The sequence below is a fragment of the Pristiophorus japonicus genome, chromosome 19 (assembly GCF_044704955.1).
Source record: "Pristiophorus japonicus isolate sPriJap1 chromosome 19, sPriJap1.hap1, whole genome shotgun sequence".
Lineage (NCBI taxonomy): Eukaryota > Metazoa > Chordata > Chondrichthyes > Pristiophoridae > Pristiophorus > Pristiophorus japonicus.
This window is the reverse complement of record NC_091995.1, coordinates 88,695,700-88,984,057: the sequence shown is the minus strand read 5'-3', so window position 1 is coordinate 88,984,057 and position 288,358 is coordinate 88,695,700. Positions and strand designations below refer to the sequence as shown.

The 288,358-nt window shown below is 46.8% G+C and overlaps 3 protein-coding genes and 1 non-coding gene across 6 annotated transcripts in view; 1 reads left to right on the top strand and 3 right to left on the bottom strand.

Moving 5' to 3' along the window:
- Positions 1-20,760, bottom strand: part of mybpc2a (myosin binding protein Ca) — a 108,833-nt gene extending 88,073 nt beyond the window's left edge. Inside the window, exons 1-5 of one of the 2 annotated variants that reach the window (XM_070861775.1) lie at positions 20,652-20,760; positions 5,787-6,050; positions 5,659-5,685; positions 3,311-3,337; positions 3,166-3,201 (exon numbers count right to left, since the gene is read on the bottom strand). In XM_070861775.1, the coding sequence (XP_070717876.1) occupies positions 3,166-3,201; positions 3,311-3,337; positions 5,659-5,685; positions 5,787-6,050; positions 20,652-20,673 (376 nt within the window). In that variant the 5' untranslated portion in view covers positions 20,674-20,760. The remainder of the gene's footprint in view (positions 1-3,165; positions 3,202-3,310; positions 3,338-5,658; positions 5,686-5,786; positions 6,051-20,651) is intronic. The other variant, XM_070861776.1, reaches the window with a different exon arrangement.
- Positions 20,761-35,917: 15,157 nt separating this feature from the next.
- On the bottom strand, positions 35,918-68,474 carry LOC139230030 (transcription factor PU.1-like). The gene is made up of 6 exons (XM_070861773.1): positions 68,366-68,474; positions 54,367-54,391; positions 48,180-48,273; positions 45,167-45,363; positions 42,479-42,641; positions 35,918-38,811 (listed from the first exon to the last, which is right to left on the bottom strand). The coding sequence occupies exons 1-6, from the start codon at positions 68,386-68,388 to the stop codon at positions 38,492-38,494; spliced, it is 822 nt and encodes a 273-aa protein (XP_070717874.1). The 5' UTR covers positions 68,389-68,474; the 3' UTR covers positions 35,918-38,491.
- Positions 68,475-117,224: 48,750 nt separating this feature from the next.
- pold1 (polymerase (DNA directed), delta 1, catalytic subunit) lies at positions 117,225-259,821 on the bottom strand. 2 transcript variants are annotated; one of them, XM_070861771.1, is made up of 27 exons: positions 259,740-259,821; positions 255,643-255,844; positions 249,103-249,219; positions 245,144-245,284; positions 243,310-243,435; positions 239,043-239,211; positions 237,404-237,524; positions 229,873-230,002; positions 222,990-223,156; positions 218,384-218,488; positions 210,669-210,809; positions 207,119-207,229; positions 205,721-205,912; positions 198,673-198,761; positions 192,039-192,155; positions 190,398-190,511; positions 189,479-189,626; positions 165,687-165,782; positions 164,024-164,161; positions 162,623-162,798; positions 160,497-160,649; positions 152,006-152,108; positions 139,014-139,146; positions 137,594-137,707; positions 126,291-126,343; positions 125,348-125,445; positions 117,225-119,395 (listed from the first exon to the last, which is right to left on the bottom strand). In XM_070861771.1, exons 2-27 carry the CDS (start codon positions 255,836-255,838, stop codon positions 119,299-119,301), a joined length of 3,345 nt encoding a protein of 1,114 aa, XP_070717872.1. In that variant the 5' UTR covers positions 255,839-255,844; positions 259,740-259,821; the 3' UTR covers positions 117,225-119,298. The 2 variants fall into 2 exon arrangements, with proteins under 2 accessions (XP_070717872.1, XP_070717873.1); XM_070861772.1 differs by lacking the exon at positions 259,740-259,821 and adding an exon at positions 259,617-259,731.
- A 243-nt stretch (positions 259,822-260,064) lies between these two features.
- LOC139230787 (U2 spliceosomal RNA) lies at positions 260,065-260,260 on the top strand. The gene has a single exon (XR_011587994.1). It is a non-coding gene; the product is annotated as a U2 spliceosomal RNA (small nuclear RNA).
- Positions 260,261-288,358: the final 28,098 nt, after the last annotated feature.

Below are 288,358 nucleotides of genomic sequence, written 5' to 3'. Positions count from 1 at the left end.
CGAGGGCCCAGGGGGCAGCACGGGCCCAGCCCACACAGTGCGATATGTGTCCGCACTCGGTCCGTGCAGCAGAGCTGGACTCCAGGCGTCCTGGTTCAACCCTTGCCACTGGACCAAGACCTGGCTCTGTCAAGCCCGTGTGGTGGCTGGTGTGCAACGGCCACCCCACGTTAAAAAAATCTAATCACAGGCATCTTCCACCCTTCAACATATAATTCGGGATCTGGAATATTAGGTCCTTCATTGAAACACCTGTGAACTCATTCCTTTTCGGCGTGGAAGCAAGTCATCCTCGATACGAGGGACCGCCTATGATGATGAATCTTAAGATGAATGTTTTGAAACAATGACCACTGGCCAGCAGGAAGCATAGCCCACGTGGGAATAGTCACACAGTATTAGGGCTGCCAGTGTCAGCCGTGGCTCAGTGGGCAGCACACTCGCCTCTGAGTCAGAAGGTTGTGGGTTCGAGGCCCACTCCAAGGACTTGAGCACAAAAATCTCAGCTGACACTCCCAGTGCAGAGCTGAGGGTGTGCCGCACTGTCGGAGGTGCCATCTTTCAGATGAGACGTTAAACCAAGGCCCCCACTGTTCCCACAGGTGGACGTAAAAGATCAGATAGCACTAATTCAGAGAAGAGCAGTGGAGTTATCCCCGGTGTCCTGGGGCCAATATTTATCCCTCAATCAACATAACAAAAAACAGATTATCTGGGTCATCATCACGTTGCTGTTTGTGGGAGCTTGCTGTGCGCAAATTGGCTGCGTTTCCCACATTACTACACTCCAAAAGTATGTCATTGGCTGTAAAGCACTGAGAAGTCCGGTTGGTCATGAAAGGCGCTATATAAATGCAAATCTTTCTTTTATAATACTGCTCCGATTTTCAGTCCATTGATTACATGCTTAAGTTGACTTTGAGGGAATGAAGATCGGGCAGGTTCGATAGAGGCCAGGCGGGTTCGACGGAGGACGGGCAATTTGCTCTGCCAGATTACTTCCTTTGCCTTGAAGATGAAAATCTGCCCCACGGTGTCGCAAGCCTCAAGGTGCCTGCCTGGTTATACAATTGGCGACCTTGTTGGATCAAACCCACAGTATATCAATAGACACCAATCCACGCTATACTGTACGTATATACCTGGAACGCTCAATGCAGCTTTAGTGCTCACGTAACCAGCGGAGGTCTATTTAAATGCAAATGAGAGGATTATGCAAATACTACCCCTCTGGTGTGGGCCATGAATTAGCAGCAAATATCCCTGTCATTTGTACTGATATAAATATCTTCCTATTATGTTGTGAGACCGAGCTGTGACGATCACTGTATTCAATTCTGCTTGGAAATCCCATATTACACGTTTGCAATGAGCTGCTGAGAGCATAGCGATTGTAATTGTACAAGAGGCCGGAACTATAGATTACATTTGGGTCTGACTTTAATTAACTCTCTCTGTACTCCCGTTCACGGCAAACTGGGTCAGCCACACAAATACTGTGGCAATAGTGTCAGCTGTGGCTCAGTGGGCAGCACACTCGCCTCTGAGTCAGAAGGTTGTGGTTCAAGTCCCACTCCAGGGACACAAACATATACACTCCCAGTGCAGTGCTGAGGGAGCGCCACACTGTCGGAGGTGCCGTCTCTCAATGAGACGTTAAACCGAGGCCCCGTCTACCCTCTCAGGTGGATGTAAAAGATCCCAGGGCACTATTTCGAAAACGAGCAGAGGAGTTATCCCTGGCATCCTGGCCAATATTTATCCCTTAATCAACATAAGAAATAAACAGATTATCAGGTCATTATCACATTGCTGTTTGTGGGAACTTGCTGTGCACAAATTTGCTGCCGTGTTTCCTACATTACAACAGTGACTACACTCCAAAAAGTACTTCAAGCGCTTTGAGACATCCGGTGGTCATGAAAGGCGCTATATAAATGCAATTCTTTCTTTTTTCTTTTAACATACTAGGAACAGGTGTAGGCCATACAGCCCCTCGAGCCTGCTCCGCCATCCAATAAGAGGTTTAGAATTGAAAAGTAGGGAAGTTACGCCAAACCTGTATCGAAGCTTGGTTAGACCATACTTGGAGCACTGCGTACAGTTCTGGTCGCCGTATTCTAAGGCGGCACTGGGGAGGGTGCAGAGAAGATTTACAAGGATGATATCATAAATGTGAGGGTATACCTATCAGGAAAGATGAACAGGCTGGGTTTCTTTTCTCTTGAAAGAAGGCTGAGGAGTGACCTAATAGAGGTCTTAAAAATGCTGAAAGGTTTTGATAGAGTGGATACAGAGAGAGTGTTTCCACTTGTAGGGAAGAGCATAACTAGAGGCCATCAATATAAGATAGTCACCCAGAAATCCAATCGGGAATTCAGAAGAAACTTCTTTACCCAGAAAGCGGTGAGAATGTGGAACTCACTACCACAGGGAGGGGTTGAGGCGAATAGTATCGATGCATTTAAGGGGAGGCTAGACAAGCATATGGGGGAGAAGGGAATAGAGAGTTATACTGATAGATTTAGATGGGGAAAGAAGGGAGGAGGCTCGAGTGGAGCATAAACGCCAACATGGACTGGTTGGGCCCAATGGCCTGTTTCTGTGCCGTATATCCCCACGTGATCCTATGTATGGAAGATCACGGCTGATCTTCGACCTCAACTCCACTCTCCCGCCCGATCCCCATATCCTTCTATTCCGGCAAAAATCTAAAAATCCCAAAATCTATCGATCTCAGCCTTGAATGTACTCAACAACTGGCCATCCACCGTAATATTCTATATAATAGTCACCAATGGAAATTTGGAGAGGCAGCGCTGTCACTAACTCTCCGGCCTCTTGCCAATCAGGTCCAAGAAGCCTTCTGGGTCAGTGCTGTAATCATAGAATGGCACTGCACAGAAGGAGGCCATTCGGCTCCTTGAGCTAGTGATGGACCGTTGAAAGCGCTATCCAATTCATCTCATTCGACAGTAACATTCAAAGGGGATTGGATGTCTAATTGAAGGGGAGACATTTGCGGGGCTGTGGGGAAAGGGCAGGGGGAGTGGGACTAAACGGACAGCTCTTTCAGATAGCCAGCACAGGCACGACGGGCCGAATGGCGTCCCTCTGTACTGTAAAATTCACCGATAGAAAAACAAAAGGAATCTGAATTCTTACCATCTTCAGGAAGTTCAGGAGTAGGCAGGTCTGCAACTTAAAGAAAAACACAGAAAGCATTAATAACTGCCAAAAAGTATTAATAAAGATATTTTATATGCAAGAAATTTCACAGAAACAAGGAATAAATCATTTGTTTCACTACCTGGTGCAGGGGCTTCGGGTACAACTGCTGGAAGTAGAAGAGGAGAATTAATTATTGTCCTTTTTCTAACAATCTTGCCAATTTTCGCCCCCTGCCCCTTTGCCTCCCCGGCTCCACAGTTGCGCACCAGTAATCATTATCCCAAGTGGTCATTATCCCAAAAGTCTAGACAATGATCGTCAGCTGGACATTCGACCCTGGAAGGCAGCACAATCGTGTCCTGGGTCCAATATTTATCCCTCAGTTAACATAACCAAAAAATTGATTATCTGCTCACTGTCACATTGCTGTCTGCGGGAGCTTGCTGTGCACAAATTGACAGCCGCGTTTCCCACATGACAACAGTGACTGCGCTTCACAAAGTACTTGGTTGGCTGGAAAGCGCCCTGAGACGTCCGGTGGTCATGAAAGGCGCTATGTAAATGCAAGTCTTTCTTTCTTTTCTATTGCTGTCCTCACTCAATGCCCCGTCCCACGATAAATACCTGTAGTGGGGGCAGGAGGGAGGGAAGAAGGTCATCGCATGGTGACCCTCAGCGGGGGACCCTGACCAAGTTGAAGGGTCGGGCAGCTGAAGGCAGGGCTGTTTGATATCCAACACTCTAATCTCACCAGTGATGAACACTGCAATGTACGTACACTGTGAGTATGCTCACACGTTTGTCGAGCTGTTGATCCACGGGTACGCTCGCGGCCGTCCGCGAGAGGTGGGCGCCGGAGGGACTGGAGTGCATTGTCACCCCCGGCAACCAAATTTTAATTTGATTCATTTGTCAGTTTTAGTGCCCCCTTTAATCAAGGGGCACTTGACTATTGGTTCAACAAAATAGTTGTAGAGCTGTTGAGTTGGGAGTGGCTTAGCCAGTCACGTGATGTTCACAAGTCTCAATAAAACCCCAGCCAGTTGGGTTCAGGGGATCCACAATGAGGCAGGTGGTTGTGAGCCTGGTGGATGAACTGATAACGTGTAGTGTGATTGTTAAACCTTTGTTAATAAACCAACTAGTTCGTAATAACAATGTGTTGCTACGAATTCTTAAGCAAAGAACCCATGAAGCAAGTACGTTGCATATTCCCAGTTGGGTGAGACTGGACAGTGTGCATGGAAGCCCATCGCAGCCAGAGTCAGCAACACTTTCAGAAGTGGAGAGTGGAGAGAACATTGGAACAGGAGGAGGTTATTCATCCCCTCAGGCCTCCTCCGCTCTTTAATGGCTGATCTGTACCTCAACTCCATTCACACGCCTTTGCTCCCTACCCTTGCCTGACAAAAAAAAACGAGCGATCTCAGCCTTGAAAGCTCCAATTGTCACCCAGTTGACTTATGAGGAAAGGTTGAACAAGTTGGGCCTCTACTCATTGGAGTTTATTATTAAATAATAACTTTTATTTATATAGCGCCTTTAACATAGTAAAACGTCCCAAGGTGCTTCCCAACAGTGTTAGACAAACAGATACATTTGACACTGAGCCACAGAGAAAATTAAGGCAGATGATCAAAAGCTTGCTTAATGAGGGTGGTTTTAACGAGCGTCTTAAAGGAGGAAAGAGAGGCGGAGAGGTTTAGGGAGGGAGTTCCAGAGCTTGGGACCCAGGCAACAGAAGGCACAGCCACCGATGGTTGAGCGATTATAATCAGGGATGTTCAAGAGTTTAGAAGAATGAGAGGTGATCTTATTGAAACGTGTAAGATTCTGAGGGGGCTTGACAGAGTAGATGCAGAGAGGACGTTTCCCCTCGTGAGGAATCTAGAACTAGGGGGGCACAGTTTCAGAATAAGGGGTTGCCTATTTAAAACTGAGATGAGGAGGAATTTCTTCTCTCAGGGGGACCCAGAGAGCTGTGCAGGCTGGGTAATTGAATATATTTAAGGCGGAGATAGACAGATTTTTGAACGATAAGGGAGTCAAGGGTTATGGGGAGCGGGCGGGGAAGTGGAGCTGAGCCCAAGGTCAGATCAGCCATGATCTTATTAAATGGCAGAGCAGGCTCGAGGGGCTGTAGGGCCTATTCCTGCTCCTATTTCTTATGTTCTTATTAGCTCTTATCCACAGGCTTTTGACGAGCGAGTCCTAGATCTCTACGACCACTTTATAGAGTTGGGAGCGGCTTAGCCAGTCACGTGGATGTTCACAAGACTCAATAAAACCCCAGCCAGTTGGGTTTCGGGGGATCCACGATGGGGCAGGTGGTTGTGAGCCTGGTGGATGAACTGGTAATGCGTAGTGTGACTGTTAAACCTTTTGCTGATAAACCAACTAGTTGCTACATTGCTATTGTGATAAAAATGTAATTAAAAAAAAAAAAACAATGCAAAGACCACACAAGAGAAACTTAAAAGTACTTACCGGGAGCCACCTCAGCCACAACCTTTTCTGTAATGTAACAAAAGACAACAGATTAATTAACGGGCAATCTCGGCCAGCTTATTTGGCTCTGGTGGATCTGTTGGCGTACGTGCCAGAACTTTACCCACCGGCTTCCTTCACGTGGAGCTCAAACTTCTCCTTGGCCGCGCCCAGGACCGCCATATAGGCCGAGTCGTCCTGCTTGGCCAGGTCATTGATGGTCAGCGTGTGCTTCTTGCCCTCCACCTTGATGCCGTACTTGGGGCCGGTCACCAGGTCCTTCCCGCCCTTCTGCCACTTCACCTTCACGTTTGGCTTGTCCACCTCGACCACAAACACCGCCTTCCCGCCCACATCGCACGTCTGGGTCTGTGGCTTCTTGGTGAAGCCAGCTGTGGGGGGGGGGGGGAAAGAGAAGAAGAAGAGATCAAAGCTGTAGGCTGTCGCGAGGAAAGAGACGAAGATTGAAGAGGAGGGGAGAGAGGAAAAGGGGAAGAGTAGAGAGGCACAAAAACTGCAATTGCACGGTTAAAAATGATGCACACTTTCCATTATTTCCTGCTCAGTGACTTCTCAAAATGGCCGCCTTGGCTCCCAGAATGCACAGCAAGGTCAACCCGCCATTTCTCTCGCTAAAGGGAGAACCAATTTTATAAAAAGGAGAGAGGGGCTCTGGAGCAGGTACAAAATAAGATGACACCAGAACTGAGCTGTTATAACTATCAGGAAAGGTTGAAAAGTCAGTTTCCTTGAGAAAAGAGCAGGCTGAGGGTTGACCTGATAGAAGTCTTTACAATTATGAAAGGGTATGATTGGGCAGACATAGAGAAGATGTTTCCACTGATGGGGGAGACCAAAACTAGAGGCCATCAATATAAGACAGTCACCAATAAATCCAACAGGGAATTCAGAAGAAACTTCTTTACCCAGAGAGTGGTGAGAATGAGGAACTCGCTGCCACAGGGAGTGGTTGAGGCGAATAGCATGGATGCACTCAAGGAGAAGATAGATCAGTACATGAGGGAGAAAGGATCAGAAGGATATTGTAATGTATGCACCGGTGAGTATGCTCACAGGTTTGTAGAGCTATTGGGTACGCTCGCGGCCTTCTGCGAGAGATGGGCGCCAGAGGGACTGGAGTGCATCATCACCCCCGGCAACCAATTTTAATTTAACCCGTTTAATGTCCAAAGTTTAATTTTGTTTATTTGTCGGTTTTTAATGCCCCTTTAATAAGGGGGCACTTAATCGACAGATCAACCAAAATAGTTGTAGAGCTGTTGAATTGGGAGTGGCTTAGCCAGTCACGTGATGTTCACAAGACTCAATAAAACCCCAGCCAGCTGGGTTCAGGAGATCCAGGTGGTTGAGAGCCTGGTGGATGAACTGGTAATGTGTCATGTGATTGTTAAACCTTTTGCTAATAAGCCAACTCGTTCTTAATAGCAATGCGTTGCGATGAATTCTTAAGCAAAGAAGCCATGAAGCAAATATATTACAGATAGGTTGATAGGGCGAGGTGAAGAAAGGGCCAGAGGAGGCTCGTGTGGAGCACCAACACCGGGTTAGACCTGTTGGTTTTGAATGGCCTCTTTCTGTGCTGTACATTCGCTGTAATCCCAAGTCACCTAGCTGCAGTGGGCACCCCAACAAACAGCTGAGCCAAAAGCATGCACAGAAGCTGGAGCTCTTCATCGCTCCAGTGGTCAAGGTGTCGGTGTGGACCCCTCAACAACTTACATTTGTGTAGTGCCTTTAAAGTAGCGAGGTGTCCCAGAGAGCTTCGCAGAGGCACAATCATATAAACAAACGCCCAAGGGCTATTCTGATGCCTAAATGCTCTCTTTAACTCACGGTAACCGCTTGGTAGTCAAACTGAACATGGCATCGGGAGTTTCCATTCGGATTAGGTTGCAAGGAAAGTTCCCGCAAAGGGGGATTTCTCATTGCCTGTCTCTCCCTTTGTAATTTGGAAAGATTGGGGTTTTCTATGGAACAGAAGAGGCTGAGGGAAGATTCAATTGAGATGTATAAAATTATAAGGGGCCTACATAGAGTGGAGGAAGAGCATCCGGGAGGGCGCTGAGCACCTCGAGTCTCGTCGCCGAGAGCATGCAGAAAGCAAGCGCAGACAGCGGAAGGAGCGTGCGGCAAACCTGTCCCACCCTCCCTTTCCTTCAACCACTGTCTGTCCCACCTGTGACAGAGACTGTGGCTCTCGTATTGGACTGTTCAGCCACCTAAGGACTCATTTTAGGAATGGAAGCACGTCTTCCTCGATTCCGAGGGACTGCCTATGATGGTGATGATAGGAAGGACTTATTTCCCTTAGCAGAGAGGTCAATAACCAGGGGGGCATAGATTTAAAGTCGGTAGAAAGGTTAGAGGGGAGTTGAGGAGAACTTTCTTCACCCAGAGGGTGGTGGGGGTCTGGAACTCACTGACTGAAAGGGTGGTAGAGGCAGAAACCCTCACCACATTTAAAAAGTACCTGGATGTTCACCTGAAGTGCTGTAACCTACAGGGCTACGGACCGAGAGCTGGAAAGTGGGATTAGGCTGGGTAGCTCTTGGTCAGCCGGCGCGGACACGATGGGCCGAATGGCCTCCTTCCGTGCTGTACACGTCTACAGTTCCATGATATGAAACTCGTATTTATCATCATTTGAGATGAAGGAGATGTAGCCCTAGGTTGCGGCAATGGGTAGATGGGCTCAATCACAGATTTGATGGATAGTTGGAAAGGATATATAGATTCTTCCTTCATTCGTCCTGCATGCTGTCTCTATTTCTCTCCGTCTTGTATAATTATATCTTCAGATTTGATTTTTTCCCAGAGTTCCTTTGCCTGAACTTCCCTAGCCGTTCATTCCACTCCTCCCCCATGTTCAATATCTACATCACTTATTCATGCTATTCCACGTCAACTCTTCAGTCTCTCTTTCTCTCGCCCTCATCCATCCTCTTTATTATATTAATATTTTATTCACATCTTCCAACATTACAACAGTGACTACACGTCAACATTGGCTGCAAAATGCTTTGGCACATCCTGAGGTTGTGAAAGGTGCTATATAAATGCAAGTTCTTTCTTTTTTTTTAAATCATTCATTCCTGGGATGTGGGTGTCGCTGGTATCTCAGTGTGGTTTGTGGGATCTTGCAGTGCTCACATTGTCTGCCTCGGTTTCCTACATTACAAGACTTCACTGGCTGCAAAGCGCTTTGGGACATCGTGAGGGGATGAATGGTGCGACATTAAGCCCAAATCTTTCTTTTTCGTTGGATCAGCTATCGCAGCTCAGACTGGGAAATGAAGCTGGGAGCTTCCACCCACCTGTATAAAGAAAGACTTATAAAGGGATCAGTGCTGGGACCCCAACTATTTACACTCTATATTAACGACTTGGAAGAAGGGACCGAGTGTCACGTAGCCAAGTTTGCCGACGATACAAAGATGGGAGGAAAAGCAATGTGTGAGGAGGACACACAAAATCTACAAAAGAACATAGACAGGCTGAGTGAGTGGGCAAAAGTTTGGCAGATGGAGTAGAATGTTGGAAAGTGTGAGGTCATGCACTTTGGCAGAGAAAATCAAAGAGCAAGTTATTATTTAAATGGAGAAAGATTGCAAAGTGCCGCAGTACAGCGGGACCTGGGGGGTACTTGTGCATGAAACACAAAAGGTTAGTATGCAGGTACAGCAAGTGATCAGGACGGCCAATGGAATCTTGGCCTTTATTGCAAAGGGGATGGGAGTATAAAAGCAGGGAAGTCTTGCTACAGTTATACAAGGTATTGGTGAGGCCACACCTGGAATACTGCGTGCAGTTTTGGTTTCCATATTTACGAAAGGATATACTTGCTTTGGAGGCAATTCAGAGAAGGTTCACTCGGTTGATTCCGGGGATGAGGGGGTTGACTTATGAGGAAAGGTTGAGTAGTTTGGGCCTCTACTCATTGGAATTCAGAAGAATGAGAGGTGATCTTATCGAAACGTATAAGATTATGAGGGGGCTTGATAAGATGGATGTTTCCACGGATGGGGGAGACTAGAACTAGAGGGCGTGACCTTCGAATAAGGGGCCGCCCATTTAAAACAGAGATGAGGAGAAATTTCTTCTCTGAGGGTTGTAAATCTGTGGAATTCGCTGCCTCAGAGAGCTGTGGAAGCTGGGACATTGAATAAATTTAAGACAGAAATAGACAGTTTCTTAAATGATAAGTGGATAAGGGGTTATGGGGAGCGGGCAGGGAAGTGGACCCGAGTCCATGATCGGATCAGCCATGATCTTATTGAATGGCGGAGCAGGCTCGAGGGGCCGTATGGCCTACTGCTGCTCCTATTTCTTATGTTCTTATGTTCTATCACTACTACCGGACATCTCAAAAGCACTTTACAGCCAACAAAGTACTTTTTGGAGTGTCTCGTTCCCATGGGGGGTTGTCCTTGACCACTGAGCCACAGGAGGACCATTGACACCTGTCGGAAGGTCACGGGTTCGCGCACGAAACCTAGGCTGACACGGTGATGCAGCATCGAGGGAGTGCTGCATTGTCAGAGGAGCTGTCCACCAGTGGAGGCCAAGGCTCCGTCTGCCTGGCCAGGTGGACAGAAAATCTCCCACCTGGCTATTCCGACGAGGAGCAAAGAGCTCCGTTGGTGCTCCCAGTCCAATATTCACCCAACAGCGCGGCAAACCGGTTTAACTGCTCGTGTCTGTCACTGCTACTCGTGGGATCTGGCTCTGTACAAACTGTGCCGGTGTGTTTGCCTACATCAATGGCGACGCTTCCAATGCAATCCGTCGGCCAAGTTTTGTCTTGCCTGTCCTTTAGTTCGGTGGGCTTCTCTCAAGTCTCATGCGTCAGCCAGTGGCTCAGTGGTCAGCACCCTCGCCTCTGAGCCACAAGGTCATGGGTTCAAGTCCCCGCTCCAGAGAGTTGTGCACAACAATCTAGGCTGACACTCCCAGTGCAGTGCTGAGGGAGCACCGCACTGTCGGAGGTGCCGTCTTTCAGATGAGACGTTAAACCAAGACCCCGTCTGCTCTCTCAGGTGGACGTAAAGATCCCATGGCACTATTTTAAAGAAGAGCAGGGGGCCAATATTTATCCCTCAATCAACAGGTCCTCTGGGTCATTATCACATTGCTGTTTGTGGGAGCTTGCTGTGCGCAAATTGGCATTTCCCACATTACAACAGTGACTACACTTCCAAAAAGTACTTCATTGGCTGTAAAGCGCTTTGGGACGTCCGGGGCTCGTGAAAGGCGCTATATAAATGTAAGTCTTTCTTTCTTCCGCTGGCGTTCTCTCCCTCGCTCCCGCTCAGCACGTGCTCTCGGCCATTAACTGTGAGGATTTACAGCCCTGACCTGGACACGACAAGCTGACTCAGGAGCTCAAGGAGAACTTGGCTAAGGACTACGATCTGTCGAAGAGCCCAACTCCTGTGATTTATGCCCTACTTTAAACTCTATCTGCAGAGTGTATCCTTATTTAAGTCACGGACCCCGACAAATCAGAGCGCGGGCCAAAGAAACAGCAGATGGCAGCTCCTTTAGAAATGTGATCCCTTTACACAGCCATAACTCACAAAGCACGGGACAGCATTAAGGAAAATCCTTGCGGATTCCGGCATGCACGCACTGCTTTTCCCCCCCTCCCCCTCTGGATTGCTGATGGACCCCTGACATTTAGAAATAGAGTGAAATATTAAACGCACCTTCCACAAATATTACCTCCCACTTGGACTCGGTTGTAGGTTGGAAACTGGGCAAGCTAAAGGGGTTCGAGTTACATCGAGTCTGCAGTACAGAAACAGGCCATTCGGCCCAACTTGGTTAGACCACACTGCGTACAGGTCTGGTCGCGCGAAAGGCTCTATATAAATGCAATTCTTTCTTCTTTCATTTTAACACACTAGGAGCAGGAGTAGGCCGTACAGCCCCTCGAGCCTGCTCCACCATTCCATAAGATGTATAGAATTGAAAAGTAGGGAAGTTATGCTAAACCTGTATCGAACTTTGGTTGGACCACACTTGGAGCACTACGTACAGTTCTGGTCGCCATGTTATAAAAAGCATATAGAGGCACTGGAGAGGGTGCAGAGAAGATTTACAAGGATGATATACATATCAGGAAAGGATGAACAGGCTGGGTCTCTTTTCTCTTGAAAAAAGGCAGCTGAGGGGTGACCTAATAGAGGTCTTTAAAATGATGAAAGGTTTTGATAGAGTGGATACAGAGAGAGTGTTTCCACTTGTGGGGAAGAGCATAACTAGAGGCCATCAATATAAGATAGTGATCAAGAAATCCAATCGGGAATTCAGAAGAAACTTCTTTACCCAGAGAGCAGTGAGAATGTGGAACTCTCTGCCACAGGGAGGGGTTGAGGCGAATAGTATCGAGGTATTTAAGGGGAGGCTGGACAAGTATATGAGGGAGAAGGGAATAGAGGGTTATGCTGATAGAGTTAGATGAGGAAAGACGGGAGGAGGCTCGAGTGGAGCATAAACACCGGCATGGACTGGTTGGGCCGAATGGCCTGTTTCTGTGCCGTATATCTGATGTAAAATTGGTCTATGCTGGCGCTTATGTTCCATATAACTCTCCTCCAAGCCCTACTTAGAATCTGACAGCACAGAAGGAGGCCATTTGCCCCCCGGGGGTTGCAAACGGGAAGCCCAAATGACCAGAATTTTTCGGCCATTGAAAACCCTCGACGACGGATTGGCTGTGATGCAGAAAGTAAGGGAGCGAGTCGACGACTGGATCGAGTAGTCTCTTGGTATCCGCTAAACATTCTGGAAACTTCTGGACGGTCCCGAACAGATGGCGATGCGGGCGGCTGGGTGTTAATTATAGAATAAAGAAAGTGAATTACTGTGCTATATTCTGGAGCCGGACTCCATCACATCGACTGTATGGATCAAATGACTCGCTTTAATATATCTGAAGCATCTGAAGAAACTGGCACCCAGGGTGAGTTACAATCCAACCGACTGGTTGAAATGAGTTGAGCTGTCAAAGCTCCCTTAGTTAGAGTTATCATCTAAACTCCTTGAATAGATTACAGGCCTGCATTTGGTCCCGATCCATTAATTCACCGGCTTGACGAGGATTGGGGAGCAATAGCGGGATGAGGCGGCGAGTTCTGCTCATGTCATTTGTCGGTGGAATTCCTGTGGCCGCCGTGGTTCGGTAAACGCGCCGCAGATTTCCTCGCTTCCGGAAATTTCGGCCTCAATCTCAGAATTCTCGCCCTTATCCTCAAATCCCTCTGTGGCCTCAGCACCCCCCCCACCCTCTGCCTCTGCAACCTTTTCCTGTCCGACAGCCCTCCGCGATCTCTGCGCTCCTCCAATTCAGGCCTCCAGCGAATCCCCAACTTTCATCATCCACCATCGGTGGCCGTGCCTTCTGTTGCCAAGGCCCCGAGCTCTGGAACTCCCTCCCTAAACCTCTCCGCCTCTCTCTCCTCCTTTAAGACACTCCTTTAAACTTACCTCAGTGACCAAGCTTTTGGTCACCTGCGCCAATTTCTCCTGATGTGGCTTGGCGTCAAATTTTGTTTGGTAATCGCCTCTGTGAAGCGCCTTGGGGTGTTTTACCACGTCACAGGTGCTATATAAATACAGGTTGTTGTTGTTGAAATCATACATACGTCTTGATTTAGCTCGGGAATAAGCGGCAGAGGAAACCTTCATTTATATAGCGCCTTTAACGCAGTATAAAACGCCCCAAGGCGTGAGAGATTCTTCGGAAATCTGTCTGGGCACCTCAGCCGTGTGATACCACATCAAATTTCCGACGAAACGTTGAAACTACGCACCAGTGTCATTTCCGTCAGTTTGACACTCGCTGATGATCTAATCTGTAATATTCAAAGTCATTCGTTGAGAGACTGAGGAAATGGGGGAGTCTTTGTTAGCAGAAACTCACAAACGTTCTCACCTACACCTGGGTATCAGCCTTGGCTCAGTGGGGCAGCACTCTGAGTCAGACAGTTGTGGGTTCAAGCCCCACTCCAGACAGTTGAGCCGGTATTCTCGGCTTAGAAACACAGAAATTAGGAGCAGGAGTAGGCCATTCGGCCCTTCGAGTCTACACCACCATTCAATATGATCATGACTGATCCTCTATCTCAACACCATATTCTCGCTTTCTCCCCATACCCCTTGATGCCTTTTGGGTCTAGAAATCTATCTCTCTCCCTCTTAAATATATTCAGTGACTTGGCCTCCACAGCCTTCTGTGGTAGAGAATTCCACAGGTTCACCACCCTCTGAGTGAAAACATTTCTCCTCATCTCGGCCCTAAATTGCTTGCCGTCTGGGGGGAGTTCTACCCTGTCGGATTTCACATTTAACATCTGCCCCCTTTAGGTGGGTGTAAAAGACCCCGATGGCACCTGGTTGAAGAAGAGCTGGGGTGTTCTGGCCAATATTTATCCTGGAAACAGATTATCCGGGACGGGCAATGTGTGCCGGGGGTTGCCAGCGATGCCCACATCCCAGGAACCCATAAAGAAAAGCGATCACACTGCAGGAACCAAGCAGTACACAAATTGGCTGCATGTTCCCTACATTCCTGCATTTTTCCCTGATAAAATGCAACATCCCCACCGACACCTGGGAGTCCCTGGCCAAAGACCGCCCTAAGTGGAGGAAGTGCATCCGGGAGGGCGCTGAGCACCTCGAGTCTCGTCGCCGAGAGCGTGCAGAAACCAAGCGCAGGCAGCGGAAGGAGCGTGCGGCAAACCAGTCCCACCCTCCCTTTCCCTCAACCACTGTCTGTCCCACCTGTGACAGGGACTGTGGTTCTCGTATTGGACTGTTCAGCCACCTAAGGACTCATGCTAAAAGTGGAAGCAAGTCTTCCTCGATTCCGAGGGACAGCCTGTGATGACACTTTAAAAGTATTGCATTGGCTGTAAAGCGTCGTGGGATGCGCTGAGATTCTTGAAATGACTCGGTTTCTATGTTGCTTTACCCTCGTGACAACAATTCAGAAAATTAAGAAAAAGAGATGAAATCGAGAAGATTAAAAGAGATTAGACTGTGGTAAAAGAGACAGAGGCAGACAGAGACAAAGAGGGACACACAGATGCAGGAAGGAGCAGAGGATGAGACAGAAAGAGAGAGGGAGAGATACATGCAGAGACAGAAAATGAGGGGGAGAGACAGGCAAAGAGAATTAGACCGACGGTGACAGCAGTAGGCAAAGAGAGAGAGAGAGAGAGAGACACACACATAAAGGGAGACAGGAAGGGGCATTGAGAGAGGCAGGCAGACAGAGAGAGAGGTGAGAAAGTGACAGAGGAAGACATAGAAAGACCTGCATTTATATAGTGCCTTTCTCGACCACCGGACGTCTCAAAGCACTTTACAGCCAATTAAGTATTTTTGAAGTGCAGTCGCTGTTGTAATGTGGGAAACGCGGCAACCAATTTGCGCACAGCAAGCTCCCACAAACTGCAATGTGATAATGACCAGATAATCTGTTTTTTTTGTTATGTTGATTAAGGGATAAATATTGGCCCCAGGGATAACCCCTCTGCTCTTCTTTGAAATAGCGCCGTGGGATCTTTTACGTCCACCTGAGAGAGCAGACGGGGCCTCGGTTTAATATCTCATCCGAAAGACGGCACCTCCGACAGTGCGGCGCTCCCTCAGCACCGCACTGGGGAGTGTCAGCCTCAAGTTCCTGGAGTGGGACTTGAACCCACAACCCTCTGACTCAAAGGCGAGTGTGCTACCCATGAGCCACAGCTGACACGAGAGGGAGAGATATATAGACAGCAAGAGAGGGGTGGAGGCGGGGTGTGCAAGCTATTGAGGAAAAGAAAGTTCGACTGGAAGGCAGAATGGAAAATGCCTTTATGAGCCTTAAGTGTTGGTTGATGGGATTTAACTTAATGCTCCTTTAAATCCTCTTGGTTAATTTATTTTCCAGTGGCAGGATGGCAAACACTCAGTGCTGGGTTAATGTCAGGCAGCCGGGCTGAGAGAAATGGTAGAAGCAGTCAGTCCTATTAGGGGCAGAGACGACAGCTCGCTCTCCCTACCCTCCTCATCGCGCCCCCCCCAAACCCCTCGCTCTCCAGGGCTCGGGGGGGGGGCATGCGATCAGATGAAACGACATACTGCCAAAGTACGCAAATCCCGCTCGCATTTGGAAACCCAACACCCCGTGAGACAGGCTTCAAATTAGTGTGACGGCAGTTTGAAGACGACTTCACATCTCGGGCGCTATTTTCAGAAGGCCCACCTCTTGACTGGAGAGGTGAGATATTTCGCTCCCAACACCGTCGCTTTAGCCCGTTGAGGAGCCACCGGGGTCCCCGAATCTAAAAGCAGGGAACCTCCCGGCAGATTTCCTCAGGAGCGAGGGGTTGCAGTTAATGTGCTGGCGATTAGCCCTGATCTTAAGGAGTTGGATAAAAAGGTGGTCATAGATAGGCATAAAGGTCAAACTATATCAGGGGCGTGCGCAAAAGAGATGAAAAAGGACTGGCATTTATATAGCGCCTTTCACAATGTCCCAAAGCGCTTTACAGCTAACGAAGTATTTTTGGAGTGTAGTCACTGTTGTATTGTGGGAAATGCGGCAGCCAATTTACGCACAGCAAGCTCCCACAAACAGCGTTGTGATAATGACCAGATCGTCTGGGTTTTTTTTTTAAAGTGTTGATTGAGGGGATTAAATATTGGCCACAGGACACCGTGGCGAATTCCCACCCCTGCTCTTCATCGGAATAGTGGCCGCGGGATCTTTCACCTCCGCCTGAGGGAGCAGACGTAAAAGAGATGAAAAACGAAAGACGTGCATTTATATAGCGCCTTTCACGACCACAGGACGTCCCAAAGCGCTTTACGGACAATTTTGGAGTGTAGTCGCTGTTGTGATGCGGGAAACGCGGCAGCCAATTTGCGCACAGCAAGCTCCCACAAACGGGCACGGTGATACTGTGTTTAATGTCTCATACGACTCTCCTGAGCTCCTGGGATCTTGGAAGTATCGCATCGTGAAGTGCAAGAGGTCAACGGGCCGACAAAATCAAAAGAGAATGGGTGAAATCTCTTTAGAATAGAATCACAGAACGGTTACGGCACAGGAGGACATTCGGCCCGTCGGGCCCGTGCCGGCTCTCTGCAAGAGCACCTCAGCCAGCCCCACTCCCCTACCCTTTCCCGTAGCCCGGAAAATATTTTTTCCTTCAGGTACTTATCCAACTGCCTTTTGAAAGCCACGTTTGAGTCTGCCTCCACCACCCTCTCAGGCAGCGCATTCCAGATCCTAACCATTTGCCTCGTAAATAAAAGGGACGGGGGAGAGCGGGCTACAGGTTGCGACTGGCGCCAATGGGATGAAGTAAATATTAAAGGCAAGTTACATTTTCACATTGGCCGAATCTATCCTGAGTTAACATTCTCCGAACTAGAAACTTTCCAAGCTGATGGCACAGTCTTTGACAAATTTCCCCACAAGGCTGAAAAATGATTTCCGTAGTTGCATTATTTATCATTCCTGTTCATTTTAAAAGAAAACTATTTAGAATTGGAGTATTCTTGAGAGTTCCGCCAAGGGGGGAGGGGCAGAATTCAGGCACCAACTCATGGCGAGGTGCGGGGAGGGGGTTCTGTGAGTTAAAAGGATTGAGAGAGTTTGAGGTGTTAGGAGTTGGTCAATGGAGCCTTAACCTTTTAATACTTTCACAATTTGAGGGGGGGGGGATCTAATTATTTTTGGGGGGAGGGGAGAGAATGCTGGTAGCTTGATAGATAGATAGCTAGATAGATAGCTAGATAGCTAGATAGCTAGATAGATAGAAAGGGAAAGAACAGAAGTAAATAAATAATTGTATTTATATAGCACCTTTCACGACCACAGGCCATCTCAAAGTGCTTTACAGCCAATGAAGTGCTTTTGGAGGGTAGTCACTGTTGTAATGTGGGAAACGCGGCAGCCAATTTGTGCACAGCAAGCTCCCACATGTGATAATGACCTAGATAATCTGTTTTTTTGTTATGTTGATTGAGGGATAAATATTGGCCCCAGGCCACCGGGGATAACTCCCCTGCTCTTCTTTGAAGTAGTGCCGCAGGATCTTTTAGATTCTCCCCTCGCAGTTACAACAGTGACGACACTTCGAAAGTACATCATTGGCTGTAAAGCGCTTTGGGACATCCTGAGGTCATGAAAGGCGTTATAGAAATGCAATTTTTTTCTTTCTTTCACGGCGTCTGAAGGAGGCTCAAATTGCCAAAAGTGCTAACCTGCTCTTTCCTCTTTCAGAACCCGCTGTACAAACAAGCTCTGGTTTCTGTCAGTGCAGTCTGGAGGGGGCTGGGCAGGTTCGCTGTTGCACCCAAGGATTTTGCCCTATTATCTCCGAGGGGAGAGGGGAAGGAAACACGGGGGAGGGGAGGGGATTAAATAACGCGTTGCTTGGGTGACTACATAAAGGTGGATTCCTCAACCTCACTCCCCCCACCCCAAAAAAGATCATTTTGATTCCTCACCCATCACCTCACAGTTTGATATTGAAACCAATTATCAACCTGCTGTTACCCCACCCCCAACAGCACTGTGGGAGCACCTTCACCACGGTTCAAGGCGGCAGCTCACCACCACCTTCTCAAGGGGCAATTAGGGATGGGCAATAAATGCCGGCCTTGCCAGCGACGCCCACATCCCAGGAACGAATATTAAAGAAAAGGTTAAGCATCCAATAACCAACTCCACTTGCTAGCAAACATCTCAAACTCTCCCACATGCTCCCTTTTAAACTCTCTCTCTCTCTCTCTTTCCCCCTCTCCCTCTGTCTCCCTCTATCTCTCTCTCCATCACCTTCTCCCTCTATGTGTGTGGCTCTCTGTCACTCTCTCCCTCTATCTCTCTCTCTCTCTCCATCTCTCCCTCTATCTGTTACTCTCTCTCTCTCTGTCTGTCTCTGTCACTCCCCCTCTCTGTCACTCCCTCTGCCTGTCACCCTCTACCCCTCTGTCACTCTCTCTCTCCTTGTGGCACACTCTCTCTCTCTCTCTCTCTCTCTCTCTCTCTCTCCCCCTCTGTCACTCTCTCTCTCCCTCCCTCTCTGTCTGTCTGTCTCTCTCTCTCTCTCCCTGTCTGTCTCTCTCTCTCTCTCCCTCTGTGTGTGTGTCTCTCTCTGTCCGTCGCTCTCTCTCCCCCTCTGTCTGTCTCTCTCTCTCTCTTTCTCTCCCTCTGTCTCTCTCTCCCTCTCCTTCTCTCCCTCTCCCTCCCCCTCCTCCCCCCTTTTCTCTCTCCCTCTGTCTGTCTGTCTCTCTCTCTCCCTCTGTCTGTCTGGCTCTCTCTCTCCCTCTGTCTGTCTGGCTCTCTCTCTCCCTCTGTCTGTCTGGCTCTCTCTCTCCCTCTGTCTGTCTGGCTCTCTCTCTCCCTCTGTCTGTCTGGCTCTCTCTCCCTCTGTCTGTCTGGCTCTCTCTCCCTCTGCCTGTCTGGCTCTCTCTCCCTCTGCCTGTCTGGCTCTCTCTTCCTCTCCCTCTGTCTGTCTGTCTGGCTCTCTCTCTCTCCCTCTGTCTGTCTGGCTCTCTCTCCCTCTGTCTGTCTCTCTCTCTCTCTCCCTCTGTAGGTTAAGCCTCCAATAGCCAACTCCATTTGCTTGCAAACATCTCAAACGCTCCCAACACACTTCCTTTTAAACTCACCCCACCAGCTGGGATCAGGCAGTTCCGATATCCTCCCTGCCCCTCACCAGAACTCGCAAATACTCCAATTTTAAATAGTTGTTTCTTTAATTTTTAACAATATTAAAGAAACTAGAGAAATAATATTGCATGTTTGTGAGGAAACCCCAGAGAATGATATAGCACAGGAGAAGGCCATTCGGCCCATCATGCCTGAGAACGAGTTATCCCAATGGTCCCACTCACCCCCTCTTCACAGCCCTGACATTGTTTCCTTTTCCAAGTATTTATCCAAATTCCCTTTTGAAAGTTACTATTAAATCTGCTCCCACCGCCCTTTCAGGCAATGCCTTCCAGATCACCACAAAAACTTGTGTCAAATACCATGCATCAAGACTGAAAGTTTCAGGTTTTGAGAATATTAAGGTTGGGAAATGCATCAATTTGCAAACTTCAATATTCACTTAACGCCATCGTTGCCAGGCTCAATCTGCAGCCCCCCACCACCACCGACTGCCCTTTAACTGCCCGTCCCAGTGGAATAGCAGCTGTAAACGCCAGGAGTTTACATAGTGCCAGCCGTGGCTCAGTGGGCAGCACACTCTCTCGCCTCTGAGTCTAGAAGGTCGTGGCTTCAAGTCCCACTCCAGGGACTTGAGCGCATAAATCCAGGCTGACACTCCCAGTGCAGTGCTGAGGGAGCGCCGCACTGTCGGAGGTGCCGTTCGGATGAGCCGTTAAACCGAGGCCCCGTCTGCTCTCTCAGGTGGATGTAAAAGATCCCACGGCCACTATTGTGAAGAAGAGCAGGGGAGTTCTCCTCGGGCCAATATTTATCCCTCACTCAAAATAAAACAGATCATTATCACATTGCTGTTTGTGGGAGCTTGCTGTGCATAAATTGGCTGCCGCGATTCCTGCATTACAACAGTGACTACACTTCCAAAAAGTACTTCATTGGCTGTAAAGGCTTTGGGACGTCCGGTGGTCATGAAAGGCGCTATATAAATGGAAGTATTCTTTTCTTTTCGTGCGAAATGCAGAATCGCCTCGAAAAAGTTTTTTTTCAAAAAATCTAAGTTGCATTTTCCCCCAATTTTAATTTACGCTATATCCAATATAAATGTATAAAAAGACCTATTAAATGATCCCTTATTGTCCAAATTGTTCAAAAGTGGAATTCAGATTGAAGTTAAACTATTTTACATTATTGATAACTATTCCCAGTGGAGAAATAAATAAGGTGCGATCCCACACAGGGTTTGGAGATTGGGACATTACAGTTTGCAAAGTTTGCCGAGCGGCGCTCCCCTGGCGCTCACCTGGTTTCTTAGGTTCCGGCATGTTCGCGTCTCGATCCCACTGCGCGATCGTCCCGGGGCGCCGCGCCGGCACATAGAGTGCTGCTGGTCAGAGAGAGGCTGAGGGACAGCCCAGCCCCTCCCCTGGGTGTTGGCACACTGCACTGGCATTCTCCCGGGAGGGGCAAGGGCCAGAGGCAGAGAGCCTGGGGGCAGGGAGAGGGAGGGCAGAGAGAGAGAGAGAGACACAGAGAGGGGCAGAGACAGAGAGAGAGACAGAGAGAGGGGGGAAAGAGAGAGGGGCAGAGAGAGAGAGAGACAGAGAGAGAGAGGGAGAGAGAGAGAGACAGAACCTGGGACAGAGAGAGAGAGGGGCAGAGTGAGAGAGGGGCAGAGACAGAGAGAGAGAGACAGAGAGAGGGGCAGAGACAGAGAGAGAGACAGAGGGGGGAAAGAGAGAGGGCAGAGAGAGAGAGGGGCAAAGAGAGAGAGAGAGACAGAGGGAGAGAGAGAGAGGCAGAGAGAGAGAGAGAGGGTAGAGAGAGAGAGAGGGGCAGAGCCTAGGACACAGAGAGAGAAGGGGAAAGGGAGAGGGGCAGAGCGAGGGGCAAAGAGAGAGAGAGACAGAGATAGGGGTAGAGTGAGGGGCAGAGAGAAAGGGACAGAGAGCCGGAGAGAGGGAGAGAGAGAGAGACGGAGAGATGGAAAGAGAGAGTGACAGAGGGAGAGAGTGACAGAGAGATAGAGAGGGGCAGAGGGAGAGAGGGTCAGAGGGAGAGATAGAAAGGGTCAGAGGGAGAGATAGCGAGGGGCAGAGGGAGAGCGTGACAGAGAGGGAGAGAAGGACAGTGGTAGAAAGTGACAGAGAGATAGATGGAGAGTGGAACAAAGAGATAGAGATAGACAGTGACAGAGAGATAGTGAGACAGAGGGATAGATAGATAGATAGAAGATGGAGAGAGTGACTAAAAGAGAGAGTGACAGAGAGAGAGATAGATACATACATACATACATAGAGAGAGAATGATAGATAGAGATAGAGGGAGAGAGTGAAAGATAGCTAGAGAGATAGACGGATAGATAGAGGGAGAGAGAGATAGAGGGAGAGAGTGGGAGATGAGGGAGAGAGTGGAGATGAGGGAGAGAGACAGACGAAGAGAGTGATAGACAGATAGAGACAGAAGGAGAGAGTGACAGAGAGAGATAGAGAGAGAGAGAGAGAGAGAGGCAGAGGGAGAGTGTGGTAGACAGAGAGAGAGGAGGAAAGTGACAGAGAGAAAGTGACAGAGAGGGACAGAGGGAGAGCATGATAGAGATGCAAAAATAGAGATGGACAGATAGACAAAGTGAATGATAGAGATTGACAGATAAAGGTAAAGATGGATGGATAGAGAGGGACAGATGGCGATAAGGATGGATGGATAGAGATGGACAGATGAAGATAAGGATGGATGGATGGCGATAGACAGATGGAGATAAGGATGGATGGAGATAGACAGATGGATGGGTGGAGAACATTTCCTTGTCTCACAACCCCTGCCACTGAGAAAGACAAGGGCAGAAACGTTTTGAGAAATCCCTGTCCCCAACTCCCCATTCAGTCACGTACCAACCCGACTCGGACACACATCATCATTCCTTCTTCACTGTTGGACCAACATCCTGGAACTCCCTGCCTAACGCTACTGTGGGAGCACCTTCACCACATCAAAGTCCGCAAGCAGCCGACATGGGCATCTAGGGATAAAAGAAAAGACTTGCATTTATATAGCGCCTTTCACAACCACCAGCGTCTCAAACTGCTTTTTAAAGCCAATGCAATACTTTTGGAGTGTAGTCACTGTTGTAATGTGCGAAACGCGGCAGCCAATTTGTGCACAGCAAGCTCCCACAAACAGCAAAGAGATAATGACCAGATACGTTGATTGAGGGATAAATATTGGCCCCAGGACACCGGGGATAACTTCGAAATAGTGCCGTGGGATCTTTTCCGTCCACCTGAGAGAGCAGACGGGGCCTCGGTTTAACGTCTCATCCGAAAGACAGCACCTCCGACAGTGCAGCGCTCCCTCAGCACTGCACTGGGAGTGTCAGCCTAAATTTTTGTGTTCAAGTCACTGGAGTGGGACTTGAACCCATAACCTTCTGACTCAGAGGTGAGTGTGCTGCCCACTGAGCCACGGCTGACACTGGATGGGCAATGAATGCAGCTATACCAGTGAAGGCCAACATCCCCAGTCCGAGACAGGCAGCCCGACTGCACTATCTCCGCTTCCCATCATATTCCATAGCCTCCCCGTGTGAGATTGATAAGTTCGTGTCATAGTCTGACTAGGTCTGTCCACTTGGAAGTCACCATCATCATCATAGGCAGTCCCTCGGAATCGAGGAAGACTTGCTTCCACTCTAAAAGTGAGTTCTCAGGTGACTTAACAGTCCAATACGGGAATTACAGTCTCTGTCGCAGGTGGGACAGACAGTGGTTGAAGGAAAGGGTGGGTGCTGCATGCTCCTTCCCCTGGGAGGATAGACGCACCAACGTCAGTGTCCTTGCCCAGGCCAACATCGAAGCACTGACCACACTCGACCAGCTCCGCTGGGCGGACCACATTGTCCGCATGCACGACACGAGACTCCCAAAGCAAGCGCTCTACTCGGAACTCCTACACAGCAAGCGAGCCCCAGGTGGGCAGAGGAAACGTTACAAGGACACCCTCAAAGTCTCCTTGATAAAGTGCAACATCGCCACTGACACCTGGGAGTCCCTGGCCAAAAGACCGCCCTAAGTGGAGGAAGTGCATCCGGGAGGGCGCTGAACACCTCGAGTCTCGTCGCCAAGAGCGTTCAGAAAACAAGCGCAGATTGGGAAGTAAATGGAGAGGGTCTACACTAATTTTGGATTGGGCCCTTTTAGATTGCAGTCAGAGGGACCTGAAGCCAAGTTCGAAGCAGAAAGACCAATCTCTAACCCACTGCAACCACACGCAGTGTTTTTACCCGCCTTCCCACAATATTTGAGCAGGTTTTACTCCAGGCACTGCACTGCGAAGTGGGTGAGAAGGGTGAAAAATATCACAGCACACCGATATACTGTTGCACCATTGGATATACGGCACAGAAATAGGCCATGCTGGCGTTTATGCTCCACTCGAGCCTCCTCCCATCTTTCCTCATCTAAATCTATCAGCATAACCCTCGATTCCCTTCTCCCACTTGTCACGTCTGATCTGAGGCCGTGCGATGGCAGGGTAGGAATGTCCTATTTCCATTAGCAGAGGGGTCAACTACCAGCGGGCATAGATTTAAAGTCATTGGTAGGAAGTTTGAGGGGAAATTTCTTCACCCAGAGGGTGGTGGGGTTCTGGAACTCACTGCCTGAAAGGGTGGTAGAGGCAGAAACCCTCACCACATTTTAAAAATACTTGGATGTGCACTTGAAGTGCCGTAACCTACAGGGCTACGGACCGAGAGCTGGAAAGTGGGATTAGGCTGGGTGGCTCTTGGTCGGCCGGCACGGACACGATGGGCCGAAATGCCCTCCTTCTGTGCCGTAAATTTCTATGATTCTGTGATTGTCTAGTCTCCCCTTAAATGCATCTATACTATTCGCTTCAACCACTCGTGTTGCCCTAACACCTCTCCGCCTATCTACCTCTCTCTCCTCCTTTAAGATGCTCCTTAAAACCGAGCTCTTTGACCAAGCTTTTGCTCACCTGCCTTAATATCTCCTTATGTGGCTCGGTGTCAAATTCTGTTTGCTAATCGTTCCTGCGAAGCACCCTTGGGTCATTTTAGTACATTAAAGGGGCTATATCAATGTATGTTGTTATTGTTGTGACCACACGACAGGAAGGAAGGAACAGGAGGAGGCCATTCAGCCCCTCGACCCTGTTCCGCCATTCCATTAGAGAGCATAGCTGATCTGTAGGTTAATCCATCTGCTCACCTTGGTTCCATATCCCTCAATACTCTTACCCAACAAAAATATATCAACTCGGGTTTGAAAATTTCAATTGACCCCTGCTCCCCCCAGCCTCTACAGCTTTCGGGGGAGGGAGTTCCAGATTCCCACTGCACTTTTTTGTGTGAAGAAGTGCTTCCTGACATCACCCTTGAACGGCCTGGCTCTAATTTTAAGGTTATGTCCCCTTGTTCTTGACTCCCTCCATCAGAGGAAATAGTTTCTCTGTATGTGCCCCATCAACTCCTTAAACATCCCAATTCGATCACCTCTTAATCTTCTAAAATCAAAGGAATTAGTCTATGCAACCTATCTTCATAATTTACCCCATTTTAGTATCATTCTGGTGTATCTATGCTGAACCCATTCCAAGACTAATAAGCTGGATACAACACTGGTTAGGTCACAGCTGGAGTACTGCGTGCAGTTCTGGTCACCGCATTACAGGAAGGATGTGATTGCACTGGAGAGGGTACTGAGGAGATTTACGAGAACGTTGCCTGGACTGGAGAATTTTAGCTATGAGGAAAGATTGGATAGGCTGGGGTTGTTTTCTTTGGAACAGAGGAGGTTGAGGGAAGACCTGATTGAGGTGTGTAAAATTATGAGGGGCCTGGATAGAGTGGATAGGAAGGACCTGTTTCCCTTAGCAGAGAGGGTCAACAACCAGGGGGCATAGATTTAAAGTAATTGGGGGGGAGGTTTAGAGGGGATTTGAGGGGAAATGTCTTCACCCAGAGGGTGGTGGGGGTCTGGAACTCACTGCCTGAAAGGGTGGTAGAGGCAGAAACCCTCACCACATTTAAAAAGTACCTGAAGTGCTATAACCTACAGGGCTATGGACCAAAAGCTGGAAAGTGGGATTAGGCTGGGTGGCTCTTTATCGGTCGGCGTGGACACGATGGGCCGAAATGGCCTCCCTCCCTCCGCACTGCAAATTTCTATGATTCGATGACGAATGTACCATTGCTGCGGTGCCAGGAACTGAAGGCGGCCGGAAGTGATGCCCAGTCACTGTGAGAGTGGCCGGGCCCATGATGGTGCGACTCTGTCACTATGCGAATGCAAGCTGGTGTGATTCTGTTTCATTGTGATCGCCTAGAAAGCCCAGTCCCGAACACAGCCCTTACAGGTGGAGCCTCTCACGCAAGCTCTGTAAAAGCAACACTGCTGGCATAACCTTGCTTTGCAGGGGGTGTATTTAAATTGTCTCCGACAGTGAAGTATGCTCAATCGCACAAAGCGCCCGCTGGGAACATGTGTTGGGAATTCGGGCGTGTGCTTAATCAGTGTTTAGGGATCAGACACCCCAACCCGGCACAGCGGGCAATGCTCAAGATCTGGAGCTTAGGTTGATACAAACATCTCCCTCCAACCTCTGCACAAGACAGAGAGGAACAGCTCCACCCCATGGCCTGGCAGGTAATGGCACGGCCCTCTCTGGTACCAATCTGCTGCACATGTGAGTGAGAGAGTGTGAGTGTGAGTGTGTGTGTGTGCATGTGTGTGTATGAGGGAGTGCATGTGTGTGTGAGAGTGTGCGTGTGTGCATGTGTGTGAGAGAGAGTGCGTGCATGAGAGAGTTTGTGCAGGTGTGTGTGTGAGTGTGCGTGAGTGTGAGAGTGTGAGTGAGTGTGAGAGTGTGTATGTGAGTGCGTGTGAGTGCATGTGTGTGAGAGTGCATGCCTGAGTATGTGCATGTGTGAGAGAGCGTGCGTGTGAGAGAGAGTGTGTGTGTGTGTGTGTGTGTGTGTGTGTTTGAGAGTGAGTGTGTGTTTGTACAAGCCTGTGTGTGTGTGTGTGTGTGTGTGTGTGCAGGTGTTTGAGTGAGTGTGTTTGTATGTGTTTGTACAAGCCTGTGTGTATGTATGTGTTTGAGAGAGAGTGTGTATGTGTGTGTGTGTGAGAGAGAGCGTGTGTGTGTGTGTTTGTGCAAGCCTGTGTGTGTTTGTGTGTGTGTACGTACGTGTGAGGTGGGGCGAGGATTGGGGTTTGGCTGTGACGCTCCCCACAGTCGAATAGCCTGACAATGTTCACCGTCCGGGGCTCGCACGTGAAGCATGGCCACTCGAGTACAGAATCAGGCAGCTGCCACTGCCCGTGGGGAACCTCCAGTGAGAGATAAAAGGATTTGCTTGCTAAATCATTGTGCTTGAACTTGCCTAAGTCGGGTGGCCCTCCAACCCCCTCTGGGTCAGGATGTTCGAACCCCACAACAGGACTGAAGTGTAACATTCGAGATTGTCTGTTCTGCTGTGTCAGCTGCTTATCAAAGATCGGTGGATTCTCTCTGGTGTCCCAGGCCAACATTCCTCCCTCAACTGACACCACCAAACACATAGATTAGCTGGACAGTCACCGACTTTGTGGGATCTTCCTGTGCACACGTTGGCTGCCTCTTTAACAACCCGCAGCACTTGGCAATAATTCATTTGAGACAGCTCTGAGAGAGGTCGAGAAGGCGCTATATAAACTCATGCCATTCCAACACTACATAAAACTGTTATGTATGCAACCCCAGGCAACCTGTATCATACCCCACCAGAGGGCATACTTGTTGGATCCCAGCATCCCTTGGCAGTACTGTATATAAGCAGGCCACCCACACTCTGGAGTTTAATTAAAGGCGCTAAGGTCACACTTACTCATTGTCTACAGTATTCAGTTACATTACTTTATTATGAGTTTAACATAAACTATGTTTAATAGATGTTCACAAGAGTCATTAACCAGGCACAAGAATGCTGCCGGTGAATCCCACTAAATACGGCCCCGTGCTGCTCCGTAACCAGGGCGACCTCACTGATTGATGCCCCTCCTCACACACTCATTTCCCCAACTCCTGCCCAGCGAATGTTCTTCAAACCCTTACGCCTGGTACTTTTAACCAGAGTAAGAGTTTTAAATCAGAGCAAAATTCAATTTTATCGCTAATTTTTGTACTGAAATACCCTGCCCATTAAGGTAAACATAGAAACATAGAAATATAGAAAATAGGTGCAGGAGCAGGCCATTCGGCCCTTCGAGCCTGCACCGCCATTCAATGAGTTCATGGCTGAACATCCAACTTCAGTACCCCATTCCTGCTTTCTCGCCATACCCCTTGATCCCCCTAGTCGTAAGGACTTCATCCAACTCCTTTTTGAATATATTTAGTGAATTGGCCTCAACAACTTCCTGTGGTAGAAAATTCCACAGGTTCGCCACTCTCTGGGTGAAGAAGTTTCTCCTCATCTCGCTCCTAAATGGCTTACCCCTTATCCTCAGACTGTGACCCTATTTTTATTTTTAACCCTATTAAAAAATATAGTTTTTTCTAAAACATTAAATTAAATTTCAATTAATTTTAAATAGGTGAGGTTTTTTTTTTAATTTATTGTGTTGCATTTCTGTGCTTTTGGGCGCAGTCTCATTGATAGCAATGGAAGCTCTTACAAACGGAACTCACCATTATCAATCAGAATACTACCTTGAGATTGGTGGTTCAGGCCCACGTGATCCTGGGAAGCGCTTACATTCCCGAGCCCATTCGCTGGGCTGCACATCTAGGCCTCAGAGCGCAAGTCTACGTTCCTCCGGGACCGCCAGGTACTTTCGGAAAAACAATTTCGGTCGGAAGCCTCCAACGGACCCCAATTTCCGGGGCCAATATACTTTCCAACGTCAAGCCCTGTGCAATGTTGCCCCCTGCTGGATGGCAACTGAACTGGAACCAGCTCGACTTCAATGAAGAGAAAATTTGTCACAACCATTTCATAAGCGTTTGCCAGAAGCAAAGATTTAGGTTTCAGTAAAATCTGCATTTGGGAGGAGGCGCTTGTCCGAGATATGTTTGACCTCGGTCTCCAGGGCACGGGATGAGCTGCATTCACTCAGACAGATCCAGCTCCACCTGATCCCCACCCCCCCCACACCACCAAACTCTTCCCCCCCACCAAACACCCCCAACATCCCCCCTCCCCATCCCACCATACACCCCCCTCCCAAACGCACCTACCCAGCAGACCCTGCAATTCCACCTACCCACCGCACTCCACAAACCATCCTATTGGCTCGGCCTATTGGCACTGTCGGTTCCCGTGGCCTCCCTCAGTAACCTTTGTCCCAAATCTATTTTCCCTTTGAGTGAAACGATTCCCGCTGACTTCTCTTCTCGCCCCAACTTCCTCATTTGTAAACTCGTAACTCTCGACTTTGGAGCCCTTCACCAGAATCAAGAATTTTCTGGTTCGATTCCCTTCGCAATCCTGTATATCTCCGATATATTCCAGTTTATGGCATTCAGCATGCAGGATCCCTGGGGGAGGGGAAGATGGGGAGGGGGAGACAGAGATGGGGGGGAGGGGAGAGAGGGGGGGGGGGAGGGGAGAGAGGGGGGGGAGGGGAGAGAGAGGGGGGGAGGGGAGACAGGGAGGGGGAGAGGGAGACAAGGGGGGGAAGGGAGGGACAGGGAGGGGGAGAGACAGGGAGGGGGAGGGGAGACAGGGGGGAGGGAGACGGGGGGAGGGGAGAGGGAGACAAGGGAGGGGGAGAGGGAGACAGGGAGGGGGAGGGGAGACAGGGGGGGAGGGAGACAGGGAGGGGGAGAGGGAGACAGGGAGGGGGAGAGGGAGACAGGGAGGGGGAGAGGGGGAGAGGGAGACAGGGAGGGGAGGGAGGGGGAGAGGAGGGAGACGGGGGGGAGGGGAGAGGGAGACAAGGGAAGGGGGAGAGGGAGACAGGGAGGGGGAGGGGAGACAGGGGGGGAGAGAGACGGGGGGAGGGGGAGGGAGACAAGGGAGGGGGAGAGGGAGACAGGGAGGGGGAGAGGGAGACAGGGAGGGGGAGAGGGAGACAGGGAGGGGGAGAGGGAGACAGGGAGGGGGAGAGGGAGACAGGGAGGGGGAGAGGGAGACAGGGAGGGGGAGAGGGAGACAGGGAGGGGGAGAGGGGGAGAGGGAGACAGGGAGACGGGGACAAGGGGGGGGGGGGGAGAGGGAGACAGGGAGGGGAGGGAGGGGGAGACGGGGGGGGAAGGAGACGGGGGGGAGGGGAGAGGGAGACAAGGGAAGGGGAGAGGGAGACAAGGGAAGGGGGAGAGGGAGACAGGGAGGGGGAGAGGGAGACAGGGAGGGGGAGAGGGAGACAAAGGGGGGGGGGAGAGGGAGACAAGGAGGGGGAGGGGGAGACGGAGACGGGGAGGGGAGACAGAGATGGGGAGGGGAGACAGGGAGGGGGGAGGCAGGGAGGGGGAAACAGAGAAGCGGGGAGACAGGGAGGGGAGGAGAGATAGGGTGGTGGGGGAGGGGGGAGAATTCAGACAGAGCTCCAACTGTAGGTGATCTGCAGAATTATTCGCGTTAAGGACCAGGACTGCTCAGGAGCCATCTGGGGCCTGTGTGCTCATAGACTGAAGCAGCACTGAAGGTTAGAAGAAATTCTTCCATTACACCATCCCAATATTTGCCACAGAATCCTCCCACCCACCCATCAACACACTTCTTGGATATAAAGGGAACTCAAGGCTACATAGTGAAGAATAGACAGAATTGCTAAAATGCCAAGCTATGCAAGCAGGAGGGAATTAGATTTATCAGACTTATCAAATGTCCGATCAATAAAATGTTAAAGTCAGGGACGAGAAAATGCTGATCGGGTGATCGAGTTCATCCCTCAAGTGCCCAATAAATTGATCGGAACGGCTTCCATCGGCTGTCAGATTTCTGTACAGTTCAACTCACTCACTGCTGTAAAATATTGAAAGTATTCCTTCTGCAACAGCAGCACTGGTTACCCCGGGATACCTAACTTTATTTTTCTGAATTAGTACACGAGGGTCCCCAAGAGTGTGTCAGTATTTACAAGGGGTCCCCGGGAGTCTGTCAGTATTTACAGGGGCTCCCCAAGAGTGTGTCAGTATTTACAGGGGGTCCCCGGGAGTCTGTCAGTATTTACAGGGGGTCCCCAAGAGTGTGTCAGTATTTACAGGGGGTCCCCGGGAGTGTGTCAGTATTTACAGGGGGTCCCAGGGAGTGTGTCAGTATTTACAGGGGGTCCCTGGGAGTGTGTCGGTATTGACAGGGGGTCCCCGGGAGTGTGTCGGTATTTACAGGGGGTTCTGGGAGTGTGTTGGTATTTATAGAGGGTCCCTGGGAGTGTGTCAGTATTTACAGGGGGTCCCCGGGAGTGTGTCAGTATTTACAGAGGGTCCCCGGGAGTGTGTCAGTGTTTACAGGGGGTCCCCGGGAGTGTGTCAGTATTTACCGGGGGTCTCTGGGAGTGCATCTGACTTCTAGGGGGTTCTGGGAGTGTATCAGTATTTACAGGGGGTCCCCGGGAGTGTGTCAATATTTACAAAGGGTCCCCGGGAGTGTGTTAGTATTTACAGGGGGTCCCCGGGAGTGTGTCAATATTTACAAAGGGTCCCCGGGAGTGTGTTAGTATTTACAGAGGGTCCCCGGGAGTGTGTCAGTATTTACAGGGGGTCTCTGGGAGTGCGTCTGATTTATAGGGGGTTCTGGGAGTGTATTTTCAATATTCACAGAGGGTCCCCGGGAGTGTGTCAATATTTACAGGGGGTCTCTGGGAGTGTGTCAGTATTTACAGAGGGTCCCCAGGAGTGTGTTAGTATTTACAGAGGGTCCCCGGGAGTTTGTCAGTATTTAGAGAGGTGGTTGCAAGGTGACCAGGACTGGTAATTAAATATTCAAGGTTATGTGACAATCCGGAAGGACAGACAGAAAGGAAAAGGAGGTGGGGTAGCTCTATTGATAAAGGATGGAATCACTGCAATAATGAGAAACGATATTGGCTCAAATGATTGGGATGTTGAAACAGTTTGGGCAGAGATAAGGAATAATAAGGAGAAAAAGTCACTGGTGGGTATAGTCTATAGGCCCCTAACAGTAGCAACTCTGTTGGTCGGAGTATAAACCAGGAAATAATGGGGGCTTGTAAAAAGGGAACAGCAATAATCACAGGTGATTTTAACCTCCATATTGATTGGACAAATCAAATTGGTCAGGATAGCCTTGAGGAGGAGTTCATACAGTGCGTAAGGGACGGGTTTCTTGCGCAGTATGTAACGGAACCAACCAGGGGGCAGGCTATCCTAGATCTGGTCCTGTGTAATGAGACAGGATTAATAAACAATCTCCGAGTAAAGAATCCCCTTGGAATGAGCGATCATAGCATGATTGAATTTCAAATTCAGATGGAGGGTGAGAAAGTTGGATCTCTAACCAGCGTACTAAGCTTAAATAAAGGAGACTACAAAGGTATGAAGACAGAGTTGGGTAAAGTGGACTGGGAAAATAGATTAATGTGTAGGACGGTTGATGAGCAGTGGTGTACATTTAAGGAGATATTTCACAACTCTCAAGAAAAATATATTCCAGTGAGGAGAAAAAGATGTAAAAGAAAAGATAGCCATCCGTGACTAACTAAAGAAATAAAGGACGGTATCCAATTAAAAACAAGGGCATACAAAGTGGCCAAAATTAGGACGGAAGATTGGGAAGCTTTTAAAAGCCAGCAAAGAATGACTAAAGAAATGATTAAGAAAGGGAAGATAGACTAAGAAAGTAAACTAGCATGAAATATAAAAACAGATAGCAAGAGTTTCTATAGGTATATAAAAAGGAAAAGAGTAGCTAGAGTAAATGTTGGTCACTTAGAGGACGAGACCGGGGAATTAGTAATGGGGAACATGGAGATGGCAGAAACTCTGAACAAATATTTTGTATCAGTCTTTACGGTAGAGGACACAAACAATACCCCAACAGTGGATAGTCAAGGGGCTATGGGGGTGGGGTGGGGTGGGGGGGGGGGGGGGGGGAAGGAATTTAAGGAAGTGGTACTCAGTAAGATAATGGGACTAAAGGCGGATAAATTCCCTGGACCTGATGGCTTGCATCCTAGGGTCTTAAGAGAAGTAGCGCCAGGGATCTTGGTTGTAATTTACCAAAATTCCCTGGATTCTGGGGAGGTCCCAGCAGATTGGAAAACTGCAAATGTAACGCCCTATTTAAAGAAGGAGGCAAACAAAAAGTAGGAAAATATAGACCAGTTAGCCTAACATCTGTGGTTGGAAAAATGTTGGAGTCCGTTATTAAAGAAGCAGTAGTCATTTGGAAAAGTATAATTCGGTCAGGCAGAGTCAGCATGGATTTATGAAGGGGAAGTCATGTTTGACAAATTTGCTGGAAGTCTTTGAGGATGTAATGAACAGGGTGGATAAAGGGGAACCAGTGGATGTGGTGTATTTGGACTTCCAGAAGGCATTTGACAAGATGCCACATAAAAGGTTACTGTACAAGATAAAAGTTCATGGGGTTGGGGGTAATATATTAGCATGGGTAGAGGATTGGCTAACTAACAGAAAACAGAGAGTCGGGATAAATGGTTCATTCTCGGGTTGGCAATCAGTAACTAGTGGGGTGTTGCAGGGATCAGTGCTGGGACCCCAACTATTTACAATCTATATTAACGATTTGGAAGAAAGGACCGAGTGTAACATAGCCAAGTTTGCTGATGATACAAAGATGGGAGGAAAAGCAATGTGTGAGGAGGACACAAAAAATCTGCAAAAGGACATAGACAGGCTAAGTGAGTGGGCAAAAATTTGGCAGCTGGAGTAGAATGTTGGAAAGTGTGAGGTCATGCACTTCGGCAATAAAAAAATCAAAGAGCAAGTTATTATTTACATAGAGAAAAATTGCAAAGTGCTGCAGTACAGCGGGACCTGGGGGTACTGGGTGCATGAAACACAAAAAGTTAGTATGCAGGTACAGCAAGTGATCAGGAAGGTCAATGGAATCTTGGCTTTATTGCAAAGGGGATGGAGTATAAAAGCAGGGAAGTCTTGCTACAGTTATACAGGGTATTGGTGAGGCCACACCTGGAATACTGCGTATAGTTTTGGTTTCCATATTTACGAAAGGATATACTGACTTTGGAGGCAGTTCAGAGAAGGTTCACTCGGTTGATTCCAGAGATGAGGGGGTTCACTTATGAGGAAAGGTTGAGTAGGTTGGGCCTCTACTTATTGGAATTCAGAAGAATGAGAGGTGATCTTATCGAAACGTATAAGATTATGAGGGGGCTCGACAAGGATGTTTCCACTGATAGGGGAAACTAGAACTAGGGGGCACTATCCTGAATAAGGGGCCGCCCATTTAAAACTGAGATGAGGAGAAATTTCTTCTCTGAGGGCTGTAAATCTGTGGAATTCGCTGCCTCAGAGAGCTGTGGAAGCTGGGACATTGAATAAATTTAAGACAGAGATAGACAGTTTCTTAACCGATAAGGGATCAAGGGGTTATGGGGAGCGGGCAGGGAAGTGGAGCTGAGTCCATGATCAATTCAGCTATGATCGTATTAAATGGCGGAGCAGGCTCGAGGGGCAGTATGGCCTACGCCTGCTCCTATTTCTTATGTTCAATGCTCTTATGTAGAGGGGGTCTCTGGGAGTGTGTCAGTATTTACAGGGGGTCCCCGGGAGTGTGTCAGTATTTACAGGGGGGTCCCTGGGAGTGTGGCAGTATTTTCAGGGCGTACTCGTGAGTGTGTCAGTATTTACAGGGGGGTCCCTGGGAGTGTGTCAGTATTTTCAGGGCGTACTCGGGAGTGTGTCAGTATGTACAGGGGGTCCCCGGGAGTGTGTCAGTATTTACAGGGGGTCCCCGGGAGTGTGTCAGTATTTTCAGGGCGTACTCGTGAGTGTGTCAGTATTTACAGGGGGGTCCCTGGGAGTGTGTCAGTATTTTCAGGGCGTACTCGGGAGTGTGTCAGTATGTACAGGGGGTCCCCGGGAGTGTGTCAGTATTTACAGGGGTTCTCTGGGGGAGGAGGGGGGGGGGTGCCAGTATTTATAGGGGGTCACGGGGAGTGTGTCAGTAATTAAGATGCTCTCTGGGAGTGTGTCAGTATTTACAGGTGGCGGGGTGGGGGGGTTCCTGCACTCATTCAGCAAGCAACCGCCTGCCTTTGAAATCCCAGCCCCTTGCCTGGTAAATTATTCTAAACAGCTATCACCCTTTCAGCACATTTTGCTTTCAGAAGATTGGTCTCAAAACGAGTTGATCCTCATCCTGGAGCCTCTGCTCAATGACTTCTCAGAGTCAGTGTGTCCTTCGTGAAGCTGCCAATACCATTTCCATCCGGGGAGGGGGCGGATAACCCCGGAATTGCACAGGAACCACTGCAATCGATGCTTTGATCAATCCCCTCCGTGCTCGGCGCGCTCTCTCGTTATTATAAATGAGTGAAACTGCTGTCAGCTGTCGGTGGGGGGGGGGGGGGCGGGCAGACAGGTTACCCTCTCCCCCAACCCGAGCAGGAACTGTGTGAGCGAGGACTGTGCCCACTTCAATCTGTGCTGTATTCGTTGTTCTCGCCTGGAGTGGTAGCTGCCGTGCAGAGCCAGCCTTACATGTGGGCGCCGTGAGTGGGCCACTGCGGCCAAAAAGGGTATTACATTTTTTTTTAAATCTAAATTTAAAATACGGAGTGACTGCTGCCAACGAAGCGGAAGTTGCGCAGAAGCGTTCTGCGCCACGAAAGCCCATGTTCGTAACTTTCATTGATCCAACAGCAACACCAATTCGACACGCATCAGCCTTGGCTCAGTGGGCAGCACTCTCGCCTCCAAGTCAGAAGGTCGTGTGTTCGAGCCCCGATCCAGGGTCTGGAGTGCATAAAAATCCAGGCCGACACTCCCAGTTGCAGTGCTGAGGGAGCGCCGCACTGTCGGAGGTGCCGTCTTTCGGATGAGACGTTAAACCGAGGCCCCGTCTGCTCTCTCAGGGTGGATGTAAAAGATCCCATGGTGCTATTTTGAAGAAGAGCAGGGGGAGTTCTCCCCGGTGTCCTGGGCCAATATTTATCCCTCAATCAACAGAACAAAAAAACAAACAGATTATCCGGTCATTGTCACATTGCTGATTTTGGGAGCTTGCTGTGCGCCAATTGGCTGCTGCGTTTCCCACATTACAACAGTAACTGCACTTCAAAAAAAGTACGTCATTGGATGTAAAGTGCTTTGGGATGTCCGGTGGTTGTGAAAGGCGCTATATGAATGCAAGTTCCATTTTTTTTATTTCTTTCACCCTATCCGTGACCACGCCCAATTTTTAGGATACTATATCGGATAGTACATGGTCCACTGGGATAAAAGGGAGACTGAAGGTGGGTGGCAGGAGAGGGCCGAATTAATCTCAGTCTCACTTCCATCCCTGCGTGAATCACGTGCATTCAAACATTAGTGAAAAATCAATGGAACAATGGTGCGTTGACCCTGCCGAGCTGAAAAGAAATGAAAGAATGAATGACAAAGACCAGCTCCGGCTACAAAAATGAGATGCTTTTTTTTTCTCCTTTTTAATTTCATTAAACAGACAAAAGTCCACAACTTCATCTGCTCGAGGCATCGGTATCGAACTAACCTCTCGTTATATTTACATTTATTTACATTGGAGGGGGCTGCACGCGAAATGCAGCGGGTAACCCGTGAGACGTGGACGGGGTCTCACCGCCCGACACCGCAGGTCCCAAACTAACGTCCCCGCCAATTTGTTTTTTGGGCAGGAGGGTGCGCAGCCCGTTCAAATTTCCGCGCACGCCGCGCGGTCTTTTCCGTTTAAAAAAAAAAGCTGGTGAGCGTCCTGCACGCGGGAGCACCAGAGCGCGCGAGGCCACGCAACCCGTGGGCAACATTGGGGCCGACCCACCACTGCACGCCGGGGCTTATTATCTTCCACCAACCGGCAAGGACCTCAGCCTCCACCCGTTGCCCATGCCGGGAGGCGGTTCACCACCGGCGCCCATCTGTGCCGGAGTTTTCAAATCCTTCCATCGATTAAAATGAGAAAACAGCCCTGCGTTAAACAGCGTGTGTTATATGTACAATACACAGACGAGAGAGAAAACCGAGGTCAGGAACCACGCAGGTAACCCCCCCCCTCGGATTCTTTACAGCAATGTCTCGCTGCCCGAGACACATTTCTACCCCCCCCCCCCCACCCCCCACTGTTGTGCTTTCAAAATATATACAGATACGTACCAAACTGTCGCAAAAAGTTATTTAAAAAATCTGTCCCACCTCCCCGTGTGCCCCTTCTCATGGTATCGTTAATGCTCTCCGTGGGCTGCAGCCTCTGGTTTTGCCCGTAGGAATCAGAACTGCGGGTGTGTCCCTGCCTTATAAGGATTAACGCGCTCTCGCTCTAACTGTAAATTTACAACAAAAAAGAAACAGAATACTGAACCGAAAAGTGGAACTCGCCCAATTGGCTCTTATCTAAAAAAGGTGTTTGTGTCGGAGATGCTGACCATTCCTCAACCCTCACGTACCATCGACCCTCCATCACCAATGCAGTCATGGGTTTATGACAGACCTGCTACACCTTGTCTTCAGGTAGGGGCCCTCCACTCAGTCAATTATTGCCTGTGATAGAGACTGTAATTCCCGCATTGGACTGCACAGTAACTTGAGAACTCACTTTCATAGAAACACAGAAAATAGGTGCAGGAGTAGGCCATTCGGCCCTTCGATCCTGCACCACCATTCAATATGATCATGACTGATCATTTTTGTAACTTCAGTACCCCATTCCTGCTTGCTCTCCATACTCCTTGATCCCTTTAGCCATAAGGGCCACATCTAACTCCCTTTTGAATATATCTAATGAACTGGCCTCAATAACTTTCTGTGGTAGAGAATTCCACAGGTTCACAATTCTCTGAGTGAAGAAGTTTCTCCTCATCTCGGTCCTAAATGGCTTACCCCTTATCCTTAGACTGTGACCCCTGGTTCTGGACTTCCCTAACATCGGGAACATTCTTCCTGTATCTAACCTGTCTAATCCCGTCAGGACTTTTTATGTTTCTATGAGATCCCCTCTCATTCTTCTAAATTCCAGTGAATATGAGCCTAGTCGATCCAGTCTTTCAGAGTGGAAGCAAGTCTTCCTCGATCTCGAGGGACTGCCTATGATGATGATATTGCCGATGATATATTATGTCCCTGCAGTTTTAGAAGAACTAACTATTATTCGAAGAATGGTTTGAAAATGAAAGCCACTGAAATCCTATCCCTCGGATGGTGGATGCTCATGTCTCCAGGCCCCCTCAGCCTTCGGCAAGAAGTGGTCTCCAATCATTGCAATTGGTTGGCAAACGGCCTCCAGTCCGAACCCAGGTCAGATACAGGGTTGGTGCAGAGCGCGGGGAAGAGACAGGTCGAGATAGGAACGGGAGGAGGCCATTCGGCCTAGCCTCGAGCATTGAACGAGATCTGTACCCTAACTCCATCCACCCGGCTTGGCTCCATATCCCTCAACACCAAAAATCTATTGAAAATGATTAATTCAGCTGGCATCGACTGCTTTTTGCGGGAGAGAGTCCCGCACAACTACCACCCTTTGCGTGAAGAAGTCTTTCCCTAGCTTCTCTCCCGAATGGGTCTGGCTCTGAATTTAAGGCTATGTCCCCTTGGGTCCTAGACTAGCACCCACCCCCCCCAGCCCCCAACCAGTGGACAAAGTTTCTCTCCATAGCATGGAGAGTTGCAATCGTCTGCACTATAACTAATTTCCCCTCCTGGACTAAAAGCTCCTGTAAGAACCCCCCTCCCACCCCTAAGCCTAAGCTCACTGAGGAAAGAGTGGTCGTCTCGCCTGGATTAAATCGACAGTCTTTCGCCTTCTGAGCTTTCCGGAAGAACATGATCACTGCACGGATCTCTACTCAAAAAGCAAGTAGCATGAAGTCGATGAAATTGGAAAGTGGCACCAGCGATTTTCAACAAAATAATACACCAAAAAAAACATGACGCGAAAGTAAGTGCATGGCTAAAACCGGCTCTCTGGTCTTAATAAAAGTAACAATGGGTCCAAGTTAGAATAATGCAGGCAGGCCCCTCCTACGGCAGGTAGCTGGTTTTGCATTCTGACTTCTTCTGGCCCAGCAGCATGCCGTCAAACTGGTAGGTGAGTTTTTTTTTGATCTTGCGGATCTCGCCCGTTTTGCCGTAGTTCCTCAGCGCCCGTGCCATCTTCTGGTAGGTCATCTTCTTGCGGTTGCCCTTCTGCATGCCCCAGCGGTGGGCCAACTGTTCCTTGTGTTTGGAGGAGAACTGGAAGGTTCCCTTCTCGCGGTCCACCCACCAGACGCAGTCCCGCATGTCCCCGCTCTTCAGCAGCTCTAGCAGGAACTGGTAGAGGCGCACCTTCTTCCGGACACCTGGACGGTGGGGGGGGAGTCGGGAGGTTGCGTTAAGTCAGGCGGATCACAGAGGCAACTTTGCCAATCACAGCCGGAGGGTCAGCGAGAGAGAGAGAGAGAGAGAGAGAGACGGGTACTGCTCAAGTGAGGAAGAACATGCAAGGAGGTCACAGTAAGGGGAGAAAAAGGCAGCAAGCAGCAAGTGCGCATGAACATCAGGCAAGGGCAGGGATAGGTTCAGCGGCGAGGTCCTCCACAGTCAAATAGCCCCGCTGACGCTCAGAAAAATGGGCAAGGTAACGGGGGGGGGGGAAAGAGAGGTCACGGGTGGGAAGGGGGGGAAAGAGAGGTCACGGATGGGAAGGGGGGGAAAGAGAGGTCACGGGTGGGGAGGGGGGAAAGAGAGGTCACGGGTGGGGAGGGGGGGAAAGAGAGGTCACAGGTGGGGAGGGGGGGAAAGAGAGGTCATGGATGGGGAGGGGGGGGAGAAGAGGTCACGGGTGGGGAGGGGGGGGGAAGAGGTCACGGTGGGGAGGGGGGGGAAGAGGTCACGGTGGGGAGGGGGGGAAGAGGTCACGGGTGGGGAGGGGGGGGAAGAGGTCACGGGTGGGGAGGGGGGGGAAGAGGTCACGGTGGGGAGGGGGGAAAGAGGTCACGGTGGGGAGGGGGGAAGAGGTCACGGGTAGGGAGGGGGGGGAAGAGGTCACGGGTGGGGAGGGGGGGGAAGAGGTCACGGGTGGGGAGGGGGGGGAAGAGGTCACGGGTGGGGAGGGGGGGGGGAAGAGGTCACGGGTGGGGAGGGGGGGGGAAGAGGTCACGGGTGGGGAGGGGGGGGGAAGAGGTCACGGGTGGGGAGGGGGGGGGAAGAGGTCACGGGTGGGGAGGGGGGGGGAAGAGGTCACGGTGGGGAGGGGGGGGAAGAGGTCACGGGTGGGGAGGGGGGGGGGAAGAGGTCACGGGTGGGGAGGGGGGGGGAAAAGAGGTCACGGGTGGGGAGGGGGGGGGGGGAGAACCCACATCTGTTGAACCATATCCCAGCAAGAGACTCAGTGCCCTCAGGGGAGAAGCACAATAAGCAAGCGTATTAAAGTATCATTTATTTTCAAAAAAGAAAAGGGTCTGAACTCCAGAATCAGCCAACAGCAACAACGACCCTACAATCCGATTTTATATACAATTAGTTTTCAGTCCATTGCACTTCAAATGTGTTAAAAGTAGTTTTAAAAAAAAGTAATTTCATGGTGGGTCCTTCTGATTTGGAGGCCGAAATTTACAAGCATCAGCCAACCCATAAAGCTCCCTTGCCTATAGCAATTAATCTCTCAATGACCACCAGATCGCCTCTTCAGTAATTACATTTTGCGGCATGGTTATCAGCTGAGTGGTACGTCACATGTCACATGGTACAGCTCCCAACCGACAGCGAGCATCAGCAAGGGGAGGTCTGATCGTGCAATAAAAATGTCTCATTCAAATCTGCAGCAAACAGCGGCCCAGAGAATATAAGTGAGCGGGTGATAATGGGTCAGCAGCAGAATCACAAGCAGAGCACGTGGGCAAGAGTAGCATCAGTGTATGCAGAATGGGCAGGGAAGGTGGGGTCAGTAGGGTGGGGTAGGGTCGTAAGAACTAGGAGCAGGAGTAGGCCATACAGCCTCTCGAGCCTACTCCGCCATTCAATAAGATCATGGCTGGTCTGATCTTGGCCTCAACTCCACTTCCCCGCCCGCTCCCCATGACCCTCGACTCCCTTATCGTTCAAAAATCTGTCTATCTCCACCTTAAATATATTCAATGACCCAGCCTCCACAGCTCTCTGGGGCAGATAATTCCACAGATTTACAACCCTCTGAGAGAAGAAATTCCTCCTCATCCCGGTTTTCTGAAACTATGCCCCCTAGTTCTAGATTGCCCACAAGGGGAAACATCCTCTCTGCATCTACCCTGTCGAGCTCCCTCAGAATCTTATACGTTTCAATAAGATCACCTCTCATTCTTCTAAACTCCAATGAGTACAGGCCCAACCTGCTCAACCTTTCTTCATAAGTCAACCCCTTCATCTCAGGAATCAACCAAATGAACCTTCTCTGGACAGCCTCCAATGCAAGTATATCTCTCCTTAAATAAGGAGACCAAAATTGTACGCAGTGCTCCAGGTGTGGCCTCACCAACACCCTGTACAGTTGCAGCACGACTTCCCTACTTTTATACTCTATCCCCCTTGCAATAAAGGCCAACATTCCATTTGCCTTCCTGATTACTTGCTGTACCTGCATGACCCCCAATTTTGAGGTGGGCCTCCATTTCGCTCCAAGGAACCTCCGTCACCCGCCATCGCGCCCCAGTGATTCCCGCGCAGTTTCCTGGCTCGGACTCAGGAGCGGGTCAAGCCCGCACTCCACACCCACCTGCAACAACCCCCCCCCCCCCCCCGCCCCCACCCACAGTTCCCAACCCACTTCCCGTCCAATTGACCAAATCCTAACCGCTTCCCCCCCATCGACTCGGCCAAACCCAGCTCTACCACGACTGATGGCAGAAGGCAGATGTACATCAGCACCGACGTTAGACAATGTTGGCTTTCCTGCACCACTCTGCTACTGGCTGAATCTTACAACACCGAAGGAGGCCATTCGGCCCATCGTGGCCTGTGCCGGCTCTTTGGTAGAGCTGTCCAATTAGTCCCACTTCCCCTGCTCTCTCCCCATAGCCCGGCTATTTTTTCTCCTTCAACTATTTATCCGATTCCCTTTTGAAAGTTACTATTGAATCTATTTCCCCCCGCCCTTTCAGGCAGCGCATTCCAGAGCATAACAATTCTCCTCAGATCCCTCTCTGGTTCCTTTGCCAATCACATTAAATCTGCGTCCTCTGGTTACTGACCCTTCTGCCACTGGAAACCGTTTCTCCTTAGTTACTCTATCAAAACTGTTCTTGATTTTGAACACCTCTATCAAATCTCCCCTTAATCCTCTCTGCTCTAAAGAGAACAACTCCAGCTTCTCCAGTCTCTCCATATAATTGAAGTCCCTCTTAAGAAATAGGAGTAGGCCATAAGGCCCCTGAAGCCTGTTCCGCCTTTTAATACGATCATGGCTGATGTTATTGATAAAGGGGTTGACTTATGAAGAATGGTTAAGCAGGTTGGGCCTACACTCATTGGAGTTTAGAAGAATGAGAGGTGATCTTATTAGATACACGCAAGATACTGAGGGGACTCGACAAGGTAGACGCCGAGAGGATGTTTCCCCCTCGTGGGGGAATCTAGAAGTAGGGGCATAGTTTAAGAATAAGGGGTTGCCCATTTAGAACTGAGATGAGGATGAATTTCTTCTCTCAGAGGGTCGTGAATCTGGGGAATTCTCTGCCCCAGAGAGCTGTGGAGGCTGGGTCATTGAATAGATTTCAGGTGGAGATAAACAGATTTTTGAACGATAAGGGAGTCAAGGGTTATGGGGAGCGGGCAGGGAGGTGGAGCTGAGCCCAAGATCAGATCAGCCATGATCTTATTGAATGGCGGAGCAGGATCGAGGGACCAAATGGCCGACTCCCTGGAACCATTCTAGTAAATCTCCTCTGCAGCCTCTCCGAGGCCTCGACAACCTTCCTAAAATGTGGTGCCAGTAGGGGGGGTGGGGGACTGTGACCGACACACTTTGACTTGAAGCTTCAAGGTCCCACTCACCTCCATCGTGTGTCGATGATTCTCTGGGAGGGATGTTCTCATCGAATTCACTGTCGGAAACCTCCAGCACAGGACTGCCAATGTTATAGTCGTCGTCCTCAGACATCGACGGGCTCGATAAGTCGTTGGACGTCTGGTACGAAGGGTACAGCATCGGGAAAACCTGGCGGGGAGAAGGGAAAGAAAACGGGAAAATAAAATCCCAGCCACTGTAATCCTTTAGAATATTTTTTTATATTGGTGTGGTAGAGAGAGAGAGAAAAAAAGTACAAAAAAAGAGTGAATGAGAGAGAGAGAGAGGGGAAGAGAAAGAGAGGGGAAGAAAGAGAGAAAGAGGGAGAGAGGAAGAAAGAGAGAGAGAGAATGAAAGAGAAAGAGGAAGAAAGAGAGAGAGAGAGAATGAAAGAGAAAGAGGGAGAGAGGAAGAAAGAGAGAGAGAGAGAATGAAAGAGAAAGAGGGAGAGAGGAAGAGTGAGAGAGAATGAATGAGAAACAGGGAGAGAGGAAGAGAGAGAGAGAATGAAAGAGAAAGAAGGAGAGGGGAAGAAAGAGAGAGAGAGAGAGAGGGAGAGGAAGAAAGAGAAAGAAAAATAGGGAGAAAGGAAGAAAGAGAAGGAAGGAAGGAAAGAAGGAAGAGAGGTAAAGAGGAAAATGGTGAAGATAGCGCGAGAGAAAAAGGAAAAGAAAGAGGGAAAGAGAGAGAGAAAGAGCGAGAGAGAGATGAAAAAGAGGGAGAGAGAGAAAGAAGGCAGAAAGGAGAGAGGTAAAGAGGAAAATAGTGAAGATAGCGAGAGAGAAAGTAAAAGGAAAAGAAAGAGGGAAAGAAAGGGAGCGATAGATGAAAAAGAGTGAAAGAAAGATTATTTTATCACATTGCCTATGCTGCCTGTTGACTCCGTGTTGCAGGGCGAATCTCCTGGCTGCATTGTTGCACTGACCTGTCTGCAGCAGGAGGTTTGCCTGCAACATCGGGAGCCAGGAGATAGTGCGAGAGGTCCTGCAATGCACTGGGAGACTTGTACAGTTTCAGCTTACACAAGATACAGAATGAGGAAGGCAATAAATCAACCTGACTTACCCATCTCTCACCATCTCGCTCTCTCTCTCTCTAGTCATGCATCTTATTGGTCCCCGTTATACTGTCTGCTTCAATTTGCCTTCTCCAGTAGCTTATTCTACAATCCGATCACTTGTTAGATTAACTTCTAACCTCTTCCTTTGTAACTTCAAACTTTTACCAGTAACCACATTTGTAACTCGGGTGCTTTCAAAATCTGCCCGTTTCCAAAGAGAACAAACCCAGTTTCCTTACTCTTTCCAATCTTAGCTTCGTGGTAGTTTCTTGAGGTCCCCTAAAAGAGTAGATTTGATAGGATCTAGTGACCATCTCATTGGTCTGTGCGTAAATTGGCTGCCGTGTTTCCAACATTGCTACACTTCAAAAAGTACTTCATTGGCTGCAAAACGCTTTGGGACGTCCCGAGATCGTAAAAGGCGCTATATAAATGCAAGCCTTGCTTCATGGGACTCAAGAGTAATGCCCCAAGCTTATACTTCCCTCTTTACTCACTTGGGGCTGATGTACCCTTCCTGCATGAGCCTCTTGGCAGGTCTGCAGGGAAGACCTATCCCAGAGGGCTGTGGAGGCTCAGTCTTTGAGTGTATTCAAGACAGAGATCGATAGATTTTTGGATCCGAGGGGAAATCAAGGGATATGGGGATAGAGCAGGGAAGTGGAGTTGAGGTCGAAGATCAGCTATGATCTTATTGAATGGCGGAGCAGGCCCGAGGGGCCGAATGGCCGACTCCTGCTCCCATTTCTTATGTTCTAATGTTTATGCTCTGGCTAACCCGACATTAGGGACGCCGACTCTGATTGGATGCATTCCTGGAGATTTCATCACATGACCTCCCGTCCCACCCTACCCTCCTGCCATTGGTCACTTGGCATGTCCTTCCTCATGGCGACCGCCCATGCCCATTGGAAAGTGAACAGATTCTTTAGTACCCCATTGGATGATGGTTGACTGTCAGTCTTTTCTCCGTCCCATCTCCAACACTTTTATATACAACACAAGAAAGTGATCAGAAAAGATAAAAATAAACACGATTCCCCTCTGGTTTTATCGCCTGGGTGTTGCTCGCAAGGTGCAGGAGATCAATTGCTAATTTCCTAGAGACTCCAGGGCAACGCTGGAGGGTTGGCAACTCTTCCAAGCTGTGGCTCAGTGGGTAGCACCCTCGCCTCGGAGTCAGAAGGCTGTGGGTCCAAGTCCCCACACCAGGGACTTGAGCACAAAAAAAAAAATCTGGGCTGACACTCCAGCACAGTGCTGAGGGAGTGCTGCACTGTAGGAGGTGCCGTCTTTTGGATGAGACATTAAACTGAGTGCTCTCTCAGGTGGACATAAAAGATCCCATGGCACTATTTCGAAGAAGAGCAGGGGGAGTTATCCCCGGTGTCCTGGGGCCAATATTTATCCCTCAATCAACATAACAAAAAAAAAAAACAGATTATCTGGGTCATTATCACACTGCTGTGTGTGGGAGCTTGCTGTGCGCAAATTGGCTGCCGCGTTTCCCACATTCCAACAGCGACTACACTCCAAAAGTACTTCATTGGCTGTAAAGCGCTTCGAGACGTCCGGTGTTCGTGAAAGGCGCTATATAAACGCAAGTCTTTCGTACCTGATTGTAGTCGTCCTCCAGCGGACAGGTGGTGTGGTTGGGCAGCGAGGGGTCGTGGCTGCTGACTACCTCCAGCGGAAACTGCGGGTACAAACTCTGCAGGTGGGACACCGGCACGTTCTGAAGCTGCGTGAACTGTCCTCCATCAAAATGCTCGTAGCTCAGCCCGTGGTGCTCGGAGCCAGTCCAGTAATGATCTAAATTCAGAGAAGCAGCTCGTCAGGGGACTTGGGGATGGGGGATGGGGTTATACTTTTGGATCCTTTTGCCCTTTCAACTTTGCTCCCACTTCCATCACTGCAATGTATTTGCTTCATGGGTTCTTTGCTTAAGAATTCATAGCAACACATTGCTATTAAGAACGAGTTGGTTTATTAGTAAAGGTTTAACAATCACACTACACATTACCAGGGCCGTGGCCATTGGAGGGAGCAGCGTGCGACGGCCTGGCCCGGAAATCGGCACGGTCCCGGCCTGCAAGACCATCAGCAGGCCGGGGCCATTAGAGGGAGCAGCGTACGGCGGTATACCACGGCAGGGAGCAGCGCGCGCTGCTGCAGGAGGGCGACGGCTGACTGCAGTGCGGGCAGGTACAGCAGGAGCGGTGAGGTTGGGGCGAAGGAGCGGCCAGAGTTCGTAAAGCTATGTGATCAGGGCCCAGGAGAGGCGAGAGTTCGGGGCCCAGAAGAGGTGAGGGCTCAGGGGGAGCACAGGCCAGCCCACATCGCGATATGTGCGCGCACTAGGCCCGTGCAGCAGAGCAGGTCTCCAGTCGTCTTGGTTAACCCTTGCCACTGGGCCAAGACCTCGCTCTGTCAAGCCCCGTGTGGTGGCTGGTGTGCAACAGCCACCCCACGTTAAAACAATCCACCCACAGGCATCTTCCACCCTTCAGCATGTAGTTCGGGACCTGGAATATTAGGTCCTTCATTGAAACATCTGTGAACTCATCCCTTTTCGGCGTGGAAGCAAGTCATCCTCGTTTCGAGGGACTGCCTATGATGATGATGACGACATTACCAGTTCATCCACCTCGCTCACAACCACCTGCCTCATCGTGGACCCAACTGGCTGGGGTTTTATTGAGTCTTGTGAACATCACGTGACTGGCTAAGCCACTCCCAACTCAACAGCTCCACAAACCCGTGAGCATCCTCACAGGGGCATACATTACAGTCACCTCGCTCGGAGCCATCTGGCTAAGGAGAAGCAGATGACCCGAAACACTTGGGTGCCAGTGGGAGGGGAGGGTGGGATGCCCCAAGACACACCCTGTGCTGACTCTCGCCTGGCAACAGCAGGGCATCAGACAGCGGTTGCATTGTAACTGAGACACTCAGTGTCTCAGTTACAATGCGAGCATAATTACCCCAGGTCCCTGGCACGATGCAGAAAAGGACTCCAGCAATTTGAAGCAGAACTAGCAGATTACACTGACAGGGTGAGGTGGGAGGAGGCTCGTCTAGAGCATAAACACCAGCACGGACCAGTTGGGCCAAGAGGCCAGCATTCATTAACACGCAGATGTGTATATTATAAAGCAGAAACTTACAACATATCTATATTCAATAACAATGATATTCAACAGCATCGCCATCGCCGAATCCCCCACTCTATCAACATCCTGGGGGTCACCATTGACCACATAACTCAACTGGACCAGACACATAAATGCCATGGCCACTAGAGCAGGTCAGAGGCTGGGTATTCTGTGGTGAGTGTATCACCTCCTGACTCCCCAAAGCCTTTCCACCATCTACAAGGCACAAGTCAGGAGTGTGATGGAATACTCTCCACTTGCCTGGATGAGCGCAGCTCCAACAACACTCAAGAAGCTCGACACCATCCAGGGCAAAGCAGCCCCCTTGATCGGCACCCCATCCACCACCTTCAACACTCACTCCCTCCACCACCGGCGCCCCCTGGCTGCAGTGTGTACCATCTACAAGATGCACTGCAGCAACTCGCCGAGGCTTCTTCGGCAGCACCTCCCAAACCCGCGACCTCTACCGCCTAGAAGGACAAGGGCAGCAGGCGCACGGGAACACCACCACCTCCACGTTCCCCTCCCAGTCACACACCATCCTGACTCGAAAATATATCGGCCGTTCCTTCATCGTCGCTGGGTCACAATCCTGGAACTCCCTCCCTAACAGCACTGTGGGAGCACCTTCACCACACGGACTGCAGCGGTTCAAGAAGGCGGCTCACCACCACCTTCTCAGGGAAGGGCAATAAATACCAGCCTTGCCAGTGATGCCCACATGCTGAAGAATGATTCAAGAGGTCCTTGCATTCCAGGAGTACAGCACAGGAGTCAACCCTTCCAAGATTGCAAGGTCCTCAATAGTGTTTCATTGGCTCTGAGCTGGGATGTTCTGCCAGTGCCATTGGAGTGGAGAAGGGGGTGGCTAAAGGGGGAGTGTGCAACCAAGGTTCACCAGACTGATTCCTGGGATGGGGGGATTGTCCTATGAGGAGAGATTGAGTAGACTAGGCCAATATTCTCCAGAGTTTAGAAGAATGAGAGATGATCTCATTGAAACATACAACATTCTTACAGGGCTTGACAGGGTAGATGCAGGGAGGATGTTTCCCCCGGGCTGGGGAGTCTAGAACCAGGGGTCACAGTCTCGGAATAAGGGGTCGGCCATTTAGGACTGAGATGAAGAGAAACTTCTTCATTCAGAGGGTGGTGAATCTTTGGAATTCTCTGCCCCAGAGGGCTGTGGGGGCTCAGTCGTTGAGTATATTCAAGACAGAGATCGATAGATTTTTGGATATTCAGGGAATCAAGGGATATGGGGTTAGTGCAGGAAAGTGGAGTTGAGGTCGAAGATCAGCCATGATCTCATTGAGTGGTGGAGCAGGCTCGAGGGGCCGAATGGCCTACTCCTGCTCCTTTTTTCTTAACACTTGAAGCACAGAGAGAGATGACACATGGGGAGGGGGAACCAGTAGCAAGAGGAAATATGGCCGCTTTCAATCTCCACCCAACAGCCAAGCCACTCACCCCCTGGTTGTTCCGGCTCGGCGACATAGTACGAGCAGAAAGCAGCTGGGTGCTTGCTGTATGTGTCTGTCTCGTACGTCACGGCATCAGGATACTGTAGAGGAGAAACAGAACTGTCAGCGTTATCCAACATACACTTGATTCCCCCTCACCATACAGACGTCCCGTGACGGGCAAGAGGAGAGAGATCGCTCTTTTCCCCTTCCCAGCCCATCGGGATAAACAAACGTGCATTTATTATGACAACTTATATAGCGCCTTTTACATCCTAAAACATCCCAGGAGTGTTATAAAACAAAATTTGACACCGAGCCACATGAGAAATTAGGGTAGGTGACCAAAAGCTTGGTCAAAGAGGTAAGTTTAAGGAGCATCTTAAAGGAGGGGAGAGAGGCAGAGAGGTTTAGGGAGGGAGTTTCAGAGCTTGGGGCCCAGGCAACAGAAGGCACGGCCACCGATGGTTGAGCGATTATAATCAGGAATGCGCAAGAGGGCAGAATTAGAGGAATGCAGACATCTCGGGAGGTTGTGGGGCTGGAGGAGATTACAGAGATAGGGAGGGGCGAGGGCCATGCAGGGATTTGAAAACAAGGATGAGAATTTTAAAACCGAGGCGTTGCTTAACCGGGAGCCAATGTAGGTCAGTGAGCACAGGAGTGATGGGTGAGTGGGACTTGGTGCGAGTTAGGACACGGGGCAGCCGAGTTTTGGATAACCTATAGTTTACGTAGGGTAGAATGTGGGTACCACCTTGCAGATGCCCCAATACATGTCACAGTCAACGAAGCGCTTTCTGAAGTGTCGTCGTTGTTGTCATGTAGGCAAGCGCGGCAGCCATTTTTGAGCACAGCAAGATCTCACACACCCAGCAATTAAATAAATGACCGGAGATAGTTTTTTTTAAAAAAAAAAGTGATGTTGCTTGAGGGATAAACATTGACCCCAGGACATCAGGGAGAACTCCCCCATACTCCCAGCTCTTCTTCGAAATATCGGCCGTGGGATCTTCTATGTCAACCCGAGAGGGCAGACGGGGTCCAGGTTTAACGTCTCATCCGAAAGATGGCACCTCCGACAGTGCAGCACTCCCTCAGCACTGCACTGGGAGTGTCGGCCGAGAAGACGTTTTAGAATTAAATGTCGGGGGCATGATAAAACAAATTTGCAGATGGTACAAAAATTGCTCATGTGGTTAACAGTGAGGAGGAAAGCTGTGGACTGCAGGAAGATCTCGATGAAGTGGTCAGTTGGGCAGAAAAGTGGCAAATGGAATTCAATCTGGAAAAGTGTGAGGTAATCCATTTGGGGAGGGGCAACAAGGCAAGGGAATACACAATAAATGGGAGAATACTGAGAGGTGTGGAGGAACAGAGGGACCTTGGAGTGCATGTCTACAGATCCTTAAAAAGGTAGCAGGACAGGTCGATTAGGTAGTAAAAAAGGCATACGGAATACTTTCCTTTATTAGCCGAGGCATAGAATATAAAAGCATGGAAGTTATGCTTGAACTGTGTACAACACTAGTTAGGCCACAGCTGGAGTACTGCGTGCTGGTCACCACATTACAGGAAGGATGTGATTGCACTAGAGCAGGTACAGAGGAGATTGACGAGGATATTGCCAGGACTGGAAAATTGTAGCTCTGAGGAAAGATTGGATAGGCTGGGGTTGTTTTCTTTGGAACAGAGGAGGCTGAGGTGCATAAAATAATGAGGGTCCGAGATGGAGTGGATAGGAAGGACCGGTTTCCCTTAGCAGAGATCAATAACCAGGGGCCATAGTTTTAAAGTAACTAGTGGAAGGATTAGAGGGGAGTTGAGGAGAACTTTCTTCACCCAGAGGGCGGTGGGGGTCTGGAACTCACTGCCTGAAAGGGTGGTAGAGGCAGAAACCCTCACCACATTTCAAACAGTACTTGGATGTGTGCCTGAAGCGCCGTAACCTGCAGGACTACGGACCGAGAGCGGGAAAGTGGGATTTGACTGGGGAAGCTTATTTTTCGACCGACGCAGACACGATTGGGCCGAATGGCCTCCTTCTGTGTCGTAATTTTCTATGATCCTAAGAACACTGGCGAAACCCCAGCTGAGTCACAGCTCTCACAGGTACAAGCCGGCCGTCATGCCAGCTTATCTGAATGTTTTCGCAAGCGGTATCATCAGTGTTATGTTTCATTCTAAATAGTTGTGCACAAACAGCTTGGCTCGTTACTTTTGGAGGCCTGGCTCTGACAAGCAATCGCAGCTCAGGTAGATGGTGGCCTACTCAAAGCTGGCATCTGTTTCCTTTACTTTTTTTTTTCCGGTTGCACGAGACACTTCAGACTCTTATCTGCCGCACCAGGGCCCTCGGGATGAATGCACGTGGGAGGGGGAGGGGGGGGGAGGTTACCAAATGGAGTGTGCGAATGATTTGAATACGTGCAGCCTGCCCCTGCCATCGAGCCCTCTGCAGTGTCTTGTGTCGGTTCGCAGCAAGTCGCGGCCCGTTCGACCGTGCATGCCATCTGTTTCAGTGACAGGCCCTTCCTGCACTGTGCAGTGCTGAGCCTGGCCACTAGGTGCCAGCCGTGGCTCAGTGGGCAGCACACACACCTCCGAGTCAGAAGGTTGTGGGTTCGAGTCCCGCTCCAGAGATTTAAGCACACAAATCTAGGCCAACACTCCCAGTGCAGCACTGAGGGAGCGCCGCACTGTCGGAGGTGCCGTCTTTCGAATGAGGCGTTAAACCGAGGCCCTGTCTGCTCTCTCAGGTGGACGTAAAAGATCCTGTGGCAGTGAAACATAGAAAATAGGTGCAGGAGTAGGCCATTTGGCCCTTCGAGCCTGCACTGCCATTCAATATGATGGCTGATCATTCACCTCAGTACCCCTTTCCTGCTTTCTCTCCATACCCCTTAAGCCGTAAGAGCCATATCTAACCCTCTTGAATTTCAAAGCAGGAGAGTTATTCCTGGTGTGCTAGCCAATATTTATCATCCCTCAAATATCACAAAAAACACATTATTTGGTCATTATCACATTGCTGATTGTCGGAGCTTGCTGTGCGCAAATTGACCAAAAGCTTGAGCCAATCTGTTGCATTCTTCTATTTCCTTAAATCCTACCTCTTTGACCAAATGTTTGGTCAGCTGGCCTAATATCTCCTATATGGCTTGGTGTCAATTTTCTGTCTGATAACGCTCCTGTGAAGCGCCCTTGGGACGTTAAAGACGCTATCTAAATGCAAGTTGTTGTTGTTATGGTCTCTGAGCAAGATTGCCAAATTTTGAGCCAAACTCGCAGCAAGTTTTTCCTGTGATTCCATATCTACTAGAAACTGAAACTGTTCCAAAACGCAATTCATCACTAGCAGTGGAGTGTTTCAGCCCATTAGTTGGGTCTCCATTTGATCCCAGGCGCTAGAGGTGAAAGGTCATTGTCTAAACCCATTGCATCATCAATTTAGAACATCGTAAATCCAGATGTTGGCAGAGGGACCAAAAGTGCAGCCGGGGTGAATTGAGAGATTGATTGCACATGGAATGTCACAAATCGTTCCGGTAGACACGGCTGACAGCCTGGACAGAGACTGGAGGAGTAGCTCCCCTCGATCGGTCTCAGTTTGACACACTCACTGCCCACACGTACCCAAGGAACAGTACACCGCACTCTGAGCGGCCCGGGGGAAGGGCCAAGGTCCATAGCTGTAGGAACAATGTTGAAAGGAATAGAAGAGGCAAGTGGCAAGTAGGATCGTAGGATGAATCAAAGAACGAGGGAGGTAAGGAGGTCCACAGAGAGATACAAGATACACCAGTGTACAGACCCCTTCCTCAGAGAGATGTGAGATATACCAGTCAGTGTACAGACCCCTTCCTCAGGGAGAGGTGAGATACACCAGTCAGTGTACAGACCCCTTCCTCAGGGAGAAGTGAGATACACCAATCAGTGTACACATCCCTTCCACAGGGAGAGCTGAGATACACCAGTCAGTGTACACGTCCCTTCCTCAGGGAGAAGTGAGATACACCAATCAGTGTACATATCCCTTCCTCAGGGAGAGCTGAGATACACCAGTGAGTGTACAGACCCCTTCCTCAGGGAGAGCTGAGATACACCAGTCAGTGTACACGTCCCTTCCTCAGGGAGAGCTGAGATACACCAGTCAGTGTACAGACCCCTTCCTCAGGGAGAGCTGAGATACACCAGTCAGTGTACTGACCCCTTCCTCAGGGAGAGCTGAGATACACCAGTGAGTGTACAGACCCCTTCCTCAGGGAGAGCTGAGATACACCAGTCAGTGTACTCGTCCCTTCCTCAGGGAGAGCTGAGATACACCAGTCAGTGTACAGACCCCTTCCTCAGGGAGAGCTGAGATACACCAGTGAGTGTACAGACCCCTTCCTCAGGGAGAGCTGAGATACACCAGTCAGTGTACACGTCCCTTCCTCAGGGAGAGCTGAGATACACCAGTCAGTGTACAGACCCCTTCCTCAGGGAGAAGTGAGATACACCAATCAGTGTACACGTCCCTTCCTCAGGGAGAGCTGAGATACACCAGTCAGTGTACACGTCCCTTCCTCAGGGAGAGGTGAGATACACCAGTCAGTGTACAGACCCCTTCCTCAGGGAGAAGTGAGATACACCAATCAGTGTACACATCCCTTCCTCAGGGAGAAGTGAGATACACCAATCAGTGTAAATATCCCTTCCTCAGGGAGAGCTGAGATACACCAGTCAGTGTACACATCCCTTCCTCGGGGAGAGCTGAGATACACCAGTCAGTGTACACATCCCTTCCTCAGGGAGAGGTGAGATACACCAGTCAATGTACACGTCCCTTCCTCAGGGAGAGCTGAGATATACCAGTCAGTGTACATACCCCTTCCTCAGGGAGATGTGAGATACACCAGTCAGTGTACAGACCCCTTCCTCAGGGAGAGCTGAGATACACCAGTGAGTGTACAGACCCCTTCCTCAGGGAGAGCTGAGATACACCAGTCAGTGTACTCGTCCCTTCCTCAGGGAGAGCTGAGATACACCAGTCAGTGTACAGACCCCTTCCTCAGGGAGAGCTGAGATACACCAGTGAGTGTACAGACCCCTTCCTCAGGGAGAGCTGAGATACACCAGTCAGTGTACACGTCCCTTCCTCAGGGAGAGCTGAGATACACCAGTCAGTGTACAGACCCCTTCCTCAGGGAGAAGTGAGATACACCAATCAGTGTACACATCCCTTCCTCAGGGAGAGCTGAGATACACCAGTCAGTGTACACGTCCCTTCCTCAGGGAGAGGTGAGATACACCAGTCAGTGTACAGACCCCTTCCTCAGGGAGAAGTGAGATACACCAATCAGTGTACACATCCCTTCCTCAGGGAGAAGTGAGATACACCAATCAGTGTACATATCCCTTCCTCAGGGAGAGCTGAGATACACCAGTCAGTGTACACATCCCTTCCTCAGGGAGAGCTGAGATACACCAGTCAGTGTACACATCCCTTCCTCAGGGAGAGCTGAGATACACCAGTCAGTGTACAGACCCCTTCCTCAGGGAGAGCTGAGATACACCAGTGAGTGTACAGACCCCTTCCTCAGGGAGAGCTGAGATACACCAGTCAGTGTACACGTCCCTTCCTCAGGGAGAGGTGAGATACACCAGTCAGTGTACAGACCCCTTCCTCAGGGAGAGCTGAGATACACCAATCAGTGTACACATCCCTTCCTCAGGGAGAGCTGAGATACACCAGTCAGTGTACACGTCCCTTCCTCAGGGAGAGGTGAGATACACCAGTCAGTGTACAGACCCCTTCCTCAGGGAGAAGTGAGATACACCAATCAGTGTACACATCCTTTCCTCAGGGAGAAGTGAGATACACCAATCAGTGTACATATCCCTTCCTCAGGGAGAGCTGAGATACACCAGTCAGTGTACACATCCCTTCCTCAGGGAGAGCTGAGATACACCAGTCAGTGTACAGACCCCTTCCTCAGGGAGATGTGAGGTACACCAGTCAGTGTACATACCCCATCCTCAGGGAGATCTGAGATACATCAGTTTTCAGATATATTCCAGTCGAACTTATGAAATTCAGATTAATTCTGCATTGTGAAGTTAGCGAGTCCAAACAAACCAGTCCAAGACAAAAATATGTAAACATTTCAGTAGCTTGCATTTAAAAAGTTTAAAAAATACTTTATACTTACTAGAGAAATCTGTGACGTTTCAACCCTAGAGAGAAGTGGGGGGAGAAAAGAACATTAGAACGTCAGCAACTGCAGGAAATCATGGGGTCCACCTCAAAAGTCTGTTTGGGCGATCTTCATGGGACACTGATATCAGCACTCTGGGATTTTTCAATTCTTAAAGTAACCCATTCATCAGGCCCTGCACACCAAGGGGGGGGGGACCCTAGGGCTCCACAGTGCATTTCCCCTTTATCTGGGAACATTCATCATTCCACATTTTATAAGAACATAATAATTATGAGCAGGAGTAGGACTTACTACCCCCCGAGCCTGCTCCGCCATTCAAGAAGATCATGGCTGGTCATCGACCTCAACTCCACTTTCCCGCCCGATCTCCATATTTATCGATTCCCCTCGACTCCAAAAAAATCTATCGATCTCCCGACCTTGAATATATTCAGAGACTGAGCATCCCCAGCTCCCTGGGGCAGAGAATTGCAACGCTTCACCATCCTCTGAGTGAAGAAGTTCCTCCTCATCTCGGTCTAAAGAGGCCTACCTCTTGTCCTGAGACTGTGCCCCCTGGTTCTCGACACTCCAACCAGGGGGAAAACAACCTCTCAGCATCTACCCTGTCAATCCCCCTCAGAACCTTGTATGTTTCAATGCGATCATCTCTCTTCTAAACTCCAGAGAGTATAGGCCCATTCTGCACAATCTCTTCTCATAAGACAGCCCTCTCATCCCAGGAATCAATCTGGTGAAACTCCGTTGCACTGCCTTCAAGGCAAGTATATCCTTCCTTAGACAAGGAGACCCAAACTGTGCACAGTACCCCAGGTGTGGTCTCACCAAGGCCATGTACAATTGTAGCAAGACTTCCTTACTCCAATACTCCAACCCCCTTGCAATGAACCCCCCTGGTTTTTTGTGACAAGAGGGCTGGAAAAACAAAGACGTCAACACACAGTCGTCGAGCCTCCAACACAAAGAATGAGCAAGCTTGCATTTATATAGCGCCATTCACGACCACCGGACGTCTCAAAGCACTTTACAGCCAAGGAAGTAATTTTGGAGTGTAGTCACTGTTGTAATGTGGGAAACGCGGCAGCCAATTTGTGCACAGCAAGCTCCCACAAACAGCAATGTGATCATGATCAGATACAGGGTAATCTGTTTTTTGTTATGTTGATTGAGGGATAAATATTGGCCCCAGGACACCGGGGATAACTTCTCTGCTCTTCTTCAAAATAGTGCCGTGGAATCTTTTACATCCACCTGAGAGAGCAGACAGGGACTCGGTTTAACGTCTCATCCGAAAGACGGCACCTCCAACAGTGCGGCGCTCCCTCAGCACTGCACTGGCACGTTAGCCTAATTTCTTTTGTGCTCAAGTCACTGAAATGGGACTCAAACCCACAACCTTCTGACTCAGAGGCAACCAGATAGTGTTTTTTTTTTTAAAAAGTGATATTGGTTGAGGGATAAATATTGGACAGGACACTTAGAGAACTTCGAAATTGTGCCATGGGATCTTTGACATCCACCTGAGAGGGCAGGCAGAGGCCTGGGTTTGACGTCTCATCCGAAAGGTGCTTTGCTGCAAGTGGCTTTCGAAGTTGAGCCCTTGGCAGCATTTGAAGAAAGACTGAAGAAGACATCACTGTAAAACCCAGCCCCCCTTTTTATTATTTTCTGTTTCTCATGGCAGCTGGTAATTATTCTGCCATTCACACCCTATCTAGACTCATCTTTTGTTTCCTAACTTGTGTCAATACCATCTCAATTTGGCCCATCGTCCCTTGTGTCTCTCAAATCTCTCCTGCCTTCCACCCTATCACAGACCTTCCCTTTTGTCCTTCCCTCCCCTCCCCCATTCACTTCCCCCTGCAATACCTTAAGAACCTGTTACATCTCGAACTTCTTCAGTTCTGACCAAGGGTCACAGACCCGAAACGTTAATTTATTACTGTAGAGGGGGAAATGGGTAACACAGGGAAAAGTGGGGTGAGGTGGGGGGAGGGGGGGGGGTGGGGGAAGCGTTACAAGGCATTAATCTGGAGTCACAGGATACAATCGTACAGCACAGAAGGAGGCCGGTCGGCCCATTGTGCCCGTGCCAGCTCTTTGAAAGAGCGATCCAATTAGTTCTACTACCGTTACTCTTTCCCCATAGCGCTGCAAGTTTTCCTTTTCAAGTATTTATCCAATTGCCTTTTGAACGATACTATTGAATCTGCTTCCACCGCCCTTTTCAGGCAGCGTGTCCCCAGATCACAACAACTTGTGGCGTACAAACATTCTCCCCATCTGGTTCTTTTGCCGGTAGGGTAGCCAACAGTTGCAGAGTGGTAGAGGTGGCCTCCTCCCGTACCACAGTGCCACGATTCCCTCATCAGTGCCCCTTTAAGACCAAAACTATTTCAGGTGCTCCTCCCAATCGAGGCGGCCTAGCCTGTGGTTCTGGTGTGTGTTTAGTACGGGCCAATCCCACTCGGGATTAGTCACCGGTCTCCCGTAATGGCCGTGAGTGACCACAGCTCCCTCCCAACGCGATACCGAGCCACCCAGCAGCTTCCAAATATAGAATCACAGAATCCTACAGCACAGGAGGTGGCCATTCGGCCCATCAAGCCTCGCGCTGGCTCTTTGCAAGAGCTGTCAAATTTAGTCTCACATTCCCCCCCCCCCCCCCCCAGCTTTTTCCCCTCATAACCCTGCAAGCCAGTCCTCCTCAAGTACATGTCCAATAGCCTTTTGAAAGTCCCTACGCATTGAGTCCACCAACCACGATCCAGATCACAATGACTTTCTCTCGTTCTTTTGCCCATTGTTGTAAATCTCTGTCCCCCCGGTTACCGATCCACTTGCCAGAACACAGTCTCTCCCTACTTGCTCCATCAAAACCCCCCTCGTCATTTTGCACACCTCTATTAGGTCTCCCCTTTCAGATTCAATTCCCAGTTTATGCTGAGAGATCGCTGACGCGAGCCAGGATGGTGGTATGGAGGGGTGGGATGCCCTCCAGGGTCGAAGAGTGTCAACACCCACTCTCCAGGCTCACAACCACCAGTTGGGTGAGAACTGTCAGTGGCTATGGACCTGTTCATCAACACTTTCACCAGAGGAAGGAGAAACTGGGGGGGGGGTGGGGGGCAGGAGCATTACTAGACATTAATCTCGAGTCATAGAATACAATTGTACAGCACATGAGGCGGCCATTCAGCCCATTGTGCCTGTGCCAGCTCTTTGAAAGAGCTATTCAATTATTCCCACTCCCCCCTACTCTTTCCCTATAGCCCTACAGATTTTCCTTTTCACCGTCTACAAAGCACAAGTCAGGAGTGTGATGGAACACTCTCCACTTGCCTGGATGAGCGCAGCTCCAACAACACTCAAGAAGCTCGACACCATCCAGGACAAAGCAGGCCGCTCGATCGACACGCTACCCACCACCTTCAACACTCACTCCCTCCACCACCGGCGCCCCCTGGCTGCAGTGTGCACCATCTACAAGATGCACTGCAGCAACTCGCCAAGGCTTCTTCGGCAGCACCTCCCAAACCCGCGACCTCTACCCTCTAGAAGGACAAGGGGCAGCAGGCGCATGGGAACACCACCACCTCCACGTTCCCCTCCCAGTCACACACCATCCTGACGTGGAAATATATCGGCCGTTCCTTCATCGTCGCTGGGTCAAAATTCTGGAACTCCCTCCCTAACAGCACTGTGGGAGCACCTTCACCACACGGGACTGCAGCGGTTCAAGAAGGCGGCTCACCACCACTTTGGCAAGGACAATTAAGGATGGGCAATAAATGCTGGCGACGCCCACATCCCGGAACGGATTTTTTAAATAATTCAATTGCCCTTTGAAAGGTACTGTTCAATCTGGTTCTACCATCCTTTCAGGCAGTGCATTCCAGATCCCATCAACGCGCTGTATAAAAACATTCCCCTCATCTCCCCCTCTGGCTCTTTTGCCAGTTATCTTTAAATCTATGTCCTCTGGTTACCGGCCCCCCTGCCAGTAGGAAGTTTCTCCTTATTATCGCCATCAAAACCCTTCCAATTTTGTATACTTGCCCTAACTTTCTCGGCTTGAAGGACAACAATCCCAGCTTCTCCTGTCTATCCACACCAAGTAATCTCATTCCGTGCCCTCCGATCCTATCCTATCAACACAAAGCCAATGACTTTACAAGTTAGGGCGTCAGTTTAGCATAGAACCTTACAGCACAGGAGAAGGCCATTCGGCCCATCGCATCTGTGGCATCCTTAAAAGAGCTACCCAGCCCACTTTCCAGCTCCTGGTCCGTAGCCCTGTAGGTTACAGCACTTCAAGTACTTTTTAAATGTGGTGAGGGTTTCTGCCTCTACCACCCTTTCAGGCAGTGAGTTCCAGACCCCCACCACCCTCTGGGTGGAAAAAAAAGTTCTCCTTAACTCCCCTCTAATCCTTCCACTAATTACTTTAAAGCTTCACGAAGAGGCTATTATCACTCCCATTACCACGATCCACCTCAAGTCCGCATTAAGCAATGCAGGGTGGAGTTGATCGAGGCAAATACTTGAGGGAGCACGTTTCATGTTGTGGGCATTCCAGTAATTCCTCCCCTCGCCTGCTGGATTTCTGGCAGTATCACTGCAACTGCACACGGGATCAATGCAAACACCCACGGGGTGGCTTGTGATTCCGAATATTTAAGGAAAAGGATGGGAATGAGTTTGGAATGGTGTACACAAGACAGAGGTAATGGAATCAATCTACATAATTGGGCTTGACACCTGAGAATTGTACAGTACACCGGATATACGGCCCAGAAACAGGCCATTGGGCCCAACCAGTCCATGCTGGCGTTTATGCTCCACTCGAGCCTCCTCCCGTCTTTCCTCATCTAAATCTATCAGCATAACCCTCTATTCCCTTCTCCCTCATATCCTTGTCTAGCCTCCCCTTAAATGCATCGCTACTATTCGCCTCAACCCCTCCCTGTGGCAGCGAGTTCTAAATCAAAAATTTAAAGTACTTCATTGGTTGTAAAGTGTTTTGGGACGTCCTGAGGTCATGAAAGGCACTATATAAATGCACATCTTTCTTTCTTTAAGTGGCTGTGACTCAGTGGGTAGCACATTCGCCTCTGAGTCAGAAGGTTGTGTGTTCAATACTTTAGGGCAGTGCTGAGGGAGTGCCGCACTGTCGGAGGTGCCGTGTTTCGGATGAGACATTAAACCGAGGCCCCGTCTGCTCTCTCTGATGGATGCAAAATGTCCCGCGGCACTATTTGGAAGAAGAGCAGGGGAGTTCTCCCTGGTGTCCTGGGGCCAATATTTATCTCTCAATCAACATAATCTGTTTTTGTTATCTGGTCATTATCACATTGCTGTGTGTGGGAGTTTGCTGTGCGCAAATTGGCTGCCGCGTTTCCCACATTACAGCAGTGACTACACTTCAAAAGTACTTCATTGGCTGTGAAGCATTTTGAGACATCCGGTGGTCGTGAAAGGCGCTATATAAATGCAAGTCTTTCTTTTTCTTGCCTTGTTTTATTAGGAAAGTTTAGGTTTATCAACACCAACAACAACTTGTATTTATATAGCACCTTTAACTTAATAAAACATCCCAAGGTGCTTCACAGGAGTACTTTGGACAAAAAATGTGACAAAAGTTATCCTGCAATCCAAGCAAAGCTTCTGTTTCCATTAAGGAACTTTTGAGGAGAGGAAAATCAGGTTGGAGATGGGAGTCAAAAGCCTTCTGTCAAGACTTACCATTGTGCATCCTGCCCATGTCTGAAAGGGTTCTTGATCACATGTAGAGAAACCCATGGATGACTCAGGATCACTTTACCCCGACAGAACGCCTCCGCTTGTACACCACACAAGTCACCCAAGCCACAAGAATAAGCATGCCTCATCTTACAAAGAAAAGATTGCATTGAATGAGAACATAAGTTTTCGGAGCAGGAGTAGGCCATTCGGCCCCTCGAGCCTGCTCCACCATTCATCATAAGATCCTGGCTGATCTTCTACCTCAACTCCACTTTCTCGCCCGATCTGCATATCCCTTGATTCCCTTAATATTCAAAAATCTAATCGATCTTTGTCTTGAATATACTCAAAGACTGAGCCTCCACAGCCCTCTGGGGTAGAGAATTCCAAAGATTCACTACCCTCTGAGTGAAGAAATTTCTCTTCATCTCAGTCCTAAATGGCCGACCCCTTATTCTGAGACTGTGACCCCTGATTCTAGACTCCCCAGCCCAGGGGAAACATCCTCCCAGCATCCACCCTGTCGAGCCCTGTAAGAATTTTGTATGTTTCAATGAGATCACCTCTCATTCTTCTAAATTCTAGAGAATATCGGCCTAGTCTGCTCAATCTCTCCTCATAGGACAATCCCCCCCCATCCCAGGAATCCCAGTCTGGGGAACCTTCGTTGCACTCCCTCTATGACAAGTATATCCTTCCTTAGGTAAAGAGACCAGAACTGTGCACACTGCTCCAGGTGTGGTCTCACCAGGGCCCTGTATAATTGCAGTAAGACGTCTTTACTCTTGTACTCAAATCCTCTTGTAATAAAGGCCAACATGCCAAGTCTCCCCTGCCATCTGCTGGCTGCACGTGAAATGATGTTTGGTCAGCGCCCTCCCAAACCCCATTGTTGGTGGGCGCGGGCATCAGCCAACTCAGCATGCCCACCTCACTCAAGAGTGAAACATAGAAATTTACAGCGCAGAAGGAGGCCATCTCGGCCCATCGTGTCTGCGTCGGCCGACAAAGAGCCGCACGGCCCTCGGTCAGCAGCCCTGAAGGTTACATACAAACCCACGAACAATGACGCAAAGGCAAAGAGCACCCAGCCCAACCAGTCCGCCCCATACCACTGCAACACCCCTTATTCTAAAACCATCTACACTCCACCTCAACCGGAACCAGGTGATCTCCTGGGAGTGGCTACAGGAAGGCTGGTGTGGGCAACGGATTCATGGTCACACTGGTGCCGCGGGGAGTACACGTTAGCTTGGGCCCCGAGGTGCAGTTCCTGTCGTCACTGATCTCCAATGCGAATGAAGACGCGCATGTAGAGAGAAACATCGGCCAATCGCCATTAAGATTAGCCACGACGGGAATTTCAGCACCACGGCTGGGGTTGAGTAGAGGGAGTTTAACTCAGAGGTTATCCCCTCCATAACAACTTACATTTATATAGCACCTTTAATGCAATAAAGCGTCCAAAGGCACTTCACAGGAGTGTTATAAGACAAAAAAAATAACATCGACACCAAGCCAGATAAGAATTACGGCAGATGAACAAAAGCTTGGTCAAAGAGGTAGGTTTTAAGGAGCGTCTTGAAGGAGGAAAGAGAGGTAGAGAGGCGGAGAGGTTTAGGGTGGGAGTTCCAGAGCTTGGGGCCCAGGCAGCTGAAGGCACAGCCACCGATGGTGGAGCGATTATAATCAGGGATGCTCAAGAGGGCAGAATTAGAGGAGGGCAGAATTAGAGGAGCGCAGACATCTCGGGGGGTTGTGGGACTGGAGGAGATTACAGAGATAGGGAGGGGCAAGGGCCATGGAGGGATTTGAAAATAAGGATGAGAATTTTAAAACCGAACAACGAAAAAGGTAATAAATTATACTTGTTCAAAAAAAAAAGCACACTTCTCTCAGAGAGCTCTTGTGTTGTGACAACAGACTTCGCTGAGGTATCAGTGGCTCAGTATCAAAACAACCTTCTTCCTTCCTCTTCCCCTGAAGACACTGAATCTTGCTGGTTCTGGTCCTACTTTAGTGCTTTTGGACTGGTCCATCTTCATGTGAGAGCATAGCAGCTGGTTATTCACAGAGGGATAGGTGGGCATTGTAGCTGATGTCCCCATTCATTCCAATAGTCACTAGTACATCAGGAGCAGGAACCCAGGCTGCTTTGTTTACAGAAAGAAAGACTTGCATTTATAGCGCTCCTTTCATGACCACCAGACATCTCAAAGCACTTTACAGCCAATGAAGTACTTTTTGGAGTGTAGTCACTATTGTAATGTGGGAAACGCGGCAGCCAATTTGCACACAGCAAGCTCCCACACACAGCAATGTGAATGACCCAGATAATCTGTTTTTGTTATGTTGATTGAGGGATAAATATTGGCCCCAGGACACCGGGGATAACTCCCCCTGCTCTTCTTTGAAATAGTGCTGAGAGATCTTTTACATCCTGAGAGAGCAGACGGGGCCTCGGTTTAACGTTACATCCGAAAGACGGCACCTCCGACAGTCCAGCACTGGAGTGTCAGCCTGGGTTTTTTTTTTGTGCTCAAGTCCCTGGAGTGGGACTTGAACCCACAACCGTGTGACTCAGAGGTGAGAGTGTGCTACCCATGGAGTCACAGCTGAATCCCTTCCTTCTCGCAAGGGCCACTAGGGCCAACTGCAGCATCCTTACCACCACACCATGCGAGATCCGGTAACTCCGACCGCCATGGAACTTGGCGCCTTTCTGGTCTGCAAGACTCAGCACCAGACAGGTGGTGCATCCGAGCCACCGAGCCATACATTGTATCCTCAGCTGGCTACACTCTTGATTCCTCATCCGAGGCTGTGTGTTTCACCCTCGCCCCGAGACTTGAGCACGTAAGCTAGGCTGACAACCATTGGTGGAGGTGCCATGCTCAGATCTTCCACTGATACCCAGCCGGCTTGTTCTGGGGATTCAGGTGGACCCATTACAGATCCCACCACTGTATTTGCAGAAGAGCAAGGTGTTCTCCTAGCGTCTTGGCTAACATTCCTCCTTCAAACAGCATCACTCGCCGTTCATTCCATTTCTATTTGCGGGATCTTGTTGCAGCATTTGCCCACGTGACACTTCCTGCACCTCGGCCATGTTAAGGTGCTACATTTAAGTATCAGAGTGACCACTTTGGAAAGGTCACATAAGAGCACCAACCATTTGCATTTTCAGCTGTGGCTCAGTGGGCAGCACACTCGCCTCCGAGTCAGAAGGTTGTGGGTTCAAGGCCCAGTCCAAGACTTGAGTACATAAATCTAGGCCGACACTCCAGTGCAGTGCTGAGGGAGTGTCGCACTGTCGGAGATGCCGTCTTTCAGATGAGACGTTAAACCAAGGCTCCGTCTGCCCCCTCAGGTGGACGCAAAAGATCCCATGGCACTATTTTGAAGAGGAGCAGGGGAGTTTTCCCTGGTGTCCTGGGGCCAATATTTATCCCTCAATCAACATCACTAAAAACAGATTATCTGGTCATTATCTCATTGCTGTTTGTGGGAGCTTGCTGTGCGCAACTTGGCTGCTGCCATTACAACATAAGAATTAGGAGCAGGAGTCAGCCATTTAGCCCCTCCAGCCTGCTCCGCTATTCAATGAGATCTTATCCTGGCCTCAACTCCACTTTCCTGCCTGCTCCCCATAAGCCTTGACTCCCCTATCGTTCACAACAGTGACTACACTCCAAAAAGTACTTCATTGGCTGTAAATCACAGAGACGTTCGGTGGCCGTGAAAGGTGCTGTACAAATGCAAGTCTTTCAAGCCTTTCTTCCCGTCACATCAATTGTCAAGTGATTAGTTTGATTCTGTCTCCCCCTCCCGCAGTGCCCTTTGCTCCAAACTGCACAGCTATCCATCAAAATACACAAAATGTTTTTAAAAAGCAATGTGGAATAGTTTGTCATTTTGAATAATACAATCTAACCTGTCCTCTTACTGCCCACAGGAATGGACCCAATTTTCTTCTGTTATTAATAAAAATATATATGTTTCCTCAGGATATGGGCATCGCTGGGCAAGGCCACATTTATCGTCCACCCGAGAAGGTACTGATGGACCTTCTCCATGAACCGCTTCAGGCCTCGGATTGGTGGTGACCTTCCAGTAGCAGTCGGTGAGGCATTCTGGGGATTTTGACTCAGGCAACTGGTTGAAAAACACACGGTGGGCCCTTCACGCAGGTACCTGGAACTGTCTGCTGCGCTCGGTAGTACAGTACTATAGGAAACAGCTGTACAAGGAGACCATCATATAGAATGGGCAAGTGACTGTTTTATGGAGGCAATTTTGCATTGCCTTCAATGGCGTGTCATTTGGGATATCCGAAGAGTGGCTGCATTCGAGAAGCGATGTTCTGTTCGGGTGACCATACGTACAAGGTGCACTGTGTCACACTACAACTCGAACGCTGGAGAAACTGCAACAGGAGAAGGTTCACCAATTGTTTATTTGCACTTTCCAAATGGTGAATATCCGGCTTGTTCAATCTTCCTGTCCCCCCACCCCCGGGGTAGGAACACTGAGCAGGAACAGGCTACATCAACAGTCAAACAACAAGCGCCAGGCAAGGCCAATTTCATCACTGCCTTTGAGGCAGGCAATTGGAGCACCAACGTACAATACCATGCAACGGTGGGATTGGGGGGGTGGGGGGGGGGGGGGGGAGACAAATGCCCCAACCCCATTTTAGTTTCTGAACTCAACTGCATTGAGGCATGGAGTAAGGCTAGGAGCCTCGGTGAAATTAGAGTCACCCGTGAAATGCTCTTGGCTGCTTCCTAGTGGCCAGCTTGGGAGTTGTGTTGTTGGAGGTCTGGGCTAAGAAGATGCCTGCCCTTTTGGCCGTACACTTTGAGATGTGTGGTGGAGGGGTGGGCAGGCAGCAAGGGGGAATGTGTGGAGAGGATTGAGCAATGAAACAGAAGAGTTTCAATTAAGTAAGGCTTTGCGCATTTCTCAAACTCACCTCCATAACATTCAACCCTAGAAATGTTTGGAATAAAGTTGATTCAATTGCGCTATTCTCCCTTTGTCTCGGCTGGATCAAGGACGGCATCAAGGGTTTTTGGGTGCTCGTCACGCTCACATCTTCCCGTGGCTCAGTGGGCGGCACACTCGCCTCGGAGTCAGAAGGTTGTGGATTCAAGCCCCACTCTAGAGACTTGAGCACATAAATCAGGCTGACACTCCCAGTGCATTGCTGAGGGAGCGCCGCAATGTCGGAGGTGCCGTCTTTCAGATGAAACGTTAAACCGAGGCCCCGTCTGCTCTCTCAGGTGGATGTAAAAGATCCCAAGGCCACTATTTCAAATTCGAGCACTGGAGTTATCCCCGGTGTCCTGGGGCCAATATTTATCCCTCAATCAACATAACAAAAAAAAAACAGATTATCTGGGTCATTGTCACGTTGCTGTTTGTGGGAGCTTGCTGTGCACGAATTGGCTGCCGCATTTCCAACATTACAACAGTGACCACACTCCAAAAGTACTTCATTGGCTGTAAAGCGCTTTGAGACGTCCAATGGTCATGAAAGGCGCTATATAAATGCAAGTCTTTCTTTCTCATCCTGGGACTGGAGACTGGTAGGGTGCGGAGTCACAGGGGCATTAAACAACAACTTGCATTTATATAGCACCTCTAGCATAGTAAAACATCCCAAGGTGCATCACAGGAGTGTAATCAGCCACACTTTGACACCCAGCCTCGTAAGGAGCTACTGGGACAGGTGACCACAAGCTTGGTCAAAGAAGTAGGTTTTAAGGAGCGAGAGGTGAAGGGGCAGAGGGGTTTAGGGAAGGAATTCCAGAGCTTAGGGCACTGCCGCCAATGGTGGGAGGGAAGGAAATCGGGGATGGACAAGAGGCTAGAGAGCTGGAGGAACACAGGGTTTTCGGAGGTTACAAAGATAAGGAGGGGCCAACGATTTGGTGAAGACACGACACGGGAAATAAGATTTGAGAAAACTCCCAAGATGCAGAGATCAAACGGAAGCAGGTTTGACCTGTGAAAGATGTACAAAAAAGTACAATTAAAAACACTGCTGCCACTGTTGAAAAATGCCACTTGCTTTCATAGGAGGAATCCACAGTCTGACACACACCATGTAGCGCTGAGCGCAAAACAGCAGCACATGTACATGTGGAGTAGTACTCTATACCAACACCTAAAAATGGATTATTTGGCCATCATCACATTGCTGTTTGTGGGAGCTTGCTGTGCGCAATTTTGCTGCTGCATTTCCCACATTACAACAGTGACTGCACTTCAAAAAGTACTTCATTGGCTGAAAAGCACTCTGGGACGTCCTGAGTTCGTGAAAGATGCTATACAAATGCAAGTTCTCTCTATCAGCAACACTAATTTTTCTGTGACAGATTAATTTTTTAGCAACTCATTTTTGAGTCAACTCAGGACTGGGAACAGATTGCTCAACATCAAACCTCAGTCATTTTGATAAACAGTCCCCCCCCCACCCTCAAGATCTTCACCCCCGCCCCCCTTCCTTGCCTGAGGACGCCAAATCTTGCTACATCTTATCAGCACTCTTCCAAATGGCCATTCTTAATGGTGGAGTCTGGATGGAGCACGCCCCCCCAGCCCCACACCGCTCACCCAACATCCACTTTCCAACAGGATTGATTCCCCCAATGGTAGCACCCCTAAAACAGCCTGGTTGAGATCAGGCATTGGAATCAGAAGGCCCACTGGTCTACAAGGCAGCACTAGGCTGACCACTGCAGTCCTCAACCTAACCATGAGGGGGAGCTATACAACACCCCTCCCTCCTCTTGCACTCTTTTTGTGTGTGAATTTTGGACTCAGTATTTTTTTTTTTACATTGCAAAACACAGCAGGGAACATAAATAATCAAACCGCCTACTCTCCAGTTAGAAGGAAGAGAGCGGGGCAAACTTGTTCGTGACTGCGCAGCGAGTTGCAAAACAAAAAAACAAAAATATATGCAAATACATATCTATTTATATTAGCAAGCATTAAATAACAAACATTACATCTACAGAGCCAGGGTTCTCTTCCAGTGCCCCGGCCAGTATCCCGCCCCCCTCAACAAGCAGCATCACAGAAAGCAGATTAACTGGTCAGTCTCGTTGCTGTTTGTGGGTGCAGAATGGCTGATGCATTTCCCAACATAACAAGTCTCTCCCAGTGTTTCAAAAGTAATTCATTGTCGGCGAACGTTTTGGCCGAGCCTATTAATGGCTGTATTTTCATATCTATCTAGGCGCGAATATAGTACGTGTCTGGTCGTGACAGAAAGCATTGTTTTCTTATCTTACACCTTTCAGTCAATACTTGGCAGGACCCCAAGTGTGGCTGGTAGTGTTAAAAGTGTGGTTGCTGATCACATTTGCCTTTCTCTTCCTGCTTTTTGTGTCTGTAAAATAGGCAATGGCACAAAACGGTGCTTCCAACGAGAACTGTTCAACGATTAAAAAATATTCGAGGGTTGCTTCTGTTAGTGATTTCACAAAACTATAGCTGAAGAATCACACAGAGGGGGGGCGGACGACGTCTGTGACATTGACACATCTTGCCCCCGATTTGGATCGACGTATCAACTCAACACAGTCACAGTTAAGAAACCAACTTTACACACACATTTACAGGGAGACACATCTGTACTGTACATATAAACATATTTATAGGCAGTGCAGCTGCCTGACAAAGGGTTAAAAATCAACATTTGCTCCTGACTTTAAATCAATTCAAAGCTTGAATGCACCCGATTCATTTGCCACACACAACAAAACGGCAAATACAGTCCGGTTTGAACACTAAAATTACCAGTGAAAACCTGCCGATTGCATTCTAATCCTCAAAGGCACACACCGCCACAGACCCAGATTCCTCAACTACATCTGCCATTTAAGAAGTCGTTTGCAGCTAGTTTCAGACGCCGCTTCAAAGAAAACTTCACAACGCCAAAGAAAGTTGATATCAAATTAAGTAAATTGGGCGGAGGGAAGAGGAGGGACACCCACACTGAGCCAAAATAGTATGTACTCTAACCTCAGAGAACTAGTTGAACATTCATTAAATGTTAACTTTTTTTTCCCCCAAAAGTTTCAAACTTTTTTTGTCCCCCCAAACAGTTTCAAACTTTTTAAAAACTTTTTTTTTGGTTTCATCTCGAGAGAGCGGCGAGTTTCGCAATGCTGGAGTGGGACGGGGGGTGCTTGGAAGCGATCACAGGGGTCTGGTTGTGTACAGTACTTACTGTGGTGTTTCCAGTGTGTGCATGGTGAAGTGAGGAGAGGTGAAAGAGAGCCCGATCTCCACAGTCTTGCTTGCTTTCTGAGCATAGGCTCGTGTCGCTACAAGCTTTTTAAAGATCCCAACTGCTTTGGTTAAAAAGTGGGTGGAGTCTGGTGATTTCAATCATTGCAAAAATCCCCTTTACATTGCACAATCAACATTTCTGGAAGCTGTTAAGATCCTTGTGTGTGTGTGTGTGTGTGTGTGTGTCTTTGTGTGGGGAATGGGGGGGGGCGGAGGGAGAGGAAAACAGTCTTATTTTATTATAAAGGGTGAAAGTATCACTCCTTTGGATAATTAAAGTTGCAACGTAACCATTTAATGTAGATTTCAAATAACTTTTTTTTTGAGGAGGCATAATTGTAATCCAGAAATTAAGGAAACTGTTTCAAAGTTTAGCAGAGAGATTTCATCTCTGATCCCAAACAGATTGACAACAGTTATTTGGTTCCTGGAGCAGGGGTGATTCCATCTCTCAACAACAATTTGAATTTATACAGCACCTCTAATGACACAAGATGCTTTATCAGACAACATTTGACACCGAGCCCCACAAGGAGACATTAGGACTGGTCACCAAAAGCTTGGTCAAAGAGGTAGGTTTTAGGGAGCACCTTCGGAGGAGAGATTTAGGAAGGGAATTTCAGAGCTTAGGGCTCAGGGGATGTACAAGAGGCCAGGATTGGCGGAGCACAGACATCGCCTCTCTTCTCCCACTTCATACTTATCCACAGACTGATCAGGCCAAATTTTATTTCCAAACTTTTTACTTCCAAACTTTTTACTGTATTGGAGGGTGGGGTGGAGGGGGGGTGGGGGAACTCCCTGCAAATACTGACATACTGCTGCGAATACTTTAACCTATTGATAGATCCCACACCAACCCCTGCAAATGCTCCCAGAGGATCTCTCTGCAAATATTACCACACTTCTGACATCGCCCACCCCCCTGCGATTAACAACATGTTACCAGGGACCTCTCTCCCCATGCAAATTGCACACTTTCAGGGCCCCCCTGCAAACATTGACACACTCTGAGGGGACTCCCCCACACCCCTTCGTAACTTCCAGTGGCAGCTACCTAGCTGTTATTGTAGAACGTTGTTTTTTATTATACCCACGACAGAACTAACCTATTGAGGAGTCAACAAACGAACTCCCACTGTGTTCGGTACTAGAGGAGCAGTCGTTGGGGGGATGCAATTAGTTTTAGCATCTCTGGTTTTTGGGAGTGGATCAAAACATCAGCCAAAGCTCCCGTTCCTGATCGCCATTTCACAATCCCCTAATCCAATGGCCACCATGCCAATGGCCCCCTAACTCACTGGCCGCCTAATCCATTGACCCCCTCGAGTCCACTGACCCCCCCACCCCACCAATCCATCAACATCATCATAGGCAGTCCCTTGAAATCGAGGAAGACTTGCTTCCACTCTAAAAGAGTCTTTAGATGGCTGAACAGTCCAATACGAGAACCACAGTCCCTGTCACAGGTGGGACAGACAGTTGTTGAGGGAAAGGGTGGGTGGGACTGGTTTGCCGCACGCTCTTTCTGCTGCCTGTGCTGATTTCTGCATGCTCTCGGCGATGAGATTCGAGATGCTCAGCACCCTCCTGGATGCACTTCCTCCACTTAGGGCGGTCTTTGGCCAGAGACCCCCAGGTGTCGGTGGGGATGTTGCATTTTATCAGGGAGGCTTTGAGGGTGTCCTTGAAATGTTTCCTCTGCCCACCTTTGGCTCGTTTGCCGTGAAGGAGTTCCGAGTAGAGCGCTCGCTTTGGGAGTCTCGTGGCAGGCATGCAAACAATGTGGCCTGCCCAACAGAGCTGATCAAGTGTGGTCAGTGCTTCAATGCTGGGGATGTTGGCCTGGTCGAGGACGCTAATGTTGGTGCGTCTGTCCTCCCAGGGGATTTGTAAGATCTTGCGGAGGCATGACCCCACAAACCATTGACACCCCCATCCATTGGCCCTCCAATCCATTGTCGGCTAATCCACCGACCCCCCAATCCAATGTCCGCTAATCCACCGACCCTCCAATCCAATGTCCGCTAATCCACCGACCCTCCAATCCAATGTCCGCTAATCCACCGACCCTCCAATCCAATGTCCGCTAATCCACCGACCCTCCAATCCAATGTCCGCTAATCCACCGACCCTCCAATCCAGTCAGCTAATCCACTGACCCCCCCAATCCACAGCCCCCACGCTCCCCCCAATCCAATGACACCCCCCATTTATTATCTCCTAATTCAGTGTCTCCCTAATCCAATGATCTCTGCTCGCAAGTGGGCATTGGACGAGAAAAGGATCAGAATTGGCTGTGATGGGCAAACCCATGGTTCAGCACCTTGCTAACACTCACTGTACAGGCTCACAAGCAAAGAATGGTCACTTGGGCCAATGTACTGGGGTTCTGGGGACACCTGCAAAATCACCACCCCTGGACTCACCCTGCAAAAGGGTCAGAAAATTTGAGTCTTCTTTCAAAAATAATAAGTCTTAAACCTCACTAAATAACAATCGTCAAGAGAGAAAACAAGCTAAATACAGGCAGGGCATCAGTGAAAAAGCTGTTCGTCTTCAAGGACTATACTGTCAATTTGGACACCCTATCATTGAGGATGTGGCGTTGTTGAAATGTAGCAAGAATCAGTTGATTGGCACTTTTTTTTATTGGCCGATAAGAACATAAGAATTGGTAGAACAGGAAAGGGGGCCATAAATATAAGCTAGTCACTAATAAAACCAATAAGTAATTCAGGAGAAACTTATGTACCCAGAGAGTGGTGAGAATGTGGAACTTGCTACCACAGGGAGTGGTTGAGGCGAATAGTATAGATGCATTTAAGGGGAAGCTAGATAGGTACGTGAGGGAGAAAGAAATAGGTCATGTTGATAAGTAGGGGTGGGGAGGAGGCTCGTGTGGAGCATAACCACCAACTCAGACCAGTTACATAGAATTACTTAGAATTTACAGCACATAAAGTGGCCATTCGGCCCAAACTGGTCCGTGCTGGTGTTTATGCTCCAATCTTAGGCCCCGGACCTGTTTCTATGCAATAAATTAAATGTAATTCCATGTAATGAAAGGCCATTACAACAGTGACTACACTCCTAAAGTACTTCATTTGAAATGTCCGGGTGGTCATGAAAGACGCTTTATACATGAATGTCTTCATTAGGTCCAACAGGTTCATCCATTTTTGATGGATCAACCCCATCCATCTGCCTCCTCAAATCCTTCTTTTCCCAGAAAGGACGCGACTGCTGCCAACGAACTTTGAAGGTATGAGGCGTGAATTGGCTAGGATAGATTGCCGATTGATACTTAAGGGGTTGACTGTGGATAGGCAATGGCAGACATTTAGAGACCGCATGGATGAACTACAACAATTGTACATCCCTGTCTGGCGTAAAAATAAAAAAGGGAAGGTGGCTCAACCGTGGCTATCAAGGGAAATCAGGGATAGTATTAAAGCCAAGGAAGTGGCATACAAATTGACCAGAAATAGCAGTGAACCCGGGGACTGGGAGAAATTTAGAACTCAGCAGAGGAGGACAAAGGGTTTGATTAGGGCAGGGAAAATAGAGTACGAGAGGAAGCTTGCAGGGAACATTAAGACGGACTGCAAAAGTTTCTATAGATATGTAAAGAGGTTAGTAAAGACAAACGTAGGTCTTCTGCAGTCAGAATCAGGGGAAGCCAAAGAAATGGCTGACCAATTGAACAAGTACTTTGGTACGGCATTCACTGAGGAGGACACAAGCAACCTTCCGGATATAAAAGGGGTCAGAGGGTCTAGTAAGAAGGAGGAACTGAGGGAAATCCTTACTAGTCGGGAAATTGTGTTGGGGAAATTGATGGGATTGAAGGCCGATAAATCCCCAGGGCCTGATGGACTGCATCCCAGAGTACTTAAGGAGGTGGCCTTGGAAATAGCAGATGCATTGACAGTAATTTTCCAACATTCCATAGACTCTGGATCAGTTCCTATGGAGTGGAGGGTAGCCAATGTAACCCCACTTTTTAAAAAAGGAGGGAGAGAGAAAACAGGGAATTATAGACCGGTCAGCCTGACGTCGGTAGTGGGTAAAATGATGGAATCAATTATTAAGGATGTCATAGCAGCGCATTTGGAAAGAGGTGACATGATAGGTCCAAGTCAGCATGGATTTGTGAAAGGAAAATCATGCTTGACAAATCTACTGGAATTTTTTGAGGATGTTTTGCGGGGATTAAATGTAGTATCTCCAAATTTGCGGATGACACTAAGTTGGGTGGCAGTGTGAGCTGCGAGGAGGATGCTATGAGGCTGCAGAGTGACTTGGATAGGTTAGGTGAGTGGGCAAATGCATGGCAGATGAAGTATAATGTGGATAAATGTGAGGTTATCCACTTTGGTGGTAAAAACAAACAGAGAGACAGACTATTATCTGAATGGTGACAGATTAGGAAAAGGGGAGGTGCAACGAGACCTGGGTGTCATGGTACATCAGTCATTGAAGGTTGGCATGTAGGTACAGCAGGCGGTTAAGAAAGCAAATGGCATGTTGGCCTTCATAGCAAGGGGATTTGAATACAGGGGCAGGGAGGTGTTACTACAGTTGTACAAGGCCTTGGTGAGGCCACACCTGGAGTACTGTGTACAGTTTTGGTCTCCTGACTTAAGGAAGGATATTCTTGCTATTGAGGGAGTGCAGCGAAGGTTCACCAGACTGATTCCCGAGATGGCAGGACTGATATATCAAGAAAGACTGGATCAACTGGGCTTGTATTCACTGGAGTTCAGAAGAATGAGAGGGGATCTCATTGAAACGTTTAAAATTCTGATGGGTTTGGACTGGTTAGATGCAGGAAGATTGTTCCCAATATTGGGGAAGTCCAGAACCAGGGGTCACAGTCTGAGGATAAGGGGTAAGCCATTTAGGACCGAGATGAGGAGAAACTTCTTCACCCAGAGAGTGGTGAACCTGTGGAATTCTCTACCACAGAAAGTTGTTGAGGCCAATTCACTAAATATATTCAAAAAGGAGTTAGATGTAGTCCTTACTACTAGGGGGATCAAGGGGTATGGCGAGAAAGCAGGAATGGGGTACTGAAGTTGCATGTTCAGCCATGAACTCATTGAATGGCGGTGCAGGCTCGAAGGGCCGAATGGCCTAGTCCTGCACCTATTTTCTATGAACCGGAAGTGGACTGCACTTGCGTGTTGCCGCTTCGTCACGGGAGTGTGTGTGTTAACAAAAAATATTTTAATGCCAGGAGGGAGCGGGGTGCTTCAAAAATATCTCAGTTACCCAGTTATAACGTACAATTGATTAGTTTGTTCCATAAATCATTTTTTAATTTTACTTCTACCTTTCTAATTAGTAACTTATGGTTAAAAAAAATTACTTCTTCGTAGTAAGTTTTCCTGGACCGAGCTTTGTCAGTTCATTGTTCTCATAATTACGGTTATAGGGACTGGCGTTTACTGGTTAGATTACATCCTTGGCCCTGAAGTTAGGTTTGAGAATACTGACAAAGAAACCTTTAAATGCACTTGACCAAAATGGGTTAACACTCCTGTTAAGATAAAGAAAGACTTGCATTTCTATAGCGCCTGTCACGACCACCGGGTGTTCCAAAGCGTTTTACAGCCAATGAAGTACGTTTTGAAGTGTAGTCACTGTTGTAATGTAGGAAACGCGGCAGCCAATATGCGCACAGCAAGCTCTCACAATCAGCAATGTGGTAATGACCAGACAACCTGTTTTTGTTATGTTTAGTGAGGGATAAATATCGGCCCCAGGAAAACGGGGAGAACTCCCCTGCTCTTCTTTAAATAGTGCGGTGGGATCTTTGGAAAACACCTGAGAGGGCAGATGATTTAACGTCTCATCTGAAAGACGGCACCTCCGACAGTGCAGCGCTCCCTCAGCACTACACTGGGTGTGTCAGCTGAGATTTTGTGCTCTAGTCTCTGGAGTGGGACTTGGACCCATGATCTTCTGACTCAGAGGCAAGGGTGCTACCCACTGAGTCACTGGCTGACACACAGATAGCATTGGAATAGGAGGAAGCCATTCAGTCCCTTGACCCTGTTCTGCCATTCAATGAGATCATGGCTGATCTGCAACCCAACGCCATAATACTTCGCCTTTGCCCCATAACTCCTTTGGTTAACAAAAATCTATCAATCTCAGACTTAAAATCAACAATTGGCCTGGCATCAATTGCCGTTTGCGGAAGAGAGTTCCAAACTTCTATCACCCATTGCGTGTCGAAGTGATTCCGAACTTCACTCCTGAAAAGCACTGAGAGGAATCTCCGACGACCGTGCCAAGTATTTGTATACTGGTGTCGGTACTGTTGTAGTAGGTAGGTAATGTTGGGAGCAGCATGGTTGCCAAGGAACAAGCTCTTTGTTTAATGTACGCCAGCGCGACAGTAAAGGCCGTTCTTTGGTTCTTAACATTTCAGCTCTCCCATAGTCCAGTGGAAAAATGGTCTCTGCAATAAGGAGACATATAGACCAAAAATGTTGTACCTTGGTTAAATCTCCACTCGGTGTTGAGTTGACTAGTCTCAGAAGGGTAGAGCAGTACAGTTGGTCTTAGTTCCCGACTGAGATCGCTAGATGTTTGTTGGGCAAGGGTTATCAAAACAACTTGCATTTATATAGCGCCTTTAACATGGTAAAACATCCCGAGGTGCTAGGGGGCAAAGCCGGGTAAATTGAGTTGAGGTACAGATCACCCATGATCTCATTGGATGGCAGAACTGGCCTGGGGGTCTTAGCGGCCTACTCCTGTTATGTTCATATGTTCCCTGGGCTTGGCGTGGGGAGTGGACGGGGAGTCGGGTTTCACTGATCGCTATCCCGAAACTTTTTGCAAGAAGGTATGCACGTTATGTATAGCGGGTGAGGATCAGATTTGGTGTCAGCTGTGGCTCAGATACTAGCACACTCGCCACTGAGCCAGAAGATTGTGTGGGTTCAAGTCCCACTCCAGGATACTTGAATAAAACATAGAAACATAGAAACTAGGTGCAGGAGTAGGCCATTCGGCCCTTCAAGCCTGCACCACCATTCAATAAGATCATGGCTGATCATTCCCTCAGTACCCCTTTCCTGCTTTCTCTCCATACCCCTTGATCCCTTTAGCCGTAAGGGCCATATCTAACTCCCTCTTGAATATATCCAATGAACTGGCATCAACAATTCTCTGCGGCAGTGAATTCCACAGGTTCACAACTCTCTGAGTGAAGAAGTTTCTCCTCATCTCAGTCTTAAATAGCCTACCCCTTATCCTAAGACTGTGCCCCTGGTTCTAGACATCCCCAACATCGGGAACATTCTTCCCGCATCTAAATCTGTCCAGTCCCGTCAGAGTCTTCTACGTTTCTATGAGATCCCCTCTCATCCTTCTAAACTCCAGTATATAAAGGCCCAGTTGATCCAGTCTCTCCTCATATGTCAGTCTAGCCATCCCGGGAATCATTCTGGTGAACCTTCGCTGCATTCCCTCAATAGCAAGAACGTCTTTCCTCAGATTAGATGACCAAAACTGAACACAATATTCCAGGTGAGGCCTCACCAAGGCCCTGTACAACTGCAGTAAGACCTCTAGACTGACGCTCCCAGTGTAGTGCTGAGGGAGTGCTGCACTGTCGGAGGTATCGTCTTTTAGATGGGACGTTAAACTGAAGCCCCGTCTACTCTCTCAAGTGCAAGAGATCTCATGGCACTATTCAAAGAAGAGATGGGGAGTTACCCCCCGGTGTCCTGGCTATTATTTATCCCTCAATCAACATAACAAAAACAGATTATCTGGTCATTATCGCATTGCTGTTTGTGGGAGCTTGCCGTGCGCGAATTGGCTGTGCATCTCCTACAGTGACTACATTCCAAAAAGAGCTTTATTGGCTGTAAAGCGATTTGGGACATCCAGTGGTCGTGAAAGGCGCTATATAAATGTAAGTCTTCCTTTCTCTTTTCTCTTATAATAATGCCCTTCATGGTCAGATAGCATGGCAATCCGCTCACACACATTAAGAGTGACCACTTGCAGGAGACACCAGAAGGCGGTCAGTGACGGAGGGACAGGAATGAGTCACCGAGAAAGGGAGTAAGGGAGAGAAAAATCACACAACGTTTAGCATGCTCAATGATGCCCAAATAAGGAACTAAAGAAATTGTCACGAACGCTGTGCCCTGACACGTAGCCCTGACACGACTCGAATCACAAAGTCTGTGGAGAAGTTACTTACATTTGACTTCACCCCACATCCTGTAAACAAAGGACTAATTCTGTCCAATTCCTCTTTTCTCACCTGTGCTCACTGTGAGGTAACCTGGAAAGCGGTAAAACTGGGAGGCACGGACAAGTCCCCAGAGTACACGTCTCAGCCCTTCCCATGGAAACGCAAGCGTCTGACCTTGGGTAGCACTCTTCCCGATAGTTGTCACATTGTTCTTTGATGGGGGGGCTTGAAGAGCAATGGAGTTGTGGAGGCTGAGTCATTGAATATATTTGTTGGATTTTTGAGCAATAAGGGAGTGAAGGGTTATGGGGAAAGGGCAGGGAAGTGGAGCTGAGCCCAAGATCAGATTAGCCGCGATCTTATTGAATGGCGGAGCAGGCTCGAGGGGCCAAATGGCCGACTCCTGCTTCTATTTCTTATGTTCTTATGTTCTGCTCTCACGTGTGCTTTCCCTCACAATTGCGTCAAAAATATCTCATCACAGTTGGGAAATGATCTCGCGGTTCCTTAATGAACTCAAAGCACTACTACTGTCAATCGTCTTCTTAACTGAAACCTCAACTGATTATGCTCTTTCCCCATCCAACACCATCATCATCATCATCATCGGCGGTCCTTCTAACGAGGATGACTTGCTTCCACATGAGTTTACAGAATGAAGGACCCGATGTTCCAGTCCTGAACTCCAGTTGAGGGGGTGGAAGATGCCTGTGCGTGGATATTTTTAATGTGTGGTGACCGTTGCACATCAGCCATCACATGGGCTTGACAGAGCTAGGCCTTTATCCAGTGGCAAGTTAACCAGGACAACTGGAGACCTGCTCTGCTGCACGGACCTAGTGCGTGCACATATCGCAGTGTGGGTTGGTCCATGCTGCCCCATGGCCCTTGGCCCCGTACCCTCATTTGCCGTACCTCCGCCACGATCTCTCGCCACTCCTCTATCACAAACATTCGCCGCACCTCCGCCATGATCAATCGCCGCACCCATCCAATATCAATCCAATGACAACAACTCTTTCTCCCCCCGCGCCGCCTAAATTAAGCAAAAGAAACAGGTAAATTAAGTAGTGGGTAAGCGATTCAGGTTGCCAGCTCTTCAGGAGTCTCCCGGAACTGAAGGTTAATATCCAAGACACTGCTGCAATCACAAGGGGGCATTAAACAAAATTGTGTTTTATTCTTCATTTTCTTTGAACACTTCCATTTATTAGTTATGTAGTTTATCAGGGACTTGAGCGCATAAATCTAGGCTGACACTCCAGTGCAGTGCTGAGGACGTGCCGTCTTTCGGATGAGACGTTAAACCAAGGCCCCGTCTGCTCTCTCAGGTGGGCGTAAAAGATCCCACGGCACTATTTCGAAGAAGAGCAGGGGAGTTCTCCCCGGCGTCCTGGGCCAATATTTATCTCTCAATCAACAGAACAAAAACAGATTATCTGGTCATTATCATATGGCTCTTTGTGGGAGCTTGCTGTGCGCAAATTGGCTGCCGCGTTTCCCACATTACAACAGTGACTACACTCCAAAGGTACTTCATTGGCTGTAAAGCGCTTTGGAATTTCAAGTGGGCATGTTGATTAAAGGATAAATAATTGCCAAGGTGTTGTTCTTCTTTGAAGTGCTATAGGATTTTTTACGTCCACCTGAAAGGGCAGAAGGGGCTTAGTTTTAACATCTCATCTGAAAGACAGCACCTCAGACAGCACCCTCAGCATTGCACTGGAGTGTCAGCCTGGATTATGGGCTCAAGTTTCTGGAGTGGGGCTTGAACCCACAACCTTCTGAGTCAGAGGCGAGGGTATGCTCCCCACTGAGCCACGGCTGATGTAAACAGTGGCAGGAAGGCATTGTAAATGTCGGAGGCAAATGTAAATCCAACACATTATAGAAGATATTATAGACTAAAACTTTAGAATAGAAACATAGAAACTAGGTGCAGGAGTAGGCCTTTCGGCCCTTCGAGCCTGCACCGCCATTCGATAAGATCATGGCTGATCATTCCTTCAGTACCCCTTTCCTGCTTTCTCTCCATACCCCTTGATCCCCTTAACCGTAAGGGCCATATCTAACTCCCTCTTGAATATATTCAATGAACTGGCATCAACAACTCTCTGCGGCAGGGAATTCCACAGGTTAACAACTCTCTGAGTGAAGAAGTTTCTCCTCATCTCAGTCCTAAACGGCCTGCCCCTTATCCTAAGACTGTGTCCCCTGGTTCTGGACTTCCCCAACATCGGGAACATTCTTCCTGCATCTAGCCTGTTTAGTCCAGTCATAATCTTATATGTTTCTATGAGATCCCCTCTCATCCTTCTAAACTCCAGTGAATAAAGGCCCAGTTGATCCAGTCTCTTCTCATATGTCACTCCAACCATCCCTGGAATCAGTCTGGTGAACCTTCGCTGCACTCCCTCAATAGCCAGAACGTCCTTCCTCAGATTAGGAGACCAAAACTGAATACAATATTCCAGGTGGGACCTCACCAAGGCCCTGTACAACTGCAGCAAGACTTCCCTGCTCCTATACTCAAATCCCGTTGCTATAAAGGCCAACATACCATTTGCCTTCTTCACCGCCTGCTGTACCTGCATGCCAACTTTCAATGACTGATGAACCATGACACCCAGACCTCGCTGCACCTCCCCTTTTCCTAATTTTCCGCCATTCAGATAATATTCTGCCTTCGTATTTTTGCCCCCAAAGTGGATAACCTCACATTTATCCACATTATACTGCATCTGCCATGTATTTGCCCACTTGCCTAACCTATCCAAGTCACCCATCAGCCTCTTAGTGTCCTCCTCACAGATCACACCGCCACCAAGTTTAGTGTCATCTGCAAACTTGGAGATAGTACACTCAATTCCATCATCTAAATTATTAATATATATTGTAAAGAGCTGGGGTCCCAGCACTGAGCCCTGCGGCACTCCACTAGTCACTGCCTGCCATTCTGAAAAGGACCCGTTAATCCGGACTCTCTGCTTCCTGTCTGCCAACCAGTTCTCTATCCACGTCAGTACATTACCCCCAATACCATGTGCTTTAATTTTACACACCAATCTCTTGTGTGGGACCTTGTCAAAAGCCTTTTGAAAGTCCAAATACATCACATCCACTGGTTCTCCCTTGTCCACCCTACTAGTTACAACCTCAAAAAAATTAGATTTGTCAAGCATGATTTCCCTTTCATAAATCCATGCTGACTTGGACCAATCCTATCACTGCTTTCCAAATGTGCTGCTATTTCATCCTTAATGATCGATTCCAACATTTTCCCCACCACCGATATCAGGCTAACTGGTCTATAATTACTCGTTTTCTTTCTCCCTCCTTTTTTAAAAAGTGGTGTTACATTAGCAACCCTCCAGTCCATAGGAACTGATCCAGAGTCAATAGACTGTTGGAAAATTATCACCAATGCATCCACTATTTCTCGGGCCACTTCCTTAAGTACTCTGGGATGTAGACTATCAGGCCCTGGGGATTTATCGGCCTTCAACCCCGTCAATTTCCCAAACACAATTTCCCGCCTAATAAGGATATCCTTCAGTTCCTCCTTCTCACTAGTCCTTCGGACCCCTAGTACATTGGGAAGGTTATTTGTGTCTTCCTTTGTGAAGACAGAGCCAAAGTACTTGTTCAATTGGTCTGCCATTTCTTTGTTCCCCATTATAAATTCACCCGAATCTGACTGCAATGGACCAACGCTTGTCTTCACTAATCTTTTTCTCTTCACATATCTATAGAAGCTTTTGCAGTCATTTTTTATGTTTCCGGCAAGCTTCCTCTCGTACTCTATTTTTCCCTTCATAATGAAACCCTTTGTCCTCCTCTGCTGTATTCTAAATTTCTCCCAGTCCTCCGGTTTACTACTTTTTCTGGCAAATTTGTATGCCTCTTCCTTGGATTTAACACTATCCTTAATTTCCCTTGTTAGCCACGGTTGAGCCACCTTCCCCGTTTTATTTTTACTCCAATTGTTGAAGTTCGTCCATATGATCTTTAAAGGTTTGCCATTGCCTATCCACTGTCAACCCTTTAAGTATCATTTGCCAGTCTAATCTAGCCAATTCGCACCTCATACCATCAAAGTTACCTTTTCCTTAAATTCAGGACCCTAGTTTCTGAATTAACTTTGTCACTCTCCATCTTAATAAAGAATTCTACCATATTATGGTCACTCTTCCCCAAGGGGCCTCGCACAACAAGATTGCTAATTAGTCCCTTCTCATTACACAATACCCAGTCTAGGATGGCAAGCTCTCTGGTTGGTTCCTCAACATATTGGTCTAGAAAGCCATCCCTAATACACTCCAGGAAGTCCTCCTCCACCGCATTGCTACCAGTTAGGTTAGCCCAATCAATATGTAGATTAAAGTCACCCATGATTACTGCTGTACCTTTATTGCACACATCCCTTATTTGTTGTTTGATGCTGTCCCCAACCTTACTACTACTATGTGGTGGCCTGTACACAACTCCCACTAATGTTTTCTGCCCTTTGGTATTCCGTAGCTCCACCCATACCGATTCTGCATCATCCAGGCTAATGTCCTTCCTTACAATTGCATTAATTTCCTCTTTAGCCAGCAACGCCACCCCGCCTCCTTTTCCTTTCTGTCTATCCTTCCTAAATGCTGAATACCCCTGGATGTTGAGTTCCCAGCCTTGGTCACCCTGGAGCCATGTCTCCGTGATGCCAATCACATCATACCCGTTAACTGCTATCTGCGCAGTTAATTCGTCCATCTTATTCCGAATACTCCTCGCATTGAGGCACAGAGCCTTTCGGCTTGACTTTTTAAACACACTTTGACCCTTTAGAATTCTGCTGTAAAGTGGCTCTTTTTGTTCTTTGCATTGGGTTTCTCTGCCCTCCACTTTTACTTTTCTTCTTTCTATCTTTTGCTTCTGTCTCCCTGCATAGGTTCCCATCCTCCTGCCATATTAGTTTAACTCCTCCCCAACAGCACTAGCAAACACTCCCCCTAGGACATTGGTTCCGGTCCTGCCCAAGTGCAGACCGTCCGGTTTGTACTGGTCCCACCTCCCCCAGAACCGGTTCCAATGTCCCAGGAATTTGAATCCCTCCCGTCTGCACCACTGATCAAGCCACAAATTCATCTGAGCTATCCTGCGATTCCTACTCTGACTAACACATGGCACTGGTAGCAATCCTGAGTCTACTACTTTTGAGGTCCTACTTTTTAATTTAACTCCTAGCTCCCTAAATTTGTTTCGTAGGATCTCATCCTGTTTTTTTACCGACATCGTTGGTACTTATATGCACCACGACAACTGGCTGTTCACCCTCCCTTTTCAGAATGTCCTGCACCCGCTCCGAGACATCCTTGACCCTTGCACCAGGGAGGCAACATACCATCCTGGAGTCTCGGTTGCAGCCACAGAAACGCCTATCTATTCCCCTTACAATCGAATCCCCTATCACTATTGCTCTCCCACTCTTTTTCCTGCCCTCCTGTGCAGCAGAGCCACCCCCGGTGCCATGAACTTGGCTGCTGCTGCTCTCCCCTGATGAGTCATCCTCCCCAACAGTACTCAAAGCGGTGGATCTGTTTTGCAGGGGGATGACCGCAGGGGATCCCTGCACTACTTTCCTTGCACTGCTCTTCCTGCTGGTCTTCCATTCCCTATCTGGCTGTGTACCCTTTACCTGCGGTAAGACCAACTCACTAAACGTGCTATTCACGTCATTCTCAGCATCGTGGATGCTCCAGAGTGAACCCATCCGCAGCTCCAGTTCCGCAACGTGGTCCGTCAGGAGCTGGAGGTGGATACACTTCCCGCACACGTAGTCGTCAGGGACACCGGAGGTCCGAGCTCTCCTGCCATGACTTAACCCTTAGATTAACTTAAATTGGCAACAATGATAAAGGTTACTTACTGAAATAGAAAAGAAAAAGAAAAACTACTTACCAATCACCAGCCAATCACTTACCCCCTTGGCTGTGACGTCACCTTTCGATTTCTTTTTACTTTTATCTTCTGACCCTGCTGCAGCTGCACCGGTACGCCTCTCGCCGACCCCGGACTTGTGCTGCTCTGAGCTCCCGCCTCCTTGACCGACTGCTCGACTCCCGCTGGCCTTTATAGGCCTCTCGCCGACCCCGGACTTGTGCTGCTCCGAGCTCCCGCCTCCTTGACCGACTGCTCGACTCCCGCTGGCCTTTATAGGCCTCTCGCCGACCCCGGACTCGCGCTGCTCCGAGCTCCCGCCTCCTCGACTGACTGCTCGAACTGCTCGACTCCCGCTGGCCTTTATAGGCCTCTCGCCGACCCCGGACTCGCGCTGCTCCGAGCTCCCGCCTCCTCGACTGACTGCTCGAACTGCTAAGACTTAAGAATAAAAGATCCGAAGAATTAGGAACAGGAGTCAGCCATTTGGTGCCTCGAGCCTGCTCCGCCATTCAGTAAGAACATGGCTGATCTTCTACCTCAACTCCACTTCCCCGCCCGATCCCCATATTCCTTGATTCCCTTAATATCCAAAAATCTATCGATCTCTGTCTTGAATATACTCAAAGGCTGAGCCTCCACAGCCCTCTGGGGTAGAGAATTCCAAAGATTCACCACCCTCTGAGTGAAGACGTTTCTCCTCATCTCAGTCCTAAATGGCTGACCCCTTATCGTGAGACTGTGACCCCTGGTTCTAGACTCCCCAGCCCGGGGGAAACATCCTCCCTGCATCTACTCGGGTTTGAGCCGTCCAAGTATCAAATGATAGGGGAAGTCTGCAAGTGTGAGCTTTCACAGTGAAGAACTTAAGAGGATAGAAAATGATGGGTGTGCCTTGACTTAGGAGGAACGGGATCCAGGCTGGATGCACGGCTAGACAAATGGAAAGCACCAGTTTCAAAATGGAAGGTGCTGCATATTCTTCCATCAAATTTACTGCCAACAACATTGACACTTAACCAAAGTGGTAGACCTGGCGTGAAAAAAAAAGATGAAAATAGACAGGATATCACACCCAAAAAGGAGTCATTCTGGCATTACAGGAAGAACCATGTTCATAAAACAGTGCAGGATTTTAACAGAGGGGCTTTTCTGAATGCAAGCAGATTATCCACAATCTGAGGAAACCTCAATCATCTATCTAACCGGAAGCTCCTTGGCAAGTGGGAAAGCATATTCTCGCTTGTACAGCCAAGAACTGAGCTAGACGATCCTCTTCTTAAAGGCCATGAACAGCAAGTAATCTGAAGGATATCTCAAGCACCACTGATGGATGCCCATATATGAAAGAGCTGCAGTGAAGGATCTATATTTAGGATCAAGAGGAGGCCATTCAGCCCCTCAGGCCTGCGCCCCCATTCAATTAGATCACACCTGATCAGCGCCTCAACTGAATTTTCCCACCTTCGCTGCATATCCCTTGAAACAAAAAAATCCATCGATAAACACAACCGACTGATTGACCGTTCTCCGCACGGATCAGCCTATTTCTCTCCGCCACCAGATTGGAAACGGTAAGGCAATTTACGATTCTATGTCCATTGTGATGTGTTTTATGTCGGAGATTCTCTTCAGGTTCTCCTGTGTGGTACCAAATTGTTATCGTGTTGAGCGCTCGCCGATCAACGCCCATTAAGTTCTGAAAGAGAGTGGAGATGTTAATTCTGCCATGGTTGGTGCAGAAACAAGTTACTGGTGGGACCTGGTTTGAAGGCTGTGCTCACAGCGAATATCAAGTGCGAGGAGGTTCGGGGAGATTCGATAGAGGCGTTCAAAATTAGGAGGGGTTTTGATAGAGTGCAAATAAGGAGAAACAGTTTCCAGTGGCAGGAGGATCGGTAACCAGAGGACACAGATTTAAAACTATCGGCAAAAAAGCCAGGGCGGAGGCTAGTGATGAGAAGAAATTTGATTTCCGTAGAGTTCTATGATGATCTGGAATGCAGTGCCTGAAAGGGCGGTGGAAGCAGATTCAATAGTAATTTACAAAACAGAATTGGATCTCTATTTGAAAAGGGAACATTTTCAGAGCTCTGGGGAAAGAGCGGGGGTGGGAGTGGGATTAATTGGATAGCTCTTTCAAAGAAACTTGGAAAATAGGTGCAGGAGTAGGCCATTCGGCCCTTCGAGCCTGCACCACCATTCAATATGATCATGGCTGATTAGGCAACTTCAGTACCCCATTCCTGCTTTCTCTCCATACCCCTTGATCCCTTTAGCCGTAAGGGCCACATCTAACTCCCTTTTGAATATATCTAATGAACTGGCCTCAACAACTTCATAAAGAGCCGGCACAGGAATGATAGGCAGAACAGCGTCCTTCTGTGCTGTATCGCTCTGAAATCAGTCTTGAAAGTTCGAATTGACTGACCCAGCATTCACAGCGTTTTGGGGTGAGAATTCCAAATTTCTATTTGTGTGGAAAAAGTGCTTTCTGATTTTGTTCCTGAATAACCCTAGCTCTAATTTTAAAATGGTGTCCCCCTTGTTCTTGATTCCCCCACCACAGGAAATAGTTTCACCACATCTACTCTACTAAATCCTTTTAACATTTTAAACACCTCGATCAGATCACCCCTCAATCTCCTGTACAAAAGGGAATACAAGCCAAGATTAATGCAACCCGTCCTCATAATTGAACCCTCTGAGCCCCGGTATCATTCTGGTGACTCTGCGCTACACCCCCTCCAAGGCCAACATATCCTTCCTGATGTGTGGAGCGCAAAACTAAATCCAGTAATCCAGTTGGGGGCTGTCAAGTGAAACCACTGGTATGAACGGACATTGAGAAATGCAGAGCATAGCTTGGATCACAGCACAACAACACCAATTTGCATTTATATAACGTCTTTAATGTAGTACTTCACGTGAGTGTTAACAAAATTGGAGAACATGCCACATTAGGAGATATTTTTGACAGGTGACAAAAAGCTTGGTCAGGGAGCGTCTTAAAGAAGGCGAGAGAGGTAGAGGGGCACAGAATAGGGAGGGGATTAAAGAGCTTAGGGCCTTGGCAGCTGAAGTCACAACCGCCAATGGTGGAGCGATCAAAATCGAGGATGCACAAGAGGCCAGAATTGGAGGAGCACATCTAACGTGGCATGTTCTCAAATTTTGATAACACTCACATGAAATACTACGTTAACGATGCTATATAAATGCAAATTGGTGTTGTCGGGCTGTGATCCAAGCTGTAGCGCTGGTGGAGGTTACAGAGTTGGGGAGAGGCGAGGCCATGGAATGATTTGAAAAGGAAAGAAGACATACTTGCATTTATATAGCTCCTTTCACGACCACCGGATGTCTGAAAGCACTTTGCAGCCAATGAAGTACTTTTGGAGTGTAGTTACTGTTGTAATGTGGGAAACGCAGCAGCCAATTTGCGCGATGTGATAATGACCAGATAATCTGTTTTAGTGATTGTCATGTATCTTACATTATTATATATAACTGTATCCCAACATGCTATACATGACTGTAATAAGATATGACCTGTAACCACCAGCATACCTTACCACCAGGGGTGCACTTGCAAGAGACAGGTATATAAGGACAGGTCTCAGGCAAGTGCAGCACTCCAGAGCTGTGAAATAAAGGTGCAGGTCCAGAGTGACCTTGACTTCACTACCTGCCTCGTGTGAATCTGTACTGAGGGGACAAGACTTTACAGTGGCGACGAGTTACGGGATTACAGAATGGCGAACAACGGATCAGATGAAAAGTACAATGCGGGAGACAATTGGGAGGACTTTATAGAAAGACTCCAGCAAAGCTTTGTAACCAAAGACTGGTTGGGCGACGATAAGGCAGACAAGAGAAGAGCCCATCTCTTGACCAGCTGTGGGTCGAAAACATAAGCTTTAATGAAGGATCTGCTGGCACCCGAGAAACCAGCAAGCAAGTCGTTTGAAGAATTGAGCACACTGGTAAGAGACCACCTGAAGCCAGCGAGCAACCTACACATGGCCAGACACAGGTTCTACAACTACAGACGCTGTGTGGGCCAGAGCATACCCGACTTCGTGGCGGAACTTCGGAGGTTGGCTAGTTTATGTGAGTTCTCCGATGAACTGAGGAGAGACATGCTGAGAGACTTTTTCATTGAAGGAATAGGCCACGCAGGCATATTCCGAAAGCTCATAGAGACCAAGAACCTGACCTTAGAGGCAGCAGCACTGGTTGCACAGACATTCTTGGTAGGGGAAGAAGAAACGAGGTTGATTTACAATGCACGTACGACAACTAACGAAATATCGGAACAAGAATTTCACAGCACTAAACAAGCTGCTACCCCCACACACAGACAAAACCGGGAGAACAGGCTCTCGACAGCAAGCAGAAGCCATCAAGGGCCACAGGAACGGCCGTTCACACCTCATCAACCCACAATGCGAGCAATCAACTACAAACAGAGAGAAGCTCAAGAGAGATCAGCCAGACGCAGCTCATTCTTTGGGAACACTTTGAACAATGGAACAGGTCTGTGCTGGAGGTGTGGGAGTGGGCACTCATCAAGGGGATGTTGATTTCAGCAGGCTGTTTGCAGAAATTGTCAATATACAGGGCATTTGGCCCGCATGTGCAAAAAAAACGGCAGCTCGGCTGGTATACGAATCGGATGGGTCGGAAAGCGGACCAGAAGATGGTGGGGACAGTACCCGGGACACCGATGTACAGCGAGTCAACACAATTAATGGCCGCTGCTCCTACAACAGGATGCCTCCTATAATGATGAGGGTTCTACTCAACGGGATATCTGTCAACATGGAGCTGGATACGGAAGCGAGTCAATCTCTCATGGGCGCTCAACAATTTGAACAATTGTGGCCGCATAAAAGAGACAGACCAAAACTCACAAGGGTCGACACCAAACTAAGGACCTATACCAAAGAAATTGTACTAGTCCTTGGCAGCGCCATGCTCTCTGTCACACACAAAGGGACAGTGAACCGACTTCCCCTGTGGATTGTCTCCGGAGACCCCCCCAGCACTGCTGGGGAGAAGCTGGCTGGTAAAACTAAATTGGAAATGGGATGATGTCCATGCCATGTCATTAGAGGAACGGACCTCCTGCTCAACAGTTATAAAGCGATTTGAATATCTCTTTCAGCCAGGTGTGGGCACTTTCAAAGGGGCCAAAGTCAAAATCTACATGACACAGGATGCTAGACCGGTCCATCACAAGGCCAGAGCTGTACCCTATGTGATGAGGGAAAAGATTGAACACGAACTAGACAGGCTTCTGCGGGAAGGCATTATCTCACCCGTGGAATTTAGCGACTGGGCAAGTCCCATCGTCCCAGTCATGAAGCCTGATGGATCCGTACAAATCTGTGGGGACTACAAATCTACCATAAACAGAGTCTCCCTACAGGACCAGTACCCGCTGCCCAGAGCGGAGGACTTATTTGCCACATTGGCTGGAGGTAAACTTTTCTCAAAATCTGCGTATATGACGCAAGAATTGACCGAGGAATCCAAGCTACTCACCATCATCAACACACATCATCGAGGCCTTTTCATGTACAATCGATACCCATTCAGCATCAGGTCAGCAGCTGCCATATTCCAGTGCAACATGGAGAGTCTGCTCAAGTCCATCCCGGGGACGGTTGTATTTCAAGACTACATACTTATCACGGGCAGGGACACCGACTCCCATCTCTGTAATTTGGAGAAAGTACTAAAGTGGTTGGATCGGGTAGGCCTACGAGTCAAGAAATCCAAGTGCCTGTTTCTCGCACCCGAGGTTGAATTTTTGGGCAGAAGGATTGCAGCTGATGGAATCCGCCCAACAGAGTCCAAAACAGAAGCAATTAGCCTGGCACCCAGGCCCCGGAATGTATCAGAACTGCGCGCCTTTCTCGGGCTACTCAATTACTTTGGGAACTTTATGTAGAACTTAAGCACGCTGCTGGAGCCTCTCCACATGCTATTCAGGAAGGGGTGCGATTGGTTTTGGGGGGGCGCCCAGGAACACGCCTTCAATAAGGCACGCAACCTTTTGTGTTCCAACAGTGTTTTGACTTTCTTTGACCCAGGTAAAAAGCTAGTTCTCACATGCAATACGTCAGCGTATGGGGTCGGGTGCGTTTTGCAACATGTCAATAGTGCGGGCAAATTACAACCCATAGCTTATGCCTCCAGGTCACTTTCGCGGGCGGAGCACGGGTACGGAATGGTAGAGAAGGAGGCGCTCGCGTGCGTGTACGGTGTCAAAAAGATGTACCAATACCTTTTCGGGGCCAAGTTCACATTAGAAACCGACTACAAGCCCTCACGTCCCTCCTATCCGAGAGCAAGGCAATAAACGGCAACGCCTCGGCACGAATTCAACGGTGAGCACTCAAGCTGGCGTCCTACGACTATACCATAAGGCACAGGCCAGGCACAGACAACTGTGCCGACGCACTCAGCAGGCTACCCCTGGCGACCACGGAAGGGTCTGACGAACAGGATTGTGAGATAGTCATGGCAATCAATGCCTTTGAGTCCACAGGTTCGCCCATGATGGCTCGCCAAATCAGAGCCTGGACGGCCAGCGACTCCACGTTATCTTTAGTAAAAAGTTGTGTCCTAACCGGTGACTGGGCAGAGGCTCGCGATGCCTGCCCCGAGGAATTAAAACCCTTTCACAGGCGCATGCATGAGCTATCACTACAAGCAGACTGCCTGATGTGGGGCAGCCGAGTAGTCATGACTCTGCGAGGCAGAGAGGCATTTGTCCGGGAGCTCCACCGCGAGCACCCGGGAATCATTCTCATGAAGGCCATAGCCAGATCCCACGTCTGGTGGCCTGGTATTGACGCGGACTTGGAGCTCTGCGTCCGAAGGTGCACCATTTGTGCCCAACTCAGCAATGCCCCCAGGGAGGCTCCCCTGAGCCCCTGGCCCTGGCTTACCACACTGTGATCGCGGGTGCACGTAGACTATGCAGGCCCATTCATGGGCAAAATGTTCCTCGTAGTTGTAGATGCATTTTCAAAGTGGATCGAATGCACCATTTTAAACTCGAGCACAACCTCCACCACTGTGAAGAGCCTCGCAACCATGTTTGCAACGCACGGAATCCCTGACATAATGGTCCATGCTTCACCAGTGCAGAATTCCAAGACTTTATAATTGACCACGGCATAAATCACGTCAAGACGGCACCGTTCACGCTGGCCTCCAACGGCCAGGTGGAGAGAGCAGTGCAAATCATTAAACAAGGCATGCTTAAAATCCAAGGTCCCACGCTGCAGGGTCGCCTGTCGCGTCTGCTGCTGGCATATAGATCTCGTCTGCACTCACTGACTGGGATCCCCCCCACGCAACTGTTGATGAAAAGGACTTTAAAAACAAGGCTCTCATTAATCCTCCCAGACATGCACGAAATCGTTGAGGCAAAGCGCCGTAAGCTGACTGAGTACCATGACAGAAATTCGAGGGGGAGATGGAATGAGATAGGGGACAAAGTGATTGTACTAAACTATGGCAGGGGTCCCAAATGGCTTGCAGGGACAGTAATGGGCAAGGAAGGAAATAGGCTACTGGTAGTACAAATGGACAATGGCAAAACCTGCCGGAGGCATGTAGACCAAGTCAAAAGCAGATTTATCAACAACACTGCGGAATCAGAGGCAGACTACAATGTGGAACTCGCACCACACCTGGTGGACAGACAGAGGGAACAACCTGAGGAAAGGGCAATCCCAACGGACAGCCCAGGCGAGTCAACAACAATCACACCAATCGAAACAGACAGCCCAGGCGAGATACCAGCAACCACTACCAAAGAAAAACAGACACCAAAACAAACAACTGAACCACAACTCAGACGCTCCACGCGAGAGCGTAGACCACCTGAGAGACTGAAGCTATAAAGACAATAAGACCTTGGGGGAGGGTGATGTCATGTATCTTACATTATTATATATAACTGTATCCTAACATGCTATACATGACTGTAATAAGATATGACCTGTAACCACCAGCATACCTTACCACTAGGGGTGCACTTGCAAGAGACAGGTATATAAGCATAGGTCTCAGGCAAATGCAGCATTCCAGAGCTGTGAAATAAAGGTGCAGGTCCAGAGTGACCTTGACTTCACTACATGCCTCATGTGAATCTGTACTGAGGGGACAGGACTTTACAGTGATGTTGATTGAGGGATAAATATTGGCCCCAGGACATCGGGGATAACTCCCCTGCTCTTCTTCGAAATACTGCCACGGGATCTTTTACATCCACCTGAGAGAGCAGACAGGGCCACGATTTAACGTCTCATCCGAAAGACGGCACCTCCGACAGTGCAGCGCTCCCTCAGCACTGCACTGGGCGTGTCAGCCTAGATTAATGTGCTGAAGTCGCTGGAGAGGGACTTAAACCCACGACCTTCTGACCCAGAGGCGAGTGTGCTGCCCACTGAGCCGCAGCTGACACAGAATAGGGAGGTAATTACAGAGCTTAGGCCTTGGCAGCTGAAGGCACCACTGCCAATGGTGGAGCGATAAAATCGTGAATGCGCAAGAGGCCAGAATCGGAAGGTTGTAGGACCGGTTGAGATTACAAAGATAGGGAGGGGGTGAGGACATGGAGGGTTTTGAAAACAAGGATGAGAATTTTGAAATCGAGGCATTGCCAGACCGGGAACCAATGTAGGTCAGCGAGCACAGGTGGTGATGGGTGAACAGGATCACCAAATCAACAGATTGCTTGACCAAAGAACATAGAATCATAGAAATTTACAGCACTGAACATGGCCATTTTGGCCCATCATGTCTGCGACAGCCAAGAGGCTCTCCAGCCTAATCCCACTTTCCAGCTCTAGGTTCGTAACCCGGCAGGTCACGGCACTTCAAGTGCACATCCAAGTACTTTTTAAATGTGGTGAGGGTTTCTGCCTCTATCACCCTTTCAGTCAGTGAGTTCCAGACCCCCACAATCCTCTGCATGAAGAAATTTCCCCTCAAAACCTTCCACTAAATTACTTTTTTATGCCCCCTGGTTGTTGACCCCACTGCTAAGGGAAATAGGCCCTTTTTATTCACTATATCTAGGCTCCTCATCAATTTATACACCTCAATGGCGGTCTCCTCTCAGCCTCCTCTGTTCCTAGGAAAACGAACCCAGCGTATCCAATCTGTCCTCATAGCTAAGATTCTCCACTCCCGGCAACATCCTTGTAAATCTCCTCTGCACCCTCTCCAGTGCAATCACGTCCTTCCTGTAATGCGGTGACCAGAACTGCACGCAGTACTCTAGCTGTGGTCTAACCCCCCTGCTCTTATATTGTATGCCTTGGCTAATAAAGACAAGCATTCATTATACCTTTTTAACCACCTTAGCTACCCTGGCCTGCTATCTTCAGGGATCTGTGGACATGCACTCCAAGGTCCCTTTGTTCCTCTACATTTCTCAGTGTCCTACCATTTAATGTGTTTCCCCTTTCCTTGTTAGCCCTCCCCAAATGCATTACCTCACACTTCTCCGGATTAAATTCCGTTTGCCACTGTTCTGCCCACCTGACCAGTTGATTGATATCTTCCTGCAGTCCGCAGCTTTCTTCTTCATTATCAACCACACAGTCGATTTTAGTATCATCTGCAAACTTCTTAATTATACCCCCTATATTCCAAGTCTAGATCATTGATGTATACCACAAAAAGCAAGAGACCTAGCACTGAGCCCTGCGGAACCCCACTGGAGATATCCTTCCATCAACCATTACCCTTTGCTTCCTGCCTCTGAGCCAATTTTGGATCCAACTTGCCACTTTGCCCTGGAACCCATGGGCTTTTACTTTCATGGCCAGTCTGCCATGTGGGACCTTATCAAAAGCTTTGCTAAAATCCATATATACTACATCATGCACACTGCCCTCATTGACCCTCCTGGTTATCTCCTCGAAAAATTCAATCAAGTGAGTCAGGCTCGACTTTCCCTTAACAAATCCGTGCTAACTGTCCCTGATTAATCTGTGTCTTTCTAAATGTAGATTTATCCTGTCCTTCAGGATTTTTTCCAATAATTTTCCCATCACTGAAGTTAGGCTGACTGGCCTGTAGTTACTCGGTCTATCCCTTTCTCCCTTCTTAAACAGGTACCACATTAGCAGTCCTCCAGTCCTCTGGCACCACACCTGAAGCCAGAGAGGATTGGAAAATGATGGTCAAAACTTCTGCTATTTCCTCTTTTGCTTCGCTTAACAGCCTGAGATACATTTCATCCAGGCCTGGGAACTTACCCACTTTTAAAGCTGTTTAGCCCCTTAATGCCTCCTCTCTCGTTATGTTTACTTCATCTAATATTTCACACTCCTCCTCCTCGATAGTAGTGTCTGCATCGCCCCTCTCTTTTGTGAAAACAAACGCAAAGTATACATTAAGAACCATACCCACATCTTCCACCTCCGCACACAGATTACCCTCATGGTCTCCAATAGGCCCTACTCTTTCTTTAGTTATCCTCTTGCTCTTAATATATTTATAAAACATCTTTGGATTTTTCTTGATTTTACTTGCCAAGAATTTTTCATGCTCTCTCTCTGCTTTCCTTTATATCCCTTTTAATTTTACTCGTGCACTTTCTATACTCCTCTGGAGATTCTGCAGTATTTAGCCCTCGGTATCCATCATAAACTTCCCTTTTTTTCTTTATCCTGCCCTGTTTGTCCCTAGACATCCAGGGGGCTCTAGATTTGTTGGTCCCACCCTTTTTCTTTAAGGGCACATATTTGGCCTGGACCCTCCGGATCTCCTCCTTGAATGCCTCCCACTGCTCTGACACTGATTTACCTTCAAGTAGCTGTTTCCAGTACACTATGGCTAAATCACCTCTCAGCTTAGCAAAGTTGGCTTTGCCCCAATTTAGGACTTTTATTCCTGGTCTATCTGTGTCCTTTTCCATAACTACCTTAAATCTGATTGAATTATGGTCACTAGCACCTAAATACTCTCCCATTGATAGCCCTGCCACTTGCCCAGCTTTATTCCCTAAAACTAAATCCAGAACCGCCTCCTCCCGTGTTGGGCTTGCTACATACTGGCTAAAAAAGTTCTCTTGAATGAATTTTAGGAATTTCGCACCCCTTATACACTTCACACTAATTTTATCCCAGTTAATATAAGGATAGTTGAAATGCCCTACTATTACTGCCCTATAGTTTTTGCGTATCAGAAATTTGCCCACATATTTGCTCTTCTATCTCCCTCTCACTGTTTGGGGGTCTATAGTACACGGCCAGCAGTGTGATCGCCCCTTTTTTGTTTTTCAGTTCGACCCATATGGCCTCGTTTGATGATCCCTCTAACATATCATCCCTCCTCACAGTTGTAATAGTTTCTTCAATCAATACCGCCAACACCCCCCTCCCTTTTTACCAACCTCCTCTATTCCATCTGAAAATCCTGTAACCAGGAATGTTAAGCTGCCATGTCTGCCCCTCTTCTAGCCATGTCTCTGTAATAGCTATATCATCTGTTATATACGTGAACTTGTATTTACTCTGTACAACCACCAGAGGGCTCATCCCCTGGAGTCCAAAGAGGTCCCACAATCCCTTGGGAGCACACGTATTTAAGGAGGCCTCACAGGTTGGAGAGGCACTCTGGAGACCTGCAATAAAAGACTACGGTCACACTTTACTTTGAGCTCACAGTGTTCAGTCTGACCCTTTCTCGATACATAACAACTGGTGACGAGATACAAATAAGCGAACCCAAAGCTGCAGAGAAAGTGGGCATCCTGGAGAAATTCTCGGAGGGAGATGATTGGGAAACTTTTGTGGAGCGACTCGACCAATACTTCGTGGCCAATGAGCTAGATGGGGAAGAGAACGCTGCCAAACGAAGGGCGATCCTCCTCACCGTCTGTGGGGCACCAACGTATGGCCTCAGGAAGAATCTGCTCACTCCAGCGAAACCCAGAGAGAGATCGTACGATGATTGGTGCACAATGGTCCGGGAGCATTTGAAACCGAAGGAAAACGTTCTGATGGTGAGGTATCGGTTCTACATCTACAAAAGGTCTGAAGGCCAGGAAGTGGAGACTTATGTCACCGAGCTAAGACGCCTTGCAGGACATTGCAAATTTGAAGGACATTTGGAGCACATGCTCAGAGACTTTTTCGTACTTGGCATTGGCCACGAAACCATACTTTGCAAACTTTTGACTGTAGAGACCCCAACCTTGAGTAAGGCCATAGCGATAGCCCAGGCGTTCATTGCCACCAATGACAATACTAAGCAAATCTCTCAGCACACAATTGCTGCTGCAAGTACTGTGAACAAAGTGATGTTGTTTTCGAATTACAACATACAGGGCAGGTCACACATGCCTGCAGCTGCACGTCCACAGATGTCTCAGAGTCCACCATCAAGGGTGATGAATGCAAGGCCATTAACACCTTGTTGGCGCTGCGGGGGTGATCATCGTTTCCATTCATGCCGATTCAAAGGGTATGTTTGCAAGGGCTGTGGAACAATGGGACATCTCCAACATATGTGCAGGCAAGCTGCTAATCCTGTTAGACCTGCAAACCTACATGTTGCAGAGGAGGACAGATCCACGGAGAATCACGACGAACCAGAGCCTCAGACCGAGGAGGCAGAGGTACATGGGGTGCACACATTCACCACGAGTTGTCCCCCGATAATGCTGAATGTTGAACTAAATGGACTCCCGGTGTTAATGGAGCTGGACACGGACACGAGCCAGTCCATCATGGACAAAAGACTTTCGAAGGACTATGGTGCAACAAGGCCTCAAGGCCAATCTTAACTCCAATTCGTACGAAACTAAGAACTTACACGAAAGAACTAATTCCCATAATCGGCAGTGCTACCGTAAAGGTCTCCTACGATGGAGTGGTGCACAAGCTACCTCTCTGGGTGGTACCGGACAATATCCCACGCTGCTCGGCAGGAGCTGGCTGGGAAAGATACGCTGGAACTGGGACAACGTCCGAGCGCTATCGCCCGCTGATGACACATTGTGTGCCCAGGTCTTAAACAAGTTCCCTTCGCTGTTCAAACCAGGCATTGGGAAATTCCAAGGAGCAAAAGTGAAGATCCACCTAATTCAGGGGGCATGACCCATCCATCACAAGGCGAGAGCAGTACTGTACATGATGAGAGAAAGGGTAGAGATCGATCTAGACCGGCTGCAACGAGAAGGCATCATTTCAGCAATCGAGTTCAATGAGTGGGCCAGCCCGATCATTCCTGTCCAACGTAGATGGCACTGTCAGAATCTGTGGCGATTACAAAGTAACTATCAATCGTTTCTCTCTGCAGGACCAATACCCACTACCAAAGGCCGACGACCTCTTTGCAACGCTGGCGGGAGGAAAGACATTCATGAAGCTGGATCTGACTTCAGCCTACATGACACAGGAACTGGAGGAATTATCGAAGGGCCTTACCTGCATCAACACGCACAAAGTTCTTTTTATTTATAAAGATGCCTGTTTGGAATTCGATCAGCAGCGGCGATATTCCAGAGAACATGGAGAGCTTACTGAATTCGGTCCCGCACACCGTGGCCTTCCAGGATGATATCTGGACGACACCCTGGCATCGTAATGATGAAAGCGATAGCCAGATCCCACGTGTGGTGGTCCGATATCGATGCGGACTTCACAGATGTAATACCTGCTCGCAGTTAAGCAATGTATCCAGGGAGGCGCCGCTAAGTTTATGGTCTTGGCCCTCCAAACCGTGGTCTCGGGTACACGTCGACTATGCAGGCCCATTCTTGGGTAAAATGTTCCTTGTGGTTGTAGATGCGTATTCCAAGTGGATTGAATGTGAGATAATGTCGGCTAGCATGTCCGCTGTGACTACTGAAAGCCTGCGGGCTATGTTTGCCACACACAACCTATCCAATATCCTGGTGAGTGACAATGGGCCATGTTTTACCAGTGCTAAGTTCAAAGAATTCATGACCCTTAATGGGATCAAACATGTCACATCTGCCCCGTTTAAACCAGCGTCCAATGGTCAGGCAGAGAAAGCAGTGCAAACCATCAAGCAAGGTTTGAAGAGGGTAACTGAAGGCTCGCCTATCCAGAGTCCTGCTTAGCTACCGCACGAGACCCCACTCGCTCACTGGGATCCCACCTGCTGAACTGCTCATGAAAAAAGCACTTAAGACAAGGCTCTCATTAGTTCACCTGGATCTACATGAACAGGTAGAGGGCAGGCGGCTTCAACAAAGTACATACCATGATAGCACAAGTGTGTCACGCGAAATTGAAATCAATGATCCTGTATTTGTATTGAATTATGGACAAGGTCGCAAGTGGCTTCCCGGCACTGTCGTGGCCAAAGAGGGGAGCAGGGTGTTTCGGGTCAAACTTTCAAATGGATTCATTTACCGGAAACACTTGGACCAAACCAAACTCAGATTCACGGACTATCCTGAGCAACCCACCTTGGACCCTACCTTTTTTGATCCCCCAACATACACACCAGTGGCAACCTGCACCATGGTTGACCACGAAGCAGAACCCATCATCCACAGCAGCCGAGCAGGGCCCAACACACCAGGCAGCCCAGCAAGGCCAGCTGCACAGCAGCCCAGCGAGGGCCCAACAAATGATTCAACAACACCAGCTTTCACACCGAGACGATCAACCAGGGCAAGAAGGGCCCCAGATCGACTCACATTGTAAATAGTTACACTATTGACTTTGGGGGCGGGGGGAGTGTTGTTATATATGTGAACTTGTATTTACTCTGTACAACCACCAGAGGGCTCATCCCCTGGAGTCCCAAGGGATCCCATAATCCCTTGGTATTTAAGGAACCCTCACAGGTTGGAGAGGCACTCTGGAGACCTGCAATAAAAGACTAAGGTCACACTTTACTTTGAGCTCAGAGTGTTCAGTCTGACACTTTCTCCATACATAACAATATCATACTCTCAAGTGTCTACCTGTGCTCTCAGCTCATCTGCCTTCTTCGCTATACATCTTGCATTGAAGTATATACCATTTCGGGGTCAAAATTCGTTATGGCCTTTTTTTGAGGCGGTATTACCGCCTGAGTGCTGATTTTACCGCCAGGCATTAGGTGCAGGCTCCAACTGCCAAATTCAGTTTTGACGGCCACATTTGAGAGAGCAGCGCTAAAAAGTGGCATTGCACGCTCACCCTTGGGCGGGAGCTCAGGGGGCTGATTGAATTTCGCATCAGGAGGTTGCCGTCACGCTCGCTGGAAAACGGGAAGGAAATAACCCTCAAACGTCTCCGAACTACACACAAACTTCCCCACTGTTACAACTAATGAAAAAAATTAACAAATACAAATAAAGAAAAGGAATATACCTTGCTCTCTGGGCGATACTGCCCAAGTTCCGCTGTTTACTGACGTCATGGTTTTCATGGCGTTAGCCGGCGGGACGTAACGTTTTAACGTCCTCAAAAAATGACCACCGAATTTCGCGTCAGGTGGGAACAGCAGCCAGCGCCACTCTCAACCACCTAACTCCCAGTTAACACCCAACACTGGCGTTATCAGCAGGCGTCAGCAACTGAATTTCGACCTCATAGTGTGATTAAAAAAAAGCTAAAATCACAGTGATAATGGAGGAGAGACATCAGGGCAGTGAAGAAAACCTACAGGAAGTTGAAAGATCTTGCATAAGGCTACCACATGACAACCGGCAGGTAGATTCATGAAGAAATGTAACCAACATACAGGATTTGAAGAACTTTTACCTGTTGGGGAATAGAACTGCTGGCAGTGATGGCAGCAGAAGGAATCTAAGTGCAACTCGAGGTCTTGGCTTCATGTGCAGTATGTACGGACACCGAGGAGGAAATCGCATGACTCAAACGATTACTGCAAGAATGTTAAAGCACGTTACAGGTTATTCAATTGTACGTGCAAGATGAGCAAAGGAAGGAGTGCATTGCTTAAATCGTTAAATCTTTGGGGGAACTGAGTGCGGCATTTGGTTGCAACCGAAACCTTTCACTTATGCGGCTTTGGTCAAATTCCACCCGGGGCCCGAAACTTTGCTTTCTCCGCAAGCTGACCATCACCGATATAAAATGAGCTGCACATAGATTGAAACCAGGTCCTAGTGTTCCGTAGCACAAAACTGCCCACAACTCATCTCAAATACTTGAGAGGGATTGGCGTGATCATAGAATCATAGAAATTTACAGCAGGGAAGGAGGCCATTTCGGCCCATCGTGTCCGCGCCGGCCGACAAAGAGCTATCCAGCCTAATCCCACTTTCTAGCTCTTGGCCCTGTAGGTTATGGCACTTCAAGTGCACATCCAAGTACTTTTTAAATGTGGTGAGGGTTTCTGCCTCTACCACCCTTTCAGGCAGAGAGTCCCAGACCCCCACCGCCTTCTAGATGAAAAAATGTCCCCTCAAATCCCCTCTAAACCTCCTACCAATTACTTTAATTCTATGCCCCCTGGTTGACCCCTCTGCTAAGGGAAATAGGTCCTTCCTAGCCACTCTCTCTAAGCCCCCCATAATTTTATACACCTCAAAAGGGGTAGCGTCGCTGGTTAAAAAGAGGAAATTAACGCAATAGTAAGGAAGGACATTAGCTTGGATGATGTGGAATCTGTATGGGTGGAGCTGCGGAATACCAAAGGGCAGAAAACGCTAGTGGGAGTTGTGTACAGACCACCAAACAGTAGTAGTGAGGTTGGGGACAAGAAATTAGGGATGCGTACAATAAAGGTACAGCAGTTATCATGGGCGACTTTGATCTACATATAGATTGGGCTAACCAAACTAGTAGCAATACGATGAAGGAATGTATTAGGGATGGTTTTCTGGACCAATATGTCGAGGAACCAACTAGAGGGCTGGCCATCCGAGAGTGGATGATGTGTAATGAGAAAGGACTAATTAGCAATCTTGTTGTGCGAGGCCCCTTGGGGAAGAGTGATCATAATATGGTAGAATTCCTTATTAAGATGGAGAGTGACACAATTAATTCAGAGACTAGGGTCCTGAACTTAAGGAAAGGTAACTTCAATGGTATAAGACGTGAATTGTCTAGAATAGACTGGCAAATGATACTTAGAGGGTTGACGGTGGATAGGCAATGGCAAACATTTAAAGATCACATGGATGAACATCAACAATTGTACATCCCTGACTGGAGTAAAAATAAAATGGTGGCTCAACCGTGGCTAACAAGGGAAATTAAGGATAGTGTTAAATCCAAGGAAGAGGCATATAAATTGGCCACAAAAAGCAGCAAACCGGAGGACTGGGAGAAATTTAGAATTCAGCAGAGGAGGACAAAGGGTTTAATTAGGAGGGGGAGAATAGAGTATGAGAGGAAGTTTGCCGGGAACATAAAAACTGACTACAAAAGCTTCTATAAATATGTGAAGAGAAAAAGATTAGTGAAGACAAACGTAGGTCCTCTGCAGTCAGATTTAGGCGAATTTATAATGGGGAACAAAGAAATGGCAGACCAGTTGAACAAATACTTTGATTCTGTCTTCACGAAGGAAGACACAAATAACCTTCTGGAAGTACTGGGGGACTGAGGGTCTAGTGAGAAGGAGGAACTGAAGGATATCCTTATTAGGCGGGAAATTGTGTTAGGGAACTTGCTGGGATTGAAGGCCAATAAAACCCCGGGGCCTGATAGTCTGCATCCCAGAGTACTTAAAGAAGTGCCCCTAGAAATAGTGGATGCATTGGTGATCATTTTCCAACAGTCTATCAACTCTGGATCAGTTCCTATGGACTGGAGGGTAGCTAATGTAACACCACTTTTTAAAAAAGGAGGGAGAGAGAGAAAACGGGTAATTATAGACCAGTTAGCCTGACATCAGTAGTGGGGAAAATGTTGGAATCAATTATTAAAGATGAAATAACAGCACATTGGAAAGCAGTGACAGGATCGGTCCAAGTCAACATGGATTTATGAAAGGGAAATCATGCTTGACAAATCTTCTGGAATTTTTTGAGGATGTAACTAGTAGAGTGGACAAGGGAGAACCAGTGGATGTGGTGTATTTGGACTTTCAAAAGGCTTTTGATAAGGTCCCACACAAGAGATTGGTGTGCAAAATTAAAGCACATGGTATTAATGTACTGACGTGGATAGAGAACTGGTTGGCAGACAGGAAGCAGAGAGTCGGGATAAACGGGTCCTTTTCAGAATGGCAGGCAGTGACTAGTGAGGTGCCGCAGGGCTCAGTGCTTACAATATACATTAATGATTTAGATGAAAAAATTGAGTGTAATATCTTCAAGTTTGCAGATGACACTAAACTGGGTGGCAGTGTGAGCAGTGAGGAGGATGCTAAGAGGCTGCAGGGTGACTTGGACAGGTTATTGAGTGGGCAAATGCATGGCAGATGCAGTATAGTGTGGATAAATGTGAGGTTACCCACTTTTGCGGCAGAAACATAAAGGCAGAATATTATCTGAATGGCGGCAGATTAGGAAAAGGGGAGGTGCAACGAGCCCTCGGTGTCATGGTACATCAGTCATTGAAAGTTGGCATGCAGGTACAGCAGGCGGTGAAGACGGCAAATGGTATGTTGGCCTTCATAGCTAGGGGATGAGTATAGGAGTAGGGAAGTCTTACTGCAGTTGTACAGGGCCTTGGTGAGGCCTCACCTGGAATATTGTGTTCAGTTTTGGTCTCCTAATCTGAGGAAGGACATTCTTGCTATTGAGGGAGTGCAGCGAAGGTTCACCAGACTGATTCCCGGGATGGCTGGACTGACATATAAGGAGAGACTGCATCGACTGGGCCTTTATTCACTGGAGTTTAGAAGGATGAGAGGGGATCTCATAGAAACATGTAAAATTCTGACGTAACTGGACAGGGTAGATGCGGGAAGAATGTTCCCGATGTTGGGGAAGCCCAGAACAAGGGGACACAGTCTAAGGATAAGGGGTAAGCCATTTAGGACTGAGATGAGGAGATACTTCTTCACTCAGAGAGTTGTTAACCTGTGGAATTCCCTGCCGCAGAGAGTTGTTGATGCCAGTTCGTTGGATATATTCAAGAGGGAGTTAGATATGGCCCTTTCGGCTAAAGGGATCAAGGGGTATGGAGAGAAAGCGGGAAAGGAGTATTGAGGTGAATGACCAGCCATGATCTTATTGAATGGTGGTGCAGGCTCGAAGGGCCGAATGGCCTACTCCTGCACCTATTTTCTATGTTTCTATGTAATAAGGTCTCCCCCCCAGCCTCCTCTGTTCCAAAGAAAATGAACCCAGCTTCTACAATCTTTCCTCATAGTCCAGACAACATCCCCCTAAATCTCCACTATACCCTCTCTCATATTTCTTGTAATGTGGTGACCAGAATTGCTCGCAGTACTCCAGTTGTGGCCTAACTAGCATTTTATACAGTTCAAGCATAACCTCCCTGTTCTTGTATTCTATGTCTCAGTTAATAAAGGCAAGTATTCCGTATGCTTTCTTAACTACCTTATCTGCCTGGCCTGCTACCTTCAGGGATCTGTTGACATACATTCCAAGATCCCTTTGTTCTTCTACACTTCTTACGTGTCCTACCATTTAATGCGTATTCCCTCATCTTGGTAACCCCGCCCACCCCCACCCCCCAAATGCATTACCTCACACTTCTCCAGATTGAATTTCATTTGCCACTGTTCACGGGACCAGTTCATTGATATATGATATCTTCCTGCAGTCTACAGCTTTCTTCTTCATCATCAATTACATAACCAATTTTTGTATCATCTGCAAACTTCTTAATCATACACCCTACATTCAAGTCTAAATCATTGATATATATACCACAAAAAACAAGGGACCTACGATTCGAAACAGCCTTCCAGTCACAAAAACACCCATCAATCATTACCCTTTGCTTCCTGCCTCTGAGGCAATTTTGTATCCTATTTGCTACTTTACCTTGGATCTCATGGGCTTTTACTTTCGTGACCAGTCTGCCATGTGGGACTTTATCAAAAGACTTGCTAAAATCCATAAACACTACATTAAAAGCACTGCCCTCATTGACCCTCCTTGTTACCTCCTCAAAAATTTCAATCAAGTTAGTCAGACACGACCTCCCCTTAACAAATCCATGCTGACTGTCCTTGATTAATCAGTGTCCTTCTAAATGAAGATTTATCCTGTCCCTCAGAATTAGCTCCAATAATTTTCCCACCACCAAGGTTAGGCTGACTGGCCTGTAATTACTCGTTCTATCCCTTTCTCCCTTTTTAAACAAAGGTACACCGTTAAGCAGTCCTACAGCACCACACCTGAAGCCAGAGAGGATTGGAAAATGATGGTCAGAGCCTCTGCTATTTCCTCTTTTGCTTAACAGCCTGGAATACATTTCATCTGGGCCTGAGGATTTATCCACTTTCAAAGCTGTTAAACCCCTTAATACCTCCTCTCTCACAATGTTTATTTCATCTAACATTTCACACTCCTTCCTGATTGCAATGTCTGCATCGCCCCTCTTTTGTGAAAATAGACGCAAAATATTCATTAAGGACATAGACAGGCTGAGTGAGTGGGCAAGAATTTGGCAGATGGAGTATAATGTTGGAAAGTGTGAGGTCATGCACTTTGGCAGAAAAAAATCAAAGAGCAAGTTATTATTTAAATAGAGAAAGATTGCAAAGTGCTGCAGTACACCGGGACTTGGGAATACTTGTGCATGAAACACAAAAGGATAGTGTTATGTATGTAAACCTGTAAATATCATGTCTAACCACCAGAGGGCTTATCAAGGGATCCCACAATCCCTTGGGTCACCTGTATATAAGGAGGCCTCACAGGCTGGAGAGGCACTCTGAGATCTATAATAAAGGACTATGGTCACACTTTACTTTGAGCTCGCAGTATTTAGTCTGACTCTTTGTTCAAGACATACTCAAAAGTAGTAATCTCTGGATTGCTACCAGTGTCACGTGCTAGTCAGAGTAAGAATCGCAGGATAGCTCAGATGAATACGTGGCTTGAGCAGTGGTGCAGCAGGGAGAGATTCAAATTCCTGGGGCATTGGAACCGGTTCTGGGGGAGGTGGGACCAGTACAAACCGGACGGTCTGCACCTAGGCAGGACCGGAACCAATGTCCAAGGGGGAGTGTTTGCTAGTGCTGTTGGAGAGGAGTTAAACTAATATGGCAGGGGGATGGGAACCAATGCAGGGAGACAGAGGGAAACAAAAAGGAGACAAACGCAAAAGACAGAAAGGAGATGAGTAAAAGTGGAGGGCAGAGAAACCCAAGGCAAAAAACAAAAAGGGCCACTGTACAGTAAAATTCTAAAGGGTCAAAGTGTAATAAAAAGGCAAGCATGAAAGCTCGGTGCCTCAATGCAAGGAGTATTCGGAACACAGGAGAGGTCTGAGCTAGTTAGAATGGGTGAGAGCTCAGATGAACAGGATCCCAAGAAAGAATGCAAAAGGCAGGAGGCAACAGAGCAGAGTAACACTGGGGTAAGTGTAAACCACAAGGTGATAGGAAGGGACAATATGTATGAATATAAAGGGGCTGCAGGAGGGGTCAAAACTAAAAATCATGGTTTAAAAATTAGTATTAAAACACTCTACCTGAACGCACGCAGCATTCGAAATAAAGTAAATGAGTTGACGGCACAAATCATTACAAATGGTTAGGATTTGGTGGCCATTACAGAAACTTGGTGGCCAAGAGTGGGAATTAAACATACAGGGGTATCTGACAATTCGGAAAGATAGACAAGAAGGGAAAGGAGGTGGGGTAGCTCTGTTAATAAAGGAAGATATCAGGGCAGTTGTGAGAGACGATATTGGCTCTAATGAACAAAATGTTGAATCATTGTGGGTGGAGATTAGAGATAGTAAGGGGAAAAAGTTACTGGTGGGCGTAGTTTATAGGCCCCCAAATAATAACTTCACGGTGGGGCGGGCAATAATCAAGGGAATAATGGAGGCATGTGAAAAAGGAACGGCAGTAATCATGGGGGATTTTAACCTACATATCGATTGGTCAAATCAAATCGCACGGGGTAGCCTTGAGGAGGAATTCATAGAATGCATACAGGATTGTTTCTTAGAACAGTATGTTACAGAACCTACAAGGGAGCAAGCGATCTTAGATCTGGTCCTGTGTAATGAGACAGGAATAATAAACGATCTCCTAGTAAAAGATCCTCTCGGAATGAGTCATCACAGCATGGTTGAATTTGTAATACAGATTGAGGGTGAGGAAGTAGTGTCTCAAACGAGCGTACTATGCTTAAACAAAGGGGACTACAGTGGGATGAGGGCAGAGTTGGCTAAAGTAGACTGGAAACACAGACTAAACGGTGGCACAATTGAGGAACAGTGGAGGACTTTTAAGGAGCTGCTTCATAGTGCTCAATAAAAATATATTCCAGTGAAAAAGAAGGGCGGTAAGAGAAGGGATAACCAGCTGTGGATAACCAAGGAAATAAAGGAGAGTATCAAATTAAAAAACAATGCGTATAAGGTGGCCAAGGTTAGTGGGAAACTAGAAGATTGGGAAAATTTTAAACAACAGCAAAGAATGACTAAGAAAGCAATAAAGAAAGGAAAGATAGATTACGAAAATAAACTTGCGCAAAACATAACAGAAAGTAAAAGCTTTTACGGATATATAAAACGGAAAAGAGTGACTAAAGTAAATGTTGGTCCCTTAGAAGATGAGAAGGGGGATTTAATAATGGAAATGTGGAAATGGCTGAGACCTTAAACAATTATTTTGCTTCGGTCTTCACAGTGGAAGACATAAAAACCATGCCAAAAATTGCTGGTCACAGGAATGTGGGAAGGGAGGACCTCGAGACAATCACTATCACTAGGAGGGTAGTGCTGGACAGGCTAATGGAACTCAAGGTAGACAAGTCCCCTGGTCCTGATGAAATGCATCCCAGGGTATTAAAAGAGATGGCGGAAGTTATAGCAGATGCATTCGTTATAATCTACAAAAATTCTCTGGACTCTGGGGAGGTACCAGCGGATTGGAAAGCAGCTAATGTAACGCCTCTGTTTAAAAAAGGGGGCAGACAAAAGGCAGGTAACTATAGGCCAGTTAGTTTAACATATGTAGTGAGGAAAATGCTTGAAGCTATCATTAAGGAAGAAATAGCGGGACATCTAGATAGGAATAGTGCAATCAAGCAGACGCAACATGAAGGGGAAATCACGTTTAACTAATTTACTGGAATTCTTTGAGGATATAACGAGCAAGGTGTACCGATGGATGTGGTGCATTTAGATTTCCAAAAGGCATTCGATAAGGTGCCACACAAAAGGTTACTGCAGAAGATAAAGGTACGCCGAGTCAGAGGAAATGTATTAGCATGGATCGAGAATTGGCTGGCTAACAGAAAGCAGAGAGTCGGGATAAATGGGTCCTTTTCGGGTTGGAAATCGGTGGTTAGTGGTGTGCCACAGGGATCGGTGCTGGGACCACAACTGTTTACAATATACATAGATGACCTGGAAGAGGGGACAGAGTGTAGTGTAACAAAATTTGCAGATGACACAAAGATTAGTGGGAAAGCGGGTTGTGTAGAGGACTCAGAGAGGCTGCAAGGAGATTTGGATAGGTTAAGCGAATGGGCTAAGGTTTGGCAGATGGAATACAATGTCGGAAAGTGTGAGGTCATCCACCTTGGGAAAAAAAACAGTAAAAGGGGGAGAAATTTGAATGGAGAGAAATTACAACATGCTGCGGTGAAGAGGGACCTGGGAGTCCTTATGCATGAATCCCAAAAAGTTGATTTGCATGTGCAGCAGGTAATCAGGAAGGCGAATGGAATGTTGGCCTTCATTGCAAGAAGGATGGAGTACAAAACCAGGGAGGTCCTGCTGCAACTGTATAGGGTATTGGTGAGGTCGCACCTGGAGTACTGCGTGCAGTTTTGGTCACCTTACTTAAGGAAGGATATACTAGATTTGGAGGGGGTACAGAGACGATTCACGAGGCCAGAGATGAGGGGGTTACCTTATGATGATAGATTGAGTAGATTGGGTCTTTACTCGTTGGGAGTTCAGAAGGATGAGGGGTGATCTTATAGAAACATTTAAGATAATGAAAAGAATAGACAAGATAGAGGCAGAGAGGTTGTTTCCACTGTCGGGGAGACTAGAACTAGGGGGCACAGCCTCAAAATAGGGGGGGGGCCAATTTAAAACCGAGTTGAGAAGGAATTTCTTCTCCCAGAGGGTTGTGAATCTGTGGAATTCTCTGCCCAAGGAAGCAGTTGAGGCTAGCTCATTGAATGTATTCAAATCACAGATAGATAGATTTTTACCCACAAGGGAATTAAGGATTATGGGGAGTGGGCGGGTAATTGGAGTTGAGTCCACGGCCAGATCAGCCATGATCTTGTTGAATGGCGGAGCAGGCTCGAGGGGCTAGATGGCCTCCTCCTGTTCCTAATTCTTATGTTCTTATGTTCTAACAGATAGTATGCAGGTACAGCAAGTGATCAGGAAGGCCAATGGAATCTTGGCCTTTATTGCAAAGGGGATGGAGTATAAAAGCAGGGAAGTCTTGTTACAGCTGTAGAGTATTGGTGAGGCCACACCTGGAATACTGCACGCAATTTTGGTTTCCATATTTAGGAAAGGATATACTTGCTGTGGAGGCAGTTCAGAGAAGGTTCACTAGGTTGATCCAGGGAATGAGTGCGTTGACTTTTGAGGAAATGTTGAGTAGGTTGGGTCTCTACTCATTGGAATTCAGAAGAATGAGAGGTGATCTGATAGAAACGTGTAAGATTATGAGGGGGCTTGACAAGGTGGATGCAGAGAGGATGTTTCCACTGGTGGGGGAGACTGGAACTAGAGGGCATGATCTTAGAATAAGGGGCCGTCCATTTAAAACTGAGATAAGGAGAAATTTCTTCTCTCAGAGGGTTGTGAATCTGTGGAATTTGCTGCCTCAGAGAGCTGTGGAAGCTGGGACATTAAATAAATTAAGACAGAAATAGACAGTTTCTTAAACGATAAGGGGTTATGGGGAGCGGGCAGGGAAGTGTAGTTGAGTCCATGATCAGATCAGCCATGATCTTACTGAATGGCAGAGCAGGCTCGAGGGGCCTTATGGCCTACTCCTGCTCCTATTTCTTATGTAACCATACCCATGTCTTCCACCTCCACACACAGTGCTGTACTCCCTCAGTACTGGCACTCGGAGTGTCAGCCTAGATTTTTGTGCTCAAGTCTCTGGAATGGGACTTGATTCAGTTTAAATGGGTGAAGCAATGGATGCCCTCCCGCGGTTGAAGTTATCGCACGCTTCATTGCTGCTTAGTACAGGAGAGAGAGTTTTACTGTGAATTTATCACATGCAATAGATCTGATGGGGTTTGATCTAACACTTAAAATGTTCTCAGGATGTGGGCAAGGCCGCATTTATTGTCCATCAAGGTACTGGTGACGTCTTCTTCTTGAAGTGCCAGAAGTCTTTGTGGTGATGTTAGGTAGGGAATTCCAGGATCCTGGCCTAGCAATGATGAAGGAACAGCAATTTATATCACCAAGCCAGGATAATGTGCTACTGGGAGGATTTCTGGGAGATGTGAGCATTCGCATGACATTGTGCTGTTTGGTGGTAGACGTTGTGGAGTTCTGTCGAAGTTAAGCTTGCTGCGTTTCTGCAGTGCATCCTGTGGATAGTACATAATTTGGCCAGTAGCAAAGGGAGTGGGTATTGAATGCAGTGGCAGGGACACCTATTCAAGTAAACTGCTTTATTCTTGATGGGGTCAAATTTCTTGACTGTTGTGACGTTAATGTATTTGCTTCATGGGTTCTTTGCTTAAGAATTCATAGCAACACATTGCTAATAAACCAACTAGTTCTTAATAGCAAAGGTTTAACAATCACACTGCACATTACCGGTTCATCCACCAGGCTCACAACCACCTGCCTCATTGTGGCTCCTCCAAACCCAACTGGCTGGGGTTTTATTGAGTCTTGTGAACATCACGTGACTGGCTAAGTCGCTCATAACTCAACATCTCTACAACTATTTTGTTGTAAAACAAATAATCAAGTGCCCCTTGATTAAAAGGGGGGCGGGCACACTCCAAAAACTTTTCAGGTCCCCCTTTTTTTTTAGGGCAGTAAAAACACAAATAATTAAGTGACTCCTGGCTAAAAGGGGGGGGGGGGAATACTAAAAACCGGCACAATAAACAAATTAAAATTTTAGACAAAACATCAAATTAAAATTTGGTTGCCAGGGGGTGATGATGCACTCCAGTCCCTCCGGTGCCCACCTCTCGCGGAAGGCCGCGAGCGTACCGGTGGACACCGCCATCTCCAGGGACACCCTGGCTCGGATATAACTGCGGAAGAGAGGCAGGCAGTCGGACTCGACCGCCCGCTGCCTGGACCGGCTGCTGGCCCCCTTGGCCATGCCCAGGAGCAGTCCTACGAGGATGTCTTCTGACCTGCCCGCTCCCCTCCGCACAGGGTGCCCCAAAGATCAGGAGTGTGGGACTGAAGTGCAACCAGAATTTGAGGAGCAGCCCCTTCAAATAATGGAAGAGGTGCTGCAGCCTCGCACATTCCATAGAAACATGGAAAACGGACTCTTACAGACCGCAGAAATTGCAAGTGGCCTGGGAGCCCGTGAACCGACTTATTGCACAGGACTGCTCCGTGCACCACCCTCCAGGCCAAGTCCCCAATAAATAGAGGGAGGACTCCCACGTAGAGTGCACTCCATTGGGGACTCCCGCCTCCTGCGGACGGCAAGGTGGTGCGCCAAGGCGTGTCTGGACGGCAAACGAGGATGGAGGGTGTGCAAGAGCAGCCCGTACAGGAAACCCCTCCACGTAGAACTGAAAGGCACGGAGGGGATTTCCCAGAGGAGGCTCAAGTTATGAGGCGCCGGCTCCCGAGGGAGGTTCCGGGGCTTGGCGCCGTTGAGGAATTCCGTCCGAACGAGGGTCAGTTCGGATCAACAAGCTCTACAACTCTTTTGGAGTAAACAATAAACATTAAATCGTGCCCCACGATCTGGGGGACACTCCAAACATTTCCCAAGGCCCTTTTTCCCTTTTTTTTCCTTTTTTTTTTGTATTTTTGTAGTTTTTTTTTAAAGTTTTTTTTGGGGGCTCTAAAACCATAATTTACAAGTGCCCCCTATAAAAGGGGAGGGGACACTAAAAACCCGGCAATTAAAACAAATTAAACTTTAAAACATATAAAATCAAATTAAAATTTGGTTGCCGGGGGTGACAATTCATTCCAGTCCCTCCAGTGCCCACCTCTCACGGAAGGCGCCGAGCGTACCGGTGGACACCGTGTGCTCCATCTCTAAAGACACCCTAGCCCGGATGTAACATGGAAGAGAGGCAGGCAATCAGGCTGAACGACCTCCTCGACCGCCCGCTGCCTGGACCGGCTGATGGCCCCCTTGGCCGTGCCCAGGAGCAGTCCTACGAGGAAGCCCTCGGACCTACCCGTTTCCCTCCGCACAGGGTGCCCAAAGATCAGGAGTGTGGAACTGAAGTGCAAGCAGAAATTGAGGAGCAGCCCCTTTAAATAATGCAACAGGGGCTGCAACCTCGTACATTCGATAAAAACGTGGAACACGGATTCTTCCAGACCGCAGAAATTGCAGGCAGCCTGGGAGCCCGTGAACCGACTTAAAAATTTATTGCACGGGACTGCTCCGTGCACCACCTTCCAGGCCCCGATAAATAGTGGGAGGACTCCCGCGTAGAGTGCGCTCCATCGTGGACCCCCACCTCCTCCGGACGGCAAGATGGTGCACCATGGCGTGTCCGGACGGCAGACGAGGATGGCAAGGTGGAGAGTGTGCAGGAGCAGCCCGTACAGGAAACCCCTCCGCGCAGAACTGAAAGGCACGGAGGGGATTTCCCCGAGGCGGCTCAAGTTGTGAGGTTTCGGGGCTTGGCGCCAATGAGGAATTCCGTCCGAACGGGGGTCAGTTCGGATCAACAAGCTCTACAACTGTTTTTAGGGGAAACAAAATTAAACATTAAATCTAGTGCCCCCCGATCTGGGGGACACTCCAGACACTTTGAACTGCCCTCTTTTTTTGTTTGGTTCTTTTTGTTTTTACAGCTCCACAACTCTTTTGGGGGCAAACATAAACATTAAATCACGTGCCCCCCGATCTAGGGGACACTCCAAACATTTCCCAAATCCCTTTTTTTTGTTTTTTTTTTGTATTTTTGTCGGTTTTTTGGGGGCTCTAAAACCATAATTTACAAGTGCCCCCTATAAAAAGGGGAGCGGGACACTAAAAACCCGGCAATTAAACCAAATTAAACTTTAAAACATATAAAATCAAATTAAAATTTGGTTGCCGGGGGTGACAATGCACTCCAGTCCCTCCAGCGCCCACCTCTCGCGGAAGGCCGCGAGCGTACCGGTGGTCCATCTCTAAGGACACCCTGGCCCGGATGTAGGCGCGGAAGAGAGGCAGGCAGTCAGGCTGAACGACCCCCTCGACCGCCCGCTGCCTGGACCGGCTGATGGCACCCTTGGCCGTGCCCAGGAGCAGTCCTTCGAGGAGGCCCTCGGACCTACCCGCTCCCCTCCGCACAGGGTGCCCAAAGATCAGGAGTGTGGGACTGAAGTGCAGCCAGAAATTGAGGAGCAGCCCCTTTAAATAATGGAACAGGGGCTGCAACCTCGTACATTCGATAAAAACATGGAACACGGACTCTTCCAGACCGCAGAAATTGCAGGCGGCCTGGGAGCCCGTGAACCGGCTTAAAAATTTATTGCACGGGACTGCTCCGTGCACCACCCTCCAGACCCCGATAAATAGTGGGAGGACACCCATGTAGCGTGCACTCCATCGGGGACCCCCACCTCCTCCGGACGGCAAGATGGTACGCCATGGCGTGTCCGGACGGCAGACGAGGATGGCAAGGTTGAGAGTGTGCAGGAGCAGCCCGTACAGGAAACCCCTCCGCGCAGAACTGAAAGGCACGGAGGGGATTTCCCCGAGGCGGCTCAAGTTGTGAGGTTTCGGGGCTTGGCGCCGATGAGGAATTCCGTCCGAACGGGGGTCAGTTCGGATCAACAAGCTTTACAACTCTTTTGATTGGAGACAAAATTAACCAGTTAAGTCAAGTACTCCCCAACCTGGGGGACACTCCAAACATTTTTCAACTGTCCTTTTTTTTTGGTAAATTACCTTTTGGGGGGTTTTTTGTGATTTTTTTGGGGCAATAAAATCATAAATTTTACAAGTGCCCCCTATAAAAGGGGAGGGGGTCACTAAAAATCCGGCAATAAACAAATTAAACTTTAAAACGTGTAATATCAAATTAAAATTTGGTTGCCGGGGGTGATAATACACTCCAGTCCTTCCGGCGCCCACCTCTTACGGAAGGCCGCGAGCGTACCGGTGGACACCGCGTGCTCCATCTCCAAGGACACCCTGACGCGGAAGAGAAGCAGGCAGTCAGGCTGAACGACCCCGTCAACCGCCCGCTGCCTGGACCGGCTGATGGCACCCTTGGTCAGGCCCAGGAGCAGTCCTACGAGGAGGCCCTCGGACCTCCCCGCTCCCCTCCGCACAGGGGGTGCCCAATGATCAGGAGTGTGGGAGAAGTGCAACCAGAAATTGAGGAGCATCCCCTTTAAATAATGAAACAGGGGCTGCAACCTCGCACACTCCATAAAAACATGGAACACGGACTCTTCCAGACCGCAGAAATTGCAAGCGGCCTGGGAGCCCATGAACCGACTTAAAAATTTATTGCACGGGACTGCTCCGTGCACCACCCTCCAGGCCAAGTCCCCGATAAATAATGGGAGGACTCCCGCGTAGAGTGCACTCCATCGGGGACCCCCACCTCCTCCGGACGGCAAGATGGTATGCCATGGCGTGTCCGGACGGCAGACAAGGATGGCAAGTTTGAGAGTGTGCAGGAGCAGCCCGTACAGGAAACCCCTCCGCGCAGAACTGAAAGGCACGGAGGGGATTTCCCCGAGGCGGCTCAAGTTGTGAGGTTTCGGGGCTTGGCGCCGATGAGGAATTCCGTCCGAACGGGGGTCAGTTCGGATCAACAAGCTCTACAAGCCTGTGACCATACTCACAGGTGCATACGTTAGTGACCATACACAGGAGAACATTCCATTATACTCCTGACTTAACCTTGCAGATGGTGGAGAAGCTTTCAGGTGTCAGGAAGTGAGACACCTATCACACAGATCCCAGCTCCAGCCCTTTCCAGTCATCAATTTAGATATGGTTGGCCCAGGTAAACTTCTGATCAATGCGGTAACCCCAGGATGCTGATGGTGGTACCATTAAAAGGTTAGAGGGAAGTGGTTGAGCCTTTTTGGTGTAGTCATTGCCAATGACTACCTGACCACTTATGTGACATGGATGTTACCTGCCAAGTCTGGATGCTTCAATACTGGAGGACTTGTGAATGGAGCTTAACATTGTAGAATCACAAGCAAACAGCTCACTCTTGCTCTTATGACCAAGGTAATTGATGAAGTAGCTTCAGATATTTGGGCTGAGGAAGCCATCGTGAGGAACTCCGGCAGTGATGTCCTGACCTATGATGACTGGCCTCCAACAACCACAACCATCTTCCTGTGTGACACTTATGACTCCAGTCATGGTAAAATGTTCCCATTGACCTGAGATTTGCTAGAGTTCCTTGGTGTCATCTCTCTCAAATGCTCCCCTGACTTCTCCTCTTGCGTTTATTTTGTCTGGATCAAGTCTGTGATGAGGTTTGGAGTCAAGTGGCTCTGGTAGAACTCGAATAGAGCATCAGAAAGCAGAATTTTGGTGAATAGGTGTCGCTTGATGGAACTTTTGATCATTTCTTGTCACTTTGCCAATGATTTGGGAGGAGGCTGATCGGGTGGGAATTAGCTAAGTTAGATTGATCCTGTTTTTTGTCAATAAGACATACGTGGGGAATTTCCCACGGTTGTGGGTTGAAATCAGTGTCATGGCTGCAGTGGAATCACTTGCCAGAAGAGCGAGATGGGGTCTAGTCCTGGTGCACAGGTCTTCAGCACTAAACCCAGGATGTTGCCAGGGCCCATAGTCTCTGCTCTGTGCAGTGCTCACAGCTTCTTTAGTGTCACGTGGGGTGAGCCAAATTGCTGTCTATGACGATGGCGACCTTGACAGGCCATTCATTTAGCACTTTTGGATTAAGACATTTGCAAATACTTCAGGCTCATCTCTTGTACTCACATGCTTGGCTCACCATGGTTAATCATTGGGTTGCTCATGAAGCCACTTACTTGTTAGTTGCCTGATTGTCCATCATTGTTCTTGACTGGATATGGTAGGACAACAGTGGTCTCTGATCCATTAATTGTGGGACTGCTTTTGATGTATAGCATGCAGATAGCCCTGTGTTGTAGCTTCACTAGGTTGTTGCTGGTCTTGGCATATCCTTGGATGGCCTCTTTTAAGCTGGTACAGCTGTCCCACTTAGCTCAATGGTAGTGCAACACTACACAATGGAATGTCATCTTTGTGAAGACTAGACTTTGTCCACACGGACTATGTGGGTATACTCCTACCGATGCTATCATGGACAGACATGTCTACAACAGGTAGTTAATGAGGGCAAATTTAAGATAGATTACTTCATGTTGGTTCCCTCACCACCTGACACAGGACCAGTCTAGACAGCGATGTTCTTCAGGACTCAGATAGTGATAGTACTACCGGGCCACTTAGTGCTGGTTAATAAAGTCACCCACCAGGTTTACATTCTGTGCCTTTGCATCCCTTTGTGTTTTCTCCAGTGTTTAACGTGGAGTACTGATTCATCAGTTGAGGGGGTGCAGTAGGTAGTAATCCTCTACACAGAAATTTCCTTGGCCTTGTCTGCCCTGAAGCCACAAGACTTAATAGGATCTGAAGTCAATGTTGAGGACTCCTAGGGCTCTTCCAACCTGACCGTTGTCGCCAGACTTCTGGTGGGACAGGATATGCTCAGAGATGTTGGCTGATAAAGATATGATTCTGTGAGTCTGACTTGTAAAGTTGTTGCTTGACAAGGTGCCACACAAAAGGTTACTGCACAAGATAAAAGTTCACGGGATTGGGGGTAATATATTAGCATGGAGAGAAGTTTGGCTGACAAATGGAAAACAGAGTCGAGATAAATGGTTCATTTTCTGGTTGGCAATCAGTAACAAGTGGGGTGCCGCAGGGATCAGTGCTGGCACCCCAACTATTTACAATTTATATTAACGACTTGGAAGATTGGACTGAGTGTAACGTAGCCAAGTTTGCTGACAATACAAAGATTGGAGGAAGAGCAATGTGTGAGGAGGACATAAAGAGGCTGCAGGAGGACATAGATAGGCTAAGTGAGTGGGCAAGAATTTGGCAGATGGAATATAATGTTGGCAAGTGGCAGAAAAAAAAAAATCAAAGAGCAAGTTATTATTTAAATGGAGAAAGATTGCAAAGTGCTGCAGTACAGTGGGACCTGGAAGGCGGGGGGGGGGGGGGGGGGGGGGCAGTACTTGTGCATGAAACACAAAAGGATAGTATGCAAGTACAGCAATTGATCAGGAAGGCTAATGGAATCTTGGCCTTTATTGCAAAGGGTATAAAAGCAGGTAAGTTTTGTTACAGCTGTACAGGGTATTGGTGAGGCCACACCTGAAATACTGCGTGTAGTTTTGGTTTCCATTTTAACGAAAGGATATACTTGCTGTGGAGGCAGTTCAGGCAAGGTTCACTAGGTTGATCCTGGGGATGAGTGCGTTGACTTATGAGGAAAGGTTGAGTAGGTTGGGCCTTTACTGATTGGAATTCAGAAGAATGAGAGGTGATCTTATAGAAACGTATAAGATGATGAGGGGTTTGACAAGGTGGATGCAGAGAGGATGTTTCCACTGGGGGAGACTAGAACTAGAGGGCATGATCTTAGAATAAGGGGCTGCCCATTTAGAACTGAGATGAGGGGAAATTTCTTCTCTGAGGGTTGTGAATCTGTGGAATTCGCTGCCTCAGAGAGCTGCGGAAGCTGGGTCATTGAATAAATTTAAGACAGAAATAGACAGTTTCTTAAACGATAAGGGGATAAGCGGTTATGGGGAGCGGGCAGGGAAGTGGAGCTGAGTCCATGATCAGATCAGCCATGATCTTATTGAATGGCGGAGCAAGCTCAAAGGGCCTTATGGCCTACTCCTGCTTCTATTTCTTATGTTCTTATGTAAGTCTATGGGACACCTCCCCCAACTTGGACATCTGTCCCCAGATGTTGGCGAGGGATACTTTGCAGGGTCAACGGAGTTGGAATTGTCTGAATCTTGTCTTGATCCAAGGCCTGGGGGGAGTCTTGCCAATATGTTTATCCAATATTTCTCTATAGTGTTTTGTTTCTCAGTAGCTATTTTACAACTGAGTGGCTTGCTAGGGGATTAAGAATCAACCACATATTGTGGGACTGGAGTCACATGTAGCACAAGTGTAGGGGTAGCAGACGCTCCTTACAGAGGGATCAATTTACCAGTTTTTAAATGTAACATGATTTAATGATCAATAAGTCTGGCAATCTCTGGAGGTAATCTCTGAACTAGCATCATAAGAACAAATTCAATTTCACAATTTGCCAAGCTAGGATTTCATGACCGATGGGTTGCTCGACCCGAACCAGCAGACTAGACAAGCAGCCAGAAATGTAAAGCATGTTTTATTGCTCACCCAGGCAACCCTCACCTAGATGAGCACAGACACTAAGCAACCTTCATTTTTATTCCTTCCATGTCCTGAGCACTTCAGCCAACAGACCAGGTTAGTCCTGGCATGAACTGCTCCAAAGTGGCTTTACGCATTGATAACTGGGAGGAGACACTAATGAAAGTCACTAAAGAAATCTTAACTACAAAAGGGTAAAATTCTGATAAACTAATTAAAAGCAAAGCACCAAACTGTGAGAAAAAACTTTGACGGCCAACCCAGAATCAAAATAGTCAGCTAAGTATTCGGAAACACATGGCATGTCCAACACTGAAGGTTCAATCCTTGGACAGATCTCAGCCAGCACATAAATTGCGCCACTGCAATTGGCAACACCACCCCAGAGTGGGAAAAACCAGCTAGTGCACTTGCTCCAGATTGCTACCCAGCGCCCCTGAAGTGTGTACATTCCGTGCCAAAACAGAATGGGGGTCCAACTGTGATATTTCCTGCCCGCACATGGTCAAACATTACCATCTAGGCTCACATATGAAGAATGGCTATTTGGGCAAGGGACCAGGAGGCTGTTTACACCCAAGTAACCATACCCCAAACAGAGTCAGGAAGAGAGGCGCAAAAATAGAAATCAAAACATATAAAAGTCCTCTCCACATGAGTAGGCCATTTTGCTTTCTTCCTGTTGGCTTAACTGGTTTTATTGTGGATATGTTTCTCTGTATTGCATCAGAGTCCTACCGTACCCTGGTAAATCAATTATTAGGCAGCATTTTTGACCAAGCACAGAACTGGGAAGGGAAAAAAAATAAATTGTTGCTGCTCATTGAGGCTTGATTAATGCCATATAGGTCCATCCATCAAATGTTGGTGTGGCAAGGCAGGAGAAATTCTAGGAGACTTGTCTAACCAAAATGACAGTTGTCACTCATCAGAATAAACCAATATGACAGTTTAATAACAAGGTTCACACTTTTATTTTTCAAGATACAAAAGTTATTGCTCAAAAAACACATGGTTCTATAAAAAAATATTGTACAAAGTCATACTTGTGTGAAATAGTAAAGAAATTCCACAGTCCGGCTCCACGTCAGTGATAATATGACCACGATCAAACCCCTGCCATATAGAACATTGTAATAGCAAACTTGGGATAAGAATATTGGGTGAAATTCAAATACCTGCTAGATAGCTCAGTAGGTAAATGCACCCGCTGATGTAGCACCAAATCATTCAGACCAAGGAGGTCTGAAGTTTGATTCCTGGTTTATGTTGAATTAGCCAATTGTAACCAGACTGCAAATGGGAATACTGAAACTTGGGTGTTGTGAGGGGGGGGTGGGGGTGCCGCGGTTTATTTTGCTGATCGCGAACTGTTGATTAAACCCCTGCACGTGGATGTCGGGTGATGCAAGGGTCACGTTTAACTGGGATGGGTGTGGGGTCATGGTTGAGCAGCCCAACATGAATCATTGTCCTGGCAAACGTGGGCAAGGTAGCAGAATGGTGCTGACGATTGCAACCGTACTCCGAACCATTGGTTAGAGAAGGCGGGATCAGGAGAGGAATGAATTTGATGTCGCCACCCATCCCCTGCTTTGTACATCTGCACTCTTCCCCTACCCCCAATCCAGTAAGTGATTCATTATCAACGCTCCTTCTCAAACCAACACAACACAAACTAAATGCAGCTTCAGCATCTTCCCACCAGTGGAAAGCTATCTATCTGTGGCTACAGGATGGCAGTCCAAAACACTCAGCCATTAAAATTTAACAAGCCAAGTCAGAGCTGAAAGAAATTCCATTTGCCAACTAGTCCAAAAATTCCATTTGCCAACATTTGCAAATTATGTTGCTGCAAAAGCCTTTTCAGAATCTGATGGGGGCATCAAGAGCTTAAAAGATATAACCATGAACAAAAGCATGTCATCTGGGAAATATTTAAAATTGAAGTTCTACTGATATTCTCCTCCTTTACACCCACAGGTGGTTCATGGGTATGCCCAGGTGGGATGGGCGGGGATTACTTCTCATTGATCAGAGAACATAATACAATGTCCCAATTGCATGTGCAAGGCATTTACATTTTTCGCTGCATGACCACCATCCTTCTCCGTAGGCCAATCATGCATATCCTGCACCCGTTGGTACATCTGAACCTCGGCCTATAAGCTGCCTCTAACCAACCCCACTCACCTAACAAACACAAAGGAGATGGTCAGCAGAAGGCAGCAATGGTTGGGAATGGGAGAAACTTGGGGGAGTCTCCAGCTTAACAAAAATGGATTCACATTTCCCTCAATTTGCTGGACATAGCAGTGATCCAGTGGGCAATTGCATTGAATTGGCCTGGCAGATCCAAGCAAGAATAGCACAAAATCCATCACCTCATGAACACTTCAACTATTCATTCGGATCACGTGTGTTTCAAGCAATCTACTGGTCAAGTAATTCAGCTAATAAAGTAGATATCAAAAATATATATCTCAGCTTCCTGTAACAGCATGGCGGATTTGCCCCATGTGGGAAATCGAATGGTCATCCCGTTGCGTACAAAACAGTACCTCATCTGCAACGGCACATTCTGTGAAACAGCCAATGAATCATTCACAATTTGTGATCCATTATAATACTTACAAAAAATAAGCACGTTCTTTATTCAAACACTTCCGTCCTTTGCGCTTACTTCCCTCCCTCCAAATATTTGGCAAACAGGATCATGTAAAATAAAAAAATTCACAACTTGCATTTGATGTATAACAGGCTCCTGAGCTACGTCTAATGCTGAAAGTTTAAAAAGTCAGGCCATGAATGGATATCTACTCTGTGAGAAATAGGCTCACAATCAAGAAGTAAAAGCAAACCTGCAGCTCAGAATTTCATAGCATCTGATCAGCCTCTTCCCCAAGTGGCAGTAACAGCAGTCAGTGGACAGACACAGTCGGTTTCTGAATCCTGCGAAGAAACCTTTCCACTTGTTTGTTTAAAAAGGAGCCCCCCCCCCCCCCCACCACACTCCTGGTTCCTTGCTCCCCTCATCACCAGGTTGGGGGTCCGAATCGCATCATCACCGTCTCCTGGTCATCGAGGTCCTTCTGCACTTTTTTCCGCATGTAAAATATGGGGCAATCCCGACTGATGAGAAAAAAAGGGGAGAAAAAAAAAACAGATGTTACACAGAACTTACAGCAGGAAGCAGGCCATTCAGCCCAACGAGCCCATGCCAGTGTTCATGCTCCACATGAGACCCCTCCCACCCTACTTCATCTCACCCCAACAACATATTCTTCTATTCCTTTCTCCCTCGTGTACTTATCTAGCATCCCCTTAAATGCATCTCTGCTATTCGCCTCAATCACTCCCTGTGGTAGCAAGATCCACATTCTAACCACTCTGGGTAAAAAAAAAAGTATCTCCTGAATTCCTTACTGGATTTATTAATGCCTATAGCTCTGCCAAAGAGCCATCATAGGCACGATGGGCCGAATGGCCTCCTTCTGTGCTGTAGCTGACATAAGAAAGACTGGATTGACTAGGCTTATATTCACTGGAATTTAGATGAATGAGAGGGGATCTCATAGAAACATATAAAATTCTGACGGAGTGGGCAGGTTAGATGCAGAAAGAATGTTCCCGATGTTGGGGAAGTCCAGAACCAGGGGTCACAATCTAAGGATAAGGGGCAAGCCATTTAGGACCAAGATGAGGAGAAATTTCTTCACTCAGAGAATTGAGAGCCTGTGGAATTCTCGACCACAGAAAATTGTTGAGGCCAGTTCGTTAGATATATTCAAAAGGGAGTTAGATGTGGCCCTTACGGCTAAAGTTAGATGAAGTCCTTACTACTAGGGGGATCAAGGGGTATGGCGAGAAAGTAGGAATGGGGTACTGAAGTTGCATGTTCAGCCATGAACTCATTGAATTTCAGTGCAGGCTAGAAGGGCCGAATGGCCTACTCCTGCACCTATTTTCTATTTTTCTATAAAGGGATCTGGACAGAAAACAGGAATGGGGTACTGAAGTTGCATGATCAGCCATGATCATATTGAATGGTGGTGCAGGCTCGAAGGGTCGAATGGCCTGCTCCTGCACCTACTTTCAATATATCATTCTGTGCTCTTGTATTTATCACCCCTAGTTTAGGTCTCCCCACACAAGTGAAAAAAATCAAGCCTTTTGTTTGGGAGAGACTCAGCAAAGGTGCTGGGATGACAAATTTGGCGAGATCCCCCAGCAATAAAGGAGCGCCGGACAGTATGTTACAGAAGGCCTTGCAATGCTTCCTCTCTCCTCACCCTGCTCTGCGCCAAGCCATTTTTAAACTTCTCCGAACTAACTCTTCTGAAAGAACTCGCGACTGAGGAAATAAAAGCCTCTTTCGTCTGATTTTCACCGCTCCTCTTTAAAAGGCAAACATTCTCGGCCGGCAATGGCTCCATGGGCACCAGCAGCCCCGGCAGCTCACTAAAGGGTCTATCCATGGCCTCCTACTATTTCTCATGCTAATTTTCATCGCACCACCACTGGCGGCCGTATCTTCAGTTGTCTTGGCCCCAAGTTCTCAAATTCCCTTCCTTAAACCTCTCTCTCCTCCTTTAAGGTACTCCCTAAAACTTTGACAAAGCCTGTCCTAATTATCTTACGTGGCTCCTTGTCAAATACTGTTTGATAACGCTCCCATGAAGTGCATGTATTACTATGTTAAACACGCCATATAAATGCATAAATGCACATGAATGACTGGGGCAAGGTACCTTGGGGCCACTGATGCCCATGGAACCTTGCCCCAGCATAAATGACTGCTTTAGGAAAGGAGGGAAGAGAAACTGTAAGAATGTTGTTTTTCCAAGAGGCTAGCATCCTTTGCAACGCACTTGGAAACACAACAGCTTTCCTGTGAGCTGCACAAGAGGAGGCTTGGTTTATTGGGGTGGTGCAAGGGGGACAAGAGAAGGGCATAATGCACCATAGCACCAAAGACTGGAGATGCCGAGCTCAGCCGCATCATCAAGGGAGCCATCAAACCGCCATTCATCACTTCTCCATGATAGGGGAAAATTGGATGAGCAACCAACACCAGGCCACTGTTGCCAGCTAAAACTAGAACAATGGCCTCAGGAAGTGCACAAGGAGAAGAAAAAGGGGGTTTGGGGGTGTGTGTGGGGGGGGGGGTGAAGGGAGAGATTTCAGACTTACGATCAAAGCAAAACGCAACAAATTTACGTTAAAAGTACTGGGGATGGGGGTCAAAAAAGAAAAGTGTAAATAAAGCGTGAATCGGACCCAAGTCCTTTCACTTCCTCCTTCAGGCTGTCCGTCACTGCTGCAGGTTTCAATGGAAAAAGACGGTGAACCAGACAGTGCAGCATTGTGGTGAGTGACGCCTGATCCCAACACGGCCACCTCAATTTCCCGGCCCAACAGAATGTGGGGGACAGTGCAGCTTATTACTATTTACCTACATTATTGAGCCTCTGTATTTTTGTATTGTAAATCATTTCTTCACAACTAGGTGTGACATTATTCAGCTCCTTCGCAAATTCAATTTGAAGCTGTTGCTTCATGCAAGAAAGACTAGCATTTATGTAGTGCCTTTCACAGCCTCAGGATGTTCCAAAGCATTTTACAACCAATGGAGTGCTTTTGAAGTGCAGTCACTGTTGTAATGTAGGAACAGTGACTACACTTCAAAAGTACTTCACTGGCTGTAAAGAACGTTGGGAATCTCCCGAGACTATGAAAAGAAAATATTTCCAAATTGCCTTTAAAATCATCAAAACGTGTCTTCAAGGCCAATAATATTCCATATTCTGAATTTACGTGTTAGCCGTGGCTCAGTGGGCAGCACTCTCGCCTCTGAGTCAGAAGGTTGTGGGTTCAAGTCCCACTCCAGAGACTTGAGCACAAAATCCAGGCTGGCACTCCCAGTGCAGTGCTGAGGGAGCGCCGCACTGTCGGAGGTGCCGTCTTTCGGATGAGACGATAAACCGAGGTAGATGTAAAGATCCCATGACACTATTTTGAAGAGGAGCAGGGGAGTTTCTATGATGCCCTGGTCAATATTTATTCATCACTAAAACAGATTATCTGGTCATTATCACATTGCTGTGTGTGGGAGCTTGCTGAACGCACATTGGCTGCCGTCTTTCCCTAATTACAACAATGACTACACTTCAAAAGTACTTCATTGGCTGTAAACTGCTTTGGGACGTCCCGAGGTCGTGAAAGGCGCTATATAAAAGCAAGTCTTTCTTTTCTTTTTAAATGCTGACTGAAACTTCTCCACCACACTAGTTTCCCACGAGAGCAAGACCAGTCAGCCCACTATCTAAGCTCCCTCCGTGCAAAACATTCACTTATTTGAAGTACTTAATGGCTGTCAGCCCCTCTTAAAACTATGTCTAGCAAGAGTTAGTGCCCTGGGGAGAGGAGAATGTACGTAATGTCCGTGCAATTTTATTTTTAAAAAGTATTGACTGTTAGAAGTATCACATTATTGCTTGTGGGAGCTTGCTGTGCACTACTCCTGCTCCTAATTCTCATGTTCTTGTTACAACAATGTCTTCAGCTAATGGAAGTACTTTGAAGTGTAAAGCGCGGTGGGAAGTCCAGAGGCTGTGAAAGGCACTGTATAAATACAAGCAATTTCCTTTAGTGAACCCTAATGAACATTCCCCATGCGCCCCCCACCTTATGTTATAGCATCAGCCAGCTCAGCGCAGCGCCGGCCAGAGACCTTCGTGCCCTACCTGACTCAGTACCACCCCAGAAGACCCCTAGTCATTGTCGTACCGTTAGGATTCATGTTTTACATGCCGCCACAGTGAGCACAAAATTGATTCAATGTACCCATTAGTCATCGTCTTCGCCAAGCACTGTGCACTCGGCTTCGGTCTTTTCTCTGATCGTGTTTTTTTTTTAAATACAGTCCACAAATCTCACCCTTGCATTGGATATTGCAAGATTACAGGACGCTGAACGGCACTTTGATTTACAACCACTACTGCAACCAGTCTGAATTCATAAATCACGCTTATTGGCAAATAAAAGAGTCATAAATGTCAAGCCCCAGCTCTCCTGACAGTCATGAATCCTTTCTCACGCACCCAACTGCCCTCAGATTGGAGATAACCAGCGCCAGTTATGCTAACTCATCTCAGTAAGCGCCCGAAAGGAACTGGCACGCTTGGAAGTTGGGGGAGGGGAGGGAACACCGGGTCATGTACCAGGGTAAGTAATGGATATGCACGAACATAGAAAAGACTTGGGATTTATATAGTGCCTTTCACGTCCACCGGACGTCTCAAAGCGCTTCACAGCCCATGGAGTGCTTTTGGAGTGTAGTCACTGTCATAATGTAGGAAGGATATTTTTTAAGCAAAGAGAAGACCCTTTGGTCTGACCCTTTCACGATCAGGTTGATATCAATGTCATTTTCTTAACATACCTTAACGCACATTAAAGTTGTTTTTTATTGGATTTAAAAACTCTTTTTTTTCCTTGGTTCTGATTTGAACATCCAGAACCAGGAGGAAAAAAAATCTAGAAATTGAGAACATCAGGAAAATTCATTTTGGTTTCACATAACATTATAATGCACCCTGCTACCCCACACAATACACGGCCTGCCACCCCACGACACGCGCGCCCCGCCACACACACCCACAACCCATAAAGCCGCACGAGTAACAAACTCAAATAACCTCAAGCCGATTCGCCACTGAATTTGGTACTTTCTTTCTTGCTAGAAGGTGCAAGTGCATTTGTGTCTGACAAAGACAGGATCCAGACTGTTCTGTCATGTCCCACAAGATCATCATCATCATAGGCGGTCCCTCATATCGAGGATGACTTGCTTCCACGCCAAAAAGGGATGAGTTCACATGTGTTTCAATGAGGGACCTAATATTCTAGGCCCCGAACTACATGTTGAAGGGTGGAAGATGCTTGTGCCTGGATTTTAACGTGTGGTGGCCGTTGCAAACCAGCCACCACATGAGTTTGACAGAGTTAGGTCTTGGTCCAGTGGCAAGGGTTAACCAAGACGACTGGAGACCAGCTCTGCTGCACGGACACATATTGCAGTGTGGGCTGGCCCGTGCTGCCCCTGGGCCCCCGCAAGATCAAATATCCTGTCAACACTCAAAGCTAGCCTCATGCATGGAGAGAACCGCTGGTACTTTTGGACCCATACTGCAGCAAGTCAGTCGTCGGGGGGGGGGGGGGGGAGGAGAATTGGGGGGCAGTGGCAGGGGAATGGGAAAGCCATGATCTTATTGAATGGTGGAGCAGGCTTGAGGGGGCCATATGGCCTACTCCTTTTGGAAGTGCTTTAACAAAAAATCAGTCAGTCAGCAATGTCACTAACTCAAGGAATACAAATGCAAACACACGAAAATGCATTTTGTTGTACATCAGTAATCAAGTGCCCCCTGATTAAAGGGGGGGGGGAGGCCACACTTGAAAAACTTTTCAAGTGCCCCCCCCCCCCTTTTTTTTCCGAGGGCACTAAAACACAAATTATGCAAGTGCCCCCTGGCTAAAAAGACTGGGGCACGAAAACCGACAATTTAAACAAATTAAACTTTAGATATTAAAATCAAATTAAAATTTATTTGCCGGGGTGATGCACTCCAGTCCCTCCAGCACCCACCTCTCGTGGAAGGCAGCGAGCTAAGCCTACTGCATCTGGTATTCCCAAGTGCTCTCCCATCCAAGTACTAACCAGGCCAGACTCTGCTTAGCTTCGGAGATCGGGCGTTTTCAGACTAGTAATCCCTACAGCCCTAGAGCAGTGTGAACAGCAGGGATGAGAATTAAAAGGGACAGGAAACTACCACAGGTGAAAAGATCCGGGGGGGGGGGGGGGGGCGGGGGCGGGGGAGCGAAAGATGAGATGAATCAAAACGTACTGGCGAGGTGACGCCAAGCTCGGGTTTTGGAAGCCTGCAGTTGTCGGAGGAACAGAAGACCAAGGGAGCTCTACAGTTCTGAGCGCCCAGTAATGATGAACTCGAGTCAGAGCTGGGTTCAACTAAGCAGACGTTTCATGATGCGAAACATGGTCGTTGGGAGACCATCTCGTACCTGGTGCAAAGCACGTCCTCGTGCAGACTACCCTGACATCGCTGGCACTGTGTCCACAGGCGGGAAAACTTCTCCTCCAACAGCTTCAACTGAGAGATCTGGAAGGCAGGGAACAGCAGAGGTGGGTTGAAAAGGAAAAGTGCAGATATCTGCAGAAAACACGCACAGGTGAAAGTTTACAGGTGACCATAACAATCCACAGCTTTAAATAGCTTGCTCTTCAATGTCACAAAAGTCAAATCTTATTAGGCGTAACAAGAGAAAATCTGCAAATGTTGGTTACATTAAAAATTGCGCATCTATGTGTGCACTATCAACTTGCTCAATGTAGTGCCACTACTGGTGGGATGTTGTAATTACAAACCAAGTTTAATAAGCAGTTTCCATTATAAATGTGAACATAGGGACTTATGGAATTATTGAAATAAGGTCACAATATATCACATTAAAATGGGAACTGAATTATAACTGTCCACCCTGTTCTAATTATACCCCGCCTTCCAACCCAACATCACCTGAAGACTACAATTGGCAACTAAAGGCGTCATAGGGCTTTTAATGTCCACTTGGATAGGTAAGCAGGGCTTCGGTTTAACATCTCACTCGAAGTACGGCACCTCGGTACTGCATTGGAGAACCAGCCAAGATTATGAGTTCAAGTCCTGGCGTGGGGCTTGAATACATAACCTTCGAAGCAAGAGTACTAGCAACTGAGCCAAGCTGATAAGCAAGCAATACGCTGGCTTAATACTCCAGTGTGTGTGTGTGCCTTTACCCACTGATGTATTGAGGTTAAATTTATGGATTTTAAAGCAACTTTTATTGCATAGTGTGTGTCTAAAGAAACTTTGCTGTCAGGATAGATTTCATCAGGGAGTTATACCACCTGAAGCCCCTTCTTCCCACTCCTAAAGTCATGTTTGTGGTATTTTTGTTATCATACCTCCTTCTGGTACAGCTCTGACTGACGAGATTTACAGTAACTGCAAACAGCACCTGCAAGGAAAGCACAAGTTTCAAGAAAAATTAGATTAAGTTTGAAGTCTCTTTCCAGACAAACAATGTAGATTTATAGAGAGAGAAGGTACAAAGGCTTGAAACTTGCACACAAAGAGTGATTAGGACAATGAATCATAGAATGGTTACAGCCATTCGCTCCATCAATCCCGTGCTGGCTCTCTGCAAGAGAACCTCAGCAAGTCCCATTCCCCCGCCCTTTCCCTGTCATTTTTTTTCTCTCGGGTACTTATCCAACTCCCTTTTGAAAGCCATGATTTGAGTCTGCCTCCAACACCCTTTCAGGCAGTGCATCCCAGATACTAACCACGCGTTGCATAAAAAAGATTGGTCTTGTGTCGCTTTTGGTTCTATTGCCAATCGCCTTAAATCTGTGTCCTCTGGTACTTGACCTTTCTGCCAATGGGAACAGTTTCTCTCCATCTACTCTGTCCAGACCCCTTATTTTGAACACCTCGATCAAATCTCCTCTGTTCTAAGGAGAACAACCCCAGCTTCTCCAGTCTATCCACGTAACTGAAGTCCCTCATCTCTGGAATCAGTCTTGTAAATCGTTTCTACACTCTCTCCAAGGTCTTCACATGCTTCCTAAAGTGCAGTGCCCAGAATTGGACACAATAAATCCAGTTGAGGCCGAACTGGTGTTTTATACAGATTCATCATAACTTCCTAGCTTTTGTACTCTATAACCTCTATTCATGAAGCCCAGGATCCCGTAAACTTTTTAAAGTGCTTTCTCAACCTGCCCTGCCACCTTCAACAATTTGTGCACATATACCCCCAGGTCTCCATGTTCATGCACTCCTTTTAAGATTGTACCCTTTAGTTTATATTGCCTCTCCATTCTTTCTACCAAAATATATCACTTCACACTTTTTTGCGTCAAATTTCTGCCACATGTCCGCCCATTACATCAGCCTGTCTATATCCTCTTAAAGTCTATCACTATCCTCTTCACTGTTCACTATACTTTCAAGTTTTGTGTCATCTGCAAATTTTGAAATTGTGCCCTGTACACCCAACATCCAAGTCATTAATATATATCAAGAAAAGCAGTGGTCCCAGTACCACCCCCCAGTCTGAAAAACAATCGTTCACCTCTACTGTTTCCTATCACTGAGCCAATTTCGTATCCATGCTGCCACTGTCCCTTTTATTCCATGGGCTTCAACTTTGCTGGCATGCCTATTGTGTGACTTTACCACAAATGAATGCTTTACTACAAATGGCAATTGTACAGAGGACCAGGAGTAGGCCGTTCAGCCCTTTGAGCCTATTCCGCTATACAATTAGATCATAGCTGATCTGTACCTCAAGTCCATCTTACCACCTTGGTTCTAACAAAAATCTATCATCAGTTTTGAAATGCTCAATTGACCCCCAGCCTCAACTGCTTATTGGGGGGGGGGGGGTTGTAGGGGAGAGGGGGGGAAAGAGTTCCAGATTTCCACTACTTTGTGTGAAGTGGAGGGTTAGACATCATTTAGAAATCTGATGAAAGGTCATCGACCTGAAAAGTTAATTTTGTTTCTCTCTCCACAGATGCTGCCTGACCTCCTGAGCACTTCCAGCACTTCGTTTTTCCCCCAGATTTCTAGCGACCGCAGCATTCTGCTTTTAATCATCATTTAAAAAGGAATTGGAAAGTATTGGACAATGAAAAAGTACAGAGAGAAAGGAAGAGAAGACTCCTCTCCAACACAGGTGAATGCCCTCCTTCTGCACTTTAATTTCGAAGATTCTTTAAAATCTTAAAAAAATAAAATGTGAAAATGCACAGATCATCCAGCAGAGAGAGGGAAAAGCTAGGTTAACTGGATGAAGGTCCACACACAAAAGTTATTAACCTATTTTTGTCTCTTTTGGATACTGTTTATTTTCTGCTCCTTTATTTCCCCTTCTGATCATACTGGCTTCTAGCTGGGGCACAGCTCCACAGGTGTCCCCTGGTACCTCACTCCAGTGGCCATTATTCATCAGTGAGCCTCAACAGTAATAGCCAGCTGGTTATTCAGCTGCAGTGGGCATCACAGCCACGCCCAACATTGCCCTCAGCCAACACCCACTGACGGGCACTTCCATCAGTGATCGCACACTGACGTTTGCAGGATTGAGTTGCACTCGAGGGTTGTTTTTGTACACAAAATTAATTCAGTCAGGCTTAAAAAGATAGGCTAGAGGCATTGAATGCCTCTTGCGCATCCCCAATTCTCACTGCTCCAGCACTAGAGACCGTTCTGGAACTGCCTCCGTAAAACTCTCCACATCTCTACCCCACTCTTCTCTCCTTTAAGTCGCTCTTTAAAACTAGGCACAGAGGCAGTAACAAAGATCATGATGCCTCAGTGACTAAGGTGACATCAGGGAAAAATAGAAATAAATCAAAGCTGAAGGCACTATATATCTGAATGCACAAAGCAGTCGCAACAAAATAGATGAATTAATAATGCAGATAGAAATCAATAAGTTTGATCTAATAGCCATTACGGAGACGTGGTTGCAAAGTGATCAAGGTTGGGAACTAAATATTCCAGGATACTTAACTTTTAGAAGAGGTAGGCAAAGTGGAAAAGGACCCTGATAATAAAGGATTGATAAAGACAGTAGACAGAAAGGATCTTAGCTCCAAAAAATCAAGTAGTAGAATCAGTTTGGGTGGAGCTAAGAAACAGTAAAGGGCAGAAAACATTGGTGGGAGTTGTTTATCGGCCCCCAAACAGTAGTTGTAATATAGGACAGAGTATAAATCAGGAAATTATAAACACACGTAATAAAAGGTAATATAGTAATCATGGGGGACTTTAATCTACATATAGACTGGACAAACCAAATTTGTAGTAATAGTGTAGAGGACGAATTCATGGAATGTATACAAGATGGTTTTCTGAGTCAGTGTGTTGAGGAACCAACTAGGGAACAGGCTATTTTAGATCTAGTATTGTGCAATGAGAAAAGGTTAATTCATCGTCATCATAGGCGGTCCCTCGAACGAGGATGTCAAGCTTCCACGAGAGTTCGCAGATGTTTCAATGAAGGACCCGATGTTCCAGTCCTGAATTCCAGTTGAGGGGGTGGAAGATGCCTGTGCGTGAATTTTTTTTTTTTAAAACGTGTGACGGGCTTGACAGAGTTAGGCCTTTATCCAGTGGCAAGGGTTAACCAGGACGACTGGAGACCTGCTCTGCTGCACGGACCTAGTGCACACACATATCACAGTGCGGGCTGGCCCGTGCTGCCCCTGGGCCCTCGACTCTTCTGGGCCCCGTATCCTCATTCGCCGCACCTCCGCCACGATGTTCCAGCTCTATTTATAGCCCCGACCTGCGGTGGCGTTCTCACAGAGGTCGGGGTGGCCCACGGTTAATTAATAAACTTGTAGTAAAAAGGGCCTTTAGGGAACAGTGACCATAATATAGTGGAATTTTATATTAAGTTTTAAAGTGATTTAGTTAAATCCAAAACTAGGGTCTTAAATCTAAACAAAGAAAACTACATAGGTACGAGGGACAAGTTGCCGAAGGTGGATTAGGTGACTACATTATAAGGTATGACGGTAGACAAGCAATGGATAGCATTTAAAGAATGAATACATAATTTACAACAAATATACATTCCTTTAAGGCTGAAAAACCCCACAGGAAAAGTGGTCCAACCGTGGCTAACAAGAGAAGTTAAAGATAGTATTAGATCAAAGGAAGAGGCTTATAATGTTGCCAAAAAAGCAGTAAGCCTGAGGATTGGGAGGATTTTAGAATTCAGCAAAGGAGCAGCAAGAAATTGATGAAGAAAGGGAAAATGGAATGAGAGTAAACTGGCAAGAGACATAAAAACAGACTGTAAAAGCTTCTATAGGTCCAGGCTGAGACAGGAGAAATTATAATGGGGAATAATGAAATGGCAGAGAAATTAAACAAATACTTTGTGTCTGTCTTCATGGAAGATGACGCAAAAAACTTGCTAGAAATAGTGAAGAACCAAGGATCTGGCGAGAACGAGGGACTGAAAGGAATTAGTATTACGGGTTGAACTTCCCTAATCCAGAACTCCCTTATCCGGAACCATCCCTCGTCTGGAACCATTCCCAGCCACCAGGTGGCACATGCGCAGAATTCCATCATGAACAAATTGAATTCCTTCCATGCTGACGACTCCCGCAAACACTGGCCTGACCCCGCGATCCACCCCCCCAATGATCAGGAACAGGCCAGGTCCCGAGGGTTTCGGATAAGGGAGGTTCAACCTGTGGTTAAAAAAAAAAATGGTGAAAATTAATGGGACTGAAAGCCGATAAATTCCCTGTACCTGATGGCTTACATCCTAGAGTTTTGAAAGAGGTGGCTATAGAAATAGTGGATGCATTGGTTTCATCTTCCAAAATTCCAGACTCTAGAATGGTTCCTGGAGATTGGAAGGTAGCAAATGTAACCCCGCTATTTAAGAAAGGAGGGAGAGAGAAAATGTGGAACTACAGACTAATTAGCTTGATTGCTGGGGATAATATACTAGCATGGATTCAGGATTGGTTAATGGACAGAAAACAAAGAGTAGGAATAAACGGGTCATTTTCAGGTTGGCAGGCTGTAACTGGTGGGGTAACGCAAGGATCGGTGTTTGAACCACAGCTATTCCCAATCTATATCAATGATTTGGATGATGGGACCAAATGTAATATATCCATGTCTGCTGATGATACAAAGGCTATGTGGGAATATAAGTTGTGAGGAGGATGAAAAGAGGCTTCAAGGATATAGTCAGGCTAAGTGAGTGGGCAAGAACTTGGCAAATGGAATATAATGTGGAGAAATGTGAAGTTATCCACTTAGGTAGGAAAAACAGAAAAGCAGAGTATTTTTTAAATGGTGAGAGATTGGGAAATGTTGGTGTTCAGAGGGACCTGGGCGTCCTTGTATGTGGATCACTGAAAGTTAACATGTGGTTACGACAAGCAATTAAAAAAGCAAATGGTATGTTGGCCTTTATTACAAGAGGATTTGAGTACAAGAGTCTTACTGCAATTATATAGGGCCCTGGTGAGACCACTTACCCAAGGAAGGATATATCTGCCAAAAAGAGAATGCAATGAAGGTTCACCATGCTGATTACTGAGATGGGGGGATTATCCTATGAGGAGAGATTGAGTAGACCAGGCCTATATTCTCTAGAGTTTAAATGAGAGATGATCTCATTGAAACATACAAAATTCTTACAAGGTTTGATAGGGTAGATGCAGGGAGGATGTTTCCCCTGGCTGGGATGTCACCGTCTCAGAAAAAGGGGTCGGCCATTTAGGACTGAGATGAGGAGAAATTTTTTCAATCAAAGAGTAGAAACTCTTTGGAATTCTCTACCCCAGAGGGCTGTGGAAGCTCATTCTTTGAGCAAATTCAAGATAGAGATCGATAGATTTTTGGATATTAAGGGAATCAAGGGATTACAGGGACAGTGCAGGCAAGTGAAGTTGAGGTAGAAGATCAGCCATGATCTCACTGAATGGCAGAGCAGGCTAGAGGGGCAAAATTGCTTGCTCCTGCTGCTATTTCTGATGTACCTCTTTAACCAAGCTTTTGGTCACCAGTCCTAATATCTCTGTAGCTTGGCGTTAAATCTTGTCTAATTACACTCGTGAAGTGCAATGGGACATTTTTATTACGTTAAAGGCGCTTTATAAATGCCATTCAAACCTGCAGCAGTCCTCGGAGACGTATGCTACCCTGGCAGCTGCCCCGTAGCTGAAACACTAAGCTAACAAGGCCAGATCCATTTTATAAAGTAGATTTAACATGGCTTCCTGTTGATTTGGGCATGAGTAATATGTTCACAACTGAAGCTAGTGGATTATGTGGTCCAATTTTACTGCTGTGAACATGTGACAATGCAGCAAATTCAGTGCTGCATCATCTAATTTTAAGAGTTATCCTTAATCAGCTAGGATTTGCAATCTTAGTCATTGTCCAGGGCATAAGCATGGCCATTAAGTGAGGGAAGGTTTGGTCTCGGTTGTTATGCCTGCCAGGGCTAGATAAACTGAAAGGGCTACTTGGGCAAGGTACCAGAATTCATGGGACTAACCCTCCAGCGAGAATCAGCAGCTCCACAAGGAGAAGATTAGATAGGAAAAAAATGGCTGAGAGAAACAAACCTGAGAATTGGAGCAGACGACCATATGGCCTCTCGAGCCTGCTCCGCCATTTAAAAACATGGCTGTTCTTTGACCTCAACTCCACTTTCCTGTTCTATCCCACATCCCTACTCAGAACTCTTACACGACAAGCGAGCCCAAGGTGGCCAGAGGGAACGTTTCAAGGACATCCTCAAAGCTTCCCTGATAAAGTGCAACATCCTCACCGATACCTGGGAGTCCCTGGCCAAAGACCGCCCTAAGTGGAGGAAGCGTATCTGGGAGGGCGCTGAGCACCTTGAGTCTCGTCGCCGAGAGCATGCAGAAATCAAGTGCAGGCAGAGGAAGGAGTGTGCGGCAAATCTGTGCCACCAAGCCTTTCCTTCAACGACTGTCACCTGTGACAGAGCCTGTAATTCCCATATTGGACTGTCCAGTCACCTGAGAACTCACTTTTAGAGTGGAAGCAAGTCTTCCTCGATTTTGAGGAACTGCCTATGAATGAATGATGATTAGATTCCCTTGAGTCCAAAAATCTATTTAACTCGGCCTTGAATATACTCAACAACGGAGCATCCTCAGTCCTCTGGGGTAGAGAATTCCAAAGGTTCATATCCCTCGGAATGAAGAACTTTCTCCTCATCTCAGTCCTAAATAGCCAACCCCTTATCATGAGACTATGTCCTATACTCTCCAGCCAGGAGAAACAACCTTTCAGCATCTACCTCATCAAGTCCTCTTATTAGTGATGGGAGAGATTCAGGACTCTGCAGCACACTCCAATACCTTATGCCAAGGAGTGGCAGAACACGGATTCACAGATACAGATTCTACACAACAACCTTCTGGTCAGAGTCATGCCAACTGGGGTGCATGTTCCCCATGGAGAGATAGGTAGGTACCTTGGACCACGAGCGAGAGAGACAGAGAAAGAAAAAGAAAAGAACGAAAGGAGAAAGAGAGAAAATAGAAAAAGACCTGGTGCAGGTTCCCGATGTTTTGCAGCCTGAGCAATAATAGACCAAAACAAATCTAGTTAAAATCAAACCACACTCAGTAAAATGTCAGCAATCACAGCACAGTCCACAGCATCCCACAGAGAGCATGACAGCCGTATCTATTTTTTGATAAAGAAAGCCCCCTCTGTGCACACTGCCTCCCCCTCCCATTTGCAATCCCATGATGTAGCGTCAGGAAGAGGCTGAGTGATATTGGAAAAGTAGCTATAAGAATGAGGAACTGGTTAGGTCTCTGCTCTGACCACGGGAAATGAGAGAGACCGAAGGAGGCTTTGGGCTGCAAGACTTCTATTCTCGAATAAGGGAAACTCCAGATTGACTGCTCGGGAGTCTTGAGGCCTTCAGCAGGGGAGGTGGGTGGGGGGGTGGTGGGAGAACGAGAAGTTGTTGCAAGAGTATGCTGTTATAAATTTTATTCAAAATTTATTCATTATCCTCCTTCATTTCTGAAGGCACTGACTCTTGCCAGGGTCCAGTCCAATGGGCAGTGGCCACCTTCTGGTAACTCCCCCCAGTGGCCATTCTTCATATGCGAGTGCAGACAGGGAGCATTGACTCAATAGGCTGCGCGACCATTTTGGAGGCAGGTGAACTTCACACCCAAGCTCAATTCTGCCCTCACCTAACACAAGCACCCACTGCAATTAGAAGTACTCCATCTGAGTCACTGAAAGGGAGACCAATACCACCTTTGCCTGGAGATGACATCACAAATACCTTGTCCAACATTATTGCAGTGCTGTGCAGAGGCAGCAGAGTGCAATTTCTGGATGGTGTGGCGTGGACGGGGCGCCAAGCCAACGGGGCAGCATGGATGGGCCATTTGATATGCAGACCTTACAGAACACAAAAATTCATGTCTAGGGAACTGGAGGCACGGGGTGCGTGTACCTTATGCTGTACTATGAAAGTGGGATGTAAATAGATCATTTTGTGTAAATGAGACGACTTTTATTCAGGTAAATAAATGGGTAATGGAAAGGTTTTAACATTTCACTTTGTGCCTTTGTTTTGAGATGACCCTTTTAAATAAAAGCAAATGAACAGCCGTCAAGAACAGATCAGCAGGCCAACATCGATGCTTAAACTTTCCATTAAAAAAGGTACAACCTCGTGTACACCTCCCCAATTGATAGTAACGTTAACTCTTGAGGGAGTGGGTGGCAGTGGGAGGGAGCCAAAAAAACATATATTCCGGGAAAACTCTGGGAAATTACTTAAGGTAATCAAGCGAGCTCCAGGATACCATTGATATCCTGAAACATCACTAAGTAAAATTAAATAACCATATCTTTAGGAACATAGGCCTGTACAGTACCAGAAGAATCCTTTAATTCTATGAAATCAGTCCCAAAAAGGTCACGGATTTCATACCCACTTTATCCCCCATAACCTTCAATAGTGCCGTGTGCCAAAAACACATTCATCAGACTCTTGGAATTTATTACATCTCTGCTTTGCCACAAAGTCATCCCCCACCCCCTCTGCTGAAGTTATATCTTCACTGATTATTCACCCATTGTCATTGAAGCATCAATCCATGTCTTCTTGTGCCATCGATTCAAGGGCAGCTGTCGATAAAACCCTAGTCGTTAGCCTTTATTTTATAGTCACAGTGCCTCCCCAGTTTCATGACTTTGCATTTAGAGTAAATAAAGAGAAACTGTTTCCACTGACTAGAGGGTTGATAAAGAGGGCCCAGATTTAAAGGTGAATGGCAAAAGAACCAGAGGCAACAAGAGGGGAAACTTTTTTATGCAACGAGTGGTTAGGATTTGAGATGCACTGCCTGCTAGTGTGGTGGATACAGATGCAATAGTAGCCTTCAAAAGGGAATTGCATAAATACTTAAAGGAGAAATAATTGCAGGGATCTGGGGAAAGAACGGAAAGTGGGACTAACTGGATTGCTCTTTGAAAGAGCTGGTGCTGACTCAATGGGCCGAAGGGCCTCCTTCTGTGCTGTACAATTCTATGATTCTTTAAGTAATATAACAAGTTGACAAAATTCTGTTCAAGCAGTGCAGGTAAAATCCATAATGTTATATGTCCCAATTTGACAACCTTGGAGAATTTTGTTATGGTCCGTTCCTCTAAATCATTAATCTAAATTGAAAATGACAATGTTCCAGAGCCAATCTCTGCTCGTCACTTTGCTGCCTTAATAACTGCCATTTCCATCCTCCAGTAGAACCAGTTATCCACTTCAAAAGCTGCGTTCTTATTCAATGCTTCCCTGCCCTGTAATCTCCAATGTGGTACTGCGTTAAAAGTTTTTCTAATGCCTAGGTATATTAAATCTGTGTTCCCCTTGCCCACTAACTCAGTTATAGAAGCATAAAGGAATACCTGAAGCCTTTCCTCATCGCACAAGTACCCAATCATCAATGTAGTTGGCCATCTCAAGGAAGCTCCCCAGTGACTTGTTTACCCTGCCATAATATAGCGCACTTCCCCACCCCATGAGGCGGTGGTCAAGACAATCGACTTCCATGTCTCCATCTGGCAGCTGATCTATAAGCAGCTGCTACAACGAGGCAGAGCCAGGATGACTCACTGACCTTATTTCTGCTTCCCTCTCTGTGGTCTGTGTATTCCATCTCTCCCCCGACACACATCATCATTACATTCACCATTAATTCCAACAATCCCCATAGCAATGACATCTGGTGGGGTCTCCGATTTCTCAAAGTAAAAGAAAATTGCTCCAATTCTCAAATATATTAATTATAGAACGCCACCTTGACATCTATCCAAATTTAATTGCATCTGCGGGATGGTGATCTTCCGAGATTGTTCGTATTTTGGCCGAGAGAGAAATTGAAGCAGAGAAAGGTAACATTTCACCTTGAAGTTGCAGTGTTACTTAATAAGTGATGGCAATCTGGGTAAAGGCTGCGGAGCGAGATCTGGGAGGCTCAACATTGGCCAGTCATTGCAGATGGTCAGCCAGCAATTAAGTCATCATGCTGAATCAATAGTCATGTTCTGGTGAGGCTCCAATTTCAACACGGAGTCGAGTTCTGATCACCTAAGCATGAGGAGATATCAAAGCCCTGGAGCTCGTGCAGAAAGGGGCCACTAGGCTGATCCTTCATGTCAAGGGACTAAATTGTGAGGAAAGGTAACGAAGAGTTGAACTCTTCAGCTTTTAAAGACAAATAAGGCATCCTTTCGTCAGCCAATGAGAATGCTTGTATGTGGAGCTTTCTGTGCCACTTCGCTCATTCTGGAGTTGAATGTAACAGAAGGTACTAATTATATTGCCTCTCTCAAATCAGATCATAAAATGCAACTCCATTGAAACCCTATGGAAGTCTGGCTGATGACATCCCTTACTTCCACTTCAAAACTTCCCATTTTTGCACTGTCCCACTAGATATCTCTAACTCCCTCCTATAATTCTAAATTACTGTACGGCACCTGCAAGGCAGTAACGAAGGAAACTGCAAGTTGATCAGTTTTATTCCAAATCAAGTTCACTGAGAACCAACTCGGGCTCAAGACAGATTGGTGAAGTCTTCCTTCGATGGACACTATAAAGCACAGGAGCACTTGAATCCCCTTCCCACATTATCACTCAGTCCCATTCTTACTCAGAGAAGGTTTCCTCTAAAAGGCAGGCACCTTCTTATCACCTCACCCAATAAGGTGGATATTTACACTGCACCTTCCAATTCCTCTCAGATAGAGAGAGAGAGACAGACAGAGAGTGAGAGAGAGCACCAGACAGAGAGTGAGAGAGAGAGCCAGACAGAGAGTGAGAGAGAGAGCCAGACAGAGAGTGAGAGAGAGAGCCAGACAGAGAGCCAGACAGAGAGAGAGAGAGAGAGAGCCAGACAGAGAGTGAGAGAGAGAGCCAGACAGAGAGTGGGAGAGAGAGCCAGACAGAGAGTGAGAGAGAGAGCCAGACAGAGAGTGAGAGAGAGAGCGACAGAGAGTGAGATAGACAGAAAAACCTTCCCATTATGCCATCCAATATCCCCCAAGTGCAAAGGGACCCTTTAGCCCACCACCTAGGTAGATTTGCAACCCATTAAGAATAAGCTCCCATTTATAAACCAGTAATCATCAATCTTCCGTGTTCCCTTACCGTCATCATTCAGCACGGCTTTGCACCCTATGCATGTGCTTCTTTTCTTTGCGAAGGCCATGAGCCCACCCACCTTTGAAGTCAGCACAGTCTTGCATCTTGTATGCTCTCCCTCTATATACAAGAGATAGTTACAAGTGAAATCAATGCCGACAAAAACTAAGCAAGCTAGTACAGTACTACAACTAGTTTCTTCCAAGTGAAATCCTAATTTATGGATGTTTTCATTAAAACTATCCTGTCGTTTACTGTTCCCCTTAAATCTATTCCTGTCTTGACCACGCTCTATCATGTCTCGCCGCGCCAACCTCCTTCAGTGGATTTGGTGGCTACATGCACAACTTGGTCTGTGCTGAATTACCTGGGTTAGCAGGATGCGCTAGTATTCATCTAAGTGCTCTGAAAAGTATCAGCCAGGGTTCCCACTTTTAATCATTATCTGATCCATAATCTGAGACGGAAATGATCATGTGTGAATGTCAGGTGAGGATAGATCAAGCTCGACGGTGATTGCCCCAGTCGAATAGCTCAGTGTCCTCAGTATCTGGGGTCACACATGAAGGAATCTTGTATCTCATTGAAACATACAAGATTCTGAGAGTACTGGACAGGGCAGATACTGAGAGGCTGTTTCCCCTGGTTGTAGAGTTTAGGACTAAGGGACATAGTCTCAGGATAAGGGGTCGGCCATTTAGGATTGAGATAAGGAAGAATTTCTTCACTCGGGGGTTGGTGAATCTTTGGAATTCTCGACCCCAGAGGGCTGTGGAGGCTCAGTCATTGAGTTTATTCAAGGCAGAGATCAATAGATTTTTAGACTCTAAAAAAACCAAAGGATATGGGGTCCAGGCGGGAAAGTGGAGTTGAGGTCGAAGATCAGCCATGATCGTATTGAATGGTGGAGCAGGCTCGAGAGGCATGTGGCCTACTCCTGCTCCTATTTCTTATGTTATGTTCAGGAGGTTCGCCTGGATGCTCCATGAGCCACAACCAGCATGACTCAGTGCCTTCAAAAATAAAAGTATTTCCTCCTTTAAAGATGGGAAGGAGTAGAGTGTGGAACAGAGGATCTCTTTCCAAGATAAACAAATGGCTGTAGTAGAAAGACTGAAGGGTAGCAACAGTCCCACCAGTTTTTGTTTAGCGATGACCCAGTGAAGTACGAGAGAAGCTCACATACATGGGGGAGTACAGAATATAACGGACTGGAATTGACAATCAAAATAAGGATGCGCGTGCCAGATTTACTACGATATAATTAAAGTATATCGGTGTTTCATTTCTAACAACTAATGCAACCCTTGTCGCTGAACTCTGAATAATTCTATACCAGAAACGTATTGTCAATAGCACCAATAATGCCGCAGTGCAACTGGTCACTGCAACAGAGTGTAAGGCTGCGATGTTAAAGTTCACTCACTCAGAAGCACAGCCTCTGCCTTGGCCTCTCCCAAGATGGGCTCGAAGATTCTCAGGAGCGGTTTTGCAAGTTGCTGCTCCAGGTAATACTGCGTATCAATTGGAATGTTGTTCTCCAGAACATAGATTGGATCCTTGTGGGAGAGAGAGAGAGAGAGAGCGAGAGAGAGAGAGCGAGAAAGAGAAAAGGGACCTTCATAAATTGGAAAGAAACCTTTAGAGTAGAAAACTTCAAATTAAAAAAAATTATACAGCTTGATCCAACTGCTCAACTGATAAATGCACCCGGTAAGAGTGGAACTAAGCAACCAGGAAAGGGTTGCTCACTAGTTTATAACTAGACAACTGAGTCAGGGAAACAGTGGAGGCAGTGCAATTGATCTGTGTTCCGGATACACCAGAACATAAGAAATAGGAGCAGCAGTAGGTCATTCAACACCTCGAGCCTGCTCCGCCTTGCAATAAGATCGTGGCTGATCTTTGACCTCAACTCCACTTTCCCGCACTATCCTCATATCGCTTGATTCCATTAGTATTCAAAAATCTATCTATCTCTGTCTTGAATTTACTCAATGACTGAGCATCCACATCTCTCTGGGCAGAGAATTCCAAAGATTCACTGCCCTCCGAGTGAAGAAATTCCTCATCTCAGTCCTAAAATGACCGACCCCTTATTCTGAGATTATACCCCCTAGGTCTCGACTCCTCAGCCAGGGAAAACATCCTCCCAGCATCTACCCGATCAAGTCCTTTAAAATTTTTATATGTTTCAATGAGATCACATCTCATTCTTCTAAATGTAGGGAATATAGGCCTAGTCTACTCAGGGTAGGGAAGGCTTTCAAAGAAAAACATATGGTACATGTGAGATTGCTTGCTGAAGGAGTATCTTGCTAAGTTGTGCTGCTTCCCACTGATGTAACCTGCTGCCACTTTCCAGGGTCAAGGATGAAGAATGCCCACCAGACTGCAAGGCTCACCATCTGTACAACCACACATCAGTACAAACTGCCACAATTAGAACAAGGAGAATAAGGGAAGAAATTGAAAATGAAACACAGCTGGTTTTGCTCTTAGTGAATCAGAAGAAAATGTTTTACTTATGTTATCTGCTGCTATGGCAATGTCGCAAAAGGTTTCTCTCTCTGAATCTACTGGGCGAGTTATTTTCATTATTCAGGGGAACTCTTTGTAGACTAACTAGAGGGCATAGATTTAAAGTAATTGGTAGAAGGATTAGAGGGGAGCTGAGGAAAACTTTTTTCAACCAGAGGGTGGTGGGAGTCTGGAACTCACCGCCTGAAAGGATGTTACAGGCAGGAACCCTCATCGCATTTAAAAAGTACTTGGATTTGCACCCGAAGTGCCGTAATCTACAAGGCTGTGGACCAAGAGCTGGAAAGTCATCATAGGTCAGTCTCTGTCACAGGTGGGACAGACAGTGGTTGATGGAAAGGGTGGGTGGGGAGCCTGGTTTATCGCACGCTCCTTCCGCTGCCTGCGCTTGCAGCTAGAAAGTAGGATTAGGTTGGATAGCTCTTTTTCAGCCAGTACAGATGTAAATTTCTATGATTCTAAGAACATCACCACCACCATTCTGCGTGCAGTTTCAGAACACCCTGGACATCCTCAATGGCATTCAACCAGTAAAAAGTTGTCTGGAAGATTAGCTGGCTCTCTTCTAGATTCAAAGTATGTTCCCCATCGAAATGAATGAACCCACTTTAGGATACAAATAGCCCCTTACACTTACCGACTTCAACAGACGGGCTTTGCAGGGAAGGAGTTCCACAATGGCAGTAAATATCAAGATTTATTTATTTTTTTTTTTTTTTAAAAAGGAAGTGCGGGCAGTGCTCGAGTACTTTGCGATGGGGAGTTCACTTCCTGCCCTCCTCTGAGCCTCTCCGCCATCTACAATGCTCAAGTCAGGAATGTGACGGAATACTCATCAGTCGCCTGGATGAGTGCAGCAACAGCAGCAGCACTCGAAGTTTGACACCATCCAGAACAGAGCTTGATTGGTGCGCCTCCAGAGCGCTCAGTAAGCACCGTTCACAACTAGCGCACAGCAGCTGCAGTACGTACAGGGTACATGGCAGCAACTCACTGAGGTTACTTCAACAGCACCTCCCTCCCCTGCTACTTCGAACACCGAGGAACACCGACGTCATGGGCCCGGCCTGCAAGACCATCAGCAGGCCAGGGCCATTGGAGGGAGCAGCATACCACTGCAGGGAGCAGCGCATGCTGCTGCAGGAGGGCGATGCTACGAAGCCAGGTCGCTGATTGCAGTGCGGGCAGGCACAGCAGGAGGGGCGGAGAGGCAAGAGTTTGTAGAGAAAAGTGACCGGGGCCCAGGAGAGGCGTGAATCTGGGGCTCAGAAGAGGCGAGGGCCCAGGGGCAGCACGGCCCAGCCCACACTGCGATGTGTGCGCACGTTCGGTCTGTGCAGCAGAGCTGGTCTCCAGTTAGTCTTGGGTAATCCTTGCCACTGGACCAAGACCTAGCTCTGTCAAGCCCGTGTGGTGGTTGGTGTGAAACAGCCACCATATATTAAAAAAAATCCACACACAGGCATCTTCCACCCTTCACAATGTAGTTCGGGATCTGGAATATTAGGTTCTTCATTGAAACACCTGTGAACTCATCCCTTTTTGGCGTGGAAGCAAGCCATCCTCGCTTCGAGGGACTGCCTATGATGATGTTGATCACCTCCAAGTTCCCCCTTTAAGTCACAGACCACCCTGAATTAGACAGATATGGTTGTATTTTCATTGTTGCTGGGTTAATATCCTGGAATTCAATACCTAACATCATTGTGGGAGGACCATCACCACAAGGGCTACAGCAGTTCAAGGAGAAGTGCAACCTTATCAGAACAATAAATGCAGCCTTGCGTTGCCCAGAACAAAAAGAAACGGTATCCGTTCAGACAGATAATGAGGTAATTATTTTGAACAGAATTGCACGAGATTGGCACATGAAATTCATTCTTAATCATGGTTGGTATGATTTGATACCAAGCATTATTCGCCGTCGCCATGCCCCTTCTGTATTTCTGTATGGGGTAAGTGATTGGCTGGTGATTGGTGAGTAGCTTTTCTTTTCTTTTTTATATCAGTAAGTGAACTGCAACATTGTTATTACCAATTTAAGGGTATCTAAGGTTAAGACATGGCAGGAGAGCTCAGTCACGTGATATGCTCCTCCTGTACCATGTGGGAACTCGGGGACACTTCCGGTGTCCCTGGGCGCTACGTGTGTGGGAAGTGTATCCGCCTCGAGCTCTTGACGGTCCGCGTTGCGGAATTGGAGCTGAGGGTGGATTCACTCTGGAACATCCACGATGCTGAGAATGACGTGAGTATCACGTGTAGTGAGTTGGTCTTACCGCAGGAGAAGGGTCCACAGCCAGATAGGGAATGGAAGACCAGCAGGAAGAGCAGTGCAAGAAAGATAGTGCAGGGGTCCCCTGTGGTCATCCCCCTGCAAAACAGATACACTGCTTTGAGTACTGTTGGGGAGGATGACTCATCAGGGGAGGGCAGCAGCAGCCAAGTTCATGGCACCGTAGGTGGCTCTGCTGCAAAGGAGGGCAGGAAAAAGAGTGGGAGCGCGATAGTGATAGGGGATTCGATGGTGAGGGGAATAGATAGGCGTTTCTGCGGACGCAACCGAGACTCCAGGATGGTATGTTGCCTCCCTGGTGCAAGGGTCAAGGATGTCTCGGAGCGGGTGCAGGACATTCTGAAATGGGAGGGAGAACAGCCAGTTGTCGTGGTGCACATTGGTACCAACGACATAGGCAAAAAAAGGGATGAGGTCCTACGAAAAGAATTTAAGGAGCTAGGAGCTAAATTAAAAAGTAGGACCTCAAAAGTAGTAATCTCGAGTTTGCTACCAGTGCCACGTGCTAGTCAGAGTAGGAATCGCAGGATAGCGCAGATGAATACATGGCTTGAGCAGTGGTGCAGCAGGGAGGGATTCAAATTCTTGGGGCATTGGAACCGGTTCTGGGGGAGGTGGGACCAGTACAAACCGGACGGTCTGCACCTGGGCAGGTCCGGAACCAATGTCCTAGGGGGAGTGTTTGCTAGTGCTGTTGGGGAGGAGTTAAACTAATATTGCAGGGGGATGGGAACCTATGCAGGGAGACAGAGGGAGACAAAAATGAGGCAAAAGCAAAAGACAGAAAGGAGATGAGGAAAAGTGGAGGGCAGAGAAACCCAAGGCAAAGAACAAAAAGGGCCACTGTACAGCAAAATTCTAGAAGGACAAAGGGTGTTAAAAAAGCAAGCCTGAAGGCTTTGTGTCTTAATGCAAGGAGTATCCGCAATAAGGTGGATGAATTAACTGTGCAAATAGATGTTAACAAATATGATGTGATTGGGATTACGGAGACGTGGCTCCAGGATGATCAGGGCTGGGAACTCAACATCCAGGGGTATTCAACATTCAGGAAGGATAGAATAAAAGGAAAAGGAGGTGGGGTAGCATTGCTGGTTAAAGAGGAGATTAATGCAATAGTTAGGAAAGACATTAGCTTGGATGATGTGGAATCTATATGGGTAGAGCTGCAGAACACCAAAGGGCAAAAATCGTTAGTGGGAGTTGTGTACAGACCTCCAAACAGTAGTAGTGATGTTGGGGAGGGCATCAAACAGGAAATTAGGAGTGCATGCAATAAAGGTGCAGCAGTTATAATGGGTGACTTTAATATGCACATAGATTGGGCTAGCCAAACTGGAAGCAATACGGTGGAGGAGGATTTCCTGGAATGCATAAGGGATGGTTTTCTAGACCAATATGTCGAGGAACCAACTAGGGGGGAGGCCATCTTAGACTGGGTGTTGTGTAATGAGAGAGGATTAATTAGCAATCTCATTGTGCGAGGCCCCTTGGGGAAGAGTGACCATAATATGGTGGAATTCTGCATTAGGATGGAGAATGAAACAGTTAATTCAGAGACCATGATCCAGAACTTAAAGAAGGCTAACTTTGAAGGTATGAGGCATGAATTGGCTAAGATAGATTGGCTAATGATACTTAAGGGGTTGACTGTGGATGGGCAATGGCAGACATTTAGAGACCACATGGATGAATTACAACAATTGTACATTCCTGTCTGGCGTAAAAATAAAAAAGGGAAGGTGGCTCAACCGTGGCTATCTAGGGAAATCAGGGATAGTATTAAAGCCAAGGAAATGGCATACAAATTGGCCAGAAATAGCAGCGAACCTGGGGACTGGGAGAAATTTAGAACTCAGCAGAGGAGGACAAAGGGTTTGATTAGGGCAGGGAAAATGGAGTACGAGAAGAAGCTTGCAGGGAACATTAAGGCGGATTGCAAAAGTTTCTATAGGTATGTAAAGAGAAAAAGGTTAGTAAAGACAAACGTAGGTCCCCTGCAGTCAGAATCAGGGGAAGTCATAACGGGGAACAAAGAAATGGCAGACCAATTGAACAAGTACTTTGGTTCAGTATTCACTAAGGAGGACACAAACAACCTTCCGGATATAAAAGTGGTCAGAGGGTCTATTAAGGAGGAGGAACTGAGGGAAATCTTTATTAGTCGGGAAATTGTGTTGGGGAAATTGATGGGATTGAAGGCCGATAAATCCCCAGGGCCTGATGGACTGCATCCCAGAGTACTTAAGGAGGTGGCCTTGGAAATAGCGGATGCATTGACAGTCATTTTCCAACATTCCATTGACTCTGGATCAGTTCCTATCGAGTGGAGGGTAGCCAATGTAACCCCACTTTTTAAAAAAGGAGGGAGAGAGAAAGCAGGGAATTATAGACCGGTCAGCCTGACCTCAGTAGTGGGTAAAATGATGGAATCAATTATTAAGGATGTCATAGCAGCGCATTTGGAAAATGGTGACATGATAGGTCCAAGTCAGCATGGATTTGTGAAAGGGAGATCATGCTTGACAAATCTTCTGGAATTTTTTGAGGATGTTTCCAATAAAGTGGACAAAGGAGTACCAGTTGATGTGGTATATTTGGACTTTCAGAAGGCTTTCGACAAGGTCCCACACAGGAGATTAATGTGCAAAGTTAAAGCACATGGGATTGGGGGTAGTGTGCTGACGTGGATTGAGAACTGGTTGTCAGACAGGAAGCAAAGAGTAGGAGTAAATGGGTACTTTTCGGAATGGCAGGCAGTGACTAGTGGGGTACCGCAGGGTTCTGTGCTGGGGCCCCAGCTGTTTACATTGTACATTAATGATTTAGACGAGGGGATTAAATGTAGTATCTCCAAATTTGCGGATGACACTAAGTTGGGTGGCAGTGTGAGCTGCGAGGAGGATGCTATGAGGCTGCAGAGTGACTTGGATAGGTTAGGTGAGTGGGCAAATGCGTGGCAGATGAAGTATAATGTGGATAAATGTGAGGTTATCCACTTTGGTGGTAAAAACAGAGACAGACTATTATCTGAATGGTGACAGATTAGGAAAAGGGGAGGTGCAACGAGACCTGGGTGTCATGGTACATCAGTCATTGAAGGTTGGCATGCAGGTACAGCAGGCGGTTAAGAAAGCAAATGGCATGTTGGCCTTCATAGCGAGGGGATTTGAATACAGGGGCAGGGAGGTGTTGCTACAGTTGTACAGGGCCTTGGTGAGGCCACACCTGGAGTATTGTGTACAGTTTTGGTCTCCTAACTTGAGGAAGGACATTCTTGCTATTGAGGGAGTGCAGCGAAGATTCACCAGACTGATTCCCGGGATGGTGGGACTGACCTATCAAGAAAGACTGGATCAACTGGGCTTGTATTCACTGGAGTTCAGAAGAGTGAGAGGGGACCTCATAGAAACGTTTAAAATTCTGACGGGTTTGGACAGGTTGGATGCAGGAAGAATGTTCCCAATGTTGGGGAAGTCCAGAACCAGGGGTCACAGTCTAAGGATAAGGGGTAAGCCATTTAGGACCGAGATAAGGAGAAAATTCTTCACCCAGAGAGTGGTGAACCTGTGGAATTCTCTACCACAGGAAGTAGTTGAGGCCAATTCACTAAATATATTCAAAAGGGAGTTAGATGAAGTCCTTACTACTCGGGGGATCAAGGGGTATGGCGTGAAAGCAGGAAGTGGGTACTGAAGTTTCATGTTCAGCCATGAACTCATTGAATGGCGGTGCAGGCTAGAAGGGCTGAATGGCCTGCTCCTGCACCTATTTTCTATGTTTCTATGTTTCTCCTCTTCTGATGGCACCAGCTCTTGCTGGAGTACAAGTCCACAGTACCACAGCCCTCTGCTACCTCAACCAAGGAGCCATACTTCATGTGACCGTCTATAGGGAATGTCGGTAGTCTATTCAATGGCAATGGGACACCATCCCCGAGCTTGATCCTGTCCTCATCTAAATAACAGAAAATTACAACACAGAAGGAGGCCATTCGTGTCTGCGCCGATCTATAAAAAGCTACCCAGCCTAATCCCACTTTCCAGCATTATGCCCGTAGCCCTGTAGGTTATGGCTCTTTAAGTGCACATTCAAGTAACTTTTAAATGTGATGACGGTTTCTGCCTCTACCACCCTTTCAGGCAGTGAGTTCCAGACCCCCACTGGGTGAAGAAATGTCTTCTCATCTCACCTCTAATCCTTCTACCAACTTCTTTAAATCTCTGCCGCTGGTTATCGACCCCTCTGCTTAGGGAAACAGGTCCTTCCTATCCACTCTTTCTAGGACCTTCATAATTTTATACACCTCAATTAAATCTACCCTCAGCCTCCTCTGTTCCAAGGAAAACAACTACATCCTATCCAATCTTTCCTCATAGCTGAAGTTTTCCAGTCCTGGCAACATCCTCGTAGATCTCCTCTGCACCCTTTCTAGGGCAATCACAATGTGGTCACCAGAACTGCAGGCTGTGGCCTAACTAATGTTGTATACAGTTCTAAAATAACTTCCTTGTTCTTGTGTTCTATGCCATGGTTAATAAAGGAAAGCATTCTGTACGCCTTTTTAACCACCTTATCAACCTGTTCAGCAACCTTTAAGGATTTGTGGACATATACTCCAAGGTCCCCCTGTTCCTCCACACCTCAGTATCCTCCCATTTATTTATCTTCCTGCATTCTGGAACTTTCCTCCTCACGGTCAACCACATGGCCAATTTTTGTATCATCTGCAAATTTCTTTATCATGCCCCTATATTTAAATCCAAATCATTAATATATACAAAAAGTAAGGGACTGAGTACCGAGCCCTGTGGAACCCTAGTGGAAACAGCCTTCCAGTCACAAAAGCTCCCCTCTTCCTGCCACTGAGCCAATTTTGGATCCAATTTTCCACTCTCCCTTGGATCCCATGGGTTTATACGTTTTTGATCAGCCTATCATGTGGGACCTTGTCAAAAGCTTTGCTAAACCACGTAAACTACATCAAAAGCACTACCCTCATCGACCCTGCTTGTTACCTCCTCAAAGAACTCAACCAGGTTGGTCAGACACGACCTTCCCTTAACAAACCCATGCTGACTAACCTTGATTAATTTGCATTTTTCTAAATGAAGGTTTATACTGTCCCTCAGAATTGACTCCAGTAATTTGGCCACCAGAGATTAAACTAACTGGTCTGTAATTGCTCGGTTTATCCCTTCCTCCTGTTTTAAACAATAGTACAACGTTAACAGTTCTCCAATCCTCTGGCACAACTCCTGTAGCCAGGGAGGATTGAAAAGTGATGGTCAGAGCCTCCACAATTTCCTTCCTTGCTTCTTTTGGTAGCCTCGTATATATTCCATCCGGTCCTGGTGATTTATCTACTTTCAAGAATGCTAAACCCCTTAAAACTTCCTCTCTCGTTATGTTTATCCCGTCCAATATTTCACATTTTGGCATCACCCCCTCTTTTGTGAAGAGGGCCGCAAAATATTCATTTAGTACCTTACCCACATCCTCCGCCTCCACACATAGATCACCATTTGTTCCCTAATAGGTCCTAAAATGGTGATGTATGTGTGGCGTGTGCACACTTTCCAGCAGAAGACACCAGATAGCAATTGGAAAAGACTTGCCTTTTTATATAGTGCCTTTCACGATCACCACATGCCCCGAAGCACTTTACAGCCAATGAAGTACTTTTTGAAGTGTAGTCACTGTTGTAATGTAGGAAACGCGGCATACAATTTGCGCACAGCAAGCTCCCACAAACAGCAATGTGATAATAAACAGATAATCTGTTTTAGTGCTGTTGACTGAGGGATAAATATTGGTCAGCTGGAGTGTCAGCCTAGACTTTTGTGCTCAGGTCTCTGGAGTGAAACTTGAACCCACAACCTGCTGACTCAGAGCAGAGGGCGCTACCAACTAAGACACAGGCTGATCCTTGGATGACTCCCTGACCTTCCCCACAACATGGGCTGATTGCTGCCCAAATGAGATCAGATAACTCCACAGGATCAAACCTGGAGTCTTTTGACCTTTACGTGCTAGGCCTTCAGAGTAGCCATTAATTCTCTTTGTATTCAACTGCACTTATGATGGCCACTTTTTTCACAAAGCTTCCAACTCTTTTTGCTTGCTCCTTCTCCCCAACAGTACTGTAAAAGGAAATATTTAATTATTTAATTTAAGTGTGTAATTCATGCAACAATACGGCACAGCACTCTCCAACAACTCTCCTGCATGGTCTTAACAGCCATTGAGCTGGGGAAGGTCAGAGAATCATTCAAGGATCCCGTGTGTCTCAGTTGGTAGCCCCCTCCTCTCGGAGTCAGCAGGGTTCAACCGCAGATTGTAGCCGTTATGTGAAAGGAATTAAGGAGTTTGGGTAGTTACAATCCAGTAGACTCGGACCCTCAGTACAAAACTTTTAATTGGCAAGCTCACAGAGGAGCTACAGTACTGTTGATTTGGGAAGTGGAAAATCCCAGTGAGGTTGGGTCAAGGGGACATGATTGGGGCAGAGTTGAAGGAGCTTTACTCTGCATTAGCCTGTGCTGCACCCGACCTGGGAGCACTTGGAAATGAAAAAGACATCATAGAATCATACAGCACAGAATCATTCAGCCCATCGTGCCTGTGCCAGCTCTTTGAAAGAGCTGCCCAATTAGTCCCACTCCCCTTGCTCTTTCCTCATAGCTTTGAAAATGTTTTCTTTCAAGGTATATATACGATTTCCTTTTGAAAGTTACTATTGAATCTACTTCCACCATCCTTTCAGGCAGCCCATTGCAGATCGCAAGTCGTTGCATTAAAAAAAATTCTCATCCCTCCCCTCTGGTTCTTTTGCCAATTATCTTAAATCTGTGTTCTTTGGCATGTTGGCCCTGATAGCAAGGGGATTTGAGTACAAGAGCAGGGAGGTCTTACTGCAGTTGTACAGGGCCTTGGTGAGGCCACACCTTGAATATTGTGTACAGTTTTGGTCTCCTAATCTGAGGAAGGACATTCTTGCTATTGAGGAGTGCAGCGAAGGTTCACCAGACTGATTCCCGGGATGGCAGGACTGACATATGAAGAATGAGAGGGGATCTCATAGAAACATATAAAATTCTGATAGAATTGGGCAAGTTAGATGCAGGAAGAATGTTCCCGATGTTGGGGAAGTCCAGAACCAGGGGTCACAGTCTAAGGATAAGGGGTAAGCCATTTAGGACCGAGATAAGGAGAAACTTCTTCACTCAGAGAATTGTGAACCTGTGGAATTCTCTACCACAGAAAGTTGTTGAGGTCAGTTCATTAGATATATTCAAAAGGGAGTTAGATGTGGCCCTTATGGCTAAAGGGATCAAGGGGTATGGAGAGAAAGCAGGAATAGGGTACTGAAGTTGCATGATCAGCCATGATCATATTGAATGGTGGTGCAGGCTCGAAGGGCCGAATGGCCTACTCCCACACCTATTTTCTATGTTACCGATCCTCCTGCCAGTGGAAATAATTTATTAAATCGATCAAAACCCTTCATAAAATAAAGTGAGAATACTAATTCAAAAAAGGGGATTTAAAAAAAAAATAGGTACTAGGGTCAATAGCTTACTGCAGTGGACAACAAAGAACAGATCCTTTGTGGTTTTGCTCACTGACTGCAAAATTCTTTGCCTTATTAGGTTTGATACTGGGCATCCCCCAACCCCACACGACTGTAGGATGGGAAACACAACACCTGATACAACACAAACACCAAAACCACTCAGCTTTCTCTTTCTGAGCTGAGGAAGTGAGGCGATCAATTAAACGTGTTCAGAAAATAAGGAAATACTTTCACAAAACCGAAAAAAGAGAACTAGTGCTCAAAGGCTCACTTCCCCAAGCACTGCATGGCTGGTACCACAATGGGGAGGGTTCCCAAAAACAGTCTCAGAAGGCACAGTCATAAACTTCAACCTCGCTAACATTCGCCCTAAATGCTGTCACATTTCTTTTGGAGAGGGGTGGGTAGCTAGGGGAGGGGATAGGTGGAAACAAGACAACAAAATCTCAGATTACACAGTTGGGGCAGTCGACTCTCTCATCTTTCTGCACTCCTGTCTTTAGAAGCGGTGCAGAATCTGCAGGTACCAGCCAAGAGGAACATCCCAGTGAAGGAATTTTACCTGGCTTCTCTATTGCAGAGGGAGCTATTTGTTGGCCAAATGCAGCTAGGAAGTGTAAAATGGGCCAGGATACCAGTTTGCAATCTGAAAAGTGCATATATGGCGATGGGCAAGAACAGAATCGGGCATGCTGTGATGCCCCCTGCGGCTGAATGGGTTGCCCATGCTCGCTGTCCAGGAACACACGCCAGTTAGATACTGGACAGCAGTTGGTACCTATGAAACTCCAGCATAACTCAGCAACTTTAGGAGGGGGGAGAAAATTGGAAAGAAAAATAAAACTATAGTTAAAAAGCCAATTTCTGTTGATGTGCATTTTATACGGTTGCTCCAACTATCTGCTTTGTTTACAACTCCCTCTGCATTTGTAATAATGAGAGGTATTTTTTATCGGGTCTGCACAAAGATTTTCCAAACAACTGAAAGGTGCATGATTAGAAACTGAAATTATGGTAAAACAGCACAAAATGACAACTAGGCAACACACAGGAAAAAAAATAACCAAGGCACATTAAAGACACAAGAACAGGGCAAATGTTGGGCATTCTGGGATAAGCACCTCATCCCCTGACCTCAAAGCCTCTCCACCATCAACAATATTCAAGTTAGGAGTGCGATCGAATACTCGCCACTCGTCTGGATGGGTGCAGCTATAACACTTTCAAGAAGTGCAATACCATCCAGGATACAATTCTGTTGATTCTGCCTCTGGAATCTATATCCACTCCCTCCACTACTGGCGCACTGTGTTTGCAGTGTGCACCATCGACAGATTGCACAGCAGCAAGGTTACTTCGCCAGCATCTCCTAACCTGCAACCTCTACCACCAAGGAAGAGCAGCAGCATTGTGGGAACACCATCACCTTAAAGTTCCCTCCAACATCCTGACTTGGACATATAACGCCGTTTCTTCATTGTCAACATTATCTGCTCATTGTCTCATGACTGTTTGTGGGAGATTGCTGTGTGCAAAATGGCTGCTGTGTTTCCGACATTACAACAGTGGCTGCACTTCAAAGATTGGCTTAAAGTGCTTTGGGACCAATGTCCTCTTTAATTTTTTTATGGGTGCACTGCATGACCTTTAAGGGGCTGCATGGCCCATTCAAATTTCCACGCATGCACGTTTTCCCCCCCATTGTAAAGCCAGCAAGCGGCCTGTGCGGGACCTCCAGACCGCCGTTTAACGGGAACACTGGGACATCCGCAGGCCGTGAAAGACATCATTCTTTCTTATTGTCGCTGGGTGAGAATCCTGGAATTCCCTACCCAACACTATGGTGGGAGCACCATTACCACAAGGGCCGCAGCGGTTCACGGAGAAGGCTCCATCACCTCGACGGGGCAACTAGGGATGGGCAATCGATGCGGCTTTGCCGGCGTTGTCCACACCACAAGGAATACATTTTTTTTTTTTTAAAACAAGTTGGAAACACCCGTACCTCGGACTTCATGTAGGCCGCTGCGCCTTTCGCGGCACAGATGATGACGTAGGGCACTCGGTCTCCGAGGTTGGGTGCACTGCCCGCATCACGCTTTCGCATCCTGAACAGCAAAGATAAGAAACAACGGCTCAACACACTCGCTACAAAAAATTTCCAGTTGATTTTACAATTTAAAATATGATTCCTGGGATGGGTGGGGGGGTTGTCCTATGAGGAGAGATTTAGGCCTACATTCTCTAGAGTTTAGAAGAATGACAGGTGATCGCATTGAAATGCACCAAAATTATTACAGGGCTTGACAGGGTAGATACAGGGAGGATGTTTCCCTCTGGCTGGGGAGTCTAGAACCAGGGGTCACAGTCTCAGAATAAGGGGTCGGCCATTTAGGACTGAGAAATTTCTTCACTCAGAGGGTGGTGAATCTCTGGAATTCTCTATCCCAGAGTGCTGTGGAGGCTCAGTTGTTGAGAATATTCAAGACAGAGATCGATAGATTTTTGAATATTAAGAGAATCGAGGAATATGGGGACAGTGCAGGAAAGTGGAGTTGAGGTAGAAGATCAGCCATGATCTTATTGAATGACAAAGCAGGCTCGAGGGGCTGAATGGCCTATTCCTGCTCTGAATTCTTATGTAAAAAGTTAATTGCGGCCAAATTATTGAAGTAATTCAAGCCCACTCGGTGGGACTGATGTAATGACTTGAGATGATGCCTCATTCTAAAGAAGGGCTGAAGTGAAAATGTATTCACTTAAAATTACAAATGATACTGAACACACGGAATGTCTAAGCTGATGAAAATGAGGTTACGTTTGCAACAATATGTCTGTGTAGGAGAGACTCCAGTTTGACATAGTTTTGTGAGGTGATCACAGACTAATTACTTGAATATGACCGCCCCCAGCACAGAGGGTGACATTGTAGAGCAGGGTGGAAAAAATAGTGTCTGTATTTAATCACAGCTTTGCATTTTAACAATCAAGATAATGAATGCTTCAGTATTATGTTATTTGAGTACTTTTAAATGGAAACTCCAAGATATTTACAGGTAGAGCGCCTGACATCCGGAAACCTCGGGACCGAGACTGATCTGGATTTCGGTACGTCTTTCCGATGTCCCGAATCCAGAAACACCCGGGCCAAGGTAAGGGGGGGGGAGGGGGGGGGTGGTGGGCAGCGGGTCCGGATTTCAGAACATTTTCCGGATTCCTGACGACCCCGCCACAGATCGGCCCTGATTCCGGATTCCAGAACATTCTGAATTCCGGCCACTCAACCTGTACTTTCACTACTAAAATAGCACTCCACCCTAATCGATTTAAACCTCGAGGGGCGGGGGGGGGGGGCACAAGCGTGTCAGGGTCAGCTGGTGTCCCTGAAGGCACAATGTATTTTGTACAATGGATAGCAACTGGTTCCTGGGTAGAGAGGAACAGACCGCGAACACTAGAAATAATTATTCGCAATGAAGTCTCCAACAATGTTTATACATTTAGAGATGTAAAGGTTGACTTGAAAATCGAATTAACTGTGCCTTTCCTCCACCTGTTACTTTAGAAAAAAAGTTTAAGTATTTGCATTTATATACCGCCTTGTCATAGTGGCAAAAAAAGTTTCAGAAGAGTTCTTACTAAGAATTACTTGAATTCTTATGACATATTGGCTAACACAGCAGCCATTCTGAGTCAGCAAGATCCCGCAAACAGACCCGTGTTTTTAGTGATATTGGTCAAGCGAGGAATGCTGGGCAGAACAGCAGAACTTCCTTAATGCAATCTTTAGCATCTAACGAGAGATCTTTAAAGCTCACATGACTAGCTAGATCGAACTTCTGCTTAATGTTTCATCCAAAGGGAAAGCATCTGATGAGAGATTGAGCCTATACTCTCTGGAGTTTAGAAGAATGAGAGGTGATCTCATTGAAACACACAAGATTCTGAGGGGGATTGACAGGATAGACGCTGAGAGGCTATTTCCTCCAGGCTGGAGAGTCTGGAACTAGAGGGTATAGTCTCAGGATAAGGGGCCATTTAAGACTGAGATGAGGAGAAATTTCTTCACTCAGAGGGTGGTGAATCTTTGGAATACTCTGCCCCAAAGGGCTGTGGAGGCTCAGTCGTTGAGTATAATCAAGGCTGAGAGCGATAGATTTTCAGGAGAATCAGGAGATATGGGGATAGGGCGGGAAAGTGGAGTTGAGGTCAAAGATCACCCATGACCTTATTGAATGGCAGAGCAGGCTCGAGTGGCCGTATGGCCTACTCCTGCTCTTATTTCTTATGTGGTTATCTCCCTCAAAGCAGCACTTGCTCAGTATTTAGCTTAGATTACAAGTTTAATTTCGGCTGTGAGTGCTACCGATGGAGCCAAGCTGACAGACTGAACTCTGTCAACTCATTTGTTTTTAAATTTTTTGGTTAAGTTTTTCTCTGCTTGTCTTCTGAAAGCTGGGACTCATTGTTGCAATACATTGCCACAGGAAGCAAACCAGAGACCTTCTGGTCTGTATGGCTCAATTACAAACCGACTTATCAAGTGAGTCATTGGGAGATTAATTCAGTTCAACATTTCAAAAAAATGTGCATTAGAAAATAATCAATTATTTCTTCTCGCCCCCAAATTTTCTCTTTCACTCTTGATGGGATTGGCTGGTACAGGGATACAGGTCCAAATACCTCCCTGCGGTACCGCACGAGTGGTCATCCTCAAGTGTGAGCTAAGAGAGCGAGTGTCAACAGGCTATTTGACTCTGGGAGACATCGTGGATTAGTCTTTCCAACAGGGATCACACTATCATCATGAGTCTCATTTTTCACCTCACTAACCTGGGACACTAAAATGTCAATACTGTCTTCCCCCACCTGAGATCTGCGAACTCAGCCCACACAAGGGATTGAAATCCAGAAACAGCCTGGTGTGTATGGCTCAGTTTCACGTTGGGAAGTACATCCATAAACTGAGACACTGGAGAGCTCCTCAACCAAGACTATTTGCAGTTAAACATATCTGGTTAGTGCTCGAGGACGGAGGGGGCCCAATATAGGCAAACTGTCCAATCCGAATCTTCACAGACCTGCCCTCGCTCGCATCAGAAATTAGACTTGAAGCTAAACAAACCAATTCCTGGTCTGTGCCAAGCTAGCTGATTTCAGCTAGGGTAGCGACTTGGACTCGGTGATTGGGTTGGGGGAGGGAGGGAAACTCGATCCATTTCTAATGACCGATAGAAAATGCACATGGAACGGTGAATGACAAAGAGCATAGGATTCAGCTAAAGTATCCCACATTACAACAGTGACGACACTCCAAAAGTAATTCAATGGCTGCAAAGCACTTTGAGACATCAGGTGGTCATGAAAGGCGCTATATAAATGCAGATCTTTCTTTAAAGTACTGACCACAGTTGTTTAGCCCCAGTACACACAGGCGAGGCAGATATGTAAAGAGTAGCCGGCCGAATGATGTGCTACAAGGTTGCCCATGGAAGCACCTCCGAGCAAGAGTCAGTAACTTCAGGGGAGCTGGCGAGATACTGGAGAAAAATGAAATGGGCTCTGTAAAGCAGCAACATCTTCAAGTTTTATAAAGGCCTCATGAGGTTGGTGCCTCATTCGGAATACTAGGTGGCAGGATGGGTCACGAATCTACTACACAAGCCATCACACTGTCGGGAATCTCATTCAGGATGAGTCTGAAAAAAACCTTGTGTTTATGAGAGAGCAATGAAAGGGAGAAAACTTATTTTTGAACAGTGCCAACGACACTATAAATAGACACCTTGTCAAGTGCCCACAAAGAAGCCACAACTGTGCAAAGGAAAGTCCCACAATCCTTTGCGTGGGTCTGATTAATTCTAAAATAAGACATCATTGCCCGAACACCTGCATCGGACACGAGCTCTACAGCAAGGGCGGTGAGAACGGGTCCGGCTGCTAACGATGCATGACCTCGGAGACGTTTTCTTTGGTTTTATACCGATGTGCTCGATGAACCGTATCTGAGAGCCCCCTCAGCCCTTGGGAGCGTGTGTGTGTGTGTGTGTGTGTGTGTGTGTGTGTGTGTGTGCGTGCGCGTGTGTGTGCGTGCGCGTGTGTGTGTGCATATCTCCAACCGATAGAGACAGAATGTCACCGTGCAACTTACAAGCTTTAACTCTATTCTTTTTAAACCTTTGATTGGGGCAGCCTTTTACTATTGGTACCAAATCCTTTTTTTTTAAACAAAGTAGAACATTTGGATCATCTAGCCTGCTCTGTCACTCTTGTTAATCCCAATTCCCTCCATATTCCTTACTTCCTCAAGTATATGAACAATGACGACAGCCAACCTGCACCACACAATTATAATACCTTGTGCATCACAAAATATACATTCTGCAGGGGGAGTTCCAGGATTATAACCCAGTGACTTGAAGGAACAGCGATACATATCCAAGTCGGGATATGTGTGCGTGACTTAAGTGCATGGGTGCAACATCACCTCTAAGAACATAAGAACTTAAGAATTAGGAGCAGGAATAGGCCATTCGGCCCCTCGAGCCTGCTCCGCTATTCAATAAGATCATGGCTGATCATCGACCTCAACTCCAACTTCCCACCCAATCTCCACATTCCTTGATTTCCCCTAGACTCCAAACATCTATTGATCTCAGCCTTGAATATATTCAGAGACTCAGCATCCACAGCACTCTGGAGCAGATAATTCCAAAGATTCATCAGCCTGAGTGAAGAAATTCCTCCTCATCTCTATCTTAAATGACCTACCCCTTATCCTGAGATTGTGCCCCCTAGTTCTAGACACTCCAGCCAGGGGGGAAAACAACCTCTCAGCATCTACCTTCAGAATCTTGTATGGTTCCATGAGATCACCTCTCTATTCTACACAATCTCTCATCATAAGACACCACCCTTACAGGTAGTGCATACTGCAGCCATGGAGCGCCACGGGTGGAAGGAGTGGATGTTTGAGCTGGTGGTGGACTGCCAGCACTCGGTGTGGTGCCTTACTGTCCGTAACATGGCTGATATTTGTGTCTATACAACAACAGTCACAGCATTTCAAAGCATTACATTGCGATGGTTTGGAGAGGGGCAATAAGGGACTATACAAATACAAGTCTTCCTTGTTTAAATATATTTTCTGTTAAATTTTAAGAGAGGGTGGTTCATTTTCTCCCCCGCAGTCAACCGTGGTTTGATATTAAAAAAATATATTAAAGGTCGCTTCGGTCACAGGAAATCTGAGAAATTTTATCTTAAAGCAACTTTTTTTTTATTTTTGTGCAACGACTTCTGGTCTTGCAGCTGCTGTGTGACCCAGCCTCAATTTGCTATTTCTGCATTTCCTGCAAGACACAGGTCAACGATTCTGGCACCTCGCTGGAAACAAAACAAAACGCGTTTCAAAACGCAGCATTCCCGCTCTGTATAGCGGCACTGACAAAATCTGTTTGAAAATATTATATCTATATATGTATATAAATAATCTAAAAAAGCTTGGTGTGACGTCCGAAGCCTGAAAGAGCCTCATTGTGGAGCAGTTGCGTTCCCTCGTTCTCCCCCCCCCCCCCCCCCCCACCCCACCCACCCCACCCACCCCCTCATTTCATCACAGCTACACTTAATGGAGTCTTTTTCATATAACATAATCTGGATTGCAGTAACTCACAGAACTTCCCATTATCACAGCCACTCAAGGAGTTTTCAAATCACCTCCTTTATTCGTACAGCCAATAAGGTCGACAACCTCTTTTACTCTGGGATTTTCTAAGTCACCTGTGTTCTCTCTCCTGATCTTTTTTTGGGGCCATTGTGAGCTTTCACAGTGCCTCAGAAACTAAAAGGAACAGAAGAAATAGGAACAGGAGTAGGCCATACGGCCCCTCGAGCCTGCTCCGCCATTCAATAAGATCATGGCTGATCTGATCATGGACTCAGCTCCACTTCCCCACCTGCTCCCCATAACCCCTTATCGCCTTATTGTTTAATAACCGTCTGTTTCTGTCTTAAATTTATTCAATGTTCCAGCTTCCACAGCTCTCTGAGGCACGAATTCCACAGATTTACAACTCTCAGAAGAAATTTCTCCTCATCTCTGTTTTAAATGGGCGACCCCTTATTCTAAGATCATGCCCTCTAGTTCTCGTCTCCATCAGCTCTGCATCCACCTTGTCAAGCCCCCTCATAATCTTATACGTTTCGATAAGATCACCTCTCATTCTTCTGAATTCCAATGAGTAGAGACCCAACCTACTCAACCCCCTCATCCCCGGAATCAACCTAGTGAACCTTCTCTGAACTGCTTCCAAAGCAAGTATATCCTTTCGTAAATATGTAAACCAAAAATGCACGCAGTATTCCAAATGTGGCCTCACCAATACCTTATATAGCTGTAGCAAGACTTTCCTGCTTTTGTACTCCATCCCCTTTGCAATAAAGGCCAAGATAACATTGGCCTTCCTGATCACTTGCTGTACCTGCATGCTATCCTTTTGTGTTTCATGCACAAGGCCTAGTCTACTCAATCTCTCCTCATAGGACAATTCCCCCCCATCCCAGGAATCAGTCCAGTGAATCTTTGTTGGACTCACTCCAAGGCAACTATATCCTTCCTTAGGTAAGGAGACCAAAATTATACAGTACTCCAGGGTGTGGTCTCACCAAGGCCTTATATAATTGTAGTAAGACTTCTTTACTCTTATACTCCCATTTACTTTCCTAATTGCTTGCTGTACCTAGATGTCAACATTCTGTGATTCATGTACAAGGACACCCACGTCCCTCTAAATAGCAACATTTCCCAGCCTCTCACCATTTAAAAAAATATTCTGCTTTGTTATTTTTCCTACCAAAGTGGATAACTTCACATTTCTCCATATTATATTTCATCTTCTTGTCCAATCAGTGAACCTATATCCCTTTGCAGCCCCTTTGCGACCTCCTCACAAATTACTTTCCTTCCTAGCTTTTATTCGTCAGCAAGCTTGGATACATTACACTCGATCACTTTGTCTAAGTCATTGATGTAGATTATATATAGCTGAGGCCCAAGCACGGATCCTTGCGGTACCCCACTAGTTACAGCCTGCCAACCTGAAAATGACCTGTTCATTCCTCCTCTGTTTTCGGTCTGTCAACCAATCCTCAATCTATGCTAATATATTACCCCAATGCCATGAGCCCTAATGTTGTGTAATAATTTGCATTTATATAGCACCTTTCACAACCTCGGGACGTTCTAAAGCACTTTACAGTACTTTTGAAAATGTAGTCACTGTTATAATGTAGGAATTGCAGCAACCAATTTGAGTCCCACAAACAGCAATGCGATAATGACCAGATGTGTGATTTTAAGTGTTGGTTGATGGATAAATATTGGCCAATACACAGGGGAGATCTCTTCTTCAAAATTGTTCCATGGTACCTTTTGAGTCCACCTGAGGGAGCAGACGGGGCCTCGGTTTAACATCTCATTCAAAAGACGGCACCTCCGACAGTGCAGCGGCTCCCTCAGTGCACTGGAGTGTCAGCCTAGATTTTGTGCTGAACTCTCTAGAGTGGGACTTGAACCCTTGACCTTCTAACCGAGAGGCGAGAGTGCTACCCACTACCCACTGAGCCCCGGCTAATGCAGACACTGAACACCAAGAAGATGCCAAGTTCAATCAGATGGTCAGTGCCAAATTAGCTGATCGCAGCCAGGGCAGCAGTTGCAGGTGTCACCAAAAGGCCTCAGCATCCCTGGCTCGGGAGAAAATAAAAATGCTAATTCCTTATTTTCAATTAACTAGATTAGGGAGGACTAGGGGTCACAAATTTAAACTGTATAAGGCCAGATCGAGCATAGATCTCAGGAAGTGGTTCTTTTCTCAGAACAGTGGACCTCTAGAACAGGCTGCCTTCTCATGCGGTGGATACTGATTCGCTGAATTCCTTCAAGCGAGACCAGGATCTGTTTCTGGTTGGGGCGGAGATCACCTCTTACAAAAGGTAAGGAATTCAGGGCCAGTGTGATCACCTGGACTAGTTTCGATCTACGAGATGGGTCAGAGAGGAATTTCTCAGACATTTCCCCCCAAATTGGCTTCTTTTTTTTTTAAAAATCGGAATTTTTGCCTCTCCCAGGAGATCACATGGTTTTGCGTGGAACGGAGAATGTATATATTGTGAAACACAAGGTATCGCAATTATGTAAGACAGGCTCAATGGACCAGAGGGTCTTTGCCCGTCCTTCATTGTTCGTAATTCCGACCCCCTAATCGTTATTCAATCAGCCTTGCTGGAAAGGTCTGTGGATGGATGTCAGCACTGAACAGAACTGCATTTGGCTGCAATATCATCTCAGCTCATGCAGGAAGAATGGCCATATAAGGAAGGAACTGGAGGACTGCCAGCACCTGTGAAACCAGATCCCAGCAAGACTGAACACCAGCAAGGAAACTAGAGGTGGGACATAAGAGAAGTTTGAAGTGAGACACGCACAAAGCTACCTTTCTGAGAGCTCCACATGGGCTTGCTTCGCTGCATACTCATCGGCCGTCCGCGTGAGCTCCTTTGTAATCACAAGCTGCGAGGTGTCGATGCGATTGCACAGCAAATCGGAGATAACATCCTTTGCATGTTCCACTGCTCCTGTTGGATCCCTGTTAGAGAATACAAGTATAGCCAGTGAATACAAGTATAGCTAGCTCTGTCAAGCCCATGTGATGGCTGGTGTGCTACAGTGCTACACATGTTAAAAAAAGTCCACGCATAGGCATCTTCCACACTTTCAATTGGAGTTCAGGACTAGAATATCGGGTCCTTCATTGAAACGTGTGAACTCATGTGGAAGCAAGTCATCCTCTTTCGAGGGACCGCCTATGATGATGATCATAACCAGTGAGGCCTGAACATGCGTGTTTATTTTTGTCATCTTTTACAAACGGATTAATTTCTGCCTGTTTGCCCTTATTTCAGGTGCCTCCCATGTTACTCCTTCCAGTCTCAGCCGTGGCTCAGTGGGCAGCACTCTCACCTCTGAGTCAGAAGGTGTGGGTTCAAGTCCCATTCCAGGAACTTGAGCACATAAATCTAGGCTGACAATCGCAGTGCAGGGCTGAGGGGGACTTGACCTTCTAACCGAGACGCGAGAGACCCCCACTGCTCTCCCTCAGGTGGACGTAAAAGATCCCGCGGCACTATTTCGAAGAAGAGCAGGGGAGTTCTCCCCGGTGTCCTGGGGCCAACATTTATCCCTCAATCAACATAACAAAAAAGAGATGATCTGATCATGATCACATTGCGTTTCCCACATTACAACAGTGACTACACTTCAAAAGTACTTCATTGGTTGTAAAGCGCTTTGACACGTCCAGTGGTCGTGAAAAAACGCTATAGAAATGCAAGACTTTCTTTCTGCGAGCCACAAACATCTCTGGCTTCCGGCTGCACCATTCGCATGATTATCTATCCATTCTATGGAGAGGTGGGGGGAGAAAGTAGTAGCACTAACCTCCCCAGGTTGGCAGCCTTGCCTCAAGCAGTGCAAAAGTCCTCTAAGTAGCAAGCTCTTTCAAAGCTTTGGAACTGTAAGTGCAGAGACTGATGTGGCACCACATTCCACTGAACAACTCTGGGCTGGTTTTTTTGGTTTTCTGCGGCCCCTGTTAGCGCCCCGGAGGGGTGGCAATGGCGGCGGTAAGCACTTCTGGGCAGGCAGCCAGCCAGCTTCCAACACCCTGCTGGGACATTCGGTGCCGGTTTCGACAGGGCGCGGTGCATTACCGCCCAGAAGAGGCGAGCCTGTTTGCAATGCGCCTGGTTGTAACGCCGGCTTGATTTTTGTTTGTGATTTATGTTGTGATAGTACAAGTTATTTATTGGGAATGTTTTTGGTGTTTTTTTTTTCCAGGTCTGTCCTCTTTTCGCCCCCCCCCCCACTTTAGAGCGCTCCGAGGCTCGCTGTTTAGCTCGGGATTTTTCACTTGCTCAGCCCAGTAAAGTGTGTAACACCTCCCTTAGCGCCCCGCCCCACACTCAGGGCCCAGCTTCTGAATTTTGCTGTCTGAGGCGCAAACTTTACCGCTCCGAAATGAGAAGAACCGAAAATCTAGCTCAGAATATCGATCAGACAACTGGATTCACAGTTCAAATTAAATGGGTTCTTTAGATTTGCATGTCTAATCAGATGTTTTACATGCTATTTGCCAGGATATCTTAAAAAGGCATAGGAGGTGCGACATACCACAAACTTGGAAAAGCTGCTCTTAACTTGTCTGAGCCAATCCAATATTCTGACCATGAACCAACTTCAAAACCAGAATCCGACTGGTACATTAGTCAACATCTGGTTGATCATACACAGGCTTGAAAACTGGATCAACAAGTCCAGGACGAGCTCCAATTACTTGGGTCACTGTAAAAAACAAAACCGCCTGAGGTAGGGGATCTCCAGCCTCTTTTTCTGCCTTGGGTCCAATCTCCAGGCTTGGAGATGAAGGGACACAGTATGCACTGACTGTCTTGCCAATCTCCTCTGCTACCCTTTCTTCAGCCCTGTACACCCCGCATAACCACATTCACAGAATAAGCAAATCTTCCAAAGTGAAATCCAATAAAGCAGATTAATATCTACCTGTCAATTAAAATCTTCTGAAGACAGGTATTGATCAGGTTGGCTACCAGTGGGCAATTATCCCTCCTCACCGTCTCTATACCCTTGCAATCCATCTTATCATGGGTGTTTGGGTTGGAGGAGAAGTATAAACCAGCGTAGCGTTTCTTGTTGATCAGCAGATATGGGAAATATACCTAAAATACAGATTTTCAGAAGTGTTAGCTGTCACCGTCTGTTAAAGATTAAGTCAACATCACGTCCTCCAATGGGAAGACCAAATTCCGTGTCCTTGGCCCCTGCCACAAAATCCATTCCTTGACACTGACTCAGAATCAGACGTTTACAGCACGGAAGGAGGCCATTTCGGCCCATCGTGTCCACGCTGGTTGACAAAGAGCTATCCAGCCTATAATCCCACTTTCCAGCTCTTGGTCCGTTGCCTTGTAGGTTACGGCACTTCAAGTGCATATCCAAGTACTTTTTAAACATGGTGAGGGTTTCTGTCTCAACCACCCTTTCAGGCAGTGAGTTCCAGACCCCCACCACCCTCTGGTGAAGAAATTTCCCCTCAAAACTTCTTAGCAATTACTTCAAACTGATGCCCCCGGTTGTTGACCTCTCTGCGAAGGGAAATAGGTCCTCCCTATCCATTCTATCTAGGTCCCTCATAATTTTTTACACCTCAATAAGGTCTCCCCTCAGCCTCCCCTGTTCCAAAGAAAACAAACCCTCAACCTTCTGACTCAGAGGCAAGAGTGCTACCCACTGAGCCACGACTGACACAAGCTCGGACATCCTAATCAAAAGCGTCACTGAGGAGATACTTAACCTATAAAGGCTTTGCTTTCCCTTGAATCATTACTAATGAAGCACGGGTTGAGATTCAGGCATAAAATCCACAGGAACAAAAACTCACGAGCTGACCGTGACAAAATAAACAAGCAAATATTGACCATAAAAATGAGCTTTTTGAAATAAATTTCCATTCTGCTTTGATAGTTTCTAGCTCCCTTCATGCTTGAATTTTTTTTAATGAATTAATAAGTGAAATGACTTCAAATGTAAAAGCATCTCCATGGTTTTATAAAAACAACTTTATGCTTGCAAAACAAGCGTGAACGGCAGCACTATTTTAAGATATTTGGGCAAATTTGCATAATTTAGAACTAGGTTATATTTGATTTGGTATTTTTTTTAAAATGTTGCTTTTAAAAAGGAAAAGGGCCCAAATTTGTGGACAAACACTCAGAGGAAATAGAGACTAAAGACCCAATGCACAAGTCTGCACTTCAAGGGTTTTCATTATGATAACACCCATTAATTGGGAGGCCCCAATACTGTGAAATCATTGGACACCTTCGGCCCATTTTAACGCAATCACGCTCAAAAAAAAAATCATCCATTTCTTTTGCCACCCACCTTTTCAAACTCCAGTTTAATGGGAGGGACGAAGTGGCTGGAGACCCACTCGGCTGCCTCACGGCCCAGCGCCATGCTTTCCTCCACTGTCCGTGTTCCCAGTTTACACATCACAGAATCTGTGTCACCATAAATGACCTAAAAGAAAAATAGGATCGAGCATAAAACATGACGGAGTAAGTCTTTTTAATTCTCCGCCCCATTCCCACTCTGACCTCACTTCCCTCAGCCTCCTACATTGTTCCAATGAAACTCAAGGCAAGCTCGAGGAACAGCGCCTCATCTTTCCATTAGGCACTTTACCTTCCAGACTCAGCATTGAGTTCAACAACTTCAGACCATAATCTCTGGCCCCATTTTTTCCAGACAGCAGCTGATGATTCTGATATTCCTATTAACACCTCTAGACCCTTCGTTTATTTCTTTACTTGTCCCATTACCATCTCTTTTTCCTCACACCATCATCCCTTTTTGTCATTCGATCTGTACTGCCTTCTGTAATGTATGCACCCATGACTATGCTCACAGGTTTGTAGAGCTGTTGCATTGCGAGTGGCTTAGCCAGTCACATGATGTTCACAAGACTCAATAAAACTCCAGTCAGTTGGGTCTAGGTCATCCACGATGAGGTATGCAGTTGTGAGCCTAGTGGATGAGCCGGTAATATGTAGTGTGATTGTTAAACCTTTGTTAATAAATCAACTAGTTCTTAATAGCAATGGGTTGCTATGAATTATTAAACAAAGAACCATTAAAGCAAATATATTACACTTTCCACCCAATCACAGATCTTCCCCTTTTGTTCTTTCCTCCTCTCCCCTCTTTCCCTACCTCTATTCTTACTTAAAACCTGCTTATCTGTAACTTCTTCCAGTTCTGACGTAAGGTCATCAACCTGAAACGTTAACACTGTTTCTCTCTCTACCGGACCTTCTGAGTATTTGCAGCATTTTCTGTTTATATTTCCAGATTCCCAGCTTCTGCAGCTTTTTGCTTTTATATAATGTGGAGAGTATACCTTTGATGGTATGCAGAGTAAATGCATCATGTGGTGCCATAAGGCCAGAAGGTTCAGAGTTAAATTGTGTTCTGTGCTGACTCAGTTGATCTCTTTTTCCTGCTTTCCAACTCTCCCTGCTCCTTTACTTCGAATTTTCCCCTTGCTCTTTTTTCACTTTGCTTTTCTCTCCTCTGCGCTTGACACTTTTATGCTTCTTGCTCCTATTCCTGCAGTGCTCCTACTGCCTGTGACGCAGAAACAGACCAGTGACCTGAACGAGCTCAGGGAGCAGGACTGATGCAGACTGCATTCAGACAAGTTCAGAAACAATAGAGCCAGCTCTTGCCTCCTCCCAGCCCCTCACCGTGCCCACCTGGATAGACCCCGAGTTGAGAAGCACTCACTGGATTAGATGCGACCTGATAGAGGTATATAAAATAATGAAAGGGCTCAGATAGCATGCCTATTGATAGGATTGTTCCAGTTTGACAGATTGGGGAGGAACAGGGAACACGCATTTAAACTGCGCAAAAGTAGGACTAGGCTAGATGATAGGTAGTGGTTCTTTGCCCAGAGTGGTGAGCCTCTGGAATGTGTTCCTGGCTTGTGCGGTATGTGGTGAGTCTCTGCATGCCTTCAGGAGGGAAATGGACCACTTCCTACCTTAGCATCTGCTTCGTAGCCATTTGCGATGGTGTACTTCGATTCAACCAGCTGCTTTGTTTTTTCGATCATTTGTCGGCCGAAACCGGTAACACTCTGGAAAAAAAAAGTTATCGCCCAGTTTATAATTAATTCACATGGCAAGACCACAATGCATCACTTTGACAAAATGACCAGCTGCTGAAAGATAAACCGATGAAAAATGAGAGACTTCTTTTGATCATCAAGGTGTAGGATGTATTGGGAAACGCCACAACCTCCATTTCAGGCACACATTTCATGTGCGTCAACATCAAGCACTCCCAGGTCAGATGTAACATACCGAGATGCAGAGTAAAGCTCCGTCTACTCTTCCCCAGCAATCCGCCTTGGCCCCAATCTCAGATAAATGGTGTACTGCATTAGTGTGACATTCTTATTTCACACATCTTTAAAGAAGTAGCATGAAGAATAGAGAAGGTTAAGGATGTGGTATACATGGACTTTCAGATTAAAGGCCTCATAAGAAACTCATTGTGTGTGTGTGTGTGTGTGTGTGTGTGTGTGTGTGTGTGTGAAGTCAGAGGCACAATGCACTGAAAGATGGCCACAAAACTGCAAACAGGATCGGCGTTAAGGGAAGTTTCTCAGACTGACACAAAATGGGAAGTGGTGCCCCGCAGAACTGTGTGCTGCGTCCTATGTTGTTTACAATTTACAAAAATGATTTGTACTCAGGAATTGGAGGTATGGTTTCCATATTCGCAAATACAAATTTGAAAGGAGGGTATCGCTAATAATGTTGAGGGCACCAAAATACGGGAAGACGACAACAGGCTTGCAGAGTGGGCGGTTAAATGCCAAATTGAATTTAATACAACAACGTGTGAGTGGTTCATTTTTGGCAGGAGGTATAAGGAGGCCACTGTGGTAGAGCAACATAGAGATCTGGGAATACAGCTACATAAAATCGCTAAAAGTAGCAATGCAGGTTGATGATGCCGTAAAGAGCACAAACGAAGTACTGGGGCTCATTTCTAGAGGAATAGAATACAAAAGCAGGGAGGTGCACCTGTGAGTGTGCTCACAGGTTTGTAGAGCTGTTGTCCCCCCCAAGTCAGGGGACACTTGTATAATTTGCCTCTCGGTACCCTAAAAAAAACACAAAAAAACCCCACAAAAAACAAAAAAAGGGCACCTGAAAAGTGTTTGGAGTTTCCCCCCCCCCACCCCCTTTAATAAGGGGGCACTTGATTTAATTGTTTTTTGCAACAAAAAGAGTTGTAGAGCTGTTGTTCCACCGGTATGCTCGAGGCCTTCTGCGAGAGATGGGCGCCAGAGGGACTGGAATGCATCATCACCTCTGGCAAACAAATTTTAATTTGATTTAGGTTTCTGGCTAAAAGTTAATGGTTTAATTGTCGGTTTTAGTGCCCACTGTTAATAGGGGGCACTTGATTGATGGTTTCAACTAAAATGGTTGTAGGCCTGTTGACTGTGCCCTTAAAAAAAAGGGGCACTTGATTTAAAAGTTTTACAAAAATGGTTGTGGAGCTGTTACATTGCGAGTGGCTTAACCAGTCACGTGATGTTCACAAGACTCAATAAAACCCAGTCAGTTGAGTCAAGGTCATCCACAATGAGGTATGCAGTTGTGAGCCTAGTGGATGAACTGGTAATGTGTAGTGTGATTGTTCAACCTTTTTTAATAAAACAACTAGTTCTTAACAGCAGTATATTGCTATGAATTCTTAAGCAAAGAACCCATGAAGCAAATACATTACAGGAGGTAATGCTTCATTTATATAGAACCTTGGTTAGACCAGAGTACTGTATGCAGTTCTGGTCTCCATACTGCAAAAAGATGATTGAAGCACTGGAGAAAGTGCAGAAAGATTTACAAGGATGTCACCAGAATGACAAGGATGCAATGATCAAGAAATATTAGGCAGGCTGGGGCTCTTTTCCCTGGAAGAGAGAAGACTAAGAGGAAACTTGATAGAAATCTTGAAAATTATGGTGTGATTCGATAGGGTGGACATGGAGAATCTGTCTCATAGAAACATAGAAAATAGGTGCAGGAGTAAGCCATTCAACCCTTCGAGCCTGCACCACCATTCAATAAGATCATGGCTGATCATGCAACTTCAATACCCCATTCCTGCTTTCTCTCCATATCCCCTGATCCCTTTAGCCGTAAGGGCCACATCTAACTCCCTTTTGAATATATCTAATGAACTGGCCTCAACTTTGAGGTAGAGAATTCCACAGGTTCACAATTCTCTGAGTGAAGAAGTTTCTTCTCAACTCGGTCCGAAATGGCTTACTCCTTATCCTTAGACTGTGAGCATTGGTTCTGGACTTCCACAACATCGGGAACATTCTTCCTGCATCTAACCTGTCCAATCCCGTCAGAACTTTATATGTTTCTGAGATCCCCTCTCATTCTTCTAAATTCCATTGAATATAAGCCTAGTCAATCCAGTCTTTCTTCAAATGTCAGAACTGTGGTCGAGTCCAGAACATGGGGGGAGGCATCAATGTAAGGTAGACACCAACATTTCTTTACAGAGTGGTGAGAATGTGGGAACGTACTGCCACATGGAGCAATTGAAGCAGAGCATTGACACATTAATGGAGAGATTTGAAGCATAGATGTGAGAGAAGAGGAGCGAGAGTTATGGGAACAGGGCGGGAAGAGGCAATTAAGAGTGGGAGGAGGCTCGTGTGGAGTATAAACATTGGCATAGGCCAGTTGGACCCAATGTCCTGTTTCTGTGCAGCAGTTTCGATGCAATTCTATGTAAGCCATCCCATGACCCAAGTGAGATTATCAATTTAGCACCGAACTAGGGGCACTTTAGTGCTTCGGCTGTAAACTCCTTGAAACTTCCAAACTCGTTACACTTTGTTGACCTTGAAGGCTTCAAACAGAGGAGACTTTGATCCCATCAGTCTGGGCTAGAATTAGACTGCCTTTATATAAAAGTAAAGCACCAATATTTGTTTTTCCCCCTTTCCAATTCATCTCCCTTTGCCACACAAACAAACCCAGGATGAAAATAGTCAACGAGCCACCAAAAGCTGGTTCTGAAACCAGACACTAAGAGGCACACGACTGTAATACTCAGTCTGATTTCCCATCTCCCTCTGACCTCCAGTCTGCACCTCCCAGTCAAAGTGTGGCCAAGAAGGGGAAGTCAGCAGCTGTGAGCAGATAGCCAAAGCACAGCAGAAAAATCCTGTGACATTATGCTATCCTCCTCAAAATTCACCCGGCAAACAGCCTTTTTTTTTTTTAAAAAACAGTAGCAAAAATAGAATAATTTGCTGATCCCACTGCCAAAATCCTCAACAGCTGGTTCCAGAGTGGTAGAGAGTTGGGGCCGCATCTTTGTATGGTCTCATCTATTTGCAGTCAGCTTTCAGAACACTCAAAGTCCTTTTTGTTTCGCAATCAGTCTGTGAGGGGGCATGACTGAATAAGGAAAAGTCCCAAATAACTAGCTTTGCTTTGAAGGTACCATTGCCACAAGTGGTCCTGCATTCAGTGCTACTTTGTACACTTGGTGCTTACCGACCTCTTTGACCAAGCTATAGGTCACCTGTCCTAACATCTCATTGGCTCGGGTGTCAAAATTTGTTTTATCACACTCCTGCGAAGTGCATTGGGACATTTTACTGCGTTAAAGGCGCTATATAAATGCAAGTTGTTGCAAATGCTTTTGCGTTTCTTCACCCCTATCTCCACTTCACTTTCTGCATAAAGCAAATTTTTCACGCTGTGGATGAGGGACATTCACGTGCGGCAGATATGACTCCAGTCACTTGGGGTTTTCCTTCGGTTTTGCTTGCCTTAGTGTCATCTCTCCTGCAGCATTCGGCTTTTGTGTTTATGTCCAGGTCAAGGTGAAGCCAAGTGCTTCTGGCGGAACCAGAAGAAACGGAGAAATCGTTTACCCGGCATAGCCCAATCCCCGAGGGACCCGGATAATCGAGAGGAGATTTGATAAGTTTTTAAAAAATAATTGTGCAAGGTTTTGATAGGAAATATTCTTTCCCTAAAAACTAACATTTTCACCGAGAGGAAGGAGGAGGGTTAGGATATATAATACACACACACACACATATATATATATATATATATATATAAAAAGTAGGACATTGGTGCTTTGCTATAGGGAGTTGTGGAAGTAGAGGCCATTTCATCTTTTGAGACACAACTGGATATATAAAGCAGTGGAAGACACAGTGCCTATGGGAAGACAGCAAGACAATGGGATTACTTTTGGACAATTGTAGCAAAGAGCCAGCACAGGCACAATGGGCCAAATGGCCTCCTTCTGTGTTGTAAACTTCTGTGTTTTTCTGGAAGGAAAAACTGTTATTCTCTCAGATTCTTTCTCCCCTCATCACTGTGCACAAGTGCTCAACTGATATCATCAGCTGAAATGAATGAGGGGAGCTGCTGAGTGAATAGATTCTAACAAACTAGAGACTGGGTGGAGGAAGGTTCTTCCTTCCCTGGTCGTGCAGGAAGAAATCCGTAAAGACAGGGCCCTGGAATAAGGAGGGAAAAGTTAGCCAAGTGCTCCACTCATTGCTACCCAGTGATCCCTGATGATGAGGACAGTGGACGGAAGTGCCACAGATGAGGACAGAACTTGAGTTAGCGCCCATGGAACTGAACCGCAGCTTCTGTTGTTGCCTTCAGAAAAGACAGACTTGCATTTCTATAGCGCCTTTCACGACCATCGGATGTCTCAAAGTGCATTACAGCCGGTGAAGTACGGGACCTCGGTTTAACGTCTCATCCGAAAGATGGCACCTCCGACAGTGTAGCACTCCCTCAGCACTGCATTGGAGCGTCAGCCTAGAGGGGGAGGGAAGGAGAGAAAACGGACGAACAGATACAACTGGGACTAAATGCCACAAGCAATACCATCAATCCAATCCACAGACAGAATGCCTACTGGCTAAAAGGAGTGTGTGACACACTCTATTGAGTACCCGGCACAATGGGCGTGCACCACAAAACTCCCTATAATTTGATCTGAGCTGGCTTTAAATTTACAATCTCTTCCACAAAGGCAACAAGGTGAACTGTTGTACGAAAGTACTAATTTCCATACGGAGGCTTGCCAGTAGTTCAGTGATCTGGTATCGAGCTGTACACGCCACCTGCTGATTCCTGGGCCAAGTTAGATCTCATCCAGGATGATGGTACTAAAATTGGCCTCGGAATTTTTGCATAAGTGAGCGAAAAGTCAATTAGATTGTCAGGCTGCCCATTGCTCTGCAGTCACCTCTGCTGAAAGAGAGCATGCAGAGTGCCAGGTAATTGCAGGTACAAGCTTGGAAGTAATGACAGCCATGCGCTCGTTCTTTAAAGCTCTCACATGATCGTACCCAACGATAACTTCGTTGAAGAAGAATCGGATAGGATGGGTGGCACTCAGCCATGTTTCTTCTCTGCTTCTTCCGAGAGAGAAATAGGTTCAATAAGTCTCTTATTCAGCCTTGCAGAGATAGTGGGGGGAATTTTTATTTCCCAACGCGCTGGGAGCGGGGGTGGGGGGGATTCCGATTGCAAGCGAGAAACATGGAAAGTCTGGGTTTCCCCGCACACTGTGGGGATTTAACTCCACAGCGCACGACTTTTGGCCTGGACAAGTACCCCGCCCAGAAATCAGCCATGATTGACAGGTTTGGCTTCCAGTCGGGTGTGGAGAACTCAGGAGGCCGCAGGACCAGGTGGGTCCAATCCCCGACCCTGGTGGGAGGTCTGATGGTGGAGGAGCTTGGGGGGTCCGAGAGGAAACACTCCCCGAAGCTGTCCTCACCTCGCTGCAGCTGCTGGGCTTTCCCCGAGGCCCGGAAAAGCCAGCCAGCTGCAGTTAAATCAGAGGCTTCTAGCCTCATTAACATGTTTAAAATGCCAACCCGCCTCCTGGGAGCAGGTTGGCTGTCCGCCCCTTGTCCTGCCTCAGTAAAACGCGGCAGTCGGTCAGTCGGAGCTTGGAATCTTTGCCCATTTTACCCCCCTTCCCTGCACCCACCCACCCACACCCATGTTAAATATCCCTGCCCCCCCCGCCCCCCCCCATTGAAGATGGAATGCACACTCCTGGCAACCCAGTACTTGACCCATGTACTCCCATAGGTTTGAGTTTTTTTCACAAATGCTACTGGAGGCACTAGGCTGAAATTGCTTCTAAAATAGATGAAAGCAACCTAAATGGGTTTCCAAGTCTGATCACACTGCAGTCTCGAATGGGGAGTATAGGCATTGGAAGCGAACATGAGAGTGGGATTAGACGACAACAACTTGTATAGCGCCTTTAATGTGAAATGTCCCAAGGCGCTTCAAAGGAGTATTACGAGATTTTAAAAAAAAAAGTGTTACCAAGCCGCCTAAGTAGAAATTAACGCAGGTGACCAAAAGCTTGGTCAAAGAGGTAGGTTTTAGGAGCGTCTTGAAGGAGGAAAGAGAGGTAGAGAGGTGGAGAACTATAGGCAGGAAGTTTCAGAGCTTGGGGCCCAGGCAGCTGAAGGCACGGCCACCGATGGTTGAGCAATCATAATCAGGGATGCTTAAGAGGGCAGAATTAGAGGAGGGCAGACATCTCGGGGGTGGGGGGGGTTTTGTGGGGCTGGAGGAGATTACAGAGATAGGGAGGGGCAAGGGCCATGGAGGATTTGTAAATAAGTGGCTCACATGGGAAATGAATACCAGCAATGTCTTGATGGACCAAATGGCCTGCTTGTGGGCTAGAACAGCCCATGAAGAAAATGATGCACTAAGTCCAAGTATGTGAGGACTGCCAATGCTATGGAACCACATTCTCGTTTTAGACCCGACCTTCAGGAGAGGAGAAAGCTGGGACGGGAAGCAAACATTACATGATGCGGTTTAGGTTTAGTTTGTCTTTCGGAGATTAAGAGTTGAAACAAAGGGTAGAGAAAGCTTTACTCTGAATTTGATCTATGCCACATCAGACGCAATGCTGCTTGATGTGGTCACAGGCTTCAAAAGTGTTGCACTTCTTGACATCCCTTAAACCAAGAACAACTTTTAGATATCAAATACAAATACGACAGGAGCAAGAACTAAACCACAAGCACAAGACTCAGGTATTGACTACATGGGTTAGATTGAGCCGGCGCATATGGAACTGAACCTTGGTTTCTGTTATTGACTTCCAAAGAGGAGGTAAGGAGAGAAAACAGGGGAGCAAATACAACTGAAACTAACAGTCACACCGGAACAACAAATCCAATCCACATTGAAAGACTGGCTAAAAGGAGTGCATGACACCAATATTCCTCCAATTTTAAATTTGAGTGCGTGGTGATGCGAGGTCCCATCTGCCATCTCAGGTGGACGTAAAAGATCCCATGCCACTATCTCGAAGAAGAGCAGGGGAGTTATCCCCCGCTGTCCTGGCCAAAATTTATCCCTCAATCTACATCACTAAAAAAAAAGTCATCTGGTCATCATCACATTGCTGTTTGTGGGAGCTTGCTGTGCGCGAATTGACTGCTGCGTTTCCCACATTACAGCAGTGACTACACTTCAAAAAGTACTTCATTGGCTGTAAAGCGCTTTGACACGTCCGATGGTCGCGAAAGATACTATATAAATGTAAGTCTTTCTTTCTTTCACGGGTTGTGCAGGCCATTCAAAGCGCAAAATGTCAAGTTGTAAAACCTGGTACCGGACTGCGTGGGACTGGCAGAGGGCCATGCAGCTTAGAGTTCCGTTGCGTGTCACCCGCGACAAATTTCCCGATATTATGGGTGCACACCCCAATACTATCTATAATGTGGCTTCCAAGTTAACAATCTCCTTCACAAAGGCAACAAGGTGAACTGTTTTAAGAAAACAATAATTTCATACAGAGGCTTGCCAGTAGTTCAGTGATCTGTTACCGAGCTGTACACACCACCTGCTGATCCCCGGGCCGCGTTACTTTACTGATCTCATCCAGGATGATGGGACTAAAATTGGCCTCGGAATTTTTACACCAGGGAGTGAAAAGTCAGTTCGACTTTCCGGCTGCTCACTACTATCCAGTCATCTCTGCTGAAAGAGAGCATGCACAGTGCCAGGTGATTGCAGGTACAGGCTTGGCTGCAATGACATCATGACTGACGCTCGCTGTTTAAAGCTCACATATGGATTTAACAGAGCAACAACAATAACTTGGATTTATTTAGCACCTTAAACGTAGCAAAACATCCCAAGACGCTTAAACATGAGTATTATAAAGACAAAAATATTTGACAACGAGCCACAAAGAGAAATTAGGGCAGGTGACCAAAAGCTTGGTCAAAGAGGTAAGTTTTAAGGAGCGTCGTAAAGGAGGAAAGAGAGGTAGAGAGGTGGAGAGGTTTAGGGAGGGAGTTCCAGAGCTTGGGGCCCAGGCAACAGAAGGCACGGCCACCGATGGTTGAGCGATTATAATCAGGGATGCTCAAGAGGGCAGAATTTGAGGAGCACAGACATCTCATGGGGTTGTGAGGCTGAAGAAAATGACAGAGATAGGGAGGGGCGAGGGCCATGGAGGGATTTGAAAACAGGATGAGAATTTTGAAATCGAGGCGTTGTTAACCGGGAGCCAATGTAGGTTAGAGAACACAGGGAGTGATGGGTGAGCGGGAGTTAGGACACGCAAAAATAGGAGCAGGAGTAGGCCATCGGGCCCCTCGAGCCTGCTCAGCCATTTAATAAGATCATGGCTGATCTTTGACTCAACTCCACTTTCCCGCCCGATCCCCTTATCTCTCGATTACCTTAGAGTCCAAAAATCTATCGATCTCAGGCATGAATATACTCAACGACTCGGCACCCACAGCCCTCTGGGGTAGTGAATTCTAAAGATTTTGCTGACAGCATTCTACAAAAATGGTGCAGAGGTTATTCAATATAGATAATTCACTCACAACCCATCTCAGTCCTAAATGGCCGACCACTTATCCTGAAACTTTGCTTCCTAGGTCTATACTCTGCAGCCAGGAGAAACAGCCTCTCAGCAACTACCCGGTCAAGCCCTCTCAGAATCTTGCATGTTTCAAAGAGATCATCTCCCATTCTTCTAAACTCCAGCGAGTATAGGCCCAGTCTACTCAATCTCTCCTCATAGAACAACCCTCTCATCCCAGGAATCAGTCTGGTGAACCTTCGGTGCACCCCCTCTAAGGCAAGTAAATCCTTCCTTGGGTACGGAAACCGAAATTGTACATTGAAAAGAGCAAAAATAAAAACAGGCAGGGTTCCTGCTCCCTGTCATTGTGTAGTAACCCTTTTTGGGGAGTATGCACGTGTAGTAACCATCAGGTTAAAACAGGATCAAGCTGGGCGGTGATGCTCTCCATGAACAAACAGGATTGCAAACACACTATCTGGGCTGGGACATGAAGAATATCCACTTGGGCAAAGTACCATACGGCTGATGGCGCATGTGGAAACACATCCATCAAGGTCAGGTGGGCGCAGTGGGGAGAACACTGGAAGGGCAGATGACTTTAACTGAAATTCAATCCACAATTTTGCAATCCATTTTGCAACGGAGCTACAGAATCTTAAGTCTAACTGTGCAGTACAAATTCTAGCAGACTTGTATCAGGCAGGAAGCAAGGTTTTACCACAGGAAAGCTGGAAACTGTCCGTTTCCTGAGGCCTGTTTGTATTAAAGCGGAATAACACATACACACGCCAGCCACAATCCCTGCAGCACCCCTACCACAGCGGAGCCCGCCCCCACCCATTGTCAGCAAGGGGCTTACAACACAATCCGCTCGCAAATTGCATCATTTTCGTTTTTGTAACTTGGCTTACATCAGCCATCTCTTTCCCAACGATCAAGCTGCAAGCTTGCGGTTGCAGAGTTTGTTAAACCATCGACGACCGGAGTACCAAGCAACATGCTCAGAACGGGAGCAGCCTCCAACTGGCTCTCGAGTCGCAGCAAGAAGCGGCTCCCGGAGACACACGAGGAAAGAGCGAAATAACAATTCGCGTTTCAATAGTGCCTAGAGCGTCGGAAAGAAAAATGCCACGGCACTTCACGGAGACATAACCAAACAAAAAATAAATAAAATGGGAGATATAGGTGATTGAAGTATGGCACTTGTAGTAGTGTGCAATCTCAGTAGGGTAGACAAAAGCTATGAGACTCAAGCCAAGTACAATGGGGATAAGGAGTAAGGAAAGACAAAGTTCAAATCTAGAAAGAAGATATTTAATGAGGCGGGAATGGGGTGGTCATTGAGGCATGGAAGCACTCAACTTAAGTCAGAATTTTGTAGTCCCACTCCAGGACTTGAACACATAATATAGGCTGACACTTCAGTGCAATGCTGAGGGAAAAGAATCAGTGCTTTCCGATTGTTTGAAGGGTCTTTCTGCACACAGATTGGCTCTTCTGTTGGGCAACAGAACAGTGCCTACATATAATTGGTAATTCATTGGTTTGTCCTGTAGATGCAAAAGGCTCATAATTTGTGCCAACACAGGAGGCTATTCATTCATTCCCATAGGATTCACTACACCGTAGTCTGGTCCTTTATTTTCTGACCTCCAACCAACTAGCTATCCATGCTGCCACACTTCCTTTTGTATCCGACTAGGCTTATATTCACTGGAATTTAGAAGAATGAGAGGGGATCTCAGAAACATATAAAATTCTGAGAGGATTGGACAGGTTAGATGCAGGAAGAATGTTCCCAATGTTGGGAAAGTCCAGAACCAGGGGTCACAGTCTAAGGATAAGGGGTAAGCCATTTAGGACCGAGTTGAGGAGAAACTTCTTCACTCAGAGAATTGTGAACATGTGGAATTCTCTACCACAGAAAGTTGTTGAGGCCAGTTCGTTACGATATATTTAAAAGTTGTTAGATGTGGCCCTTACGGCTAAAGATATCAAGGGGTATGGAGAGAAAGCAGGAAAGGGGTACTGAAGTTGCATGAACAGCCATGATCATATTGAATGGTGGTGCAGACTCGAAGGGCCGAATGGCCTACTCCTGCACCTATTTTCTATGTTTCTATGTTTCTATGTTTCCTTTAACACAGGTACATGTTAATTTTAACGAGCCTCCTAGCAAACACCTTTTGAAAATCTATGCATATTCCAATTCAGGGAGCTCCTGATGTTCCTTAATAGCAATCAACAGCCTTGGCTCAGTGGGTAGCACTCTCGCCTCCGAGTCAGAAGGTTGTGGATTCAAGTCCTGCTCCAGTAACTCGAGTGCATAAACCAGGCTGACACTCCCAGTGCAGCACTGAGGGAGCGTTGCACTGTCTGAGGTGCCGTCTTTCAGATGAGATGTTAAATGAAGTTTCTGTGGCAATATTTCGAAAAAGAGCAGGGGAGCTCTCTCCAATGCCCTGGCCAATATTTCTCCCTCAACTAACATCTAATTATCACACTGCTGTTTGTGAGACCTTGCAAATTCTGCATTTTTTACATTATAACAAAAGCACTTCATTGCCTGTAAAGCGCTTTAGGACGTCCTGATGTGAACGGTGCTTTTAAGAATGCACTCTCTTTTTTTACATAGCGAGTATCCATCCTTATTACACACTGCAATTTTGTGTTGCTAGCAGTAGCTACGTCTTTGAAGTGAATAAAAAAAAGACGGCTTCATGATGAGAGTATAAAATCATTGGTTCGTTCATAGTTAAAATGTTGTGTCCAGTTTAGTGCGCCTTATTTTTAGGAAAGAGGCCATGGAGAGGGCGCAGAAGAGATTGACTAAAATTATACCGGGAATGAGAGTCTTTAGCTACGAATAGAGTCTATACTTATGAAGAGAGAGACTAGAGAAACCAGGATTCTTGTCCCTAGCTTAAGAAATGATCTGTAAAAAGTGTTCAAAATTCTGAGAGGTTTTGATCAGGTAAACCAGAGAAAAAGCATTTCCACAGGTCAGTCAGTGTGTTGGTTTCTCAAGAGCATGAATTTATCAATAAAAGAATGGTTAGAAGGTTTTTATTGCACAAAGGGATGTTAGAATACCCGACTAGAAACAGTGGAAGTAAAATCCCTAAGAATTTTGGAAGTCAAGTGGACAAATAATTTTTTTTAACAACATGTGGGAAATGGGACTAAATGGAGAGCTCTTTCAGAGAGCAGTACAGGCTGAATTATCTCCTTCAGTGCAGTATGGTTTTCATCATCATAAGCAGTCCCTCGGAACACTTGCTTCCACTCTTAAAATGAGTCCTTTGATGACTGAACAGTCCAATACGAGAACCATAGTTCCTGTCACAGGGTGGGACAGATAGTTGTTGAGGAAATGGGTGGGTTTGCCGCACGCTCTTTCCGCTGCCTGCGCTTGATTTCTGCATGCTCTCTGCGATGAGACTCGAGGTGCTCAGCGCCCTCCCGGATGCACGTCCTCCACTTAGGGCGGTATTTGGCCAGGGACTCCCCGGTGTCAGTGGGGATGTTGCATTTTATCAGGGAGGTTTTGAGGGTGTCCTTGTAACGTTTCCTCTGCCCACCTTTGGCTCGTTTGCCGTGAAGGAGTATGGTTTTACGATATTACCCGACGCGTTGATCATAATTGGGACTGTGCCCTAGAAGTGTTGTAGGGTGGCATCAACTGATGGCAACCACCAACGTTCCCTCCAAGCTGCAGCTCTCTGCCGGTCCCGTGCACCCCGGAATTGGCTTTTCCAACGCGCAATACTGTCAATGGGCTGCGCAGCCTCTTAAAAGCGCTGCGAACTCCAACAAAAATTAGTAGGAACATTGGCGACCAACCTCCCTCACTGCTGGAGCGGGGTGGCAGGGAGGGAAGGAAGTGGGGTGAGAAATCAGAGGGGGATAATCTCCTGGCAGGACTTGTACACTTCCTCATGGCCAACGTGAAGAGGCACCGACAGACGCCAAGTTACAAATACCATGCCTGCTCCTGAGACACCGACAGCCTGTGGAGAAGGCAGAGTCGGAAGAATGGGACGAAGTGGACAGCTCTTTCAAAGAGCAGTACAGGCTCAGTGACCTCTTTCAGTGTGGTAAAATCCTATGATTCTAACTGGTGTGATGTACTTAAGAATTTAAGCACAACAAATAAAAGTTATGAATCCTACAATGGTCAAGAATCATGCTTTACACGAGAGATTTTGTATCCATTTTTTTTTTTTTTTAGAGCAACCCGTTGTGATTTTCCACTCTCTGCATTTAGGAACAAAAAAAAATTATTTTTAAATTGCTTCCTCGTTACAACAGGAAGGTTCTTTTTGCGCAAACCGTCTTTTTTAGTTCATGAAAGCCGTGAAAGGCTAAACTACCCTCCAAATGCCTCATGCAGTCCGTAACAAAAGAATTACAGCATTCACTTAATATAAATCCAGTTCCCTGACAGCTCAGCTGATTAAGACAGTGAGCAGCTGAGCTATAAAGAGCAGGAAAGTCCCAGTCAGTCGTCAGTCTATGCTACGTAAGCTAATCTGACCCAGGGTGTCAACTCGGAAGCTGCAACTGGCCCCAGTGAGTGAGGGAAAAGGAGGGGGGAGGGGGGGGGGGATTGTCTGGGGTTCGTCTTCTCTGCACCAAGGAGGAGAACAAGAGGAGATTTGATGCAGATGTTTAAAATCATGAAGGCATTAGATAGAGTAAATAAAGAGAAACTGTTTCTAATGGCTGAAGGGTCAATAACAAGGGGGCACAGATTTAAGGTGATTGGCAAAAGAACCAGAGGTGGCATGAGGACAAACCTTTTTACAGAATGAGTGGTTAAGATTTGGACTGCGCTGCCTGATAGGGCGGTGGATACAGATTCAATAGCAGGCTTCAAAAGGGAACTGGATAAATACTTGGGAGAAAAAATTGTAGGGATATGGGGCAAGAGCATGAAAGTGGGACTAACTGGATTGGTCTTTGAAAGAGCTGTACTATTCTCTGATTCTATAGGATGGGCCATGTGGTAAGCTCAGTGATGGATCCTGGATATCTATCTTGGGACCCATACTGGAAGGGTTTGGACAGAATCAGACTCAGCTGTGATCACCTCAGACAGTCAAATCGTCTGTGATACTAGCTAAACTCAACCACGATAATGGCGAATTTAGCAAGGAATCAGAGTGTACCTGGCATCTGTAGAACTGACCCAGTGAAAAGACTTGCATTTATATAGCGCCTTTCACCTCAGGACTTCCCAAAGTGCTTCACAGCCAATGAAGTACTTATGGAGTGTAATCACTGTTGGAATGCAGGAAACACGGCAGCCAATTTGCGCACAGCAAGCTCCCACAAACAGCAATATGACAATGACCAGATCATCTGTTTTACAAAATTAAACTCTAGTAAATTTTTTAATTCTTTCTAGAAAAAAAGTCAAAAATGAGAAACGAAAATGCAAGCATGAAAGATTGCAAAATAAGTCTTGTAAAATCGCCTGACTGCAGAAAGGAGCCTTAAAAGAGTTACTGAGACACAGCAGATTCTGGCAATACATTAAAGAACCCATCATCATCATCATCATAGGCAGTCCCTCGAAATCGAGGAAGACTTGCTTCCACTTCAAAAGTGAGTTCTCAGGTGACTGAACAGTCCAATACGGGAATTACAGTCTCTGTCACAGGTGGGACAGACAGTGGTTGAAGGAAAGGGTGGGTTGTTTTCTGTATGTTCTCGGCGACGAGACTCGAGGTGCTCAGCACCCTCCCGGATGCTCTTCCTCCACTTAGGGCGGTCTTTGGCCAGGGACTCCCAGGTGTTGGTGGGGATGTTGCATTTTATCAAGGAGGCTTTGAGGGTGTCCTTGTAACGTGTAATTGAAAAGAACCATAGGTTTAAAAGCTAGCGAGCCTCAACTCGGAAGAAACTTGCGCCTCTTCCCTCCAGAGTAGTGAAAAGGTAGAACAGACCCTGAATGAAAGCAGCTGAACTCGTGTCACTCAATGCCTTTAAAAAGGAGCTGCATAAAAATCTGGTTGGGAATAGTAGAGGTTATAGGGACAGATATGGGCACAGATCATCACGAGACACCCTAGCTCCTGCAACAGACGGGGGGGGGGGGGGAGGACATTGTCTGTGGAAAGTAGGCCAGGGTGGGAAAGTGGGATGGATGAATAGTCTGGAATTTGGAGAGATGTTCTTTGGGGTCAGCGTGCACTTAAAAAAGGAGGGAGAGAGAAAACAGGGAATTATAAGACTGGTCAGCCTGACATCGGTAGTGGGTAAAATGATGGAATCAATTATTAAGGATGTCATAGCAGCGCATTTGAAAAGAGGTGACATGATAGGTCCAAGTCAGCATGGATTTGTGAAAGGGAAATCATGCTTGACAAATCTTCTGGAATTTTTTGAGGATGTTTCCAGTAGAGTGGACAAGGGAGAACCAGTTGATGTGATGTATTTGGACTTTCAAAAGGCTTTCAACAAGGTCCCACACAAGAGATTAATGTGCTGACGTGGATTGAGAACTGGTTGGCAGACAGGAAGCAAAGAGTAGGAGTTAATGGGTACTTTTCAGAATGGCAGGCAGTGACTAGTGGGGTACCGCAAGGTTCTGTGCTGGGGCCCCAGCTGTTTACATTGTACATTAATGATTTAGACGAGGGGATTAAATGTAGTATCTCAAATTTGTGGGTGGCAGTGTGAGCTGCGAGGAGGATGCTATGAGGCTGCAGAGTGACATGGGTAGGTTAGGTGAATGGGCAAATGCATGGTAGATGAAGTATAATGTGGATAAATGTGAGGTTATCCACTTTGGTGGCAAAAACAGAGAGACAGACTATTATCCGAATGGTGACAGATTAGGAAAAGGGGAGGTGCAACGAGACCTGGGTGTCATGGTACATCAGTCATTGAAGGTTGGCATGCAGGTACAGCAGGCGGTTAAGAAAGCAAATGGCATGTTGGCCTTCATAGCGATGGGATTTGAGTACAGAGGCAGGGAGGTGTTGCTACAGTTGTACAGGGCCTTGGTGAGGACACACCTGGAGTATTGTGTACAGTTTTGGTCTCCTAACTTGAGGAAGGACGTTCTTGCTATTGAGGGAGTGCAGCAAAGGTTCACCAGGCTGATTCCCGGGATGGCGGGACTGACCTATCAAGAAAGACTGGATCAACTGGGCTTGTATTCACTGGAGTTCAGACGAATGAAGGGATCTCATAGAAATGTTTAAAATTCTGACGGGTTTAGACAGGGTAGATGCAGGAAGAATGTTCCCAATGTTGGGGAAGTCCAGAACCAGGGGTCACAGCCTAAGGATAAGGGGTAAGCCATTTAGGACCGAGATGAGAAGAAACTTCTTCACCCAGAGAGTGGTGAACCTGTGGAATTCTCTACCACAGAAAGTTGTTGAGGCCAATTCACTACATATATTCAAGAAGGAGTTAGATGTAGTCCTTACTACTAGGGGGATCAAGAGATATGGCGAGAAAGCAGGAAAGGGGTACTGAAGTTGCATGTTCAGCCATGAACTCATTGAATGGCGGTGCAGGCTCGAAGGGCCGAATGGCCTACTCCTGTACCTATTTTCTATGTTTCTATGTTTAAGCAGAACTTTCTCTTAGGAGACAAAATGGTTTGGGCAGAATGCACTAACCGGGCACATTATATATGGTCTACGGAAGGAGTAGTCTTGATAAGGAGACCCTTATTGACTATGATTTATTCTCTGTATTATTCTGCCTACTTTTTGTGTGCTGTGATCTGCACCGCAGTCAGGAACTGGCCCAGGTCTCTTTTGAGACATACAGCAAACCCGCACTCACTGTACAAGCCAGAAGCTTGTTCCACAGGTCTAATAACCTCTTGACATCTAACCCAATTCTACTCTCGTGCAACTAAAACACATGTCCCCTGATCCTTCCTAATCGATCTAAATGAAATAATCAATCTATATGAACACTATTTAGTTCCTTCGTTATGTTAAATCACCGCTATCAGATTCACCCCTGGATTCATTGATTCTCTAACTTAAGTAGATCCAGCTTTTTAAGTCTATCTGGGTGGCTACGGTGTTTTAAGTTGGGACTCATTCTTGTGGCCCTCCTCCGAACTTTTACCAAAGCCTCCATCATCCACCCTGAAAAATTGGACACAGTATTCTAAGCGAGGCCTAACCAAAGTCTTATACAAGGTCAAAAAATATATCCTTTGTTTTATACTGAACCATCCTGCGTATCATTGGATATATTCAAGAGGGAGTTAGATATGGCCCTTACGGCTAAAGGGATCAAGGGGTATGGAGAGAAAGCAGGAAAGGGTTACTGAAGGAATGATCAGCCATGATCTTATTGAATGGTGGTGCAGGCTCGAAGGGCCGAATGGCCTACTCCTGCACCTATTTTCTATGTTTCTATCCCTTCACAGCACCGGTCATGAACTTAAAGGGTATTCTATATGATCGCTTTCAATCCAGACAGACTTAAGTTCTGTACCCAGTAGGGTAAGTATATTCAACATTGGTCCTGCGCAAGTGCATAGCACTATATTTATCCAAGTTAAATGCCAAACGTTGTCCAACCCCTCACCACATTAAGATCTGCTTGGAAATAGCTTATTCTCATTTACAGTCCTAACACTTGCACAGCTCTTCGTATCATCCACAAACTTGCAGACCCTTTCCCAAACACCTATGCGCAGGTCATTAATGAAGATAATAAGAAAGAACAGCCCCAACATCAATCCCTGCAGGAAACCACTGGTAAGTGGTCTCTCAGCACATTCACAACCATCAATAATCAGTTTCTGCCTGTGGAAATACAGCCAGTTCTTAAACTATTGTAACAATTTACCACCAATTCCACAGATTTTATCTTGTATAGTAATCTATTTGTAAGATACCTTATCAAAAGATTTCTGAGAATCTAAGTCAACCTTCATACACCAACCCAGTAATTTCTCCTAAAAAATTGCTAAGACATGATCTTCTCTCCTAGAAGCTGGGTTGAGTGTCTCTGATAACTCCTTCTCTGCCCTGTTGATCAGAGAACATCTCTCATGATCCCTTCTAGAATCTGTCTCTTGACAGAAGTCAAGCTAATGGGACGATATAAAAGCAAAACACTGCTGATGGCTGGAAATCTGAAATAAAAACAGAAAATGCTGGGAATACTCCTCAGCAGGTCAAGGCAGCCGCGGAGAGAGAGAGAGAGAGAGAGAGAGAGACAGAGTTAACGTTTCAGGTCGATGTTCTGAGGAAAGGTCATCGACCCCAAACAGTAACTCTGCGTCTCTCTTCACAGATGCTGCCTGACCGAATGGGACTATAGTTCCCTGGATGTGACTTCCTAAAAATCAGTACTGCATGAGCACCCCTCCAATCCAATGGAATGTAATATATGGGCAAGAGGCTCACAAAGATCGAGACCCGTTTCTTCAAGCATCCCCGAGTGGATGCCATGCAGGCCATCAGACCGATTTGAGGTTCAGAATTCCTGAGTTATTGTGACATTTACAATTATCCTGTCGCCAGTGCAGCTCATTGTTAATTGAGCATCGTCTAACTTTATGCCAAGTAATCTTTGAAGACTTCTACCTTATTCTGGGAGTCCATTTGAATTCAAAATGAACAATCCCAACCTGAATAACATTGCTGAGTTAGCAAAATAGCTTTGATTAAAATTAGATACGAGGACAAGTACATGCTGGAAGAAGGAGACACACACTCCTAGGCACACCCACCCCATCCCTCAATTCTGCTCCTGCAGACCGTCCAATAGCCAGTTTTGCAGAGGCCTGGGAGCAGATCACCTGCCCCAGATGACAGATAGCCTATGGAGACCAAGATGGGTGTAAGGGAACTCAATTTAAAACTCAACAACAAAAAAAAGAATCCACAGCATCCTTGATTGTTATTATTGAAGGAGAAGGGAATAGAACGGCATTCTGACAAAGTCAGATAAAGAAAGACAGGAGGAGGCTCGAGTGGAGCATAAACGCCAGCATGGACTGTTTGGGTCGAATGGCCTGTTTCTGTGCTGTATATTCCATGTAATAACAAATAATTAATGGGGAACCATTGCAGGAAACATTATTTTCAATCTCCGCCCCCAAATATTAGAAGTTTATATTAGGAGTAACGTATCATTTGATCTCCTTCCTGCAGCTCACTGGGACCGAAGTCAGTGGGCGGAAGTGGTAGGTCCACTGGCAAAAGGTTTTACCAGGATCCCACCCTTTCTGGACCTGAAGCGACAAGCACTAGAAAAGCTAGAAGTGGCCATGCAGCAAAAGCAAGATTCTCCTTTCGAAACAGAAAAAAAAAATAATTTCAAGAATTAGCTAAGAAAAAATCCGGATCTGCCCAGTTCCTTTTAATAAACGTAAACAGTATCCTTTCGACAAGACCCTGATCATCTTCATTGGCTAAAGTTCCACCCATTGGTCACTGGTTAAAATGTCCACTGTTCTACGAATCAGATTGCTCAAATCGGATTCGGTACTTGACTAAAAGAATGGTATCAAACCGTTGTACTTCATCCAACATGGCCAATCAATAATCACTTAAGAGTTAAATTCTAATTAATTGTGACATTCAAGTGTTGTAATGTTATTTTGACAGTTTCAAGCCCACAGATCTATTATTACAAGAATCTTATATCACATGACTGCGGTTTATTTTACTATGTTGCACTAATCTAATACAGAAGCGGGGAACACCGGTCCTGTAAATGTGCTAGCATTCCACATTCATTCCATTCACACCTTTGGTTGGTCGGCTTAATTGTATTGCATGGTGCCTTTATTTTCCTATATCTATATAAAGAAAAATTGCACTGCGTTTCACAATCTTATTTTGATGAAAACAGAGGCAATTGTGCTCAAGTCACGGTTAGCTATAGATCAAGATCAATTATTTTTCAGCTAAGAGCCAAACGTTGCAAAGCTACACTCGCTTATCAGAATGTCCAGTGAGATGTTCAAAAAATAATCTCTTGCACAATTTGCAATCATCTGATGACAATGCTTCCTTTCCCCCCCCCTTTTCAGGACCCTACACAATACAGCATTCTCCAGCCGTGTGGGTACCTGGACCTGTAAGCTCTGCCACTGCTCTGTAACTGGACACCAGATGGTCCAAGAGGACCAAACCCCACCTACAGGAGGCAACAGCAATGGAAAGCTACATTAAGATGGGGGGAAATTTGCGAAAATACTCTTTGTATAATATAAAATATAGAGCCGCCTCTGCCCCAATTATAAAACACCGCCTATCATCATAGGCGGTCCCTCGAAACGAGGATGACTTGCTTCCACGCCAAAAAAGGACGAGTTCACAGATATTTCAATGAAGGACCTAATATTCCAAGTCCTGAAAATCCTGCAAATTTTATTTGAACCTGCAATAAACGAGCTGTCCGAGCCATGCTGCAGTATTAAAAAATCTTTAAACCGGAATTTAATTTGGGTTTAAATATCATGTCTTTGTTCTCAATATTAAGAACATTGAATTCACTTACAGTGTGTTTCAAATCTTTTCAGTTATTCTATACAGACTTGGTGGGAAGCGCTGAGTTCAAACAAGCTATCTTGAATTTCCAAAATTAGAAAATTTCACAGAAGAGAAAAGGTATCTACCCGTATAAAGCATGGTGTATCAAAACACTGCCCACTACAGTTCTGAACCACATCATAGTATGATACATCATAGGAAGCCATTCAGTCCATCATGGCTGGGTTGGCTCTTTGGAAGAGTTATCCAATTAGTCTCATCCCTTGCTCTTTTCCCATAGCCCTGCAAAATTTCCCTTCAAGTATTTTACAGTGGAAACAGTTTCTCCCCATCAAAACCCCTCATAATTTTGATAACCTTTATTGAGTCATAGAAACATAGAAAATAGGTGCAGGAGTAGGCCATTCGGCCCTTCGAGCCTGCACCACCATTCAATATGATCATGCAACTTCAGCACCCCATGCCTGCTTTCTCTCCATATCCCCTGATCGCTTTAGCCGCAAGGGCCACATCTAACTCCCTTTTGAAGATATCTAACGAACTGGCCTCAACAACTTTCTGTGGTAGAGAATTACACAGGTTCACAATTCTCTGAGTGAAGAAGTTTCTCCTCATCTCAGTCCTAAATGGCTTACCCCTTATCCTTAATCTCCCCTTAAACTTTTCTGCTCCAAGGAGAATAACCCCAGCACCCTTGCCACCGACTTCATCCCTCTCCCTGGCAACTGTCTGAGGTTGAACCAGACTATATTTGATCAACAAGGCCGCCTACTTCCATCTCCATAACATCGCCTGACTCCATCCATGCCTCTGCTCATCTGCCGCTGAAACCCTCATCCATGCTTTTGCTATCTCTAAACTTGACTACTCTAACACTCTCCTGGCTGGTCTCCCATTTCCCACCCGACAAATTTAAAAATCTAAAACTCTGCTGTCCATATTCTAACTCCCCAAGTCCTGTTCACCCATTGGCCTACATTGGGTCCCAGTCCAGCAACACCTACATTTTAAAATTCTGATCCTTGTTTTCAAATCCCTCCATGGCCTTGCCCCCCTCCCCATCTCTGTAACCTCCTCCAGCCCTACAAGCCTCCAAGACCTCTGTGCTCTTCCAATTCTGGCTTCTTGCGCATCTCCGATTTTCGTCACTCTATTGGGGGCCATGCCTTCAGCTGTCTAGGCCCTAAGCTCTGGAATTCCCTCCCCAAATCACCTCACCTCTCTCCTCCTTTAAGGCGCCCCTTAAAACCTACCTTTTTGACCAAGCACCTGTCCTAATATCTCATGTGGCTCAGTCTCAGATTTTGTTTAGATTACATTCCTGTGAAGTGCCTTAGGACGCTATATGAATGCAGGTTGTTGTTGTTGTTGCCTTCAGGTTAAGGACGGGACAAAGATATGAACTAATTCCAGCACATCCTATACTTCTGAGGTACTACGAAGAATCCCAGAGACACTCCTTGAACAAAGCAGAGGAGGGTGAGCAAAAATGCTGCTGACAAGCTGATTTACAATATCTTATCCTATTCAACACAACTTCCTGCACAGCTTAACCACAGCCTCTCCTCTGAAAACTTAACAAGAATCATCACAACACTTCTGTCTTCTGACTACACACATCTTGGGTGGATGCGGGTATGTGCGTGTATAGTACATAAACGTATATACAGATACGTAACACACACACTTATTATAGCCATTTAAAAATTCAGTATAATCTCTTTTTGGTGAGAAGCTGTTCCTTAAGACATTTCAACATTTTAATATGGTTCCCACTGTTGCTATTGTATCAATAAAGTAGACATTTCCCTTTTTGGGCTTTTAGTTTTTACTCATCTGTAATGAAGTAAAATTCCTGGAATGAAAAGTTCTATGGCGTTATTTTGGTGCTCTTTCACAATTATGTAGAATACCAAAGCATTATATTCCCACGGTTGCTGCTCTCCTCCTGCCCGATGTGTCACATTTCTCACGTCAAGAGAACAGACTGAAAAATATGTCTTCACAGTTCTGCCAATAGCTGATTGAGACAAGGTGAGTAAGACTGTCCCTTAGATTTTTCTCCCCCGTCCTAGCAGCTCCATCCCTCCCGAACACTTCAGCACGACTGAGATTAAGAACCAATTGCCATGGGATAAATTCTGGCTCAAAAACGCATGCCACTCCGCAGCGCAGTCCATTAAACATTACGGGTGTAGACATGAAACATTACCAGCACTTCATTGTTCGTTTTTACTTGTTCTTGTGTTGGCAGCGATGTTGGTAAGGCACCAATTTTTGCCCATCCCTAGCTGCTATGAGGAGGTGATGGCGATGGTGGTGGGCCATCTTCTTGAAGCAACTTCGTTACAATTGAGCGGCATTAAGGGTCAACCATGTGCGGGGCTGGAGTCTCGTGTTGGCAAGACTGGGTAGGGCTGGCAAGTCCATTCCCTGAAGGGCACTAGACCATCAGTTGTGTTTTGATGCCAATCCAGCAGTTTCTCTGGTGCTTGCCCACAAATTACCAGGCTTAATCGAATTCAATTTCACAACTTGCCAGGCGGAATTTGAACAGCTCAGTGGGTAGCACCCTCGCCTCTGAGTCAGAAGGTCCCATTCCAGAGACTCGGACAAAAACTTCTAGGCTGACACTCCCAGTAGCACTGCACTGTCGGAGGTGCCGTCTATCTGATGAGACGTTAAACCGAGGCCCCGTCTGCTCTCTCAGGTAGATGTAAAAGCTCCCATGGTCACTATTTCGAAGATGGACAGGGGAGTTCTCCCCGGAGACCTGGCCAATATTTATCCCTCAATCAACATCACTAAAACAGATGATCTGGTCATTATCACATTGCTGTTTGTGGGAGCTTGCTGTGCACAAATTGGCTGCCGCGTTTCCCCCATTACAACAGTGACAAAATTTTAAAAGTACTTCATTAGCTGTAAAGGCGCCATATAAATGCAAGTCTTTCTTTCCATAATCGTACGATCGCCACTTATGAGAGTTTGAACCCATTGAGTCCAGTGCTTGCTGGCACCTGAATTAACTTACACCGATGGGATCATGAAAACACTTTCCGCCCAAAAAAACTCAAACACAGTCCTTTCTAGATCAAACAGCTTGGTGAAAATAGGATATACGACACAGAAACAGGTCATTCGGCCCAACCAGTCCATGCCGGCGTTTACGCTCCACTCGAGCCTCCTCCCGTCTTTCCTCATCTAAATCTATCAGCAAAATCCTCTATTCCCTTCCCCCTCATATGCTTGTCTAGCCTCCCCTCATCTGCCGTGCTTATGTTGAGGCAGCAAGGGAAACTTGAAACTACCCATCTGTAGGTTTGTATTTGGGAAGTTATGAAGGACGGTGGGAGGAGGGAGAGGGAGAACACAAAACGCCAAAACTCACCTGTGATATTTCCAGGCAAGGCAGCTTGCCCACCTGTGCTCCGGTGAAGCCATACACCGAATTTGCGCTCACTTTCAGGGCAAGTTGTCGGCCATCGAGAACCTTTTGTTTGAATGGGTCCGTCTCTTTCTTTAGTTCTTCCTTTGCCCTTGGGAATTAGGAGGGGTGAAATGACAATTAGAAGCACGTAACTTTATTTTTCTGGGATTGGCTGCCGCGAAAGACATAGCACACTGCCCTTCCAACTCTGGTCCCTGGTTTGAATCTAGTCCAGGTCAGCAAGCTGAAAATTTCACCTATGTGAATTCAACCCACACCGTAAGTCTCCAACACACGCCATCTATAAACGTGCAAATTGGTAATCACATTCAAAGAGCCAACAAAATGGCTGGCATGGAAAATCAAAATGCCAAACTTGGTGCAAGAGAGCCATTCTCCTGATTATGATTACATCACATTACAGAAGAATAGGTGGTGATTTACTCCACACATGCCACATACTGGTCCTGACCCGAGAGAACTCGAGGCTCATAACTTCTGCATTTTTTCCCCCTCCTTCCTCTTCAGAAGGCACTGAGGCTTGCTATGGCACAGTGGTTTAAGCATCACCTTTCCAGTACCTTGCCCAAATGGTCATTCTTCATGTGTGAGCCAAGACTTGGTTCATAGGACAACCTCTCGTCCCAGGAATCAATCGACCCTTTCATGCAGTCCATTCCAGATCATAGTAACTCACGGTATTAAAAAAAAATTCTCCTTAACTCACCTCTGGCTCTTTTGCCAATTACCTTGGTTAACGAAGATTTGACCAAGCTGATCGGAGGGTAGATTTGACCGAATTTCTACCAGCCCCGATTCCAAGACAGGTCTGATGATTTCAGCTGCTCAATTTCACAAATCCTACCCCCACTGTACTCACTTTTTCCTTGCAGTCAGTAGGTTTTCCAGGATTTCTGGAAGTAGACCCTTTCTCACCGATGCCTTGACAAACTGGTCGCCTGTTGGAGTCTTAATGAATTTATCTGAAGAAAAACTTGAAGGGAGAAAAAGGTGGAAGAGGAGAGAAAAACCCCAGAATAAATAGAAGTCTTTCATTAAAGAAAAATTAGTCTCAATTTTATCACTAAGTTATTACTCCAGTATCACCAAGTACCACTAACTTGCGACAACCTGGTCCACTCCGCAGTCACCCCCAGCACCGCCTCCCCTTCCCATGACACTTTCCCGTGCAAGCACAGGAGATACAACCTCCTCCCTTCCCACTGTCCAGGCAAAACAGCGATTGACTTGTACTTCTTTCAATTTAGTATTTGCTGCTCACGATGTGGTCTCCTCTACATTGGGGAGACCAAACACTGATTCGGTGACCGCTTTGCAGAACACCTCTGTTCAGTCCATAAGCGCGACCTCCGAGCTTCCGGTCGCCTGTCACTTTAATTCCCCGCTCCACTCCCACTCTGACTGCAACAGTGCAAGAGGCCGAGGACGGTGCAATGAAGCTCAACGTAAGCTCGAGGAACAGCACCTCATCTTTCGATTAGGCACTTTACAGCCTTCTGGGCTCAACAATGAGTTCAACAATTACAAACCACAACCTCTGCCCCTATTTTTTTTCTTTTTTTCTGTTTTATTTTTCTCTCTTTCTCATGGTAGTTGTTGATGATTCGACCATCTCCATTTATACCCTATCTAGACTCATCTTTTGTTTCTTAATTTGTCCCATTACCATCCCCTTTTGTCTCTTAATCCCTTTGCCTTCCACCCTATCACAGACCTTACCTTGTTTTCTTCCCTTCCCCCTTTCCCTGCCCTGACACTTGCTTAAAAACCTGCTCCATCTCTAACTTTTTCCAGTTCTGACAAAGGTCATTGACCTGAAACGTTAACTGTTTCCCTCTCCACAGATGCTGCCTGACCCACTGAGATTTCCAGCATTTTCTGTTTGTAATTTCAGATTCCAGCATCCGCAGTATTTTGATTTTTTGTCACTAAGTTATTAGTCCAGTTGTGTTTTGAGAACAGGCAGGAGTCTGAAGCCTCTACAGTGCTTATGTCTTCAAAAATGGGAGGTTTAGCATGGTGAATTCACTGCGTAGCTCTCCAATGGCTCAATGGAAATATACACTGCTTGCCGTGCTGCTGAAACATGCTGACCAGTTTCGCTCTCGTCGTCGCCTAGTTAGCCATGTTTAGACAGGACAGCATAAAGGGCACTACAACTGGCTACTGCAACTCTGGATTAAGGAATGAAAGAAAAACAACCAGGTTCCCATGTCAGTGCTCGATGCTGGAATTTCTGTGTTTTATGGACATCAGACGAAGCCAGGATCAGACTTGTCAGCGATGCCCCGTGTAGCCAAAGAGTCAATCGGCGTCAAGGATTATGCATGAAGGCTCCGGAGTCAACGTCTTCACAAGCGATGGGGGAAAAACAGCAACAGCCACATAACTCGATTCAGGTTAGCAGACCAGACAGATGTGCCTAGACCAGCTAAGGTTGCAACTCAGCCAAATGAGGAAACATGCAACATAACAGCTTTGAAACAGCTGCACAACTCACTTGTATTTCTCCACAGCACCTGGCTTCAGTAGACTGGTGTAGCAGAGGTTATGTGCCATCATTATGGACGGATACAGGGAGGAAAAATCCAGGGTCGCAATGGGAACATCGTAATACCTGTAGGAGCAGAAAGGCGAAATGATGCTTTGTCAAGTGCAGAATATAGTGAAGCCATTAAAAACAGACTTGGATAAGATGGAAGGAGAATGAGTGAGAGCAGCCCAGTTCAACATACTCTCCAATAGGAGGCAAAGTGATGTGTATGAGAGACAGAGAGAAAGAATATATGAACACACGTTTATTTTTTTTTAAAGAAATATAAACGCTTACATTAGATGTTGCTTTGAATCGCATCCTGTGGCCTTATGAAAGCCAGACACATGAAGAATAAAGGTAGACAGCAACTCACTTGACATCCCCATGTCATACTGACTTAACATGGCTTCTCAAAATGGCTCAGCTGGTTAAGGCCAAAAAGTACCTGAGCCACACAGACCAGGAAAGGTTTCCAGTCCCATCTTGGTCTGACCACAGCTGGAGTGAAGGACGGGTGTACAACTGGCCTCAATATCCCTGGGTGAGGGAGGAGAAAAGTCAGCCAGGGTCCCTGTTATGCAGAGATCCTAGCTGGAAGTGCTCGTGCATGAGTTTTAAGTGAGAACATGATACGTTTCGGGCTGCATTTAAGGGGATGGTAGGGTAAATACACGAGGAAGAAAGGAATAGAAGGATAATGCCGATAGGGATAAGGCTCATGTGGAGCATAAAGACTGGATCAGACGAGCTTGGCCAAATGGCCTGTGTGTGCTGTACGTTCTATGTAATGCATTCGAATAACAAGCCAGTAGTCAATATTTAAGCTCACACGAGGATTGGCCATTCAGCCGAGATATTAAAGTGCGGAATAAGAGTCTGTGAAGCAGTTTCGTTCCCACCCTACCCCCTGCCGTCCCCGCCCCACCCCCTCCCGCCCCACACCCGCTTTCCCAGAGTACAGAGTGCAGCAGCAAAGAGTGGCATTCGTGAGTTTGGTAAGTGGATTCGTTTTAAGGGTTATTCTCTTTAAACCATTTGGAGGCTGGAGTAAATTGTTAGTGGCAATTGCCAGTAGCATCTAAGTAAGTAGCAGTTTAATTTAAAGGGGAAAAGTTAAATAGTTGGGAATCTTTCAGGTTTAGGCAGAGGAAAAACAAGGTAACTCTCCAGTAGGAGGCAATTAGCAGCTATTTAAAACCAGTTCCATAAACAACTGACCAATAGTGAGTCATTTGACCTAGATACAGTTTAAAAAGAGGCAGCTCGTGCAGAGCAAAGAGTGCAGCAGCAAAGAGTGGCATTCGTGAGTTTGGTAAGTGGGTGAGTTTGGGCAAGTGCTGTTTTGTCTTGTTTTTCCTACCAGTGCTGACACTAGAGCAGCTGATAAGGAGTGCGAGAGTAGGAGGGCCCAGAGACCAGCCCAACTAGCTGCAGACAAAGATAGAGGGGTGCGAAATCGAGGTGACGTCACAGCCAAGCTGGTAAGTGGTTGGCTGTTCGACTGGTAACTATAACTCTCTTTTAGACTGACTTTTAGATTGGTTTAATTGGCAGCGAACTACTAAGTAGCTGTTTGGTGTTTAAGTAAATTTTAGTAAGTAAATTAATTTAAGGGTTAAGTCATGGCAGGAGAGCTCGGACCCGTGTCATGCTCCTCCTGTGCTACGTGGGAAGTCAGGGACACTGGACTACTATGTGTGCGGGAAGTTTATTACAGACCGCATGATGGCACTGGAGCTGCGGACGGACTCACTCTGGAGCATGCGCGATGCTGAGAATATTGTGGATAGCACATTTAGTGAGTTGGTCACACCACAGGTAAGGGTTCGGACAGAAAGTGAATGGGTGACCAAGAGACAAGGCAACAGCAGGAAGGTACCGTTTTGGATACTGTTGGGGGAGATGACTTACCAGAGGAAGGCACCAGCAGCCAGGTTCATGGCACCATGGGTGGCTCTGCTGCACAGAAGGGCGGGAAAAAGAGTGGGAGAGCTATAGTGATAGGGAACTCTACTGTAAGGGGGATAGATAAGAGTTTCTGTAGCCGCAACCGAGACTGCAGGATGGTATGTTGCCTCCCTGGTGTAAGGGTCAAGGATGTCTCAGAGCGGCTGCAGAGCATTCTGGAGAGGGAGTGTGAACAGCCAGTTGTCGTGGTACATGTAGGTACCAATGATATAGGTAAGAAGCGGAAAGAGGTCCTACAAGCTGAATTTAGGGAGCTAGGAGTTAAATTAAAAAGTAGGAACTCAAAAAGGTAGTAATCCCTGGATTGCTACCAGTGCCATGTGCTAATCAGAGTAGAGGGAGCAGGATAGTTAGAATAAATACGTGGCTTGAGCAGTGGTGCAAGAGGGAGGGATTCACATTCCTGGGACATTGGAACCAGTTCTGGGGGAAGTGAGACCTGTACAAAAGGGACGGTCTGCACTTGGGCAGGACTGGAACTGATGTCCTGGGGGGGGAACATTTGCTAATGCAGTTCGGGAGTGTTTAAACTAATATGGCAGGGGATGGGAACCTATGCAGCGAGACAGGGCGAAGTAATATGGAGTCAGAAACAGATGGTAGAAAGGTAAAAAGCAATAGTGGAAGGCCGTATAAACAAAGGCAAGAAACAAAAAGGGCCACACTACATCATAATTCTAAAAGGACAAAGGGTGTTAAAAAAACAAGCCTGAAGGCTTTGTGTCTTAATGCAAGGAGTATCTGTAATAAGGTGAATGAATTAACTGTGCAAATAGATGTTAACAGATATGATGTGATTGGGATTACAGAGCCTTGGCTCCAGGATGATCAGGGTTGGGAACTCAACATCCATGGGTATTCAACAGTCAGGAAGGATAGAATAAAAGGAAAAGGAGGTGGGGTAGCATTGCTGGTTAAAGAGGAGATTAATGCAATAGTTAGGAAGGACATTAGCTTGGATGATGTGGAATCTATATGGGTAGAGCTGCAGAACACCAAAGGGCAAAAAACGTTAGTGTGAGTTGTGTACAGACCTCCAAACAATAGTAGTGATGTTGGGGAGGGCATCAAACAGGAAATTAGGGGTGCATGCAATAAATGTTCAACAGTTATCATGGGTGACTTTAATATGCATATAGATTGGGCTAACCAAACTGGAAGCAATACGGTGGAGGAGGATTTCCTGGAGTGCATAAGGGATGGTTTTCTCGACCAATATGTCGAGGAACCAACTAGGGGGGAGGCCATCTTAGACTGGGTGCTGTGTAATGAGAGGATTAATTAGCAATCTCATTGTGCGAGGCCCCTTGGGGAAGAGTGACCATAATATGGTGGAATTCTACATTAGGATGGAGAATGAAACAGTTAATTCAGAGACCTTGGTCCAGTACTTAAAGAAGGGTAACTTTGAAGGTATGAGGCATGAATTGGCTAGGATAGATTGGCGAATGATACTTAAGGGGTTGACAGTGGATGGGCAATGGCAGACATTTAGAGACCGCGTGGATGAACTTCAACAATTGTACATCCCTGACTGGCGTAAAAATAAAAAAGGGAAGGTGGCTCAACCGTGGCTATCAAGGGAAATCAGGGATAGCATTAAAGCCAAGGAAGTGGCATACAAATTGGCCAGAAATAGCAGCGAACCCGGGGACTGGGAGAAATTTAGAACTCAGCAGAGGACAAAGGGTTTGATTCGGACAGGGAAAAGAGTACGAGAGGAAGTTTGTAGGGAACATTAAAATGTACTGCAAAAGCTTCGATAGATATGTAAAGAGAAAAAGGTTAGTAAAGACAAACGTAGGTCCCCTGCAGTCAGAATCAGGGGAAGTCATAACAGGGAAGAAAGAAATGGCAGACCAATTGAACAAGTACTTTGGTTCGGTATTCACTAAGGAGGACACAAACAACCTTCCAAATATAAAAGGGGTCAGAGGGTCTAGTAAGAAGGAAGAACTAAGGGAAATCCTTATTAGTCGGGAAATTTTGTTGGGGAAATTGATGGGATTGAAGACCGATAAATCCCCAGGGCCTGATGGTCTGCATCCCAGAGTACTTAAGGAGGTGGCCTTGGAAATAGCAGATGCATTGACAGTCATTTTCCAATATTCCATAGACTCTGGATCAGTTCCTATGGAGTGGAGCGTAGCTAATGTAACCTCACTTTTTAAAAAAGGAGGGAGAGAAAACAGGGAATCATAGACCGGTCAGCCTGACATCGGTAATGGGTAAAATTATGGAATCAATTATTAAGGATGTCATAGCAGCGCATTTGGAAAGAGGTGACATGATAGGTCCAAGTCAGCATGGATTTGTGAAAGGGAAATCATGCTTGACAAATCTTCTGGAATTTTTTGAGGATGTTTCCAGTAGAGTGGACAAGGGAGAACCAGTTGATGTGGTGTATTTGGACTTTCAGAAGGCTTTCGACAAGGTCCCACACAAGAGATTAATGTGCAAAGTTGAAGCACATGGGATTGGGGGTAGTGTGCTGACGTGGATTGAGAACTGGTTGGCAGACAGGAAGCAAAGAGTAGGAGTAAATGGGTACTTTTCAGAATGGCAGGCAGTGACTAGTGGGGTACCGCAAGGTTCTGTGCTGGGGCCCCAGCTGTTTACATTGTACATTAATGATTTAGACGAGGGGATTAAATGTAGTATCTCCAAATTTGCGGATGACACTAAGTTGGGTGGCAGTGTGAGCTGCGAGGAGGATGCTTATGAGGCTGCAGAGTGACTTGGATAGGTTAGGTGAGTGGGCAAATGCATGGCAGATGAAGTATAATGTGGATAAATGTGAGGTTATCCACTTTGGTGGTTAAAAGCAGAGAGACAGACTATTATCTGAATGGTGACAGATTCGGAAAAGAGGAGGTGCAACGAGACCTGGGTGTCATGGTACATCAGTCATTGAAGGGTGGCATGCAGGTACAGCAGGTGGTTAAGAAAGCAAATGGCATGTTGGCCTTCATAGCGAGGGGATTTGAGTACAGGAGCAGGAAGGTGTTACTACAGTTGTACAGGGCCTTGGTGAGGCCACACCTGGAGTATTGTGTACAGTTTTGGTCTCCTAACTTGAGGAAGGACATTCTTGCTATTGAGGGAGTGCAGCGAAGGTTCACCAGACTGATTCCCGGGATGGCGGGACTGACAGATCAAGAAAGACTGGATCAACTGGGCTTGTATGCACTGGAGTTCAGAAGAATGAGAGGGTATCTCATAGAAACGTTTAAAATTCTGATGGGTTTAGACAGGTTAGATGCAGGAAGAATGTTCCCAATGTTGGGGGAAGTCCAGAACCAGGGGTCACAGTCTAAGGATAAGGGGTAAGCCATTTAGGACCGAGATGAGGAGAAACTTCTTCACCCAGAGAGTGGTGAACCTGTGGAATTCTCTACCACAGAAAGTAGTTGAGGCCAATTCACTAAATATATTCAAAAGGGAGTTAGATGTAGTCCTTACTACTAGGGGGATCAAGGGGTATGGCGAGAAAGCAGGAATGGGATACTGAAGTTGCATGTTCAGCCATGAACTCATTGAATGGCGGCGCAGGCTCGAAGGGCCGAATGGCCTACTCCTGCACTTATTTTCTGTTTCTAGGAGGGAAAAAAGATTCAGAAGAATGCAGGAAATAGCAGGGGTAGGCCATATGGCCCATCCAGCTTGCACCGCCGTTCAATAAGATCATGGCTGATCATCTACCTCAATTCCACTTTCGCGCCCGATCCACTTATCCCTTGATTCTCTTCATATCCAAAAATCTATCGATATCCGTCTTGAATATATTCAACGACTGAGCATCCACATCCAGAGTCACAACCCTCTGAGTGAAGAAATTCCTCCTCATCTCCGTCCTAAATGGCCGAGCCCAGCAGGGATTGGAATGCTTTAATCGTGCATGGTAAGCAAGAGGCATGCATGGCTTTAACATTCAGTGGGAAGAACACAGAAGTTGGGGAATGGTACAGGGGGGTGCAAGAGTAAGTGGGGGAAAAAAATCAATTCTGTTTATCAGTTGACACATCTAAGTTTCAGAGCTGCATTTAGGGCCTCCCTCAAATAAAATGGGCCCCACCACAAATTTATATTAATGCAGTAGCCTTTAATTGCCAATCGAGGCAAAGAGCATCATCAATATTCATTCGTGGTGGGAAAGCTCTTGCGTTTTGCACTTAATTCTTCATAGTATTGTTCTCTTTTTACATAGAATGTACAGAGCAATAAAAAAGGTTACAGGATGGCATTTATATAGGAAATGTATTTGCCTAGTCACATCATTTACTTAGAATTCTTAGCCCGAGGGGAAAACAACATTCTCTCACCACAACAAAGATTAAAGAGTGAGTGAGTGCTCTGTGCAGACAAACAATAAACAAAGAGCCATTAATAACAAGTTGTAGAAATTAAATGGCGGGAAGAGTAATGTAATTAAAAGATTCGAGAGCAGTGATGAGGTGGTGCTAAGCATAGGTTTTAAAAGGTTGATGGTTGCAAGTGGAAAGAAAGACGAAAGGTGGAACAGTGCTGAGGTCTGAGGGAAGAATGAGAGCAGCAAGCTGCTTAATGGGCCTTCATTTTATTTTCAGCTCAACGACAGAGCGCGCCGGTAGTTGAGCAACCCCGGTCGTACCCTTTAACTGGCTCGATGACAGTGGCGCCAGTGTAGTCCTCTCCACCCTCTGATTTCACCACAGGCATCACCAGGTCGTGCTTCATTGCCTAGCAACACAAAGAGGATTAATGCAGCATCTCATTCTGCGACATCAACTCAGGAGATGCTTTGCAATGTTTTTAACGTTTTCAAACAACAATTACTTTTTTCTTTGATGTAACAAAATTCATCACGGGGTGAGCTCACGGGAGCGTACATTTGCATCTCCACAACCTTGCACCCAACATATAAAGCCTTGAATTTATAACTATTTCTTATACTGCTATTTGCAGCCTGGTTTTCTTAGCATTACCACAACAAACAGCTTGCATCGGTGCAGCACCTTTAACATAGTTAAAGCTCTTCACAGGAGTGTTATCAAACAAAATTTGATACAGAGTTACGGCTTGATCAATGAGGTAGGGCTTAAGGAGTGTCTTAAAGGAGGAGAAAAAGATAGGGAGAAGAGAGGGGCTTAGGGAGGGAATTCCAGCGTTTCGGGCCGAGGCAGCTGGCTGCACAGCCACCAATGATGGAGCCATTAAAATCAGTGATACGCAATAGGACAGAATTGGAGGAATGCAGAGATCTCGGAGGTTTGTGGGGCTGGAGGAGGTTACAGAGATAGGGAGGGGCAAGGCCATGGAGGGATTTGAAAACAAGGATGAGAATTTTAAAATCGAAGCGCTGCCAGACTGGATGACAACGTAGGGGTGATGGGAGAACGGCTGACTGGATGCAACTTAGGATATGGGCAGCAGCATTTTGGATGAGCTCAAGTTTTGTAGGTCGGAAGATGGGAGGCCAGCCAGGAGAACATTCCAAATAGTCACATCCAGAGGTTAACAGTGGCACGGATGAAGGTTTCAGCAGCAGATGAGGTAAGACAGAGGCGGAGTCGGGCAATGTTACAGACATGGAAGTAGGCGGGCTAGGCGATAGTGCCGGTGTGTGGTTGGAAGATCGCCTCGGGTCAAATGGAGTTTGTGGCAGGGACGAAGACAATCGTCCCAATATTTAGTTGGAAAAAATTTCTGCTCATCCAGTACTGGATGTCGGACAAGCAGTGTGACAAATCAGAGACTGTGGAGGGGTCGAGAATGTCGCCGTCCACATGGAACCGCATGTGTTTTTGGATGATGTTGCCAAGGGGCAGCATGCCGATGTCAAATAGGAGGGGGGGCCAAGGGACTCCAGCAGGTAACGGTGCGGGATTGGGAAAAGAGAAGAGAAGCCATTGCAGGTGATTTTCTAGTTCAGACTGGAGAGTTAAAAATGGACCCAGGTGAGTGCAGTCCCACCCAGCTGGATTTCGGAGGAGGCATTGGATGGTGTGGTTAACCGTGTCAAAGGTTGCAGACAGGTCGAGAACAATGTTCACCGGAATTTTGTTTTGGGACACGCGGCCCATTCAAAAGTCCGCTGTTTTTTCAACTTGAAAACCGGCTCACTGGCTTTGCAGGACCCCTGGAGCGCTGTACAGCTTATGGGCAACATTGGTTGAGAAGGATTGATGAACCTCTATGTTTATGCAAGTCAGGGTTGCTAGTGCTGAGCAATAGAACAGTTCCCCATGTTTGACTCTCTGATTCAGCACCAAGATAATTACCAAGTAAAGCTCCTATAAGAACATATGGCCCAGAAATCCCAGACTACGGAGTGTGTTCAGACCCGGGAAAGCATCGCAAAATGTTTTTGGTGCGTAATGTGCACGCGCCGAAAATCAGCTTTTCCGATCTGTCAAGCAGATCCTCCATATTCCCACAGCCAAGACAATCGCATGGATAGGATTGCGGTATTTGCCCATCACTTGCCCAGCGAATGCCCTGAAACTCTTACGCCTGGTAAAAGAGTGAGAGGGGATCTCATAGAAACATAAAATTCTGACGGGACTGGACAGGTTAGATGCAGGAAGAATGTTCCCAATGTTGGGGAAGTCCAGAACCAGGGGTCACAGTCTAAGGATAAGGGGTAAGCCATTTAGGACCGAGATGAGGAGAAACTTCTTCAGAGAATTGTGAACCTGTGGAATTCTCTACCACAGAAAGTTGTTGAGGCCAGTTCATTAGATATATTCAAAAGGGAGTTAGATGTGGCCCTTACGGCTAAAGAGATCAAGGGGTATGGAGAGAAAGCAGGAATGGGGTAATGAAGTTGCATGATCAGCCATGATCATATTGAATGGCGGTGCAGACTCGAAGAGCCGAATGGCCTACTCCTGCACCTATTTTCTATGTTTCTATGTTATCAGCGTAAGAGTTTTAAAACATACAAAAAAATACAAAAATAAAATTTTAAAAACTCATTTTAACGTTAAAATCCCTGCCCACTAAGGTAAGTTTATTTTAAACCATAATTTAAAAACATAAAAAAACTTTTTTTTTTTTTAAAAACGGCAAAAAAAAAATTTTTTTCCCCCCCCCAAGACATTTATTAACTTTAATTTAAATTAATGTTAAATATGTGATGTTTGTTACAAAACATTTTTATTGGTGTTTTGGTGTTGGCGGGGTGTTTCTCAATCATAATAATGAGAACACCTACTTACGGAGTTCCTATTATGATGAATGAGAAAATATTCTACCTGGATTGGCTGCCCAGTGCCATGTGACTCCAGCTCCAGCATCGGTCCATCTAGACGTGCACGCACCCTGATGCGCAGGGAGAGGAGGCCTCAGGACCAAGATCTCTGGTGGGCGCAGCAGGAAAAGGTAGGTGCGGATCTTTGTAACCATTTTCTGTCAAGCGCCCACGGGAAGCAGAGGACCGGGATTTCAGGGCCATTAACATATGAATTAGGTGTACGCCATAAAGCCCGTCGAGCCTGCTTCGCCATTCAATAAGATCATCGACCTCAACTCCACTTTTCTGCCCGATCTCCATATCCCTTGATTCTCATCTATTCCAAAAATCTATCTATCTATCTCAGCCCTGAATATATTCAGAGACTCAGCAAGTACAGCCCTCTGGGGCAGAGAATTCCAAATATTCACTACCCTCTGAGTGAAGAAATTCCTCCTCATCGCAGTCTTAAATGGCCTGAGACTCTAACCCCTGGTTCTAGACTCTCGAGCCAGGGGGAAACAACCTCTCAGCATCTACCCTGTCAATCCCCCCTCAGAATCTTGTATGTTTCAATGAGATCACCTCTCATTTTTCTGAACTCCAGAGAATATAGGCCCATTCTACACAATCTCTCATCATAAGACAGCCCTCTCATCCCAGGAATCAATCTAGTGAACCTCAGTTGTACTGCCTCAAAGACAAGTATACCTTCCAACAGCATGCCTTAACCGCAAGAGTCTATGGGATGCCCCCAAAAGTACCATCACCATCCTCCGCCTGCTCCACGACGACATGCAGGCTGTGATCCTTACCAATGGATCCATCACAGACCCAATCCACGTCCGGACTGGGATCAAGCAGGGCTGCGTCATCGCCCCAACCCTCTTCTCAATCTTCCTCGCTGCCATGCTCCACCTCACAGTTGACAAGCTCCCCGCTGGAATGGAACTAAACTACAGAACCAGTGGGAACCAGTTCAACCTGCGCCAGCTCCGGGCCAGGTCCAAGACCACTCCAACCTCTGTCGTCGAGCTACAGTATGCGGACGACGCCTGCGGCTGTGCACCCACTGAAGCTGCAATCCAGGACATAGTCAACGTATTTACCGAGGCGTATGAAAACATGGGCCTTACGCGAAACATCAGTCAGACAAAGGTCCTCCACCAGCCTGTCCTCGCCGCACAGCACTGACCCCCCAGATATCAAGATCCACGGCGCGGCCTGGACAACGTGGACCACTTACTTCCCTTATCTCGGGAACCTCCTATCAACAAGAGCAGGCACTGACGACGCAATCCAACACCGCCTCCAGTGTGCCAGTGCAGCCTTCGGCCGCTTGAGGAAAAGTGTGTTTGAAGACCAAGCCCTCAAAACTGTCACCAAGCTCATGGTCTACAGGGTCGTGACAGACGCAGAAACATTAGCGTCCTTGTCCAAGCCAACATCCCCAGCATTGAAGCACTGGCCACACTCGATCAGCTCCACTGGGCGGGCCACATAGTTCGCATGCCAGACACGAGACTCCCAAAGCAAGCGCTCTACTCGGAACTCGTCCACAGCAAAAGAACCAAAGGCGGGCAGAGGAAACATTACAAGGACACACTCAAAGCCTCCCTGATAAAGTGCAACATCCCCACTGACACCTGGGATTCCCTGGCCATAGACCGCCCTAAGTGGAGGAACTGCAGTCGGGAGGGCGCTGAGTACCTCGAGTATCGTCACCGAGAGCATATAGAAATCAAGCGCAGGCAGCGGAAGGAGCGTGCAGCAAACCAGGCTCCCTGTCCACCCTTTCCCTCAACAACTTTCTGTCCCACCTGTGACAGAGACGGTGGTTCTCGTATTGGACTGTACAGCCACCTAAGAACTCATGCTAAGAGTAGTAAGCAAGTCTTCCTCGATTCCGAGGGACTGTCTATGATGATGACTACAGGGTCGTAGTAATACCCGCCCCACTGTATGGCTCAGAGACATGGACCATGTACAGTAGACACCAAGTTGCTGGAGAAATACCACCAACAATGTCTCCGCAAGATCCTACAAATCCCCTGGGAGGACAGACGCACCAACATTAGCGTCCTCGTCCAACATCCCCAGCATTGAAGCACTAACCACACTTGATCAGCTCCGCTGGGCAGGCCACATAGTTCGCATGCCAGACACGAGACTCCCAAAGCAAGCGCTCTACTCGGAACTTGTCCACGGCAAACGAGCCAAAGGTGGGCAGAGGAAATGTTACAAGAACACCCTCAAAGCCTTCCTGATAAAGTGCAACATCCCCACTGACACCTGGGAGTCCCTGGCCAAAAACTGCCCTAAGTGGAGGAAGTGCATCCGGGAGGGCGGTGAACACCTCAAGTATCGTTGCCGAGAGCATGCAGAAATCAAGCGCAGGCAGCGGAAGGAGCGTGCGGCAAACCAGGCTCCCCACCCACCCTTCCCTTCAACCACTGTCTGTCCCACCTGTGACAGGGACTGTGGTTCTCGTATTGGATTGTACAGCCACCTAAGAACTCATGCTAAGAGTGGCAGCAAGTCTTCCTCAATTCTGAGGGAGTGCCGATGATGATGATGATGCCTTAACCATCTACCTCGGAGAAGCACACCCTACTGCACCAAGTGCATCCAAGAGAACACTTGCAGCCTCCAAGAACACAAGAGAACACAAGGCAGATGTGACATTCAGAAAATCAGTCAGGGCTAGATTTAAACCCAGATGCCAGAGATGAAAGGACTATCGCAAATTCACTGCATCGACCAGTCCCTCGCACAGGTCACATTTTAAAAAAGGAGGGAGAGAGAAAACAGGGAATTATAGACCGGTCAGCCTGACCTCAGTAGTGGGTAAAATGATGGAATCAATTTTTAAGGATGTCATAGCAGTGCATCTGGAAAATGGTGACATGATAGGTCCAAGTCAGCATGGATTTGTGAAAGGGAAATCATGCTTGACAAATCTTCTGGAATTTTTTGAGGATGTTTCCAGTAAAGTGGACAAAGGAGAACCAGTTGATGTGGTATATTTGGACTTTCAGAAGGCTTTCGACAAGGTCCCACACAAGAGATTAATGTGCAAAGTTAAAGCACATGGGATTGGGGGTAGTGTGCTGACGTGGATTGAGAACTGGTTGTCAGACAGGAAGCAAAGAGTAGGAGTAAACGGGTACTTTTCAGAATGCAAGGCAGTGACTAGTGGGGTGCCGCAAGGTTCTGTGCTGGGGCCCCAGCTGTTTACATTGTACATTAATGATTTAGACGAGGGGATTAAATGCAGTATCTCCAAATTTGCGGATGACACTAAGTTGGGTGGCAGTGTGAGCTGCGAGGAGGATGCTATTAGGCTGCAGATTGACTTGGATAGGTTAGGTGAGTGGGCAAATGCATGGCAGATGAAGTATAATGTGGATAAATGTGAGGTTATCCACTTTGGTGGTAAAAACAGAGAGACAGACTATTATCTGAATGGTGACAGATTAGGAAAAGGGAAGGTGCAACGAGACCTGGGTGTCATGGTACATCAGTCATTGAAGGTTAGCATGCAGGTACAGCAGGCGGTTAAGAAAGCAAATGGCATGTTGGCCTTCATAGCGAGGGGATTTGAATACAGGGGCAGGGAGGTGTTGCTACAGTTGTACAGGGCCTTGGTGAGGCCACACCTGGAGTATTGTGTACAGTTTTGGTCTCCTAACTTGAGGAAGGACATTCTTGCTATTGAGGGAGTGCAGCGTAGATTCACCAGACTGATTCCTGGGATGGCGGGACTGACCTATCAAGAAAGACTGGATCAACTGGGCTTGTATTCACTGGAGTTCAGAAGAATGAGAGGGGACCTCATAGAAACGTTTAAAATTCTGACGGGTTTAGACAGGTTAGATGCAGGAAGAATGTTCCCAATGTTGGGGAAGTCCAGAACCAGGGGTCACAGTCTGAGGATAAGGGGTAAGCCATTTAGGACCGAGATGAGGAGAAACTTCTTCACCCAGAGAGTGGTGAACCTGTGGAATTCTCTACCACAGAAAGTAGTTGAGGCCAATTCACTAAATATATTCAAAAGGGAGTTAGATGAAGTCCTTACTACTCGGGGGATCAAGGGTTATGGCGAGAAAGCAGGAAGGGGGTACTGAAGTTTCATGTTCAGCCATGAACTCAATGAATGGCGGTGCAGGCTAGAAGGGCTGAATGGCCTGCTCCTGCACCTATTTTCTATGTTTCTATATTTATTTGTTAACCATGCCTACAATTAGAATACTCTACCAGTTTCACCTTGTGCCAAAATATTTCTTGCCAAGGTTAAACCACCCCCCCACCCAATATACAAACAGATCATTCACTATTGTTCAATTAGTGCCGGGAACGAGACATTGGAGAAGTTTTCTGTGCAATGTGGAAGTTATGTGACGTGTCACTGAACGGACCGTAGTGAATTCGTGACTTAATTAAGAAATGTAACTCTGATTCTTACCTGTCGGAGCAACTGAGAGACCACTTTGATCTGCTGTCCCCGTGATAGGAGGTAGGGGAGGGGGACCCCCGTCACTCTCGCCATTTCCATGTAATTAATGACGCACATCAACTTCTCCAACAGCCGCAAGGGCAGGTAGGCGTCCTTCAGGCAGTAGACAGCCAATCGCCTCCGTGTTTGCTCGTTGCCATTCTAAAACAAACAGGACGGCGGTGAGGAGATGGGAAAGGAGCATAGCGGGAGGGAGCAAAAGATGCAGGGAACAGAAGAGGTGACAAAAGAAGAGAACAGCTGATACCCGCAGCGCATCGATCAGAAAACGACCCACGTTTTGCAAAATTCACATTTTAAACGTTTTAAAGTTAGTCAAAAAAAACTTCAAATACGAAAGGTTAAACTAGAATTAAAAATAAATACGACCAATTTTGACATCTAGCTCAATTTAAAACTAAGCTGACCTCTCCACCGTGAGAAATCAGCTTTTAATCAATAAACTAGTTATTTTAGAAAGGTGCACTATATGTGCACGTGTTATGCAGAACTCAATTGCTTCGCATTTACTGTAATGGCTTCTCTCTAGAGTTTAGCAATAAAAAGCAAGATGTTCGGTCACATGTGGTTTGGGTGCAAGTAACCATGTGAATGGGAGTAGGGTGCCACAAACGTTTTTCTTCATGTGAAATATCTATGGGTCGCAGAACACAATAAGCTCGGAGTTACTGGTTCAAATCCAGCTCGCAAAAAGCTTACTAAGTCTCCTACCTCTTACTAGTTCTTCAGTTATCATTCTAATTCCGAGCAAACTGGACCGCACAGCAAAGATAATTGCTCTCAAAAGTAATAAGCCTATTGGGACAAATGCTGGAATCTTGTTCAGAGATTACTTGAATTGAAATCGAACACCGGCCCGTTCTGAGACCAAGTTAGAGGAACCATTTAGCAAGGTTTTTCATCCTCTCTCAGTCCCCAATTATAAAAAAATTCAATTCCAGGAACTACAGGTACAACATCTCAAATCCGGCAACCTCGGGACCGAGACCGTGCTGGATTTTGGATTTTTCCGGATTTCGGACAAGAAAGTCCGAGACAGACAAAGTACTAATGGTGGCTCGAGGGTTATTCGGCAAGGCTCGGACCGATCGCACACATAGCAGTGAAGCAGATAACTAGTCCGGCCCGCCGGTTTATGGACAATAATTCCGGATTTTATTTTACTGAATATCAAATGGGATTTTCTCAAAAATATCCGGTTTTCAGACAATTCCGATTTTCAGACAGCCGGATTTGAGACATTGTACCCGTATAAAGTAATTCTTTGAATTGAAGTTAACCCACCAAGAACGACAGCGCAGGCTCTTTTCCCCCACCCAGTGCCACACACGTCCCGCTGCTGGGTACCTGCAGGTCCGTGATAATGGAGTGTTGGACGTCTTCCTTCTGCTCCTGCAGGAAGTGGAAACTCACCGCGTTCAGTGTGTACGATCGGAGTTTGTAGTCGCGCAGCAACACCTGTCCAAAGCAACAGCTACGCACGTTACTTCAAAGACATAAAGTCGATCAGCGATTCCCAATGAGGAAACAATTGACATAGCTCTTTTAACATGCTCGGGACATCCCAAAGACGCTCTGAAGCGCAGTTACTGTTGTTTTTGTCGGCACATACAGCAATGAGATGAATGACAAGTTACTTGATGTATCTTTTGGCCATGTTCACTGAGGGATATATGTTGGTTAGGTCACTGGGATAACTCCCCAGTTCTTCTTTGAACAGTGTCAGGGGATCTTTTGAGAGGGCAGAGAGAACCTCAGTTTAACGTCTCATCTGAAAGATGGCATCTCCAACAAAGCGGTATTGTATCAGTATTGCACCAAAGTGTCAGTGTCGATTATGTGCCTAAGTCCTGGACCTGGCTTCAACATGGGAAACATGAGGAGGCCATTCAGCCCATCAAACCTATTCTGCCATTCAATTTGTGGAAAGACTGCTCCTCGATTTGACTGTTAACTGGCCTAGCCCTAATTTGAAGATTATTCCCCACCAGAATCTCTGAATCTACCCTATCGAATCTCTAACATTTTAAACACCTTGATTATCACCCCACAACCATCTAAACTCAAGGGAATACAAGCCAAGTATAAGCAAACTGCCCTCAATTTAACCTTTTAAGCGCTGGTGAATCAGCACTGTACCTTTTTTCCTATTTTCTGAGGGGCAGTGCCCAAATCTGAACGCAGTACTCCCGATGGAGTCCGACTATGGCTCTGGATAACTGAAGCATCACTTCCTCACTCTGAATTACAATCCCTTTTTGATAAAGGCCCACATTCCATTAATCTTTGATTGCTTTTTGTACCTGCACATAGCTTTTAGTGATTCGTGTACATGGACGAACTTCAACAATTGTACATCTCTGTCTGGAGTAAAAATAAAACGGGGAAGGTAGCTCAACCGTGGCTAACAAGGGAAATTAAGGATAGTGTTAAATCCAAGGAAGAGGCATACAAATTAGCCACAAAAAGTAGCAAGCCGGAGGACTGGGAGAAATTTAGAATACAGCAGCGGAGGACAAAGGGTTTAATTAAGATGGGGAAAATAGAGTACGAGAGGAAGCTTGCCGGAAACATAAAAAATGACTGCAAAAGCTTCTATAGATATGTGAAGAGAAAAAGATTAGTGAATACAAACGTTGGTCCCTTGCAATCGGATTCGGGTGAATTTATAATGGGGAACAAATAAATGGCAGACCAATTGAACAAGTACTTTGGTTCTATCTTCACAAAGGAAGACACAAATAACCTTCCCGATGTACTAGGGGTCCGAAGGTCTAGTGAGAAGGAGGAACTGAAGGATATCCTTATTAGGCGGGAAATTGTGTTAGGGAAATTGACGGGATTAAAGGCCGATAAATCCCCGGGGCCTGATAGTCTGCATCCCAGAGTACTTAAGTGGCCCTAGAAATAGTGGATGCATTGGTGATCATTTTCCAACAGTCTATCAACTCTGGATCAGTTCCGATGGACTGGAGGGTTGCTAATGTAACACCACTTTTTAAAAAAAGGAGGGGGAGAGAAAACGGGTAATTATAGACCAGTTAGCCTGACATCAGTAGTGGGGAAAATGTTGGAATCAATCATGAAGGATGAAATAGCAGAACATTTGGAAAGCAGTGATAGGATTGGTCCAAGTCAGCATGGATTTATGAAAGGGAAATCATGCTCGACAAATCTTCTGGAATTTTTTGAGGATGTAACTAGTAGAGTGGACAGGGGAGAACCAGTGGATGTGGTGCATTTGGACTTTCAAAAGGCTTTTGACAAGGTCCCACACAAGAGATTGGTGTGCAAAATCAAAGCACATGGTATTGGGGGTAATGTACTGACGTGGATAGAGAACTGGTTGGCAGACAGGAAGCAGAGAGTCGGGATTAACGGGAGGTTTTCAGAATGGCAGGCAGTGACTAGTGGAGTGCCACAGGGCTCGGTGCTGGGACCCCAGCTATTTACAATATATATTAACGATTTGGATGATGAAATTGAGTGTAATATCTCCAAGTTTGCAGATGACACTAAACTGGGTGGCGGTGTGAGCTGTGAGGAGGACGCTAAGAGGCTGCAGGGTGATTTGGATAGGTTAGGCGAGTGGGTAAATACATGGCAGATGCAGTATAATGTGGATAAATGTGAGATTATACACTTTGGGGGCAAAAACACAAAGGCAGAATATTATCTGAATGGCGGCAGATTAGGAAAAGGGGAGGTGCAGCGAGACCTGGGTGCCATGATTCATCAGTCATTGATGGTTGGCATGCAGGTACAGCAGGCGGCGAAGGCGGCAAATGGTATGTTGGCCTTCATAGCAAGGGAATTTGAGTATAGGAGCAGGGAAGTCTTACTGCAGTTGTACAGGGCCTTGGTGAGGCCCCACCTGGAATATTGCACTGAGTTTTGGTCTCCTAATCTGAGGAAGGACGTTCTTGCTATTGAGGGAGTGCAGCGGAGGTTCACCAGACTGATTCGTGGGATGGCAGGACTGACATATGAGGAGAGACTGGATCGACTGGGCCTGTATTCACTGGAGTTTAGAAGAATGAGAGGGGATTTCATAGAAACATATAAAATTCTGACGGGACTGGACAGGTTCGATGCAGGAAGAATGTTCCCGATGTTGGGGAAGTCCAGAACCAGGGGACATAGTCTTAGGATAAGGGGTAAGCCATTTAGGACTGAGATAAGGAGGAACTTCTTCACTCAGAGTTGTTAACCTATGGAATTCTCTGCCGCAGATGCCTGTTCATTGGATAGATTCAAGAGGGAGTTAGATATGGCGCTTGCGGCTAAAGGGATCAAGGGGTATGGAGAGAAAGCAGGAACGGGGTACTGAAGGAATGATCACCCATGATCTTATTGAATGGCGGTGCAGGCTCGAAGGGCCGGATAGCCTACTCCTGCACCTAGTTTCTATGTTTCTATGTTTTTATGTTTCCTCCGCCAATCCACACAATTTACTGTTCCCCGAGCTTAGAGTAATTTGCAAGCATGGACATACGATGCCATTCCTTCGTCCTAGTCATTAATAAATGTGGTGGAAAGCGGAGGCCCCAGCACAGAGCTCTGAGAACACAATTTGTTACTTCCTGCCAATCAATCAGAGAAAGAGCATTTTAGTTCTACTCTGGGCCTTCTGCCTCGCAACAATTACCAACCCACAATCACAAGGATGCCTCCAATTTCATGCTCTCTCATTGTTGGGAATAATCTCATGCGCGGATCATCAAATGCCTTCTGGAACCCAATGTAGACAGCACTCCCTTATCCACCATGCTAGTGACCTCCTTAAAAAGGCCAAATCTAGTACCCCATAATAAGCAAATGATGAAAAACCCATTTTACAACAGCAGCATGTTGCCACTTATACTGTGTAACCCACTCACTTAACAGCTTTACACACCTGCAGGAGATCAAACTGCACTCTTCCCTCGATATTAATCACTTTGTTCTCTCTGCGTCCCATCTGCCGAGACTGAAACGAGGAATCTCGGATTACAGATTTAATGTAGGGAATACGGCCCAGGAATGGGAATGTCATTACCTGGAAAAATAATACAAGTTATTCTGATTATTACATGATGATGGCTCTCAAAAGATAGCCAATAGAGAAATTTGGTACATCTGTGTTCTTTACCATGTGGGTGACAATCAGATCTTGACCAATACCCAACTGATTAAATACTGTTCGGGTATTAGTCGTGATTCCCCAATCTCAGCCTGGCTCCTCAGAGACAGCAAGAGGAATGTAAAAAAAGGACGAGTGTAAAATGGTTGGATACAGGTTCGACCACACCCCCCTCCCAGCCACTAAATTTCAAACTTCAGCCACATCGCCAGAGACATCATTCAAAATCCAGTCAGCTCCTGGTTGCACAGTCATCACCGGGCCTATAAAGAATCATGGTCAAAGTAGATAGAGAGAATAGATAGAAAGAAATTGTTCCCATTGGTGGAAGGGTCGAGAACCTGAGGACACAGATGTAAGGTGAATGGCAGAAGAACCAAAGACAACGCGAGGAGAAACTTTTTCACGCAGCGTGTGGTTAGGATCTGGAATGTGCTGCCTGAGAGGGTGGTGGAGGCAGATTCAATCGTGGCTTTAAAAAGGGAGTTGGATAAGTACCTGAAGGAAAAAAATTGCAGGGCTACGGGGAAAGGGCGGGGGAGTGGGACTGGCTGAGGTGCTCTTGCAGAGAGCCGGCATGGGCTCACCGGGCCGAATGGTTTCCTTCTGTGCCGTAACCATTCTGTGATTCTAGAATGATACACCACAGAAGGAGGCCATTCTGCCCATCTTGCCTGTGCCGGCTCTTTGGTAGAGTGAGAATACTCCCCTGCTCTTTCCCCATCGGCTTGTATTTTTTTTTCCCCCTTTCAAGTATTTATCCAATTCTCTTTTGAAAGTTATTATTGAATCTGCTTCCACTGGCCTTTCAGGCAGTGCATTCGAGATCACATCAACTTATGTAAAAAAATATTTCTTCATCTCCCCTCTGGTTCTCTTATCAATCACTTTAAATCGGTGTCCTCTGGTTACTGACCCTGCTGCCATTGGCAGCAGTTTCTCCTTATTTAACCAGCCATAATTCTGAACATCTCTATTAAATCTCTTAACTGTTTCTACTCTAACTTAATTTTATATTAAGTTTGAAAGGGTTTTAGTTAAATCCGAATCTAAGGCCTTAAATCTAAACAAAGCAAACTACATAGGTATGAGGGGCGAGTTGGCCAAGGTCGATTGGGAAACTAAATTAAAAGTATGATGGTAGACGAGCAATGGCTAGCATTTAAAGAATTAATACATAATTTACAACAAATATACATTCCTTTAGGCACAAAATACCCCACAGGAAAAGTGGTCCAACTGTGGCTAACAAGAGAATTTAAAGATAGTATTAAATCAAAGAAAAGGGCTTATAATGTTGCCAATAAGAACAGTAAGCCTGAGGATTGGGAGAATTTTAAAATTCAGCAAAAGAGGATCAAGAATTGATAAAGAAAGGGAAAAGAGAATACAAGAGTAAACTCGCAAGAGACATAAAAACAGACTGTAAAAGCTTCTATAGGTATGCAAAAAGGAAAAGATTAGAAGTAGTAGATGTGGGTCCCTTACAGGCTGATACAGGAGAAATTATAATGGGGAATAAGGAAATGGAAGAGACATTAAACAAATATTTTGTGTCTGTCTTCACGGAAGAAGACGCAAAAAGCCTCCCCGGAAATAGTGGAGAACCAAGGGTTTATGAGAATGAGGGACCAAAAGAAATTAGTATTAGTTAAAAAAAAATGGTACTGGAGAAATTAATGGGACTGAAAGTCGAAAAATCCCCTGCACCTGATGGCCTACATCCTAGGGTTTTGAAATAGGTGGCTATAGAGATAGTGAATGCATTGGTTTTGATCTTCCAAAATGTCATAGATTCTAGAACGGTTCCCGCGGATTAGAAGGTAGAAAATGTAACCCCACTACTTAAGAAAGGAGGGAGCGAGAAAACATGAACTACAGACCAGTTAGCCTGACATCAGTAGTGGGGAAAATGCTAGAATCTATTATTAAGGGCATGGTAACAGGGCACTTAGAACATTATAATAGGATTGGGCAGACTCAACACGGATTTATGAAAGGGAAATCATGTTTGACAAATCAGTTGGAGTTTTTGAGGTTGTAACTAGCAGAATAGATAAAGGGGAACCAGTGGTTGTGGTGTTCAGTTGTATCTCTCCAGTCCGACACCCTTGAGACCTGACCGGTGCTGGACCAGAGAATTTCCGCACCACGGGAGGTCACGCCAACCCTAGCGTTGTCAGCAGTACCCTAGACTTACCAAGTATTGCTGACAACGATCTGGCCGTGTTCTGCGCATGCGCTGCACAGAAGCCTACTGCGCAGCATTTCTCAGGCCCAGCTTTGGCGCCTCAGTCAGCCACCACGCTCCTTGCTCCTTCGCTGCACCGAACCGACCAAGGAGGGAACACAGGATGCTGCGAGAGAAGAGTAGCCAGCCCCAGGACACAGCATGGGTCACAACACCCACCCCCCCCTCAAAACCCGGAACAAGGGAGAGGTAGTGAACGTCCCAAAACACTTCGAGATATTATGAGATAAAATATTTGGCACCGAGCCAATAAGAAGAAATTAGCACAGGTGACCAAAAGCTTGGTCAAAGAGGTAGGTTTTAATGAGCGACTTGAAGGAGGAAAGAGAGGTAGAGATCGAGGCCCTGATAAAAGGGCGCGGGGAGTCGGAGGAGCAACACATGCCAGGAAATCGAGGCCCTGATAAAAGGACGCGGGGAGTCGGAGGAGCAACAAACGCCGGGAGATCGAGGCTCTGATAAAAGGGCGCTGAGTTCGGGAAGAGCAGCAGCAGCAGTTTGGGAGATCGAGGCCAAAGGTAAAACAAAGAAGTAAAAAGAAATTGAAGTGTGGCGTCACAGCCAAGCGGGTAAGTGATTGGCTGGTTGATTAGTGAGTAGTTTTTCTTTTTATTTATCTTTTTATCAGTAAGAAACCTTTGGCATTGTTGCCAAATTAAGTTAATTAAAGGGTTAAGTCATGGCAGGAGAGCCAAGTCCCGTGTCATGCTCCTCCTGTGCTCTGTGGGAAATCAGGGACGCTCCCTGATTACTATGTGTGCAGGAAATGTGTCTAGCTGCAGCTCCTGACAGACCGCTTTGCAGCACTGGAGCTGCGCATGGATTCACTCTGGAGCATCCGCGATGCTGAGGATGTTGTGAATAGCACGTTTAATGAGTTTGTCACACCGCAGGTAAAGGTTACACAGGCAGATAGGGAAAGGGTGACCAGCAGGAAGAGCATCTCCCTCCAAAACAGATATACCGCTTTGGGTACTGTTGGGAGAGATGGCTCATCAGGGGAAGGCAGCAGCAGCCAAGTTCATGGCACCATGGGTGACTCTGCTGCACAGGAGGGAAGGAAAAAAAAGAGCTATAGTTGTAGGGGATTCTATTGTAAGGGGAATAGATAGGCGTTTCTGCGGCCACAATCGACTCCAGGATGGTCTGTTGCCTCCCTGGTGCAAGGGTCAAGGATGTCTCAGAGCGGCTGCAGGGCATTCTGGAGTGGGAGGGTGAACAGCCAGTTGTCATGGTGCATATAGGTACCAACGATATAGGTTAAAAAAAAAAACAGGATGAGGTCCTACAAGCTGAATTTAGGGAGCTAGGAGTTAAATTAAAAAGTAGGACCTCAAAGATTGCTACCAGTGCCACGTGCTAGTCAGAGTAGGAACTGCAGGAAGCCAAGATGAATATGTGGCTTGAGGAGTGGTGCAGGATAGAGGTATTCAAATTCCTGGGATATTGGAACCGGTTCTGGGGGAGGTGGGGCCAGTACAAATCAGTCTGTCTGCACCTGGGCAGGACCGAAACCGATGCCCTCGAGGGGGAAGTGTTTGCTAATGCTGTTGGGGAGGGTTTAAACTAATATGGCAGGGGGATGGGAATCTATGCAGGGAGACAGAGGGAAGTAAAATGGGTGCAGAAGCAAAAAGTGGGAAGGAGATAAGGAAAAGTGGAGGGCAGAGAAATCAAGGGCAAAAATCAAAAAGGGCCACATTACAACATAATTCTAAAAGGACAAAGTGTTAAAAAAACAAGCCTGAAGGCTCTGTGTCTCAATGCGAGGAGCATTTGTAATAAGGTGGATGAATTAACTGCGCAGATAGCTGTTAACGGATATGATGTAATTGGGATTACGGAGACATGGCTCCAGGGTGACCAAAGCTGGGAACTCAACATCCAGGGGTATTCAATATTCAGGAAGGATAGACAGAAAGGAAAAGGAGGTAGGGTAGCGTTGCTGGTTAAAGAGGAGATTAACGCAATAGTAAGGAAGGACATTAGCTTGGATGATGTGGAATCTGTATGGGTAAAGCTGCAGATCACCAAAGGGCAGAAAACATTAGTGGGAGCTGTGTACAGACAGTACTAGTGAGGTTGGGGATGGCATCAAACAGGAAATTAGGGGTGCGTGCAATAAGAGTACAGCAGTTATCATGGGTGACTTTAATCTACAAACATGGATTGGGCTAACCAAACTGGTAGCAATACGGTGGAGGAGGATTTCCTGGAGTGTATAAGGGATGGTTTTCTAGACAATGTGTCGAGGAACCAACTAGGGAGCTGGCCATCCTAGACTGGATGTTGTGTAATGAGAGGGGATTAATTAGCAATCTTTTGGTGCGAGGCCCCTTGGGGAAGAGTGACCATAATATGGTAGAATTCTTTATTAAGATGGAGAGTGACACAGTTAATTCAGAGACTAGGGTACTGAACTTAAAGAAAGGTAACTTCGATGGTATGAGACGTGAATTGGCTAGGATAGAATAGCGAATGATACTTAAAGGGTTGACGGTGGATAAGCAATGGCAGACATTTAAAGATCACATGGATGAAACTCAACAATTGTACATCCCTGTCTGGCGTAAAAATAAAACGGGGAAGGTGGCTCAACGTGGCTAACAAGGAAAATTAGGGATAGTGTTAAATCCAAGAGGCATATCAATTGGCCAGAAAGAGCAGCAAACCTGAGGACTGGGAGAAATTTAGAATTCAGCAGGAGGACAAAGGGTTGAATTAGGAGGGGGAAAATAGAGTATGAGAGTCATCATCATAGGCAGTCCCTCGAACCGAGGATGACTTGTTTCCACATCAAAAAGTTCACAGGTGTTTCAATGAACGACCTAAAATTCCAGGTCTGAACTAAATCTTGAAGGGTGGAAGTTGCCTGTGCTTGGATTTTTTTTTTTAAACATGTAGTGACCGTTGCACACCAGCCACCACACGGGCTTGACAGAGCTCGGTCTTGGTCCAGTAGCAAGGATTAACCAAGACGACTGGAGACCTGCTCTGCTGCACAGACCTAGTGCGCACACATATCGCAGTGTGGGCTGGCCCATGCTGCCCCTGGACCCTCGCCTCTTCTGGGCCCCGAACTCGCGGCTTTTCCTGGGCCCCAATTCACATCCCTCTACAATCTCTCGCCGCTCCTTTGCCCCGATCTCGCTGCTCCTGATGTACCTGCCCACGCTCCATTCACCAATCTGGACCTTGGTGACGTCCCTTTTCACTGCCATTGCTCTCCTGCTCCCTGGAGTGGTATGTTGCCACGCTGCTCCTTCCGCTCCCCGGCCTGCTCCGATGGTGCTCGCAGACTGCTGGCCTAGGTGCGTCAGTGCGAGAGTAAGCTTACAGGGAACATAAAAACTGACTGCAAAAGCTTCTATAGATATGTGAGGAGAAAAAGATTAGTGAAGACTAATGTAGGTCCCTTGCAGTCAGAATCAGGTGAATTTATAATGGGGAACAAAGAAATGGCAGACCAATTGAACAAATACTTTGGTTCTGTCTTCACTAAGGAAGACACAAATAATCTTCCGGAAATACTAGGGGACCGAGGGTCGAGTGAGAAGGAAGAACTGAAGTAAATCCTTATTAGTCAGGAAATGGTGTTCGGGAAATTGATGGGATTGAAGGCCGATAAATCCCCGGGGCCTGATAGTATGCATCCCAGAGTACTTAAGAAAGTGGCCCTAGAAATAGTGGATGCATTGATGGTCATTTTCTAACATTCAAAAGGCTTCTGACAAGGTCCCACACAAGAGATTGGTGTGCAAAATTAAAGCACATGGTATTAGGGGTAATGTACTGAAGTGGATTGAGAACTGGTTGGCAGACAGGAAGCAAAGAGTAGGAATAAACGGGTCCTTTTCAGAATGGCAGGCAGTGACTCGTGGGGTACCGCAAGGTTCAGTGCTGAGACACCAGCTATTTATAATATACATTAATGATTTAGACGAAGGAATTGAATGTAATATCTCCAAGTTTGCAGATGACACTAAGCTGGGTGGCAGTGTGAGCTGTGAGGAGGATGCTAAGAGGCTGCAGGGTGACTTGGACAGGTTAGGTGAGTGGGCAAATGCATGGCAGATGCAGTATAATGTAGATAAATGTGAGGTTATCCACTTTGGTGGCAAAAACAGGAAGGCAGAATATTATCTGAATGGTGACAGATTAGGAAAAAGGGAGGTGCAACGAGATCTGGATGTCATGGTACATCAGTCATTGAAAGTTGGCATGCAGGTACAGCAGGCGGTGAAGGCGGCAAAGGCGGCAAATGGCATGTTGGCCTTCATAGCGAGAGGATTTGGTTATAGGAGCAGGAAGGTCTTACTGCAGTTGTACAGGGCCTTGGTGAGGCCACACCTTGAATATTGTGTACAGTTTTGGTCTCCTAATCTGAGAAAGGACATTCTTGCTATTGAGGGAGTACAGCGAAGGTTCACCGGACTGATTCCCGGGATGGCAGGACTGACATATGATGAAAGACTGGATCGACTAGGCTTATATTGACTGGAATTTAGAAGAATGAGAGGGGATCTTATAGAAACATATAAAATTCTGACGGGATTGGACAGGTTAGATGCAGGAAAAATGTTCCCGATGTTGGGGAAGTCCAGATCCAGGGGTCACAGTCTAAGGATAAGGGGCAAGTCATTTCGGACCGAGATGAGGAGAAACTTCTTAACTCAGAATTGTGAACCTGTGGAATTCTCTACCACAGAAAGTTGTTGAGGCCAGTTCGTTAGATACATTCAAAAGGGAGTTAGATGTGGCCCTTATGGCTAAAGGGATCAAGGGGTATGGAGAGAAAGCAGGAATGGGGTACTGAAGTTGTATGATCAGCCATGATCATATTGAATGGTGGTGCAGGTTCGAAGGACCGAATGGCCTACTCCTGCACCCATTTTTTATGTTTCTGTGAGACGTTTAGGCAGGGAATTCCAGAGCTTGGGGCCTAGGCAACAGAAGGCATGGCTATCGATGGCTGTGCGATTATAATCAGGGATGCTCAATCCCAACTTCTGATGTTGAAGATAAATTAAAAACATTTTGTTTAGGGAGTCAGAGTCCATACTGCTAAATCCAACTCCCTTAACCTGGTGGCAGCATTGTCAAAATACTGGATGTGCAAAATCTGTTGCCAAGACAAGGGGGCCTGACTTGTGATGTAAAATGGACACAACACTCTCTTGGAATCCGAATTAAACAAGCGGAGGCAGAAAAGTGGCCGAAAATGGGCCGTTGTATTTACCTTGAGCGCTTGCGCCCGATTGATCAGGTACGGCAAGTCAAAATTCTGAATGTTGTATCCAGTGATTATATCGGGGTCAGCCACTCTGATAAACTCTGACCAAGCCTAGAACGAGAAAAAAATATCTTAACAAGGCTTTCTTTGATAATATTCCAAACTGTACAACAACACAAAACACTGCAGAAGCTGGAAATCTGAAAGAACAGCATAAAGTGCTCAGGAAGTCAGGCAAAGCACCTGTGGAGAGAAGTGACAATGATTGGGGCATCACTCAGGACGTTCTGAGTCGTCATCAAAAAGCTGTTGAGGCTGGAGGTCAATTGAATATTTCAAAACTGAGATTGATTAAGACTTTTGTTAGGCAAGGGTATAGAGGGATAATGGAAACAAGGCAGGTGAATGGAGTTAAGGTACAGATCAGTCATGGTCCCAGTGACGGAACAGGCTCGCGGGGCTGAATGGCCTACTTATGTTCCTATCACTGCTCTCCACAGATGCTGTGCCTGACTTGCTGAGTGTTTCCAGCATTTTCTGCTTTTGTTATACATAGGCACAGCTCACTAAAGCCTCTGTATTCAGCAGGCCCACCGGTGACACCATGGCCAAGATCAAGAACTAGCCGAGTGTCAAATCATGCACGTAACCCTTCTCACGGCAGAAAGTATTAGAGCATCAGTCCACTGCTTTACTTTGGAAGGGGTAAATGTTACAATTATTTCAAAAACCTGCAATGATGTTAGTCATTTGTGTGCCTTTAAGAACACAGTACGCCCACTGTTTAAAACAGTTATCTCAAATAACAAAAGGTACAGGATATTCAGCTGGACACATCAACCGAGGAGGCTTCAATACTGAAGTCATTTCAAGAGTAGAGCTATTTTTTGTCAGCATGTGGGTTCAGGGGTACAGTTTTCAACAGGGGATTCCAATCTTAACAGGACCATCAGGGAGGGAGCCTGGTTCCGCTCCCATGCGCTATCTAACAAACTGGCTCACAAGCTGCAGGTCATCTGCCTACACTGTCACTCAGCCGAGGAATGGGGTGTGGTCCCACAGGAGCTGAACAGAGGGGAGAAAATAACTCGAAACCGCTTAAGCATGGTAGAGTAACGCTAGAGCGACTTCACAGAAAAACGAACCTATCTGGTCAATGAATGATAGAACATGAAGCTAGGCAGTAATTATACCTCAATAAGTAATTTTTTCTCCCAGTTTTTCTCATTATATATATAATTTACAGCACAGAAACAGGGCATTTCACGGGAGCCTCCTCCCACGCTATTAGCCTAACCTTCCATTCCTTTCTTCCTCGTGTGTTTATCTAGCTTCCCCTTAAATGCATTTCTGCTATTCACCTCAACTACACCTTGTGGTAGCGAGTTCCAGATTCTAATCACTCTCTTGATAAAGAAGTTTCTCCTGAATTTCTTACTGGATTTATTAGTAACAATCTTATATTTATGCCCTCTAGCTTTGGACTCCCCTACAAGTGGAAACATCTTCTCTACATTTACCCTATAAAATCCCTTTATAATTTTAAAGACGCAAGAGGCGAGAGTGCTGCCCACTGAGTTACGGCTGGGTCACCTCTCAGCCTTCACTTTTCTAGAGTCAATAACTGCTGCTAGGATCTGCTTCCACAGGGACCAAGAAGCACTCTGGGTAGCTCACCCAAGTGGCTAAGTCTGATCACAGAGCATCAGTGAGCTTCTGACCTTGAAGGACATCGTATCCAAGCCTAAATGTACCCATCTCCACCCTGGTATCTGTAGATGTCAAAGGATAATTTGTCAGACGTATGAAGCCTGATCAATCTGCCCTCTCTCTCTGGATTGAAGCTAGGTGAGACTGTGCCCAGTGTAGTGCTGCAACACACCACGTGGTGCTTAACTATTAAGTCATTCAAGCAGTCCTTGATCAAGAATTATTTTTGAAGAAAAAAAAAGTAAGGGGAAATATTTCTATTGCAAACTAAATTTATTCTCGACAAGACCTCAAAGTTAGTTCTCACTTCCACTGAAAAACCAGAGTGCATTAACTTGCTATCTATCGCCTGTTGAAACAATGTGAATTTTTTGCACTGATACAAGTAAGAAACTGTGCAGATTATTTCTGGAAGCAGTATTGTTGATGTATAGTCCGTTTAAAAAATATTATTTGTTCCCAGGATGGAGCAAAATTAGCAGACGCACTTACTGCCCATCCACAACCAAGTGGTTTGCGAGCAACGTTCCAGTTAAGCTGCGCGGCCGTGCAGCTGTCTGCAGTGCCCACACAGCCAGTGAGCCAGCTTTTAGATAGGAAAAACCGCAATATTTTGATTGGGGTGCTCTGCCCCTTATAAGGGACGCGCATAGCTTTTTTTTTTATAAAAAGGGAACATTGTTTGCTAGGTCACTTCAGGACGCATTAAATGTCAATCTTGTTGTGTGCACAAGTCATCTGTAGGCGAGACTGGGCAGGAATGGTAGGTTCCCTTCCTTGAAGGAGGTTCAGAGAGCTGTGGAATCTGGGTCATTGAATATATTTAAGGTGGAGATAGACAGATTTTTGAGCGATAAGGGAGTGAAGGGTTATGGAGAGCGGGCAGGTAAGTGGAGTTGAGGCCATGATCAGCCGTGATCTTATTGAATGGCGGAGCAGGCTCGAGGGGCCAAATGGCCTACTCCTGCTCCTATTTCTTATGTTCTTATGAAGAATCCAACAACTTTCATGGGCATTTATTTCCCTCTGGCCCGTAAATGGCCAGATTTATTGAATTCGATTTCACTGCTCATCATAGTTAGAATTGAACTTACAATCTCTCGGTCTCTGGTCCAGAGCTATAACTACTACACTGCCACACATTTTGAAGCAACAAATCCATCACTCAAACCAGTTTCTCTCCCTCCCCCGAATGGAACAAAAGTACCAAAGCGTGAGGTTGTGTGCACTCAGCGAAGCATGCACCAGCCTACCCCCACGTAAGTGTGACTGATTATCACATTGGCTGGTTAGATCTAAAATTGGAGAGGTTTGAGACACAAAACCGCAAAAAAAAAAGTTTTTGTATAAACTTATCCCTTCGTTCAAAAACGCAGACCATTAAAGACCGCCTCTTGGGGAAACTAATCTGTTCTCCATCAGTTCATTTTTAAAAGATATATATTGTTGTTATTGAGAAAACGTCAAGAGCAAAGCTCATTCTGCAGGACACCACCAACCCTGCAAAGAGCAAAACATGTAAACCCTGCCCCCCCATCCCCGCAAAGTTTACAGGGTATAGGCATCACCAGGTGCAATACTAGCCCACAAATACCAGATTTGACACACAGTATAGCTATAATTGGCCTCTGCACTTCAGAGTGTCAGCCGTGATGGGGCAGATGGTAACACTCTCGCCTCTGACTCAGAAGGTTGTGGGTTCAAGTCCCACTCCAGGGACTTAAGCACTGTCGGACGTGCTGTCTTTCGGATGAGGCGTTAAACAGCTGTCTCCGTCTGCCCTCTCAGGTGGACGTAAAAGATCCTGTGGCTCTGCTCGAAGAAGAGCAAGGGAGTCCCCCTAGTGTCCCAGCCAAGATTTGTCCCTCAACCAACAAAGAGATTAGGCAATTTATCTCATTGCTGTTTGTGGGACTTTGCTGTGCGCATTTCCTGCATTACAACCGTGACTGTACTTCAAAATTACTTGGCTGAAAATCACTTTAGGACGTCTTGAGGCAGTATATAAGTGCAACAGCCTTTCTTTTCTTTCTTTCAGAGAAAATGTGGTCAGGAATTCACAGTGACCTGCTGGAAAATGCGCATGTAGACATCGGATGAGGGCAGGCCTGATGCTCCAATGTGGTCAAGAGGCTTGCCAATAACTCATGGGTGAGGAATGGCTACTGGGACAAGGTAGGATTTGGGCTAGTCCTGGGAAACCGTACCATAAGAACATAAGAATTAGCAGCAGGAGCAGGCCATTCGGCCCCTCGAGCCTGCTCTGCCATTTAATATCATGGCTGATTTTTTACCTCAACTCCACTTTCCTGCACTATCCCCATATCCCTAGATTCCTTAATATATAAAAATCTATCGACCTCTGTCTTGAATATACTCAACGACTGGGTCTCCTCAGCCCTCTGAGGTAGAGAATTCCAAAGATTCACCACCCTCAGTGAAGAAATGTCTCCTCATCTCTGTCCTAAATGACGGAGACTGTGACCCCCTGCTTCTAGACTCCGCAGGCAGGGGAAACATCATCCCTGTACCTACGCTGTCAAGCCTTGGAAGGATGGCGAAAGTCAGAGCCTTTTGGGGTTGGGGGAAGAGAAACAGAGACAATTAAAAACAAAACAGTGTAAAAAGAATTATAAAAGGAGTTGGATGTGCAGCAATGGGAGTCATTTAGGATTTCAGCAATGACTATGTTTGTACTGAGCAACAACTCCACTCTCGGAAGGGAAACTGCACCTTGGGCAGGGGCAGAGCGCGAGAGCGAGTGCACCGTATCAGAGAACTGTACAATCTGGCCCCATTAGATCCGAAGATTCACAGTGCTCCAATCGTGATGCTGCACAGGCACATATTCCTCCCCCCCCGCCCCCACCAATACCCCCCACCGCCATCATCTTTCTCATACCTTCAGCAGCTCATTCTCCTTCTCAAAGCACAGGACCTGCGACCCCACGATGCTGGCGCAAGTCCGAAGGGTGAAGACGTTACGGATGAACGGGTCCTTCTCACCCTGGCGCAGCATCATGTTAGCAATCTGTATCACGGGGTCCTTGTCAGCCTCTGGGAAAATACCTAACAACAACAAAAAATTCAAAGAGAAACAATTGGAGCCAAAAAATAATTGTACCAATTGTAGCTTTTATGTTACATTCAGAAGGAGGGACAAGAGTAAGTAATGTTAATTGTCCTCATCTTACTAAAATGAGTTTGAAGGTGACTGATGAGACTAATGCGGGGTCTACAGTTTCTGTCACAGGTGGGGCAGACAGTGGTTGGAGGGAAGGGTGGGTGGGGTGCTTGGGTTGTCGTGCGCTCCTTCCGCTGTTTATACTTGGCTTCCGCGTGCTCTCGGCGAAGAGACTCGAAGTGTTCGGTGCCTTCACGGATGAGTCTCCTCCACTTTGAGCGGTCTAGGGCCAGGGGTTCCCAAAGGTCGGTGGGAATTTTTTCAAGGAGGCTTTGAGGGTATCCTTGAAGCGTTTTCTCTGCCCTTCTGGGGCTCGCCTGCTGTGATGTAGCTCGGAGTAGAATGCTAGTTTCGGGAGTCTAGTATCGGGTGTGCGGACAATGTGGCCCGTCCATCGGAGCTGATCTAGCGTGGTCAATGTCTCGATGCTGGCTTGAGAGAGAACGCTGACATTGGTGCGCCTATCCTGCCAACGAATTTGCAGGATTTTGCGGAGGCAGCGTTGGTGGTACTTCTCCAGTGCTTTGAAGTGCCTACTGTACATAGTTCATGTCTCTGAAACATATAGGAGGACGGGTATCACTACTGCTCTGTAGACCATGAGCTTGGTGCCGGGTTTGAGATCCTGGTCTTCGAACACTGTTTTCCTCAGGCGGCCGAAGGCTGCACTGGCACACTGAAGGCGGTGTTGGACTTCGTCATCGATGTTTGTCCTTGCTGATAGTAGGCTCCATGTGTGGTGGGGGCAGATTGGTGGAGAACTTTTGTGTTACTGATGTTTAATGTAAACCCCAGACTCTCGTACGTTTCAGTGAAGGTGTCAACGATGTATTCAAGTCGTTTATAGCAATTGGGTGTTGCCTGTATTCAGGTGTTGGGTATTAACTGGAGACTTTCTTGCTCTCCCATACATGCACGTAGGCTGGGGAAGGGCTGCAAGTTTTTCTTGAGGGTACATAATGTGTGTCTCTGTAACCTTCACCACCTGGCTATCCGGCCATTTACAATCATTTACACCAACAAAGCAAATATTCTCTTAAAAAGTCTCTAAAATGTCTTTTTAGAATCATACAAATCATCTGACTATGTGGATCAGGAGACAGAACACTGCAGTGGTGTAACAATCTACAGCCACAGGAATGGAGATGTGCACATGCACTATCCTATAGTGTCGACGGGAGGTGCTGAGTGATAGATCAGGGATTGACTCCCAAGTGAGTGCGTGCACACATGGCAGAATTACCCAGCCCGCTAAGCGGCTATTACACAGCATCATTGGCAGATGCTTGGGAGCAAAGATTCCGAAAGGGCTGAGGCGCTGTTTCCTCGAGCTGGAGAGTCTAGAACCAGGGGGCATAGACTCAGGATATGGGATCGGCCATTTATGTCTGAGATGAGGAGAAATTTCTTCACTAAGTGGGTGGTGAATCTTTAGAATTTTCTCCCCAGAGGGCTGTGAATGCTCAGTCATTGAGTATGTTCAAGGCAGAGATGGACAGGAATTTTGGCCTCCAAGGGGATCAAGGGATTATGGGGATCGGCGGTAAAGTAGAGTTGAGGTTCAAGATCAGCCACGATCTTATTGAATGGAAGCAGGCTTGAGGGGCCGAATAGCCTACTCCCACTCCTATTTCTTATGCTCAAACCAACTGCTTTCCCCATCGCCCCAAGTACGGTTCATGTCGCAAGTAGACCATAAAAAACTGGAAATGGGGCGCGGGGAGGATGGATATACAAATTTTCTTCAGATCCTCACCTCTTTCATCTTTATTTTGTCCCCCTCTGATAAAATAACCATTTTACACATTCTTTTATCAGAGAAAAGTGCGCAGGAGAGATCTGAACAATGATGAACAAGTAAAGACCCTCTGGTCCATCGAGCCTGTCCCAGACAATTGCAATACCGTGTGTCTCACAACATATACACTCCAGCCCTCCTGGGAGAGGCAAAAACAGGATTTAAAAATCCAGGTCAATTTGGAGAAAAAAAATCTGGGAAATTCCTCTCCGACCCATCTAGGCAATCGAAACTAGTTCGGGAGATCACTCTGGTCTCAAATTTCCTGCAGTACCTAGCTTCTGTAAGGGGTGATTTCACCGCAGCCAGAAACAAATCCAGCTTTCGCTTAAAGGAGTTCAGCGAGTCTGCATCCACCACACGAGACGGCAGCTTGTTCCAGAGGTCTACTATTTTTTGTGAAAAGAACCACCTCCTGAGGTCTAACTTATTTCTAGCCCTATGCAACTTAAATTTGTGACCCCTGGTCCTGCCTAACCTGTTTAATTGAAATAAACTGTCAGCTGGAAGAGAATCTATTCCCTTCATTCTTATAAACCTCAATCAGATCCCCCAGCCGCCTAAGTCTACGCTTCTCTAAGGTATAGAATCCCAACTCTTTTAGCCTATCTTCATAACTACAGATGCTTTAGACTGAGAACTAAGTGGCCCTCCTCTGCAATCTTTCCAAAGCCTCAATATCACCCACCATGTGAGGAGACCAAAACTGGACACAGTATTCCAAGGGCGACCTGACTAAGGGCTTGTAAAGGACAAACAGTCAATTGTCCTTTAGATACACCCCAACGCCCTATTTGCTCTAGCTATCGCTACATAGCATTGCTCGTGTATATTTAAGGATGTATGCACTAGAATGCACAAATCTCGTTATATCTCCGCCATTTTTAATGCCTTCCCCTGAAGGGTGCATGAATGATGAGCATTTTGCCCTGTCCATATGCATAACACTGCACTTACCCAAGTTATGCCACATTTTCCAGTCTTGAGCCCAATCTCCCAACACATGCAGACGAGCATTTTCTTCAGTTCTAACACTCGCACAGATTTTGGTATCATCTGCAAATTTGCAGATTGTGCTGCCAACACCAACATCCAGGTCATTAATAAAAATAGTGAAGAGCAACAGCCCCAACACTGATCGCTGCGGGACATCACTGGCGACTGGTCTCCAAATAGAGCCAAATACATCTATAACTACTTTCTGCCGACATCCTGCCAGCCAATCCACCTCAATATATTATCACCAACACCAGAGGCTTCGATCTTAGAGAAGCCTCTTATGCGGTACCTTATCAAAAACTTCTTGGAAATCTAAGTAGACACTGTCTACTGGACTTCCCTCATCCACCAACTTTGTAACCTCTTCAAAAAAACAAATAGATTTGTAAAACCTGATGCTCCTTTTTATGAAGCCATGTTGTGTGTCTCTAATATGTCCCTCTCTATCCAAATATTCATATATCGCATCCCTAATGATTCCTTCAAGCATCTTCCCTATTACTGATAGGCCTATAGTTACCCCGGGTCTGACTTGTCACCTTTTTTAAAGATGGGGACTACATTAGCTTCTTTCCAGTCTATAGGAACCATTCCAGTGTGCAGTGAGCTCGGGGCTCGCACAGCACATGTCCCATCTCCCCGAGGACTCTCGGGTGGATATCATCTGGCCTGGCTGTTCTACCTATTTTGAAGTTCTTAATTCTGTATAAAACAATCTGCTCATCTATGTTATTAGATAATCCATAGGCACTCAAAGAAAAAATAAATCCTCTTGGTGAAACTCTCTCATGCAAATCAATTATTTCCTTCATGCTGCCTTACATCAACTCATAACAGAAGTCTCTGTTCCATTCAAGTGAATATTTCTTGGAAAAGGTGTCAACCATTGTTGTGCCGTAGAGATTTACAGCACATATAGAGGCCATTGAGCCCAGCATGGCTGTGCCAGCTCTTTGCTACATAAACCTCAAAATTACTAGGACAATGGGATTAATTCCATCCGCTATCTTTCTCTCATTCAGATTTTTGTTCGAAAGCATCAGGTCATATAGATCAGATTCCCTCAGGTTCAACCCAAGGCTGTTCTGAATGAGCTGATCTCTGTCAGGTTGGTGACAATGGGTGGTGGCTAGGGGAAGAGGCTACAATTGCTCACATTGGCCCCGGATTTGGGAAGGATGGGAACGGGAAAGCAGCCAAGGTTCCCATTCCTGAATGGCAAAAGAACCAGAGATGACATGCAGAAAACCATTTTTTTTAATGTAACGAGTGGCTAGGATTTGGAACGCACTGTCTGATAGTGTGGTGGATACAGATTCAATAGTAGCCCTCAGAAGTGAATTGGAGAAATACTTGAATGAGGAAAACAATTGCAGGAATATAGGGAAAGAGTGGGGGTATGGGACTGACTGGGTTGCTCTTCGAAAGAGCCGGTGCAGACTGGATGGGCCGAATGGCCTCCTTCAGTGCTGTACTATTCTATGATTCTAGGATCCTGACCCCTGCTGCAAAGTGCATTTTAGTGAGCGTCAGGTGAAGACAAGGTTAAGGACGGCTGTGATTCCCCTACCGATATAGTAAGTCTGCTAGCATTCACAGTCTAGGTTCATGTAACAACAACTTGTATTTATATAGCGCCTTTAACGCAGTGAAATGTTCCAAGGCGCTTCACAGGAGTATTCCGAGATTTTAAAATTTGACACCGAGCCACATAAGAAGAAATTAGGGCAGGTGACCAAAAGCTTGGTCAAAGTAGAAGATTTTAAGGGACGTCTTGAAGAAGGAAAGGGAGGTAGAGAGGCGGTGAGGTTTAGGGAGGGAATTTCAGAGCTTAGGGCCTAGGCAACAGAAGGCACGACCACCGATGGTTGAGTGATTATAATCAGGGTGCTCAAAGGGGCAAAATTAAAGGAGCGCAGATATCTCGGGGGGGGGGGGTGGAGGAGATTACAGAGATAGGGAGGGGTGAGGCCATGGAAGGATTTGAAAATGTGAGAGAATTTTGAAATTAAGGCGTTGTTTAACCAGGAACCAATGCAGGTCAGTGAGCTCAGGGGGTGATGAGTGAGCACGGGAGAGGCATGGATGAGGGCTTCAGCAACGTATGAGCTGAAGCAAGAGGCGGGAGACGGACGATGTTACGGAGGTGGAAATAGGCGGTCTTAGTTATGCTGCGGATAGGAGGTCAGAAGCTCATTACAGGGTCAAATATGACACCAATATGATATAGGGCCCAAGTTTCGGGCTGCGCCATTTCGCGCCACAAAGTGCGCCTAAAATATTTTTTAAAAACTTAGATTCTCCGGCTCCCTGCTGGTCCTCTGGAGTCGGGCGCGGCGCGGCGCAGCACGAGCTGTACAGGGCGGAGCTAGGTCCCTGCGCTGAAAACAGTGCCGGGACCTCTGCACATGCGCGCTACAGTGGTCGCGCATGTGCAGTAGCTCCAGGCGCCCAAAACTGTGTGGGAGGGGCCCGAAGCACGCAGCTCCTAGCCGAATGGCCTCACTGAGGCTGCGTGCATAAGGCTCCTCTCCCACGCCCAGCTCCAACTTCCTCCCGACTCGACTCCCGCTCCCCACACCCCGGACCGGACCCGACCCTGACCCGATTCCCGCTCCCCCCGGACCGGACCGGACCCGATCAGCGCTCCGCTCCCCACCCCCCCCCGCCCCGGACCCGACCCAACGCCACCTACCTGTAAATCTGGTGCTGGGGACAGGCCCTGCCCGAAGTCTTGGGCCCGGCCGGGCCCATTCAGCCTCCCTCCCCCTTTCCCCCCCCCCCCTTCTCCTTTCCTTTTCCCCCCTTCCCCTTCTCCTCCCCCCCCCCCTTTCCCCATCTCCTCTCCCCCCCTTTCCTCCCCCTTTGCCTCCCTCCCTCCCCTCCTCCTGCCCCCGCCCTCTCTCCCTCTACCCCCCTCCTCCCCTCGCTGTCAGAAACACAGACACTGACAGACAGAGAGTGAGAGACACACACAGACAGACAAAGAGACACTGACAGAGACACACTGGGGGGGGGGGGGCATCCCAGCACGGCTGGAGGGCTCCCGGTGCTGCAGTCAGTAAGTAGAAAATGTTTTATTTATTGATTTTTTTTGATTGATTTATTGGTCGATTTATTGATGTTTTTATCATTTATTATTGATGATGGCTCTTTATTTGTAAAACTGAAGTGTTTAATGTTTGTAAACTTCCCTTTAAACCCCCCTCCCCCCATTCCCTACGCCTGATTTGTAACCTACGCCTGATTTTCTAAAGTGTAGACAAGGTTTTTTCGAGCGTACAAAAATCTTCACTTACTCCATTCTAAGTTAGTTTGGAGTAAGTTTTCACTGCCGAAACTTTGAAAACAGGTGTAAGTGGCCGGACACGCCCCCTTTTGAAAAAAAAATTCTGTTCCAAAGTGAAACTGTTCTAACTGACTAGAACTGGAGCAAACTAAATGCCGAGAATTTGAATTTCTAAGATACTCCGTTCTACACCAGTTGGTTCCAAAAAATCAGGAGCAACTGAAGCCAAAACTTGGGCCCATAGAATGGCCATTTCAGCAAGGCAGTCGAGGGCCACAGGTGCCCATGGACAGTACTAGAGGAGGGGAGGAAATTGGAAAATAAACGACTCGAGTGTCTATACATATTTTCCTCCACTGCTACAAGCAAAAGAAAGTCAGTGCAAATATGGAGTGGGCTTTGCTCAGATTAGCGCACAGAAGAAAATAGATCTGATGGTTGTCATGCTGATCCCAATCATTCAAAACATCTGAACCAAGGTTTGAAAATTTGGCTGCAGATTTTATTAAACGTACCCTTCCTTCCGGCGCACTCTATGTCGAAACTCAGCACTCGAAGCGGAGGAATTTTCTGCCACTCGCCTTCGGCAGGGTGGCTAATGAAGTCCGTCCAGGCGATGTCTACCTCGATCTGTGCCAGCGTCATCTATGTGGCATCAAAAAGAAAAAAAGAAGTTAGCTAATACACTGCTCAATGTGCAAATTTTCTTTCTAATTCATTCTTGGGATATGGGCATCGCTGGCAAAGTTGGCATTCATTGCCCATCCCTAGTTGCCTTTGAGAAGGTGATGGTGGACCTTCTTGAACCGTTGCAGTGCGTGTGGTGAAGATACTCCCACAGCGCTGTTCGGAAGGGTGGTCCAGAATTTTGATCCAACAACGATGATGGAACAGTGATATATTTCCAAGTTGGGATGGTGTATGTGATTTGGAGGATAACTTGGAGATGATGGTGCACCTGCTGCCCTCGTCCTTCTAGGTGGTGCAGCTCACGGCGAAGTCATGAGGTTGGGAGGTACTGGTGAAGTCTTGGCGAGTTGCTGCAGTGCATCCTATAGATAGCACACACTGCAGCCACTGGACCAGAGGTTCCTGGGTCCTATTTTCAGTTCGTGCTGAGTGAACTGATGGCACCAGTTGGGGCCCGAACCTCCCGGAGCTGCTGCTACTACTAAACATCCCGAGGTGCCTCACAGGAGTGCAATCAGAGAAAAAGTGACACCAAGGAGAAAGGGTGGGGGTGGAGTTGAAAGAAAAATAGTCAGCCTGGATTGCTACTCATCTGGGAAATGCATGTAAAGACGCTGGAGAGAATAGAATTGGGCTCAGCTCTAATGTCCTACAGTCAAATAACATGCCATCAATCACTGTCTAGACTCATTACAAACATAGAAGAATTAGGAGCAGGAGTAGTAGACCAAACGGCCCCTCGAGCCTGCTCCGGCATTCAAAAACATCATGGCTGATCTTCTACCTCAACTCCAACTCCAACTCCTCGCACTATCCCCATATCCCTCGAGTTCCTCAGCATCCAAAAATTTATTGATCTCTCTCTTGAATATACTCAACGACTGAGCATCCACAGCCCTTTGGAGTAGAGAATTCCAAAGATTCACAACCATTTGAGTGAAGAAATTCCTCCTCATCTCAGTCCTAAATGGCCAAGCCCTTATTCTGAGACTATGCCCCCTAGTTCTAGACTCCTCAGCCAGAGGAAATATCCTCTCAATATCTACCCTGTCAAGCCCCTTAAGAATTTTATACATTTCAATTATATCACCCCTCATTCTTCTAGACTCTCGGGAATATAAGAACATAAAAAAGAAGATAAGAAATAGGAGCAGTAGGCCATTCAGCCCCTCGAGCCTGCTCCACCATCCTGCCTGTTCCCCATAACCATTGACACCCGGTAGTCAAAAATCTGTCTATCCCCGCCTTGAATACATTCAATGACTCAGCCTCTACAGCTCTCAGGGATAGAGAATTCCAAATATTCACAACCCTCAGAAAATAAATTCCTCATCTACGTCTTAAATGGGCAACCCTTTATTCTGAAACTGTGTCTCCTAGTTCTAGATTCTCCCACGAGGGAAAACATCGTCTCAGCATCTACCCTGTCCAGCCCCCTCAGAATCTTATGTTTCAATAAGATCACCTCTCATTCTTCAAAACTCCAATGAGTACAAGATCAACCTGCTCAACGTTTCCTCATAAAACATTTTCATCTGAAGAATCAACCTAGTGAACCTTCTTTGAACAATGAAAGAATATCCCTCCTTGTGTCAGCTGTGGCTCAGTGGGTAGCACTCTCGCCTGAGTCAGAACGTTGTGGGTGACTTGAGCACGAAAATAATCTAGGCTGACACTCGCAGTGCAGTGCTGAGGGAATGCTGCACTGTCAGAGGTGCCGCCTTTCGGATGAGATGTTAAACCGAGGCCCCGTCTGCTCTCTCAGGTAGACATAAATGATCCCATGGCACTATTTCGAAGAAGAGCACGGGAATTAATATTGATCCCTCAATCAACATAACATGATTATCTGGCCATTATCACGTTGCCGTCTGTGGGAGCTTGCAGTGTGCAAATTGGCTACCGTGTTTCCTACATCACAACAGTGACTACACTTCAAAAGTACTTAACTGGCTGTGAAGCACTTTGAGACGTCCGGTGGTCGTCAAAGGGGCTATATAAATCCAAGACTTTCTTTCTTTCCTTAATATAGGCCAAGTTTCCTCAATCTCTCCTCATTGACCACTCTTCACCTGTGAGTCTGTCACCCATGAGAAGTTCCAGAAAGCTGCTGGCACTCGCGGACGAGCGAACGCCTGCAGGAGAGGAGAAGGAAGGGGCGAACATGGCACACACCGGCCCTCTTTGCCAGCTACGGCCCGTGTACTCTTGTTTTTAAAAACAGGGGGGGGGGACTTTAAAAGTTTGAAAGTCATAAGAGAAAATGAAACTTAATGCAAAAAAAACTGCAGACACTGAAAATCTGAAATGAAAAAATAACAGAAAATGGTGGAAACATTCCGCAGCATCTGTGGAGAGTTTTTTGATCTAGCCTGCCGAGTGTTATTGGCATTTTCTGTTTTGAATGATTATGGGCAGGTGTCTCATCTACTTCAGGCACCAACATTTGGGGAATTAAAGTCCAAGTAGGCCTCTCCCAACTGGTTGTTCAACATCACAAAAAAAAAACAAAGTACTTCCTAAAATGAGTGACCAGTGTCACATGGGTCTAACAACAAAGGTTTCTTTTTTGGTCAGGATCTGGAGCTCCAAACGTCATTGGTAAGAAAAAGAATTGATATAGAAGAGCATCTTTAAACCACTGTGGTTTTCACGACCTTCATAAACATGCAAAATTTGTTTTCAAATTATAATAATTGAACCAGCAATGTGCAACAGAACAAACCGAACACAAACAGAGATCACACACAAAAAAGGGAGAGAAAACACGTGACAAGAGTAATGTATACAGCTTATTTACTGGTTTTGTGAGCCTGAGAGTTTGGAAAGAAACAAAAGACTTGCATTTATATAGCGCCTTTGGATGTTCCAAAGTGCTTTTAAAGCCAATGAAGTACTTTTTGGACTGTAGTTGCTGTGGTAATATAGGGAAACGCAGCAGCCAATTTGCGCACAGCAAGCTCCCACAAACAGCAATGTGATAATGACCCGATCATCTGTTTTTGTGATGTTGATTGAGGGATAAATATTGGCCAGGACACCAGGGAGGACTCCCCGGCTCCTCTTCAAAATAGTGCCGTGGGATCTTTGACGTCCACCTGAGGGGGCAGACGAGGGCCTCGGTTTGACGTCTCATCCGAAAGACGGTACGTCCGACAGTGCAGCGCTTCCTCAGCACTGCACTGGAGTGACCGTTTTCACCAATGGATCAATCCTAAATCAGAGCTATTAGTATCAACTTGAGATTCATGTAAATTAAAAGGGAGCAGGGTCCTCAGATGTCGCCTCTGCCGCTCTACAGTACACACCTATGAGTTTGGGCACTAAGTTTATTAGCATCCAAAATAATAACAGATTTGAAAAAGTTCAGCCATGGCTCAGATGGTAGCACCCTTGTCTCTGAGTCAGAACATCCTGGGTTCAAATCCCACTCCAGAGACTTGAACACATCATCTAAGCTGACACTCCCAGTGCAGTATTGAGGGCGCGCTGCACTGTCTGAAGTGGCGTCTTTCAGATGAGACGTTTAAACCAAGGCACCATCTCCCATCCAATGGCACTATTTCGAAGAAGAGCAGGGGATTTTTCAGATTATTGCTCGTTTATTTCATTGCTGAAGGGAAGGTTGTGTCTGAATAACTTGATTTGAGTTCTTTGAGGAGGTAATAAGGAGGGTTGATGAGGGCAGTGCGTTTGATGTAGTCTACACAGAATTTAGCAAGGCTTTTGACAAGGTCCCACATGGTAGGCTGATCAAAAAAGTAAAAGCCTAAGGGAGAGTGGCAAATTGGATCCAAAATTAGCTCAGTGGCAGGAAGCAAAGGGTAATGGTCGAGGGGAGCTTTTGTGACTGGAAGGCTGTTTCCAGTGGGGTTCCACAGGGCTCGGTACTCTGTCCCTTACTTTTTGTTGTATATATTAATGATTTGGACTTAAATGTATGGGGCATGATAAAGAAATCTGCAGATACAAAAATTGGTCATGAGGTTCAGACTGCAGGAAGATATCGATGAACTGGTCAGTTGGGCAGAAAAGTGGAAAATGGAATTCAATCCGGAAAAGTGTGAGGTAATTCATTTGGGGAGGAGCAACAAGGCAAGGGAATACACAATAAATGGGAGGATACGGAGAGGTGTAGAGGAACAGAAGGACCTTGGATTGTATGTCCACAGATTCTTAAGGTAGCACGACAGATCAATAAGGTAGTTAAAAAGACATACGGAATACTTTCCCTTTTTTAGCCGAGGCACAGAATACAAGAACAAGGAAGTTATGCTAGAACTGTACACAACACTAGTTAGTCCACAGCTTGAGTACTGCGTGCCGTTCTGGTCACCACATAACAGGAAGGATGTGATTGCACTGGAGAAGGTACAGAGGAGATTTACGAGGATGTTGCCTGTACTGGAAAACTTTAGCTATGAAGAAAAATTGGATTGGCTGGGTTGTTTTCCTTGGAAGAGGAAGCTGAGGGGAGACTTTATTGAGGCCTGGATAGAGTGGATAGGACGGACCTATTTCCCTTAGTTCAACAACCAAGGGACATAGATTTAAAGTAGTTGGTAGAAAGATTAGTGGGGAAATGAGGAAACTTTTCTTCACCCAGAGGGTGGTGGGGGTCTGGAACTCACGGCCTGAAAGGGTGGTAACGGTAGAAACCCTCACCACATTTAAAAAGTACTTGGATGTGCACTTGAAGTGCCGTAACCTACAGGGCTATGGACCAAGAGCTGGAAAGTTGGATCAGGCTGGGTAGCTCTTTTTCAACCGGCACAGACACGATGGGCTGAATGGCTTCCTTCCGTATTGTAATTTTCTATGATTCTACGACTTTAGTAAAGTACTTCTTTGGCTGTGAAGAATTTTGAGACGCCCTGAGGTCGCGAAAGCCGCTATATAAATGCAAGTTTTTCTGAATATTGCCGAGCAGAAATAGGTGTTCGGTTGAGCCAGTTGCCATATGACCTGCAGGTGCCTTATTAAATCCCCTGGGAGGGCAGGCACACCAACATCAGTGTCCTCGCCCAGGCTAACATCCCCAGCATTGAAGCAATAACCACACTCGATCAGATCCGCTGGGCAGGCCACATAGCTCGCATGCCAGGCACGAGACTCCCAAAGCAAGCGCTCTACTCGGAGCTCCTTCATGGCAAACGAGCCAAAGGTGGGCAGCGGAAATGTTACAAGGACACCCGCAAAGCCTCCCTGGTAAAGTGCGACATCACCACTGACACCTGGGAGTCCCTGGCCAAAGACCTCTCTAGGTGGAGAAAGTGCATCCGGGAGGGCGTTGAGCTCTTCGAATCTCAACGCAAAGAGCGTGAAGCGGTCAGGCGCAGGCAGCGGAAGGAGCGCGCAGCAAACCAGTCCCACCCCCTCCTTCCCCCGACGAATGTCTGTCCCACCTGTGGCAGGGTCTGTGGCTCTCGTATTGGACTGTTCAGCCACCAAAGAACTCACTTTAGGGGCCCAAGTTTCCACATGATTTGCGCCTGATTTTTAGGAGCAACTGGTGGAGAACGGACTATCTTAGAAATCGCAATTCTCCACATTTTTTTTTCTGCAGTTCTAGTGAGGTGGAACAGTTCTACTTTGGAACAGAATTTTTTCTTCAAAAGGGGGCGTGTCCGGCCACTGACGCCTGATTTCAAAGTTTCCACAGTAAAAGCGTACTCCAAACTAAAGTAGAATGGAGCAAGTGAAGATTTTTGTAGAACTGAAAAAACCTGTTCAACACATTAAAAAATCAGGCGCAGGTTACAAATTAGGCGTCCAGAACGAGGTGGGGGGGGAGGGGGAGGGGTGAAGGGAAGTCATTAAATTCTACAATCAATCCTTATTTATACTTCTACAAATATTACACAAATAAATCTAACCTGAATAAACATTTATAAGCAAAGAAAAGATTAAATAAACCATCTTCCTACCTGTGTGAAAGTGCTTCAGCCATCGTTCGTTGCCGCGGGGGGTGGAGAAGGAAACCGCCGTTTGCCGCCGCGGAGGGGAGGGAGGGGAAGGAGGCAGCGGTTTGTTGCCGCGGAGGGGAGGGAGGGGAAGGAGGCAGCGGTTTGTTGTCGCGGAGGGGAGGGAGGGGAAGGAGACAGCGGTTTGTTGCCGCGGAGGGGAGGGAGGGGAAGGAAACCGCCGTTTGTCGCCGCAGAGGGGAGGGAGGGGAAGGAGACAGCGGTTTGTTGCCGCGGAGGGGAGGGAGGGGAAGGAGGGGAAGGAGACAGCGGTTTGTTGCCGCGGAGGGGAGGGAGAGGAAGGAAACCGCCGTTTGCCGCCGCGGAGGGGAGGGAGGGAAAGGAGACAGCGGTTTGTTGTCGCGGAGGGGAGGGAGGGGAAGGAGGGGAAGGAGACAGCGGTTTGTTGTCGCGGAGGGGAGGGAGGGGAAGGAGACAGCGGTTTGTTGTCGCGGAGGGGAGGGAGGGGAAGGAGACAGCAGTTTGTTGTCGCGGAGGGGAGGGAGGGGAAGGAGGGGAAGGAGACAGCGGTTTGTTGCCGCGGAGGGGAGGGAGGGGAAGGAGACAGCGGTTTGTTGCCGCCGCGGAGGGGAGGGAGGGGGAGGAAACCGCCGTTTGTTGCCGTGGAGGGTGGGGAGGGGAAGGAGACAGTGAGAAGGCTGCAAGAAGCCTCAGTGCTGATGTGCTGATTGCAATGTGCTTTTATTAAAAAATGTTCAAAAATTAAACAGCTACAAAGAACAACAAAAATGGCCGAGTGCCAATGTTTTTTTCACACTGAGCGTGCGCGAATGCTCCAACGCGCACGCGCAGCGTTGCCGGCAGGAAAAAAACTAATTTAAATAGTACCCGCCCCCTCCCACTTACAAAATCGGCGCGAGTGTAGGCTCCGCCCCCCTGGGCGCCGCGCCAAACAGACAAGGAGCTGCAAAGCGCTCGAGAATAGCGCGTTTTTTTTCTGGCGCCGTTTTAGGCGCGAAAACCGGGCGCCCAGCTCGGAGGGGCGCCCGTTTTTTATCCTGTGGAAACTTGGGTCCTAGGAGCGAAAGCAAGTCTTCCTCGATTCCAAGGGACTGCCTATGATGATTATGCCACATTAAACATATTCCTACCATTTCGCAAGACTGCACGTTAGAGGATGTGCGTTATTTGGCAAAGCAACAGCAATATTTCAGAAAGGGAAGGGGGTGGGGGTGACATGCGCGGACATTTAAAGGGACCGCGCACTAAAAGAAACATGCCACACAGGAAAAAAGCGCAGCTTACAGGTGACCGTCATGCCTACCCTTCCAAAAATTGTCTCAGGAGAGAAAAATAGAAGTTTTTGAAAAAGATTAATTCCATTCCACACCCATCCAAAAATTCAACACAACTAGCCTTTGGTCGAACACACCTTTCTGGGGTTATCCCTCGTTGCATTGGAATTTCCCGCTGGTTGCTCTTCCCTTATCCGGTACTTTCCAGCAGGTAATTCTATCCAGTTACAGCCAACGACGTCGCTGTCCACCATGAATCTACCACGGGATGGGGGGGTGGGGGGAAAGAGAAAATGCAAGTTTAAAAAAAATTTCAATTCAACCCCACTCGTTTTAACAGTGCCTTTCATAAGAACAGAAGAAATAGGAGCAGGAGTCGGCCATTTGGCCCCTCGAGTCTGCTCTACCATTCAATAAGATCATGACTGATCTGATCTTGGCCTCAACTGCAATTTCCTGCCTGCACCCCAGAACCCTCAACTCTCTTATCGTTCAAAAATCTGTCTCTCTCCGTCTTAAATATATTCGATGACCCAGCCTCCACAGCTCTCTGGGGCAAATAATTCCAAAGATTCACGACCCTCTGAGAGAAGCTTCACCATGCACTGTGGGCTGAGAGCATGCCCGGCTCAACTAAAAATGGCATCAGACCTGTGGAATATCAAGTATAGTGCCCCATTCACTTGTGGCGGGTGTGTTGATGTTAACGCGATTTGCCCGCTATACACAGTAAAACCAAAAAAAACAGAAACAACTTTTTTATTTAAAAACAGGCTTGATGCAGGACAGTCAAAGACTCCACTAATCAATTGCCTCTGCCATGCTGATAAGTAGCCAAATTTAGGTTATAACAAAAAGAGTACACAAGAGGGAGACAGCTGAGCAGTTAGTCATTTACATGCAGATACATCGCACTTCAAAGGGAAACAAATTGAAGATTGCTTGAAGCCCTGACCTTGCCCGAGCTTTTTAAAATTGGTAAATACAGAGGATTAACGAGGTACAAAGGACTTATTGAACAGCCTGGAATAGTCAGCATGCTTAGTAAGTTATAAGCGGCGCCTTTGTAATCGATTACGGTCATGGTTAGCGCTATTTAATCGATACAAGCGACTGCCCATGATAACCGTAGACAGTGTAAGTGGTGGGGAACTGTACCCACTTTCAGTCAATAGTGGTGCCACTGCCATTTCCGTAGCTCACAGATGGCCCCTAATGGCAAAGGCCCAACACTGCAGCATCAAAACATTGCATGTTTCAAACAGGTTTAGACTATTATGCTTCCTCCTCAAAAAAAACTAACACCTGAATACTTATGTGCCAGCCGTGGCTCAGTGGGCAGCACTCTCGCCTCAGAGTCGGTAGGACATGGGTTCAAGTCCCACTCCAGAGATTGAGCACATAATTCAGCTGACACTACCAGTGCTGCACGGTCAGAGATTAGAGGTTAGACAAATGCCCTGTCAGCTCTCAGGTGGACACAGAAGATGCCATGGAATTATTTTGAAGAAGAGTTCTTTCCGGTGTCCTGGCCAATATTTATCCCTCAACCAACAACACTAAAAAAAAAGATTATCCAATTACTGTTTGTGGGAGCTTGCTGTGCGCAAATTGGCTGCTGCATTTCCAACATTACAACAGTGACTACACTTCAAAAAGTACTTCATTGGCTGTAAAGCACTTAGGGACGTCCGAGGTTGTGAAAGGTGCTATATAAATGCAAGTCTTCCTTTGTAAAATTGTTTTAATACACACATACAGGAATAGTAAATATACCTGATTTCAAAGTCTATGTTGGCCTCATATGACTGATAGTTGCACACTGGGATTGAACCAAAGCGGAAGCCTTGTTCTAGCAAGCGTTTAGCAGGGGCGATTAAACGAGGTAGCGCCATTGTAATCTTCAGAAACGGCACCTTCTTGTTTCCTCCATAGCCATACATATCTGGAATTATACATCATGCACCTTGTGAAAGCATTCCCTCAGTAATTTCGGAACAAATCTATTATCCCCCCACCACTTCTGAACATAGTGAACCTGTGGAGCAGGCAGCCTCATCAATGAAGACTTTCTTCCCCGCAAATCTAGACAACACTGTATTAATGTTTTCAATGTTGGTGTCCAGAGAAATTTGGGTGTCCTTGTGAAAGAAACACAGAAAGCTAGAATGCAGGTACAACAAAAGGAAGGCAAATGGCATGTTGTCCTTTATTGCAAGGGGGTTGGAGTATAAGAGTAAGGAACTTGCTACAATTGTACAGGGCCTTGGAGTACTGCGCACAGTTTTGGTTTCCTTATCTTAGGAAGGATATACTTGCCTTGAAAACGGTGCAACGAAGGTTCACCAGATTGATTTCTGGAATGAGAGGGCTGTCTTATGATGAGAGATTGTGCAGACTGGGCCTATACTCTCTGGAGTTTAGAAGAATGAGAGGTGATCTCATTGAAATGTACAAAATTCAGAAGGGAATTGACAGGGTAGGTACGGTGAGGTTGTTTCCCCTGGGCTGGAGTGTCTAGAACCAGGGCTCACAGTCTCAGGATAAGGAGTAGGATATTTAGGACTGAGATGAGGAGGAATTTCTTCACTCAGAGGGTGGTGAATCTTTGGAATTCTCTGCCCCAGAGGGCTGTGGATGATATTCAAGGCTGAGATAGATTGATTTTTGGAATCTAGGGGAATCAAGGGATATGGAGATCGGGCGGGAAAATGGAGTTGAAGTCGATGATCAGCCATGATCTTACTGAATGGCCCTCCAATCATCAAGATTCACGGCACGGCCCTCGACAACGCGGACCATTCCCCATATCTCGGGAGCCTCTTATCAACAAAGGCAGACACTGATGCGGAGATTCAACATCACCACTAGTGTGCCAGTGCAGCCTTCGGCCGTCTGAGGAAAAGAGTGTTTGAAGACCAGGCCCTCAAATCTACCACCAAGCTCATGGTCTACAGGGCTGTAATACCCGCCCTCATGTATGGATCTGAGGCATGGATGATGTATAGAAGGTACCTCAAGTCGCTGGAGATACATCACCGACGATGTCTCCGTAAGATCCTGCAAATCCCCTGGGAGGACAGGCGGACCAACATCAGTGTCCTCGACCAGGCTAACATCCCCAGTATTGAAGCACTGATCACACTCGATCAGCTTCGCTGGGCAGGCCACATAGTTCGCATGCCAGATACGAGACTCCCTAAGCAAATGCTTTATGCGGAGCTCCTTCGTGGTAAACTAGCCAAAAGAGGACAGCGAAAACGTTATAAGGACCCCCTCAAAGCCTCCCTGGTGAAGTGCGACATTACCACTGACATCTGGGAGACCCTGGCCGCAGACCGCCCGAGGTGGAAAAAGTCCATCCGGGAGGGCATTGAGCTCTTCGAGTCTCAACACAAAGAGCGTGAAGAGGCCAAGCGCAGGCAGCGGAAGGAGCGCGCGACAAACCAGCCCCACCGATCCCTTCCCTCGATGAATGTCTGTCCCACCTGTGACAGGGTCTGTGGCTCTTGTATCGGACTGTTCAGCCATCAAAGAACTCACTTAGGGAGTGGAAACAAGTCTTCCTCGATTCCAGGGGTCTGCTATGATGATGATGAATGGCAGAGCAGGGGACCGTATGGCCTACTCCTGCTGCTATTTCTTATGTTCTTAATATTAAATGCAAACTGTTGTAGAGCGAGTTTCAGCAGGCTATTCAACCGTAGCCGACCTCACAGCAGAGCCTAAGCATGTGCTCACTTGAGACCCGTCCACGCGCACTTTCCAGCAGGGCTCACAGACAGTGATCGTGAGTCAAAACCAACATTACCGCTAAGGTGCACGGCTGCGATCCGGAGGTCCCGCGCAGGCCACTCACCAGGTGTTGCTGCCGGTGAAGATAACCTGCGCGTGCGGCCACTGCAGCACATTTAAAGGGACAGCGCACAAAAAAAAATTAGAGGGAACATTGGTCGCAACCTTGCCTGATTTTTCCTTGTCCTGGCCCAGGAGTGCTCAGGCCAGTTGTGACACCCTTATCCCCAGCTCACATCAAGTCATCTACTGCTAGAATTCATTCTTCCCCAGGATCTGGAAACCAAAAGTGCCTTACCCCCCCCTTAGCCTTCCCTTCCTGTGGCAATCCACAGGCTCTCAAATTCAGAAAGACTTGGGGCTGGATTTTCGGTCTTCTGCCGCCCCTGTTTGCGCCATGGAGCTGCGGCAATGGTGGCAGTAAGCACTTCCGGCCGGGCCGCCAGCTTCCAGTGCCCCGCCAGGATATTTGGGGCCAGTTTTGAGGAGTGCGCGAAGCATTAGCGCCCCGAAGTGGCGAGCCGGTGTGCAATGTCCGTGGCTACGACACCGGTTCTGTATTTGGTTCGCACCAGACCCTTAGCGCCCCATTACGTGCCCTGGCGGGAAGCTGGCGTTCCAAGCTGTAGCGGCAGGAGCGAGTCAAGTAATGTCGACCTGAGGTAAATGTGATTGATTTATTTTCCGATTTATGTTGTGGTGGCATTGGGAATGTTTTTGGTGGGTTTTTTTTTTTCAGGATCTCCACCCACCCCTCATCCCCCGTCCCTCACCTCCCCTTTCCCCCCACCACATCTCCCCCCCTTTCTCCTTCCCCCCTCCCCTTTCTCCTTTCTCCCCTCTCTTTCCTTCCCCACCATCCCACCCCCACATCTACCCCCCCACCTCCCCCTCCTCCCCCCCACCACCCTCCCCCCCACCTCACCACCTCCCCATCCCCCCCACCAACCACCTCCCCCCCACCAACCACCTCCCCCCCACCAACCACCTCCCCCCCACCAACCACCTCCCCATCTCCCCCCCCCCCCAACCACCTCCCCATCTCCCCCCCCCCAACCACCTCCCCATCTCTCCCCCCCCCAACCACCTCCATCTCCCACCTCCTCCCCATCTCCCCCTCCCCCCACTACCTCCTCCCCATCTCCCCCTCCCCCCACCACCTCCTCCCCATCTCCCCCTCCCACCACCACCTCCTCCCCATCTCCCCCTCCCACCACCACCTCCTCCCCATCTCCCCCCCCCACCACCTCCTCCCCATCTCCCCCCCCCCACCACCTCCTCCCCATCTCCCCCCCCGCCACCACCTCCTCCCCATCTCCCCCCCCCCCACCACCACCTCCTCCCCATCTCCCCCTCCCCCACCACCACCTCCTCCCCATCTCCCCCTCCCCCACCACCACCTCCTCCCCATCTCCCCCTCCCCCCCCACCTCCTCCCCATCTCCCCCTCCCCCCCCACCTCCTCCCCATCTCCCCCTCCCCCCACCACCTCCTCCCCATCTCCCCCCCCACCTCCTCCTTCTCTCCCCCCCCACCTCCCCCCTCTCCTCCCCCCCCAACCTCCCCCCTCTCTCTCCCCCTCCCCCCACCACCTCCTCCCCATCTCCCCCACCACCTCCTCCCCATCTCCCCCCTACCTCCTCCCCATCTCCTCCTCCCCCATCTCCCCCTACCTCCTCCCCATCTCCCCCCACTACCTCCTCCCCATCTCCCCCCACTACCTCCTCCCCATCTCCCCCTCCCCCCACCACCTCCTCCCCATCTCCCCCTTCCCCCCACCACCTCCTCCCCATCCTCCCCCCCCACCACCTCCCCATCCTCCACCTCCCACTCCATCCCCCCCCCCACCACCACCTCCACCTCCCACCCCATCCCCCCCCCCCACCACCTCCACATCCTCCACCCCCCATCCCATCCCCCCCCACCACCTCCCCATCACTTGCTCAGCCGGCCTAGCGCCCCAAAAGAAGTGTGCAACGCTTCCCTTAGCGCTCCGCTCCAAACTCCGGGTCCAGCTGATGAATTTTGTGGTGGCAGACGCAAACCATTTGCCGGCGCAATGTTTACCGCTCCGCCCGGGACAACACCACAACAGAGGCACGACCGAATTTATCCCTCTTTCTGTTTTACCTCATTCTATCCTACTATTTTTAACTTTTAAGGGGTTCTTCATTATAGGCTTTGGCCCTGCTCCTAGGTTTCCCTGCCATTGGAACTGCAGGAGCCATACAATTGAAGTTTATACTTACTCTCCTTCAGACAGATATCAACTGCCAGTACCACTTGCGACATGTTGTCCTTGTTCGATCTCATGTCCTTAATCACAATTGTATTCAGCTCTCGTTGAAAATCACGGAGGTGTTCGGAACCGAAACCTGTGGCAGGAATTTCGTTTCGCGATTAATAAAACAGAAACCAATCTGGGGGAAGGGTTACAAATGCGACTGCTCAGAGGGTCCAGAGAAGTAAAACACATCGGCCACAACAAGCTTTTAACCCAACAAAAAGTCTGTATCTATTTACCCACTCAAGCAGTGCCAGATGGGACAGTAGCCTTTGTAGTTTTAACACTGAACAGCACATCCGCAATCAAACAGAGGCTTACGCAGGACTCAACTCTGTCACTCTGTATGGCTGTGCCAGTTCAATTGGCTCCAGCTTACCTAGTGTGTATCACCAGTTCTCACACACTCTGAATGCCTTCTGAAGTGGCCCAGCAAGCCACCACTTTCTCAGGGCAACCAATAAATGGGGGACCTTACCAGCATCACAAATACAAATAGGGCGGTGGAAACAGATTCAGCAGTAGCTTACAAAAGGGAATTGGATAAATATGAGGAAATAGCAGGGGGAGTGGAACAAAAGGGATGGCGCAGACTCAATGGGCCGAATGGCCGCCTCCTGTGCTGTACTATTCTATACATGTCATGGTGCATCAGTCAGTTAAGAAAGCAAATGACATGTTGGCCTTCAAAGCGAGAGGATTTGAGTATAGGAGCAGGGAGGTCTTGCTGCGGTTGTACAGGGCCTTGGTGAGACCACACCTTGAATATTGTGTGCAGTTTTGGTCTCCTAATCAGAGGAAGGACGTTCTTGCTATTGAGGGAGTGCAACAAAGGTTCACCAGACTGATTCCCGGGATGGCAGGACTGACATATGAGGAGAGACTGGATCGACTGGGCCTGTATTCACTGGAATTTAGAGGATGAGACAGGATCTCATAGAAGCATATAAAATTCTATCAGGATTGGACAGGATAGATGCAGAAAGAATGTTTCTGATGTTGGGGGAAGTCCAAAACCAGGGGTCACAGTCTAAGGATAAGGGGTAAGCCATATAGGACCGAGATGAGGAGAAATTTTTTCACCCATAGAATTGTGAACCTGTGGAATTCTCTATCACAGAAAGTTGTGGAGTCCAGTTCGTTGGATATATTAAAAAGGGAGTTAGATGTGGCCTTACAGCTAAAGGGATCAGGGTGCATGGAGAGAAGGCGGGAGTGGGGTATTGAAGTTGCATGATGAGCCATGATCATATTGAATTTTGGTGCAGGCTCGAAGGGCGAATGGCCTGCTCCTGCGCCTATTTTCTGTGTTTCTATAAATACGTTTTTAGGGCCAACCTCTCAGGCCAACAGAATGCAACATGCAATAGGGACGAGCGATCAGAACCTGAAGGAGTATGAATGAAAGCACTAGCATTCTAGTAAGTTAACCTGGGAATATCTTCCAACCGGGAGATTCTAGGAGCACTGAGCAGCTTATTAGCACCATCCCCAATGTAAAACCTCAATAAAAATTGGCTATAATTGAGCACAAAATAGGCAATTTCACTCAGAGGGGCAAAAAGGATGGTTGGTTTGGGAGATTCAACAAATCCACACTGGTACAATTTGAGGTTGGGGTTGAGCACATTGTTGGGGCAAAATAGAGAGGACTTTACACTGCAGCTCGTGTGTGTTATATCTGACCTAGAGGTACTTGATGCTGACACTTGGCAACTAAAGTGGAAAGGGTGCTTCAGAACAGCATCAACAAACTGATAAAACTCTCTCCAAAAGTACTATGGTTTACAAAATCTTACCAGGTGGTGCTTGAACATAGAAGTAGGGCAGGAAACCATGCACGTGGCAGCAGACACTGTTTCCTTCCATTGTAATTCCAAACATTCGGGTAACAGGAACTGGCCCCTGTTTATTCCCAGGCATTCCAGCAACATAGGATCCTTCAAGAGAATGGAAATCACAGTTATTAAAAACAGACATTCATTTGCGGGAGCTTGCTGCATGCAAATTGGCTGCGGCGTCAACAGTGCCTACACCTCAGAATTAATTCATTTGCTATGAACCACTTTGGGACACCCTGGAGGTATGAAGGCACCACATTAAGGAAAGTTCATTAATTCTTTCTACTGACATCAATTAATCTACGAGAAGGAAAAGATCACACTTCCAAGTCACCACGCTCTAATGTTGTGCAATACAGTTCTTGTGTGATGCTCCATTGTATCACCTCAAATTTCTCCCTCCCATGTCAGACCTGTAGGCACCAGTCCTTCATCCCAATGTTATGCAGTTCAAACTGTTCTCACACAGCCATCACCTTTCACTGAAATCCTAGGCCTCCAGTGCCCTTGACTGAGTTTTACATGTCTACTATGAACCACTGCTGACAGACCTGTAACTAGCGGAACTTATGGTCAACAGCAACAACTTTGAACCTTCCTGTAAAGCATCAGATCTCAATGCCCTGAACTATTTCTGAAACATGCCTGAAATAAGCAAATCTGGTGAAGATCCACAGATAGTCAAATTCTAATCCTCTGAGACATCGCCAATATAGCTTGTGCACAAGCCTTTGTGACTCAGTGCTTTCTTAGTCAAATCCGCTAATGTACTGAAATTTTAGATCATCTGGCAATCATTGCAGAAGAATGTAAGAAATAGGATCAGGATTAAGCCATTCGGTCCCTCGAGCCTGCTCCACCATTCAATAAGATCATGACTGATCTTCGACCTCAACACCACTTTCCTGCCCTTTCCCCATATCCTTTGATTCTCCTAGAGTCCAAAAATCTATCTATCACAGCCTAGAATATACTCAACAACTTGGAATCCACAGCCCTTTGGGGCAGAGAATTCCAAAGATTCACAACCCTGAGTGAAGAAATTCCTCCTCATCTCAGTCTTAAACGGCCGACCCCTTTATCCTGAGACTATGACTCCTAGTTCTAGACTCTCCAGCCAGAGGAAACAGCCTCTCATCATCTATCCTGTCAATCCCCCTTAGAATTATATTTCAATGAGATCCCCTCTCATTCTTCTAAACTCGAGTGTATAGGCCCAATCTACTCAATCTCTTCTCACAGGACAGCCTTCTCATTCTATGGATCAATTGCCAGCAAGGATCAGGATAGAAGTACACGCTGCAGCAAATGTTAATGGAATGAGGGGCGAATTAATTAAGCAGGAGGCACTGCAGAGAAGACTCAGTTGAAGAAAATTTGAATATTTTTTAAACTGTGTTACATACCTTGGCTCGAATATTTCATAAGGAACACCAAGTGTAAGCTGAACCAGTGTACAGAATGGATGAACTAAGAAATGGAAATGGAGATAGAAACATAGAAAATAAGTGCAGGTGTAGGCCATGCGGCTCTTCGAACCTGCACCACCATTCAATATGATCATGGCTGATCATGCAACTTCAGTACCCCATTCCTGCTTTCTCTCCATACCCCTGGATCCCTTTAGCCGTAAGGGCCACATCTAACTCCCTTTCGAATAAATCTAACGAACTGGCCGCAACAACTTTCTGTGGTAGAGAATTCCACAGGTTCACAATTCTCTGAGTGAAGAAGTTTCTCCTCATCTCGGTCCTATATGGCTTTCCCCTTATCCTTAGACTGTGACCCCTGGTTCTGGACTTCAACATCGGGAACATTCTTCCTGCATCTAACCTGTCCAATCCTGTCAGAATTTTATATGTTTCTATGAGATCCCCTCTCATTCTTCTAAATTCCAGTGAATATAAGCCGAGTCGATCCAGTCTTTCTTCATATGTCAGTCCTGCCATCCCGGGAATCAGTCTGGAGAACCTTCGCTGCACTCCCCCAATAAGGAAGAAAAGCAGACTGGGCAAAGCCCAAAAGGGGGAAAAATGTCACATTTAGAAGGAATACACAAGAAAGTGTTCTCTACCACAGAAAGTTGTTGAGGCCAATTCACTAAATATATTCAAAAAGGAGTTAGATGTAGTCCTTACTACTAGGGGGAATCAAGGGGTATGGCGAGAAAGCAGGAATGCGGTACTGAAGTTGCATGTTCAGCCATGAACTCATTGAATGGCGGTGCAGTCTTGATGTGCCGAATGGCCTACTCCTGTGTCGTAATTTTCTATGATTCTAGTAGTTAGAGAGGGAGTAAATTCTCAAAGTAATATTGGTGGCGTAACAAGCTACTGAAGGGGAAATAGTTGAATTAATGTTCACCTGGAAGGAAAATAGTTCGCTATCCGATTATTGTGATATGAAAAGCATTTCAGAAATGTTATGATGTCAGCAAGGAGGTAGTAGTTAAGTTAAAAGGACTGAAGACTTGCAAATTCCTGAGCCAGATGGCATACATCGTAGGGTGCCGAAAGAGACTACGGAGGAAATTTGCCGAGCACTGGCTAGAGTAATGATAGAATCGGCAGGACGAGAAATATATTTAAAATGAGGAACAAATCTGAGCCAGACCCAAAGCACACAAAATATTAAGTTGTGCAGAAGCTTTATAAGCAACAGCCAGTAAGGATTTAGGAGGGGAGCAACCTGCTCAACAAACCTCGACTTCTTTCACAATGCTACAAATAAAACAGCCCCTACGATCAATGCTCCCATTAAACTGCGCGGCCGGGCAACGGTCTGGAGGTCCCTCAGCGGGTTTACAATGGAAAACCGCACATGCATGGAAATTTGAATGGGCCGCGCAGCCTGTTAAAGGGGCCATGCACCCAAAAAGAAATTAGCGGGAACGTTGCCTACAATCTCGTTTTTGACAATGGTCTACATGAAAGAAAGACTTGTATTTATATAGCATCTTTCACCACCTCAGGTCGTCCCAAAGCGTTTTACAGCCAATGAAGCATTTTTGAAATCCCTCCCAGAGATGTCCGTGCTCCTCTAATTCTACCCTCCAGAGTGTCCCTGATTATAACTGCTCAATGGTGGCTGTGCCTAAACTCTGAAATTCCCTGCCTAAACCTCTCCGCCTCTCTTTCCTCCTTCAAGACACCCCTTAAAACCTACCTCTTTGACCAAGCCCCTGCCCTAATTTCTACTTATGCGATACAAATTTGATAAAAATACTCCTGTGAAGCGCCTTGGGACGTTTCATTATGTTAAAGGTGCTATATAAAACTTGTTGTTGTAATAAACATGGCAGCCAATTTGCAGCACAGCAATCAGTAATGACATAATGAGCAGATAATCTACTAAGTTATCATGGTATGATGAATCAGATAAGATGAATCCGGGATATCGGTCAGCCAAACCAATAGAAGAGAATATAATTTTAAACTCTTCGAAAAATGTTCTTTACTCAAAAGATGACTACCTGATAGATCATCCCAAAAAGTGCTGGAATTAAAGAGGCGAGGGGATTGCAAGGTGTTGTTGGATGCTGGACTGGGCGTGTTGAAATACCACAGGGATGAGCTTGATAGACCAAGTGGCCTTTTCTCCTCCACTTTTTCTGATGGTCACAAAAGTGCCATTCACAATAAGACAGGAGGCGGCCATTCAGCCATTCAATTAGATTGTGGGTGATCTGCATCTTAACTCAGCCTACCTGCCTTGGCTCCATATCCCATAATATAATCTATACAGCTCAGTTTTGACATTTTCAATTGAGCCCCAGCCTTGGCAGCTTTTTGGTACAGGTTTGAGATGATGACACAAAGTCTAAAGGGGAGGGGGGAGGTTTGAATTCAAACTCCTTCAAGGTTCCTCCGAGCCCGAAGCTTTCTATTCCCCACCAACCCCTCGGTCCCATCACTTACCCACATAGTGCTCCAGCTCCACCTGCTGGAAGGTGACGGTATCTGCTTGAGAGTTGATCTTTGGTGCTGGCGGCCGCTGCCATTTATTGTTCGCAACCTTGGAAGAAAAAAGGTTCCCTGAAAGCAGGAACAAAAAAAAACACAGCTTTTAACATCTGATAATCCACAAATCAAACCAGACAGACAAAAAAGGCCCATCTGAATTGTAGGGGGAAGGAAACACAGTAGAGTTTAATAGAAATGATTCCCTTATTAAAGAAAATTTATATAGCGCCTTTCATGACTACAGCCAATGAAGCACATTTTGAAGTGTAGCCACTGTTGTAATGTGGTAAACATGGCAGCCAATTTGTACATACCAAGATCCCACAAACAGCAGTGAGATAATGACCTGATAATCTGTTTTTAGTGATGTTGATTGAGGGATAAATATTGGCCAGGACACTGGGGAGAACTCCCCTGCTCTTCTTCGAAATAGTGCCTAGGGATCTTTTACATCCACCTGAGAGCAGGTAGGGCCTTGTAACACATCACCCGAAAGACGGCACCTCCGACAGTGCAGCGCTCCCTCAGCACCGCACTGGGAGTATCAGCCAAGATTTTTGTGCTCAAGTCCCTGGAGTGGGACTTGAACCCACAGCCTTCTGACTCAGAGGTGAGAGTGCTATCCACTGAGCCACAGCTGACACCTATTATTATTTCATAGTATCAAATCGTCAGCGATCACTGGTTTATCTGCTGCCATGGCAATGATAATAGCCCAAGTTCATCTTTCACAGTCCAGAATGGTTCACCTTCTTCCAATTTTCTCACCTGCTCTTCTGCAGGTGCCACTACTTGCTCAGGTTCCAAGGGCATTAGAGGCTTTTTGGTCTCTTCGCCCAACCAGCCATTCCTCAGTTGCGAGGCTTGATAATGAATGCCAATCAGTTATTCGACAACAGAGGTCATCACAACCAAACCATATCCTGTCCTCACTTCAACATCCCCACAACACGCACTTTCCGGCAAGGTTCACAGGGCAATGAGGAAGCCTGTCTGATTTTTTTTTTTAAACCTCTCTCTCACGTAGAGTTCAGCTACGCCCCAAAGGCTGCACCACCCGAGTCCTGCTAACTCAGATGAATGCTCCACAGCCCCGTACAACAGACTGTACCTAAATTCAAATACCATTGGAAGATATTCACACACAAGTATTTCTCTCTCAACCCGAGAGGTGAATTTGTTACCCGAGCCTAATCTGCTAGATGCAAGAGAATGTTTTTAATTATGACAACACCCACAGTAAAATCATATGACAACACCCACTGTAAAATCAGTCATCGGAAATACTGGAGCGAAAAGACATTTGAGTATGGTCACGTTTTGAGATTTCTTTAGACCAATTTTTAAAAGAAATAATTGAAATGTACATTGAAATCTGTTTTTTTTTTAAAAAGACTTGCATTTATGTAGCAAATTTTAAAGTTTGCAGATGACCAGAAACTCCGAAATGTAAAGAAAAACTTGCATTTATATAACGCCTTTCACAACCACAGGACGTCTCAAAGCGCTTTACGTCAAATTAAGTGCTTTTGAAGTGTAGTCACTGTTGTAATGTAGGAAACATGGCAGCCAATTTGTGCATTCAATCCCACCAGTAGCAGTGTGATAATGACCAGATAATCTGTTTTTAGTGATATTGATTGAGGGATAAATATTGGCCAGGACACTGGGGATAACTCGCCCTGCTCTTCTTTGGAATAGTGCCATGGGATCTTTTACATCCACCTGAGAGAGCAGACGGGGCCTCGGTTTAATGTCTCGTCCAAAAGAGGGCACCTCCGACAGTGTAGCACTCCCTCAGTCCTGGCACTGGGAGGGTCAGCCTAGATTTTTGTGCTCAAGTCTCTGGAGTGGTACTTGAACCCACAATTTTCTGACTCAGAGTTGCAGGTGCTACTCACTGAGCCACGGCTGACACATAGCCACTGGCTTTCTTTCTTTTTGTTTTAAATTGTAATAAGCAAAGTGTATTCACACAAGTGTAATTTAAAGAAAAGCACCAAGGTGAAAGGTGGTTAAAATGTTGATGAACGAGGCATTAAAGTTGTTTCCCCAAAGATAAAAAAATTGAAGTGATTTGTTAGCCTGTCTTGGTAATCGATAAACCTCACACCCATTGTTTTGGAAGTTTCTGGTCTTGGACGCTCAGTTGGGGTTGCTTCTCGTAGACATAGAAACATAGAAAATAGGTGCAGGAGTAGGCCATTCGGCCCTTCGAGCCTGCACCGCCATTCAATGAGTTCATGGCTGAACATGTAACTTCAGTACCCCATTCCTGCTTTCTCGCCATACCCCTTGATCCCCCTAGTAGTAAGGACTACATCTAACTCCTTTTTGAATATATTTAGTGAATTGGCCTCAACAACTTTCTGTGCTAGAGAATTCCACAGGTTCACCACTCTCTGGGTGAAGAAGTTTCTCCTCATCTCGGTCCTAAATGGCTTACCCCTTATCCTTAGACTGTGACCCCTGGTTCTGGACTTCCCCAACATTAATAAGAACATAAGAACGTAAGAATTAGGAACAGGAGTAGGCCAGCTAGACCCTCGTGCCTGCACCGCCACCCAACAAGATCACGGCTGATCTGGCCGTGGACTCAGCTCCACTTACCCGCCCGTTCCCCATAACCCTTAATTCCCTTATTGGTTAAAAATCTATCTATCCGTGATTTGAATACATTCAATGAGCTAGCCTCAACTGCTTCCTTGGGCAGAGAATTCCACAGATTCACAACCCTCTGGGAGAAGAAATTCCTTCTCAACTCGGTTTTAAATTGGCTCCCCCGTATTTTGAGGCTGTATCCCCTAGTTCTAGTCTCCCCGACCAGTGGAAACAACCTCTCTGCCTCTATCCTGTTTATCCCCTTCATTATTTTAAATGTTTCTATAAAATCACCCCTCATCCTTCTGAACTCCAACGAGTAAAGACCCAGTCTACTCAATCTATCATCATAAGGTAACCCCCTCATCTCCGGAATCAGCCTACTGAATCGTCTCTGTACCCCCTCCAAAGTTAGTATATCCTTCCTTAAGTAAGGTGACCAAAACTGCACGCAGTACTCCAGGTGCGGCCTCACCAATACCCTTTACAGTTGCAGCAGGACCTACCTGCTTTTGTACTCCATCCCTCTCGCAATGAAGGCTAACATTCCATTCGCCTTCCTGATTACCTGCTGCACCTGCAAGCTAACTTTTTGGGATTTCATGCACAAGAACCCCCAGGTCCCTCTGCACCGCAGCATGTTGTAATTTCTCCCCATTCAAATAATATTCCCTTTTACTGTTTTTTTTTTCCCCCAAGGTGGATGACCTCACATTTTCCGACATTGTATTCCATCTGCCAAACCTTAGCCCATTCGCTTAACCTATCTAAATCTCTTTGCAGCCTCTCTGTGTCCTCTACACAACCCACTTTCCCACTAATCTTTGTGTCATCTGCAAATTTTGTTACACTACACTCTGTCCCCTCTTCCAGGTCATCTATGTATATTGCAAACAGTTGTGGTCCCAGCACCGATCCCTGTGGCACACCACTAACCACCAATTTCCAACCCGAAAAGGACCCATTTATCCTGACTCTCTGCTTTCTGTTAGCCAGCCAATTCTCTATCCATGCTAATACATTTCCTCTGACTCCACATACCTTTATCTTCTGCGTAACCTTTTGTGTGGCACCTTATCGAATGCCTTTTGGAAATCTAAATACACCACATCCATCGGTACACCTCTATCCACCATGCTCGTTATATCCTCAAATAATTCCAGTAAATTAGTTACACATGATTTCCCCTTCATGAATCCATGTTGCGTCTGCTTGATTGCACTATTCCTATCTAGATGTCCCGCTATTTCTCCCCTCTGGTTGTGAACACTGGGCGATAAAATAGCGATGGAAACACACCAGGACAGTCAAGTGTTTAAAATAAAAGCTGCTTGACAGGCTTTTGCCCAGAATCAGAAAGTCAGGATACAGGCAAGTTAAGCACAATGATCCACTGATCGAGGGAAAAATAGCATATTCATTGATGTGTATTATTATGCAAAGTCAAGTAATACTGATTAAAGTGATTGAGTCCGATCACAAGTGGGCCAATGTACTGATGATTCCAGTGTTCACCCCATTCACAACACCTCTGATAATAAGGTAGTCCAGACCAACTTTTAACAGGCCTTGGATGACATCCAGACTTGGGCTGACAAGTGGTAGATAACATTCACGCCACACATAAAAAATAGGAGTAGGAGCAGGCCATTTGGCCCCTCGAGCACAAGATCATGGCTGATCTGATCTTGGCCTCAACTCCTCTTCCCTGCCCACTCTCCATAACCCTTGACTCCCTTAGCGTACACCTGAGAGAGCAGACGGTGCCTCGGTTTAACGTCTCATCTGAAAGACAGCACCTCAGACAGTGCAACTCTCCCTGAGTACTGCACTGGGAGTGTCAGCCTAGATTTTTGTGTTCAAGTCTCTGGGGTGGGAATTGAACCCACAACCTTCTGACTCAGAGGCGAGAGCACTGCCCACTGAACCAAGGGGACATCTACGGCAGACCTAAGTTTGTAACGGTAACCCTTCCAGATGAAGGTCCCAGTTTCAATAACAGTTCTGTGATGAGCTGCCTGAACTCAGCTACAGCAGCAACAAGGGCTCTTCAATTAGCTCCAGTGGGCTAGGTCAGTGAAAAACCAGTCAGCCATTGCTACTGCTAATCTCTATTCTGTGCCAGTGTCGGAGAATACTGCCGCACAGAGATCAGAGGACATCACCTGCGAAGACCTCCATGATCGAACGGCTGGCTAACCTCACCGTCTAGGCTTATACATTGAGAATAATCATTTGGGTGAGATACTTATGATCTGTCAGTCCTCAGGGAACCGTACCCAACAACAACTTGTATTTATATAGCGACTTTAATATAATGAAACGTCCCAAGGCACTTCACAGGAGCATTATGAGAGGACAAATTTGACACCGAGCCGCACAAGTAGAAATTATGGCAGGCAAAGAGATAGGTTTTAAGGAACGTCTGGAAGGAGGAAAGAGAGGTAGAGAGGCGGAGAGGTTTAGGGAGGGAGTTCCAGAGCTTGGGGCCCAGGCAACAGAAGTACGGTCACCAATGGTTGAGCAAATATAATCAGGGATGCTCTCAAGAGGGCAGAATTAGAGGAGCGCATCGATCCTCCCAGGGGATTTGTAGGATCTTGCGGAGACATCATTGGTGGTATTTCTCCAGCGATTTGGTGTCTACTGTACATGGTCCATGTCTCTGAGCCATACAGGAGGGCGGGTATTACTACGGCCCTGTAGACCATGAGCTTGGTGGCAGTTTTGAGGGCCTCGACCAGGCCAACATCCCCAGCATTGAATACACTTGATCAGCTCCGCTGGGCAGGCCACATAGTTTGCATGCCAGACACGAGACTCCCAAAGCAAGCACTCTACTCGGAACTCGTCCACGGCAAACAAACCAAAGGCAGGCAGAGGAAACATTACAATGTTTCAAAGCTCTCAAAGCCTCCCTGATAAAGTGAGACATCCCCACTGACACCTGGGAGTCCCTGGCCATAAACCGCCCCAAGCGGAGGAAGTGCATTCGGGAGGGCGCTGAGCACCTCGAGTATCGTCGCCGAGAGCATACAGAAATCAAGCGCAGGCAGCGGAAGGAGCGTGCAGCAAACCAGGCTCCCTGCCCACCCTTTCCCTCAACGACTATCTGCCCCACCTGTGACAGAGACTGTGGTTCTTGTATTGGACTGTAAAGCCATCTAAGAACTTATGCTAAGAGTGGAAGCAAGTCTTCTTCGATTCCGAGGGACTGCCTTTGAATGAATGAATGAATGGAGAGGACCGCAGACATCTCGGGAGGTTGTGGGGCTGGAGGAGATTACAGAGATAGGGAGGGGCGAGGCCATGGAGGGATTTGAAAATAAGGATGAGAATTTTGAAATCGAGGCGTTGCTTAACCGGAAGCCAATGTAGGTCAGCGAGCACACGGGTGATGGGTGAGCGGGACTTGGTGCAAGTTAGGACACGGGCTGCCGAGTTTTGGATGACCTCTAGTTTACGTAGGGTAGAATGTGGAAGGCCGGCCAGGAGTGCGTTGGAATAGGCAAGTCTAGAGGTAACAAAGGCATGGATGAAGGCTTCTGCAGCAGATGAACTGAGGCAGGGGCGGAGACAAGCGATGTTACGGAGGTGGAAATAGGCGGCCTTAGTTATGCTGCGGATATGTGGTCGAAAGCTCAGCAAAGAGTCAGCACTTTCAACAAGGGGGTGAAAATGAGAAGAAAAATGTTTAGAAATAAATCAATGCTCCCACAATCATAGGTACGAGAGAAAAAAAATCAGGTCCATCTAGTTCATCTTCTACCATGCTGATATTCACGTGATCTAACAATAATGGAGCTGCTGACTAATCATAGCGATCAATCTCTTATCGATTAGTCCACAATAGACCCAGACCTTCACATCACAAGAAAGCAACCCACCACTTACCAATCGGAACCACATCATGTGACTGCTGCGCTTCCTTGGCATCCATCACCATTTCCGCCTCCACTTCATCAAGGTACGCCAGCTCCTCTTCAAACTGCGAAGGTACCTCCTCGTCCCAATCTCCACGCAGCCGCTTCGCCTGCGACTGTTTGCCGTCCCCACTGCCGCCGAGCATCTTCTTTCTTGTGGCCTCCATATTTATCTACATATTTTTTTTTTTTAAAAAAGACATTGCAGGTCAGCTTGGGAGTGGTTGGGTGCATTAAAAAGAACTTGCATTTATATAGCGCCTTTCACAACCTCAGGACGTCCCAAAGCGCTTTACAGCCAATGAAGTACTTTTGAAGTATAGTCACTGTTGTGTTGTGGTATGCTTCACATCAATATACCAATCTGCACAACTTCAAGGAGTTATGGTAATAGTAATAGGGGCATTTTGCATTCAGCTAAGTGTTTACCTTATTCTGCCTGTTTAACACACCCTGCAGAATCATATACGAAAGGATATACTTGCTTTGGAGGCAGTTCAGATAAGGTTCACGAGGTTGTTTCCGGAGATGAGGGGGTTGGGCCTCTACTCATTGGAATTCAGAAGAATGAGAGGTGATCTTATCGAAATGTATAAGATTATGAGGGGGTTTGACAAGATGGATGCAGAGAGGATGTTTCCACTGATGGGGGAAGACGAGAACTAGGGGGCATGATCTTAGGATAAGGGATCGCCCATTTAAAACTGAGATGAGGAGAAATTTCTTCTCTGAGGGTTGTAAATCTGTGGAATTCGCTGCCTCAGAGAGCTGTGGAAGCTGGGTCATTGAATAAATTTAAGATAGAAATAGACAGTTTCTTAAATGAAAAGAGGATAAGGGGTTATGGGCAACGGGCAGGGAAGTGGAACTGAGTCCATGATCAGATCAGCCATGATCTTATTGAATTATGTAAATGTTCTTATGTAAATTTACGACACGGAAGGAGGCCATTTTGCCCATCGTGTCCGCGCCGGCCGACAAACAGCCACCCAGCCTAATCCCACTTTCCAGTTTTTGGTCCGTAGCCCCGCAGGTTACAGCACTTCAAGTGCACCTCCAAGCACCCCTTAAATGAAGTGAAGGTTTCTGCCTCTATCATCCTTTCAGGCAATGAGTTCCAGACCCCCACCACCCTGTTGGAACCCTTGACTCCTTGGCTTCAGAATGATCCATTTGCAGAATTACATGGAAAGTACAGCACAGAAACAGGCCATTCAACACAAGTAGTCTGTGCCGTTGTTTACGCTCCAGACGAGCCTCCTCCCACCTCTCTTTATCTAACCCCATCAGCATATTCTTCTATACCTTTCTCCCTCCCGTGTTTATTTAGCTTCATAAAATATGTGTCCACCTCCTGTGGCAGTGCTCATGGGGAAACAAGAGCAAGTGTCGATGGCAGGGAAAGCAGAGTTGGATGAAGTAGTGGGGAAGATAACTGGACCAGTATATGCAGATGTAATTCAGTCTCCATTTTCAAGTTGTACTCTGTTCTTAGTTTTAGATTTGCATTAGAATTTCCTATGTCAACATTCACAAAGCAAATTGCCTTGTCACACTGTAATTATACCACACACACTATGATGTGTTATTTTATAACAACAGAGCATTATACAGTGCATTATTATAAATAAGAACATAAGAATTAGGAGCAGGAGTCGGCCAAACAGCCCATCGAGCCTGCTCCGCCATTCAATAAGATCATGGCTGATCTGATCTCGGGCTCAGCTCCACTTCCCAGCCTGCTCCCCATAGCCCTTCACTCCCTTATCGATCAGAAATCTGTCTATCGCCACTTTAAATATGTTCAATGACCCAGCCTCCACAGCTCTCTGGGGCACAGAATTCCACAGATTTACGACTCTTTGAGAAAAGAAATTCCTCCTCATCTCAGTTCTAAATGGGAAACCCCTTTTTCTTCTAATTATACTTCTACGGTGAAGCTGTGGCCATTTGGCTCCACACAGGAGTGTAATCAACACAAAATTTGACATTGAGCCAAAGGTGACGATATTAGGACAGGCAAACAAAAGCTTGGTCAAAGAGATAGGTTTTGAGGAACGCTTAAAGGAGGGTTTTCGGGGGGAATTCCAAAGCTTAGGAACCGGACGACTGAAGACACGGCCACCAATGATCGAGCAAAGAGAGTAGAAAGGCCAGAATTAGAGGAGCGCAGAGATCTCGGAGGGTTGCGAGGTTGGAGGAGGTTACAGAGATAGGGAAGGCGAGGCCATGGAGGGATTTGATAATAAAAAAAAATCTGTTCAAAAAGTAAGACTTGCATTTATATAGCGTCTTTCCGTCCCAAAGTTCTTAACAGCCAATGAAATACTTTTTGAAGCACGTTTAATGTTGTAAAGCAGGAAATGCAGCAGCCAATTTACATGCAGCAAGCTCCCATAAATAGCTGTAAAAAGGAAAACTTGCATTTATATAACACCTTACACGACCACCAAACGTCTCAAAGCGCTTTTACAGCCAATGAAGTACTATTGGAGTGTCGTCAGTGTTGTAATGTGGGAAATGTGATAATGATCATATCGGGGTTTTTTTTGGTAAATGATGTTGGTCAAGGAATAAATATTGGCCAGAGCACCGGAGAGAACTCTTCTTCGAAATCGCAACCGTGGGATCTTTCACGTCCACCCGAGAGAGCAGACGGGGGGGGGGGGGGGTGGGGGGCCTAAGTTTAACATCCCACAGAAACTTATAACATTCTGACAGGACTGGACAGATTAGATGCAGGTAGAATGCTCCCAATGTTGGGGAAGTCCAGCACCAGGGGTCACAGTCTCAAATAAGGGGTAAGCCATATAGGACCGAGATGAGAAACTTTTTCACCCAGAGAGTTGTGAACCTGTGGAATTCTCTGCCACAGAAAGTTGTTGCGACCAGTTCGTTGGACATATTCAAAAGGGAGTTAGATGTGGCCCTTATGGCTAAAGGGGTCAGTCGGTATAGAGAGAAGGCAGAGTGGGGTACTGAAGTTGCATGATCAGCCATGATCATAATGGTGGTACAGGCTCAAAGAGCCGAATGGCCTGTTCCTGCAACTATTTTCTATGTTTCTATCTCTCATCGGGAAGACGGCACCTCAGACAGTGCAGCACTCCCTCAGCGGTGCACCGGGAGCGTTGGGGTAGATGGTGCGCTCGGATCTCTGGAGTGGGGTTGCGAACCCACGAACTTCTGACTCAGAAGCGAGAGGGCGCTGCCCAACAGCTGACTGTATAGAAAAAGGGAGGGCAGGCAGGGGGGAGCGAGGGAGTGGGCCAATTTTGTGGGTGAGGGGCAATTGCTCCAGGGGCAGCCCTGGACACCCAGCCAACAGGGGTGATGATGGGATGGCAGAGCATCACCAGAGCAACGTCTCCTCCAATGGAGCGAGACCCCCGCTGCCGGACCCCCCACCCCCTCCTCATCACTTTCCTCTTCCCCTCCTCCTTCCTCCCCACCTCCCTGCCTTCTCCTCCCCCCTCCTTTTTCCCACTTCCTCCTTCCCCTCTCCCTCCTTTTTCCCACTTCCTCCCTCCTTTTTCCCACTTCCTCCCTCCTTTTTCCCCCTTCCTCCATCCCCCCCACCTTCTTTCTCCCCTTCCCTCCTTTTTCCTCCCTCCCTTCTTTACCCCTCTTCCCACTCCACCCCTTCCTTCCCCCCCCCCTTACCCCTATCCCCCCCCCCTTACCCCTATCCCCTCCCTTCTTAGCCCCATCCCCTCCCTCACCCCCCTCCTCCTCCCCTCAGGGGACGGGGGAAGCCCCCAACAGTTTCTGTAAGTCTGACGGGGGGGGGGGGAAAGAGTGAAAGTTTGGCATCTGCCGGGCGGGAGAGGATGGTGGGGAGGCTACCTCTGAATATTCACTGGGGAGGAAAGAGTCTCTTCTCAACTCACTGCTCCGCCTGGGCCTAGCGAAGCCGAGCCCTTCGATTTCACCTCAGACACCCACCCTCTGCCCCTTCGGCTGCTCGAGCTAAATCCAAAAGGCCAGCAAGAGGAGTTGCGGCACCGGCCGATCCTCAGGCTCCGGCTGTCGGTGTAGGCCTCAGGCCTCGGTTTCTTTTTTTTTTACCTCAGCTCGCTGACTCGTGCTCCTTCGCCTCAACCGCCAACCTTGACGATTCCCGCCCCCCTGGTTACCGCAGCAACCGCAGAGCGGCTGACACGATTGGCTGAGAGGGAGAGCACAGGGCGGTGTTGATTGGTCGAATCGACAGCGCTGATTGGTTGACGCGACAACGCTGATTGGTTGACGCGACAGCACTGATTGGCTGACAGCAGAACGGCGTTTTCATTGGCCGAGAGCAGCCAACGCTGATTGGCTGCAGACTTTCCCACCACGGATCGGCCCAGTTGCTGCTTACTCTCACAGAGGATACTACTACAACAACAACTTGTTCGCTTCTCGGCCTTTTGGCTAAGATCAAGTGTAGTACCGTTTCTGACCAGCCACCATGACCTCCGGGTGGTTTCTCCCTGGTCAGGAAGGTATATGCTTGCATTTTTGGAAACAGGAGGTGGGTGGGGAGGTTTGACCCATCCACCTCCACGGAGGTGTGTGTGGGGGACCTGACCCATCCACCTCCACGGAGGTGTGTGTGGGGGACCTGACCCATCCACCTCCACGGAGGTGTGTGTGGGGGACCTGACCCATCCACCTCCATGGCACGAACCTGGTATTGCAGTACTTCCAGGAACGGTGCAGTGGCTCTCGGCCTTTTGGCTAAGAGCATTGGTGCAGAGTGATCCTTGGCATGTGCAAGGTGACCTCTGGCGTTTGTGATTTGACAAAGAATTGGAACGATTGGCTACGAATTTATAAAAAAAAACTTGTATTTATATAGCGCCTTTAACATAGTAAAATGACCCAAGGGGCTTCACGAGAGTTTTTTAACACTTGGGGAGCAGGCAGGGAAGTGGAGCTGAGTCCATGATCAGATCAGCCATGATCTTATTAAATGGCGGAGCAGGCGCGAGGGGCCTTATGGCCTACTCCTGCTCCTATTTCTTATGTTCTTATGTTCTAAAAACAAATACAGCACAGAAGGAGGCCATTCTGCCCATCGTGCCTACGCTAGCTCTTTAAACGAGCAGTTCCACTCCTGCAAATTTCCCCCCTTTCAATTATTTATCCAATTACATAGAAACATAGATAGAAACATAGAAAATAGGTGCAGGAGTAGGCCATTCGGCCCTTTTATTTTTTAATTACCTTTTGAAAGTTATTATTGAGTCTGCTTCCACCCGCCTTTCAGGCAGCACATTCCAGATCATAACTTTTTTTTTCCCCTCATGTCGCCAATTACTTTAAATCTGTGTCCTCTGCGTACTGACCCTCCTGCCACTGAAAACAGTTTCTCCTTATTTACTCTTATCAAAATAATTCCTGGATTACAACAGTGACTTCACTTCAAAAAGTGTTTCATTGGCTGTTAAGCACTTTGGGGCGTCCGGTGGATATATTCAAGAGGGATATATTCAAGAGGGAGTTAGATAAGGCCCTTATGGCTAAGGAGATCAAGGGGTATGGAGAGAAAGCAGGAAAAGGGTACTGAGGGAATGATCAGCCATGATCTTATCGAATGATGATGCAGGCTCGAAGGGCCGAATGGCCTACTCCTGAATCTATTTTCTATGTTTCTATGTGAAAGGTGCTATATAAATGCAAGTCTTTCTTTCAAAACCCTTCATAATTTTTAACACCTCTATCAAATCACTTTACCTTCTCTGCTCCAAGGAGAACAATCTCAGATTCTCTTAACACAAAAGGAAAATACTGCGGATGCTGGAAATCTGAAGTAAAAAAAACGAAATTGCTGGAAATACTCAGCAGTATCTGTGACGAGAGAAACAGAGTTACCGTTTCAGGTCGGTGACTCTTCGTCAGAACTCGGAAAAGGTTAGAGATGTAACAGGTTTTAAGCAAGTGTAGAGGCAGGGAAGGGAGCTGAGGGGAGGAAAGAACAAGGGAAGATTGTGATAGGGTGGAAGGTAGGAGAGATTAAATAACAAAAGGGATGATGGTGCAAGGCAAAAGGAGATGGTAATGCGGCAAGTTAAGAGACAAAAGATGAGTCTAGATAGGGTGTAAATAGAAATAGCAGATCATCAACAGCTGCCATGGGAAAGTGAGGAAAAAAAGAGAAAAAAAATTAGGGACAGGGACTATGGTCTTGTAGGAAATTATTGAACTCAATGTTGAGTCCAGAAGGCTGTAAAGTGCCTAACAGAAAGATGAGGTGCTGTTCCTCGAGCTTACGTTGAGCTTCATTGGAACAGTGTAAAAAGCCGAGGACGGAGAGGTCAGAGTGGGAGTGGAGCGGGGATTTAAAGTGACCTGAAGTAATGGGACAAGTAAAGGAAAGATGGGTCCCGAGGAGCTGTAAATGGGAATAGCAGAATGATTACCAAAAGCTAATACAAAAGCAAAATACATGCGGCTGCTGGAATCTGGAATAAAAACAGAAAATGCTGGAAATCTCAGCAGGTCAGGCAGCATCTGTGGAGAGGAAGCAGAGTTAACTTTTCATCGAACCGAAACTGATTACCAAAAGCCACTGTCCAAAAAAAATGGAGGCAGAGGGTATGATCTGAAATTGTTGAACTCAATGTTGCGGCTGTAAGACGGTAAAGTGCCGAATAGAAAGATAGAATACAAGAGCAGGGAAGTTATGTTAGAACTGTATACAGCACTAGTTAGGCCACAGCTTGAGTACTGCGTGCAGTTCTGGTCACCACATTACAGGAAGGATGTGATTGCACTAGAGAAGGTGCAGAGATTTATGAGGATGTTGCCAGGACTGGAAAACTTTAGCTATGAGGAAAGATTGGATAGACTGGGGTTGTTTTCCTTGGAACAGAGGAGGCTGAGGGGAGATTTAATTGAGGTACATAAAATTATGAAGGGCCTAGATAGAGTGTATAGGAAGGACTTATTTCCAGAAGCAGAGGGGTCAATAACCAGAGGGCATCGATTTAAAGTAGTTGGTAGAAGGATTAGAGGGGAGTTGAGGAAACATTTTGTCACCCAGAGGGTGGTGGGGGTCTGGAACTCACTGCCTGAAAGGGTGGTAGAGGCAGAAACTCTCACCACATTTAAAAAGTACTTGGATACTTGCACTTAAAGAGCTGTGACCTACAGAGCTATGAATCTAGTGCTGGAAGGTGGAATTAGGCTGGGTAGCTCTTTTTCGACCGGCACAAACATGATGGGCTGAAATGGTCATAATTTTCTATGATTCTATGAGATGCTATTCCTCGAGATTACATTGAGTCCAATTGCCCGTTCTGGTAGACACCCGCCCCCCCAAAAGAGAGGAGGTTGGGAACCCTAGCCAGGGCCTCAGTTTAACACCTCATCCAATACACAGCACAGCACTCCCTCAGTACTGCACTGGCAGTGTCAGTCTAATTTGTGTGCTCAACATTTCTGGAGTGGGGCTTGAACCCACAACCTTTTTTATGCAGAGCCAAAACTGCTACCCATTGAACAAACACCTTGCAGACAAGTCTGTTACAGATCAACTGTGGAGAACCACATAACAGCTGAATGTGAGGCAAGACGATAGTCCAAAACAGCAGTGAATGAAATGGGTTGCCTCATGTGCCAATAGGAACAGGAGACTCTAACTAAGTAACAGGTAGCTTTAGGTGCATAGAAGCTCAACGCAGCTTGTGGGTGTCAGAGTCCCGGTGTTATAGGGAGTTTTCTGTTTCTCTGTACAGCAGACAATAATGAAATACAACCTGTTGACAATGCGAACCAGTTTGACAGGAATGGGTGATATCACAGAAGTCCCTTCCAGGTTAAAGCAATTTACCATCAGTAATTCAACAATTTGAACAAAGTAAGTGTGGTTTATGCAGGGTCTGTGAAACAGGGCACTGCTACTGGATATCTGCAAGCTGGTGTCAGGAGATGGGGTAATCCAAGCTCTAGATTTACCCTCCTCCACCCCCCCCCCCACCCCGTGTGGAAAACCCCCGACCTCTGCTCAGCGCCTCTCTCGACAGTGTGGCCTAGATAGGGAACTCGAGCTGGGAAGTGAAAGTCCAAGCCTGCACCTACAAGACCAGGCACAGCTCATTAATATACAGTCAGACCCGATTGTAGTACTATTGTCCTCCAGTATGGCTCAGAGACATGGACCATGTACAGTAGACACCTCAAGTCGCTGGAGAGATACCACCAACGATGTCTCCGCAAGATCCTACAAATCCCCTGGGAGGACAGATGCACCAACATCAGCGTCCTCGGCCAGGCCGACATCCCCAGCATTGAAGCGCTGACCACACTCGACCAGCTCCGGTGGGCAGGCCACATTGTCCGCATGCCTGACACAAGACTCCCAAAGCAAGCGCTCTACTCGGAACTCCTACAAGGCAAACGAGCCAAAGGTGAGCAGAGGAAACGTTACAAGGACACCCTCAAAGCCTCCCTGATAAAGTGCAACATCCCCACTGACACCTGGGGGTCCCTGGCCAAAGACCGCCCTAAGTGGAGGAAGTGCATCCGGGAGGGCGCTGAGCACCTCGAGTCTCGTCGCCGAGAGCGTGCAGAAACCAAGCGCAGGCAGCAGAAGGAGCGTGCGGCAAACCAGTCCCACCCATCCTTTCCCTTCAACCACTGTCTGTCCCAGCTGTGACAGGGACTGTGGCTCTCGTATTGGACTGTTCAGCCACCTAAGGACTCATGTTAAGAGTGGAAGCAAGTCTTCCTCGATCCCGAGGGACTGCCTATGATGATGACTATTGCACTACACCTCGACAGATAGGTACAGGCAATGGGCTTCCACTTCCTGCTACATAAACCACACACACTCCGTTTTGTAACATCCAAACCTGTGTTCTTGCTGCCAATGCTGACAGAGTTCCTGGCTCATTGAGAAACAGCTGTGACAATGCAGTTCAAAAGGCAATTTTATTTTGGCACGGTAATGCTAATCCCAGAGGCATGTGAAGAAGAAAAACTCTGCACTTCGGATGGCATCCAAAAAGACCTGTGTTTAGACAGCATCTTTCACAATCTCAGGACTTCCCAACGCACCTCACAGCCAATTAAGTACCAATTAAGGACAGTGTCAGCCGTGGCTCAGTGGGCAGCACTCTCACCTCTGAGTCAGAAGGTTGCGGGTTCATAATCCCACTCCAGGGACTCGAGCACATAAATCTAGGTTGACACTCCCAGTGCAGTGCTGAGGGAGCGCCGCACTGTCGGAGGTGCCGTCTTTCGGATGAGACGTTAAACCGAGGCCTTGTCTGCTCTCTCAGGTGGACGTAAAAGATCCCGTGGGCACTATTTCGAAGAAGAGCAGGGGGAGTTATCTTCGGTAACCTGGCCAATATTTATACTTCAATCGACATAATAAAAACAGATTATCTGGTAATTATCACGTTGCTGTTTGTGGGAGCTTGCTGTGCGCAAATTGGCTGCCGCGTTTCCCACATTACAACAGTGACTACACTTCAAAAGTACTTCATTGGCTGTAAAGCGCTTTGAGGTGTCTGATGGTCGTGTAAGGCGCTATATAAATGCAAGTCTTTTTTTCTGAAGTGTAGTCACTGTTGTAATGTAAAAAAATCAACCAGATTTCCTTTCCCAATCGCTGTCCAATGAACCCTGCTGGGACTGCAGATGCATGAATGTTAGAAAAGGACAAAATGAGGCTCAGCTACAATGCCCCCAACAGTCAATGGGTGTATCAGCAATCATTGTTAAAGCTCTAATAAGAATTTGCAGTGTAGTCACTGTTGTAATGTAGGAATCATGGCAGCCAACTTGAACACAGCAAGCTCTCACGTACAGCAATGTGACAATGAAAGAAAGAATTGCATTTATATAGCACCTTTCATGACCACTGGACAGCTCAAAGCTCTTTACAGCCAATGAAATACTTTTGGAGTGTAGTCACTGTTGTAATGAGCAGAAAATCTGTTTTTTTTTTCATGATGTTGCTTGAGGGATAAATATTGGCCAAGACACCGGGGAGAACTCCCTTGCTCTTCTTCAAAATAGTGCCACAGGATCGTTTACATCCATCGGAGAGAGCAGACGGGGGCCCCAGTTTATCATCTCATCCGAAAGACAGTACCTCCGACAATGCAGCACTCCTTCAGCACGCCACTGGGAGTGTCGGCCTAGATTTGTGTGCACAAGTCTCAGAAGTGGGACTTAAACCCACAACCTTCTGACTCCGAGGCGAGAGTGCTGCCCATTGAGCCACAGCCTAAACAAAATCCTAAACCTATGTATATAATAATAGGTTATCTTATACAGGGAACGCAGTAGAGGAAATAAGTGTGTGATACAAACAGCAAGCTCTCACGTCAAGTTGCCTTTATGGCAAACGAGCCAAAGGAGGGCAGAGGAAATGTTACAAGGACACCCTCAAAGCCTCCCTGATAAAGTGCAACAGCCCAACGACATCTGGGAGTCCCTGTCCAAAGACCGCCCTAAGTGGAGGAAGTGCATCCGGGAGGACGCTGAGCACCTCAAGTCTCATCGCCGAGAGCGTGCAGAAAACAAGCGCAGGCAGCGGAAGGAGCGTGCGGCAAACCAGACTCCCCACCCACCCTTTCCTTCAACCACTGTCTGTCCCACCTGTGACAGGGACCGTGGCTCTCATATTGGACTGTTCAGCCACCTAAGGACTCATTTTAAGAGTGGAAGCAAGTCTTCCTCGATTCCGAAGGACTGCCTATGAGGGGAAGAATTTGGGGTGAGGCTCTGACGATCTTCTCAGCAGAAACCTTGGAGAAAATGATGTAAACGGTTATTTTTAGTTGTTGCCATTTTTCCAGGGGCACTTCACCAGAGAACACCCGCAGCGATTCCAGGTGTGTCCCACATAAACAAAACAACGACTTGCATTTATATAGCGACTTTTTAATGTAGTAAAACCTCCCAAGCCACTCCACAGGAGCATAGTCAGGCAAAAATTGACACCGAGCCACATAAGGAGCTATCAGGTTTGGTGACCTACAGCTTGGTCAGGGGTAGGTTTTAAGCGACTTAAAGGAGGAGAGAGTGGCGGAGAGGTTTAGGGAGAGAGTTCCAGAGCCTAGACGGCTGAAGATGCAAAAGAGGCCAGAATTTGATTCACGCAGAGATCTCAGGGGGCTGGAGGAGGTTACAGAGTAGAGAGTGGGGTAAGGCCATGGAGGGATTTGAACACAAGGATGGGAATGCTAAATGAGGGGCATTTCTGGACCATGAGCAAATGTAAGTGAATGTGCACAGGGGTGATGAGTGAACGGGACCCTATGTGGGGGCTCTATATAGGGCATGACATTCTATATAGGGGACCATATACTACTCGGAGCTCCGACACGGCAAGCGAGCCCCAGGAGGGCAGAGAAAACGCTTCAAGGGCACCCTCAAGTCCTTGTAAAAGCAACACTTGGGAATCCCTGGCCCAAGACCGCTCAAAGTGGAGGAAAAGCATCCGGGAAGGCGCCGAACACCTCGCGTACAAACAGCGGAAGGAGCGTACGGCAACCCAAACTCCCCACCCACCCGTCCCTCCAACCACCGCATGCCCCACCTGTGACAGAGTCTGCAGGTCCTGCACTGGTCTCATCGGTCACCTTAGAACTCATGTTAGTGTGGAAGCAAGTCATCCTCGACTCGGGGGGACTGCTTAAGAAGAGATGACATTCTATATAGAGGACCATATATAGGGCATAAGACATTCTATAGAGGGGATCTTATATAGAGTGTAAGACATTCTATATAGGGGACCTTATATATGGTAGAAAACATTCTATGTAGGGGACCTTATATAGGGGATAAGACATTCTCTACAGGGGCCCTTACATAGCAGTATAAGACATATTATATTGGGGCCTCATACAGGGATATAAGCCATTCTATATAGAGGTATAAGCCATTCTATATAGAGGACCCTATATAGTAATACAAATACATTCTACATAGGGCACTATATAGGATATGACATTCTATATAGGATGCCCTACATAGGGTATGACATTCTATATAAGGCCTTATATAGGGCGTAAGACATTTAAGATGGGGGATCTTTTTCGGGTATGACATTCTATATAAGGGACTGTATCTAGCGGTATGATACATTCTACATGGGGCAGTATATAGGATATGACATTCTTTATAGGACACCCTATATAGGGTATAAGACATTCTATATCGGTGTCCTGGATGGGGGTGGGGGTGGGGTGGGGAGGGCGTGACTGGCCGTGAACAGGCTTGGCCAAGGCTGGGCTGCATATTGGCTTCAAGCAACCAGTTTCACAACAGTGACTGGAATCCCTCTGGAATAAAAGTGGGATTGGAGCAAGAGACGGCACAGTTTGTGGAAAGTCCCCGTCTCTCCCTGCGACTCTCCCTCCTAACCGTCAGAAAGTTCCGAGTTCCCGTAAACAAACTTTCCCAGATGTTAGTGGGAGGCTCGAGGCACTGAAAGAAACAATCAACGGCCTTCTGGACATGAAGGTCGGGTCGAGCTGCCTGCTGCAGGAACTCAGGGTATACTGTTAGAAAGCACCATCTACTGGGAAAATACAGCGACTGCAGCAGTGCCGACTGTCCTCACTTGAGACAGGAGCCTTCAGGTCTGTTCAAAAAAGAAAAGACTTGCATTTATATAGCACCTTTTACAACCACCAGACGTCCCAAAGCGCTTTACAGTCAACGAAGTACTTTTTGAAGTGCAGTCACTTGTAATTTTATCGGGGCCGAGGAGCGTCGTGATCGGGGCCCAGGAGAGGCGAGGGCCCAGGGGCAGCACGGGCCAGTAGGAGCATGCGTGCGCACTAGGTCCGTGCAGCAGAGCTTGGTGTCCAGTCGTCTTGGTTAATGCTTGCCACTGGATCAAGACCTAGCTCTGTCAAGCCCGTGTGGTGGCTGGTGTGCAAAGGCCACCACATGTTAAAAGAATCCACACACAGGCATCTTCCACTCTTTAGTATGTAGCTCTGGACCTAGATTGTCAGGTCCCTCGATGAAACGCCTGTGAACTCTTCTATTTTTGGTGTGGAAGCAGGTCATCCTTGATACGAGGGACTGCCTAACACTCATAATGTAGGAAACGCGGCAGGCAAAATTGCACACAGCAAGCTCCCACAAACAATGTGACAATGACCAGACAATGTGTTTTTTTTAGTGATGTCGATTGAGAGATAAATATTGGTGACATCACCACTGACACCTGGGAGTCCTTGGCCGAAGACCATCCTAGGTGGAGATAAGTGCATCCGGGAGGGCGCCGAGTTCTTCGAGTCTTAACGCCGAGAGCGTGAAGAGATCAAGTGCAGGCAGCGGAAGGAGCGTGCGGCAGACCAGTCCCACCCACCCCTTCCCTCGGCGAATACCTGTCCCAGATGTGGCTCTCATATTGGATTGTTCAGCCCCCAAAGAACTCACTTCAGGAGTGGATTCCGAGGGACTGCCTATGACACCTGGGTGTCATGGTACATCAGTCATTGAAGGTTGGCATGCAGGTACAGCAGGCGGTTAAGAAAGCAAATGGCATGTTGGCCTTCATAGCGAGGGGATTTGAGTACAGGGGCAGGGAGGTGTTGCTACAGTTGTACAGGGCCTTGGTGAGGCCACACCTGGAGTATTGTGTACAGTTTTGGTCTCCTAACTTGAGGAAGGACATTCTTGCTATTGAGGGAGTGCAGCGAAGATTCACCAGACTGATTCCCGGGATGGTGGGACTGACCTATCAAGAAAGACTGGATCAACTGGGCTTGTATTCACTGGAGTTCAGAAGAGTGAGAGGGGACCTCAACATTTAAAATTCTGACGGGTTTGGACAGGTTGGATGCAGGAAGAATGTTCCCAATGTTGGGGAAGTCCAGAACCAGGGGTCACAGTCTAAGGATAAGGGGTAAGCCATTTAGGACCGAGATAAGGAGAAACTTCTTCACCCAGAGAGTGGTGAACCTGTGGAATTCTCTACCACAGAAAGTAGTTGAGGCCAATTCACTAAATATATTCAAAAGGGAGTTAGATGAAGTCCTTACTACTCGGGGGATCAAGGGGTATGGCGTGAAAGCAGGAAGGGGGTACTGAAGTTTCATGTTCAGCCATAAACTCATTGAATGGCGGTGCAGGCTAGAAGGGCTGAATGGCCTGCTCCTGCACCTATTTTCTATGTTTCTATGATGATGAAATATTGGCTACCAGGGAGAACGTCCCTGCCCGTCTTCGAAATAGTGCTGCGGGATCTTTTACATCCACCTGAGAGGGCAGATAGGGCCTCGGTTTAACGTCTCATCCGAAAGACGGCACCTCCGACATTGCAGCACTCCCTCAGCCCTGCACTGGGAGAGTCAGCCTAGATTTTGGTACTCAAGTCTCTGGAGTGGGACTTGAACCCACAACCTTCTGACTCACAGGCGAGGGTGCTAACCACTGAGCCACAGGGCACTCCCCAATAACTTATTAGGCAGTGCTGAGCTAGGCAACAAGAACAACATCCATTTAAAATCCATGAACGTGAGCTCATTCAAAGCTCTGCTGCCCGTATCCTAACTCGCAGCAAGTTCCGCTCACCCATCACCCTTGTGCTCACTGACCTACATTGGCCCCTGGTCCGACAACGACTCGATTTTAAAATTCTCATCCTTGTTTTCAAATCTCTCCATGGCCTTGCCCCTCCCTATCTCTGTAACCACCTCCAGCCCTACAACCCTCGAGATCTCTGCACTCCTCCAATTCTGGCCTCTTGCGTAGCCCCTATTTTATCTACAAAAATGGATAGATTTTTGTTGGGCAAGGGTATTAAGGGTTACAGAACCAAGGCGGATAGATGGAGTTAAGACACAGATCAGCCATGATCTGATTGAATGGCCGAACAGGCTCAAGGGGCTGAATGGCCTCGTCCTGATCCTATGTTCCAAAGCAGTTTGAAGTTCAGTCTGCCTATTAATTTCCTTTCTGTCATTGGAATATCTGTTGTCTCTTCCTCACACTCCCCGCCCCCCACTCCAGTATCCACCAGCTCCACTCCCTTTCTTCCACCCAATTTAGGAACTTTCTTATCTTTTAATTTTCAATGCTGATAAAGGGTTATATCCCAGAAACGTTAACCTGTGCAAATGTAATGCCCCTCTTCAAGAGAGGGAGACAGAAAGCAGGAAACTATAGGCCAGTTAGCCTAACGTCTGTCATTGGGAAAATGCTTGAATCCATTATTAAGGAAGTAGTAGCAGGACATTTAGAAAATCGGAATAAAATCAAGCAGGTTTTATGAAAGAGAAATCATGTTAGGCAAATTTATTAGAATTCTTTGAGGATGTAACGAGCAGGGTGGATAAAGGGGAACCAGTAGTTGTAATGTATTTGGATTTCCAAAAGGCATTCGATAAGGTGTCACATAAAAGGTTACTGCACAAGATGAGAGCTCAGAGTGTTGAGGGTAATATATTAGCAGGGATAGAGGATTGGCTAACTAACAGAAAAGAGAGTCGAGATAAATGGGTACTTTTCAGGTTGGCAAACTGTAACTAGTGGGTTGCCACAGGGATCAGTGCTGGGGCCTCAACTATTTATAATCTATATTAATGACTTGGATGAAGGAACCGAGTGTATTGTAGCCAAATTTGCTGACGATACAAAGATAGGTGGGAAAGTGAAGAGGACACAAAGCATCTGCAAAGGGATATAGATAGGTCAAGTGAGTGGGCAAAAATTTGGCAGATGGAGTATAATGTGGGAAAATGTGAGGTTATCCACTTTGGTAGGGGCACAGCCTCAAAATAAGGGGGAGCCAATTTAAAACCGAGTTGAGAAGGTATTTCTTCTCCCAGAGGGTTGTGAATCTGTGGAATTCTCTGCCCAAGGAAGCAGTTGAGGCTAGCTCATTGAATGTATTCAAGTCACAGATTGATAGATTTTTAACCAATAAGGGAATTAAGGATTACGGGGAGCGGGCGGGTAAGTGGAGCTGAGTCCACGGCCAGATCAGCCATGATCTTATTGAATGGCGGAGCAGGCTCGAGGGGCTAGATGGCCTACTCCTGTTCCTAATTCTTATGTAATAGCAAAGCAAATTATTACTTAAATGGAGAGAGACTACAGAATGTTGCGATACGAGGGATCTGGGGGTCTTGTGCATGAAACAGAAAAAGTTAGCATGCAGGTACAGCAAGTAATTAGGAAGGCAAATGAAAAGTTGGCCTTTCTTGAAAGGGGGATGGAGTATAAAAGTAGGAAAATCTTGCTACAACTGTACAGGGCGTTGGTACAGTTTTGGTCTTGGAGGCAGTTCAAAGACGGATCACTAGGTTGATTCCTGGGTTGAAGGGGTTTTCTTATGAGGAAAGGTTGAGCAGGTTGGCCTGTACTCATTGGAGTTTAGAAGAATGAGAGATGATTTTATTGAAACTTGTAAGATTCTAAGGGGGCTTGACGAGGTAGATGCTTAGAGTATGTTTTCGCTCGTGGAGGAATCTGGAACTAGGAGGTGTAATGTCTGTAAGCTTGTAATGTTTGTAGCTCCACACTGTGGATGTAGACGTATTGTGTACTGCAACTGCAGAATTAATAATAAACAGAACCAGGCAGATTCCGGAGGCTTCCGAGAGAGAGCTGCCTGCCATGTTAGAAGCTGTGTGTGCTGTGCTCTGTGAAGATATCACATTTGACGATGAGATGGGATTTTTCAGATGATTTAAAGGTTAAATTTTGTTGGGGAAAGATTCAGCCAACCGACAGAGAGACTTTGGAAGTTTCTGTCTTTGGAAAAAAGCTACAAAATCCGAGGTAAAATACAGCACACGGTGTGAACAGCTAGAGATTAAAATGGCAGGTGTAATCGGACATTTGGGGGAATATAGACACGACCGGGAATGTTTTAAAGCATATGTGGATCGGCTAGAAATGTATTTCACTGCAAATAACATAATCAAAGTTCCAGACAATGCAGTCCAGAACCAGGCTGTGTTGGAACGTAAGAGAGCGATCTTCTTATCGGAGGCAGGTCCGGCATTGTATGACAGACACCCTTGTAAATCTGCTTGTGCCTGACGAGCCAAAGGACACAATGCTTAAAGAGATTTTAACGAAGCTGGAGCAGCACTATAACCCCAAACCGTTAGAAATTGCTGAAAGTTATCGTTTTGAGATTCGGAATCAAAAGCCTGATGAAAGTATCAGTGATTATGTCATAGCATTAAAAAAGCTATCGATGCACTGTAATTTTGGAAACTTTCAAAACCGAGCATTATGGGATCGTTTTGTTGTGGGGTGAAAAATGATGTGATCAGAAGGAAGTTATTGACGACGGATGACTTGACTTTTGAGATTGCTTGTCAGACAGCGAGGTCGATGGGCATAGCCGAACAATATTCCCAAGAATTAAATAATGATTACGGTCGTCAGTCAACCGAGGTAAATCACCTGCAGGTTCAAAGTAAAAGACGGTGGGGACCCAAAGTCTCAGAAACTGGAAATTCTAACAGAGCATATACGTGCCTGGGACAACACATTGCCTTCACGTATGGACAACTTTGAGCAGAGTGTTTCTTCTGCAGAAAGACTGGGCATCTTGCAAAGGCATGCCGACTGAAGGGTAAACCAGCTTCCAAAGTTATGAGTCCAGCGTTCAAAGCTATGAGTAGAAATCCCAAGAGACTACATAGCATGGAAGAACAACAACAGGACAAGGAGATGTTAGAGTTACACGTCATCAGGAGCACGAGGTTAAAGGACAGCGATTCAGAAAGCATCAAAATCCACATAGATGTTGCGGGATTCAAGATACCAATGGAAATTGACACGGGTGCATCCGTGAGTCGCTGTACCTCGACAAATTGCGTTATTTCCAACTGGAGAAATCCAAGATAGAGCTGCGAGGCTACTCGGGAGAGAAAATTCCTGTGGTAGGTCGTATCACCGTACCGGTGAAATATAAAGATCAATTTCAGAACTTGCCTCTAATAGTAGTGAAAGGAGACAAGTCTGCCTTATTCAGAAGAAATTGGTTGAGCTCACTGAAGCTGGATTGGAGTAATATTTTCTGTGTGGAAGCGAGATTTTCATCAACGGATGAGGTTATCAAGAAGTATCCGAAGGTGTTCTGCGAAACGGGCAGTCCGATCCAAGGCTTCAAGGTGAGTGCCAGGGTACAGAAGGAGGCTAGATCGGTTTACTACAAGCCACGTTCCGTACCATGTGCACTCAAGGAGAAAGTTGAGCAAGAACTCAAAAGACTAGAGACTGAGAACATTATTTATAAGATAGATTGATGTAATTGGGCTACCCCCATTGTTGTTGTACCTAAGTCCGATGGTAAGGAAAGATTGTGTGGTGATTATAAAGTAACCATAAACCAAGTTCTAGAGAGTAATGTCCCCAATACATTGCCGAATAGAGAAGATTTGTTCACAACACTGACAGGTGGTCAGATCTTCTCAAAACCGGATCTTACGAATGCCTACTTACAGCTTGAACTAGATGAGGAGTCCAAGTCATGTTTGACTATAAATACTCATCTAGGCCTGTATCAATTTAATAGGCTACTGTTTGGAGTGTCTTCCGCCCCTGCTATATTCCAAGGGGTGATGAACCAGATTTTGCAAGGTGTTGAAGGGGTAGTATGTTATTTGGATGACATACTAATTTCAGCAACAAATAGGCAAATTCATAATAACATATTGAATGAAGTTCTCAAACGGCTAGAGAAGCACAGAGTACGAGTGTCTGCTTGTAAGTGTGAGATATTTAAAAACTCAGTGGAGTACTTAGGGTACAGAGCAGACAAAGATGGTTTACATCCAACCATGGAAAAATTGGATGCAATTAGAAATGCACCCACTCCCAGGAATGTCACTGAACTTCGTTCATTCTTGGGTCTTTTGAACTATTATGGGAAGTTCCTACCAAATTTGGCTACAGTATTACATCCACTGAATGAACTTTTGAAAAAACAGGTCCATTGGAAGTGGTCAAAAGAATGCGATACAGCATTCAAGGAGTGTAAAAGCAAATTGGTAGAGCGCACCATGATAGTTCACTATAACATATCTTAGGAGATTAAGCTAGTTGTGATGCCTCTCCGTATGGAGTTGGGACAGTGATCTCTCATGTATCACGTAGTGGGGAGGAGAGACCAATTGCTTTTGCTTCACGCACTCTCAGTGCCAGTGAGAGTAATTATGCGCAAATTGAAAGGGAAGCTTTGGCATTAATTTTTGGGGTCAAGAAATTTCACAAATATTTGTATGGTCGTAAGTTTACCATCGTTACGGACCATAAGCCCCTAACAGCAATCCTCCATCCAAAGTCCCCAGTTCCAACATTAGCTGCAGCCCGAATGCAGAGATGGGCTTTGATTTTGTCAGCATATACATATGATATTGAATATAGACGATCAGCTGCTCACAGTAATGCTGATGCGATGTCTAGATTGCCTTCCCCGTCACAAGTTACACACAATAGGGAAAAAGTATTTTATTTTTCATACATTGGTGAACTGCCAGTCACAGCTGAAGAGATTGGTAGAGCAACCAAACGTGACCCAGTGATGTCAAAGGTGTATGAGTATATTGCAAATGGATGGCCAAACCAGGTAACAGACAAAGATACACATCCATTCTTCATTCGTAGGAATGAATTATCAGTCGATAAAGATTGTATCATGTGGGGTGCAAGAGTGGTTATACCAAATAAATTCAGTTCCTAATTATTAGGAGACCTCCATGACCAGCACCTGGGACTGTGCTTGACCAAGAGTTTTGCACGCAGTTATTTATGCTGGCCAGATCTTGATAAAGGTATAGAGTACATCGTGAGTCAGTGTACGACATGTCAATCGGTAAGCAAGCAACCACCACCAGTACCATTACAGCCATGGAAATGGCCTCCCAGAGTGTGGCAAAGGCTACATACATATTGATTTTGCTGAGTTAGAAGGATAACAATTGTTCATTGTGATTGATAGCCATTCGAAGTGGGTTGAGGTGTTTCCAATGCGGAAAACAACAAGTAAAACATTGGTCATTTTACAAAAATTATTTTCTTCATTTGGCCTTCCTGAAGAAATTGTTTCGGATAATGGACCACAATTTTGTTCAGAAGAATTTGCACAATTCACGAGCAAAAATGGTGTGAAACATACCAAGGTTCCACCATACCATTCTGCTTCGAATGGTGCAGCAGAGCGCACTGAACAAATTGTAAAACGTGCCCTCATAAAACAAATGTTAGATCCAAATCCAAGGAAACGACAGTTGTCATTGGATCACAAATTGGCTAATTTTTTGATTACATATCAAAATACTCCTCATACAATTCCTGGTAGAACACCAGCAGAGTTGTTTCTCAAATGACAGCCACGAACCAGATTCTCGTTGTTAAAGCCAAATTTGGCACAGTACGTAGAAGAGACACAATTAAGACAGAAAGAGAATCATGATAGAGGTAGAGTAAAAGAGAGAAATGTGAAATTAAACCAAAAGGTGAGAGTGAAGAACCATCACCATAAATGGTTAAAGTGGTTACCAGGAAGAGTGGTGAAGATATGTAGTCCTCGCACATATTTGGTCAAGATGTTTGATATGGACAGGTTAGGTTTGTTCATATTGATCATATTTTACCTACAGACATGGAAGGAGTTGAAGGTGGGAATGATTCAATTATTTCTGACTCATCAGATAGTTTTGATACACCAGTAACAAATCCTAAATCCAATGTACTGGAAACAAATCCAGGAGAGAATCAGAATGAAAGTCTGAGTCTGAGTCAGGAAAACAAAGAGCCTGAAGTTAGTGAGTTCAAATGAAAATCAGGGGAATTCCATGGAGGAAAACATTCCTCAGGATGAGCCTCGAATGAGTGTGAAATCGGCATCAGATTTGGAAGGTTCTGTTCGATAGCGAAGGTATCCTCTTCGAAACAGAAAATAAGTGGTAAAGTTAAATTTGTAAATATGGAAAAAAATATCCTGTGTTATGTATAAACATGAAAGTTATGTATGATGAAATGGGCGACTTTAATCTACATATTGATTGGGCTAACCTAACTGGTAGCAATGTGGTGCAGGAGGATTTCCTGGAGTGTATTCGGGATGGTTTTCTGGACCAATATGTCGAGGAACCAACCAGGGAGCTGGCCATCCTCGACTGAGTGATGTGTAATGAGAAGGGACTAATTAGCAATCTTGTTGTGCGAGGCCCCTTGGGGAAAAGTGACCATAATATGGTAGAATTCCTTATTAAGATGGAGAGTGACAAAGTTAATTCGGAAACTAGGGGTCCGGAACTTAAGGAAAGGTAACTTCGACGGTATGAGGCGTGAATTGGCTAGAATAGACTGGCAGAGGATACTCAAAGGGTTGAAGGTGGATAAGCAATGGCAAACATTTAAAGATCACATGGATGAACTTCAGCAAATGTTTATCCCTGTCTGGAGTAAAAATAAAACTGGGAAGGTGGCTCAACCATGGCTAACAAAGGAAATTAAGGATAGTGTTAAAGCCAAGGAAGAGGCATATAAATTGGCCAGAAAAAGCAACAAACCTGAGAACTGGGAGAAATTTAGAATTCAACAGAGGAGGACTAAAGGTTTAATTAGGAGGGGGAAAATAGAATATCAGAGGAAGCTTGCAGGGAATATAAAAACTGACTACAAAAGCTTCTATAAATATGTGAAGAGAAAAAGATTAGTAAAGACAAACGTAGGTCCCTTGCAGTCAGATTCAGGTGAATTTATAATGGGGAACAAAGAAATGGCAGACCAATTGAACCAATACTTCGGTTCTGTCTTCACGAAGGAAGATAAAATGACCTTCCGAAGGTACTAGGGGACAGTGGGTCTCGTGAGAAGGGGGAACTGAAGGATATCCTTATTAGTCAGGAAATTGTGTTAGGGAAATTGATGGGATTGAAGGCCGATAAATCCCCAGGGCCTGATAGTCTGCATCCCAGAGTACTCAAGGAAGTGGCCCTAGAAATAGTGGATGCATTGGTGATCATTTTCCAACAGTCTATCGACTCTGGATCAGTTCCTATGGACTGGAGGGTAGCTAATATAACACCACTTTTTAAAAAAGGAGGGAGAGAGAAAACGGGTAATTATAGACCAGTTAGCCTGACATCAGTAGTGGGGTAAATGTTGGAATCAATCATTAAGGATGAAATAGCAGCGCATTTGGAAAGCAGTGACAGGATCGGACCAAGTCAGCATGGATTTATGAAGGGGAAATCATGCTTGACGAATCTTCTGGAATTTTTTGAGGATGTAACTAGCAGAGTGGACAAGGGAGAACCAGTAGATGTGGTGTATTTGGACTTTCAAAAGGCTTTTGACAAGGTCCCGCACAAGAGATTGGTGTGCAAAATCAAAGCACGTGGTATTGGGGGTAATGTACTGACGTGGATAGAGAACTGGTTGACAGACAGGAAGCAGAGAGTCGGGATAAATGGGTCTTTTCAGAATGGCAGGCAGTGACTAGTGGAGTGCCGCAGGGCTCAGTGCTGGGACCCCAGCTCTTTACAATGTACATTAACGATTTAGATGAAGGAATAGAGTGTAATATCTCCAAGTTTGCGGATGACACTAAACTGGGTGGCGGTGTGAGCTATGTGGAAGACGCTAAGAGGCTGCAGGGTGACTTGGACAGGTTAGGTGAGTGGGCAAATACATGGCAGATGCAGTATAATGTGCATAAATGTGAGGTTATCCATCTTGGGGGCAAAAACACGAAGGCAGAATATTATCTGAATGGCGGCAGATTAGGAAAAGGGGAGGTGCAACGAGACCTGGGTGTCATGGTTCATCAGTCACTGAAAGTGGGCACGCAGGTACAGCAGGCAGTAAAGAAGGCAAATGGTATGTTGGCCTTCATAGCTAGGGGATTTGAATATAGAACCAGGGAGGTCTTAATGCAGCTGTACAGGGCCTTAGTGAGGCCTCACCTGGAATATTGTGTTCAGTTTTGGTCTCCTAGTCTGAGGAAGGACGTTCTTGCCATTGAGGGAGTGCAGCGAAGGTTTACCAGACTGATTCCAGGGATGGCTGGGCTGTCATATGAGGAGAGACTGGATCAACTGGGCCTGTATTCACTGGAGTTTAGAATGATGAGAGGGGATCTCATAGAAACGTATAAGATTCTGACAGGACTGGACAGGATAGATGCGGGAAGAATGTTCCCGATGTTGGGGAAGTCCAGAACCAGGGGACATCGTCTTAGGATAAGGGGTAGGCCATTTAGGACTGAGATGAGGAGAAACTTCTTCACTCAGAGTTGTTAACCTGTGGAATTCCCTGCCGTACAGAGTTGTTGATGCCAGTTCACTGGATATATTCAAGAGGAAGTTAGATATGGCCCTTACAGTTAAGGTGATCAAGGGGTATGGAGAGAAAGCAGGAAAGGGGTACTGAAGGAATGATCAGCCATGATCTTATTGAGTGGCGGTGCAGGCTCGAAGGGCCGAATGGCCTACTCCTGCACCTATTTTCTATGTTTGTTACAATAGCTTCTTCATTAAGGAGGGAGAAGTGTAATGTCTGTAAGCTTGTAATGTTTGTAGCTCCACACTGTGGATATGGACTTATTGTGTACTGCAACTGCAGAGTTAATAATAAACAGAACCAGGCAGATTCCGGAGGCTTCCGAGAGAGAGCTGCCTGCCATGTTAGGAGTTGTGTGTGCTGTGCTCTGTGAAGATATCACAGGAGGCATAGTTTCAGAATAAGGGGTCACCCATTTAAGACTGAGATGAGGAGGAATTTCTTCTCTCAGAGGGTCGTGAATCTTTGGAGTTCTCTCCCCCAGAGAGCTGTGGAGGCTGGGTCATTGGGCCGAAAAGTGCGGCATCTGCGGGTACTTACGATGCTTCTCGAGAATCGGCTTTTGCGATCTGTCAAAATGTCTTTTGACAGATTGCACGCATCCGCGGGAGAAGGACATTCATGGGGCAGAGATTGGGCTGTATGCCCAACACCTGCCCAGCAAATGTCCTTCAAACTCTTACGCCTGGTAAAAGCAGACGTATAACATACCTTTACCAGCGTAAGAGTTTTAAAACACAGAAAAATTAAATGTAATCGCTAATTTTATATTAAAAAACCTGTCCATTGAGGTAAGTTTATTTTTAACCCGATTAAAACACCAAAAAAAATATCCAAAAAATAATTTTTTTCTAAAACATTTAATTATTCAATTTCAATTAATTAAAAAAAAATTATTGTGTTGTGTTTTTGGGGGTATTCTCATTGATAGTAATGGGAGCTCGTACAAACGGAGTTTCCATTATTATCAATGTGAATACTCGGGGCTAGACTTTCCACTTAGATCGCTAGGGCCCAAAAAATGGGCGATGTTCCAGCCTGAGCGATGTTTCAGCCTTCAGGATCGCTGGAACATCGCCCATTTTGGGATCGCAAATTTCGGCTTTTTTTCATTGATGTTCATTGGTGGTCCAGGCCCACGAATACATACCAGGAAGACATGTTCCCGTAAGCCGGACTGCGAAACTAGGCCTCAGACTGCAATCCTGCATTTCTCTGGGACCACCGAGTATTTTCGTTAACAAAATTCCGGTCGGAGGCGTTCACCTACTGGAAGCCTCCGACGGCAAATTTTCCCCCCCATTGAATATATTCAAGGCTGAGATAGACAGATTTTTGAACTACAGGGGAGTCAAGGGTTATGGGGAGCGGGTGGGGAAGTGGAGTTGAGACCAAGGTCAGATTAACCACAATCTTATTGAATGGCGGAGCAGGCTCGAGGGGCCATATGACCGACTCCTGCTCCTATTTCTTACGTTCTCTTCGCACATGCCGAGTGTTCCCGGCATTTTTGTTTCATATTTCCAGCATTAATAGTTTCCTTTGTGTATAAGAACATAAGAATTAGGAACAGGAGTAGGCCATCTAACCCCTCGAGCCTGCTCCGCCATTCAATAAGATCATGACTGATCTGGTCGTGGACTCAGCTCCACTTACCCGCCCTCTCCCTGTAACCCTTAATTCCTTTATTGGTTAAAAACCTATCTATCTTTGACTTGAAAACATTCAATGAGCTAGCCTCAACTGCTTCCTTGGGCAGAGAATTCCACAGATTCACAACCCTCTGGGAGAATAAATTCCTTCTCAACTCGGTTTTAAATTGGCTCCTCTGTATTTTGAGGCTGTGCCCCCTAGTTCTAGTCTCCCCTACCAGTGGAAACAACCTCTCTGCCTCTATCTTGTCTATCCCCTTCATGATTTTAAATGTTTCTATAAGATCACCTCTCATCCTTCTGAACTCCAACGAGTAAAGACCCAGTCTACTCAATCTATCATCATAAGGTAACCCCCTCATTTCTGGAATCAGCCGAGTGAATCGTCTCTGTACCCCTTCCAAAGCTAGTATATCCTTCCTTAAGTAAGGTGACCAAAACTGCACGCAGTACTCCAGGTGCGGCCTTACCAATACCTTATACAGTTGCAGCAAGACCTCCCTGCTTTTGTACTCCATCCCTCTCGCAATAAAGGCCATCCTTCCATTCGCCTTCCTGATTGCCTGCTGCACCTGCAAACTAACCTTTTGGGATTCATGCACAAGGACCCCCAGGTCCCTCTGCACCACAGCATGTTGTAATTTCTCCCCATTCAAATAATATTCCCTTTTACTGTTTTTTTTCCCCAAGGTGGATGACCTCACACTTTCCGACATTGTATTCCATCTGCCAAACCTTAGCCCATTCGCTTAACCTATCCAAATCTCCTTGCAGCCTCTCTGAGTCCTCTACACAACCCGCTTTCCCACTAATCTTTGTGTCATCTGCAAATTTTGTTGCATTACACTCTGTCCCCTCTTCTAGGTTATCTATGTATATTGTAAACAGTTGTGGTCCCAGCACTGATCCCTGTGGCACACCACTAACCACTGATTTCCAACCGGAAAAGGACCCATTTATCCCAACTCTCTGCTTTCTGTTCGCCAGCCAATTCTCTATCCATGCTAATACATTTCCTCTGACTCCGCGTACCTTTATCTTCTGCAGTAACCTTTTGTGTGGCACCTTATCGAATGCCTTTTGGAAATCTAAATACACCACATCCATCGGTACACTTCTATCCACCATGCTCGTTATATCCTCAAAGAATTCCAGTAAGTTAGTTAAACATGATTTCCCTTTCATGAATCCATGCTGTGTCTGCTTGATTGCACTATTCCTATCTAGATGTCCCGCTATTTCTTCCTTAATGATAGTTTCAAGCATTTTCCCCACTACAGATGTTAAACTAACCGGCCTATAGTTACCTGCCTTTTGCCTGCCCCCTTTTTTAAACAGAGGCGTTACATTAGCTGCTTTCCAATCTGCTGGTACCTCCCCAGAGTCCAGAGAATTTTGGTCGATTATAACGAATGCATCTGCTATAACTTCCGCCATCTCTTTTAATACCCTGGGATGCATTTCATCAGGACCAGGGGACTTGTCTACCTTGAGTCCCATTAGCCTGTCCAGCACTACCCCTCTAGTGATAGTGATTGTCTCAAGGTCCTCCCTTCCCATATTCCTGTGGCCTGCAAATTTTGGCATTGTTTTTGTGTCTTCCACTGTGAAGACCAAAGCAAAATAATTGTTTAAGGTCTCAGCCATTTCCACATTTCCCATTATTAAATCCCCCTTCTCATCTTCTAAGGGACCAATATTTACTTTAGTCACTCTTTTCCGTTTTATATATCTGTAAAAGCTTTTACTATCTGTTTTTATGTTTTGCGCAAGTTTACCTTCGTAATCTATCTTCCCTTTCTTTATTGCTTTTTTAGTCATTCTTTGCTGTTGCTTAAAATTTTCCCAATCCTCTAGTTTCCCACTAACCGTGGCCACTTTATACGCATTGGTCTTTGATTTGATACTTTCCTTTATTTCCTTGGTTATCCACGGCTGGTTATCCCTTCTCTTGCCGCCCTTCTTTTTCACTGGAATATATTTTTGAATATATGATTAATGGGCTGTTGCCAGCGAGTATTTTGTGCAACACTGCCTGACTTCTTAAGGTGACCAAGATTATAGATCTTTACATCAGTTTAAAAAATAAGTGTTTTCTATTAACAAACATCCCTAGAAATCCGAGGGAGTTATTTACCACTCCCCTGTGATTTCACCCACTCTGAATTACTGACATTCTTTCTGTGCGTCTGGGATCCAGATTATGGAATCAATTTTTAAACCTTGAGAAGCCCCAAAGGCTCTGTTTAGACAAGTGAGGTCATAGCTGCAAGTCGTTCGCACTGGGACTTACCCAGATTCAAGGACTTTCCAACTTATTTCTCAGAACAAGTGAATTAAAGAAAATAAAACCACGTCATCCTCCAGGCGAATGCCTTCAACTTAAATAAAACCACATGTCGTGGATAGTCGTCCCAGGTTTGTGAAAAACAAATAACAAACTTGTACTTAAATAACGCCTTTCATGGCCTCAGGGCATCCCAAAGCAACCATTACGTCTACCTGAGAGAGCAGATGGGGCCTCGGTTTAATGTTCTATCTGAAAGATGGCAACTCTGACAGTGCAGCGCTCCACCAGTACTCATCATCATCATAGGCAGTCCTTCGGAATCGAGGAAGACTTGCTTCCACTCCTGAAGTGAGTTCTTTGGTGACTGAACAGTCCAATACGAGAACCACAGTCTCTGTCACAGGTGGGACAGTCAGTGGTTGAGGGAAAGGGGTGGGTGGGACTGGTTTGCCGCAAGCTGCCTACGCTTGATTTCTGCACGCTCTCGGCGACAAGACTCGAGGTGCTCAGCGCCCTCCCGGATGCACTTCCTCCACTTAGGGCGGTCTTTGGCCAGGGATTCCCAGGTGTCAGTGGGGATGCTGCACTTTATCAGGGAGGCTTTGAGGGTGTCCTTGTAATGTTTCCTCTGCCCGCCTTTGGCTCGTTTGCCGTGAAGGAGTTCCGAGTAGAGCGCTTGCTTTGGGAGTCTCATGTCTGGCATGCGACATATGTGGCCTGCCCAGCGGAGCTGATCAATTGTGGTCAGCATGGGCAGTTATATATGTGGACTTGTATTTACTCTGTACAGCCACCAGAGGGCTCATCCCATGGAGTTCCAAGGGATCCCATAATCCCTTGGGGGCACAGGTGTTTAAGGAGGCTTCACAGGTTGGAGAGGCACTCTGGAGACCTGCAATAAAAGACTACGGTCACATTTTACTTTGAGCTCACAGTGTTCAGTCTGACTCTTTCTCCATACACAACATGGGCCTTATGCTAAACATCAGTAAGACGAAGGTCATAAGAACATAAGAAATAGGAGCAGGAGTAGGCCAGACGGCCCCTTGAGCCTGCTCCGCCATTCAATAAGATCATGGCTGATCTGATCATGGACTCAACTCCACTTCCCAGCCCGCTCCTTCAACCACCTGTCCTCGTTGCACAGCACTGTCCCCCAGTCATCAAGACCCACGGCCACCAGTACTGCATGGTAGTGTCAGCCTAGATGTTTGTGCTGAAGTCTCTTGACTGGGACTTTGAACCCATGACGTTCTGACTCAGAGGCGAGAGCATGCTAACCATTGAACCACAGCTGACTCTAATCTGCTCTATAAGGTTGACTCTTAATGCTTAACAAGAGTTCTTAGGTGGCAAGCCCATCCGTTACATAAGCACCATCAGTTAGAGATAGACAAGCAATGCAGCCGTGCTCAGAAATACGGTTTCAGAAGTCAGTCATGGCTCAGTGGGTAGCACGCTCGCATCGGGGTCAGAAGGCCATGTGTTCACAGTCCCACTCCAGAGACTTGAGCACAAAATCTAAAGGCTGACACTCCAGCGCAGTGCTGAGGGAGCCATCATCATAGGCAGTCCCTCGAAGCGAGGATGACTTGCTTCCACGCCCAAAAGGGATGAGTTCACAGGTATTTAAATGAAGGACCCTGATATGTCCTTACTATAAATGCACACGAAGCCCATACTTAAGAGAAGGTCACTCTGTGACCAGTTACCTTTATTACCAAGACCTCAAGTGATGAAGGTGGGTGGAGCTTCCCCTTTTATACCTGAGAGTCCAGGTTAGGAGTGTCTCCCACAAGTTCGCCCCCTTGTGGTCAATGTTCTCAAGGTGCACAACTTAGGTCAGCTTATGCATGGGTTACAATGATAGTTGAATACATAACATCACCTCCCCCCCCCAAAGTCTTATTGGGATCACAGGTTGAGTCTCTCTGGTGGTTTACGCTCCCTTGTAGAGCGCCTGAGTTGGGGCTCCGGTTGTTGGGCGCTGGCCTGAGTGTCTGCTGTTTGCGGTGCCTCAGGCTTGTCCGGACTGCCCACAGTGACTGGGCTCTCCTCCACTTGGTTCCACCTGTGGTGGAGTAAACTCTACGTTGTGTTCTTCATCTGCTTCTTCTATGGGGTTGCTGAACCTCCTTTTAGTTTGATCCACGTGTTTGCGGCAGATTTGTTCATTGGTAAGTTTAACTACCAAAACCCTATTCCCCTCTTTGGCAATCACAGTGCCTGCAAGCCATTTGGGCCCTGCAATGTAATTAAGGACAAAAACAGGGTCATTGACATCAATACATCGCGCCCTTGCATTCCTGTCATGGTAGTCACATTGTGACTGACGTCTGCTCTCAACAATTTCTTTCATTGTAAGGTGAATAAGGGATAACCTGGTTTTGAGCATCCTTTTCATAACCAGCTCTGCGGGTGGAACCCCTGTGAGCGAGTGTGGTCGGGATCTATTGGGCAACAGGAGGAGTGATAAGCGGCTTTGTAGGGCACCCCCTTGGATTCTGAGCATCCCGTTTGATTATCTGCACTGCTTGTTCCGCCTGGCCATTTGAGGCCGGCTTGAACGGTGCCGTTCGGACATGGTTGATAACATTGCCTCCCATGAAGTCCTGGAATTCAGTGCTTGTGAAGCACGGGCATTGTCGCTGACCAAGACATCCGGCAGACCATGGGCAGCGAACATTGCCCGTAGACTTTCTACCTTGGCAGAGGATGTGCTTGAATTTAAAATGTCACACTCAATCCATTTGGAGTAGACATCTACTACAACCAAAAACATTTTTCCCAAGAAAGGACCTCCATAGTCCACATGGATGCATGACCATGGCTTGGCGGGCCAGGGGCTAAGGAGGGCTTCCCTGGGTGCGTTGCCCAGCTGAGCACACGTGTTGCACCTGTGTACACAGAATTCCAGGTCTGCGTCTATTCCTGGCCACAAAACGTGTGACCTGGCAATTGCCTTCATCATGTCAATGCCCGGGTGCTCATTGTGGAGTTCTCTGATAAACACCTCTCTGCCCATCTGGGGCATGACTACTCGGTTTCCCCACAGTAGGCAATCGGCCTGAATCGAGAGTTCATCCTTGCGCCTATGAAATGGTTTAAATTCCTCAGGTCATGCCCCGTACATAGCTGCCCAGTCCCCATTCAGGACACATTTCTTAACTAAAGACAGTAGCGGGTCTTTATTTGTCCAGACTTTAATCTGACGGGCTATCACAGGTGAGCCTTCGCTTTCGAAAGCTTCACAGCCATGACCATCTCAGCATCATGCTCAGCTGCCCCCTCAGTGATGGCTAGTGGTAGCCTGCTGAGTGCATCGGCACAGTTTTCAGTGCCCGGTCTGTAACGAATTGTATAGTCATAGGCGGCTAACATAAGTGCTCACCTCTGTATGCGGGCCGATGCATTCGCATTTATGGCCTTGTTGTCGGCCAAAAGGGACGTTAGGGGTTTGTGATCTGTCTCCAGCTCAAATTTCCTGCCAAACAGGTACTGGTGCATTTTCTTTACAGCATATACACATGCGAGTGCTTCCTTTTCTACCATCCCGTAGGCCTTTTCTGCTTGGGAGAGACTTCTGGAGGCATAAGCTACCGGCTGTAACTGACCCTTGGCATTCACATGCTGCAACACACACCCGACACCATAGGACGACGCTTCGCACGTTAACACAAGCTTCTTACACGGGTCATATAACGTTAGCATTTTGTTGGAGCATAACAAATTGCGTGCTCGATCAAAAGCCCTTTCCTGGCTGTCCCCCCAGACCCAATCGCGACCTTTGCATAGGAGCACATGTAGCGGCTCTAACAGCGTGCTCAATTTGGGAAGAAAGTTACCAAAATAGTTCAGGAGCCCCAAGAACGAAAGCAGCTCCGTCGTGTTACGGGGTCTGGGTGCTCTCTGGATCGCTTCAGTTTTGAACGCAGTAGGTCTGATCCCGTCTGCTGATACCCTCCTCCCCAGGAATTCTACCTCTGGAGCTAAGACAACGCACTTCGCCTTTTTCAGTCACAGCCCTACCCGGTCCAGTCTGCATAGCACCTCCTTCAGGTTGTGGAGGTGTTCTTCAGTATCGCGACCCGTGATGAGGATGTCATCTTGTAAAACCACTGTCCTTGGAATCGACTTGAGGAGGCTTTCCATATTTCGCTGAAAGATCGCGGCGGCCGAACGAATCCCGACGGACATCTGTTATACTCAAACAACCCCTTGTGTGTCGTGATGGTGGTCAGCTTCTTCGACTCACTCGCCAGATCCTGGGTCATTTAAGCTGAGGTCAGGTCCAATTTTGAAAAAAGCTTGCCACCGGATAGCGTCACAAAGAGGTCCTCCGCTCTCGGTAGCGGGTACTGGTCTTGGAGTGACACCCGATTGATGGTGGCCTTGTAATCACCACATATGCTGACCGACCCATCCACCTTGAGCACCGGCACAATCGGGCTCACCCAGTCACTGAATTTGACTGGCGAGATGATGCCTTCCCTCAGCAGGCGGTCCAATTCGCATTCTATCTTTTCCCGCATCACGTACGGCACCGCTCTGGCCTTGTGGTGTACTGGCCTGGCGTCCCGGTTTATGTGAATCACTACCTTGGCCCCCATGAAAGTGCCACAGAAGAAATTGCATTGACATCGCCCCATTTCCAGTTCATGACAGCAAGCCAACTCCTCCCCAGTAGTTCGGGACCGTCCCCCGGGACAACCCAGAGTGGCAACCTGTTCTCTGAATCTTTGTGGGTCATGACTACCATGGCGCTGCCTAGCACCAGAATAATCTCCTTTGTATATGTCCTTAGCTGTGCGTCAATCGGCAATAATTTTGGCCTCCTGGCCTTGAACACCCACAACCTTTTGAACTGTTTGATACTCATCAGGGACTGGCTGGCCCCCGTGTCTAGCTCCATTAATACTGGGATGCCATTGAGAAGCACTTTCATCATTTTCGGTGGCGTCCTGGTATATGAACTGTATATATGTGCACCACATGAACTCGCTGAACTTCAGCTTCCAGCGATTTCCCCCAGTATTCATTTGGCCTCGTAGGGCTTACATCGGGCCTGTCCTCCTCGTACATCAACCTGGCTGCAGGCTTCCTGCACATATGCGCCAAGTGACCACTGACATTGCAGTTTCTGCAGGTATATTGCTGATATCTGCAAGCTCTGGCTGGGTGTTTGCCTCCACACCTCCAGCATGAGCTGGAGGCCCCGTTGTTGGAAACAAAAGGTCCATTACCAGTCGATCGTCTCTGACTGTCTCTGTAACTGTCCTTAAGCGCACCATTAACAAGTGTTGATGGCCCCATTACTGGCCGCATTGTCCATTGCGATGGCATGAATCGCCATTATCTCTGTTAAATTCCCCCTTTGGGTTCGACTGCATGCTGGGGCATGTCCGATTGCCCTTGTCTGCCTAGAGAACTGTGTGCCGCGTTAACAATGTTGACTCCCTGGTCGTTTGCCGCAT

Excerpts from the sequence above, each read along its gene's own strand:
- pold1 (XM_070861771.1), bottom strand. The coding sequence starts at position 255,838 with ATGGAGGCCACAAGAAAGAAGATGCTCGGCGGCAGTGGGGACGGCAAA. Across the intron at positions 207,230-210,668 it reads TGCAGTTTGATCTCCTGCAG|GTGTTGCTGCGCGACTACAA; the intron begins GTGTGTAAAGCT and ends TGCTTTGGACAG. Across the intron at positions 192,156-198,672 it reads GTCATCGAGCCAGTTAAAGG|GTATTACGATGTTCCCATTG; the intron begins GTACGACCGGGG and ends CTGCTCCTACAG.
- LOC139230030 (XM_070861773.1), bottom strand. The coding sequence starts at position 68,388 with ATGCACACACTGGAAACACCACA. Across the intron at positions 54,392-68,365 it reads CACACACTGGAAACACCACA|GGTTGAAACGTCACAGATTT; the intron begins GTAAGTACTGTA and ends ACTTCTCTCTAG. Across the intron at positions 38,812-42,478 it reads ATCATCGACACACGATGGAG|GTGTCCGGAAGAAGGTGCGC; the intron begins GTGAGTGGGACC and ends CCCACCGTCCAG.